A 249,816-nucleotide genomic window follows, 5' to 3' on the forward strand; every position below is an offset into this window, starting at 1 on the left:
CTACCCTCAATATATTGCAAAAAAATTTAGACTAGAACCTTCAGAATCACAGGTGCATATCCATGAAGAAAACATAATCACAAAAAACTAAATGGCTGCACACCGTTATATATACAAATAATAGAGCTAAGAAATGGGGGTCATTCTAGATAAGAGGTACAAAACTGACTATAAATGAATAATGGAAGCCTCAGACACATATGTGCGCTAAGAGCTTCCATTATTTATTTATAGTCGGTATTGTACCACTTTTATCTAGAATGACCCCCATTTCTTAGCTCTATTGTTTGTATATGTAACGGTGTGCAGCCATTTTGTTTTTTGTAATTATGTTTGCTTCATAGATATGCACCTGTGATTCTGAAGGTTCTAGTCTAATACTAATACTAGTAACCATTGCAATAGCAAAATTTTTATTCTATTGCTAATACTAGTAACCATTGCTATAACAAAAAAAATTCAGTATTTCTCTTTTTATTCACTTTTTATGAATTTTATTATTTAATTTTTTTTATTTTTTATTTATTTAATTTTTTTTTTATGAATTAACCCCTTTTTTCAACAGCCAGGGCAGGAAGGAATTAGTTCACTGTCTGTAGGCTCACAGTTAACTTTACAGCCAGCAGTGGGCACTCTCACATCAAGAAGAGCTTCTGCTGGTCTCAACACTTCTAATGGTCAAAACAATCTGCAGCACCAAGGGGCGCCGGCAGATTGCGATCTAACCCGACGCTTTTATACGTCGGTTACAGATAAGAGCCTACCGCCACGACGTATAAAGTAGTGCAGCAGTATGCAAGATGTTAATTTAAAAGGTATTTTTTCTTTTGTGTTTTTGACAGTAATGGTGTCTTCTGAGTATGCGTGTGTATCTGCTCCACAATAACATGGGACAGTACAGAAATATGAGAGACTATAGCATCTGCACAGCTGATTGTGTTGAATGTAATGAAGACTAAGGGCTCACGCACACGACCGTATGCCCTCTGAGACATACGGTCCGTGAGCGGGCCATATGTCCTGAAGCGGCATTGATCTTTAGCAGCGGAGCACGCAGCTTCATAGATTACAATGATGCTGTGCACGTCGTGCCGCCCTCGGGGCTATTGTTCCGCACTCATATGATCTTACACAGTCGTGTGTATGGGCCCTAACTGTAATAGGTTGGGGTCAGCAGGCCATGGATCTCACACCTGTTTATCCTACTTATTTGTTCATGAAATTTGAGAATTTCTTTATGACTATAGTAGCAGGATGACCCGGCTTCGCATAGGTATATTTTCACTGTGTATAATTTCAATGTTTATGTGTCAGGTTAAAAGATATTGACAGTATTTCCCATAACATGGACCCCGCCCCCACAGTGCCCCGCCCCCTTAAAATGTGACCTCTACCGAACCCCACCTGCCCCCTTAACAGTGACGCTCCACAGCGATCTACCCTTTAACATTGACCTCGACTGCGCTCCGTTCCCTTAAAATGTGACATCCACAACACCACACCGCCTTAACAGTGACCCCCATAGCGGACCGTCCTCTTAACAGTGTCATCCATAGCTCTCTGACCCTTTAAAGGTGACCTACAGCAGTGAATTAAAATTGCTGGGTTGTTATGGAAACCTGTTGTAAAACTCTGTCTATGTTGAAATTGAAGGACCTGTGAACTTCTATTCGCTATTAAGGGTCATGTGACCATGTGTATGGCAGTTGGGATATGAGTGAAAGACCTGGGCTTCTATTAGCTAATGCAAGTGATATGATGGTGCCATATTTGCATTTTTGGGGAATATCTCAGGAACGGTACGTGCTAGAGAGCTGAGACCCGTGCTAATCTAGTTGTTATGGAAAGACTGACTGAAGGATCTGCTATTTTCTATTGGTTGATAAAAGTCATGTGACTGTGTGAATGGCAGTTAGAATGTGAGTGAAGCTTTGAGCTCCTATTGGCTAATACATTTGTTTGGGAATATGTGGTAGGCAATTGAGAGTGCCGGATTTGTGTGAGGGGAGGCGGGGCGTTCACTATTTAAACCTGGCCCTCCTGCCCCCACTTGTCGGTTCGAACGCTTTCGAATCGGCTCGTGGGTTGGTGCCAGAGAAGGGCGTGCGTCACTGGAGGATCGGGGGATCGGCTGCGTCGGGCTCGTCGCTACGGTGATTAGGTAGGCACGGTGGCTGCACACCCGTCTCGCTATGTATAACATGTGGGGCTGCCGAGCGTGCCGCCGGTCCCCAGCCGCGCTGGAGACTGCCCGCACTCCCGATCGCTTCCGGCACCCTGCTCCAGGCACCCCTGATACAGGCACCCCGATGCAGGCACCCCGATCCGCTCCAGGCCCTGCGCCAAGCACCCCCGCTCCCACATGCAGCGTCCCCCAGGCACCCCTCACCTGTGGCTCAGCAGCGACGGGTCACACGTCCGCTCGCATACCCTGAGCATCGGTCACGCCGGCCGTCGGCTCCACAGCGCAGCTCACTGGCTTGCTGCGCTCCAGCAGGTCCTGACTTGATAGAGGGCGACACCTACAGGCCCATACTGGTACTGCAGTCCAGGTGCAGGGCTTCTCTGCTCAGGCACAGTGGCTAGGTACTAAGGCAGGAGATTAAAAAAAAAAAAAAAAAAAAAAATTATATATTTGGAATATGTTTTAAGGATCAAATATAAAGAGGGCTTCAAGGAGGGGGGCTGGCCACTTCACTTTGCGCACGCAGCCGGGCCGCCCGTAAGCCCATACGGTGAGTCAGGGGGTTGGTTCGGGAGCAGTCGCAATAAGCCGATGGTTAGCTAGGGAGCGGTGGCATGAGTGAAGGGTCACCCAGCCGGTGTGCGCTCACTCACATGTCTGTCCTTGTTTATTCAGGTCCACAGGTGGTTGGCTAACTTACGATACTGTGGGGTTTGTGGCTGTCATGGCCGCCAGGTGAGTCAGGGGTGGTGCATGCGTGGGCCAACCCCCTCTTTTTCTCCTGCATAGGCTTGGGGGACGGGGGATGGTGGACTATTATGTCCAGGCCTCTGGCGCATCTCTTACAGGGTGGCGCCTACAGTCGTGGCCTTTGGTGGGGGGGGAAAGAGGAAAAAAAAAAAAATATGGTATAGATAGGAATGTTGCTTTGCCAGGTCTGTCACGACTACAGACTCCTTATAAAGCCCTGCCACGACTGCAGGCATCAGTCTGTCACGACTACAGACCCGCTCTAAAGCCCTGCCACGACTGCAGGCAACAGTCTGTCACGACTACAGACCCGTTATAAAGCCCTGCCACGACTGCAGGCATCAGTCTGTCACGACTACAGACTCGTTATAAAGCCCTGCCACGACTGCAGGCATCAGTCTGTCACGACTACAGACTCGTTATAAAGTCCTGCCACGACTGCAGGCATCAGTCTGTCACGACTACAGACCCGCTCTAAAGCCCTGCCACGACTGCAGGCACAAATCCGTTACGACTACAGACTCATTATTAAGGCCGGCTACAATGGCAGGCAGTAGCCTCACGACGACAGACTCGTGAGCTAATACTACCACGGCTGCAGGAGGGGATCCGTTACCGCTACTCACGATGCAGGGTCCCCTCGGGACTACAGGGGCGAGGCGGTCACATCCACAGACTCGGTCGCACTCCCGTTGACTACAGGCACTGGGTGGGCATCTACGGGTAGTTGCATCATGTCTACGCACGCGGGTCAGCCACGGCCTGGGAGGTCAGCCTTCACGGTCACAGGTAGGTCCGGTCAGGCTTCAGTCTCCCAGGGGGGTTCCAGTCACAACAACCAGCCCCTAGGTGAGGGGGGGCACTCCCGCACTGACGCACAATGCCAGGGAGCTGTGCGGCTCCTCACGCGGCACACGATTCAAACCAGCGGGGGCCAGGGCCCACGGTAAAGGAAGGGCTCCCTCTGATCCGGTGCACATTGCCAGGGGGCGGCGCTGCTCCCCACGCGGTACGAGTGTCCAGCCGGCGGTGGGTCGGCCCTAGCTTGGGGGGGGGGGCTCCCCCGCACTGGTGCATTCTGCCAGGGAGCAGCGTGAGCTCCCCACGCGGCTGGGGGTAAAGGCTCCTCATCTTCAATAAAGTCTGGCACGGGCCGCCGTGCCGTTAGGTAGGCAGGGATCAGGGGAAGGAGTACTAGGCTCGGTCAGGGGGAGCAGATCATAGGCGGTGGCTGGCTTCCTGCTGCCGGCCGTACATAAGGTTCCAAGGGGGTTATTTAGGCACAGGATGTTAGTTAGTCCGTGCAGGCGATCTGCGTTATACCATGCTCTTCATGCTCGTACTCAGAGCTGGGCCCATACGGGAGCTGCTTAAGTGGTTTATAGTATTAAAAAATAAAAAAATTAAAATATTTGAGTCTCTCACGCATGGCTTTCCCGTTTCAGGTTACACATATGACTCTGCCATTAGAGTCTCTCACGCATGGCTTCTCCGTTTTAGGTTTACACATATGACTCCGCCATCTGAGTCTCTCACGCATGGCTTCTCCGTTTTAGGTTTACACATATGTCTCCGCCATTAGAGTCTCTCACGCATGGCTTCTCCGTGTTAGTTTTACACATACGACTCCGCCATTAGAGTCTCTCACGCATGGCTTCTCCGTTTTAGGTTACACATATGACTCCGCCATTAGAATCTCTCACGCACGGCTTCTCCGTTTTAGGTTACACATATGACTCCGCCATTAGAGTCTCTCACGCATGGCTTCTCCGTTTTAGGTTTACACATATGACTCCGCCATTAGAGTCTCTCACGCATGGCTTCTCCGTGTTAGTTTTTCACATACGACTCCGCCATTAGAGTCTCTCACGCATGGCTTCTCCGTTTTAGGTTACACATATGACTCCGCCATTAGAATCTCTCACGCATGGCTTCTCCGTTTTAGGTTACACATATGACTCCGCCATTAGAGTCTCTCACGCATGGCTTCTCCGTTTTAGGTTTACACATATGACTCCGCCATCTGAGTCTCTCACGCATGGCTTCTCCGTTTTAGGTTTACACATATGTCTCCGCCATTAGAGTCTCTCACGCATGGCTTCTCCGTGTTAGTTTTACACATACGACTCCGCCATTAGAGTCTCTCACGCATGGCTTCCCCGTTTCAGGTTACACATATGACGCCGCCATTAGAATCTCTCATGCATGGCTTCTCCGTTTTAGGTTACACATATGACTCCGCCATTAGAGTCTCTCACGCATGGCCTCTCCGTTTTAGGTTTACACATACGACTCCGCCATTAGAGTCTCTCACGCATGGCTTCTCCGCGTTAGTTTTACACATATGACTCCGCCATTAGAGTCTCTCACGCATGGCTTCTCCGTTTTAGGTTTACACATATGACTCCGCCATTAGAGTCTCTCACGCATGGCTTCTCCGTTTTAGGTTACACATATGACTCCGCCATTAGAGTCTCTCACGCATGGCTTCTCCGCGTTAGTTTTACACATATGACTCCGCCATTAGAGTCTCTCACGCATGGCTTCTCCATTTTAGGTTTACACATATGACTCTGCCATTAGAGTCTCTCACGCATGGCTTCTCCGTTTTAGGTTACACATATGACTCCGCCATTAGAGTCTCTCACGCATGGCTTCTCCGCGTTAGTTTTACACATATGACTCCGCCATTAGAGTCTCTCACGCATGGCTTCTCCATTTTAGGTTTACACATATGACTCCGCCATTAGAGTCTCTCACGCATGGCTTCTCCGTTTTAGGTTTACACATATGACTCCGCCATTAGAGTCTCTCACGCATGGCTTCTCCGTTTTAGGTTACACATATGACTCCGCCATTAGAGTCTCTCACGCATGGCTTCTCCGCGTTAGTTTTACACATATGACTCCGCCATTAGAGTCTCTCACGCATGGCTTCTCCATTTTAGGTTTACACATATGACTCCGCCATTAGAGTCTCTCACGCATGGCTTCTCCGCGTTAGTTTTACACATATGACTCCGCCATTAGTCTCTCACGCATGGCTCCGCCATTAGTCTCTCGCGCATGGCTTCTCCACTTTAGGTTTACACAGATGACTCCGCCATTAGAGTCTCTCACGCATGGAGGAAAAAAAAAAATAAATAAATAAATAAATTCCTCACCAGGCCCAGCTGCGCTGGGACTAGTCTCTCATCTCACCATAGCTAAGAGACTGATGGCCAATTCCTTGGCCAGTAATACTCTGAGGGCTTACAAGACAGCTTGGCGCCTGTTTCAGAGATATGAGAACACCTACCGGGGGCCTATCACTCACCTATTGGGCTTCGTCAGGGTTTTTGCCACTCTCAATTAAACCTGTCCTATAGCACTGTTAACTATACCTGGCAGGTATTCAGCACCATTGGTACATGCTACATCCGGACCTACCGTCACTCTTCTCCGCCCACCCGATCAAAGCGGCGTTGAAGGGTTTGCGCAAGGTGTCTGTTGCGAAACGACAGGTGCGTCAGCCCTTTACCGGCCGCTTGTTCGGGTTGGTGATAGGCAAACTACAGGGTGAACCATTCGGCCCACAGGTAAGCGCGCTGGTAGTAACAGCCTTGTATCTGGCCTTCTATGGGTTCCTCAGGCCAGGCGAGCTCATGGGCGCCAACACGCCGGCCAGGTGCTTGCAGAAGGGTCAGCTCGTCCGGCGCGAGTCCATCTATGTGCTCACCTTGGCCTCATCCAAGACGTCACAGCCGGGGGTATCGGTGGAGGTCAGATACTTCCCCACGACCAATAGATGGTGTCCGGTGCGAGCCTTTGATGCTTGGCTACGTAGCATTAAATCCGAGCCAACATCCTCTCCCCTACTCGCACTAGGCAATGCCCGGCTAACCACCGCTGTCTTTCTTAGGTACGTTCGGGTGCGGTTGGCAGGGTCAGGGGTCGATCCCCTCTCGATCACAGGACATTCCTTACGCATTGGCGCTGCAGCCGCGGCGTCCATGCATAAGGTGCCGGCACATATTATTAAACGGTTGGGTCGCTGGAGTTCTGCATGTTACATGCGTTATATCCCGGATCCGCAAAACGAAATGTCACTGGCTTTTCAAGTTTTGGTGTTGTAATTTCGGTTATTAAAAACTTTCAACACTCCTACACATGGTTCTTTTGGCCCCTTTAGGCTACCCTTCAATAAGCAGTTCCGGCATAACTCTGCTGCTTCTAGTAGGCGGGGGAGTATAGGCTTAGGTAGGGTATCCTCTCAGCATGAGCCGATCCGAGCACAAGTGGTAGGCAATTGAGAGTGCCGGATTTGTGTGAGGGGAGGCGGGGCGTTCACTATTTAAACCTGGCCCTCCTGCCCCCACTTGTCGGTTCGAACGCTTTCAACCCACCCAGGAGCCCTCCCTTCTTTCATGTCTCATCATTGGGGTAGCCCCCTTTAAGCTACCCTTCAATAAGCAGTTCCGGCATAACTCTGCTGCTTCTAGTAGGCGGGGGAGTATAGGCTTAGGTAGGGTATCCTCTCAGCATGAGCCGATCCAAGCACAACTCAGGAACAGAACATCCTCGAGAGTGCCGATACCCGGTCTAAAACCTTCTCAGACACCTGATGTAACTATGTGGCACATTTGGTGCAGATCGGTCCAGTCGTTTGGCCGCTCATAAATAACAGATTCATTTTAATATACAGTTGCAAGAAAAAGTATGTGATCCCTTTGGAATGATATGGATTTCTGCACAAATTTGTCATAAAATGTGATCTGATCTTCATCTAAGTCACAACAATAGACAATCACAGTCTGCTTAAACTAATAACACACAAAGAATTAAATGTTACCATGTTTTTATTGAACACACCATGTAAACATTCACAGTGCAGGTGGAAAAAGTATGTGAACCCTTGGATTTAATAACTGGTTGAACCTTCTTTGGCAGCAATAACTTTAACCAAATGTTTCCTGTAGTTGCAGATCAGACGTGCACAACGGTCAGGAGTAATTCTTGACCAGTCCTCTTTACAGAACTGTTTCAGTTCAGCAATATTCTTGGGATGTCTGGTGTGAATCGCTTTCTTGAGGTCATGCCACAGCATCTCAACCAATTTGTGCAGAAATCCATATCATTCCAAAGGGTTCATATACTTTTTCTTACAGCTGTATAGAGATAGCTAAAGTTGGAAAAAGTTTAATGGTGGAATTACGCGTGCCGTTGCTCAGGCAGATTATCGGGGATGAATGTTCCTGCGAACACTCATTCCCAACAATCTGCCAGTCTAAAGATGCAGCCGATCACACTTGTTTATTGGGTTAAACAGTCATTCGTGCAGGCAAGTAAATTATCGTTTCTGGGCAGCAGAGTGTGCTATCTAAGGGCTCTTTCACACCTGCGTTCTTTTCTTCCGGCATAGAGTTCCGTCGTCGGGGCTCTATCCGGAAGAATCCCGGCCAAAAATCCGGAAGACTTGCCGCAAGGCCGGATCCGGAATTAATGCCCATTGAAAGGCATTGATCTGGATCCGGCCTTAAGCTAAACGTCGTTTCAGCGCATTCGACGTTTAGCTTTTTCTGAATGGTTACCATGGCTGCCGGGACGCTAAAGTCCTGGCAGCCATGGTAAAGTGTAGCGGGGAGCGGGGGAGCAGTATACTTACCGTCCGTGCGGCTCCCCGGGCACTCCAGAGTGACGTCAGGGCGCCCCAAGAGCATGGATCACGTCATCCATGCGCATGGGGCGCTCTGACGTCATTCTGGAGCACCCCGGGAGCCGCGCGGACTGTAAGTATACCGCTCCCCGCTCCTACTATGGCAACCAGGACTTTAATAGCGTCCTGGGTGCCATAGTAACACTGAACGTATTTTGAAGACGGATCCGTCTTCAAATGCTTTCAGTACACTTGCGTTTTTCCGGATCCGGCGTGTAATTCCGGCAAGTGGAGTACACGCCGGATCCGGACAACGCAAGTGTGAAAGAGCCCTAACTGAAACTGCAGCTGTATAAGGCCTCATGCACACGACCGTTGTTGTGGTCTGCATCCCAGCCGCATTTTTTGCGGCTCGGGTGCGGACCCATTCACTTCAATGGGGCCGCAAAGGATGCGGACAGCACTCCGTGTGCTGTCCGCATCCATTGCTCCGTTCCGTGGCCAGCAAAAAAATATAGCATGTCCAATTCTTGTCCGTTTTTTGGACAAGAATAGGCATTTCTACAATGGGCCGCCCGTTCCGTTCCGCAAATTGCGGAAGGCACACGGACGGCTTCCATTTTTTGAGGACCGGAAAAAACGGAACAGTCTTGTGCATAAGACCTAAGGATGAGCGATCGCTATAGGGAGGTGATCCCTTGATGGTAAATGCACAGCTTCTCCCCCACTGAACAAGCAGCTTGTTTCTGGGAAGGAACGCCTCCTTCCTGATCGGCTACTTCTCTATACGTGTAAATCCACCATAACTCAGGTTGTATGTGTTGTATGTGTAGAAATGATAATGACAGAGCTTTATCAAATAGCCTTGATGAGCGCATTAGGAACACTGATAAGAGACAAATAGGGAAGGGACTACATAGATGAATGTGTGACTGTGCAGTAACACAGAGTGCCTTGGTTAAAACAAACCCATTCTTTGAGTGCATATGAAAATAATGGACACATCTCAATGGTAATAGGAAGAAACAATGATAATCCTTCAGTTAATAATACTGCACTGTTTTCGCTTATTGATTCAGGGAAAGTTGTAGAATTTCCCATTGTGTAAGAACAACCCCTACCACAATAATGGCCAACCAGAAACCCAAAGCCTTATTGACATGTCAGGGTTTTGGTCAGTGATTTCCATTAGTGATTGTGAGTCACAACTGTATTTGTGTTGTTTGAGGCTACGTCTACACAACGACATTTGTTGCGCGACATTTTGTTGCACTAATGTCGCGCGACAATTTTTATAATGGCAGTCTATGGTGTCGCACTGCAACATGCAACATGCTGCGATTGCAGATGGATTTTTCTGAGACTGTTGCGTCGCAGTTGCAGCATGTTGCATGTTGCATGTTCCAGCGCGACACCATAGACTGCCATTATAAAAATTGTTGCGCGACATTGGTGCAACAAAATGTTGCGCTACAAATGTTGCAGTGTAGTTGTGCCCTATCTGTCGCGCGACAAATGTCTTTGTGTAGACGTAGCCTAACACTGGACTAGGAAGCACCTCTAGTGGCCGTCTGATGAGTGGCCACTAGAGGTGTTCCTTGGCAGTAATGTAAATACTGCCTTTTTTTCTGAAAAGACAGTGTTTACATTAAAAAGCTTGCAGAGACATGCTATAGACACCAGAACTACTACGTTTAGCTGTTGTGGTTCTGGTGACTATAATGTCCTTTAATATAGAGGAAAAAAAGGAATCAGCACAAAAGTATCAAATAAAATTATAGCCATATGTAATGCTATACAGTATTCTGGGCACATGAGAGGCTTAGATACACCTCACAGAAGAAATTATTACACATGATAGACTTAGATACTCCACCAGATGACAGTATAACACATGATAAAATTAGATACACATCTTAGTAGACACATGAAAAACTTAGATACAGCAGCTGAGCAGAAAGTATAACACATGATAGGCTTAGATGCAGTGGCCGAGGAGACAATATGACATATGATAGACTCTTAGATGCACATTTGAAGCAGGGCCACCTGTGGAGCCTGATTTCCTCTGCCCACTCTTGGAGTAAATGGCATGAATTAAATCATAACTCCACATATTCCTTACAGCCCCGGTCATGAATCATCTTGCAAGGTCTTACATCTGTTTCTGGCTCTTATAGCTAAGAAAGGCCTAGTCCAAGGGAAGAGCCAGCAGGATACTGACAGCGTCTCCAAAAGCAGAGAGTTTGAGGCACTGGCAAGACAATAGGCTACTACTGAAATAAAATGTGTTTGGCACAGTTTTAGGATGGGAGACGGGTAAAATTTGCATGTAGCTGTACAGTTGGCCCCCAGAATGAGTTTCACTGTGAAGCCCTAGACACCCCAGTCTGACACTGACAGTGAACGTAAAATGTTGTCTGTCTTAGGGCTGTTTCACACGAGCGAGTCCATTGTGGGAATCGCGCTCCGTGTGTGAGTGTGATCCTCTGCTCTGGACTTGCAGGAGCGCACGGCATTATACTGATTTATAATGCTATGTGTCTCTGCTTGACCTTATTTCTACAGAATCATACTGAGAGCTTTATGTCACTATGATTCTGTGGAAAAAAGGCCATGCAGAGACACATAGCATTATAAATCATGATAATGCCGTGCGCTCCTGCAAGTCCAGAGCGGAGGATCACACTCCCACACGGTGCGCGATTCCCGCAATGGACTCGCTCGTGTGAAACAGCCCTTATGGATCATGTCCAAGAGTCACATATTCATTTCCATCTATTAGCCTATTATTCTATATGTATTGGACTTTCCAGAATGTTCAAACAAGTCTCCTCATTGATATTACTTTTCATCTAGCACTGATGCCCCTCCTACTATAAAACACACATAAGGAATATAGCAAACAGGTTGTCTATAAAAGGCTTGTACTATTAGTGGTGCTGACAGAAGGACTGGCTTTAATAGTCTAAACACTTGCCATTGACATCTCTAGCGACTTTTCCAAAAAGAAACATGAACTTTTACATCATCCTGATACTTTCTGTTGTTGCTGGTAAGTACGGAAAAAAAAAACATTAACATTTCTGTATTATGAATCTTGTATATTATATCTTTAGTAAATAGAAAAGTAGGGGCTTTATGATACCCTCACATGGGGCAAATTTGTTGAAGGGATTTTTCAAGCTAAAAATCTGTTCCACACGTATGAATGGGAATGTTTCTGCAGTATAAGTATGGCTTTCTGTAAACCTCATTCGGATATGTGGAACAGTCTGTAATAATAGTCTGCTGTGTGTAGTTACCCTTTAGGCCCCTTTCACGTGACGTGAACGCATAGCACCTGCACTGAATCCTGACCCATTCATTTCAATGGGTCTGTGTACATGAGCGTTTTTTTCCACCCATTAGTTCTGCATTGCGTGAAAAACGCAGCATGTTCTATAGTCAGCGTTTTTCACGCAGCCCTGGCCCCATAGAAGTGAATGGGGCTTCAGTGAAAAATGCATTGCATCTGGAAGCAAATGCGGATGCAATGCGTTTTTCTCTAATGTTTGCTAAGAGATGTTGTTTGTAAACCTTCAGTTTTTTTATCACGTGTGTGAAAAACGCATCAAAACACATTGCACCCGCGCAGAAAAAAACTGAACGCAATCGCAGACAAAACTGACTGAACTTGCTTATAAAATGGTGCGAGTTTCACTGAACGCATCTGGACCTAATCCGTCACGCTCGTGTGAAAGGGGCCTTAGGCCTCTTTCACACGGGCGTCATGTTTTTTTAAGATGCGGGTGTGTTGTGGGAGAATGCACGATTTTTCCGCGCGAGTGCAAAACATTGTAATGCGTTTTGCACGTGCGTGAGAAACATCTGCATGTTTGGTACCCAGACCCGAACCCGGACTTTTTCACAGAGTTCGGGTTTGGGATCGGTGTTGTGTAGATTTTATTATTTTCCCTTGTAACATGGTTAAAAGGGAAAATAATGGCATTCTTAACACAGAATGCATAGTACAATAGGGCTGGAGGGGTTAAAATAATTTTTTTTATTTTTTTTAAACTCACCACTCACCTTAATCCACTTGTTCGCGCAGCCCGACTTCTCTCCTGTCTTCATCTTTGCTGTGCAGTAGGAATAGGATCTTTGATGACGTCACTGCGCTCATCACATGGTCCTTCACATGATCCATCACCACAGTGACGTCACCACAGGTCCTTTTCCTGTGCACAGCAAAGATGAAGACAGAAGTGAAGACGGACTGCGCGAACAAGTGGATTAAGGTGAGTTAAATTATTTTTATTTATTTTTTAACCCCTCCAGCCCTATTGTACTATGCATTCTGTGATAAGAATGCTATTATTTTCCCTTATAACCATGTTATAAGGGAAAATAATAATGATCAGGTCCCCATCCCGATCGTCACCTAGCAACCGTGCGTGAAAATCGCACCGCATCCGCACTTGCTTGCGGATGCTCGCGATTTTCACGCAGCCTAATTCACTTCTATGGGGCCTGCGTTGCGTGAAAAACGCACAAAATAGAGCATGCTGCGATTTTCACGCAACGCACAAGTGATGCGTGACAATCACCGCTCATGTGCACAGCCCGATAGAAATTAATGGGTCCGGATTCAGTGCGGGTGCAATGCGTTCACCTCACGCATTGCACCCGCACAGAAAACTTGCCCGTGTTAAAGGGGCCTTACAGTTTAATGCACAGAGATCTTAATGATTTTAAAATGAAAAATTCTGCAGCTTTCTAACATACGTTACACCATCGTCAAGGTCTTGCTGTCAGTGAATAGAGGCTGCCTTGATTGTTTCCAGCTAACGCAGATACACTGCACATTGTAACAGAGCTCTTACTAGTTAAAAGCTACTCATGTCAGTCTGACTTGATCGCAATGTGAAAGAAATCAATTAATTCTACCATTCTAACTATGCTTAAAGGGGTTGTACCATGACTGATGTAAAAAATGAAAATCAGACATCATATAGCACATGCCAATCTCTTTCTAACAAAGCTAGAACCAGCCCTGTACTTCACATGGATCCAGAGATCTCCCCATAAATTGTCTTAGGCTACTTTCACACTAGCGTTCTGCTGTCCGCTCGTGAGCTCCGTTTGAAGGGGCTCACTAGCGGAGCAGAACGCTTCCGTCCAGCCCTGATGCAGTCTGAATGGATGCGGATCCGCTCAGACTGCATCAGTCTGGCGGCGTTCAGCCTCCGCTCCGCTCGCCTCCGCACGGCCAGGCGGACAGCTGAACGCTGCTTGCAGCGTTCGGGTGTCCGCCTGGCCGTGCGGAGGCGTGCGGATCCGTCCAGACTTACAATGTAAGTCAATGGGAACGGATCCGCTTGAAGATGACACAATATGGCTCAATCTTCAAGCGGATCCGTCCCCCATTGACTTTACATTGAAAGTCTGAACGGATCCGCTCAGGCTACTTTCGCACTTAGAAATTTTTCTCCGTCTGCATTAATATGATCGGATCCGTTCAGAACGGATCCGATCAAGCGCTAGTGTGAAAGTAGCCTTAGTTGCTCTGCTAGTTTTATTTCAAGCTGGCAGCTCAAGCGGCGTGTCCTTTCTCAGGGAGCTGGCAGCTCTTTCCCTGTAACTGCCACAACTTTTAACAGAAGATATGGCTTGCGAAAGTTGATGATTTAAACTGAGCATGTGCAACCACCTCACTGAGGTGGATAAGATACAAGGAAAATAACAGCAGGTGGCGCTATACAGATACATTTTATTTAAGAGCTCACTGGCTATACTACGTTTTTAATTACATGCAATTACAAAAGTATTCAAATCCAGGTGCTGGTTTGAAAAAATGTGAAGGGTTTTTCCAGGCTCCTTACATTGACGACCTATCTTTAGGATAAGACATCAATATCCAATAGGTGGGGATCTGACCAGCGTTGGACTGAAGTCCCTTGGGCCCACCAGAGGAAATGATTCTGAGGGCACACATTCTGTGAATGTAGGACATATGCATATATTCACATTTAATGAATGTATCATTGTACATTAAGGACTTAATATCAATATGGTTTAATAGGATATCTTGTGGTTATCGGTTACAAGGAAAGCTCTAAATTATCCCTTGCTTGACCTTAGGGGCCCTGTTTTATAAGGGTCTTATTTTTGTGTCAGAGTTTGGGCCCACTGGAAGATCTGGTGACCCTGCAGCTTCCGATGACAGAATTAGCACTTTGATCAGACCCAGACGCATAGCTCTGATGAAAGTGTAGTACAAGTTACTGCAGCTCACTTCCCACTGAACTGAATAGGAGCTGTGCTGCAGTAACTCAGCTTAAGCCAAGTTCACACTTCAGTTATTTGGTCAGTTATTTCCATCACCGCTAGTGAAGTCCACTCAGAGATAAGGTATAATGGAAAGATATTCATCTGTTCTGTGTTTTGTTTGGCTCACAATAACTGATGGGAATAACTGAAGTGTGGGGGTGCTGGGTGTTGGACCTCCACTGATCAGATATCGATGACATACCGTGAGGATAGGTCATCCATCTCAGGAGCCTGGAAAATCCCTTTAAACCCATTAAGACACATTAAAATATATTCTGCTCTGCTTAAGGAATAATTGTACTTGTGTTAACAAAAAGTGTTTCACAAATAAGAAGAAAGAGCCGCACCCAACCAGCTACCAACGCATGGACAGTCGAAGAAGGCAGAAGATAAGGAAGCCTATCTGATGTCCACAGGCCCTTCTCCAAACTGACTGCTTAGATTGTTCTACAGTATAATAACCCTCTGTTTGTATCTGATTGTGAGCACTCTCTTTTTACATCAGTACGTGCCACATGTCACTTTATTGTAATATTACCTAAATAATCTTTTAATTTGGAGAAGCTGTCTCACATTGTTTTTCTACAACAGGTTTGCAGCATGAAGGAAAATCATCTTGAAAATGATAAAGAAATAAAAAACACAAACTATTAGAAAATTGCATAATGCATGGATTGAGAGTCACTTACACAAAATCCCAATCTCTCAATGAAAACCACAGCAAGAAACAAGTTTGACATACAGTTTATGAAGTGTTTTAAAGGGGTTGTGTCAAGTTTCACGTTATCCCCTATCCACAGGAAAGGGGATCACAAACCGATTAGTAGTGGTCCGACCGTTGAGATCCTGAGAATAGAGGTCCCGTTCTCCTGTCCTGATGGAGAGGCAGCCAGCCATGCGTCCTACTGCTCCATTCATTCTTCATGGGACCACTGCAAATAGCCGGGGGCGCTGTACGCTATCTCTGGCAGCCCTGTAGAGAACAAATGAAGTGGCAGAAAGCATACTAGACTTGCTGCTCCAACAGGACGGAGAAGGGTACCCCATTTAGGGGATCTTTGGGAATCCCAGTAGTCCGACCCCTACCAATGAGTTTGTTATCCCCTATCCTGTAGATCGGAGATAACTTAAAAACTCAGCACAACCCCTTTAATGAAACAAAAAGGAAGCATTAACAGCATATTATGGCGAGGGAACTTTATGAGCTTGCATTTTAATTTATTGATTCACATTAGAAACAAGGACAATAGGTGGAGTAAAAGGTTGTACGTAATAGGCTGGAGGCAGGAACTGAAGTTTCACTTATCTCTTTAATTCTTAGACATTGTGGTTACATCTGGAATCTATGGTGACATTGGTAAAGTTCCTACATCAGGTGCAAGTCGTAGAACAGCTCAACAGGACAGATTAACCCTCACTGGTAAGTGCTTGATGAATACCTTCACCCTCGACCAAAATGGGTATTTTTTATAAATGCACTTTAATATGGTTCATGTATTATATCTCAAAGATGCATTCACAATTCTGAAGGTTATCATTGGAAATAAGTCAACAAGCTTCATCAGACGCCCCTATAGTTAGTTTTGTCCCTCACCGATGACTACACTTTGGTCTTTATGTAAAGATTACGTTTACCAGGCTTTAGATTAACTATGTGCAAACACTGCACCAGAAGATTGGATGTCTGCAGAATTGTGAATGCTGCTTTGTACAATACTACAAGCTGCAACTGTTCATCAGTATATAGAAGATAAGTAATCCATTGTTATCTGTGTTGGAGGCTCACTTGGGTTTGTTATCTGGTAAATATACATGTTGGAAAAATCCAACATGGGATGCCGTGGGATCTGCGTCAGAAATCCTAGGCTCACCCTCAGATTTTGACTTCAGTTTTGCAGTTTGCATGCCTCAGGTTTAGCTCCATTCAGTGAGACTGGGGGCTCATGCACACAAACGCATTTTTTTTTCCGTTTCCGTTCTGTCTTTTTACAGGCCTATTCACTTCAATGGCTCAAAAAAATAAAAAAATGACTCTGTGTGCATTTGGTTTCCGTATGTTCGCATGTCCATTTCCGTATGTCCGCAATACGGATGTCACGTGGATGTTGTGTTGTGAATTTTATCCTCTGCCTTGCAAAGGGTGAAATCCAGAATGGAAACCTGCAGCATCAATTGACATGCTTTGAGAATCTGCACCTCAAGTCAATTTCTACTGTGGATTATTTTTGCATCTCGAGGATGAGATTTTTTCGATAATCTACATTGCTGGTACAGTAAAATGCTGCAGACTACAATCCATATGAATGCAGGTTTTGTGAGATTACTATGGTATTTAACACACATGCTCATGTAGTTCCTTACCTCATGTGCATCTTCCTCATGTTTTTTTTTTTCAATTTTGACTCTACTGACCCCAGGGGTGTTGCTAGGATCTCAAAAGATCCAGGGCCCAAGCCCTAATAAATATGTCCCAAGTCTCTAACTCGACCCTCCTCTCACACACCGCATTTTACTGTACTTGCTATACAGTACCCCATTCCACTCACATCCAGTGCCTCACAGGTGACGTCTCCTCTGATGTAGATCGTCTCTGTCATCATCTTCTTCATTCGGCCAGGAAAACTTCTTTCAGCCATGCCTCGTCTCTACAGAGTGTGACACACAGACATCTTAGCTTCCTCACTTTTCTATCATTGTCCCCTAACCTGGAGTCCGAACAGTGTTATCCTGCTTCTTGCTGTGCTCCCCAATACCCCCAAATACTATCTGAAAAAAAATGAGTGCGCCCCATATAAATAGTGCTCCTCAAGGTCCCACCAATAGTAATTCCCTTCTAGAATGCCATCATTAGTGATACTGCCCCCCTACAGTGATAATGCTCCCCAAGAATGCCTCCATTAGTAATTGATCAGTGTTTAATACTGATGACCTATGCTCAGGATAGGTCATGGATATCAGATCATCAGGAGTCTGATGCCTCGTTAAACAGCTGACAGGAGTCAAACCCTCATCAATTCTTAGGATAGCCCATCAATATCAAAATCCCGGAACACCCCTTTAAATTTACGGTCAAACAGGTTTAACCGTAGCCAAGAAATCATTTGTGAATAATTTTAAACTACTATTTTAAACAAAAAAAAAGACCCAAAATCCTGTTCAAATTCTACAGCATCTCACGGTTTATAACTATTTGTTACATGTTTATCTCCATGTAGCAATTCATTTAAATTTTTATTCCTTGATGACAACTAAAATGAGAAAATTGGATGGTATGGGAAAAAAACTATAATAATTAAACTGAGATAAAAAGAGTGTGAAAGGTAAATAGGATCAATATGTAAAGCTGGGTTTACATTGCGTTGTTGCATTGGACTTCCTGTCAGGGGTTTACATCTAGATAACTAAAATCTGTATTCAAATATATACCGTAACAGGTACATTCACTTGAATTGGTCAAATGGAGTTCAAAGGATTCATCTTTGTTATCCATTTGACCTCCTATCGGTTTGTCTCTGGATTTTCCTCTGCGCTATTCTGTTCTGAGGGTATTCAAATGTATGCCTCCAATGTAGAACACTAGAACGCAATGTGAACCCAGCCAAACCTTGTCTCGTACCCTTATGTACATTTTTATGGATTCACCGTTTTTTTGCAGGTGTACAAGCTTCAAAAAAGTTGGCTGAAAATGACCTTGGCAAAATGAATCAGTATCACAAGTCTAAAATTCAATCGGTAGCTCAAAAAACAGGGATGGATGGAGCTGTCATTGCTGGAATAATATCCCGCGAATCACGTGCCGGGAGTGCTCTGAAAAATGGTTTGGGGGACCATAACAATGGTTTTGGTCTGATGCAGGTAAGATTCCTTTTTACATTTATTGAGGTGCAAGGTTAAATGGAAAACAGATCAGAATACTCTGTCACACCTTTAAAATAGTACTCAAAGTAGTCGCAACTATGAAGAAATGTCTGCAGCTGAAAAATCCACTGTGCACATGTGAATGGGCTTAAAAGGGTTATCCAGCATTTACAAGCTGATCAGAGGGAACTGACAGCATGCACCCCTGAGCCTTGTCATAAATTACACGATTCATACGGCGTAGTACCCACTGATTTTGATAAATCAGGTCCTTCGTTTTTAGAAACCAGGCAAGGGCAATGTAAAAATACCCACTGCAACTAAAGTAGTCGCAATGACATTCAAAAAGTTGCAAAATCCAGTTCTGCAACATTTTAACACCAGAAAACTGGCATGGGGGAATGGTAAATGCACCCATTAGTCTTTATTAAAAAATCTGTCTCCAAGGTTACAGTCTACATTGGTCTTCATTGGAGCTAACACAAAAACCTGGCGCCAAAATGTTATGTAGCTGTCCAGCTACCATTTGGGGTGCTTTGGCGAGCCATTGGGCAACAATCTCCCGGGAACCATCCCAGTTGAGTCTATGACCAAACTGCCCTTGGGAGCCATAGATACAAACAGTCCATACCCATGATGAACTTTATTCACAAGTAGCCAAAAATGGCAAAACCATTATAAGAGATGTGGAAAAGATAAACACAGCATAAAAGCAGACGACAACAATAGGCACATACTGTAAACCCTAATAACAAGCCACCTGGTGGAAATAGCTTCTCAGCAACCAACAGTTATCATTTTTTCAGCATATTGTTTCAGTAATAAAATGAATATTTTACCATGAGTTGCTCAGAAGATCTTTCAAAATTGACAACATGGCTGAGCTTCCTGTAGTTAATTGCAATAATTGTTCTTGGAACAAAACAGTCTGATCTACTAATTTCCTGATACACTGTTACAACCTTTATAAGAATAAAAGAGATTTAAAGGAAATGTGTCATCAGAAAGTGACCTATTTTTTATTACATTTTTATGTTTAACATATATATATATAAAAAAAATTAAAAAAAAGTTGATGTTATTTTTCATTTTCTATCTCAATTTCTATTTCCTAAACTAAAAACATAAAATCCAGCATTTTCTGCACTGGCCAATAAGCCTAATAATAGGCGCCACAATGTGCTTTGTACAGATCACTTTACTGTAGTTACCTGCTTATCTATACACAGAGGTGATATCATTATAGGCAGGATTAGAAGGACAGATAAGACAGGATCCACCATTCATAATAGGTGATTGTCAAAGCTTATCTATTTTTCCTTGTACAATGACCTCTGCACAGGTCACAGGCCACACCTAGAAAACTTTCCCATAGAAGTCAATGAGGTCCCCTCCTATCCATTATGTCTATGGACCATGTGGCTGCCATAAAGCAATTTTCTTAATTCTGTGTAAATGCTGTTAAGGACAGCTCAGGCAAGATGGCTGCCCCCATAATCATGTTCAGGAAATAGAATAAAAAAATCAGCAATCAGAAAGTAAAAAGAGATTAGAAGAAAAGGATGTATGCTTTGGTTATAACTGGCAGAAAAAAAATCTCGGTGGCACATTTTCTTTAATTAAAAATTCAGAGGGTCTTGTTTAACAGAGTTCTCCAGGAATTTGATACTGGATAGGTCATCAATATCAGATCGCCTGGGGGGCCAACTCCCAGCACCCCTGTGGATCAGCTGCTAGAAGAGGCCACTGTGCTGCAGCCTCCTAACAGTTACCAAGTATAGCGCCATCTGTTGTATAGCAGCTGTGCTTGGTATTGCAGCTGAGGCTTCACTTGAGTGGGTCTGAGCTGTTCCTAGGCCACGTGAGCTATGTATGGGAATGTTACTGGCCTAGGAAGAAGCCTACATGCCAAGAGCACCAAGGCCTCTTCTAACAGCTGACTGGTGGGGGTGCTGGGAGTTGGACGCCTACCAATCAGATATTGACAATCTTTTCTAAGGATAGGCCATCAATATAAAATTCCCAGACAACCCCTTTAATAAGATATTCACTTGTACAATCCTCTGCTCCCAAACCAGCAATGAGAATGCACCTAGATTACTATAATGCAAAAACATTCCTGTTTTGACAGGTTGACAAAAGGTACCACAAACCAGAGGGAACCTGGAACAGTGAAGCACACATGAACCAGGCAACAAAGATTCTTATTTCATCATATAATACAATGATGAAAAACTATCCTTCAGCTTCCAAAGAGACGTGGCTAAAAGGTGAGCAATGTACTCAACTTTCCTGCAGTGATTCTTCCAAACTGCTCAGCATGCAGAGGCATTAAAGCAGTTAAATAATGAAGAATCGGGTGAAATTTGTATTTCCATAACTGTGTAGACACTGGTAATTCCATGAGTTGTAACTATTTCTATACAGAACAATCAGTCATTTTCCATTTCATTTTTATATGACACATACACTAGGTTCCCACTGGCGTGAAGAAATCGGGCGGCCTGTTTCGGTAGGCTGTTCCAGCACAATTGATGGCTGTCGCCCAGACAAAAGCGCTGCATGCAGTGTTGTCTGTTCATCTGAAAGCTGGTCTTCCGGGAGAGAGCCAGCCGGATTACTGTCAGATCCCATAATAGTTAATGTGGATCCAGCAATGCCGGATACGGTGAACTACAGCAGGCCAAAATCAATTGTGCATATGTATGAGGGACTCTGTAGATGAATACTGTAGATGTCAGCCAAATGAGTAGCTGGCAGATATTGGAGATGTATGTGTAGTACCCCACACCTGGGGGTAACTGCAAATATTATGTTTTGCCATATGATATGTTGTGTACACCAGTAGAAGAAGGTATGGTTGGCAGGGACAATGTTAACCACTCCTTTACTCCCCTTTTGGTAGAAAGGGGCTGGTCCTGCTTTCTGCCAGGAGGGGGAGTTCTAGTCTAGACAGTGAAAAGCTGCTACTCCCAGGGTCTTTGAGACCAGCAAGAGAACCCATTCTTCTGTGAGACTACTGTGAAACTGTATTTTTTTTATATTAAAAACACTTTTTTTTAAACTTTTTTTTACTTTATTTCTGTCTCACTCTGGGACTTTTAGAGTGATGCCAGCCCGATCAGCATGACATAATAGAATGTCAAAACACTTTTCTAAACTTTTTTTTAAACGTTATTTCTGTCCCACTCTGGGGGTCCATTCCCCTGTATTATAATGCTTCGCCTGTTAGTGTATTACACTGTGTAATACACTAACAGTTGCCTAGGATACCCAGCCCGGAGCTGGATCTCCTAGGCTTCCGTAGAAAGCAGGTGCTGATGCCTCTGCAAGGCATCAGGCTGCCTTCTCACCCATCGGGTCCCCGTCACCACAGCGCAGGGACCCAATGGAGATCCTCACCCGCCGCAAACACTTTCTATGCTGTGGTCAGCGCTGGTTGCGGCATAGAAAGGGTTAATCTGCCAGTATCAGCTTTTACAGCGATGCTGGCGGATACAGCAGGGGCACGGCTATCAGTGACTGCCGGGCCCCCGCACTGATCAGGCAGGCACCGGAGCAGTGCCTGCCTGATCAACATGACATAATAATACGTCAAAATGGGGGAAGTCACCTCCCGCTATGATGTACTATTACGTCATATGTCGGGAAGGGGTTAAAGAATAAAGGCTATCACTTTTTTATGGGAAGCTGGACATGTCTCCTTGTTTTAAATTACTGCTGGATGCACTACAACTTATATTTTGCATTGAGTAAAAACAGACTTTTATACTTTTACTTCTGGTCTGACTCTTCAAATCATCTCTCCGCTGCACCGATCCCCAGGGAGCAACGGCCTGAGGGAAAAGACCATGACTAGGGACGAGTGAACTTGTGTTTCAAGTTCGGCGTACGAGGTTCGGCTTTGGGTTATCTAAGAATCTTAGATAACCCGAACCTTTTACGCCGAACTTGAAACACAAGTTCGCTCGTCCCTAACCGTGACACATCATCTCACCAGGGCCACCAGCACGCCCATCTTCTGCACTGGCTACTCAGGGGCTCGCTGCACATGGTCACCTCAAATTTGTGGAGCATCCTTCACTTGAACGGGGCACCGATACAATACGAGACACAACGCATGAAGCAGAGTGATGCTATGTCTGGAAAAATTCTAAGAGGTGTTGCTGTTCATTCACATAATCAGTGGGGTCATAAACAGATGCAAAATGATTGTGCTGGTATTTTGGAAGAAAGTGACCACATTACAGCAATGTAAAGCTATTGATATAGAAAAACTCTGATACCAAATGCACAAGCATGAAACGTTCTCCATATATTCTTCTTCTTTGTTACAGGGGCGATTGCTGCATATAACACTGGTACTGGAAGGGTTAAGAACTTAAACAGCGTTGACTTATACACAACTGGAAGAGACTATGCTAACGATGTTGCTGCCCGTGCACAGTTCTTCAGGGCCCATGGATATTAAATGACGCCTTTTTAGTTGCTGGCATCTTGTATTTGCTTTGATTTTACTATGTGAAATAATGATAAAAAAATAAATGATAAGGATTAAAAAAAAAATGGAATAATGACATAACACTACACTTAGAAGTTAAATGCAACATAAAAATTGCACAAATTAAATTGATCACTTTTACAAATACAAAATACTTTTGTTTTTTTGTGACAATGTGTAAAATCACCTCACTAGTTATCGAACAGTAAATATGTGACATTACCCTGAGACAGCTTTCACATGGTTGCAAAGTGGTCACATTTTAGCCCCCATATTACAAACACAGTGGCCCTGATTTACGAATGCGTCTGCAATCTATCTAAAAAGTGGCACAATGGAATTGGAGATATCTACTGCCTACATTGTCATTGCTGCTATGTTTAATTGATTTGTTTTTCTATATAATAAAAAGAGATTCAACACTAAAAAGTGGCACAATTTGGCGCAAGTGGGGTTTCTACACTTTTCTCCTGATTTGCCTGAAAAGTTTAGGCTCCACAGGAAGGGGCGGGCCTACAATATGCCGTTTAGACAACCTTTGTAAGCTTACGCCATCTATAAATTTAGTAAATCTGGGACAATATCTAGACTTCCTGGATAGAGTTGAGCGGACACCTGGATGTTTGGGTTCGACGGGTTCGGCCGAACTTCACAAAAAAGTTTGAGTTCGGGACCCGAACTTGACTCCGAACCCAAATCCCATTGAAGTCACTAAAATGGCTGTAAAAAAGTCATGGAAAGGGCTAGAGGGCTGCAAATGGTAGCAAAATGTGGTTAAGAGCATGGCAAGTGCTCTGCAAATGGATAGGGAAATTGTAACGGTCACGTCCACACACACACAGGGGGAAGGGTAGTGACCACTGCGCTCCACCCTCACCCCTGGCCCTGCCTACTTGCCTCACGAGTCCTGATGACAGGGGACAACTGGACGGCAATCCCTAACTTAGGATATGTGCAGGGAAGACAGACAAGACAAAATACGGAACATGAACGGACCGGGTCAGAACCAAGAGAGCTACGCAGTACAACGGATTAAGCAAAGAATGGTCAGGAGAAGCCGGGGTCAAATACCAGGAGAGTAGCGAAGTACAAGAGGAGTCCTAAGAGAGCAGTCAGGTGGGAGCCGAGGTCACAATACCAGGATGTATGCGCAGTACAGGAGGAGCAGGCAGAGGATCGTCAGGGAACAGGATCAGGTAAATATTCAGTAGTCCAACAAATAGCCAGGAACCTAGAAACCAACAGGCAACCTGTAGCCAGCAGGCTGCCTGCACTTACAGTGGGGAGTGAGGGTCATGTGACGTGGCCAGCATCACATGACCGACAGACCAACCAGTCGAGCACCGAGTGATCAGCTCGGCGCTCAAGGCAGACCAGGAGCAGGGAGCCACCCAGCCAGTAAAGCCGCCCTGGGAATGAGGTCAAACACAGAACCTCATTCCAAAAGCTAAGCAACAGTTCTGCGGGCAATGGGGGACCGAGTGCACCCTCGGAACCCCGTGACAGTACCCCCCCTTTTACGAGGGGCCACCGGACCCAAGACTTCAGGCGATGGCTTTTCAGGGTGTTCTAAATGAAATTTACGAACCAGTCTAGGAGCATGAACCTCCCTGGCAGGTACCCAAGATCTCTCTTCAGGTCCATACCCCTTCCAGTGAATAAGATACTGCAAGGAGTTACGCACCTTCATGACATCCACTATTTTAGACACGACATACTCGACAGCATCATTACCAAGAACCGGCGGAGGCGAGGCTTTCGATGGTACTACCGGTTCAAAAAAAAATTTAAGTAGAGATTTATGGAACACATTATGAATGTGGAATGACTCGGGCAGCTCCAACCTAAATGATACCGGGTTAATTACCTCCGTGATCTTATATGGACCAATAAAACGAGGAGCAAATTTTCTAGAAGCTACCTTGAGAGATAGATTCTTGGAGGACAACCATACTTTATCCCCAACCTGAAAGTTCACCCCCCTTGAACGTCTCCTATCGGCCTAGAGTTTTTGAGAACTTTGAGCCTTTTCTAGGTTCGATTGAACCCGGGCCCAAACTGTGCACAGTTCGGAGGAGAGTTTATCAGCTTCAGGGTTAGAGGAGGAGACGGACGACCCAGAATGAAAACGGGGATGAAAACCATGGTTACAAAAGAAAGGGGAGACCCCAGCAGAAGAATTGACACGGTTATTCAGAGCAAATTCAGCCAACGGAAGGAATTTGACCCATAATTGCTGGTCATCAGCAACATACAACCTCAGGAATTGTTCCACAGACTGATTAAGGCGTTCAGTCTGCCCATTACTCTCAGGATGGTAGGCGGAAGAAAAAGACAACGAAATTTTACATCTTTGACAGAAGGCCCTCCAGAATTTGGACACAAACTGCACACCCCTGTCCGAAACAATATTTTCCTGGGTTGCCATGTAAACGAACAACCTCTCTCACAAAAATAGATGCCAGGGTTTTAGCATTCGGAAGTTTAGACAGGGGAAGGAAATGAACCATCTTGCTAAACCTATCGACCACTACCCAAACCACAGTCTTACCCTCCGCCAGCGGTAGGTCAGTTATAAAGTCCATCGAGATATGGGACCAGGGTCTACTGGGAATGGGTAGGGGTCGTAGGTTACCAGCAGGGCGAGTCCTAGGTGTCTTAGACCTAGCACAAACCTCACAGGCTGACACGTAGGACTTGACCTCCCTGGTCAGAGTGGGCCACCAATAAGATCTAGAAACCAGATCCTTAGTGCCCTCAATACCCGGATGTCCACAAAAGGCAGAATCGTGACACTCACCCAACAGCTGGAGACGAAATTGTACGGGAACAAACAACTTATCTGTTGGGGTGGATGCCGGTGCCAGATGTTGTTCAGCCTTAATGCGAGCCGAGATATCCTGGGTTAGAGCCGCTAAGAAGATGTTTGCTGGTAGGATGGATTCAGGCGGCGTCTCAGTGGGTTGAAAAGCATGGAAGCTCCGAGATAATGCGTCTGCCTTCACATTTTTACTTCCCGGCCTGAACATAATGGAGAAATCAAAACGGGTAAAAAACAGAGCCCATCGGGCTTGTCGGGGATTCAACCTCTTAGCGGACTCGAGAAACATTAGGTTTTTATGGTCAGTGACAACAGTTACTCGATGCCTTGCCCCCTCCAAAAAATGTCTCCACTCCTCAAATGCCCATTTAATGGCCAACAGCTCCCTATTCCCTATGTCGTAGTTTCTCTCCGTGGGAGAGAATTTCCTAGAGAAGAAGGCACACGGTCTCAGGTTAGTGAGGCTAGCAGGACCTTGTGAAAGGACTGCTCCTGCGCCGTCCTCGGACGCATCCACCTCCACAATAAAGGGTCTCTCCTGATCAGGCTGGATCAGAATGGGAGCGCTACTAAATGCCTTTTTTAATGTTTCAAATAAAGAAATGGCCTTGGTAGACCAATTCTCCAAATCCGCCCCTTTCTTAGTAAGGTCGGTCAATGGCTTAGCAATTACAGAAAAATTCATGATAAATTTACGGTAGTAATTAGCGAAACCCAAAAAACGTTGTAAAGCCTTTAAGGATGAAGGCCTTACCCATTCCTTAATTGCTAAAACCTTACCAGGATCCATCTTAAAGGCGTGAGGAGTCAAAACATGCCCTAGAAACAGTACCTCCTGTAAACCAAAGACACATTTCTCTTGCTTAGCGGATAGCTGGTTCTGCCTCAACACCTCTAATACTTGTTTGACATGGGACACATGAGATTCGAAATCAGGAGAGGATATCAAAATGTCGTCAAGATAGACAATAATAAATTTACCTAAGAACTCCCTAAGAATATCGTTCATTAAGTTTTGGAACACAGCTGGGACATTGCTAAGTCCAAAAGGCATCACCTGATATTCAAAGTGTCCTATCGGAGTATTGAACGCTGTCTTCCATTCGTCTCCCTCCTTGATTCGGATTAGATTGTATGCCCCTTTCAGGTCAATCTTGGAAAACCAGGTTGCCCCCAAAACCTGGTTAAATAAATCCGGAATCAATGGGAGAGAGTATCTATTTTGGACAGTGATTTTATTTAATCTCCGGTAATCAATACAAGGCCTAAGACCACCATCCTTCTTTTTAACAAAGAAAAACCCTGCTCCCATAGGAGAGACTGAAGGTCTAATATGCCCTTTAGCAAGGCTCTCCTTAATATAATCCTCCATAGCCTTGCGTTCGGGCCCTGAAAGACTATAAATTTGACCTTTAGGAAATTCGGCACCCTCAATTAGCTCTATGGCGCAATCATAAGGTCTATGGGGGGGTAGAACCTCTGGAGTAAGGGACGAGAACACATCAGAATATTCCTTAATAACAGAGGGTAATGTATTAGACCTTACTGAAACCCCAGCCTGGACCACGGACAAGCATGAGTCACACTTAGGTCCCCATTTCACCAACTCTCCTTTGGACCAATCAATTGTGGGGTTATGTAAACGGAGCCAAGGCAACCCTAGTACCACCTCAACCGGTAGGTTCTCCAGGACTAGAAGAGAACATCTCTCAGAGTGGCACACACCCACGGACAGAGAAATTTCAGAGGTTCATGACCTCACCGTACCACCAATCAGGGGAGTAGCATCAATAGCCATGACATGGATAGGTGTAGGTAAAGCAAACATTGGAATACCCAATTTACAAGCAAACTCAAAGTCAATAAAGCTGGCCGCTGAACCGGAGTCAATAAAGGCCTTACCCGGCCACTTATTAACCCCCAGAGAAATTGTTATGGGTACCAAAAGCTTACCTTTAGAAAAATCAGGGTGTACCTGGTCTTTAGGTTGTCTTGCTTTAGAAGACTTGTCAGAGAGGTCCCTCTTAGGACACTTGTTGATCCAATGGCCAGGATCTCCACAGTGGAAGCACTCTCCGCGTCTGCGACGAAGATTACCCCGGGTCATGCCAACCTGCATGGGTTCCTCGGTGGAGACCTCAGTGTTGTCCCTGGAAAAGGCCTCTGGCTGGACCACCATCTGAGAACAGAACTGTCGTTCTTGTCGTCTCTCTCTAACTCGTCTGTCAAGTCGGACAACTAGGGTCATCATCTCCTCTAAGGTCTCAGGAATTTGGTAATTGACCAATAGATCTTTTAAATTATCAGATAAACCAGACCTAAACTGACTCTTCAGGGCTGGTTCATTCCATCCTGAGGGGACACACCACCGTCTGAATTGGGTGCAATACTCCTCCGCAGGGAGATGGCCCTGAACCAGTGCCCTAAGAGCTGTCTCGGCTACCAGGGCCCTGTCTGGTTCGTCATAGAGGGTACCCAGGGCCTGAAAAAACCCCTCCACAGAAGTTAGACAACTGGCCCCAGGAGGTAACGAAAATGCCCAGTCCTGGGGATCACCCTGTAGTAGAGAAATGATAATCCCCACGCGTTGGCTCTCGGGACCGGAGGACACGGGGCGCAAACGGAAGTAGAGTTTGCAATTCTCCTTAAAGGAGAGAAACCTCTTCCGGTCTCCAGAAAAGGGTTCTGGGAGCTTGATCTGGGGTTCAAAATATGGACTGGAGGACAGAGGAGTGGAAGAACCTTGCCCTAACTCACAAGAACGGAGTTTCTCTCCTAGCTCCTGCACCCTCTGTGTCAAGTTAGAGACATGGTCAGTCAGGGTAGTAAGAGGATTCATGATACAGTGGTTATTGGGCCTGTTAATCTGTAACGGTCACGTCCACACACACACAGGGGGAAGGGTAGTGACCACTGCGCTCCACCCTCACCCCTGGCCCTGCCTACTTGCCTCCCGAGTCCTGATGACAGGGGACAACTGGACGGCAATCCCTAACTTAGGATATGTGCAGGGAAGACAGACAAGACAAAATATGGAACATGAACGGACCGGGTCAGAACCAAGAGAGCTACGCAGTACAACGGATTAAGCAAAGAATGGTCAGGAGAAGCCGGGGTCAAATACCAGGAGAGTAGCGAAGTACAAGAGGAGTCCTAAGAGAGTAGTCAGGTGGGAGCCGAGGTCACAATACCAGGATGTATGCGCAGTACAGGAGGAGCAGGCAGAGGATCGTCAGGGAACAGGATCAGGTAAATATTCAGTAGTCCAACAAATAGCCAGGAACCTAGAAACCAACAGGCAACCTGTAGCCAGCAGGCTGCCTGCACTTACAGTGGGGAGTAAGGGTCATGTGACGTGGCCAGCATCACATGACCGACAGACCAACCAGTCGAGCACCGAGTGATCAGCTCGGCGCTCAAGGCAGACCAGGAGCAGGGAGCCACCCAGCCAGTAAAGCCGCCCTGGGAATGAGGTCAAACACAGAACCTCATTCCAAAAGCTAAGCAACAGTTCTGCGGGCAATGGGGGACCGAGTGCACCCTCGGAACCCCGTGACAGAAATTAATTCAAATAACATAAAATACGTAAAAATAAAAAATTATAATCTTGATCGTGGAGGACGAGGTCCATATGGAGTAGGAGGTTGAGGAGGTGCTGGATGTGGCGGTGTAGGTGGAAGCGGCGGTGCAGGATGAGGAGGTAGCCTACACTGCTTTTTGGTTTGATTTATTTTTATTTTTTTGTTTAAATTAGGGTACTACCCAAAACATTGGGAAATATAGCCTGTTATTACCCCCTCCATTCATGCTAAACAAACGTTCAGATAATACACTGGCTGCAGGACAGGCCAGCACCTTCAAGGCTTAAAGGGCAAGCTCAGGCCATATGCCCAATTTGGAGACCCAGAAGTTGAAGGGGGCAGACCCGTCATTCAGTACGTGTAGGCGTGTGCACACATACTGCTCCACCATGTCGCACGTCCCCGTGATGTCCACGATCCAATTGGATATCTGCTCTATCATCTTTCGATGTTCTTTTCTGAAAGGGAGACCACATCCAAGGGAGGTCAATGGCTGCAATGTGATCGAGCGGAAATGTGGGACAAGTTAAAGTAGTATTAAAGCAGAAGGATCGAATGAAAGGGCCAATTAAAGACGAATTTTAGAAATGTAAGTCCCTGTCACCTATGCAGAGCAGGGGTTTTTCATCGCCAGAAAAATTGGTGAATTTCACCCGAAAATTATAACAGACGAATTAGTGAATTTTTAATACCTGTCTACTAGGTATAGCAGTGATATATCACACCAAAAATTGCTGAATTTCACCCAAAAATGTAACAGACAAATTAGTGTTTTTTGTTTTACCTGTCTACTAGGTATAGCAGTGGTATATCACACCCAAAAATGTAACAAACAAATTAGTGATTTTTTTTTTCCTGTCTACTAGGTATAGCAGTGGTATATCACACCCAAAAATTGGTGAATTTCACCCGAAAATGTAACAGACAAATTAGTGATTTTTTTTTACCTGTCTACTAGGTATAGCAGTGGTATATCACACCCAAAAATGTAACAGACAAATTAGTGAATTTTTTTTACATGTCTACTAGGTATAGCAGTGGTATATCACACCCAAAAATTGGTGAATTTCACCCGAAAATGTAACAGACAAATTAGTGAAATACGTACAAATAAAATAAAAAAAACTTGATTTAGGAGGTGGAGGTCCATATAAAGTAGGAGTTTCAGAAGGCGGTGGACGTAGCGGTGTAGGTGGATGCAGCAGTGGAGGAGGACGAGGTAGCCAACACTGGTTTTATTTTTAATTTTTAATTAGGGTACACTCTAAAAGAGTGTGAAATATCCAAAATACAAGAATGAGCAATTGCGCTGTAGTATAACAATGGCTGGTTAAGGCCAGTATACATGTCTATTCTGCACAAGGTACGGACAAGTCCTGTGGGATCCATGCCTGGTTCATTTTAATGAACGTGAGCTTGTCCACATTGGCTGTGGACAGGCGGCTGCGGTTGTCTGTGATAACGCCCCCTGCCGTGCTAAACACACGTTCAGATAATACACTGGCTGCAGGGCAGGCCAGCACCTCCAAGGCTTAAAGGGCAAGCTCAGGCCATGTGCCCAATTTGGAGACCCAGAAGTTGAAGGGAGCAGACCCATCATTCAGTACGTGTAGGCGTGTGCACACATACTGCTCCACCATGTTGCTGAAATGCTGCCTCCTGCTAAGACGTTCCATATCAGCTGGTGGTGCTGGTTGTTGTGGCGTGCTGACAAAGCTTTTCCACATTTCAGCCATGCTAACCCTGCCTTCTGAGGTGCTGGCGGTGCCCCAGCTGCGTTGGCGACCTCTTCCTCCTCCTCTGCCTTCGCCTTGTGCTTCCACTGTGCCCCCGCTGTCAGGTGGGAATGCAACCAGCAGCGCGTCTACCAGCGTGCGCTTGTACTCGAGCATCTTACGATCATGCTCCAGTGAGAGAATTAAGGACGGTACGTTGTCCTTGTAAAGAGGATCCAGCTGCGTGGCCACTCAGTAATCAGCACAAGTTAGAATGTGGGCAACTCGGCGGTCGTTGCGGAGACACTGCAGCATGTAATCGCTCATGTGTGCCAGGCTGCCCAGAGGCAACGAAAAGCTGTCCTCTGTGGGAGGTGTATTGTCTGTGTCCTCTGTATCCCCCCAGCCATGCACCAGTGATGGCCATGAGCTGGTCTGGGTGCCACCCTGCTGTGAACATGGTACCTCCTCCTCCTCCTCCATCTCCTCCTCCTCATCCTCCACCTCGTCATCCTCCAGAACTGTGCCCTGGCTGGACAATTGTGTACCTGGCGTTTGTCGGTGCAGGAATATCATCGCTAGCAGCGTTTTTTCAAGGAGGCATAGAAGTGGGATAGTAACGCTGAGAACGGCGTTATCGGCACTGGCCATGTTGGTGGAGTACTCGAAACAGCGCAACAAGGAACACAGGTCTCGCATGGAGGCCCAGTCATTGGTGGTGAAGTGGTGCTGTTCCGCAGAGCGACTCACTCGTGCGTGCTGCAGCTGAAACTCCACTATCGCCTGCTGCTGCTCGCACAGTCTGGCCAGCATGTGCAAGGTGGAGTTCCACCTTGTGGGCACATCGCCTATGAGGCAGTGAGCGGGAAGGCCGAAGTTACGATGCAGTGCTGACAGGCGAACAGCAACAGGGTGAGAACGCCGAAAGCACGAACAGACGGCCCGCACTTCATGCAGCAGCTCTGACATATCGGGGTAATTTTTAAGGAATCTCTGCACCACCAAATTCAGCACATGTGCCAGGCAAGGGATGTGTGTCAAACTGGCTAGTCCCAGAGCTGCTATGAGATTTCGCCCATTATCGTACACCACCAGGCCGGGCTTAAGGCTCACTGGCACCAACCACTTATCGGTCTGTTGTTCAAGGCAAGTCCACAGCTCCTGCGCGGTGTGGGGTTTGTCCCCCAAACAGATAAGTTTAAAAACTGCCTGCTGTCGTTTACCCCTGGCTGTGCTGAAGTTGGTGGTGAAGGTATTACGCTGACCGGATGAGGAGCCGGTAGAGGATGAGGAAGCGGAGTAGGAGGAGGAAGCAACTGGAGGCAAACTGAAGCGCCCTGCAATCCTCAGTGGTGGAAGGACATGCGCCAAACTGCTATCCGCCTCAGGCCCAGCCGCCACTGCATTTACCCAGTGTGCTGTTACGGAGATATAACGTCCCTGACCGTGCTTACTGGTCCATGTATCCGTAGTGAGGTGCACCTTGCCACAGATGGTGTTGCGCGCAGTGCACACCTGATTTTGTCCCCCACTTGATGGTGCAGGGAAGGGATGGCACGCCTGGAAAAGTAGTGGCAGCTGAGCACGACGTACTGTGGGACAGCCACCGCCATAAGGCTTTTAAAACTCTCCGTTTCCACCAGACGGAATGACAGCATTTCAAAGGCCAGTAATTTTGAAATGCTGGCATTCAGGGCCAGGGATTGCGGGTGGGAAGGGGGGTACTTCCTCTTCCGCTCCAGTGTTTGGGAGATGGAGAGCTGAATGCTTTCGTGGGACATTGTGGAGAGGCTTGGTGACCCAGATGGTGGTGTTGCTGGCAGATCCTCTGTTTGCGGGGTGGCAGGTGGCACTGTCACTCCAGAGGTGGATGAAGAGGCCGAGACTGCAGCAGGAGGAGCCAGAGATCTTTCTTGGTTTTTGAGGTGTCTACTCCACTGCAGCTCGTGCTTTGCACTTAGATGCCTGGTCATGCAGGTGCTCAGGTTGAGAACGTTTATGCCTCGCTTCAGGCTCTGATTGCACAGCGTGCAAACCACTCATGTCTTGTCGTCAGCACTTGTCTGAAGAACTACCACGCCAGGGAACTCCTTGAAGCTGGCTTTGGTGTGCTCGGTCCCTTGCTGCGGTGGGTAGTAGCAGGCGTACTGTCTAGGGGACGGTCCCTCCGCTTTTGCACCCTGCTCCCACGTCTGCTGTGCTGGTGGCTCTGTGCGACCACCGCCTCTTCCTCCGAACTACACAGGTCACTCACATGACCTTGCTTTCATGTGGGGTCGAGGACCTCATTGTCCTACACATCATCTTCCACCCAGTCTTCACCCCTGCCCTCCTTGTCGGTCTGCACACTTTCGAAAGCCCCAGCAGATGGCACCTGTGTTTCGTCATCTTCCCAGACGTGCTGCGATTGTCCTCCCATGTACTCATCTTGAAACATAAGTGGTTGGGCATCGGTGCACTCAATCTCTTCCACTTCTGGGGCAGGGCTAGGTGGATGGCCCTGGGAAACCCTGCTAACAGTCATCAAAAAGCAGAAGAGACTGCTGCATGACTTGGGGCTCAGACTGTTTGGCTGATTTGCAAGGGGGTGAGGTGAAAGACTGATGGACATCGGCTGCAGGTACCAACTATGATCTTTCAGTAGGAGACTGGGTGGGAGACAATGTGAAGGAACTGGAGGCACTGTCAGCAACCTAATCTAATATCTCCTGTACTTGTTCTGGCCTCACCATTCGTAGAGCCACATTAGGCCCGACCAAATACCACTAAAGGTTCTGTCGCCTACTCGCACCTGAGGAAGGTGTTTCACTTGTGCGTGTAGCTGGCACAGATCGACCACGTCCTAAATAGGTGTTTTTTTAATAGCAGAATAGAACAACAGTATCTAAAGGGTGTATCTCACAATGACATATGCAGCAAAGGCTGCAAAATTAAGTATTTTGCCCAAAATGGGTGTTTTTTGAATAACAGAATATGACAGCAGTATATAACGCTTGAATTTCACACGTACAGATGCAGCAGGGGCTGTAAAATTTTGTATTTTGCCCAAAAAGGGTGTTTTTTAAAACCCAGAAAATTAAAGCTGTATTTCTAGCTTAAATTGCACACTATCTAATGCGGCAGAGGCCCCAGATGGAGATTATTGCAAAAAATTGGTGTTTTTTAAAACCCTGAAAATTATTGAAATATTTAAAGCTTGTTTTAACAATAACAGCAAAGGCTGCAATATTAAGTACTTTGCCCAAAATGGGTGTTTTTTTAAATAACAGAATATGACAGCAGTATATAACGCTTGAATTTCACACTGACAGATGCAGACAAAGCCGCAAATTAAGTATTTTGCCCAAAATGGGTGTTTTTTTACTAACAATATGACAGCAGTATATACTTGTCAATGGTTTTTATTATTATTTCTCAGGAAAAGGTATTACAGAAGCATATATTTCGCCATACATCTCTGTTTTACATCATAAATCAAATAATACATAAACAGGGGATTAAGGAGGGTGGGGAACAAATAGAGGGGGAAAAGGAAGAAAGGGATTAGGGTATCCGAGTAGGATAAGGATATTCGTAAGACACAACATAGCATAAAAGTATATTATCACATTACATTGCATCAGTCATTGTGATATAGCCTGAATAAGGGTGATTTGACCCGCATTAGAATGGTTTGACCCACGAGAGTGCCCCGAATAATGTGGACTAGATCCGGGATCAGGATGGAGTTCCAGAACGAGCCTGTATAATATCCCATTTTGCCCATTCTATCTCATACTTGTGAATCCTAGCGTCCTTATATGCCATAATTTTTTCGTATACCGAAGTAGTGGCCACTGATTCTATTATTTCAGAAAGGGACGGTATTCTCCTGCTTTTCCAGTAGGTCACTATGCGTAATTTTGTAGCTAGAAAAATGTGTAAGCTTATCACTCTTGCCTCTCTGGGGATCTCGTTTAACTTTAAAAATAACAGGGCTAGAGCAGGATCAGGCAAAATTGGGGCTTTAGTCAAAAAAGAAACTGTTTGGAAGATTTGGGACCATAATTCTTTAAGGTTGGGGCAATCCCAGAGGATATGAAACAAGGACCCCTTCCCGCCGCATCCTCTCCAGCAGGTGTGGGAAACCCCCGGGTAAATTTGCCTAAGTCTGAGAGGAGTATAGTACCATCTCAACACAGTTTTCATGTATGATTCAAAATGGGTAGCACAGTGCAGGTGGGATGAGGCGACTCCAATGGCAGTAGACCATTGGGCGAGAGTGTAGGATTGACCTAGTTCTTTCTCCCAGGCTATGAATGGGGCTGTTTTGATGAAGGAAAGTTTGTTTCCTAGAAGGGAATAGATAGCTTTGATTCCTGAAGAGGATGAGTTGGGAAGGTTCCAATGCTTCAACAATTGTAAGACCCCGTTTCCAATTGTCATAGGAGTATCATTTAGGATGTGTTTGATTCTCAGATACTTAAATATTTCTCCACTCGGAATGCCATAGGACTGTTGTAAGTCCGCGAAAGGTTTGGTCTGTGAGTTTATCAACAACTCACCCACAGAAAGTATTCCACTCTCTTTCCATGCTGCCAATTGCAGATCAGGAGTAAGCAGAGATAAATAATCTAATGGGGCTAGGTGTGAAAATGACACCTGATTATTTGCCACCCTGGCTGCATATGATTTCCACATGGCTAGTGATGATGAGACATAAAATGATTGAGTCTAGATAGGAGATTTCTTACTGATGTATGCTAATAGTAAGGCTTTAAGGTTGTGTGAGGGAGCTTCGGACTGTTCTATGTGGACCCAGTTTATAGACTCGTCACCCACCCACCACACCCTCAGTTGGTTGATTCTGGAGGCTATATAATAGTCAGAGATGTTCGGTAGACTAAGACCACCTTTCTTCTTGTGTCTATTCATTATGCCCCTAGCAATTCTTGGTGGTCCCTTATGCCATACAAAATTGTTAAGCATTTTATTGGAAAGCTTAAAGAAGGAGTTTGGGATAGGGATGGGGATAGTCCGAAACAGATATAACATAACATTTTTGGGAAGATGTGTTGTTGGAACGCAGCTATACGCCCGATCCACGATAGCTCTGTTTTCGCTATATTGTTAAGTTCAGATTGAAGTGTTGGTATTACCTGGGAGAAGTTAGCTTTATAAAGGTTGTGAGGGGTGGAGCAAAGACGGATTCCTAAATATAGGATGTCATCTGATCTCCAGTCTAGGAGAAACTTTTCCTGTAGGCGAATTAGCTCGTCTGTAGGTAATCCCAGTGGGAGGACTTGTGACTTAGTCTCATTAATCTTATAGTAGGACAGGGCACCAAACTCACGTATTATATTCATCGCCGACGATAATGACGTATCAGGATTAGTAAGTGTAAGTATAATGTCGTCCGCATACAATGAGATACGGTGTTGTCTATCCCCTATTTGAATGCCCATTATCTCTGGGGACCTCCGTATCGCCTGGGCTAAAGGTTATATGGATAAAATGAAAATAAGTGGGGAAAGAGGACATCCCTGTCTCGTGCCGTTAGACAGAGTGAAAGAGTCCGATAGGGTACCATTAGCCAAGACCCTTGCTGAAGGATCTTTGTATAGTGCCCTGATGGCTCTCATCATCTGGTGTGGGAAGCCCATTTTCTCGAGCACCGAGAAGACATACGACCAATTGACCCGGTCGAATGCCTTCTCGGCATCCAGGGTAATGAAGAGCGCTGGTTTAGCAGACCTGTTTGCGTAATCTATTAAATTTAGGACTCTCCTCGAGTTGTCTGTGATTTGCCTTTTTTGCACAAAGCCCACTTGGTCTGGGTTAATTAAGGTCGGAATAATAGGGGCTAGCCTATTCGCGATCAGTTTCGCGTATATTTTGAGATCCACATTTAAGAGTGATATTGGGCGAAAATTTTGTGGGGTATCCGGGTCTTTTCCCGGTTTCGGCAAAGTCACTATGATTGCTTCCAACATTTCTTTTGGCATCCTTCCATCTGACACAGCACGAGACAGGGAGGCCTGAAGGCGGGGAATTAACGTTGGGGCATACAATTTATAATACATGTTAGAAAGGCCGTCACGTCCTGGGCTATTATGGCTTGGGAGATGGCGGATTATACGAAGGATTTCTTCTGCTGTTATGGGAGAAGTGAGAGAGTTTATACTCTCCGTGGCGAGAGTGGGTAAGGACAGCGAATCCAGAAATTTATCCATGTCCGTGGGAGAAGGAGGGATGATAAGGGGGTCTTGATCCAGATTATAGAGATGGGAGTAAAATTCCCTAAATCGATTGGCAATATGTTTAGGGTCATATATTTTTGGGGATTTGGCGGAGTTCCATAAAAAGGCTATGCGGGATTTAGAGGCTCTTGCTTTTATACTGTTTGCGAGTAATCTTCCTGCCTTGTTAGCTTGGGAATAGTACCTGGCTTTAGTTTTCTTCAGGGCATATTCGTAGGAGTGTAGTAAGAGTTCCCTTAAATTCAGTCTGAGAGACCTCAAGGTATGTGATGTATTCACATTTGGAGCAGCTTTATTAGCTTTTTCTAACTGTTCTATTTGGGATAATAGATCCCTCTGGGTTTTTTCCCTCTGCTTTTTGTCAATGTGGCCTAGTTTTATCAAGACTCCTCTTATGTACGATTTGTGCGCGAGCCATACCATTGAGGGGTCAGAAACCGAGGCTGAATTAAAGAGGAAATACTCTTCTAGTTCTTTAGTGATCTCCTTTGTGTATTGGGAATGAGTTAGAATGAAATCATTCGCTCTCCAAAGCTGACTAGGGGGATATTGGAACTGTTCCTTAATTTCCACAGTAGTTGTTGCGTGGTCAGACCACGTAATTAACCCGATATCCGCTTTTTGTATCTGGCCGATGGATCTACCATCTACTAGGATCAGGTCTATGCGGGAGTAAGAACGGTGGGAGGGTGAGAAGTAGGTATAGTCCCTTTCTGAGGCATGTAGAATACGCCATATGTCATAAAGGGAGTTGTGTAGCAATAATTGGGCGAGGTTTGCAGAGACACTCCTGGTGGAGGTAGTGGTGTCAAGGGCAAGGTCAGGAACAGTGTTTAAATCCCCGCATATAATGACCCTACCTTTCTGTATGGAGTTTACTTTATTGAGTAGTTTTTGTAGGAATCTGTACTGTTTCTTGTTTGGGGCATATAAGCCCACCACTGTATATAGTACATTGTTTAGGTAGCAGATATGGATGATGTATCTACCTCTTTGATCTAAGATGGTGGAGACTTCTGTATGAGCTACCATGTTTTTGAAGGCTAGGAGGACCCCCCTCTTTTTTTTCGTATCATGTGCTTGTATGATCACTGGGAAGCTATTGTGCTTGAGCCTGTGGGCATCTTTCTCTAGTATGTGCGTCTCTTGCGCACAGAAAATGTCGCACTTAAGATCAACGGCTTCTTTCCATAACATGCGGCGCTTAAATGGTCTGTTTAGGCCTCTAACATTAAGGGAACCTAATTTAAGTACCATTGTAATGGAAATATTGCGTTATTAAGAGCCTATACGGATATTTCAGGAAAAAGGAACCTCCTCTCACAACCACATATGCAAAACATATATCACCATCTGGCATATCACTACTCAAGCATGGAAACCCTGGGGAAGTAAAAGAAAAAGAACAGGAAAACACTAAACATAAGAATAACAAGGCTATCCGAACCTGAGGCGCCCTTAAACTCGGGCGGTCGGGCTGATAGGTTAGAGACAGGTGTAATCGCCTCTCAAATATTTTGGGGGAAAACATAGTCAGCCAATATGGGGAAGTGAATACTCATCCACTCCTACAACTTCAGAAGCAGTATATCGGCAAGTCCTTCAGCGGTTTTTCTTCTTACGCCTGCCCTCCACCAACTGCCATTCCTCCTCTGTTGAAATCTTGTTTCGAGGTGGCAAATCATGAGAAGGATCCGTCTGGATGTTCCATGTAGATAGCAATTTCTTCCCTTCTTCCACGGATTTGACCACCATAACGGAGTCGTCCTTCCGGATTAGCAGCTTGACTGGAAATCCCCAGCGGTATGCTATAGAGTGAGCCCGCAAAGCGGACGTTATGGGGAAAAGCGTGCGACGGAGCTGCAAGGTGGCTGCTGATAAGTCTGCAAAGAGCTGAACAGATTGGTAAGGATCCGGCATGCAGTCTCTCTTCCTAGCATTCGCTAGTGCAATTTCTTTTATGTGATAAAAATGGATCCTAGCAAGGACATCTCTGGGGGTACCTTCTGGAAGATGTTTAGGCCTGGCAACCCTATGTGCTCTATCAATAATCAGGTCTCGGTCTGAGCAAGTGGGTATGAGCAATTTCAATAGGCACTTTATATAACCGGACAGATCCACTGGGGCAACGCTTTCTGGGATCCCCCGTAGTTTAAGGTTATTTCTGCGGGATCTGTCTTCAAGATCCGCAACTTTAGCCTTAAGGTATGATACTTCAGCAGCAAGTGCTTCATGCTCGTCAATCAGGTTGTTGTGTGAAGTGGCAAACTCCCCCATTTTCTCTTCCACATGCTGCGTTCTATTACCCAGATCTGTAACTATGGCCTGCAATGGCGATATTAGATTCAACATATGTGCGGTCATGGAGTTATTAAATGCTAACAACATTTGCTTCATTAAGCTGCTGGAAGCGGGTAAGTCATTTGTGGGGAGGGATTGCAAAGCCTCAATTGTGTAAGGAGAGTCTATCTCCTCCAGGGTGTCCGATGTATTGTGACTTGGATGACCGGACTCTTGGACCCGTGGCCTCCGCTTCTCTGGACTAGCCGACGGTGAGGCCTGAGTGGCGTTTACTGCAAGCGGGGATCCCGCGCCCGAACTAGGCCGACTGACCTGAGAGGTTGAACGGGGGAGGGAGAAGTCGATGCTATGGAGGCAGCAACTTTCTCTGAGCTCCGATGAATCTTATCCCTCTCCTCCGCTTGTCTTTGAGATGGTGTCTTGACACCTCCAATGCTGCTCGTGTCCGGGGCCATGGAGGAGGTCTCCCCGTCGGCGCCATCTTGGCTCCGGTCTTTGCTGAAGAAAAATTCCAGCTTTCCTTGCGCTTTAGACGCTCTTTTACCCCTCGTCATCATGGGGGTCTTTACCAGTGTCTGGCAGGCGTTCTGCTTTAGTGAAAAGAAGCACTTTGAAGGGCTTTTGCTGTGGTAGTCGCAGTGTAGGAGCGGGAGCTCTGGTTTATGCGTCCATCTCCCTCGGCAGCTTGGCCACGCCCCCTCAACAGCAGTATATAACGCTTGAATTTCACACGTACAGATGCAGCAAGGGCTGTAAAATTGATTATTTTGCCCAAAAAGGGTGTCTTTTAAACCCCAGAAAATTATAGCTGTATTTCTAGCTTAAATTGCACACTGACTAATGCTGCAAAGGCCCAAGATGGAGGGTATTGCCAAAAATGGGTGTGTTTTTTTAACACAGATTATTATTGCAGTATTTCAAGCTTGGATTTCAATGTCACAAAAGCACATATGCAGTGCTGGTGCACTGAGCTTGCATAAAATGGCCGCCGCCGCCCACCTAACTAACAGACGGATAAAAGTTATTTTTCTCTGTCACTGGGCTCAGGGCAGGGTAAAAAGATTGTGCACTGCACCCACACAACAAAATCTATGTAGATCGCTGAGTTCAATTGCAGTTCTGATTAAAGTTTCTTTCCTATTCTCTCCCTCACAGCAGCAGCATCCCATCCCTACACTATGCACAACAGAGTGACGTGCAGCGCTACGTGACTCCAGCATATATAGAGGCTGGGTCACATACTGCACTGGCCAATCACAGCAATGCCATTAGTAGGCATGGCTGTGATGGCTTCTAAAGGCACAGAGTTAAACGCTTGTTGATTGGCTGCTCTGCAGCCTTTCAAAAAGCGCCAATAAATCGCTGAACACCGAACCCGAACTTTTACTGAAATGTTCGGGTTCGGGTCCGTGGCCCAAAAATCCTAAAGTTCGGTACGAACCCGAACTTTACAGTTCGGGTTCGCTCAACCCTATTAGTGATGTATCTGTATTCTGTTTATGTTGCCTATATTTACTAATAAATACAAAAAAATATATAAAAATTATATTTTGTAAACATATTGGGATCTTACCTTTAGGGGTTTGATATACAAAATGAGCCATATTAATAATAATGAGCCATATTAATAATGGGCTATATTCATATTTTTGTTGTATATATGTTCCTCTTAATTATGTTCATTTTTCCATTTTCTTTGTAGATATGGGAGTATTAGTGTTATGTAATGATATTTGAGTTCAGAGTGAAGTGAAGTTAGTTACATATTGTAACTGATCTCCTGGCACCCCGACCGGGTACCTCCGTCGAATGATGCTCCTAGTGCTTCCCGAGGACTCCAAGCACTCCACTTGACACCGTAAGCACTGCAGACCCCACGAACCGCCGAAGCTTGGTTGAGGTCTCACCGTCTCCTACCCACCCTGGACCTACGACAAGGCTCCAGGCTCCAGTGGGTGAACCTCTCCTAAATCCAGAGAGCAGGAACAGCTCTTACAAGAGCTAGGAGTTATAGCCAGGGGAGTATACAGCGTATAGCAATCCCCATACACATGAGACGAGGCTCTATGTTGACTGTAAAACAGGAACTCTTTATTGAACACACAAGCATTGACTTATACACATTTTCCAACAAGGTTACCACCCCCGTGGACCTGGTTGGGAACTGAGGACATGACCTAGCAGCCAATCCATTACAGCTTTACAGTTTAAACACTCCCATACAAAATCCTCCCCTCTGCCTGTGATACAATTACCTTACACAATGGGTTGATGTAATTATCACAGGCAGGAGAATACAAAGTTTTAAACAATGTCTTCTGTCCTGCAGACAACCGAGGAGTAATTCAATTATCTCTCAGGACAAAGGGAAATCGCCAATAAACACGTGGGGACAATAGGACAGACATCACTATTCAAATATACAATGTCCCAACCATTACAGTAAATATAGACATTTAACATATCCCCAGATGGCTTGGATCTGACTGCTCAATATATCCGAACAGCGCTCAGATGCCACAAACACAGTCAAATCGCCATGGGGTTTAAGTTTAGCATGGGCTGATGAGAGGGCCTATAATCCTGGGGCAAGAGGCTGGCAACCAGGCTTCTCCAGCACCCAGTGGCTAGTTTGGTTTCGCCACACATATCCTAATCTAGTCTATTCTGGCGCACATACGTTAATAGTGCGTCTTTAGTGCGGTATTTCTACACTTTGGGTGTATTTTAAGGTGTCATCAAAAGGGGCTACGATGGTATTTATCTACACATTAGTGTATCTAATGTGGCACATTAGTATCTGTGAGGGAGGAAACTTTTCAAGATGGGTGGTGACCATGGCGGCCATTTTGAAGTTGGCCATTTTAAATCCAACTTTTGTTTTTTCAATAGGAAGAGGGTCATGTGACACATCAAACTTATTGGGAATTTCACACGAAAAACAATGGTGTGCTTGGTTTTAACGTAACTTTATTCTTTCATGAGTTATTTACAAGTTTCTCTTTGTTTACAGCCATTGACATGTCGCCGAGGTTAACACGTGAGGAGCGGATAGAAATTGTGTTGATGTCTGGTGAACGCAGTAACCGGGTCATTGCAGCAGATTTCAATGCAAGACACCCTACGAGACCACCCATCTCCCATGCTACAGTTAGAAACTGGAGAGTAATCCGTTCAGGATGCATCAGGATGTCTTCAGTTCAGTCTTTTTGACTGATCAGGCTTTTCAGAAAAACGTAGCATGCTGTATTTTTACCTCCGGCCAAAAATCCTGAACACTTTGACTGAACGCCGGATCCGGTCTTTTTCCCATTGACTTGCATTAACGCCGGCGCTGTGTGTTCAGTCAAACCGGATCCGGATTTTGCATGTTAAACCCGAAAAATTTGAAAAAAAAGTTAAAGTCCATAAATGGCGGATCCGTTTTTTCCAATGCATTTTTTCATTGTGATCAAAATCCTGATCAGGATTCAAATGTAATCCGTTTTCACACGTTTTTCCGGATCTGGCGGGCAGTTCCGGTGTCGGAATTGAACACCGGATTAAAACAACGCTAGTGTGAAAGTAGCCTTACTGTAGCTCTGTCCCTCATGGCTCTGACTCACTGTGTTTACAAAACAAACCTTGCACTGAATCTCTGGGGTTTCTAAAGCAAAGCAGCAGGGTCAAAGAGGCTAGATACACTACATCTCAGCGGTATTAGCAGTTCTCTACACCAGAATCGCCAGATGCAGCATACGCCGAACACCGCTGGCACCTGCCGGATCCTATTCACAATGATGGGGTCATTCGAGATCCCGCATGCAGCTGTGTTTTGCCCTTTGATTTGCCAGAATCTGCAATGCTGGTTTCTGGTGGAACCTGTGTTCCAGATGTGCACGTACCTAAAGGGGTGTTATGGGTCACTCACAAGAGGGCCCAATTCAGATTCTTGCCATGGGGCCCAGTGATTTCTATGAACTGTATGCCCCTGATCTTACACCAGTCTTTATATATTTTCCCTGTGCATGATCTAACATAAAAAAATAAAAAAAAAGTTACATTTACTTTCACTTTCCCATTTCTTGTAAACCACGTTATTTTTTTTTTTTTTTTTTTTTTTTTTTTTTTTTTTTCTACTGGGACAGACTCCTTTCAGTTTCATCTATCCTCCTATCTATAAAAGGGGATAGAAAATTCTAACTCTGCACACAGCATTGACAGGGACAACAGCAACTAGCCTTCTTTCAAAGGTATGTGAACCAAACAAGCAGATATCCAGATATGGATAGAAATAGATGATACTCGATAGAGATAACAGACATGAGGGCACATTGTTTTCTTACGGCATCTGGTAGATGCCCTGAATTACATTTCTAAGCGTTACTTAGATCCGGATCCGGAAATCCGTATGCAAACGGATATATATTTTTTCCGGATCTGGATCCGTTAGACTTATTCATTGAAGTACCGGATGCGTCTTTCCGCTATCATCTGGAATAACGGATCCGGTATTTAATTTTTTCAAAGCTAGAAAGAACTGCGCATGCGCAGACCGGAAAAACGGATCTGGCAATGCGGCAATTTCCGGAACACTTGGTACTGGATCTGGCATTAATACATTTCAATGGAAATTAATGCCGGATCCGGCAAGTGTGGTAGTGTTCCGGGATTTTGTCCAGAAAAAATACCGCAGCAAGCTGCGGTATTTTGTCCTGTCAAATACCGTACAAGGGACGGAACGGAAGACATCCTGATGCATACTGAACAGATTGCTTTCCATTCAGAATGCATTGGGACAAAACTGATGCGTTTTTTTCCGGTATTGAGACCCTAAAGAATAACGCTAGTGTGAAAGTACCCTTAGGAAGTTACATTATTTGTCGATAATATGTCAGGAAAATGTTGCAGCGTCAGTCACGAAGAAAATACGCAAGAAGTGCTATCCAGAAATCCTATAATCATAGCACAGTTCTATTTTTAAAGTCCTGCCCTAGATGTGGGGAGAGTCCTGCATCCCTGATACAAGTTCTGGGAGTGTACAGAGCTTAGGACTTTTTGGACAGGCGTGCTAACTTGTATTAAAGACACATATCAAATTGCGGTCCTGCCTGGTCCAAGGACGTGTGTGCTGGGAATATTGGACATTAAAAAACTAAATTCACACTTTGGAGTGCAGCATCTGCTCTTCCAGGCCAGGAAATGAATTGCTAAATATTGGCTTAGACCCCAGCCCCCATCTGGGGCTGAATTGTTGAACAGATCCTTCGCCTGGAACATCCTGCCCAAGTTTACCAAAATCTGGGACAAATGGGTAGCGTACAGGACCACGGCGATATAACTTGGCTTAAGGATCTTTTGGCTGGGTTGGGAGGAGTGGCCTCAGAGATTCGTGTGATTTTGGAACATGCATACACCAGACCGGAACTGGGATGGGGAACTATGGTGGGTTACCCGGTGCGGAGGAGCTTAACAAATAGTTTATCTTGGAAAGAATGGGTGTGGGACTTGCATGTAGAGTGTCGGTAATATCTTTCTTGGTGCTCTGACGCATTATACCTATATTAATGGATCTGGATGGGGGGTGGATGGGAGGGATAGGGGTGGTTTATGTAATATTAATATGTATTACAGTTGAAGGGGTATTTCTCTATATCATGTACTTTTAGTATTGAGCTATGAAAATGTCCTCATAATTGTTACATGTCCAGTGGGATTGTATGTACCCATTCCTTTAGCCTCTGATGGGTTGTTCTTTTTCTCTATGTACATTGAAAAAAATTGTTAAGAAGAATTATCTGATTTTAAAAAAAAATATATTTTTAAAAGGAACCTGTCACATTGAACATGGTGTCTGAGCTGCAGGCAGCATGTTACAGAGCAGGAGGAGCTGAGCAGATTGATATATAGATTTATAGGAAAAGATTCCGTAAAACTTGTATTTCATTCATTTATATCCATGCTCATTCTGGGTTTTGGGGACTCTGGCATATTAGGTGGCTTATAGTAAACTCCTATTAGTATTTTATTGATGTTTTTTCCTCCATGTATTTCTACCCACAGTGGCTCCACATGTTCATGTCCCTCACTTATATCTTCTCGGACTGTGGACTTTAGACAAGACTTTACATAAAGGCAGACCCCTCCCCCTCTCCGGTTTTGTAACCCTGTATATTAACCGCCCAGTCATAGCTATCATCCAGCCATGTCTCAGTTATTCCCACTATGTCATAGTCCTCCTCACACATCACTAATTCCAGTTCCCCAGTATTATTAGTCAGGCTTCTGGCATTAGTACACATACAATTAAGAGGTTTATGTATATTTTTTACCCTACACTTATTCTTCTGAGCTGTTCTAGTCCCTCCTTCCATTCCTGCCCCAGTCACATTACCTTTCCTCTATGACTGTGTATACACAGATAGCTGTCAATCACTGATAGCTCCGCCTCCTTGACTTCAAAACCTCTAAAGAGCAGGAGTTTAAATTAATGAAATACAAATTAGGACCCATTCACTTCAATGGGGCCTCAAAAGATGCGGACAGCACTCCGTGTGCTGTCCGCATCAGTTGGGGGCCCCGCAAAAATTATAGATCATGTCCTATTCTTGTCCATTTTGCGGACAAGCATAGGCATTTCTATAATGGCCCACAAATTGCAGAAGGCACACGGGCGGCATCCATGATTTCCCTAAGGCCTTATGCACACGGCCGTTGTTTTGGTCCGCATCAGAACCTGGCGGTTCGGATTGCGGACCCATTCACTTGAATGGGGCCACAAAAGATGCGAACAACACTCCGTATGCTGTCCGCATCCGTTGCTCCATTCCAGGGTCCGCCAAAAAATATAACATGTCCTATTCTTGTCCACGCTTTGAGGGCAAGAATAGGCAGTTATATTAAAGGCTGTCCGTGCCGTTCCGCAAATTGCGGAAGGCACACGGACGCCATCCGTGTTTTGCGGATCCGCGGTTTGCAAAACACACAACGGTCGTGTGCATGAGGCCTTATACTGAGTTTTTTGCAACAAAACTAAATATCAATCTGCTCAGCTCCTCCTGCTCTATTACATGCCGCCTGCAGATTACGTCACATTTTCTTGGTGACAGGTTCCCTTTAACAAATTATGGTCAAACACAACTTAAAAAAAAACTTTCGATATGTCATATAAATATATCAAAGGTTTTGATCAGTGGGAGTCAGAGTGCTGATGCCCCCCACTGATCACTAACACAAGGAGATAGAAGCACTCTTTCTACTCACTGCAGGAGATGAAATCGAGACGGGCTCATAGACATAAGAAAGTTTTTGAAAAGTTCAGTGATATGCTATGGTTATATTACATTTGTAGCCATTAGAGGCATGGTGCAAGTTTGACTACTTGCTGGTGGGAAGCAGCACTTCACAAAGCATATAGCAAGCATCCAGCAGTAGTACTGCCGAGTCACAGCCATGCAGACAGTGACTATTTGGTTTGGGCTGGCAAAAAAAAAAGACATTGCAGACTAAGACCATGTCAAAAATCTGAAGTAATATGGTCAGGAAGCAAGTGTGCACAGGAACTCTCAAGCAAAGCACAGGCATAGGTCTTGGTTAACTATAAAAGGTTTCTGCCTGCTATGGTCGGCTCCAGATACCAAGTAGTAGTACTGAAGCACTAACATACTCAAGACAACATTGGCAGGTAACAGCTGAATGATGGGTCACCATTTTACAAGTATTTCCTGACTCTTTTTGTAAAGAGGCATCCACCCAGGACAGTCCTATTCTAGATTAATGATAAAAATATGTGACAGTTCATATGAAAGTTGTGACAAAAGTAGATGTGGATGAGCTGTGCCACGGAACAGTTTTGACTTGGGGCTACAGCTAAAGATGTAACCTGCTGTATGTAGCCCCCTGATCTTCACTCTTCAATCCCTATACAGGGATCTGGACTCTGCTGCAGGCAGGCCACCAGGCCTCTACCTCTTGGAGTAGTCTTCAGTGGCTGCAGACCCATGGGAAATGAGAAGCACTGATATGTAGCACCAAAGGATCAAACAAAAGTACAGTCAGGTGATGAGCTGAGGTCAGGGTAGGCAGACTACATTCAATCTGGTAATCAGTCCAAAGTTCAGGGTGCGCAGCATGGGCTGAATATCAGAGTCAGGAAGAAATAGGGTCAGGTAGCAAAGGGTCAAATCCAGTAATAGGGCATAGGTCAGGCATGGGAGATCAGAAGGTAGGATTGTGCACCTTTGCAGGGAACTAGCAAGCTAGAAACACTATTGCTCAGGCACCCTCTCACAGGGGAAGGTGCCTTATAGGGGTTTTCTAGTAAAAATGATTTTTTTTCATCAATCCTGCAACATGAAAGAGAATTTGTCTTCAGTGACAAAATGGACCCATGGACATTGTCTGTGACTCCATGGTTGAGATTCATAGACGATGTCTTCATTCTATGGAATGGCACACGTGCGGCCTTCCATGAGTTTGTATCACAGTTAAACAACAATGATCTTGGTCTGCTTTTCACCAGTGACATTGATGACACCCATCTGACATTCCTGGATCTGTCAATCACTATTGACAAATCGAGAAAGATTGTTACCAACATGTACCGCAAACCTACGGCCACTAACAACCTACTCAGATGGGAAAGCGCTCATCCAAAAAGGCTCAAACGTGGCATATCTAAAGGCCAATATTTACGAGCTAGGCGTAATTGTTCTGAGTGGGTAGATTTTAAAACGGCTGCTAATGACTTGCAAAAAAGATTCTCCCAAAGAGGATACGCAAGGTCATGTCTCACTGAGGCGTATGCACACGCATCAGTGAGTAACAGAGATGACCTCTTGCTCCCTAAAAAACGTGATTCTAATGACGGTACAATCCGCATCATAGGGACCTACTAAATGAACATTGGGGACTATTGAAATCAGACCCAATAGTAGGTCACCTAGTGGGAGACCATCCCCTGGTAACATATAGAAGGGGAAGCAATCTGAGAGACAAGCTGGTACATAGCCTATACAATCCTCCTATTGACGCAACATGGTTGAGCAACAAACCCATAGGCACCTTTAAGTGCGGTAACTGTATAGCTTGTAAAGCGATCAAGAAAGGCAATGTGGTCAGATGTACCGTTACAGGACGCACATATAACATCAGATCCTTTATAAATTGTAGGACAGTTGGTGTCGTGTATGGTGCCACATGTATTTGCCACAAACAATATGTGGGCAAAACCAAGAGAGAGTTTCGGAGGCGTATAGGGGAACACCTTTCCAATATTAGCAAACAGGATGATACATCAATTGCGCAACATGTCATGGAATGTCATTCGGGAGTGAACAACTGCATCACATTTCAAGGCATCGAACATGTGAGGGGTTCCCCCAGAGAGGGTGATGTGGACAACCTACTGTTGCGCAAAGAAGTGCAGTGGACCTTCACATTACAGACGCTCAAACCAAGCGGCTTGAATGACTTTATTTCATATACTAGCTTCATCTAAGCCTAGATAGAAAATCTGCTGCTCTTGAAGCTCATCAAGAGAATGCCAAGAGTGTGCAAAGGAGTAATCAAAGCAAAAGGTGGCTACTTTGAAGAACCTAGAATATGACATATTTTCAGTTGTTTCACACTTGTTTGTTATGTATATAATTCCACATGTGTTAATTCATAGTTTTGAAGCCTTCAGTGTGAATCTACAATTTTCATAGTCACAAAAATAAAGAAAACTCTTTGAATGAGAAGGTGTGTCCAAACTTTTAGTCTGTACTGTAGGTTTTAACACCCTCAGCCTGATGTTATCAATAACACCTACCGGTATGTGCTGTATATATATATATATATATATATATATATATATATATATATATAAAAGAATAGAAGATCACATATAGTATTATTATTAATCGTTTCCCTGTCATACCTCTGTTTAGATCTCTTCCCTTACTGTAGCCCATAATCCATAGACAGGATCTATAGTTCTGTTTACTAAGCAGCTATTATAGCCAATCAACTATCACCCACGTCAGCGCTATGCATAATATGAAGGACGGCATGAGGGGAGGTTTTATTCTGCCTCGTCCAATCCCTGCCGCCTGTAGCTCCACCTAGTGGGAGTGGCCCCATCTATGTAAAGAGCGCTCTCGGCGGCCGCGATTACGGCCGTCATAGAACCGGAGGCTGTGCGATTACCTAGCTGCACGAGTGGCACCTCCAGCGTGCAGCACCATTCCCTGTTTCTCCCATATGCAGTCACGCTAAAATACATAGGCGAGACGCAATGGGAGTCAAGTCACTCTGCTCCTGATGATAGACTGCCCCTACTGGTCAGCATAGAAGCGCGTCGAGTGGATGGTGCATTAGGCAGGGACTATGCACAATAGAGCCTTTATACTAGGCCTCAGAGTGTGACAGCTGTTTGGGGCTTGATTGCTAGCTACAAACGCACATCGAAGCAATCACCCCCTCCCTTTGTGAGTGCTGTCATTAGCTCTGTCTGACCTACAAACCTATGATACACACAACAAACATAAAGTGTATCTATTCTGAGAGCAGTTATCCTGGTGGAGAATATATCCAGTACTGCACACAGAAGTATCATTGGTACTAGTGGAGTTAGTGGCTGAATATTATACCAACAGTCCACTACCCCACTGCACCTAGCCTAAATTGTATTGTTGGCGGGTAGCCACAACATTTTAACATTATCAGAATAAATTTATAATTTTAAGCGTTCTTATCAGGCAGTAAACAACATGGCCCCTGAAACAGAAGATACATAATTACCAGCTCCATGCCGCTCCGTTGGTCCTCGCTCTCTCCATCTTCCAGTCCCTGCGCTGTTTACCTCTGGCTGGCCATGGGCATGGTCATGTGTACCACTCCAGCCAATGACTAGATTCAGAGAGGACATGATGTTTGTGGCCACATCCCCACTGTGACCATGTCCTTAGCCATCCCGATGTAAACACTGCCGGGAACTAAAGATGATGAGAAATAAACATGGGCACATGAACAGGAACGCGCCTCTCACTGAAGACTATTTGAGGCCATTTCTGCTCTGCTGCCTGGTGGTTTTCAGCGAGGAATCTGCACTGAATTCCACTGTCAGAACACTCCGTCTATATAGCCCCTAAATAATCCAGTAAAAATCATCAGGATGTGTTTTATGGTTATTTAACCACTTGCCTAGCGCCGCACGACTTTTATACGTCGCAGCTGTAGGCTCTTATCTGTAATACGACATATAAAAGCATTGGGTTACATCGCGATCTGCCGGCAGCCTGGCTGCAGATCACTGCGACTGCACTGTCATCACTGTGACCTCGCTGTCATTAGACAGCTGCAGTCACAGGGAAATGTGCTGTGACCTGCAGGAGCGGTCAGGCAGTAACAGATGCTTGTAGCTCTCTGCTACAAGCGTTTATTACATTGTAAAATCTAAAAAAAAAGGCGTCACCTGCTGGCTATAAAATGAACTATGATGTACTGAATGTAATCTTCTCATCAGTGACTGTATTTGTGAGTTATAAGCTCCCTTCTAATTTCCAGCTGTGTCATGTGACCAACTCTCTGATCTCCAACTGACACAGGACAGGAAGTCAGTTACTTCTCTATTTATTCCTATGAGACTGACATTGAGGCTCCCATAGGAATACATAGAGAAACTGACTTCCTGTCCACACATAAGATGATGTGTCATTTGGAAAGTTTGATTGCTGGTCACGACACAGCCGAGAAACACAAGGGAGGGGATAACTCAGAAAAACAGCCATGTACCTTTCTAGCAGGTCAGAGAATAAAAATGTTTTGCAGGAGTTTTTCTTTAAAAAATAAATAAATAATAATAAAAAAGAGAATAATAAAAAGAGAAATACAGAAAATGAGAAAAAGGTATAGGTACTAGTATTAGCAATAGTATATCAGACTACGTACACACCCATACAAACATCCTTCCCCTGTCACGGCCACGGTTTTGGCCGTGACTCCTTGGGAGCCACATACAGTTGCCCGCGGTTTGGGTTGTTGTTTCAACCGCAGCTTGAGGCTTGATGTTGTTTGCCTCAAGTGTGGTTGCCGCGGACAACAGGTATGTGTGCGGTCCCTTTGAAGTTTGTGTGCGTGTATGTATGCACTGTCGTTTGTCTGTGTGCACTCTGTGTAGTGTGTGGTGTGCACGGACACCTTTCCAGCACTGTGGTTGCCCGTGGCAACGTTTGGTGATGTGTACATGCGGTGGCAGTGTCTCGGCCTTGGGGCTGACTCCCAGGACACGGTTGCCACCCATGTCGTTGCCTGTGGCAACAACCACAGTGTGTTTGTTGTATTGGACACTGTTCCTTTAAGTTGGTGTTTTCCCTTTCCTGTGGTACTGGAAGGGTTAACTCCCTTCCCAGTGTGTGTGATGTCACTGGGTGTGTCTGACTGTTGGGTGTGGCCTCTTAAGCCTCTCCTTTGATATGGCTCAGTAGGTTGCTTCAGTCATGCTTTGCTGTTGCAGCCGCCTGTGATCTCCATCTTCTTGTAAGGGCCACCCTTCCGGTCATAAGTTCTAATACCGTGATGTCTTGTTTCTTTGGTTTTTGTGCAGCTATGGATGTCCTGGTCCCTGTGTGTCTTCATGTGTGTGCTGTTTACCTTTGTCTGTGTGGACAACCTTTCCTTAGCACGGGTTCCAGTCAGCAAGGCTGAGACAGGTTTGTGTGGAACTGTTTGGTTCCCCGCCATCCCTTCACCATTGCCTCGTTTGGCGTCCCCCCTGATTTTATGGCACCGGTGTGTTTGTTTGGTGTGCGGGTGCACACCTTCGAAAGAGGGTGCAGCATGCAGTGCCATCCTCTTGTGGCCTGCATGCGCGTTCTCCGGAGGGAGAGCGTTCCGGGGGGATCACCGTTAACGACACGGTTGGTGGCTTATTCCCCGTCACCTTACCGTCCGTGTTGGTGATCCCTCGTCCCTCTCCATGTTCCCATCTCTGGTCGTTTGCTGGCAGCACTCCGTATGTGGTCCGGCTGCGTGCTGGTTAGGAGTGTCTGCTGGCAGCGACTGGAGTGGGGACGTGTGGAGAGTCCCCTCGTTCATCTCTCTGTGGTTCTCCCCCCTGTGTCGCTGGTGCGGGCTGCAGGCCTCGTCGGACTGGCTGAGTTGTGTGCTGGGAGAGGATGCAGCTGACAGCGACTTTTTGGGAACCATGTCTGAGAGTGGACGTCCCCTTCTCCCATCCCCTTGTGTGAGTCCCTCACGTGTTTTGTTTTTTTTTTGGTGGGGGGGGGGGCTTTGAGGGGTGGGAGTGTCACTCCTTGGGAGCCGCATACAGTTGCCCGCGGTTTGGGTTGTTGTTTCAACCGCAGCTTGAGGCTTGATGTTTGCCTCAAGTGCGGTTGCCGCGGACAACAGGTATGTGTGCGGTCCCTTTGGAGTTTGTGTGCGTGTATGTATGCACTGTCGTTTGTGTGCACTCTGTGTAGTGTGTGGTGTGCACGGACACCTTTCCAGCACTGTGGTTGCCCGTGGCAACGTTTGGTGATGTGTACATGCGGTGGCAGTGTCTCGGCCTTGGGGCTGACTCCCAGGACACGGTTGCCACCCATGTCGTTGCCTGCGGCAACAACCACAGTGTGTTTGTTGTGTTGGACACTGTTCCTTTAAGTTGGTGTTTTCCCTTTCCTGTGGTGCTGGAAGGGTTAACTCCCTTCCCAGTGTGTGTGATGTCTTAGGCCTATAAAGCCTCTCACTTTGGCATGGCTCAGTAGGTTGCTTCAGTCATGCTTTGCTGTTGCAGCCGCCTGTGATTTCCATCTTCTTGTAAGGGCCACCCTTCCGGTCATAAGTTCTAATACCGTGATGTGTTGATGTCTTGTTTCTTTGGTTTTTGTGCAGCTATGGATGTCCTGGTCCCTGTGTGTCTTCATGTGTGTGCTGTTTACCTTTGTCTGTGTGGACAGCCTTTCCTTAGCACGGGTTCCAGTCAGCAAGGCTGAGACAGGTTTGTGTGGAACTGTTTGGTTCACCTGTCTTATCCATAGTCCTGTTTATGTACCCCCTTCATGCTGCTTGGCCAGTGAGACTCCTGCTCCTCCGTGTCTAGGAGGAGTGGGTTGTCTTACCCTGCTCCTTAGCCCAGGGACCGGTCGGAGGGTAAGTCAGGGATCCGAGGTTCCTGCGCATGGGTCCTCCTACCATCAAGGTCGGCCCATGCAGGTGGGAGACAGGGTCAGCGTTAGGGACGCAACAGGAGGTGACCTGCTCCCTAATTCTGTGTTCCTGGCGAGTAGCGACTGGACATCTTCCATCATTGCACGGCTGAGGATTTCTTCCATCCTCAGCCGTGACATCCCCTTTTTCAGTCCTAAAAATTATATATATAATGTTTTAGCAATAAAAGTATAGTTGAATTTGTGTGTCTAAAATATACAGACATGCACACTTTTTTTATTTTAAAAATCTATGGTAGGTATTCGTTTTAGCTATACTTTGTTTAGCAGCGTTTTTTCCTATGTAAAATAAACAAAGGCACGCATATTTTTTTAATTTATAATATTTTTTTTTACATAGAATGTGTCGGCAGATAAGAACCATTTGGCCCATCTAGTCTGCCCAATATACTAAATACTATGAATAGCCCCTGGTCCTATCTTATATGAAGGATGGCCTTATGCCTATCCCATGCATGCTTAAACTCCTTCACTGTATTTGCAGCTACCACTTCTGCAGGAAGACTATTCCATGCATCACTACTCTCTCAGTAAAGTAATACTTCCTGATATTACTTTTAAACCTTTGCCCCTCTAATTTAAAACTATGTCCTCTTGTAGCAGTTTTTCTTCTTTTAAATATTCTTTCCTCTTTTACCTTGTTGATTCCCTTTATGTATTTAAAAGTTTCTATTATATCCCCTCTGTCTCGTCTTTCTTCCAAGCTATACTTGTTTTAAATCTTAAAATGCACAAATTTCCCCAAGATAAATACCTTAGGGGAGTAACATAAAAAAAGTCACTTTGAAGGGGGCTTGTAACGTTTTGGCGCTGTACAAGATATTTCTGGCAGTACGGTGCCGTAGAACCAGCAATAGAAAATTAGGCTGCCAAAATCCAAAATGCACTCCAGTCTTTTGAAATCTTGCGGCGGGCCCAGCCAGTAGATAAATTACATAAATAGCGTCTATTTTCAGGATACAAGTGTACGGGAATGGTTTTACAAATGTTTTGTCTTGAAAGCTTTTGTAATAGAAAAAATGAGAAAGGAAAAATATATATTTTTTTTCTTCACAATTTTAAGTTTTCCTTAAATATTTTAAAATTTTTTTAGATCCATTATATAATGGCACAAAAGAAAGGTCTAAGGTGACCTGTAAAAAATATCAAATACATGTAGGCTGGCTCAGAAAATAATCAGTTATTCGCAGTTAGATAGGCCCATTTCTACAACAAAAAAAATGGCCTGGTAAGGAAGGGGATAAACACTCCGGTAATGAAACTGTCAACACTAAAATGTTGTTTTTTTCTACCGTTAGGTGCAGAGTCAAAACTACAATGGCATGTAAGTATCTACAGGGAAAAAACGCCGTTTGTGATCTGACTCCTGATATACAGTAGAGTCTGGTAACTGTACCAGCTACAATTTTAGTTACACTGCTCTGATGTTACTGCTACTTACAGTGCCCCAACAGATCCTCCGGAGCAGTGCCTTTCCAGAGTGTCCTAGTGAGTGACAGTTGGGGTAGACCATATGTCGTCTGCCACCCTCATAATTGTCTGCTGGAGTATCACAGCACTGCATAATATTGTATTTAAAGGGGGTTTCCAAAACCTCAAAGTTTAGATCAAGGTGAGGAATTATGTAAATCCTCAAGTGTTCCAGCGCTGCTGCTACAGTGGTCCTGGCTGTGTGTATTTCTGGTGCCGCAGCAATGACATTACCAGATACTCCATGTTATCGTAGCAGCCTATCACTGACCTCAGCGTCCACCTGGGTACGGTCTCGCTACAGCGATGACATACCCTACTACCTCACGTGACTGCTGAGGCTCATGATTGGCTGCAGTGGAGACAAAGACTCCTGGGACCACTGAAGCAGCAGTGTTGGATGGCGGGAGATTAAGCAGGTGAGTAAGGGCATTAGCGATCACTCTTACCCATACAGCGGTCTCCTCCGCTGATGAGCAGGCTATTGTTGGGAAGGAACACTTCCCTCCCGACAATCGCCCACCAATCTGCAGGTCTAATACAGCTTTAAGTCTTATTTTTTATTTGATCATTTCCCACAAGAGTCCCATAAAACCCCATAACAGAATGATGTCGCTGTCATTTGGCAATCTACCAAATAAATGGAAGAATATTAATATTTATATCTATATTTTCTTCAAAGCGAGATACGGTAATCTTGACACAATTCAATGCAGCGGTGCCTCGGAAACAACTGGTAGACAGGATAGAGAGAATTATTCTGGTAAGTGATTCAGAGAGTACACAATCACTAAGGGTCCTTACACACATGAATTTTGCACTGATGTTTTTTTTTTACCACTAAAATAGGTGCATGCATTTGTTTAGGGCACCTCCATTTGTGGCGGTCATTTACTATGCACCTGTATGGGGTGAAAAAATGGCAAACAGCAGGTCTGCTACCTTTTTATTGCCAATGTGCCTAAATTTAGGGGCAAATGGCATTTCAATGCCACCCTCTCCAGTTTCTCTAAAGAGGGATATCAGGGGGTGTGGTGGCGATCTGTGCCGACACATTCACAACCATTTACGCCATTTTTTTTTTGGCATAAACTGTGATTGAGATCTTAGCTACCACCTGGAGTGGATTATAATCTAGACACGTGGACTACCAGAAGATGCGTTTAATCCATGATGAGGCATGTGCCTCTCATAAATTAAGCTCATCCTCCAGCAGCACAGGGGATGTCAGGCTCGCCATATGAGGACAGTCTTTGGCAAATGACCTCCAGCATGTCTTACCACTAGCATTTTCCTTCATGGCATTTTTCCTTTATAGAGAAGGTATAAAAATTCTTGTAAAAACACCAAGAGCTCCAGCATGCTGCAATTTTTAAAAAAAGCACACTTGTCATATGCTTTATATTTTCCATAGAACGTCAGCTAACATTTGGTGCTGTTGTTTTTGCAAAAAGAAAAATGCAGCACAAAATGCCTTCAGAAAGCCGGTGTAAAAACTTGTATGAAAGCACTCAGGCCCCGTTCACACAGTGAATTTTGCAAAGGCAAAATCTGATGCATATTCCACAGCAGAAGCCAGAGAGTATATCACTGAGGATAGTAATTGGTTGTGGTGGACTCTCGCCATATACCAGCATATCACTGCTGTTTTATGTATACCATCATTTTCTATTTTACAGCATTCAGGGAAATGTCTCAGATTTTTAATTATCTTGGACAATCCCATAAAAAAAATAATACTGAACCTATAATTCTACCATGCAATGTACATATTACACGCTTCATGGTTATGTGCTCTGCCTAACATGTATATGTTAGATGGAAGCCTCTGGAGGATGCCATACTTTAGGCTACTTGACGTGGCGGTTGGTGTGATTGGAGGAAGATTTTTTTTTTATCCAACGTAACTTTCTTCCAGTAGAAAATGGCAGGATGAGGAGGTCTTTAACTTTACATTACAGAGTAAGACAGTTTTCATAGGTATGGCTTTTGGCGAAGGAATCTACAGTAAATGGTTAGTGACTGGTTCCTCAGTTTTTAGGTTATGTTCACATAAAGCTATTTTAAAGCACCATTCATGCTTTTTGCATAAATTTCAGACAAAGCAAAGTGGAATTCCCGCTCACCTGGGATGAGGATGTGCACCGTGCCGGAAAGGTTCAGATCACAACAACTTTAAGTTTGTAGAAAATTCGGCACAGGTTGTTTAAAATCCATAGACACTTTATTTGAATATATTCAATACAAAAACTGTGGGTACAAAAAAAACCTCTGTTACTCCTGTTGACGCGTTTTGGATGTGTTCACATCCTTAGTCATAACTAGAGAATAGTGAGATGTGGAAGTTTTAAACTTAGTGCTGAATAAGGAGGCTTTTGGGATTTTTCGCCTTAACACTAGGTATCCTAATGGCTTAAATCTTCGGAAAGAGCTCATGTATCAATATTATTAATTATGCCAAATGCTAGGTATACTGTAGTTATAGTTGCCATTGTGACGTACATTGTAAATGGGCATTTAAGAATGTATTTCATTTGTTATTTGGCCTATCTACATAATGCACATTTGTTGATTATTGTTTTAAAATTATTTGTGCATGGTTTTAAATCGCTCAGTGCGGTGTGTACTCAAAGATCCAGGTGTAGCTGTTTTTTTGAAACAACCCTGGTTAATCACCTCCCCCTTGGAAGAAAGGTGTGGTATGTTAGTTTACTACATTTATATTGAGTCCACAGCTCACGATTCTCTAGTTATGACTAAGGATGTGAACACATCTGAAACGCGTCAACAGGAGTAACGGAGGTTTTTTTTGTATCCACACTTCTTGTATTGAATATTCAAATAAAGTTTCCATGGATTTTAAACAACCTGTGCTGGATTTTGTATAAAGTTCACAGATTTTGGTCTTGCTAAGGATTTTCAAATCCATATCATGCTCAATTCTACTGTGGAAAAGTGACAAATTTCATCATGGATTTAACCCTTGCCGTTACAAATGCTAACATCTGCATTTGAATCCACATCAACATCTGAATTAAAATGTGCAGAAGTATGGTGCAGATTTTCATCAGCGATTTGTTGCAGATCCACAATAAATCTGTTCTGTGTGGACAGAACCTTATAGTGTTGTAAATGACTCGCACTTTATATTAAAGGCTTACAGAACTAAACTTTTTCTTGTTAAATCCATAAATGCACAGGTGTCTTTGCTTCAGAGAGGCTGGCAAAAACGGATCTGGAAAGAATGAAGAGACACAAGCCGAAGATACAGTCGGCGTCCAGTAGAACTGGGATACCAGCACCTATCATCGCTGGAATCGTATCTCGTGAGTCACGTGCTGGCAACGCTCTAGATGGAAATGGATATGGTGACCATGGAAATGCATTTGGCCTCATGCAGGTAATTATTCAACTATCTAGAAAATAATTAGAGCAAAGGAAAGATGTACATGATAAGAACTCATACTCAAGTGGTTACCAAAATGCCATTCTGCTTTGACCTGGATATTTAGATACGGGGCTAGGGCTGCAAAGATAATCTTTACCCAGGTGAAGAATGGCCTAGCAAAGACTCAATGACGCTCTAGAATAAAATTTGTATCTAAATGGACATGCAGTATATCGTAATTAACTCACGGTTCATATCTTATGTCCTGCTGTTTTTTTTATTTTTTTATTAGTTGTCACTGACTGTACTTCTACCTAAGGGCTCTTTCACACCTGCGTTCTTTTCTTCCGGCATAGAGTTCCGTCGTCGGGGCTCTATGCCGGAAGAATCCTGATCAGGATTATCCCCATGCATTCTGAATGGAGTGAAATCCGTTCAGGATGCATCAGGATGTCTTCAGTTCCGGAACGGAACGTTTTTTGGCCGGAGAAAATACCGCAGCATGCTGCGCTTTTTGCTCCGGCCAAAAATCCGGAACACTTGCCGCAAGGCCGGATCCGGAATTAATGCCCATTGAAAGGCATTGATCCGGATGCGGCCTTAAGCTAAACGTCGTTTCATCGCATTGCCGGAGCCGACATTTAACTTTTTCTGAATGGTTACCATGGCTGCCGGGACGCTAAAGTCCTGGCAGCCATGGTAAAGTGTAGCGGGGAGCAGCATACTTACCGTCCGTGCGGCTCCCGGGGCGCTCCAGAGTGACGTCAGGGCGCCCCAAGTGCATGGATCACGTGATCGCATGGACACGTCATCCATGCGCATGGGGCGCTCTGACGTCATTCTGGAGCGCCCCGGGAGCCGCACGGACTGTAAGTATACCGCTCCCCCGCTCCTACTATGGCAACCAGGACTTTAATAGTGTCCTGGGTGCCATAGTAACACTGAAAGCATTTTGAAGACGGTTCCGTCTTCAAATGCTTTCAGTACACTTGCGTTTTTCCGGATCCGGAGTGTAATTCCGGCAAGTGGAGTACACGCCGGATCCGGACAACGCAAGTGTGAAAGAGGCCTAAGCCTATTTCTTTTTACAGATTGATAGAAGGTGGCATACACCTCGTGGAGCTTTTGATAGCGAAGAACACATTCTACAGGGTACAGAGATCCTATGTTCCATGTTTAATGTGATACAGCAGAAATTTCCACAGTGGACAGCAAACCAACACATGCAAGGTAACCACTGTTTTCTGATATTGATGACCTATCCTGAGGATAGTATTAAAATCAAAGTTGGCAATCTATAGAAAAAAACACTAGTTCAGAGCAGCACCAAAAGTACCATGTAGACTTCCACAGGAATGCATCAGCCCATCTGTGACCTCGGATCCACGGTGTTCATTAGATCAGTATTCAAATCAAAGTTGACGGCAGCATATCCATTAGAAGATCTTTATTCATAATGGGTCCATAGAAAAATGTACAAAAAAGCCAAAGGAAAGTGCAACGTTTCGACTACATAGTAGTCTTTCTCAAGCATGCTTGAGAAGGACTACTATGTAGTCGAAACGTTGCACTTTCTTTGGCTTCTTTGTAAATTTTTCTATGGACCCATTATGAATAAAGATCTTCTAATGGATATGCTACCGTCAACTTTGATTTGAATACTGATCTAATGAACACCGTGGATCCGAGGTCACAGATGGGCTGATGCATTCCTGTGGAAGTCTACATGGTACTTTGGTGCTGCTCTGAACTAGTGTTTTTTCTATCCTGAGGATAGGTCATCAGTATTAGCATCTCGGAAAACCCCTTTAAAATAAACTGTCATGCTGGAATTTCAATATTCTCATGTATTGTACACTGCATAATGTTACCTGTTTATCTCACTGGCCACCGATACATCTCACTGCTGTAGTACGCCTGCAGAATATACTGCTAAGGATGAAATTCTGGCAGATTTGCAAATGATCCCTAACAGTCCCCCATTCCCAGCATATTTACATTTGCAACGGTCGCAACTGTGACCACAGCACGCTTCTCTGCACGGTGCATGCCATCAAATGGCACTGAATGTAGAGTGCACACTAGCATGGAACCAGTCTAGAACTATGGACAGTGTGCAGAACCCAAGTTGACATATGCCGATTTAGCGCAATGGCCAAGAGGGGTTATCTGACAGACTGTAAAGTACCTACAATACAAAGGAGCCATGATACATCTTGGCCATGCTTGGCTTACTGTCCTACTAATGTGATGTATTATTTTGCAGGTGCTCTTGCAGCCTACAATATGGGACCTGATAGCGTAACCAGTTTTAATACTGTCGACAGCCGCACAACAGACGGGGACTACTCAAACGATGTCCTTGCTAGAGCAAAGTATTATAAGAGAAGCGGATTCTAAGAAATAATAGATGGAAAATCACTGGGGGATTTATCATAGACCAGTGATCTTTACTTTACTTTTTACTTTTCTCCTTTATTCATTATATTGTGAAACAGCTGGTAATAAGGGAATTATAGCAAATGGTAGATTACTGATGAAAATAAAGCTGAACAGCAATTATTGGGCACAACAATGGCGGTCTCATTTTCTTATCCTCTCTCATCTAATCATCACATCACGGACAAGTATAGGACATGTTCTATATGTCCATTCTGCAAAAAGAAAGACTATGTCTGAAAATTGCAGACCATGGGTCTGCAAATCAAATGTAGGCAGGACATAGACTGCATCTGTATTTTGCGGATCCACAATTTGCGGACTGCGAAACAGATACGGTCTTGTGCATGGGGCCTCACACAATGCCAGGTCTGCTAGTTAAGAAAAGGGCATATAGTTGAGGCCCATCAGGAGAAACAATCATTGTCGGTAGACTCCATGGTTTAACGTTGCCCAAAGAAAGTCTCTAAGTCTACATACTATCTACATGAGCCGTCCCCCGAGACCTTGCTACTGGTGCAGTTGAATTGCTAATTGCAGTTGAAGCTAATTGTACCAACCACGGTAACCAATCCGGATTTATTTTATTTAAAAAGGCAATGCAGACTAAATTGAAAGTTATGTGTACTTTTTTTTAATTAAAAGTGATAAATACATATAAAATACAGTATTAAAATACAATTCTCAATATGAGAACAGAATGAAAGGAGGCACATATAATAATCATTTTTGGAATAAGCTTTGCCATGCAAATATTGTAACTACAACTTCAAAGCTCGAATGAATGACTTCAATTATGGTTACCAAAGTACAATCGGACATTATAAACACATACACTCAGAGCTTGGTGTCCAGTAACAATATAATTACAGATACTGTATGGAAAAAGTATAACCACATAATTAAACAACAAAATGAGCAATCTGGAAAATAGCAATGACGACGAATATGGTGCACAACTGTAGAACCACTAGTACAAGCCAGAGCTCAATGTTACAGACCAAAGTTCATTACAATGCAAAACACGACTATGAAAAGCTCAGTCAGATTATTACGGCCTTAGATATTGCCCCTTTCTTCTTTATACCTAGAAAAGCAAATTGTCACCTTTACTTTCCAATATATCGAACATCACATGAAATAATAAAGCAGGAAAATCATGTTTGCATGCTTTAAAACCATGGCCAATCAACATCTGAAAATACAACTAAAAATGGATTAAACCCTGTAATAGTTTCTTTCCCCGACATCCAGAGTCCCAGCAGAAACTGTGCACAATCAGAATCTTAACGCTGCTGGGAGCTCTATGTACCTGCAAAATGGCAGAAACATATTTCAGCTCTGGAAAAGAAGACATTCCAGACCGTTTTTTTTTTTTTTTAAAACACCCTGACTTGCCTAAAATCCTTTCAGATCGCTCCATCGTACAGACTTTAGTCATGTTTTCCGAGTGTGGTTGTTATGGAAAATATCAACTGATGTCTCGTAGCAGGGCCGCAGATCATAGTCACAGTAGCCTATGGAAAACCGGCTCTAAAAAAAAAAACACAAAACGCAATAGCAATGAACTGCAAGAACACAAGTAAATTGCATGATAAAAGGGTTAAAGTATTATGCTGGCAAATTCACATCAACGTATTATGGTGCAGCAAACAACAGCCTGGTGAACATGACAGTTCTCTGCTTTACATGATGTGCACATTTCGCAAAACAGTGTCTTGGCATAGGTTTAAAGCGGTTGACTGGGTTCTAGAAATAAATGGGAGCCTAGTTGCAGTAACCCGGCATGACCACTACACGGTGGACGGAGCTGTGTCTCCTGCTTCATTCTTTCGGTTAGTCCTGGCGGCTGCTTGGTGGAGGTGCCTGGTGTTGGGACCACCACCAATCTGATATCGATGACCCCTTCCACAATGGCAGCCATGACAAAAACATGGAGGCTAGTTGCTTTATAAAAAAGATAAATCGTACTTGAGTCATTTTTAATGACAAATATACTATAAATGATTTTCAGAAAATGTGCCCGGCTGTGCATGTAACAACTCCTCTGCTGGTAATGGTATTATTGGACATATGAGTTTCTCTTATTCTGCCCTTTATTTTAATTTTTTGTCTATATTAAAGGAGTTCTCCACATTGCGCAATCTTACGTTTTAGAACTGTCCCTTGAGAAATCACAAAGTGCCTCCAGGATGAGACCTTCAGCTGTAATCTGTGGTGAGGCATGGCTGTTTGCTGTGAGTGTTCTATTTCCATGCAGCGCCACCACAGGGGGTATTAGGTATTACATGGCGCACAAGAAAATCAGTGGGCTGTCTATGTACTAAAGCAGTGCTCCTCAACTCCAGTCCCCAGGGCCCATCTGCTGGTCATGTTTTCAGGATTTCCTTATGCATCAGGACTTGCCACAGGTATTCATTCTATGGGATATTCTCAAAACATGACTGGCAGGTGGCCCCTGAGGACTAGAGTTGAGGAACACTGTGCTAAAGGACATGATAGGTCTTCTGGAGAGGTTTTTCTCATTGCTGTTCTCTCTGGCCAAGTAATTCTGAACAACCCACCCTCCCTTCCCGCTCTTAACCCAGAATGATATGATTTTTAGAACTGACCATCCAATTAAGAATTTCTATGGAGATATGCAATGAAATATAGCGAGCATCAGGCAGGTGTATGGCACTAAAATGTAGTAGAATTGCTACCTTCCTATAAGTATTTGGATCATATGGCCACAAAATTATAAGTGTTCCAATTCCAAAGAAAATATCTATTTAAGAACTAAGAAAAAGCTTCTGAATAACACAGGCTATTTATAAGTAGATTCACATCTGTGCATGTTCCCAAGCTATATACTAAAGCGAAGCTGCAGTAGCTTTTTGTTTCATCATGCACTAAAGTGTGATATATTTCATTCACTATGCAATGGCATTAAAGGGGAGTCTGTAGGATATGGCAGTAGCACACTCATACTACGGGCTCATTTAGATGACAGTATGTGTTTTGCGGTCCACAAAACATGGATACCAGCAGTGTGCGTTCCGCATATTGCGGAACGGAATGGCCAGCACTACGATACAAATGCCTATTCTTGTCCGCAGTTGTGGACAAAAATAGGACATGTTCTATCATTTTTGTGGGGCCGCGGAATGGAAGTGCTGTCCTTATCTTTTGCGGCCACGTTGAAGTGAATGGATCCGCAAAATTGTGGATCGAATACGGAAAGAAAAATACGGTTGTGTAAATGGGCCCTATAAATGTTAAAAGCTGTAAAGTGTTAAAGTAAAACTCCAGGATATGTAGCTATTGCCTAAGTTAGGGTTGATCCAACCCCTTAGCTGTTACTTACCTGGAGTCTCAAGATGATTTGTCTTAAAACCCAGGGCACTATTAGGAGTTGCCGAATCCCCCTGTATAATGTAATATTCTCTCTGATGGGTCATGTATTGCCAAGTAGAGGAAGACTTTATTGTTGCAGAATGGCCATGGCACTTCTTGAGGTTGCTACCGTATATATCTCTGCATTATGAGATCATAAATAGCGTATAGGAAATCAACTCCAACTGCAAAATATTGGCAAAAACTACACCAAGTATAAAACACCGCAAACTTAATAAGAACACCTAAGGTGGCCGTACACGTAACCGTAACAAATGTTAAGACCATATTCATTATCATTGTGTGTACGTTACTAAAACTACTGGTCTATAACACAAACAGGATAGTATAGCAACAGCAGTAGTGCTCAATTACATAGTTACATAGTTAATACGGTTGAAAAAAGACATACGTCAATCAAGTTCAACCAAGGGATAGATTTCTACACGTTTTCATAAGCATTAATGTTTTTTACTTTAAGAATTCGTCTAAACCCTTTTTGAAACTGTCCACTGTTCCTGCTGTGACCACTTCTTACAGTAAAGAAGCTTTGATGCTTCCGGAGACTGAACTTTTTTTTTATCTTTAATCTGAGGCAGTGCCCCCTTGTCTTTTGAGGGCATTTTACATAGAACAGTTTTTCACCGTATTTTTTGTATGGCCCATTTATATATTTGTATAGGTTAATCTTGTCCCCCCTTAGACGTCTCTTCTCAAGACTAAATAAATGTAATTCTTTTAATCTTTCTTCATAACTAAGACCCTCCATGCCCCTTATCAGTTTAGTCGCTCTCCTCTGTACTTTTTCCAGCTGCAGTGCGTCCTTTCTATGGACTGGTGCCCAGAACTGGACTGCGTATTCCAGATGAGGCTCCACCAGTGCTTTGTAAAGTGGTAATATTACATCCCTGCCCCGCGAGTCCATGCCTCGTTTTTTTTTAAATCAAATCGTTTTTATTAAATCAATAAATGCAGGATATTACAAAAACAATACATGGTCTTTTCTTACTTTATCCACCATGTGGAATCAGTGTACAGCAATATCCGTAGAAATATCAACATACAGTTATATCAAGTATCCAAACATAACAAGTACTATTCTAGAAACAAATATTGAGACAAGGAATTGCATAAGACCTAACAATCTCAGATCCCCTCCCCCCCCCACCCTTCCCTACCACCTCCCAACCCTGTAAACTAGTCTTGAACCAACCCGAGCCTATATAACCACATGAGTATGAGATAACCAATCACTCCACAATTTATCAAACTTCTGAGGACACCCTCTCTTCACATACACCCCTTTTTCCAATATCAGCATGTCATGTACCTTCCGTTCAAACTCACCCAGTGTAGGCGGACTTCCCTGGATCCACCTCATAGCCACCAGCTTCCTGGCCACATACAACAACCTCCCCACCGCTACCTTGACCGATTCAGTCCCTCCAATCTCAGACACATATCCCAATACACACACCTTGGGATCTTTTTGAATTTTCAACGTCATTTTACTATTAATCATATTCCTTACATCCTCCCAATAATTACCAATTACTGGACAAGACCACAGCATATGTAACAAATCCGCACCATCTTCCATACACTTTGGACACTTGTCATCAATTCTTACTCCAACCTTTTTTAGGAACACCGGTGTTTTGTACACTCTATGTATGATAAATAGTTGGGACAGTTTGCCCTGTTCACTCAAGGGTCAATGCCTCGTTTAATGCATGACAATATCCTGGTGGCCTTAGAAGCAGCCGATTGACATTGTATGCTGTTATTTAATCTACTATCCACAAGAACACCCAAATCCTTCTCTATAAGTGACTCTCCCAGTGTTACATCACCTAGGACATATGAAGCACAGAGATTATTACTACTAAGATGTATAACTTTACATATATCCAAGTTGAACCTCATTTGCCAAGTAGATGCCCAATCACTGAGTGTTCAAGTCAGCTTGTAGTTTATGGACATCTTCCATAGACTGTACAGTTCTACACAGCTTAGTGGCATCTGCAAAAATAGATATGGTGCTATTAATCCCGTCCTCGATATCATTAATAAATAAATTAAATAATAGAGGACCCAGCACTGAACCTTGGGGTACACCACTTATAACCCCAGACCATTCTGAATAGGAATCATTGACCACAACTCCCTGGACACGGTCCTTCAGCCAGTTTTCAATCCAATTACAAACTATACTTTCCAACCCTATATACCTTACTTTACCTATTAAGCGTCTATGAAAAACAGTATCAAAAGCCTTTGCAAAATCCAGAAACACTACATCCAGCAATTCTTATGTATGGTGATTCCAACAAAGTCTACAACTATCCCGCACATATCTTGCCATGTATGTCCCTTCAATGACGAGTGTCTATGTACAAAAAACATAGCAACACATAGTCAGACAAGGAACAAACTGACCTCTTTTATTGCCCTCTTAAGAGATTTTTCCATTTGGCAGTTTTGACAAAAGCTCTGGTAAACACAAGCAACAGCCTCTGTCATGCAGTGGTGTACATGGATATATGTACAAATAGTAGGGGGGCCTCAATGAAGGGATTCTGGAAAAACGAGATTTTTGTACTTACCGTAAAATCTGTTTCTCTTCCGTTCATTGGGGACACAGGCCTTGACCATGGGTATAGCTGTTGCCGCTAGGACGCGGACACTAAGCACACAAAGTGTAAGCTCCCTCTTCAGCTATATCCCTTACTGCAGGGACCAAGCTAATCAGTCTAGTGCAAAAGCAGTAGGAGAAGCCAGACATAAGAAAATCACATCATGTGCAAACCCAGAACCACATAGGCCCATAAACAAAAAACTGGGTGGGAGTTGTGTCCCCCAATGAACGAAAGAGAAACAGATTTTACAGTAAGTACAAAAATCTAGTTTTCTCATCCGTCTCATTGGGGGACACAGGCCTTGACCATGGGACGTTCCACAGCAGTCCCTGGGGGTAGGCTTAACTTCAACCCCCCAGGCCAATCAGAGAATCGCTGTTTGCAAAACTCTACGCCCCAAAGAAGCATCAGAAGATGCAAAGGTGTGCACTCTGTAAAACTTGGAAAAAGTATGCAAAGACGACAAGGTCGCCGCCTTGCACACCTGAAGGGCCGAAGCCTAGTGATGCATCGCCAAGAGGCTCCCACTGCCCGAGCCGAATGAGCATTTACCCAGAAGGGCGGGGACCCGGCCGGTAACGCGATACGCTTCCACAATAGCCAAACTAGTCCATCTGGAAATGGAAGTCTTTGACGCTGCCAGCCCTCTCTAAAAGATGCAGTCTGGGACAGATAGATACGCACTGCACGCACCAGATCCAGAGTATGGAGCGACTGTTCTCGAGGATGAGACGGGTCCAGACAAAATGAAGGAAGAATAATCTCCTCATTTAGATGGAATGTCGACACCACCTTCGGCAAGAAGAACTACCTTATCCTGATGGAGGATCAGGAAGGGCGACCGACATGAAAGAGCCGGATAGAAGTAATTGCAACCAAAAAAAGCCACCTAATAAGACAGGAAGCGCAGCGACACCTGCCGCAAAGTCTCAAACGGAGTAGATTGGAGAGCGTTGAGCACTAGATTAAGATCCCAAGGATTCGACGGAGGACGGAAAGGGGGCGCAGCATTCCCCACCCCCTGCGGAAAAGTCTGAACCGCTGAAAGTGAAGCTAAATTTCGCTGAAAAAGAATGGAGAGAGCCGACACTTGCCCTTTGAGCGAGCTGAGAGCCAGCCCCAAGTCCATGCCCAACTGCAGGAAAGCCAAAAGTAGCCGCAAAGAAAAACGAATGGGAGACAGCTGTCGCCACTCGCACCAACTAAAGTAGCACTTCCAGGTCCGGTGGTAGATTCTGGAAGACGCCAGCTGCCTGGCCCGAATCATGGTCTGGACCACCGCATCCGAAAACCCACAAGCTTCCAGTATGGCGGCTTCAACAGCCATGCTGTTAAATGTAGTGACCCTAAACTCGGGTGGAAGATCGGCCCCTGCGACAGCAGGTCCTCCCAGAGTGGAAGACGCCAAGGTTCATCGGCGAGAAGAGCACCTAGAATGACGGGCAGTCCCTCGGACCTGATCTTCTGGAGAAGACGCGGAATGAGAGGAAGAGGAGGGAACAAGTAAGGAAACGTGAACCGACTCCACGGCATCACCAGCGCGTCGCATGCCAGGGCCATGGGGTCCCTGGACCGCGCAACGAAGTCCACGACCTTGTTGTTGAAGCATGAGGCTATGAGATCCACATTCGGCTGACCCCACCTCTCGCAGATGTCCCGAAAGACCTGCGGGTGAAGAGCCCATTCGCCGGATCGAGACGCTCCCGACTGAGGAAGTCCGCAATCCAGTTGTCGACGCCGGGTATGTGAACTGACGACAGTACCGGAACAAGTTTCTTGTCCAGGACTGCCGGGCTCCGGGCGCCGTGGAGTTGTCGGACTGCACCCGCACCGGACAACCCCTGAGATGTTCGACTCAATGTCGCAGAGAGACCATCCACCATCTGAAGGCCCGGCGCACTGGTGCAAGGAGACACATTGGCCAATCCAAGGAGGCTGGGGAGCTATCGCAGCTGGACAGAATGGCTCGCTGAAGCGTTTTGGTATGGAATTGAGCATAGGAAGAATCTGCAGACGAAGGGCGAATAGTTTTTCTGGTGGCAAGAACACCTAGGCCTGACAAGTGTCCAGTACCATGCCCATATAAGTCAACCGCTGCAATGGATAAAGACAAGACTTCTGCCTGTTCAGGATCCATCCGAAGAGCTCCAGGGTATCTAGAACAATTTTCAAGCTGTCCGCCGTCCCCTGGAACGACGGACCCTTCACCAGGATATCGTCTAAGTACGGGATCGCCACGATCCCCCTGGCATGGAGCAGGGCCATTACTGCCGCCAGAACCTTCGTAAAGATCCTGGGAGCCGTGGCGTCCTTAAAGTCTATCGAGGAAAGGTACTCACCCGGTTCCATGGACGCAATGACCGACCTTACTGACTCCATCCAGAATCTGCGGACGCGAAGGTAATGGTTGCGCGCCTTGAGGTCCAGAACGGGATGGACCGTCCTCTCTTTTTTCGGAACCACAAAGAGATTGGAATAAAACCCATGAAAACGGTCTTGCGCAGAAAACGCAACAATCACACCTTGCTGCAGCAGCTTGTGAATTGCCATGAAAAAAAAAATCTTCGGCTGCGGGAGAGGCCAGAGGAGACGACAAAAAAACAAATAAAAAAAAAAACAGGATGGAGGGGAGAACTTAAAGTCCAGCTTGTAGCCCTCTGCAATGACCTCCCTCACCCACGCATCCGAGACGTGAGCCAGCCAAACATGCCAAAACACATGAAGCTGGACGCCCACCCGAACGGAGGGCACAGGGAGCCGCTCGTCATGCAGCGGAGCTCTTAGGGTTAAAGGACTTGGAGCCCTGTTGAGGGGTATGCCAGGAAGGCACGGCTTGAAGGAAGGCCTGCGCTTCTGGGCTGCGGCTGACTTATCGGACCCTCCCTTGGGGCCGGATTCTGCTTTTTTTACTTATTAGACCGCCCCCTGTTCTGTGGTAAATGGGTGCTCTTACCACTTGTAGCGTCCAAAATGATCTCATCCAGGCGCTTACCAAAAAGTCTGCAGCCGGTAAAGGGGAGGGCCGTCAGGGTCCGCTTTTAAAGAATTATCTGGCGCCCAGCATGAGAGCCATAGGGTACGGCGAATAGCCACCAATAGGGCTGACGAGCGAGCCATAAACCTGGCCGCGTCCAAAGATGCTTCACAAATATATGCACTGGCATGCGAGAGCAGCAGGGCCACATCTGCAAGTTCCCCTGAGGGGACTCCCGAGTCGAGACCCTGACGTAAATTACTTGCCCACTCTCCCATAGCCTTGCTCACCCATGTAGAGGCAAACACTAGCTGCAGCGCTGTGACCACTGCGTCAAAGGCAGATTTTGCAAACGTTTCTTATCTTTGATATCAGAAAAAGGAGCCCCATCCGCCATTGGCAAGGTAGTATGTTTAGCCAAGCGGGAAACTGGAGGGTCCACTATAGGTGGAGCCGACCATTTCTTAGTCCAATGCCCTGGAAAAGGATAAAAGGACGTTCAAGTGTTTTGGCAACATGAAATGTCTATCAGGGAAATTCCACTCCTTGGAGAGAGAGGAATCAAACTCCTGGTGGCACACTTGTGCGAATGACGGGACTTCCTAAAGGAAAAACCCGTGCTGGCAGATGACGGAGCTGGATCCTCAACCTGCAACGTCTCTAACTGCCGTAATTAAATTGTCCACCATGGAGGATAGTTTGGGCAACTAACCCTCCGGTGAGACAACATCCTCATCCTCGGAACATGCCTCTTCAACTGAGGACATGTGGGAGTGAGACTCTCTAGCAGGAGTAGGAGAGGCCGAGGACACGGGAGACACAGAACCCCTTTTGGGGAAGAAAGTTCTGGCCCAGTTTCTGGGGCGGCCTCGATGGGCACGAACCCCAGAGTCGGACCGGACAGAGGACTGCCTTGCCGACAAACGCCCCAATGTATCCACAATAACTTTGTTGGTATTGGAGACATCCTGTACCACCCTAGACAGGGAACGCGCTCATTCCGGTTCTTTCGTAGGTTGGGCAGCGGGAAGCAATGGGTCCGGAGCCAAACCACTTGATGGCAGCGCAGCACACGCAAAGCAGAGGGAGTCTGACTGAAGGAATGGAAATTTAGCGCACCAAAGGGACCGCCTGCTTCAGGACCTGGTTTCAGACATAATGACACCCGTCACCCCAATGAGGCAAATGCGAAGGTTAGGCCAAACAACACTTACCCAGCCTATGTCCCTCCAAACACCAGTCAGACCCTCATTTCCTGACAGGAGCTTTAAAAATCCTCTGACGTGGGGGCAGGGCGAACACAAGCCCCCCCCCCCCCCCCCCAAAATGCTGCCGGTTCCAGCGCCCGTCCATCCTCTCAGACTATGCCCCCTCAATGTCAGGCCACGCCCCCACGCTCGCCGGAACCAGGCCGGCATCCCCGGCCGTCTCAGATACTGGCCAGGGACAATAAGCCATGGGGGGGGGGGGCCCTGCATGAATAGGCCTCCATTAACAATGGCCCCAAGAACTGATGCGCCGACCTGGAAGCGGCGCTCAGGGGAGTAAACTTCGCCTCTTCCTCTCCCGATGCGCTTCAGAGGACGCCGTCAGCCCGTGAAGCCGCAGCAGACGTGCGGCATGTACAAAGAAGGCAGCCATCCCAGGTAAATTAACCCTTTAAAAGGAGATTGCTGCCCAGGTCCACACATGGGGAGGAGGGGATACTGGCCGGGGTCCCGGAGGGGGGCACTTGAGGTGGTACTGAAGGGGTTACTGGAGGGAGGGAGGGGAGCACTGTTTCTGTTCACCTGTCCGAAATCTTCTGCCCCGCTGGCTCCAGCCGGATCACCACCTTCGGTGTGCGGCCACTTGGTGAGGGACACTACACCGGAAAAAGGGGGGACTCTCGCTGGGGCGGCCGTGGTGATGCGATTGCTGGCAGGAGACAGAGGTTTTTACGGGAAACTCTGATCCTCCCCTGGTCTCCCGTCTCCTGGTTAGGAGTGCAGGCTGTTTAAAAGACTTCCCGCTAGAAGAAAAAAAATAAAAAGACAAAATTTGTAACTAGCAGACCTGCAACGCAGGAAGGTCTGCCTCCTACAGACACTAAGCTAAAACTGATTAGCTTGGTTCCTGCAGGAAGGGATATAGCTGAAGAGGGAGGAGCTTACACTTCGTGTGCTTATTGTCCACCTCCTAGCGGCAACAGCTATAACCATGGTCAATGCCTGTGTCCTCCAATGAGACGGATGAGAAAGAAAACAGTTCTACATTGTTTCCTGAAATCATTACATCATCTTATGTTTTCCTACAAACAGCACAACACATACCTGTTATGGAAGGGAAATATTTACCCACCTGAGGCTTCTTAAAGTAATCAAGACCTCGTCCAATCTTAATCATCCAGCCGTTGTTAAATCTGACAGCAACAGGAAACACAAACCATCAGGCATCAAAGTAAGGGTACAATCACTACATAGGGCTCTGTTCACACTGTTTTGGGACAGTTTTGGTTTTATATGTGGAGTACCTCAGGGGTCAGTATTGGGCCCTATTCTCTTCAATATATTTATTAATGATCTTGTAGAAGGCTTGCATAGTAAAATATCAATTTTCGCAGATGACACTAAACTGTGTAAAGTAATTAACACTGAAGAGGACAGTATACTACTACAGAGGGATCTGAATAGATTGGAGGCTTGGGCAGATAAGTGGCAGATGAAGTTTAACACTGAGAAATGTAAAGTTATGCACATGGGAAGGAATAATGCAAGTCACCCGTACATACTAAATGGTAAAACACTCGGTAACACTGACATGGAAAAGGATCTAGGAATTTTAATAAACAGCAAACTAAGCTGCAAAAAACAGTGTCAGGCAGCGGCTGCCAAGGCCAATAAGATAATGGGTTGCATCAAAAGGGGCATAGATTCCCGTGATGAGAACATATTCCTACTACTTTACAAATCACTGGTCAGACCACACATGGAATACTGTGTACAGTTCTGGGCTCCTGTAAACAAGGCAGACATAGCAGAGCTGGAGAGGGTCCAGAGGAGGGCAACTAAAGTAATAACTGGAATGGGGCAACTACAGTACCCTGAAAGATTATCAAAATTAGGGTTATTTACGTTAGAAAAAAGACGACTGAGGGGAGATCTAATTACTATGTATAAATATATCAGGGGGCAGTACAGAGATCTATCCCATCATCTATTTATCCCCAGGACTGTGACTGTGACGAGGGGACATCCTCTGCGTTTGGAGGAAAGAAGGTTTGTACACAAACATAGAAAAGGATTCTTTACGGTAAGAGCAGTGAGACTATGGAACTCTCTGCCTGAGGAGGTGGTGATGGTGAGTACAATAAAAGAGTTCAAGAGGGGCCTGGATGTATTTCTGGAGCGTAATAATATTACAGGCTATAGCTACTAGAGAGGGGTGGTTGATCCAGGGAGTTATTCTGATTGCCTGATTGGAGTCGGGAAGGAATTTTTTATTCCCCTAAAGTGAGGAAAATTGGCTTCTACCTCACAGGGTTTTTTTGCCTTCCTCTGGATCAACTTGTAGGATGACAGGCCGAACTGGATGGACAAATGTCTTTTTTCGGCCTTATGTACTATGTTACTATGTGCATGCCATCCCACTGAATAAATATACTTTGTGTATTTGAATATACTTTTCAATGCAGTTACTTCACACTAATAGCATTTGAAAATGGCCCAGCAGTCCTTGGGCCGCTGACATACATGTTGGGAGCCCTATCCAACATATACATCAAATGTAAAACCCAAGCACTTTTTTAATCAATTTGAGAATGTTTAAGTGATTGTCCCACAAAAGATATTCTAGTATTCAGATCCAGGTGCTGGATTGAAAACATCTGTAATGGCATGTAATTAAAAACTTTGTATAGCAACTGAGTTGTTCAATAAAATCTATCTGTACAGGAAAATCTGCTATGTGTTCTTTCCCCCCCGAGAAAGAACACACACCCTCTTCAGCTGAGCCTTTTAGCCTACATTCATGTGACATCTATAATGGGTTGTTGGCTTTATTTTGACATATGATTTCCTACCTGATTTCCCGGTCATGGATGGATGAGGAAAAAGTGACCTCCAGTGTTACACCAAATTCCTGCAATGAATTTGTGATCTCTTGCAAGCTGCTCATTTGTTGATCCTTGACATTCTCCTAGTCAAATTATTATAAAAAATTAAGCGGTAACCAATATTATCCAGTCTATATTGTTTATAAAGCATAGCAGCGAGGAAGTAGCAGAAAGTAAAAGAAATCGGCAAAATAACTCACTTCATCTCTCGAAGTCAACAAGTTGATCTTCTTGACTTTGGAAGGACCTTTTATCAACATTTCACAGAATCGTAAAAAGTTATACAACTGCAAAGTAAAAAACTATTAAAAAACACGCACATATGAGTAAAAGACATGAAAACAGTACAACTTCCATTCCACCACTCAACTGAGATGCAATATCAACCATAAATACGAATATAAGGTCGGAATAAGAACTATCATTTACCTATCACTTTCCATCACAGACTTGTCAGGTCTGCTCTATGTTAACTTACTTAGGCTGGGTTCACACGAGGCGGATGCCGTGCGTGACATCCGCTCCGTGAATGACAGCCAAGACCCGATGCAGACTGCAGAAGCACGGAGCATTAACATGACTGATAATGCTCCGTGCCTCTCTGTGACCTCTTTACTACGAAATCACAGTGACAACTATTTAGCACACTCTCTCTCCTCGCTGCATGAGACGGGAGTGAGACAGACCCATAGACTTTCTATTCAGTCAGCCTCGCTTCCTCTCCTGCTGTGAGAAGAGAGAGCGCACTAAGTGAGCGCTTTTCTTCCCTCATTTTAGACATAAGTGGGGGCCTCAGCGCTCAGACACCCACCGATCAAAACTTTTAATATGTCCCTATAACATATCAAAAGTTTACTGACAATATAGTGGCCCATTTAGGGCAGCATAGGATAGAGGGGGAGTTGTAAAAAGCCGGGGCCAAAATTTTCACAGCAGAATTTTTGCTGCATTTTACAGAAATGTCTGCATGTTACATAAAGATTTCTAGTGTTTTTTTGCTACGGATTTGTGCAGATTTCAATCTATGCAAAAGGAGAGTGCTACAGAATTAACCCCTTCCCGACATTCGCTGTACATGTAAGGCAGAATTCGGGACTTTAAAAATGGTTTTACACAGCAGACACCCAGGGCAGAGTCCGTGATTGGCGATAACGCCAATTACAAACCTTTAAGTCCTCAGATGCCATGGTCAATTGTGACCACAATATATGAGCAGTCAAATACAGGGATAGCTGCACTCCCGATGTCTGAATGGCTACCGGTTGCTATGAAAGCCTTGGGTCTTCTCAAGGTTGCAAGGCCTGTCATAGTGAAGTTCCTATCAAGCCCAGCCTGTGGCAGGGGTTCAAAGAAACAAAGTAAATCTCCCATAGACTGCTATGGTAAACCATTGCATTCAATGGGAGAAGCGATCAGATGATAGCATGTTAAAAATAGGTGTAAAAAAAAAAAAAAAAGTTTAAAAAAAAATAAAGGTATAAAAGTATATAAAAATTCAAATCACCCCCTTTCCTCATTTAAAATAATAAAGATATGTAAACAACAAAAAATAAAGATCATCATTATTGCCACATCCCCAAACGCTAAAACTATTAAAATATCAAAAAGTATTTACCCAGCATGGTGAACAGCGTAACTGATAAAAGTAAATCAAAATGGCCTATGATATCATTAAGAAATACAAATTGCCCTGCATAAAGGAGCCCTCACACAGCTCAGTAGACATAAATCTAATATGGCGATGCAAAGAATTTTTTTTTCTTCAAAGTTTACTTTTTTTTTATTTAAGTATAAAAACACAAGAAAAACTATAAAAAAATGTGGTGTTGCTGCCCAACAGAATCAAGATTACTTTTCATTTTTGTATAGAAAAGTTCGGCAGGGCGTGGCTAGCAAGGCATGTAAGCGGTCGCACGCTGAGTGAGCTCCCGCTTTGACCCGGTCATTTATCCTGAAAAACCCTCAAATTTGCAAAGAAATACGGCCTGAGCGATAAAGGATTGCTAGCTGGCACCAGCCTGAGTGTCTATCGAGCCGTTTATAGTGACCATGTCGAGAAAACGAGAAGGCAGAGGAATAGAAAAGGAACCCCAAGATGGCGCCGGAGCAGGCACTCCGAAGCGGCGGGAACGCGCTACTGAAATGCAGAAGGAAGCGGCAGCGAAATTATGCCAGTATGCTCGCTCCTCACAGGCTTCCAGCAACAAGCGGCGTCCGGAGACTCAAGACCTTGCGTCCCTAGACCAGGGAGACGATTCAGAGCCTGAAGGGACGGAGTCTTCCACAATTGTGAGTAAGAGCGCCAACAGATTTGCGGCCCTACAGTTGAATAGTGAGGAGCCAGACCATGAAGCCTGTGACTCAGACTCTGGGGAACCTAACCTCAAGGATGTAATGCATGCCATCTCCAAATGTGGCAAATCCCTCAATGCCCTGACGGTCCAGGTTGGCGCAATTAAGGAGGACATTTCTATCATAAGGCATGATTTTAAAAAATTTGCAGAACGAACAACTGCCCTAGAAGATAGAATGGGGGATGTTGAAGATGAGGTGCAGCCTCTAAAGGGAGAGTTAATAGAACATACCCGAATGTTGAGTGTGCTGTCTGCAAAGCAAGATGATATGGAGAATCGTTTGCGTCGGAACAACGTGCGCATAGTAGGAGTGCCGGAAAGGGTGGAAGGCAGAAATCCTACAGAATTTTTTGAAGCGTGGCTGAAAGAGCAGTTTGGACCCGAATCTCTGACTGTTGTTTGCCGTTGAGCGTGCCCATAGGGTGCCTACTAGGCCTCTGCCACCGAGAACAGCCGACAAAGTGGCTGGACAGAAATGAACTGCAGATCCGGTTGGAACAACAGCCTCCTGCTTGAGGGGCCTTATCCTCTTTTGTGCGGATGTCTGCTTAACTATAACTGTCTCTCCTATGCATATTTCTCTTTATTTTGGTATTTTATGCACTGTTTTCATGTTAAATGCAATATAGAGAGGAAAGGAAATGAGAGATAGGGTAAAGGTTCATCTGTCTACTGCTGAATAGGAATAGACATAATATGGGCTATAATAATTGTCAGGGAAGTGCTAGGTGGTTAACATCCTAGGGATAGCTCAGCTAATATGTCTCGTAAATATGAAGAGGGTGTTATATGTTCTATGTTATATGTTATATGTCGGAAAGACCAGTATTGAAGAGTTCTTTAGTTTTTGCCACCAACTGGCAAGGTTTATGATGGTAGGGGGGGGGGGATTGGGAAAGGTTATTAGGCAGAGCGATTTCAGGCATGTGTGGATTCAAGGCTGGATGTGGATGTGTATGAAGTGGAATGTGGCGTGCCATCCTCCAGAGCGAAGAGAAAAGAAGGGCAGGGAACTAGGGTGTACTCAAAAAATGTGCAGAAGATGTGTATCCAGTACTAATGGCTAATTGTGTTAAATTTCTTAGCTGGAATGTGCGTGGGATTAAAGACACGGCCAAAAGGAGAGCGATCCTGGAGAGCATTCGGCCGCTACATCCTCTCATATGCTGCCTTCAAGAGACTCACTTGTTGCCGGGGCAGGTACAATTGCTCAGGCCATCCTGGGCGGGGGTGGGATTTCACTCCACGTATTCTACATATGCTAGGGGGGTCAGTATTTTAATTCATAAGAACATCCAGTTTTGCTGCCTCTCCAGCAAGGTGGATGATGACGGATGTTATGTATGCCTATATGGTACTTTGTACAATCAGTTGTGTGTTGTATGTGGAGTGTACATCCCACCACCATACTCCCCAATTGTAGTTAGGAAGATTTTATCTTTCATAGCAGATTTCCCTGGGGTTCCAGTTCTCATAATGGGGGATTTCAATAATGTGATATGCCCTAGTATGGATAGAATGGGGATGGCGGTGAAAGCCTCATCAGGAGATTATACTCCGTTTGGTAGATTATTACAGGAGGTGTCCCTAATAGATATATGGAGAGAAAGAAACCCGCAGGTACAGCAATACTCATGCTGTTCTAGTTCATTTAGTTCATTGTCTAGAATAGACTTGGCACTGGTGAACAAGGAAATGGGGAGTTTAGTACAAGATATTACATACCTTGCCAGGCGGTTGACGGATCATTCTCCATTATTGGTGTCCGCTACCTTTATACCCCCTAGAATAGGGAATGGTAAGTCATGGACGTTTAACCCTTTCTGGTTACCTTTATTAGCAGACGTGGGTAGTATCAAGGAGCAACTGGAAGAGTTTTTTAGGACTAATTTGCCTACAACTTCACGACTGATAGTATGGGACACCATGAAAGCTTATATGAGAGGATTACTCATAGCACAGGTGAACAGGAAAAAAAGTGAAACTAGAGCTAAGGTACAGGCATTAACGCGAGCAATGGAAGCGGCTGAAGCTAAATATGTTGAACAGCCTATTGAAAGGCATAGGGTGTTATGGGAAGAGGCACAAAAGGAGCTTAATGATAGGCTATTGCTTAACGCTAGAAATAAACAGTTCTTCCAGAAACAAGTATATTATGAAGAGGGAGAGAAGACAGGGAGAATGTTGGCCATGGTGTCTAGAGCACAACGTTCTTCCGGTTATATAGCGGCTCTTAAGAATACATCTGGGGTTCAATGTAATGCTCCGGAACAGATCCTGGGGATTATGAAGGAGTTCTATTCGAACTTATATGCTTCCCGATTAACAGCTTCAGATGCAGAGATAGATTCATTTCTTATGGGTCTGCAATTGCCGGTACTCACAATTGAACAGCGTACTCCATTATACATCTCCTATAACAGTCACTGAGATGGAGACAGCGTTATCAAGTATGTCCAACAATAAGGCTCCAGGAAGTGATGGGCTGCCAGTGGAGATCTACAAGCGGTTTGCCCTCAGTGATGCTGGCTCAGTTATTAGAGGTTATTAAGGAGGCAAAGATACAGGAAAAACTGCCCCCCAGCATGACTGAGGCGACGATTGTGGTCCTACCGAAACCAGGTAAAGATATATTGGAGGCTGAGTCTTATAGGCCTATTTCATTACTCCAAGTGGATGTTAAGATTCTTGCTAAAGTACTGGCCAATCGGTTGAACACAATTATCTCTAAGCTTATTCACCCAGATCAGGCCGGCTTTATGCCAAATATGTCTACAGCGGTTAACATTAGACGCCTTTTCCTAAACATTCAAGGGCAGGTTGACACTCCGGATGCGGCGGTCGCATCTCTTGATGCGGCCAAAGCATTTGATAGTGTGGAATGGAGATATTTGTGGAAAGTACTGCAGAAAATGGGGTTTGGCGGTGCATTTATAGGATGGATACAACTCCTTTATAATGGCCCATCAGCTAAAATCAGAGTTAATGGTAATCTTTCTGATAGCTTTGTACTACACAGGGGGACGAGGCAAGGCTGCCCTCTGTCACCTTTGCTGTTCGCGATTGCAGCTGAACCACTAGCGGAGGCTATTCGAACTTCAGAGGGGATTAAAGGCTTCACGTATGGTACCCTGTCAGAGAAAGTAGCGTTATATGCAGATGACCTGTTATTATTTCTGGATAATTGGACAGTATCCCTTCCGGCAGCTATGGAGGTGATTGATAGATTTGGGAAAGTGTCAGGTCTATGCATCAACTGGTCGAAATCAGTGCTGATGCCTCTGAAGGGAGATAATGATCAGGTCAGCTCGTGCGTTGAAGGATTACGGGTTGTTCAGTCTTTTAAATACCTGGGCATCCAGATTTCAGGTGAATGCCTGGATAAAGCTACCATTATCCTTGATAGGTAGGACTAACCTAATCAAAATGATAATGATGCCTCAGCTCTTGTACCTGTTGCATAATTCTCCAGTGTGGCTTCCTTTGAGATTCTTTTATGTGGTCAATGCAATATTTAGAGACCTTATCTGGAAGAAGGGCACACCCCGCATTAAACTAGCGACTTTATGTAGACCCAAGACTAATGGAGGACTGGGAGTTCCGGATCCATGGATGTATTATCTGGCAGCACAATTGCAGCATATGAGGGGATGGGAGTCGACGGATGAATTGGGCACAGCCAGCAGAATTATTCAGGCTATGGTGAGAAGTGATAACTTGAGGGCATCTCTGGAGGATGGCACGTTTCACAAAATGGGTAGTACATATAGGATACTGCGCTCCATCCATAATACGTGGTGGAAAGCTAGGGAAGTTATGGGCATACAGGGATATTCTGATCTCACTCATATCTGGCCGAATTTCATGTATAAAGAAGTAAATAAAGTTAATAGAGTTCAGGTATGGGAAGAAAAAGGGCTTAAATATATGAGACAGCTGTTTGATAATAATATCCTTAAAGAATATACTCAGGAATTTGAGTTGCAGAAGTCACAATTTTATTTATTCTTGCAACTTAGACACGCACTGCGAGCCCAAGGACAGGTGGTTGTAGTGCGTCCTGCACAGAAAAACTCAGTAATAGAATTGGTAAAGTCTAGTGGAGGTACAGCAGAAGTCATCTCGTTGAACTATGCCTGTCTTATGGAAGCACAGTTTAAAAAGCAGGCGTTTACGCTATATGAGAAATGGAGGAAGGATGCTCCGGATTTAACGGAGGAGCAATGGGACACTGTTCTAGAAGAATTTACTCAGGTAGCGGTCAGTGAGGCTCATAGGGTGCTTCAACTCCTGTTGGTGCATCGCGTATATAAAACACCAGTCCTTTTGAAGAAAATAGGGTACAGAATAGATGATTGTTGTCCGAGATGTGATGTGGCGAATGCGGACCTCATTCACTTAATGTGGAACTGCCCCAGACTAAGGAGATACTGGAAGGGAGTGGAAGGAATAGTAAGGAATGTATTCGAAGTTAGAATTGACATGTCGATTGTGACCTGCATATTGGGATGCGTGGAATTGTCTGAAGTAGCGCCTGAGAAAAGACTGGCTATCCTTCGAGTGCTGTATCAGGCGAGAAAGGCGATAGCGTTTCATTGGTTGGATAGACAGCCGCCATCGGTGAGGGAACTGGAAAATAAAGTACATATGCTGATACGCCTTGAAAAATTTGAGAAAATCTGGTCATTATGGATTCAACATTATAATATCCAAGTGTAAGGGAATGGGAATGAGTGTGAATGGGGGTAAGAAAGAGATTACTGAAAGGGATAAAAGGAAGTACTCTAGGGATATCTGAGGTGATTTGATTGAAATAGTTGCTTCAAGGGGCTTTTGAAATGTATACACAATCTATCATGTTATTAGGTCTGTATGTACATGATTAATGTATATTATAGTTCAAAATATGGATCTATACTGCAATGTAATTCTGTATCGAGCTGTGTTATATTGCTTTGCTAACATGCCGGACCTTGTTATTATGGGACTTTGTTAGATATCTCTTGCCTTGAAAGGTTTTGTGGGAGGGGTGGGGGGGGGGGGGAGGATTTTTAAGATGTCATAACATCTCTTGTTTTGAAAATATTTAATAAAAATTATCTGATTTAAAAAAAGAAAAGTTCAGACGGCTCACTCCTTGTAATCAGGGTCAGGTGCTCTGGTCAGATTTGAATCACCCTATTCAAAAGCAGATATGTAATAAGAAAATACGACCGGCACTCTAACAATGGGAGTAATGTGGTACAACTAAAATAATGTATACACTATTTAATAACATTTATAACATACAATAATAAAATTGCAATACATAGATAAAAAGATGAATATAAAACAAATGTAGCAATAGGAATCTACTAGATGGGGTTAAAAGTCCAAGTATATACTATTGGCATCCTCCTGAGGTAGCTTTCAGTATAATGCGGCTTTTATTCAATCAAGGAGTGAATAAGAAATGTGCATAACTTATATCGCATAGGTGGTAGTAAAAAGCATGAGAATATGTTGCTGCATATATGATGGTATTACAGCATATAGATAGTCTCTCTGTAGTATTTCCGACAAATGATACAGTGTATTGGATATTTTACTCACTGTTTCAAGCTTGCTCTTGTTTCTGTGGCGTCCCACATGTAAGTGCTCTGTGCTCCAAATTGTTTGTCGGTTCCGATTTTTCGATAGTTTCGCAATGGAGTTAATCCGGGCGTCGTCTCAGCCCCAAGCTGTCGTCTCAGCCCCAAGCTTTGTGAGCGAATATCTCTCGACTTTACCAGACGCGTTTCGAAGTAATCACTACTTCTTCCTCAGTGATTACTTCGAAACGCGTCTGGGAAAGTCGAGAGATATTCGCTCACAAAGTCCTTGGAGCATGGCCATGCGATCCATGTGAAAATTTGAATAAGGACTGCTACATTTAATGTCCTCTGTGGAGACTATCTTTACGATATTTGGAGTATACAGCACAACAGCTGGGGACTGAGACAACGCCCGGATTAACTCCATTGCGAAACTATCAAAAAAAATAAAAAATCGAAAGTATACGAAAAAAACTTAGAAAAAAATTTGTAACCGACAAACGATTTGGAGCACAGAGCACTTACATGTGGGACGCCACAGAAACAAGAGCAAGCTTGAAACAGTGAGTAAAATATCCAATACACTGTATCATTTGTCGGAAATACTACAGAGAGACTATCTATATGCTGTAATACCATCATATATGCAGCAACATATTCTCATGCGTTTTACTACCACCTATGCGATATAAGTTATGCACATTTCTCATTCACTCCTTGATTGAATAAAAGCCGCATTATACTGAAAGCTACCTCAGGAGGACGCCGATAGTATATACTTGGACTTTTAACCCCATCTAGTAGATTCCTATTGCTACATTTGTTTTATATGCATCTTTTTATCTATGTATTGCAATTTTATTATTGTATGTTATAAATGTTATTAAATAGTGTATACCTTATTTTAGTTGTCCCACATTACTCCCATTGTTAGAGTGCCGGTCGTATTTTCTTATTACTTTTCATTTTTACTGCATAGAGAACACTCTAAAAAACAAAACCCATTAAACAATAATGGAATTGCATCTTTTCCAATTCCACTCCATTTAGATTTTTTTTCCAGCTTCCCACTGCATTGTAGACAATGGTGCCATTAGAAAGTACAACTTGTCCCACAAAAAACAAGGCCTTATAAGTCTAAGTGAATGAAAAATTAAAATAAAACAGTTTCGGCTCCGGAAGGCAGGGAGTAAAAATGAAAATGAAAAAATTGAAAATTACTGCATCAGGAAGGGCCTAAAATCTGCAACTCAGGTCAATTTACACAGTGTGGATGAGAATTCTTAGTCTCATCCACACAGCTGGTCTTGTAGAATGCTGTGGATGTGCCGCACTCAAATCCACAGCATGTGCTTCCAGTGTGGATGTACCCTGGCTGCAGCCAGTACTTATAAGAAAGCCTCTAGGTCCTGTTTCCCCCGCAGAGTGATTGATAGCTTCTTCTGTGAAAAAAAAATCTCATACAGAAAAGTTGTTAATCTGTGTGGGAGGAAAAAGCTGGATGAACAGGTTTTCTATATGAGTTATTTTACAGACAGCTATACATCCCACACTCTTCAGTCAGTCCTGCAGTGTCAGACTGGGTAGAAGCACATTACTGACAACGGGAAAGGTAAAGTCCAGTTGTCAATTTATTCATACACTTCCAGCAGTTGTGAGGAACAGCACAAGGCAGAGTTCTAGAAAATGCACCAGAATTGGTTCTTCATTGGGTATCCAAAAATATACTACAACAGATAGGTCAGGAGAGCACAATTATGTATTACTTGGTTGTGGATTGTGTGCTGTGTACTATAGTTTAAAGATCAACTGCTCATGACGGTAAGGTAAGTCAAAGAGGGGTTGTAACCACCCAAAAACGTGTGCACCTTTTTCCCCTTGGTTTCTTCTGTTACTGCAGCCCCTTTTCTTTTTTTTTCCAAGAGTTGCTCCTTTCTCCTGCTAGTTCTCCATTATTTTTGGTGCCCAATATGCAAATGAAGCCATTGGTAGGCTCATTTTGCCAGGTACTAGATGTCTACTGGGTGTGAACTTTCCCTGCTTTGGCAATGTCCATGAAAGAGGACAGTATCTGAGCAGCTTGAAAAGCAAGATCCCACGATCTCAAAGATCCAACATCTCCGCTGATGCGACCAGCAATGAAATGCTGGTTCTGCTGTGTGACCAGAGTAAAATCACATGTTATCTTAGAGGTATGGCGGGATTTTGCTATTTTAGTTGCTTTGACACTGTCCTCTCCCATTAGACAGTGAAGGAACAGGAAAAGTTCACACCCAGTGGGTAATGGGCAGCTAGGACCACCCAGATAACAAAATTAGCATACCTAGAACATAACTTGCTTATTTGGCACATAAAATAACGACGTGGATAGCGAGGAACTGACTCTTGGAGGGGACCAGAAAAACAAAGGTAATATGGTATTTCATGTTTTTTGGGTGGTGACAGCTACAGCTATATGCGGTTGTGTGTGCTATTTCTGAATCAGAGTCAATTGGAAAATTAAAAAACATAACCAAAAATTCAAAACATATGACTTACTTGATGCATGTGTCGGATGTAAGGGTCCTCCACCCAAACTTCTGTGAGCGTCTCATCCACATAGGGTTTGAAAAGATTTTCATAGCTATAGCCAGTTGCATTTTCTACTATCTTAATTTGCTTGTGATATTTTCCCTCTATAAAAATAGGTTTAAAATTACCACATAGTAATTCCAAATTTGAAACATTTTGTAGAATAGACAGCGGGAAGGCATTGGATTACTAATTAAGGCCTCATGCACACGTTCTTTGCTCGACCGCTCCATGCATTGGGGACCGCAATTTGCACGGGCACTATCCGTGTGGCTGCCGCAAAGGATCCAGACTCATTCAACTTGAATGGGTCCGTGATCCATCCGCACTGCAAAAAAATTTCTATTTTTTTGCGGTGCGGAGGCAAGGAGAGTAACCTAACGGAAACACTCCATAGTGCTTCCGTGGGGCTCGGTGCCTCCGTTCCGCACCGCACCTTCCAGATTGCGGACCCATTCAAGTGAATGAGTCTGCATCCGTGATGCGGTGAGCACACGGACAGTGCACGCATATTGTGGACCCACTGTATGCAGGCCGCAATACGGGCACAGCTGTGTGCATGAGGCCTAAAGGGGTTGTCTGGGCTAAAGATACTGATGATTTATACTCCGGATACGTCATCGAAATCCGATCTGTATGGGTCCAACTCCTGGCACCTCCGATAATCAGATGTTTGAAGAGCACTGCATGTGAGCACTGCATCTTCTTCTTCTCCTGAGGATAGGTAATCACTATCTGTAGCCTTTAATATAGAATAGGATTATGGTGAAAAGGGACCTGCAAATAACAGCCATCAAATACAGTACAGAAGTATTTTACATAGGGAAATAACCAGATATAATTTCTATATAACCATGAAATAGAAGGGTGTTCTACACTGGAACCACATAAGCTACACTGACAGACCCAAGGCAAAGACTGCTGCAATCCTGTTACTGCCGAGCAAAGTTTTACTAAAGATTGGGATATTAACTCTATAGGACTTGTAGAAACAAAGTGACCGGCACTCACATGGTAGGTGAAAGATCCTGAAGGTGAGGTGTATCAGCTCAATGCGAGCTCCTGCCATAGCCTTCCATTGAGCTGAAATGTGTCACAATTGTGATTTAGGCCTCAGCTAAAATAAATCACTGAAGAGCTTGCACCAACCATGTAAGTGCCGGTATCTTTGCTGCTACCGGTGAATGGGGCTGTAACCCTGGATCAAGCACCACTGACTAATGGAAACGGGACTAATGGGACTGACAGAGACAGAGCTGGTCACGTATGGTCACCATAGCCACATTCAGACTGAAATGAATGGGGTCACAACATGGCAGCAGGGTTGGTTTTCCTGCGATTCTGGGGTTGCAGTCAATGTGCGAGCCATGTTGCATCCCCATTGATTTCTATGGCTGCCCCGCTACACTGTGATACTTGGACGCAACACCTACACCAGGTTCACTGAGTAGTCAAACCCTTAGACCCCAGCAATCATACATTTATTATCCATCCGGTAGATACATGATAAATTATTTTCATAGGATAATCTGTTTAAGAGGCAAGGGGGCTCAGTTTTATCCAAATTAAGTGTAATGGCTGCATTAACAAAAAGCCCTTTCTAATATACTTTCTAAAATACTGCCTCACAATTTTTGAGATATTTGTTTGCTGGCAGTGAATGAAAACACTCCTGTTGCTGCTGACCCATACATAGTCCAGGTCTCAGGTGTGAAGTGGATATAATCGTTTCCAGTTTTGGAAGTGATAAGGGAGCAAATTGCAGTTGGCCCTCAAGTTGCAATGGCCTTGGGATACAATATTTCGATATTCAATTGTCTTTCTGGGGCCACACTATCTTGAAACAACATTTAACATACAGAGGGACATTTATCAAGACTGATCCCTGTGCACCAGAATTAGATGTGCCTATTTTATTATAAGGCAGAAGCCTTTAAATAAATTAGTCACATCTCTACACCTCCATACGCCAGAAACTGAAGTCTACACCACCTAGGGACTGGCGTAGACGTCAGCAATAACTTACACCAGTTTCTGGAGTAAATTATAGTCAATCCAGCGGGCCACTCTAGGCCCCACCCCCTTTTCTTCCAACTTTAGAAAAGCATCGAAAAGCTCAAAATGTCACAAATAATGGCACAAATATGGTGTAAACACTTTAGTAAATGCCCCCCCAGTCGCTGCCAATCTGCATCACATGTGACTGCCTGGAAGATCCAACCAATCAGCATGAGCATTTCACTGGTAAAACACCTGTATTAGGGCATGAACTGACTGGGTGTAGAGTAGCACCTCTCAACAGTGCAGTACTACATGTTGTGTACAATTCTTTACATGAGGAGCTCCTGTAGACCCCATGTGAGCACAGATCCATGTAATTTTTCTGCTACCGTGTGTGTGTCCTGTACAGGAACTTGAAGAAGCTCTTGTCCTCATCATGGAACGTGATTTACAGCATCCAGCAGCTCTCTCTTTATATGTAAGAACTTAATTTTTTGTCTTATTTATATACTTACTCATCTTTAATCTTTAGGAGTTTTCCATAGTTATGGGAAGAAAGGGATGCAAATGAGCTCTTAACCAGCTCTGCCTCTGATGCCACCAGATGTAAGGCAACTATCCTCTAAGTCACTGTCCAACCCTTTCAATAGGCCTTGAGACATGACTTGATATTAAATACACCAGCACCTCATCTACAGACAGCTGTTTTGGGGGACTGCCCCTCATCAGTGCAGAGCAGAGAGTACTGGCTTACCTGGATGAGAGGCCTGTGTCCGGGTCAGGGGGAACTAGAGGCAGAGCTTGTTAAGAGCACATTTGCATCCCTTCCCTCCCAGAATTCCAGAGAAGGATGTATGACTCATGCCGACTAAGGCGCTCTCTCCCCAAGGAGAGATACTGCCCCCCCCCCCAAATCCATAGTTGTGGTCTCACGTAACAATATTTTCAACTAGCAATGTTCATCCCAGGACCACTGAGGGACCTCAGTACATCAGTGGCAGAAGCACTCTCTGGTAGTCTGCATTACGTTATAAATTGTATCCTTACCTTCTTTTTCTTTAAGGACATGATGTTTGATTTGCTCAGCTCTGTCCATGTAACTTCTCAGCTTCAGCCGGTAATGGTTTTTCTTTGTTTCATCCTTTGTGCCTGTGAAAAGCCAAGATTATAAATCGGTTAAAGAGGTTGTCAGCTTTTGGAAGATGCTTCGTGTAAATGGTCTCTAACAAAAAAAAGTTACATTAATTAATTAATACACTAAACTACAGTGTATATTAGAGCACTGGAGAGAGATTTGTACATGCGGGCAGTCATATGGGTGTTCCTGGCTCAGCTAAGGGGTATTTTCCTTTCTGAGCTACTCCCAGGAGGCACAGAGTATCGGAATAAGGACATGTCTACACCACAAAAATGTCATTTTATATAAAAGAGAATTAAAAAAAAACTGGCCCTTATTGGGGAAGGATATAGGGCAGGGCAGTGAGGAGTCGGACTACAGGAGGTCACTAGTGTGTGAGCCCTACCCCTCTTCTCCCTGTTTGGCTCACACTGTTGTGCTCCATACATGGATTACAAATCAGCTTTCAATCCCCTATTATATAAAGTCATTTTAACTTGTGATGTAAACTGGTATCTATACCTATACAGTGAGATGGAAGCCACTGTCATGGCTGGCAGAATGACAGTGTTTCATCAGCTGATCATCGGAGGACCCATTCCCGACTCTCCGAGAAAACAGCTGATCTGGCTTGGGGAAACCACGTCTAGCCAGGTATTCTTGACAGCTCAGGTCCACCATATAGGGAACCTCTTGAACACAGCGGTTCTTTGATCTCTCTCATAGGAGGGGGGGTCCCTATAATAATCATAGACTGTATGGACAGGGGGTGTCTAAATCTGAAACGTATAAACAAATCATAGACCCCCTCCACTTTGAAACCTCTCACTTGATTTTCAGTTTTGGGTGGAAAAGCTGGCAACTGTATCACCCATTGATTTGAACGGGCACCATGTAATACAGAAGTCACTATGGGCGAGAATCCGAGCTCATGGACCCCGCCGTATCCCATCTCCTGACATGCCTCACTCTCTATCCACCATGATAGAAATGACAAAATCCAACTACACTATATGACGCTGGGTACAAGTGCAGATATAAAAGAGATGGCTGCAGTCACAGACTTTATTACATCTGATATGTATTAGTAGGTAGAATGTGATACATCTGAGTAGTGGGAGGATAAACCATAGCCAGCCCCCTGCACTGCCCTGTGGATCGTCATCAGTGACTCGGTCCCACCTACTGACCCTTGAGAACTTGCAAGAGCAGCTCTATGCCTTCCTGATAGCAGACCAGACTCTCCTGATAGCGCCCATTGCCATCCAGCTCCACCGCCCTCCTCAGCACGGCACCAGCCGAGTTCTCCACACCAGCCAGGGCTGACATGACAGGGACACCGTCTCTCGCCACAGTTCACTATCTATCGCACCCTGAGTTTCACTAACACTTCCGCGTTCCACCGGCCGGAAACACGCGCGTCAGACGTCCACTGTCAATAAGCTTTATTTAGCATACAACACATGACACTCACACTGGGCGCCTCATCCTGGGAACTTGGTATGGAGGAATCTCATGGGCCACGTGTGATGACGTCACAACTGTGCGCGAGCTTCTTTCACTAGCTCGTATTGCAAAGCTGTGTGGTGACCTTTCGTCCTGATGCATTGTGGGTGCCTCTCTGTTTAGTGGCCCCTGTCATCTACCGACCCTGCTGCAGGTGAACTGTGTGCGTGACATGGTGTGTAGTCCGTGATGCATAGATCGCTATGGTGCACATGTGGGAGTATGTGTGTATATAGATCAGGGCTGAGCAGATGTATCCCTTCTGATGACCTGCTCTATTTATTATATTAGAATAATATTAATAATTACTTTACAAATCGGATGTACAGATCTGACTAGGGATGAGCGAACTTGTGTTTTCAAAAAGAGCTAGAATGAGGTGGCTCCACCGTCTGCTCTTGCTGTGCTTCACCTATTGAAATAATAGTAGCAGGCACTCGCTAATACAGCTGGATACACGTATATTTTATTTGGTAATTGTAGATAAAAATATATCAATAAAAATTAATAAGATCAAATGGCTATGCGTCCTCAGCTATTGGCTGGATGTATTGTATGCGCTTTGATAAAGCGACTCAGTGAAAATAATTGTATAACAGTCACTATTTATTTGTGGATTTGTTATATTGTTGCGGTTTATAACAGATTCCGACGTAGCAAGTATTTGGACAAGACCGTTCTGGGTATGATATTCATAATTCCATCATTGCAAAAAGGTCCCCATGCTCAATCTACCAGATGTAATGGTCAAATTATTGGTTTTACACGCCGTAATGCAGACACTAGTTCCTGATTCAATCTTCATATACTGTAAACAAATAACTCCAGAACACTATTACACCTTTTTGTCTATTAGGGTAACTCCCGTTTTCTGGGGGTGATGTCGTCTCGAGGATGTGCCTGGACGCGGCGTCCCCGCGTGGTCTATGGCACTGCTCTTACCTCTGATTGTGACCTTCCCCTTTATGGAGTTCCCTGTATAGATACTTTCTTCCTTTGGTGATGTTTCGTTTCGTAGCAGGAGCTGGGTGCTGCGCTGTGTATAATTCCGTAGGTCAGCGTTCCTCGAGGTTCCCGGCGGCGTGTACTTCCGGGTATGGTGACGTACCTCTCCGCGTGACTTCAGGCTCCGGTCCCGAGAGCTTCGTGGACCAAATAATGGTTAAATGGTAACTGCTGTAGGTGTCCTTTCCTTCAGGTCTTGCGTGATCACTTTAGTGTAAGATGGACCCTTTCTTTCCCCAAACACTTTTCGGGACACAAAGTCCCTTTATCAGTGAGTAAGGGTCTTCCTCCGGATCCCTGCTTTTAATAGGGAATTGTGGGTGGATATCATTATGTTAACCCTAACTGCATGGATATTGTATATAAACAAACAATTGCAATCAGCTCTATATAGTTAAGCTAAACATAATTACAAATATTAAAAATGGTTTGGATCTACAATACAATGTACATTATTGTACAACAATAAGTATATAATAAATATTTATATCAATATGTTGATTCATTAAAATGTGTTTTCAAGTTCGTCGTACAAGGTTCTCGGGTTAAGTGTTGAGCGAACTTGTGTTTTGAGTTCGGCGTCTAAAGTTCGGGTTATCAAAGAATGGCGTTATGGATTCTAAATTCCGTTATGGTCCGTGGTAGCGGAATCCATAACGGGATACTTTGATAAGCCGAACTTCGCTCAACACTACTCAGGTTATCTAAGAATTCCATTGTGGATTCCGCTAACTTATGGTCTGTGGTAGCGGAATCCATAACGAAATTCTTAGATAACCCGAGAACCTTGCACGCCGAACTCAAACACAAGTTCGCTCATCCCTAGATCTGACATTACAGACGACACAGCGCCACCCCTAGAGATTGAGGTGTCAGAATTGTATTACTTTAGATCAGGGATCAGCAACCTTCAGCACGCCAGTTGCTGCAAAACTACAACTCCCAGCATTCACAATTACTAGACTGTTCTTTTAACTCCCATAGAAGTGAAAGGAGGATTCTGGTAGTTGTAGTTTTAGAACAGCTGGAGTGCCAGAGGTTGCTGACGCCTGCTTTTGATGAATATTTGCGTATTGATTATTACACCACAGTATATCAGTTGTCATACATGTACTCTTTTCAATGTTTTATATCTATCTGTGTAGGTCTGAAGATCGGCAAATAAAAATGGCTCTGGTGTGCCGCAATGTTTTGCAGAGGAGAACATTGGGATTAAAGGTAGTTATTCCTTTTTTAATCACCGTATAAAATGGTTCCTTTTATCATGTGTGGCGTACTGTCTGGGGCCTGCTTTGCTGTGCAGGGAAACACTGTATGAAAGGCTATTGTGCACTTTGTGGCAATTTGATATAATTTCATTCTCATTTGCGGCTAAAATGCGTGTTTTTTCAATTGGTCTTTATTAAAAAAAAATTCCTTTACAGTTTTCACTTTTACTACATCTGCAGACTATAGCTTGCTGCGTCACAGTGAATCCATTAGGGATCGGCTATTACAGCTGTATCTGTAGCCCTTACCTCTGAACTCCTGACAGTCATAAAACTAAGAATAAGGAGTTCTGATATTGATGGATTCTCAGGATAGGCCATCAATATCTGTTTGGAGGGGGTCCAACTCCCAGCACCCTAGCCGATCAGCTGTTTGAAGAGGCAGTGGCACTCCGGACTCCACAGAGACTTCTGAGATCAGCTGTTTGAAGAGGCAGTGGCACTCCAGACTTCTCTGAGACCTCCTCACAGCTTGCCACGCACAGCGCCATCCATTGGATAGTGGCTGTACTTGGTATTGCACCTTATGCCAATTCACTTGAATGGGACTGAGCTGCAGGCCGTGTGACCAATGAACATGGCCACACTGGCCTAGGAAGAGGACTACAGTGCTCACCGGAGCGCAGAAGCCTCGGAGGAGGTGCCTGGAGTCCAACCCTCTCTGATCAGATAGCGATGATTTATCCTAAGTATTTATTATACGCACTTATATAGCGCTGACATATTCCGCAACACATTACAGACATTAGCATCACGCTGTTCCCAATGGGGCTCACAATCAAAGTTCCCTATCAGTATGTCTTTGGAGTGTGGGAGGAAACCGGAGTACCCAGAGGAAACCCATGCAAACACAGGGGGAACATACGTGTAAACTCATGCAGATATTGTCCTTGGTTGGATTCGAACCTAGGACCCCAACCATCAGTATCAAAATCTTTAACAACCCCTTTAAATTTTTATTTTTAAGCTGTAAGGAGTTCAGAAGTAAGATTGAGCCGTTAAAGTAGCTCCCTGACGGATTCATTGTGAAGGAAAGAGCAGAGGAAAAACAGTTAAAAAATCCTTAAAAAGACCAATAGAAAAAATATTTTTTAAGCCAAAATAAGTAAAATGTACTGATAAATAAAATAGCTCCAAAGATATCCATTTCCTTTAAAGGGAATGTGTCATCAGAAAATGACCTATTGTTTAAATCATGTTTTTATGTTAAACATATTTATTTTCCATGTTGATGTCTATTAAAAAAATAAAATAAATCTAAAATCCTGCAGTTTTCGCAGTGGCCACTAAGCCTAAAGCCGAATGCACACGGCCGTGAGCGGTCCGTGGTATCCCGGCCTGGATTCATAGCAACCAATGACGCCGTGCGCTCCTGCTCTCAGCAGGAATCCAGGCTGGGATACCACGGACCGCCGTGTGCATTCGGCTTAATATTACATGGCACTTCTGGGTCTGTACTGCAGTTATCTGCTTATTATTACAGGCAGGATTAGAATGACAGATATCACCTATATAAGGTAGATAGCACAAGATCCACCATTCACAATAGGTCATTGTGACAGTTTATCTACTCCCTGACCCCTGCACAGGTTACAGAGCATGCCTAGAATGCTCTCCTATAGAAGTCAATGAGGTCTCCTCCTCTCAATGTATCTATGGCTGCCCCCATATTCATGTTCAAGAAACAATGTTCAAAGCTACAATTAGAAACAGATTAGAAAAAAAGTGTCACTGTCTGGTTTTAACTGGCAGAAAAATAATTAATTGACCCACCCTTTAAAGGGGTTTTCCAGGCTTTTAATATTGAACTATCCTCAGGATAAATCATCAATATCAGATCGACGGGGGTCTGACACCCAGCACCCCCAGCGATCAGCTGTATGAAGAGAAGGCCCGTGCCGTCTCCTGTCTATCTTCCTGCTCGCTGTCGATATAGCAGCGCTGAGCAGGAAGAGAGACAGGAGACGGCATGAGCGCACGATGCATGCCTACTTTTCATACAGCTGATCGGCGGGGGTGCTGGGTGTCGGACCCGCGCCGATCTGATATTGATGTCCTATCCTGAGGCTAGGTCATCAATCAATATTAAAAGCCTGGAAAACCCCTTTAAGGGTCAGAGGAGGGAGTAGCTGTCGCACCCCGTCATTCAGTAAGTGATGGCATATCCTAGCTATATATCCTAGCTATATATCATTACTGTAGTAAAATGCATTATTATATAGTTACTAACCCTCTAAATACTAACATTGTGATATTCAGCTTTTGACAGGACACCCTTCCATGTCACTGGTGTGGACTGACTGGATCCGCCAAAAGTTTACCAAGTCTCGCGTCCCTAAAGAAGTAAGGCTTTGCTGTGTTATCTTCTGGGTTGTCTATTATCATTTGTTCTTGCAGAGTATAAGATACATGTCCACCATTGAACACGATGTTACAGTTTTACATGTAAATATATCTGACACACAAAATGTATTACAACATTAGCTGAGCTTCTATAGTGCAGTGAGACACTAGGATGCACAACGCTGAGGCAAGTCCTGTCTACTCCTGTATCTATTAGAGAATGGAGAGGGATGTTAGCTCTGATGCCAGCAGAATTGTAAATGCAGATTTTGTCTCTTCAACTTTCTGGACATTTTCTACACACCTCACAGAGTGACCAGACCCACAATGGTAATCATACTAAGCAGATCCTGGATGCCGTCCTATTAGTACACACAAAACCTGTCCTAATCACACAGGAGGACAAGTTCATTCAGAACACTGAGCTAAAGAGCTGCTTCCTGTCCATCTTTCTCTGTACTTCAGCTGTATTCAGGATCATAATCCCCGACAAGCAGAGAGGAGAATGAGGCAGCTCTTTACCTCAGTGCTGTGAAGTAACTTGTCCTGCTGTGTGATAAGGACAGGTTTTGTATGCACTAATAGGGCAGCGGCCATTTTATTTCTCCTGATGATTGCTCCCCAGACAAAATTAGCCATTATAACTAATAAAAGGTATTTGGGAATATATTTATAATAAAGAAATATTTAAGTATTTTCAATATTCTTAATTCCCATCTTAAAGGGGTTATCCAATTGTATAAATTGTCCCCCCCCCCCATATGCGGGGCCCCCCACGCTGTACCTGGGTCCCTGCTCTCTGCACCGCTCCTGTTCCCCACACCGCCGCTGCTACTTCTTCCTATGCCTGGATGAAAACATTCGGTGGGGGGTGGGAGCGGAGCAGTTAATGGGGGACGGAGATGAGCCTCCCTAGCATCCCAGGTGATGCTAGGGAGGCTCGTCCCCGCCTGCCATTGGCTGCTCCGCTCCCCCCCCCCACCGAATGTTTTCATCCAGGCATGGGAAGAAGTAGCACCTCTACTACATCAAGTGTGACATTATTTAGGGAGTGGGGAGCTCATGTGAGAAACCTTAATAGGTTTACTTATCTATGTTAGTAACCTATTGGACATAGACTGTATTAGTAGCAGATTGATGATTAGTGCTGTACTTATAATTATTTTACATGCAGACATTTCAACCAAAGCCAGAAGATCATGAAAAATATGGAGGAGATCCACAACAACCTCATAAATTACACCTTGTCACTAGAGTAAGATCCTGGGTTGGAAGACCATACTGGGAAAAAGAAGTGATTGACAGACTGGGACTTCAAAAGGTATATAAATTCATGTGATGGGAGGTTAAAATACTAATTACTTACTGTTATGTACTGTGGTGCAGAAGAGTGCATAGATGTTACTTCTATGACCATTCAGGCCAGATCGCCAAGATGACCTCTGATTTGCCAAGCCCTATTTTTATTCATCTAGAATCTCCAACATAAAATAATTATTCTCTTTTCACCTGATTGACTATGATGTGCTAGTGGTACATTTCTATGTATCTTCTGTATGTGTATTAATGATATGAGATTTAAACATTGATAGTGTATCCCAATGGTTCTCAAGCTTTACACACCAGGTGCCCCCTAGTGACCAGAAGTTCAAACCGAGTACCCCCAATGAAATGAGCAGTTATAAATGTTAACAAAACAGGGCTATTCTCATGACGCTTTCCTAGGCTGTTTTCTAAGCCTCTGTCAACATTTCTTTCAGATTTGACAGCGAGAGACTAGCACAGCATGTAACACTAATCTTCCTGTCAAAATGACAGACTCCACATTAGGGCCTATGATGGTTGACTACTACTATTTAAATTACATTCCACGCTAGCAAACGTACCGGAGAACACAGCACTACATACCTCTTACATCCAGTGATCTCCATTCAGACCAGACCGCCATGATGACTTCCTTCAGCCATGTCTCATCTCTGCAGAGTTTGACACATAGACATCTTACTACTTTTCTATTATACTCCCCCTTCTGAACATTCCATCCTGCCACCTCCAGTACTGTGCGCACTGTGATCCCCAACACTATACTGCGGAAAGAGATTGTCCCCCTGAAAATACCAGTACCACACACCTAGTGCCTCATTCAATAATTATTGACACATATTGCACTTAGCAAATAGTGCATCTGATAGTAATGGTGTCCCCCAAAAATAATTATGCTAAGCTGATACTGTGCCAGGGATACCCCCAACAGTAGTAGTGCTCCCAAAAGTCTCACCAAGGTCTCCTATTGTGCCCCAGAAGTAATAATTCCCCATAGTGCCCATAGCAGTAATAATGTTTCTCATAGTCCCCCAGTTATAGTAAATCCCACCATAATTCCCCCAGTAGTAATAATTCCCCCTAAAGTGCCCATAGTAGTAGCAGAGCCCCCCATAATGCCCCTTCACTAACACCTGCCTATAGTGCACCCAGTAGTACTAATGCCCACTATAGTGCTCCAGAAGTAATAAAGCCTACCACAGTGTCCTTCATTAGTAATAAAGGCCACTATAATGCCCACAGTAGTATTAAAACCCCCACAGTGTGCCCCAGAAGTAAATGTGCCCCCAGTAGTACTGATGCTCCCTAGTAGTAATTATACCCACCATAGTGGTTGCTCACCCAGTAGTAATAAAGCTCCCATAGTATGCCCCAGAAGTAATGATGCCTGCCTATAGTGCCCCTAGTAGTAATAAAACCCCCATAATGAGTTCCAGTAGAAAAAAAGTGCCTCTTATAGCGGCCCCCAATAGCACTAATGGCCCATGTTTCGGTAGAAAAAAACCCTTATAGTCCCTCCTTATAATGTGTACCAGTAAAAAAAAAAAATCCCTCTTATAGTCCCACCAGTATTACCAGTGTCCCCATAGTGCTCCTACAGTTATAAAAAAAAAAATGCCCCCTCCCCTAAAGTGGTCCAACAGCATGCTGCCAAAGAAAAATAACAAATACTCTCCTCCATGTGGCTGTCTTGATGTGGGTCAGAACACAGGCCTCTGTTGTTGTGTTTTTTTTTTTCTTTGATAGTATGGTGAGGATTTTTGGACTTGTCCTTAGAGAAGGACTACTGGCTCCGCCAAAAATGACGTTTTCCAGTTCTTCCTGTTTTAATGTCATTTAGACACATTAGAACATGGTATTGGTCAGGTTCTGTGAACAAAGATCTATGGTGCCATAGAAATGACCACACCTCTTTTGGAACTCATCATATTTATGTAATTCATATATCAAGAAAGCCATATCATTGGAAAATCATGAATTATTTTAGTAGAATAAGAGATTTAGGGTTAGTCTCTCACTGCCCCTCACAGTGGTCTTCCGCTCCCACTCAGAGATGGTCGCACTCTGGATCTTTTCTTTACACGCCTCTGCTCCCTATTTAACCTTTCTAATTCGCCTCTCCCTCTATCCGATCACCACCTACTCACCTTCTCTTCACTCATCTCTCCAGCTGCTCCCCCGGTCCACACACTAGCACACCCCTGCAGGAACCTTAAACATTTCGACTTTCGCTTGCTTTCTGACTCTCTTCTGTCACTCTCTACCATTTGTTCCCTTCAAGACCCAGATACTGCCACCACCCTATATAACACCACAATAAGTCCACAGACAACCCTGGCACACCAACCTGACCAAAAAACAAGTCAAGCTTCCAGGCTGCTGAGCGGCGATGGAAGAAATTCCATTCTAAAGATCATTTCACTGCATACAAGCAATCCCTCCTCATATTCAAATCCTCACTCGCTGATGCAAAACAGGCCTACCTCTCATATTTTCCCTGTCCCACAGCCTTAAACAACTTTTTAACACTTTTAACTCCCTTTCTACATCCCCCAGCTCCCCCACCCTCTCATCTCAGCTGAGGACTTTGCCGCATACTTCAAACAAAAGATGGTCAACATCAGAGAGAGCTTCAGTACACAGTCCCCACAGACCCTCTACACAACTACTCATTCCTCTTCTCCCAAAACCAACTTCTCCACCATTACAGAAGAAAAACTCTCCACTCTACTCTCCAGATCACATCTCACCACCTGTGCACTTGACCCTATCCCAGCCCTAACGCATCTCTTCAACCTATCACTAACCTCTGGTGTCCTCCCCTCTGGTTTTAAACATGCTACCATTACATCCATCCTCAAAAAGCCTTTACTTGGCCCATCTTCTTTGTCCAGTTATTGCCCCATATCACTTCTTCCATATGGCTCAAAGCTACTTGAGCAACATGTCCATTCTGAACGGTCCTCTCATCTCTCCTCCTGCTCCCTCTTTAACCGGCTACAATCATCTGGCTTCCGACCCCACCACTCAACTGAGACTGCCCCCACCAAAGTCACCAATGAGCTACTAACAGCCAAAACCAAAAAACATTACTTGGTCCTCCTTCTCCTTTGACACTGTCGACCACTCCCTTCTGTTACAAACTCTCTCATCTCTTGGCATCAGTGACCAGGCCCTCTCTTGGATCACATCATACCTCACAGAGCAGACATTTAGCGTCTCCCACTCTCACACCACCTCCTAGTCTCATTCCCTCTCTGGTATCCCGCAAGGCTCTGTCCTAGGACCCCTGCTCTTCTCTATCTACACTTTCGGCCTGGGACAGCTCATAGAGTCCCATGGCTTTCAGTATCACTCCTACGCTGACGACACACAAATCTACCTCTCTGGTCCAGACATCACCACCGTACTATCCATAATCCCACTGCCTATTTTCCATATCATCCTTCTTCTCATCTCCGTTTCTAAAAATGAACATGGATAAAACATGAATTCATCCACTTTCCCCCATCTTGTTCAACCCCCCCCCCCCCCCCCCCCCAACAGACCTATCTATCACGATCAATGGCTGCACACTCTCCCCAGTCAACCAAGTTCACTGCCTTGGACTGACCTTGGATTCTTCCCTCTCCTTCCGACCGCACATCCAAGCCCTTTCCACCACCTGCTGCATCCGCGCTTTTCTGAACTTTGAATCTGCGAAAATGCTTGTAAACGCCCTCATTATCTCCTGCTTAGACTACTGCAACATCCTCCTCTGTGGCCTTCCATCTCGCACTCTCGCAATCCTCCAATCTATCCTCAACTCTGCTGCCCGACTAATCCACCTCTCACACTGTTACTCCTCTGCCTCTCCCCTCTGCCAATCCCTTCACTGGCTCCCCATTGCACAGCGAATTCAGTTCAAAATACTAACAAATACATACAAGGCCGTCCACAACCTGTCCCCTCCCTACATCTCTGAGCTACTTTCCCGATACATCCCCACACGCGCTCTCCGATCCTCACAAGACCTCCTTCTCTTCTCTCATCACCTCTTCCTACAATCGCCTCCAAGATTTCTCCCGTGCATCACCCATACTCTGGAACTCGCTACCCCAACATATCAGACTCTCACCTACAGTGGAATCCTTCAAAAGAAACCTAAAAACCCACCTCTTCAGACAAGCCTACAACCAGTGACCCTGCTGCCTCTATACCGCCATGACCAGCTTCACCCTCACCTACTGTGTCCTTCTCCCATACCATGTAGATTGTAAGCCCTCACAGGCAGGGCCCTCTCTCCTTCTGTACTAGTTTATAACTCCTCTTCTTCATGGTTAGTGCAATTGTCTGTATTATGTATGTATACCCCTTATCATATGTACAGCGCTATGGAATAAATGGCCCTTTAATAATAAATAATAATAATAAAAGTCTGACCATCTGTGGGTTGATCATTACTCATAGATGCTATCATAAGACATATTAAAGTGTAATTTCCAAAGCTTCAAAGTTATACTAATATAGTTATTTATTCTAAGGCAACATTATTTCCAGCGAGCTGTACATGTGAGATACAAAAGGGTCAAAACACATAATGTGAGACCATAAAAAGTACAATAAATGTGAACTAAATGAGTGGTACAGAAGGAGAGAAGACCCTGCCTGCAAGGGCTTACAATCTACAAGAGAAGAAGATAGTAGGTGAGGGTAGAAACTGCTTATATAGCTGTTTAGTGGTGGCTGGGTTATTGTAGGCTCTACACTTTCCTGAAGAGGTGGGTTTTCAGGTTGTTCAAGGTTATGATGGTAGGAGTGAGTCTGATGTGTTGGAGTTGAGAGTTCCAGAGGATACAGGATGCTCTGGAAAAGTCTTGGAGGCAATTATGGGAGATTAGGTCAGGCTACTTTCACATTAGCGGCAAGGAACGCCGGCAGGCTGTTCCGGCGGGTGAACAGCCTGTCTGATCCGTGCTGCCGCTAGTGCACTCGTGCCCCCGGACTACCGCTATGGCCCCTATGAATATAATAGGGGTGGGCCAGAGTTCCGGCGGCAGCACTGCGAACATGCCGAGAGGTCGGCCGGAATAAAACAACGACATGTCGTCGTTTTATTCCGGCCGCCTTTCGGCATGTTTGTCGTGCTGCCGCCGGAACTCCGGCCCGCCCATATTATAGTCAATGGGGCCATAGTGGTAGTCCGGGGGCACGAGTGCATTAGCGGCAGCACGGATCCGACAGGCTGTTCACCCACCAGACATGAGACTGGAGAACATGTGAATCTAATAATTGTGATTGATGATTTGGTGGCATGTGAGTGGGTGAGACTAAATGTCAGATTGGTATGAGGAGATCCACCAAAGGGCGAGATCTAGGATGCCAGGAGATGAGCGAATTTGTAATTTGAGGCAGGGGGGAAGTGGCAAAGGACAGGTCTAGAAGGAGGAGCACCAGGTATTGTCTTGAGGCTAGATCATTTGTCACTTTGCATAGACTACTGTCTTGTGTGTGTTTTTTCTAGTGTTATTTTTCTCTCTCTAAAATTTTGACTTTCAGGCTCACAGACCAGTTGTGCATAAGAACATCCCATCAGTCAACGATCAGCTTAAAGTCATCAAGCACTTAGTAAGGTTTGTACATAAGTAGTTTCTTTTTACTGGACCGGATAGTGGGTTTACTTTCAGATTTCATTATTTTCATCAGGTGCAGTTTCCATACAGCACTGCCTTCTAATGTTCATATATCCCCTAATATGGTCTGAACAGATGTTGGTACGATAGATAGATAGATAGATTAGATAGCAATTTTTGGCGTGCAATCGGTATTAGTTTCCTAATAAATTCCCCCTTTTTTTTTTTTTTTTTTTTGTAGCTCAGTTTAACGGGTTTCCCTGACTTTTTTAACAGATGACTTACCCTCTGGATAGGTTATCAGGATCTGATCGAGGGTCCAAACCCCGGAACCCCCGCTGATCAGCTGTTTGAGAAGGCTGAAGCACTCACGAGCCTACCGTAGGCCAAAGACGTCACTTTTATTGGTCACATGGCCTAGACACCTAGACTTAAATTAGTGGAAGAAATCACAGTTGCGTTGTACATAATATAGGGGACATTTACTAAGACTGGCGATTTAGACGCTGGTCTTAGTCCCTGTCCGCTGCAGCTTTATACGCCTAAGTTATGTAGAGGCGCCAGGCTCTATATAACTTAGGTACATGATCTGGCGGCCGTTCAACAAGATTACATCTATGCCAGCTCCCTTGCTGGCGTAGATTTAAGTAATTTTCTACGCCAAAACAGGCATAGAAAATGATAAATGAGAAGGGCCTGCCAGCCCGCTCCCTCTTCCCAGAACTCGAGAAAAGAGGCATAAGTAGCATACACACGTGAAAAACAACTTTGCGACAAAATCTGCACCTTAAATACTCCAAAAATTGGCGTATATTTTTTCAAAAATTATCCCCTATGTGTATTATATGAATTTATAATTTTTTAAAAAATTACGACATTGCATTAGCTTGTCTATCACCAAATGTGTTTCTAAGGCTAGATTCACATGACCATATGTATTTTGCGGTTCACGATCTGCAAAATATGTATACTGGCTGTGTGCATCCAGCACTTTCCTCACTCCCTATTTTCATCAAGATGGACAAGAATAGGATGATCTGTAAGTTGCAGAATGGCCGGGATGACATCCGTGTGCAATCCACAAAAAATGCAGATCGGACATGGACCCAAAACATGGTCCTGTGAATGTAGCCTAAGAAGGATATGCAAAACTAATTTAAACCGTACCGTTTTTGTCACCATCGGATATTGCTGTATACTGATTTCACATTGTGGAAAAGGAAAGAAAAAGACAATGTAATGTTTTGAAATATCTTGCATTTATTGGATCAATAAAAACAATTTGATTTAAACCGTTTTTGTCTTCAGAGTCAAGCCGTTGAAACTACCTTATGGACTTCCAACAGAGGAGGACATGTCGGACACTTACCTGAACAGCTTAGGCCAGCTGGTGATTTGTAAAAAGCTGGAGCCAATTGACATGAAATCAATTGAATCATAATGTGTGTCATTTCTGTTATTTGTAAAATAAAGCATTTTTGGATAGTGTTTTTTTGTGAGTATAATGGATCAGAAATCAATGGCACACCCCAACAGTCAGTAAAATGACATCTGCAGCCCGAAAAATAGGGAAAAGGCTGCACTTCCCAAATTTTGATAAAAACCTACTACCAGTTAAAATGTTGCACATGTCCTGGCGAAGGAATCCTTTGTCAAGAAACTATTTTATTTTAGTATTTTATTTATTTGCACCTGATAATTAAAGTTTTTGCTTAGTCCATTCCTTCACAGCAGATGTAATTCCCACACAGCGCCATAACTGTATAGCAGGGATGGCATTGTAACATACAACCGGCCTGTAAACTACAATGAAGATATAAATCACAAAAATGCATATATCAAGCGGATGTTATTGAGAGGGCCCTGCCTTTAGCTACTGGTCTGGACTAGGACTCCATGTTGTCTTTGAATTTTACTATCTTAATTTTATTTATGTAGTGTGTTATGAGTTATTAAATGATGTACTGACATACAAGTGGATGTGTATATCATTTATTGATTTATTAATAGAAGCTATCCATTGTTCATAACTACCATAGATTTAGTAATTGTTTTCATCTATAAACCATCTCTGAATATTCAACATATCTTCTATACAATCTTCATATATTTCGTGTACCTAAACCTTAGACAGCCAAGTACTAGATGTGTTGTGATTTATATTTTTTTTTTTTGTAGGGTTGAGGTATTGACTTTCTGGTGCTTTTGGTAGTTCTCATCTCTATTACGCCCCATTCACACGGCCGTGGGGCTGCTGTGCCTATGTTGCAAACCACAACCAGTAGGTCTGCAAAACACGGTCACTGGCCGCGTGCATGCCGCATCGAGCTGCAGACCCATTGGTCCACAATCCACAAGATACAATGAAAGATAGGACATGTATTTTTTGAGGCACAAACCTGTAAGAAACACACGGAATCCCTTCCATGGACTTAGGGGTCTGTGCCTCTACAAGCAAAAGATAGAACATGTCCTGACCGGTGCCCATGTTTTTTAGACTCCCATTCACGTAACATGGGCACGCCGGCCCCATGGTCTTGTGAATGGGATCTTAAAATAAGTGACTGGTGCCATTTGTGTATATACAGCTGACCTCCGTTGCAGGCACTGGGATCAGACTTGGATATTGTGGGCATCTGAGCCAGGTTGTATTACAGAGGAAGGGGCTGGTGGGGAGCACGTTTTTATTTTGTGACACTTAACGGAACTCTTGCAATAGCACCAACCCTGTGGATTTCAAGCAATGATCATCAGGGTCACATTGTACTTTTCAATGGTGATTTCAGTTGATGGCTGTGATAACAATTGATCACTGTCTAGTCCCTAGGGAAGAGGGAGCTGTATGCTACTAGTTGATTTCTGTTGGCAATAACTCCTTACAAGACCGCCTGTTGACTATATATATCCAGGTGGTCAGCACTTATCTCTGCACAGATGCTTAGAAGCATTCTTTCAGAGACCCGCAGCTGCACATGCAATTGTGAGAGCAAAGAGCCCGCGTTCAGTGTCCCAGCCTTCCCTATTGCTGCATAAACAGTGATCAATGAGCGCTGTGTATAGAGATCAGGACATGGCAATGACTCTTCCTGCTCTGGTCCCAGCGGTCATGTGATTGCTGGGGGGCTGTATGTCTGCGTGAGCTGCTGGCTTTTAGCAGATCAGCTCTGCAGTGAGGCTGTACAATCTCTCTGGGGGCTATAATCCGCCTGTAACCGGGGCGAATATATTAACCCCAGTTACAGGAGAAATCAACAATAAAAAAAAAATGTAATGTTAAATGTCTGCCTAAGGTCTTGCATGGCAAAATGTAAAATACATTTTAAAAAAATGTCACCACTAAAGGCCACACAGTAGCTTCTAGCTTCACCCCCGGCAACCATAACGCATTATGCACTCCGTATATCAAAATGGCTATTATGGAAAGAGGATATCATTTAAAGCGTACCTGAGTTTTCAACAAAAAAAAGTTTGCCCAATGGCTGTGCTTCTTCGTACAATCATAACTGTAAAGGATCAGGTCTTTTTTGGGCTTCCCTAAAGACTCCTTCAGCCATATTATTCCCTTTTTCATCTGTACAGCTGGATGCATTTCACTCACAAGTAGGGGGTGTCACCCTTCTGTGGATTCTTCCAGCACTGTACTGCTCTCACGTCCTTTCCCTTAGGCTAGGGCTATACAGTGACATGTGTCGCAGAAAAGTTGCAAGACGTTTTTGTAATGATACTCAATGGTGTCGCACTGCGACATGACAGTTGCAAAAAATCCATCCAAGTTTGATTTTTGGGCATGTTGCCGTGCAACACCATTAACTATCATTACAAAAAACACATGTGACTATTTTAGCAACACTCTTGGTTTTTAACATTGTTGTCAGTTTGAGAATTTTATCGAGCTTTCGTAGTAAAGGTTGTTTTTTAGGCCACCTTTTACACTTTTAAACTATTCAGCAGGCTGTTCTGGCAGATGAACAGCCTGCCAGAATTCATTGTATCTGGCATAGTCAGAAAAGGGCCAGAGAACTATGGAACATAAAACCTGCCAAAATCGAAATAAAATTGAACAACCTAAAATTATAATTAAAATAACGTTTTAACATTTTAATTTCATCTAGTGTCTGCAAAATGCATGCCAAAATTAAAAAGAAAATTCAATTTCTAATGTCATGTCGCATTAAAAAAATTCCTGAGGTCCCAAAAAATAAAAACCAACAAGTGACCCGATTTCGGAAAGGGAACCCCCGTACAAACATTTTAAGCGGTGGAAAGGGTACTTTTCAGCAAACAGGTGTCTCACAGAAGACAGAAATACTTGTGAAAGCATTTCAAACCACATATTTGTGAAAAAAATTATAATTACAAGCAGACCCCAATTTGAAAATGCACTCCAGGTTGTGTTCCTCATTTTGTCCCCATTCAGGAAACACCCCATATGTGCTTGTAGCCTGCTGTATGGGCGCACAGCAGGCAAACTGCAATATATGAATTTTGCTAACAGGACTGAAATGGCAGACATGGATTTTAGGTGCCAAGTCGCATTAAATTAATTCCTGAGGTCCCCAGAAATGAAAAACCCCAAGAAGTGACCCCATTTCGGAAAGAGCACCCCCGTACAAACATTTTAAGTGGTGGAAAGGGTACTTTTCAGCAAACAGGTGTCTCACAGAATGCAGAAATACTAGAGAAAGGATTTCAAAGCACACATTTGTAAAAATGAAAAATTACTAGCAGACCCCAATTTTTCTGAAGGAGGTGTAGCTGATGTATGCTGGAGAGATTGGTAGGTGGGAAACTTTCACCCTCTGAATCTCCTGTCCCATTATGATGCCCCAACACATCCCATTCTGCGCTTTTATTGCATTTGCCTACATCAGTAATGGTAGACCTGAACTCTGCTGAGGAGTCCCACAGAACATCTCTCTCTTGGAGCAGAGGGGTAAGAGGGTTCGTGAGTAGGCGGTCAGTCAGCCAGGTGTACCAAATCTTAATGGTATTATATGTTAAGGAATTAGTGACCGTCTTGAGCATGTCAAGCCTGTGGTTCCTGGCCAGAGCTAAAGCGCGCACGGGTTTCTTTGACATAGCTTGTTCCAGGGATACATCCAATCTACTTGGCACACTACGGAACCAGTCTAGAACTCTCATGCCTTGGATAGCTCTGAAATATAATTGAAAATCCGGCACCCCCAAGCCACCCATCCTAACCAGCATGATTACCTCAGAGTGTGAGAGCCGCGATCTAGAACTATTCCAAAGAAATCGGGCAATTATTAAAGAATACTCTAGGAAGAGGTATAGGCAGTACTTGTAGGTAATACAAAACTTTTGGAAGGACAATTGTTTTAATTAGCGCCCTACGTCTGAACCAGGAGGTACAGGAGACACCCCATGACTTAATGAGAGAATCAATAGTGGTAGGGAGACTTTTATAATTTTCTTTATATAGATCCCTAGGGTTAGGAGTGAGGTTTATTCCCAGAAAGGGATGCTACCCTTTACCCATTTAAAAGGTGTGCATCTCTCCAGCTCCAACTGTGTCGAAGGGTCCAAGGTAATGTTTAAGACCTGCGTCTTTGCAAGGTTCACTTTAAAGTTAGAGTAAATGCCATATTGATCTAGCAGGGCATGAATCACCGGGAAAGCTTCCATGGGATTGGAGACGACTAGCAATATGTCGTCTGCAAAAGCCGCTAGCGTATGTGTTTTGCCTTGTATCTTTACGCCCCGTATCTTAGCATCTAACCGGAATGCCTGAAGAAGTGGTTCCAAGGCAAGGACGAACAATAAAGGGGATAGTGACACCCTTGCCGCGTGCCGTTGCTAATTTTAAAAGGAGGTGCTAATGTGTTATTGACTAAGACCCGGGCACTAAGGTTGGTATACATCGCCATTACCGCTGCTATGAATGTTGCCGGTATTTGAAAGTTGAGCAAGGCTTTCTCCATAAATACCCAATCCACCCTGTCAAATGCCTTCTCGGCATCAGTGCCGAGAAGGACCATAGGTGTTGACGTGTTGTGGGTGTACTGAATTAGGTTTATAATATGACTAGTATTCATTCTGCCCTCACGGCCACTAATAAATCCCACTTGCTCCGCATGAATCAGCCCAGGGAGCAGAGGTTGAAGCCTCAAGGCCAAAATTTTCGCCAGCAGCTTCAGATCGTCGTTAAGCAGCGAGATTGGCCTGTAACTCGAGCAGGAAGTTGGATCTTTGCCCTCCTTTGGTATTATTGTAATTTGGGAAAGGTTGCTGTGTGGAGCAGGGACAGACTGTTAGGCCTCTTTCACACGGGCGAGATTTCCACACGGTTGCAATGCATGAGGTGAACGCATTGCACCCGCACTGAATCCGGACCCATTCATTTCTATGTGCACATGAGTGGTGATTTTCACGCATCACTTGAAGTGAATGGGGCTGCGTGAAAATAGCAAGCATCCGCAAGCAAGTGCGGATGCGGTGCGATTTTCACGCAATGTTGTTAGGAGATGATCGGGATGGGAACCCAATCATTATTTTCCCTTATAACATGGTTATAAGGGAAAATAATAGCATTCCTAATACAGTGTGCTAAGTAAAATAGGGCTGGAGGGGTTAAAAAATAAATACTTTTATAATATGCAAATTACCTGTCTACCAGCAAGTAGGGCGGCTACTTGCTGGTAGCAGCCGCAAAAAACCGCCTCCTCCTCCTGTTGATTGACAGGGCCAGCAGCGATCTCCTCCTCCGGCTGGCCCTGTCTGCATTTCAAAAATCGCGCGCCTGTCTTGATTCGGCGTAGGCGCTCTGAGAGAAGGAGGCTCGCCTCCTCAGCGCTCCCTCAGTGCGCCTGCGCCGATGACGTCTTCTCTTTCGGTGACGTCATCGGCGCAGGCGCACTAAGGGAGTGCTGAGGAGACGAGCCTCCTTCTCTCAGAGCGCCTGCGTCGAATCAAGACAGGCGCGCGATTTTTGAAATACAGACAAGGCCAGCCGGAGGAGGAGGTCGCTGCTGGCCCTGTCAATCAACAGGAGGAGGGGACGGTTTTTTGCGGCTGCTTTTTTACTTGCTGGTAGACAGGTAATTTGGATATTATAAAAGTAAGTTTTTTGCATTATCTACTGAACGAAAATGATTAATAACATAATGTATAGATATATCGCAGTATAGGGATTATAAGTAACCCCCCCCCCCCCAAAAAAAAAGAGTTTAGTGGGGTGACAGAAGCCCTTTAAGGTGCGTTAAAAAATATTTTTTAATTATTTTTTTTTTTAACCCCTCCAGCCCTATTTTACTAAGCATTCTGTATTCAGAATGCTATTATTTTCCCTTATAACCATGTTATAAGGGAAAATAATACAATCTACACAACACCTAACCCACACCCGAACTTCTGTGAAGAAGTTCGGGTTTGGGTACCAAACATGCCGATTTTTCTCACGCGCGTGCAAAACGCAATAAAATGTTTTGCACTAGCGCGGAAAAATCACGCATTTTCCCGCGACGCACCCGCATCTTATCCGGCCCAAATCCATGACGCCTGTGTGAAAGAGGCCTTAGGGACAAAAATGCTATCAAATAGGTCCATAAATGTCTGTTTAAAGACTGGGATAGGTGTGCAGTACAGAGGGGTGTAATATACTTATAATATACTTTCTAACATAGAAAGCATATTATAGTGGATTTGTATTGTGCAGCAGTGGTGAGCTGATTAAAGCGGGGTGTTATATACCAATAATATACTTTATATATAGTGTATTTGGGTACAGCAGCATTTGTTTGTGGTTTTGCTGTGTTCCCTCTGCTACACACAGTGACAAACGGTATTGGAAAAAATAATAACTGGTGTGATATACCAGTCGCCCCCCAAAAAAACTGCTAGAAGAGGGGTGTTATATACCAATAATATACTTTCTTTATAGTGCATTTGGGTACAGCAGCATTTGTTTGGGTTTTGCTGCGTTCCCTCTGCTACACACAGCGACAAACGGTATTGGAAAAAATAATTCTAACTGGTGTGCGCATGCGTGAAAATTATATTGCCGATATTTCGCATTTAAAAAAATTATGAATGGAGATCGCAAATTCGAATAATACATCTGGTATGTCACTGTCCATGTTGTGGGACTATTTGTGCACTTCTAGTAATTATTTCTGCTGCAGAAATCCGCCCCCTCGCCGTGTTGATTGACAGGGCCAGCCGTGATCTCCTCCTCCGGCCGGCCCTGTCAGTAATTCAAAAATCGCGCGCCTCGCGTCATTCGGCGCAGGCGCTCTGAGATGAGGAGGCTCGTATCCTCAGCACTCCCTCAGTGCGCCTGCGCCGATGACATCACCGAAAGAGAAGACGTCATCGGCGCAGGCGCACTGAGGGAGTGCTGAGGATACGAGCCTCCTCATCTCAGAGCGCCTGCGCCGAATGACGCGAGGCGCGCGATTTTTGAATTACTGACAGGGCCGGCCGGAGGAGGAGATCACGGCTGGCCCTGTCAATCAACACGGCGAGGGGGCGGATTTCTGCAGCAGCTACCAGCAAGTAGACGCCCTACTTGCTGGTAGAGCCCTCATTAACATATTATAAAAGTTCGTTTTATAAAGAATCGGCCGCATGAAAGTAAGTAAGAGCATTATATTCTGCTATATCGCACTATGAGCAATCTAACTAGCCCAAAAAAAAAAAAAAGAGTTTTGCAGGGTGACAGAAACCCTTTAAATGATCTTATACAGGAGTAAGAGGCAGCTATGACTACATATGATGGGTAATGAACACATCTTCACCGTTAGGGGCGTAGCTAAAGGCTCATGGGCCCTGGTGCAAAAGTTCAGCTTGGGCCCCCCTTCCCTCAGTGCTTTGTGGCCAGGGGACTGAGGCAAAAATTTAAATGCCACCCCCCCATGCCAAATTCTTGACCTAATCCTTTCCCTCCAGCCAGAGGTGTAACTTAACCAGCATGCACTTTCTATAATACTGGTGTCTTCTTATGTGGCACAAGTCTTTTTGGGCCCCCTCAGGCTACTAGGCCCGGTAGCGACTGTTACCTCTGCACCCCCTATAGCTACGCCCCTGTTCACCGTATTAAAGTACACCATGCCCTTCATTCTAGGACTGGTCCTGTCCTCAGCTATATCCTGCAGACAAAAAAAACTGAAAACTAGGAAACAGAGATGACAAGTATCCTCTCTAACGCATTTCAACTGAATAACATATACAGTACATATGATAAATACCTGCATATAATAAAGAGCAAATAAAGAACTAAACTGTAACTGTACCACAAGCATGTGGATTGTAATTGTGGGCGTAGACTGCCATCTAGAGGATCTCTAAGGAGCAACGGGCAGACACATTATATGGGCTATATCAAATACTTATGCAGAGAATATCTCCGCCAAGGGGAGAAAAGGGAGAGGAAGATTTAACGAGGCAGCACCCGAGATAGAGCAAAGAAGAAGACAGATAGTACAGACGATCAAGGGTTACAGCAACCTCTCACCACTCTCAGCAGTCTCTGAGGTAAGTATAGGTAAATGGTGCTCTGAAGATTTCACTTCTGATCGGAGTCGTCTCTACCCGGTGTAGCAGTGGCTCGGCTGGTTTTGGTGGGGGTCTTAGTGCCCTGTGCGCTCTGTCGAGTACAATCAGCTCAGTCGACTTCTCACCCAACAGATCCGTGAAGAAGTTGCGAATTACGGACATAATGGCGTCTGCCTGTATGTATTCAGGGAACCCTTTCAGCCGCAGGTTGTTCCTCTGTCCCCTATTGTCCTGATCCTCTAGTTGACTGTACAGAAAGTTGAGGTGAGCTGGTGTGTGGTCCATGTTATGCGAGACGGCTATCTCAAATTCCACCATGGCGGCCTGAGAAATCTCTATTAATTCTACACGCTCCCCTAGCTGCTTGAAATCTTGTTTAAAATCCCTGAGCTCATGTATCAGGGGGTCCAGCGCGTCAGCCAGCAACTGGCGCATAAAGTCTCTTGAGACCGGTTCGCGTTCTTGTAAGGCAGTCACTGCGGCCCCGCTACGGTCTTCCTCATCAGAGTCGGAGGTCTCGTGCGCAAGCAACAGCTCTGAGCGCAGCGCCATCTTGTCCTGATTTCTCAGGTGCGAGGTGTTTGCTTTCTTCACTAATCTATCCAGGTCTCCCTGGTTCAACGCCGACCTCGTCCCGCTGGCTGTGTCCCTGGGTCTCTCCTTAGTCATCTTGCCCATATTGGGGAGTTTAATTGCAGCTTATAGTGCCCTTTCTTCTCGATCCTCAGTGGAGCTCACACCACTCTGTGCATGCGGCTCAGCTGCTAGGCTCTGCCCCCAACAGACATGGATTTTAGCTGCCATGTCGCAATAAATAAATTTCCTGAGGTCCCCAGAAATAAATAAAAAAAACCAAGAAGGGACCCCATTTCGCAAAGAGCACCCCCGTACAAACATTTTAAGGGGTGGAAAGGGCACGGTTGTCTCACAGAAAAAAATAGGGTGTAGGGTGTTTCATTTTGTAATGGAAAAAAATAAAATGTAAAATTTTTGCAGATTGTAAAAGATATATACCGTAAGCCAAATATCAAGAAGATTGGATAATATTTAGAGGTTGCACACTTTTGTAAAAGTAGGCAAAAAATATGATTTTTCAATGTTAATTACTTTTATTAAGAAAACTAGAAATCACAAACTTAAAATAATATTAAAACTAGACACTAAGATTAATAGGTAGTATGATAGGCAAAACGTGTTATATTAATCAACTTTGAACGATGCAATCCCTTCTTTTGTTAGCTTGGTGATGACTTTTCTGTGATGCTCGACTACCCTCAACAAGAATTGTTTTTGTTGTTCGTCCCTGACCGATTTGTTAAACTTTTTTATCAGAGCAATTCCTCTTTCTGCAGTATCATTGACCACCTTAAGAGCGTTCACATGGCTTCTTAGACAATCACTGCAGTATTCCGTCACATTGTGGATCCCAAACAATTCAAATAACGTCTTTCTTTTATTAGTAACAAAATGGCTCAGGTCTTTTACTTCAAAAACTAGGTTTTTACCCTCTAATCGTTTAATTTCCTTTTTCTTTGCAGGTTTGGTTTCTAAATTTTTTGTCATATTTTCCTTAACAGCCTAAGTAATACGTTCGTCCAAAAAAGCCAATCCTACGTTTGTTTCTGACAGATACCAAAGGTGTCTCTTAGCAATTGTGAGAGCACTTTTTTGATGTCTATATCTGGGTAAGTGCTCAGAAGCTGTAGCATATCCAAATCATTCTTTGGAGCCCATCGACTTACAATTGCCTTGTGCAAAAAGCGAACATACAGTCCTGATCAAAAGTATAAGACCACTTGAAAAATGGCAAAAAATCCTATTTAGCATGGCTGGATCTTAACAAGGTTCCAAGTTGAGCTTCAGCATGCAACAAGAAGAAATGGGAGCAAGACCAAACATTTTTTGAGCATTCAATTTAATGAAAACAACGAATAAACTGAAACAGGCTGTTTTTCAGCTGATCAAAAGTTTAGGACCACACCTCTAAAAAAAAACTAAACCCCCCCAAAACAGAAATCCAACTTCCAAACATGAACTCAGTAGAGATTAGCTCAGCCATTATTTTTTAACACTTCAAAAATTTGTTTCGGCATGCTTGATGCAAGCGTTTCCATGAGGTGAGTGGGAACATTTCTCCAAGTGGTGAAGACGGCCGCACGAAGGCCATCTACTGTCTGGAACTGTTGTCCATTTTTGTAAACTTCCCTTGCCATCCATCCCCAAAGTGTCACGGCCAGGCCCATGACCGTGACTTCTTACCGCATGCAGTTGCCGGCGGTTTTGTATGGGTCTTCAACCACGGGTGAGGGCCGCTTGTCTGTAGCCTCACTTGTGGTTGCCGCGGGCAACCAGTGTTGTTTTTAGCAGCAGAGCAGCCTGAGCGTCGCTAGGCAGCTTGTTGCCCTGGCATGCGGTCACACCTAGCAACCTTTATGTTAGGTGTGTGTATGTTATGCACGTTGTATGTACTGTGTGCTATTCCCCTTTATGTGTCTTTCCCTTCTGTGGTACTGGAAGGGTTAACTTCCTTCCCAGTGTGTGTGTGATGTCACTGGGTGTGTCCAACCTTTGGGTGTGGCCACTTAGGCCTATATAGATCCTCTCTCTAGCAGGGCTCAGTAGGTTGCTTCAGTCTTGCTAGCTGAAGCAGCCTCCTGTGTTTTCCATCCGTCTGTGAGAGCCACCACTGTGGTCATAGGTTTATGTTTATGTTTTCCTGTACTATTTAGTGCTGCCATGTATCTGGGTTCCGGTGTGTGGATGAGTTTGTGCTGACGTCTGTCTGCTGTTTGTGGACTTCAGCTTTCCTGCACACGGATCCAGTCAGCAGGGCTGTGGCAGGTGGCTGGAACTAGTGCAGCACCTGCCATATACATAGGCTGTTTATGTTTCCCCTTTTCCAGCAGCTTGGCCGTTGAGACTCCTGCTCCTCCGTGCTTAGGAGGAGTGGGTTGTCTTACTCAGCTCCTAGCTTAGGGCCATCTTGAGGGCTAGCAGGGACTTCTAGGTTCCGGAGCATGAGCCCTCCTACCATCAAGGTTGGCTCATGTAGCTAGGAGTCAGGGTCAGGTTAGGGATGCCTTTAGGAGGTGACCTGCTCCCTAATCCTGTCTTCTTGGTCAAGCAGCCATAACATCACCTGGCTTCACACGGCTGTGGATTTCCCCCATCCTCAGCCGTGACACAAAGGTTCTCAATTGGATTTAGATCAGGGGAAAATGCAGGATGGGCCAAAAGAGTGATGTTATTCTCCTGGAAGAAGTCCCTTGTCCTGCGGGCATTGTGTACTGTAGCGTTGTCCTGTTGAAAATCCCAGTCGTTACCACACAGACGAGGGCCCTCAGTCATGAGGAATGCTCTCTGCAACATCTGGACATAGCCAGCAGCCGTTTGACGCCCCTGCACTTCCTGAAGCTCCATTGTTCCACTGAAGGAAAAAGCACCCCAGACCATTATGGCGCCCCCCTCCACTGTGGCACGTAGAAAACATCTCATGTGGGATCTGCTTGTCATGCCAGTAACGTTGGAAACCATCAGGACCATCAAGGTTACATTTTTTCTCATCAGAGAATAAGACTTTCTTCCACCTTTGAATGTCCCATGTTTGGTGCTCTCTTGCAAAGTCCAAACGAGCAGTTCTGTGGCGTTCAAGGAGATTAGGTCTTTGAAGACGTTTTTTGTTTTTGAAGCCCTTCAGTCTCAGATACCGTCTGATGGTTATGGGGCTGCAGTCAGCACCAGTAAGGGCCTTAATTTGGGTTGAGGATCGTTCAGTGTCTTGACAGACAGCCAATTGGATCCTCCGGCTCAGTGCTGATGACATTTTTTTGGGTCTTCCACTTGACTTTTTTGTTCCATAACCCTCAGGATCATTTAAGAAATTCCAAATGACTGTCTTACTGCATCCCACCTCAGCAGCGATGGTGCGCTATGAGAGACCGTGCTTCTGGCAGTTCAACAACCCTACCACGTTCAAAAAGGGAGAGTTTTTTTGCCTTTGCCATCACAACGTGTGACTACCTGACAGAAAATGACAATGAATCCACATCTTTGCACAGATTTGGCCTTTTAAAGGCATGTGGTCCTAAACTTTTGATCAGCTTAAAAACAGCCTGTTTCAGTTTATTTGTTGTTTTCATTAAATTGAATGCTCAAAAAATGTTTTGTCTCACTCTCATTTCTTCTTGTTGCATGTTGAAGCTCTACTTGGAACCTTGTTAAGATCCAGCCATGCTAAATATGATTTTTTGCCATTTTTCAAGTGGTCTTAAACTTTTGATCAGGACTGTATATGAGGCTGACAAAATGTGCAACCTGTTTCATTCCTTTCAATTCTCATTGAGGAATATTCAACTGTTTAGTGAAGAGGACAATTTTAAGTGCATATATTGCCTTTGCCATCCACCTTGCTTGATGCAGAGCGCCTGGGATCCTGAAACTGAAGTTGTTTTTAGACCAACCTCCTAGGTACAGGAGTGAGAGTAGTAATAAAAGTGATCAATGTGTGCAACCCCTAAGTATTATCCAATCTTCTTGAAATTTGGCATATATATCTTTTATATCACTGATACTCGGGGCATAAGCAAAGTCATATGAAACACCCTAATGTAGTGGTTGTTGGAAAGTGGATATGCAAGCGAGGTGGACTAAATCAGAGATATAAAGGGATCATAAAGGATGTGTGGTAGATTCTGAAACACTCCTGCATGCACAGGCCATGTTTTTCAGGGCAGGTTTTACAGTGGTGAATGGTGTCTTTCCTTATCCCCCTTTTGGAACACACCCTGCATCTTTTTTGGGTTCTTCCCTTCCTTGCTGTCTGGGGGTCTGGGAACCTGGAAAATGTTGCCCTGGTACAACACGGGCACCATAACTCCCTGGGTTTAGTACTGGGACCCTCCCCGGCCTGGGTTTGAAAAATTTGGGCCTTGATTACCACCTCTTGGAACTGAAGGAAAGTTCCTCTGTGGCCTGCAGAATGAAATAGCACATACGCATTGCACATTGCCATCTGTACAATGTGTACGGACAGATTTTTGTACCACACTTTTGTTTTTCGCGTGGCACTGTAGGGCAGGCATCCTCAAACTGCGGCCCTCCAGCTGTTGTAAAACTATAACTCGAACAATGCCCTGCTGTAGGCTGATACCTGTAGGCTGTTCGGGGATGCTGGGAGTTGTAGTTTTGCAACAGCTGGAGGACCGCAGTTTGAGGATGCCTGCTGTAGGGCTTCATAAGTTAATCTGAAAGATCCACCCCTCCCATGTGCCTGTTGTAGTCCAGGATGCAAACTGGTTTGGGGTTAGTGGTTGTGGTACCTCGTACAGGAGCAGGGGAGCTGGTGTTAGTGTGAATGGTGGTCAGTACAAGGGCGTCCCTCTTGTCCTTGTTCTTAACCACCAGCATGTTATCATGGAGGGGATCACTACTTTCACCCATTCTCAGTGGTTGTCCTACCAGGGATCGAGGAAGGCCTCTCAGATTTGTGCGCAGTGTGCAGCAAGCCACAGTACCTCTGGCAGTTAGGGACCTGAATAGGGGTATGCTAGTATGATAGTTATCCACATAGAGGTGGTAACCCTGTTTTAGAAATATTACTAGTAGAAATCTGCTCGCATCAGACTTTGTGTAAGGACAGGCAAATCTCTCAACCGCAGTCAGACAAAGGTGTTTTCATGTTCAGTTCGGCTGAGCAACTGCCCTGCTCCCGCCCAGTCTGTACACTTTTATTATTTACTCACAAAAGGTGTAACAATAGAAAAGGGACTGGCCCATCACCCGACCACTTACTTCATGTAACAAGGATGCAGGAAGTGATGACATAGGAAGACAAGACACCATCATTTAGAATAACATAGCCAGCTAACAAACACATGTATCCTATAACCACTAGAGTTAACTTTATCCAGCCTTGCTCAGTGATCAATGCCAGATAAAGTTACTATGATCCTCATGCATGTTTATTTACAGGACAGCATCATTATCTCCAGCGGCTGATCAGGCGCACTAGAGACAACAAACGCACGTTCCTTTCATATATTGTTCTCCTAACAAATGCATCCACGCCAAGCCAATAAATCCGCGTCTTGGGCGGGGGCCCTAGCCGGCGTCCATACATCAGCCAACAAAACACTGTTCTGCTGAAGACACCAGTCTCCCCCGGCCCACAGACCAGTGCTTAGCACATGGACCATTCGCCGACGGAGACCTCTGCGCCCAGCAGCTGTGACAGGACATACACAGGAAGATATCCACTCCAATGGTTTACCCTGACACTGAGAGACATGATGACAACACACATGGTGTCATATTCCACCACTAACCAAAATTGAAACACACAAAGAGACTTAGACATTGTCAAATTAAATAATAATATATTTTATTTTTTAACATTTTAAAATTGTTTTGGTATATAAAGGCCACTGTGTTTTTACGTTTCATATTCTTAGACAATCCAAATTATTTAAATCATAAGAACCAATTAAATCCAATACCTTGTCTAAGACCCAAACTAGTCCGCTCAAAGAGCGACTATTACCCCGTGTAAACACCGCGACGATAAAAGAAAAGGGAGGGTGGGATGGGGGATTCTTCGCTGTCAACTGCTGAATGCGCTGTAAGTAACTGAAATCTTATTTTCTTACAGGTGACTCGTGCTGACCGTTACCAGCAGACCAATCACAATCATCCAGTATCCACGAGGTCAAGTTCAGTCCAGCACTCATTACAGGTAAGTAATTAAACTTAACCCTTTCACTTCCACATACCTTTGCACATACCAAAAGGGGGTGGGTGTTCCCTGACACCATGTCCCCCCTTTTGTATTCGCAAAAGGTTATCTCAATATATTAGAAACACATCCTAATAAAATTTCCACAACAACCCTTATCCAGCAGTGGGTGCAGTAACTCCCACACAATCTTCCCACTAACTCCTAGGATGGGGGGGCATTCTGGGGGTTCTATCCGGGAATCTCTCTCTTCATAAACGCGGAATTTGTGGGTGTACCCGAAGCCACTCTCGCAAAGTTTGTATATTTTTAAGCCATACCTTATCCTTTTGCTAGGCAGGTACTGTTGGAATCTAATCCTTCCTTTGAACAGTAATAGGGACTCATCTACACATACATTTTTAGAACAGTAATAGGGACTCATTTCACATACATTAGTTGGTGCTGAAGTGATCAATGACACTTTGAACAGACGGTCAAATTTTAACAGACTGTCAAATGTTGGGTCATTTTGGGGTGGGCACTGTGCATTGTCATTGTAGTGTAGGAATTTCCGAATTGAATCAAATCGATTCCGGGTCATGGTCTGACTGTAAATTGGAGTCTGGTAGAAAATGTCTGAATTCCAATATTGCCTAATGGTTGTTTTTTTTACAACGCCCATATGCAGCATGAGTCCCCGAAATGTCATCACCTCTGCTGCACTTACTGGGGTCCAACCTAGGGGTCTATCATATGGCGAAGTAGGGTTCTGGGAAATAAATTGCTGGACATATAAATTTGTTTGGGTCACCATCAAATTTATAAAATCATATGTGAAGCCCGTGCAGTCAATTTGGATTCCAGAGTTTCCCACAAACTCTGGAATTTGGGTCTGATAATCATCAGGGGGTGGGGTCTATAAGGGTTCACTCTGAGGGGCTGCCTCCTCTGCTACCCTGGGGTGCCTTCTTGAGGGTCCTTCATCAGCTGATAATGATGAGGGGGGAGAGGAATAGAGGAAAGTGGCATCCTCTTCTCCCTCACTGGCAGACTCAGTATCGGAGGCAAGCATTGCGTATGCCTCTTCTGCGGAGTATACACGTTAGGATAGACAGGCCATTTTTATTTTATTGGGGTGTGATGTGTGAAACGTGTAAACCTTTATTTAGTGTGGGGTGTGTATGTAGTGTTTTCACACGTGAAGGGGCTTGTAATAAATTTGAAATTAAATTTTAAAAAAAAGTCTTTTCTGCACAAAAAAATGTCTTCTGCAAAAAAAAACATGCAGTGCAAACTGAGCAGACACAATCAGTAGTGGACACTACTGTTTGGTGCTCAGTGGTTGCAAAATGCACGTACGGGAAGGTAAGGGAGAGGCACAGGGCCGCAGGGTGGTTTAGGGATCTGCAACAGCTGCAAATAAAAAAAAAATCTGTGCAGCTATTCCAGATGTTCTTCTTCTTTCTAGCAGGAAAGGGGTTAAATTGCTGTGGTGTGCACCACAAGTCCCAGCAAGCCAACAAGCAGCACAGAGAAGCACAGAACCTCTCTGCATGCAGTCACCAGCTAGAATGGCTGCATGCAGGGAAGTTCTGCCTCTTCCTTTGCAGCTATAGCACTGCCATTGGCTGGAGCGTTGTTTTAGCCAATAGCAGCACTGCCAGGGTACCCAAAACACAGGTGTCCCCTGCCTCACCTCGGAGGTGACCGGTGCTGACTTGTTCAGCACCTGCCACCTCCCCCTGACCTCCTACCGACCCTCCCCGATGCCTCTGACAGCTTCCTGCGCTGTGATGTGCCGGTCTCATTGATTGGCCAATCGCAGTGCTTGGAGCTGCAGGGGGCGGTGCAGCACCATGCTGCCCTTACCCGGCATGGCTGCCTGCCGGTAAGAGCAGGCATGGTGCCGTGACTCCCCTCCCGATCGTTTCCCAGAGCCCCGCGGACCTTGCGTCGTACATGTACAGCGCTGGACATGTACGGTGCTGGGCGTTAAGGGGTTAAAATAAAATTTACTTGTTGGACACAAATGTCTTGTAATATTGGTCTCATCAATGTAGATACCATACAATTGAACAATGTTTATTTTCAGAAGTCAAGACAGGGCCATCATGGGAAAGCAGTAGACAAACATTTTTGAGTACATAATTACAGATTTTACAGTTTGAACCTGTACATTTTTTAACATAAACTACCGTATTTTTCGCCCCATAAGACGCACTTTCCCCTGCATCTTATGGGGCGAATGCTGACAGTTTAACATCGCTGGATGCGATGTACGAGCGAGTGGGGGCCGGAGGAGGAGCTGGGGGCCGGAATAGCGGCGGGGCGGTGCAGTCAGTGTACTATAGCCCCGCCCCGCCGGTATAGTAATATAAGATGTCTTATTCAATTAAAATTTATTACATATGCCCCCTCACTCCTAAATTCCTAATAGTACCTTACATCCTATTCCTAATAGGTTCTGTACAATGCCGGCAGCCATCAGGGCGGGCGGCAGCGTAACTCCCTGATGTCACGTGCCTGCTCCGCCTACTTTATGAATGAAGCAGGCGGCGCAGGCAAGTGACGTCAGTGAGTGACGCGCCGGCCGCCCGGCCTGCCTGCCGACATTGTACAGAACCTATTAGGAATAGGATGTAAGGTACTATTAGGAATTTAGGAGGGGGCATATGTAATAAATTTTAATTGAATAAGACATCTTATATTTGTATACTGGGGGGGGGGGGGGGGGGGGGGCGGGCGGACCCGTGGATGGCACTGTTATGGGCTGGGGGGTCTGTGGATGGCACTGTTATGGGGTGGGGGGGTCTGTGGATGGCCCATATATAACAGTGCCATCCACAGATCTCCCCTGTAACAGTGCCATCCACAGATCCCCCCTGTAACAGTGCCATCCACAGACCCCCCCTGTAACAGTGCCAGCCACAGATCCCCCCCTGTAACAGTGCCAGCCACAGATCCCCCCCTGTAACAGTGCCAGCCACAGATCCCCCCCATAACAGTGTCCGTCATCCACAGATCCCCCCATAACAGTGTCCGTCATCCACAGATCCCCCCATAACAGTGTCCGTCATCCACAGATCCCCCCATAACAGTGTCCGTCATCCACAGATCCCCCCATAACAGTGTCTATCATCCACAGATCCCCCCATAACAGTGTCCTTCACAGATCCCCAGTAATAGTGTCATCCACAGACCACCATTAGTTCCAAACCCACCAAAAGCACACCTTTTGGTTAAAAATATTTTTTTTCTTATTTTCCTCCCCAAAAACCTAGGTGCGTCTTATGGGCCGGTGCGTCTTATAGGGCGAAAAATACGGTAAGTTCATAATCTACCTTTAAATACACTGTAAGGCTACTTTTACACCTGCGTTAGGTGCAGATCCGTCTGGTATCTGCACAGATGGATCCGCACCTATAATGCAAACGCTTAGATCCGTTCAGAACGGATCCGTTTGCATTAGCATGAAAAAAAAAAAAAAAAAATTCTTTTCTTCATGATAATGCAAACGGATCCGTTTTGACTTTACATTGAAAGTCAATGGGGGACGGATCCGTTTGAAAATTGAGCCATATAGTGTCAACTTCAAACGGATCCGTCCCCATTGACTTACATTGTAAGTCTGGACGGATCCGTTTGCCTCCGCACGGCCGGGCGGACACCCGAACGCTGCAAGCTGCGTTCAGGTGTCTGCTTGCTGAGCGGAGCGGAGGACAAACGGAGCCAGACTGATGCATTCTGAGCGGATCCGCATCCACTCAGAATGCATTAGGACTGGACGGATCCGTTCGGGGCCGCTTGTGAGCCCCTTCAAACGGAACTCACAAGCGGAGCCCCGAACGGTAGTGTGAAAGTAGCCTAAGCAAGATTATTAATGACTTCGTAGGTCCAACATATCACACTTTGTTCAATAAATTAAATATAATAAATACTTTTTCATCTTGGGTTCCTTGTCTACAAGTAGTGTGCAGTACCTTTCCAGGAAGTTCCCAATCGTATCACCATGGCAGAACCCCCACTCCAATTTGTACACCAGAGAAACTGTGTCTAGGAACTGTTAAAGTATTCTATTTTCTGTCTGAGATTGAAGGCAGTAAATACAGGACAATTCTTGAGGAATAATTGTTTCAGTCTGTCAGAGATTTGAGACTGGGTGGAGGCTCACCTTTCAGCAGGACAATGATCCTAAACATACTGCTAAAGCTGCAATGGAGTGGTTTAACAGGGAAACACTTAAAGGGTTGTGCCACTAATATAAATGTATAACGCCCAAAAGATGCTGTTATATGACTTTCCCCAAATACCACCATTTATCAAAACTGCCTTATTCTTAAGTTATAACCCTACCACTGCAAGCTGAGGCAAACCTGTTTGGATATTCAGTTGCTGTAGGTTATGTCCTGCATTGTAGCCTTGTAGTGTAGGACGCACAAGTGTGATTGGTAAGAACAAGGGGCATGGTTAGTGTCACATGTCCTACTGATGCCAGGACACATATCACTGCCCTAAGGCATGATGGGACAGCAGCCACATGACAAACCAGGAAGTAGGATTCAAGCCTGGGGGATAAGAGAAAACTGCAAATGAGGTAAATTTGAAAAGCAAAACTATCCAGGAAGGAGTGGGAGAAGTAATAGAGTAAAAAGTACTTTATGGCACAAACTCTTTCAATGTCTTCAATGGAGAATGAAGGTGTGACTTGAAGATTGCTGTACATCACCACAACCCATCAAATTTGAAGGAGTTGAAGCAGTTTTGTCTAGATGTGTTAAGTTAATAGAGACATACCCCATGAGACTTGCATCTGTAATTGCAGCAGAAGGTGACCCAACAAAGTACTGACTTTGGGGTGGGGGGTTACTTATGCACATTATATGTCTATGTTTTGTGTTTAAATTATTGGATGTGTCACAGTAAAAAACAAACATCAAAAACAATATTTCTCACATTCAAAGTGATAGGCCAATAGGTCAACTGCATGGAAACTGATATTTGTAGGTCTAAGAGGGGCAGGTGGTTGACCACCGTAGTGCAGGGTTCAAATGAACCGGTAACCTGTTTTGGCTGACAGTAGCTGGTGGTTCTTACGGACAGAACATTACATAGTCATTTTATTAAAATTAGAAGTTTAAAATAAGCCATGTCTTGTGATTTATCATATGACTACAACTAATGGCTGTGAGCTCTAATAGGGCAGGAAAAGTCTCACTTCAACCATGTTCCAAATATATATATATATATATATATATATATACACACACACACACACACACACACACACATACATACATACACACAGTTGAAACCAGAAGTTTACATACACTATATAAAAAGACACATATGCACGTTTTTCTCAATATCTGACATGAAATCAGAATAAACCTTTCCTGTTGTTGGTCAATTAGGATTACCATAATTATTATTATTTGCCAAATGCCAGAATAATGAGATAGAGAGAATGTTTTAAGGCATTCCTCAGTTATCAATGAGCATGTGTGTAGTTCAATTTCAAAATTGCATGCTGCCTTTACCAAAACAGATTTAGATATACGTCACTATTAGATCAATAGGCTTTTCATCCTTATTCTGTTTTCTACAAGAACAATTATAATCAAGGACCATAAATTACAATCATTTAATAGATTAACAGCCTCTGCTGCTGGTCACAGGTCCTCTTTAAATGTTCCTTTTTTATGTAGACCTGATATTTCCTCTTTTGTTAGTTCAAGTAATTTTAGTAAAATTGATGTAAAAATAAATGTAAAAATTAAAAAATAAAAAATAAAAATGGAAATTGTTCTGATAGATTTTTTCTGCTGGCAGCTCAGTGAGTGTGTCCTTTCTGATGCAGGTGTCTTCCTGTAACTGTCATAGCTTCTAAAAGAATATAGGATTGGTGGCAGTTTAAGGATGGAAATGAGCATGTACGTACACTTCAGTGATGTGGACAGAGAATTAAAGAAAAGAGATACATATACAAAAGTCTTCAGTTCCAGGTGCTGGTTTTAAATATTTTTCATGGAACAAACTTTTAAAACATGTAAATTACTTGGCTGTGTAAATTATACCTACCAACATGTAAAAAGTAAAATTTTTGGAAATTTAAAGGGTTCCTGTCATCAAAAAATGGATATTAAGCTGGCTGACATTAGCCATGTGCTAATGTTAGCCAAACATAACTGTAATAGTGACATCTCATTGCGCGGCGTCGTTATTGATAAATAAGTACTTTTATCATATGCAAATGAGCCTCTAGGAGCGGGGGGGCGTTGCTCCTGCACCTAGAGGCTCTCACCTCTTGACACGCCCTCCTAAAGTTGATTGACAGGGCCAGGCATCGTTGGTCTCATCCAGCCCTGTAAACCCCACTCCTGCGCCATCCCGTTTAGTATTCGGTGCAGGCGCAGTGAGTGAAGAACGCTCACTGCGCCTGCGCCAAATACATCACAGTGCTCCCCGGAAGTGAAGACAGCCGACAGCAGGTGAGCGTCCTTCACTCACTGCGCCTGCGCCGAATACTGAACGGGACTGCGCGGGATTTACAGGGCTGGAAGAGACCAACGATGCCTGGCCCTGTCAATCAACTTTAGCAAGGCGTGTGAAGAGGTGAGAGAACGGAGCCTCTAGGTGCAGGAGCAATGCTCCCCCCTGCTCCTAGAGGTTCGTTTGCATATTATAAAAGTACTTATTTATTAATAACAGCGCCACGCAGGGAGATGTCACTAATAGTTATGTTCAGCTGACATTAGCACATCGCTAATATCAGCCAGCTTAATACCCATTTTTTGGAAGACAGAAACCCTCTAAGCCCCGCCAATCGGATCACCAGGAAACCCCAAAATGCTCTGTAAGGTTCACAAAAGACATTGAGAGCGGGGCTTGCAGTAGCCTTTCCTCTTTTGACGGCCAGTTTGCATATTATCCCAGTAAAATCAGGACAGTTGGAAAGTATGGTAAATGTCCGTGTACTGGGAGCCCAATTACTCATATCATATAAGACATATACATACAGGATCATTTCTTATTTGTCTATTGTTGGTTAAAAGATCTTCTTTCAGCTGCAACTGCCATGGCATGGAATGTAGAGCTTTCATTGGACAACAGGACTGATGGCTTGTCAAACTCGATGATCTTCAAAAGAGAATAAATGAATGAATAAATAAATAATAAGAAGAAGATGAGTTTTGCATATGAGCAGGGGCGGATTGGCCATAGACCTTACAGGGGAATTTCCCAGTGGGCCAATGCCCCAGGGGGCCACTGAAGCCCCCCTCTCTGCCGCTGACCAGGTACATAGCGAGCTCAGGTACTCATATACCCAGCCAGCGATTGCACATTTCCTCCTTAATTCAACTGCTAAGCCCCTTGCCCCATATCCTAATCAGAGACAAATGGAGGAGGAGGAGGAGGAGGACAGAAATGGCAGCTATTGTGCTGCACTGTGGTATATCAATCTGCTGGGGATGTATATTGCGCTATGATATTACTGACCCCACCTACTTCTGTTGCCCCACCTTCAGTCACTTTGGACCCCCCTAAAACATGGGGCCACTTTTAGTTATTTTTTTCCAAGGCCACTATAAGTTCCCAGTCTGCCCCTGCATATGAAATGTTTAGGAAATTATAATTATATTATGTATATTTATGTATGTTAAAGAGGCATTACAATGACAGTGACACTGACGTTTTGGCTTTCCGTTTGTGAGATCCGTTCAGGGCTCTCACAAGCGGTCCAAAACAGATCAGTTTTGCCCTAATGCATTCTGAATAGATAAGGATCCGCTCAGAACGCATCAGTTTGCCTCCGTTCCGTCTCCATTCCGCTCTGGAGGCGGACACCAAAAAGCTGTCTGCCGCGTTTTGGTGTCCGCCTGGCAAAGCAGAGCCAAACGGATCCGTTTTCTCTGACACAATCTGGCACAATAGAAAACGGATCCGTCCCCCATTGACTTCCAATGGTGTTGAAGACAGATCCATCATGGCTATAGAAGACATAATACAACCAGATCCGTTCATGACGGATGCCTGCAGTTGTATTATTGTAACGGAAGCGTTTTTGCAGATCCATGACGGATCCACAAGAAACACTAGTGTGAAAGTAGCATTAGTCAAGCATAGTACGTGGTTCTTTCCGACACTAACATAGACTTTGAATGTGTAGTATGCATTTTCGACCACTGATTCATTCATTCAAACTTCTTGCCAGATCCCCGCTTTAAAAAAAAAAAAATTACCACAAAGACTAAAATGAATCCATGTTCCAGTGGCGTAGCTAGAAATCACTGGGCCCTACAGCAAATTTTTTAATACCCCCCCCCCCCCCCAGAAGCAACTTCTTTGTTGCAACCCCCTCCTCCTTTACAACCCCCACTTCTGTGGCTAGTCAAAATCGCTCTCTTAGACCAGGCCGAGCAGCCGCTCTGTCCGTTTCCCTGTATATAATGTAATCTTATAATATTGTTGAGGGGGTCCTGACAATAAAATCTTTTAGACCTCATCCTGGATGGGCCCCTTCTGAGTTCGGGCCCCAAAGCAGCCGCTTCCCTTGCTTCCCCTATAGCTACACCACTGCCATGTTCATAATTTACATCTGATTCCTTGTGACTATTTTTTTTCTTGCCAGGTGATACATATTATATAGAAACCTCTATATTGATAAAAAGAGGTTTTATGTTTCTAGTAAAAACATATTTCACTATATAATAATCATTATATTGTGCGAATAAAGTACAAATTATACGGATCTACAATATACATGCAATGCAGTACCGTAGCTATGCTTTGGGCTCATACAGTAAGGTCAGTTTTCAATGGTTGTAAATGCTGCCGCTGCAATAACTGGCCCCATTTGGGACCGATTAAGGGGCCACACTACCATCCTCTGCACAATGGGTGGTCAGCAATGCTGCTAAGCAGGGAAGAACAGTAAGTCTACCAGCATATGGGTGCAGGTTGTTTAACAGAATTTCTTTGTAATTGTCCATATTGCCTCCTTTGCTGGCTCGGTTCATTTTTCCATTGCATGATACACTGCTCGTTTCCATGGTTATGACCGCACTGCAATCCCACAGCCGTGGCCGTACTTGCACACTATATGAAAAAGCTTTTTCCTATAGTGTGCAAGCACGGCCACCACTGCTGGATTGCAGGGTGGTCGTAACCATGGAAATAAGCAGTGTAAAATGTGATGGAAAAATGAATCCAGCCAGCAAAGGAGGCAATATGGATAATAACAATACATTAGTAAGTGCCTTGTATTAATTCAAGTATTGTTACTTACTTTGCCATGGTCCATCACCATTATTCTGTCACAATGGAACACAGTATTGAGGCGATGAGCTATGATGAGCACCGTGCATTCAATAAAGGCATCATTAATGGTGTCCTGGATCAGTGCATCAGTCTCATTGTCAATTGCTGCAGTCGCTTCATCTAGCAGTAATATCTAATTTAAAATAAAGTCTTAAAATATAGTCAAGCATGTAAAATGTAGAAACATAAAAGACAGTTGAACACGCCTGTCTTAGTAAACACCTGGCTGCCCCCTGCTGTCCATGCACCAGAACTGACTTCTACTCCTTCCAGGAGCTAAAGTAGATTTCTGGTGTAATGTGTTGTTATGATATCTGGCACTCATATTTTTAAAAGAGCAGGGAAGCAGAGGTCCCATTTGCAGCTCGCCTACTCCTGCTCAATTTTTGTAGTGGATTGAGCAAATCTAAAAATGTCCAAATTTTGTTGCAAACCGACACTTGTGACATAATTTGTGATTTTTCTATTTTAGTATCATACCACCGCACAACCTTTTAGAGCGTTACACAGTGTCCAAGTTAATGAACTCTAGGTGTAATGCTGGGCAGAACAGGTCCTCCAGAGTTAAAGATGTTGTGTGACTTCAGCAAACAGCATTTATTATGTAGAGAAAGTTAATACAAGGCTCTTACTAATGTATTGTGATTGTCCATATTGTCTCCTTTGCTGGCTGGATTTATTTTTCCATCACATTATACACTGCTTATTTCCATGGTTACGACCACCCTGCAATCCAGCAGCGGTGGCCGTGTTCGCACACTATAGAAAAAAGCACCAGCCTATGTGAGCCCCCACAGTCCCGGCCACGAGACAGGATGGTGCCTTTTCCTATAGTGTGCAAGCACGACCACCACTGATGGATTGCTGGGTGCTCATAACCATGGAAACGAGCAGTGTATAATGCGATGGAAAAATGAATCCAGCCAGCAAAGGAGGCAATATGGATAAAACCAATACATTAGTAAGTGCCTTGTATTAACTTTCTCTACATGATAAATGCCACTGAAGTGACACAACCCCTTTAAGCAGGCAATGAAAATTAGTTGAGCTGACCATGGAACATGTACCAGGACCTTCCGATAAGGATCAGTAAGTTGGATTTCATCTGTCTTTTGCTCTCAGGGAGATAAGCCTCTGCCAGAGGCTTGAACGGAACATCACTGCTGTGATTTAACGTTCAAGCCGTCGTGACCACTGAGGCCTGTGATTGGATTAAGCTGCTTCCTAGACCTGCGGAGACTGGAAGTGACCAGGAACAGAGCAGTGGGGCGACCGTGGACAGGTGAGTGGGGCATTTTTATGTTCAGCGGCACAGGTTAGGACCTCAGGGGTTGTCAGCTCCATGGCCAGACAACTGGTGTAAAGTAGAACTAGCTTAGTTGACCATAGCAACCAATCAGATTCTATCTTTCATTTTTTCAGAGCTCCTTTGGAAAATGAAAGGTAGAATCTGATTGGTTGCTAGGGGCAACTAAGCTAGTTTTTACCTCAGTTTGATAAATGTCCCCCATAATTCTTCTAATCAAGCAGGTCTTCAAACACTCCCTAAAAACATGATGTCACAATAGCACTTTTCTATCATGAATCAATTCAAATGTTTTCAGGTATGGCATTAATTGCATAAATGATAAACAGCATGCCCATTTTTCCCCCCCCCCCCCCCCCCCCCCCCCACACACACACACATACCTGACTTTTTCTCAGTAAAGCCCGTGCCATGCACAAGAGTTGACGTTCTCCAACTGAGAAATTGCCCCCATTCTCTGTGACGAGAGTATGCAGCTTTCCATGCAGATTTTGTACCTAAAATGTTTAAAAAAGAATATTTTTTGCTTGTCTTCTAAATATAATTGTTGTCGTTATCATTAGACATATACAGTGCATATTATACATACTGGGTCAAATGATATATACTGGTCCTGAAAGCATTAAACTCCACTTATGTTTATTGCTTGGGCTGTTTTTGATCATCCACCTGAATGATACGGTAAGTATAATGCATTCTATATATACTGTGTAAGGGGTCGCTCTCTCTCAGGGGGTCGCAATCACAGACTTCTTCGCAAACAACAGGATTCATAGTCCAAACTGGTGCTTTATTGTGGCACTTCAGCATCCGCACATAAGCATCAAAATAAACACCTGCCCATCTGGGCTCTAACTAACACAGAGTTTGTTTCCCTGACTCTCCTCTAAGCACAGCTTATACACAGGGTCTCAAGGTCCAGGCCTTAGCAGATCCGTTCATCAAAAACAAGTCCATAAGGGAAGAGATCTGGCTACACATAGCCTCGTGGCCCCTCAGCCCTCCTGGCTTAGACCACCCAGAGCCTCTGTAGACCTCTGTTTCCAAGTCCTCTCTTCACAGACTGACACACAGAGGGTTGGTTTTATCCCTCCTTGATTACAGCAGGCCTCACCTGCGATCACCTCCGGCACAAGACAACACCCGTACTGGAAGGGTGTGGACTGGCAGATCCCACTAAACCTATCCACTAGTCCCAGGGATGGAAAACTGCGGCTCTCCAGCTGTTGTAAAACTACAAATCCCATCATGCCCTGCTGCAGACTGATAGCTGTAGGCAGACTGGGCATACTGGGAGTTGTAGTTTTACAACAGCTGGAGAGCCGCAGTTTGCCCATCCCTGCACTAGTCCAAATTAAATCCAGCCCAGAACAAAACGTAGACAAAACTGTCTCAACAAACTAAGCTTTGCTGAAACCACGGCAGCTTTCTGAATTTTAATTATCTTACCCAGCTTAGGTACCTGGGTGGGACTTACACGCCTTCCAGCACATTTACTACAGTGGGCTCCCTCAGCTCTGTGCTACCAACATTAACAATCAGCATTTCAAAATCACCTTTACCAGCAGGGGGAGCTTCTTCCGTGACCACAACCTGCAAAGGAAAATACATCCTCCTGGCTGAGACCACCCAGAGCCTCTGTAGGCCTCTGTTTCCAAGTCCTCTCTTCACAGACTGACACACAGAGGGTTGGTTTTATCCCTTCTTGATTACAGCAGGCCTCACCCGCTATCACCTCCGGCACAAGACAACATCCGTATTTGAAGGGCGTGGACTGGCAGATCCCACTACCAAACCTATCCACCAGTCCAACAAAAATCCAGCCCAGAACAAAATGTAGACAAAACTGTCTCAGCAAACTAACCTTTGCTGAAAAACTGGCAGCTTTCTGGATTTTATTTATCTCACCCGGCTGAGGTACCTGGGTGGGACATACACGCCTTCCAGCACTGTACACATCACCACAACTGTTATATAATGATAGCACAATACATAAGCCATCTGGGCTTCAGAATTCTTTTATGTAGTTATATTAGCATATTATTGTGCCCATTGTTGACCATGTAGTACATTTTCACTAAATGACATTACATATTACATTTTCTGTAATTGTGATGGACATGGCTATAGCTCACGTAATTAGGAAGCATTTAATATACCGTAGAATATACCATAGACATGGCTGAGGAATTGTCATATGTGGTGTCAGTTGTAGGAACACACTTGTGCCAGTGAAACCGTCCTCATGGTGGCAGTTTGTGATTTATACGTACGTGTTGTTTCATGTAAGTCTTTTCTAATGCGTTCCACACCTCCTCATCTGTGTACTGATTCAATGGGTCCAAGTTCCACCTAAAATTTAGAATTGTATATTTTGGTATATGTTTCACACACTTTGTGGTGTTAGTAATAACTTAGATTCATGTAACCACTATCAGTTCGCTATGTTTTTTCTCATTTTTATATCCTCTCTGACCAGCTGTTAGCAACATCAACTCTCAGCAATGTGATCATTGAATGTATTTTAGGCGGTAAAGTAGAAAATAATTGCGGAGAACTAGGTAATGGAGGTATACGTCCCTAGACGTTGGTTACAAAAAGAGCAAATGGATGGAGGGACGTTAAAATAAGCAAAAAAGTAAAGTTTTATTCAATGCATAACGTAGAAAAACGTGTAGAGGTGAATAACCTACAAATAGTCGTGTTGGGCCAAAGACCGGTCCAGTAATACTCAAAAGGGTGCACAGAAATGTGGTCACAATGCCCACTCAGTGTGTAGTGTGGGGGAACACTGTGAACACCCTATACTTGATACGGACCCGGATAATAATGTATACAAATCCCACCGCTACTAGTGATTGGATGTAATCATCCAAGGAGCAGAGTAATGCCACTGCACTAGCTATGAGCTGGTGGGATAAGTACTAAATGGAATGGTATAACCACTGGGATTAACATTTGTACTCAGAGAGATGTAATGTCTTACAAAGAGGAGCCCAGTGGGATAACATTCGCAGCATTATCAAACTGTCCAGTACAAAGTCAGTCACTGGGCAGTTATGGTCAGCAAGAGGAATGGCTGTGCACTGTACCGTCCCTCAGACACTGACACTCGTGCGGTGCACAATATAACAGGTGATTGCTGGTCTGGCTCTTGTACCACCAGCAACCAGCAGTCCCTAGTAACACTTAGCTACGGCTCAACGTGTTTCTGTGCACATATCTCGTGCACTTCATCAGGAGGCAAAGTAGCAGTACACCTAAATCTGCCTAAGCCGAAACCCTAGTGTGGGAGACGGCGTGCTGCATCAACAAACATAGCCCCAGAACTGGGATGGCCGCGATGCGGCCATCAAAACGCTGTGAATTAAAGGGCAGACACCACACCCCCATGAGCACGCCTCCCATCACCAGCCAATCCGGCTCGAGAAACACTCATACTGAGACGGTCAACTGACGAATGGGAGGAACGGAGATGCGCTCTGGGGAAAGCGCACTAGTGCTACATAGTAACATCTTAAGAGGGAATAAATATGCAGCATCTAGAAGAAATCGGTAACTGTAACAAAAGAGCAACTAGGGCGCCCCCAGATTACAGGCTATAATAGGCTATATTACAGGAAAAGCATGCATAAATAAACAAATAGAAGTGACAGCTATAAGGTATATATATCGGGCATACCATGTGGGATAGTGCCAATTGACAAAGGCCAGAAATATTATGAACCCATAACTGATAAAGATTGACTAGCAAAACTGACAACTCCAAATTATACACTGCTCAAAAAAATAAAGGGAACACAAAAATAACACATCCTAGATCTGAATTAATTAAATATTCTTCTGAAATACTTTGTTCTTTACATAGTTGAATGTGCTGACAACAAAATCACACAAAAATAAAAAAAATGGAAATCAAATTTTTCAACCCATGGAGGTCTGGATTTGGAGTCACACTCAAAATTAAAGTGGAAAAACACACTACAGGCTGATCCAACTTTGATGTAATGTACTTAAAACAAGTCAAAATGAGGCTCAGTAGTGTGTGTGGCCTCCACGTGCCTGTATGACCTCCCTACAACGCCTGTGCATGCTCCTGATGAGGTGGCGGACGGTCTCCTGAGGGATCTCCTCCCAGACCTGGACTAAAGCATCTGCCAACTCCTGGACAGTCTATGGTGCAACGTGACGTTGGTGGATAGAGCGAGACATGATGTCCCAGATGTGCTCAATTGGATTCAGGTCTGGGGAACGGACGGGCCAGTCCATAGCATCAATACCTTCGTCTTGCAGGAACTGCTGACACACTCTAGCCACATGAGGTCTAGCATTGTCTTGCATTAGGAGGAACCCAGGGCCAACCGCACCAGCATATGGTCTCACAAGGGGTCTGAGGATCTCATCTCGGTACCTAATGGCAGTCAGGCTACCTCTGGCGAGCACATGGAGGGCTGTGCGGCCCTCCAAAGAAATACCACCCCACACCATTACTGACCCAATGCCAAACCGGTCATGCTGGAGCATGTTGCAGGCAGCAGAACGTTCTCCACGGCGTCTCCAGACTCTGTCACGTCTGTCACATGTGCTCAGTGTGAACCTGCTTTCATCTGTGAAGAGCACAGGGCGCCAGTGGCAAATTTGCCAATCTTGGTGTTCTCTGGCAAATGCCAAACGTCCTGCATGGTGTTGGGCTGTAAGCACAACCCCCACCTGTGGACGTCGGGCCCTCATATCACCCTCATGGAGTCTGTTTCTGACCGTTTGAGCAGACACATGCACATTTGTGGCCTGCTGGAGGTCATTTTGCAAGGCTCTGGCAGTGCTCCTCCTGTTCCTCCTTGGAGGTAGCGGTCCTGCTGCTGGGTTGTTGCCCTCCTACGGCCTCCTCCACGTCTCCTGATGTACTGGCCTGTCTCCTGGTAGCGCCTCCACGCTCTGGACACTACGCTGGCAGACACAGCAAACCTTCTTGCCACAGCTCGCATTGATGTGCCATCCTGGATAAGCTGCACTACCTGAGCCACTTGTGTGGGTTGAAGACTCCGTCTCATGCTACCACTAGAGTGAAAGCACCGCCAGCATTCAAAAGTGACCAAAACATCAACCAGGAAGTATAGGAACTGAGAAGTGGTCTGTGGTCACCACCTACAGAACCACTCCTTTATTGGGGGTGTCTTGCTAATTGCCTATAATTTCCACCTGTTGTCTTTCCCATTTGCACAACAGCATGTGAAATTGATTGTCATTTAGTGTTGCTTCCTAAGTGGACAGTTTGATTTCACAGAAGTGTGATTGACTTGGAGTTTACATTGTGTTGTTTAAGTGTTCCCTTTATTTTTTTGAGCAGTGTATAATGGCCCATAATTAAATAAGGACCATTGAAATATGCCAGCTCCCCAGATGGTAATAACCCCTTATCAAAAGTATAAAAATACAAGAAAAGGATGATACTAAGGGAAGCAGGGGAGCAACACAATAATGATCATGGTGCGAAGAACATCAAACCAGGCGAGGGGGCAAGGTCAAGCGGTGACCAAATTATAAGAATGGCACATAGGATATGGCATCATTAAGGCCATTAGGTTTAATGGTCCCTAGACCTCGCCCCCTCGCCTGGTTGGATGTTCTTCGCGCCATGATCATTATTGTGTTGCTCCCCTGCTTCCCTTAGTATCATCCTTTTCTTGTATTTTTATACTTTTGATAAGGGGTTATTACCATCTGGGGAGCTGGCATACAGGGAGTGCAGAATTATTAGGCAAGTTGTATTTTTGAGGATTAATTTTATTATTGAACAACAACCATGTTCTCAATGAACCCAAAAAACTCATTAATATCAAAGCTGAATATTTTTGGAAGTAGTTTTTAGTTTGTTTTTAGTTTTAGCTATTTTAGGGGGATATCTGTGTGTGCAGGTGACTATTACTGTGCATAATTATTAGGCAACTTAACAAAAAACAAATATATACCCATTTCAATTATTTATTTTTACCAGTGAAACCAATATAACATCTCAACATTCACAAATATACATTTCTGACATTCAAAAACAAAACAAAAACAAATCAGTGACCAATATAGCCACCTTTCTTTGCAAGGACACTCAAAAGCCTGCCATCTATGGATTCTGTCAGTGTTTTGATCTGTTCACCATCAACATTGCGTGCAGCAGCAACCACAGCCTCCCAGACACTGTTCAGAGAGGTGTACTGTTTTCTCTCCTTGTAAATCTCACATTTGATGATGGACCACAGGTTCTCAATGGGGTTCAGATCAGGTGAACAAGGAGGCCATGTCATTAGATTTTCTTCTTTTATACCCTTTCTTGCCAGCCACGCTGTGGAGTACTTGGACACGTGTGATGGAGCATTGTCCTGCATGAAAATCATGTTTTTCTTGAAGGATGCAGACTTCTTCCTGTACCACTGCTTGAAGAAGGTGTCTTCCAGAAACTGGCAGTAGGACTGGGAGTTGAGCTTGACTCCATCCTCAACCCGAAAAGGCCCCACAAGCTCATCTTTGATGATACCAGCCCAAACCAGTACTCCACCTCCACCTTGCTGGCGTCTGAGTCGGACTGGAGCTCTCTGCCCTTTACCAATCCAGCCACGGGCCCATCCATCTGGCCCATCAAGACTCACTCTCATTTCATCAGTCCATAAAACCTTCGAAAAATCAGTCTTGAGATATTTCTTGGCCCAGTCTTGACGTTTCAGCTTGTGTGTCTTGTTCAGTGGTGGTCGTCTTTCAGCCTTTCTTACCTTGGCCATGTCTCTGAGTATTGCACACCTTGTGCTTTTGGGCACTCCAGTGATGTTGCAGCTCTGAAATATGGCCAAACTGGTGGCAAGTGGCATCTTGGCAGCTGCACGCTTGACTTTTCTCAGTTCATGGGCAGTTATTTTGCGCCTTGGTTTTTCCACACGCTTCTTGCGACCCTGTTGACTATTTTGAATGAAACGCTTGATTGTTCGATGATCACGCTTCAGAAGCTTTGCAATTTTAAGAGTGCTGCATCCCTCTGCAAGATATCTCACTATTTTTGACTTTTCTGAGCCTGTCAAGTCCTTCTTTTGACCCATTTTGCCAAAGGAAAGGAAGTTGCCTAATAATTATGCACACCTAATATAGGGTGTTGATGTCATTAGACCACACCCCTTCTCATTACAGAGATGCACATCACCTAATATGCTTAATTGGTAGTAGGCTTTCGAGCCTATACAGCTTGGAGTAAGACAACATGCATAAAGAGGATGATGTGGTCAAAATACTCATTTGCCTAATAATTCTGCACGCAGTGTATTTCAATGGTCCTTATTTCATTATGGGCCATTATATAATTTGGAGTTGTCAGTTTTGCTAGTCAATCTTTCAGTTATGGGTTCATAATATTTCTGGCCTGTGTCAATTGGCACTATCCCACATGATATCCCACATGATATGCCCGATATATACCTTATAGCTGTCACTTCTATTTGTTTATTTATGCATGCTTTTCCTGTAATATAGCCTATTATAGCCTGTAATCTGGGGGCGCCCTAGTTGCTCTTTTGTTACAGTTACCGATTTCTTCTAGATGCTGCATATTTATTCCCTCTTAAGATGTTACTATGTAGCGCTAGTGCGCTTTCCCCAGAGCGCATCTCCGTCCCTCCCATTCGTCAGCTGACCGGATCAGTATGAGTGTTTCTCAAGCCGGATTGGCTGGTGATGGGAGGCGTGCTCATGGGGGTGTGGTGTCTGCCCTTTAATTCACAGCGTTTTGATGGCCGCATCGCGGCCATCCCAGTTCTGGGGCTATGTTTGTTGATGCAGCACGCCGTCTCCCACACTAGGGTTTCGGCTTAGGCAGATTTAGGTGTACTGCTACTTTGCCTCCTGATGAAGTGCACGAGATATGTGCACAGAAACACGTTGAGCCGTAGCTAAGTGTTACTAGGGACTGCTGGTTGCTGGTGGTACAAGAGCCAGACCAGCAATCACCTGTTATATTGTGCACCGCACGAGTGTCAGTGTCTGAGGGACGGTACAGTGCACAGCCATTCCTCTTGCTGACCATAACTGCCCAGTGACTGACTTTGTACTGGACAGTTTGATAATGCTGCGAATGTTATCCCACTGGGCTCCTCTTTGTAAGACATTACATCTCTCTGAGTACAAATGTTAATCCCAGTGGTTATACCATTCCATTTAGTACTTATCCCACCAGCTCATAGCTAGTGCAGTGGCATTACTCTGCTCCTTGGATGATTACATCCAATCACTAGTAGCGGTGGGATTTGTATATATTATTATCCGGGTCCGTATCAAGTATAGGGTGTTCACAGTGTTCCCCCACACTACACACTGAGTGGGCATTGTGACCACATTTCTGTGCACCCTTTTGAGTATTACTGGACCGGTCTTTGGCCCAACACGACTATTTGTAGGTTATTCACCTCTACACGTTTTTCTACGTTATGCATTGAATAAAACTTTACTTTTTTGCTTATTTTAACGTCCCTCCATCCATTTGCTCTTTTGGTAAAGTAGAAAATATAGAAAATATGATGGGAGGAGTATAACACTAGATCTTGGCTATACATATATATGTACCGTACACTTTAAAACATATATTGCTTATAGCTTACCTGACACTTCCAACAAAAAGAACTGGTTCTTGAGGAATGATGGAAAGTTTTTGTCTTAGATCCACCAGTCCAATGGCATCGATATGGACATTATCAATGCTGATCGTACCTCCAGATGGTTCAACCAGTCTAAAAAGGGTCATTGCCAAGGATGATTTGCCTGTCCAGTAAAGTAATGATGTAGCACTGGTAAATACATTGACATTTAGAACAAGATATGTTAAAGTACCCTTATGCTTCTATTGAGTGGTACAGTATATTGAATGTAACTAGATACATATAAGGGCTCATGCACATGAACGTATGTGCCCCGTGCTGCGGACCACTATTTGCACAGCTACAATGCACGGTCACCAGCTGTGTGCCCACTGTTTGCAGATGCGGACCCATTCATCTGAATGGGTCTGTGATCCGCAATATTCAGTCCGCACTGTGAAAAATAAAATATGTTCTATTTTTTGCGGTGCAGAGACACGGACCGAAATCCCACGGAAGTGCTCTCTAGTGCTTCTGTCAGCTTCTGCTCCGTGCCTCCACTGCGCACCGCCCTGTATCTTGCAGATTGTGGACCTATTCAAGTGAACGGGTTTGGGGGCCGCAATACAGACTCGGCCTGCACTCATCCGTGTACAGTCGTGGCCAAAAGTTTTGAGAATGACACAAATATTAGTTTTCACAAAGTTTGCTGCTAAACTGCTTTTAGATCTTTGTTTCAGTTGTTTCTGTGATGTAGTGAAATATAATTATACGCACTTCATAAATTCAAAGGCTTTTATCGACAATTACATGACATTTATGCAAAGAGTCAGTATTTGCATTGTTGGCCCTTCTTTTTCAGGACTTCTGCAATTCGACTGGGCTTGCTCTCAATCAACTTCTGGGCCAATTCCTGACTGATAGCAACCCATTCTTTCATAATCACTTCTTGGAGTTTGTCAGAATTAGTGGGTTTTTGTTTGTCCACCCGCCTCTTGAGGATTGACCACAAGTTCTCAATGAGATTAAGATCTGGGGAGTTTCCAGGCCATGGACCCAAAATGTCAACGTTTTGGTCCCCGAGCCACTTAGTTATCACTTTTGCCTTATGGCACGGTGCTCCATCGTGCTGGAAAATGCATTGTTCTTCACCAAACTGTTGTTGGATTGTTGGAAGAAGTTGCTGTTGGAGGGTGTTTTGGTACCATTCTTTATTCATGGCTGTGTTTTTGGGCAAAATTGTGAGTGAGCCCACTCACTTGGATGAGAAGCAACCCCACACATGAATGGTCTCAGGATGCTTTACTGTTGGCATGACACAGGACTGATGGTAGTGCTCACCTTTTCTTCTCCGGACAAGCCTTTTTCCTGATGCCCCAAACAATCGGAAAGAGGCTTTATCAGAGAATATGACTTTGCCCCAGTCCTCAGCAGTCCATTCACCATATTTTCTGCAGAAGATCAATCTGTCCCTGATGTTTTTTTTGGAGAGAAGTGGCTTCTTTGCTGCCCTTCTTGACACCAGGCCATCTTCCAAAAGTCTTCGCCTCACTGTTCGTGCAGATGCGCTCACACCTGCCTTCTGCCATTCCTGAGCAAGCTCTGCACTGGTGACACTCCGATCCCGCAGCTGAATCCTCTTTAGGAGACAATCCCGGCGCTTGCTGGACTTTCTTGGACGCCCTGAAGCCTTAACAAGAATTGAACCTCTTTCCTTGAAGTTCTTGATGATCCTATAAATTGTTGATTGAGGTGCAATCTTAGTAGCCACAATATCCTTGCCTGTGAAGCCATTTTTATGCAACGCAATGATGGCTGCACGCGTTTCTTTGCAGGTCACCATGGTTAACAATGGAAGAACAGTGATTCCAAGCATCACCCTCCTTTTAACAGGTCAAGTCTAACCCAATCAGCCTGACATAATGATCTCCAGCCTTGTGCTCGTCAACATTCTCACCTGAGTTAACAAGATGATTACTGAAATGATCTCAGCAGGTCCTTTAATGACAGCAATGAAATGCAGTGGAAAGGTTTTTTTGGGATTAAGTTAATTTTCATGGCAAAAAAGGACTATGCAATTTAACTGATCACTCTTCATAACATTCTGGAGTATATGCAAATTGCTATTAAAAAAACTTAAGCAGCAACTTTTCCAATTTCCAATATTTATGTAATTCTCAAAACTTTTGGCCACGACTGTACATAAAGCCTAAAGGCTTTATTCATATCTGCATGGGAGGCTCTGTTAGAGGCCTCCATTGCAGATTACATCAAAATTGCTAAAAAATATGGACACCCCTGCAGATCCTATTAAAGTTAAAGGGGTTATCCAAGATCTATAATGCCCCCCATATGCCCGGGCTCCTCACACAGATAGTACTTACCTCGCTCCTCGGCACCCGCGTTGCCACTGCATTCGGCTTCGGGGGGCAGCCAATAGCAGGTCGAGACACAGGTGACGCTAGGTACGCTCGTCCCTGTTGTGAGCTACTATTGGCTGCCCCACCGACGCCAGACGTTTTCTTCCGTGTGACAGGGAGATGCAGCAGCGGCCGAGCCAGTATGAGAAGTGATGCGGGTGCCGGGGAGCAAGGTAAGTACAACCTCTGTTAGGGGCCCGGGCATATGGGGGGCATTATAGATCTTGGATAACCCCTTTAATGGGGTCCATCAGGCATCATTGGTGTCCACCAGCTGCCATAATTTTCATTTGTCTGCTCCAATGATGGAACAGCAGAATGGAAATGCAAAAACAGATGTGAACCTAGCCAAATCCTGAGGAACAGACCAGTAACACTGAATATCTAGATATAGAATGTCCACTGAATAATAGATATGAAGCAATAATGACATCTCTGTATAAAGAATGCCAAAAAAATCATCCTATACATAAGATATGAGCACTCAGTAGGGATCACAGATATGTACGTAATAACGCAAACTACTCAGTTTTCTTCCATCTCTCTATTTGTCAGAGATCTGCTTTGTGATCATAGCTAATAGCAGAATGAACAGAAGTGTGCATGGTCACAGATATTTCTGAGGAAAATGTACACAAACCTGACCCAGTTCTTCCAACAATGCCAATCTTTTCTCGTGGCTCAATACTAAATGAAATGTTCTTCAGAACCAAAGGCAGGCTGTCACGGTAACGCATTTCAACATTTTCAAATGTAATCCCTCCATTTTGGGGCCATTCTTTTGGTGGAGACTTTTCTGGAATATGATGAGGCGCTTCCGATTCCACATTCTGTGGGAAAAGTTATAACAGTTAAATGGGTTATCCCATTATCATTGTAAAAAATGATAATCAGACACCATACAGTACATGACGATCTCTTTCTAACAAAGCTAGAACCAGTCCTGTTCCTCACATGGATCCAGAGATCTCCACATTCATTGCTCTGCTACATTTATAACAAGCTGGCAGCTCAAGGGGAGTGTCTTTTCTGCTGCAACTCAGGAGGTGTGTCTCAGCTCTCCCTATCACAGCTCAGGATGTGTGTCTCAGCTCTCCCTATCACAGCTCAGGAGGTGTGTCTCAGCTCTCCCTATCACAGCTCAGGAGGTGTGTCCATGCTCTCCCTATCACAGCTCAGGAGGTGTGTCCATGCTCTCCCTATCACAGCTCAGGAGGTGTGTCTATACTCTCCCTATCACAGCTCAGGAGGCAGTTGAAGGATGAAACTGAGCATGTGCAGCCATATCAGTGGGCAGAACAAAGAAGTAAGAAAAAAACAGGAGGTGGCGCCATACAGATACATTTTATTAAATATTTAATTACATTGAATTACAAAAGTATTCAGATCTAGGTACTGGTTTGAAAACTGTAAAATATTTTTCGTGGGACAACCCCTTTAAGAGATAGAGCTGATTCCACTAGATAACATAATAGTAGTATACACAAATAGAATACTCTGCAATTAGCCTGGTAAAATAATGATTAAACCATATAAAAAGCATGTTCATTCGCTTGCAGTGCTTATATTACAAATGAGTATAATCTGTAATCTGTATCTGTATGTAATATTAAGATAGTGTTGTTGTGCAAAGCCATTAAAGAGGTTTTCCAGTTTTATGTTACTTAAAGTAGAACTCCCACAAAAAATAAACTGTTAGAAAGATGCATGATGTAATCTGTAGTGAAGGAGATCTTCTCATCAGTGACTGTATTTGTGAGCTATCTCCTCCCTTCTGATCCTCAGCTTTGTCATGTGACCAACTCTCTGATCTCCAACTGACATAGGAAGTCAGTTACTTCTCTAGTCATTCCTATGAGACTGACATTGAGGCTTCCATCGGAATAAATAGAGAAACTAACTTCCTGTCCACTCATAAGATGCTGTGTTATTTGGAAAGTAAGAGTGTTGGTCACATGACACAACTGAGAAGCACAACTACAGACACTGGTAAGAAGATTACATTTGCAACAGTTTACATCATGTGCCTTTCTAACAGGTCAGAGAATACATTTTATTGTTCTTTAACCACCTCCGGACCGCCTAACGCAGATTCACGTTCCGGAGGTGGCAGCGCTGTGCAGAGTCACGCATATACGCGTCATCTCGCGAGACGCGAGATTTCGCTCAAAGCCGGCCCGCGCATGCACATGGCGGGCCGGCAAAAGTTAAAGGACAATTTCGTCACCAGCCTGCCAGCAACGATCATTGGCTGGCAGGCTGGCGATTTTCAAAAAAACGAATCACAAGCCATATAACAGATCATATTAGTAAATATGATCTGTTATATGGCTTGTCTGCTCCTCTGCTGGTCCTTTTCGTCGGTTGGATCCAGCAGAGGAGCAGGCTTCACAGTGAGTAGCACCAACACCACACTTTAGCCCCAGATCACCCCTGCACCCCAATTAACCCTTTGATCACCCCTTTGATCGCCCCTGTCAATCACTTAGTGAAAGACAAAAAGTGATCAGTGTAAACTGTCACTTTTTTTTTCCACTAGTATTGGCTGTTAGGTTTTAGGATAGTTTAGGCCCCTTGGTTAGGTAGTTAGCGATCGGTTAGCGCCCAGCCCACCGCACCGCAGTCACTGATTCGCTGATTAGCGTATCGCTAATCAGCATTTGTACTTTTATAGTATCTGTAAGTGATCAAAACTGATCACGGTCAGATCTATAATAGTATTAGTGTCACTTTAGTTCGCCCTCCACCCAAAACGCAGTGTTTGCCCGATCAGGCCTGATCGGTCGCCCAAACGTGCGTTCACCCACGCCCGCCCCACCGCAGTGACAAAAATTATTTTTTTTTTGATCACTGCACATTCACTTTACAAGCACTGCGGCGATAAAAAAAAATCTGTTTTGATATTTTTTATCAACCGCAGCGGCCTCCGGTACTTCGCTAGCCTCCCCTTTGTAAGACAGGCTTGCTTTTTTTCTTGGGTAGTCTCAGGGAATACCCCTAAATTTAGTAGTCCAAATGGCAAACAGGGGGTATTCTTCTGAAGAGGCCTACAGGATTCTGACCCAGTCGGATGAGGAATGGGAACCCTCATCTGACGAATCTAGCGGGTCAGAATATGAACCTGTAGAAAGCAGTGGCTCTCTGACCCAAAGTTCGGACGAGGAGGTGGAGGTCCCTGATAGAACCAGGCGTACCCGGCCTCGTGTCGCTAGACCACAGGTTGCGCAGGATCCGCTTCAAGAGCAGCAGAGTGGGGCTGGCGCTGTCGGATCACGTGGTGAGGCATACACCAGCAGCGCAGCCCTCCCTGGACCTAGTACCAGCACTGCCGTACAACATGGTGACGTGGCGACCACCAGAAGGGCAGTTGAAGCTGGTACGGTGGCACGTGCAGTAGTTACCCCGTCGCAGCCACTGCACAGACAGGCCCGTAGAGCCCCTAGAATCCCTGAGGTGCTGGCAAACCCTGATTGGCAGTCACCAACTTCAGCCGCACCATTAGTTCCCCCTTTCACCGCCCAGTCTGGAGTTCGGGTTGAGACGGCTCAGATCGGTTCGGCCCTGGGATTTTTTGAGCTGTTCTTGACAGCGGAGCTCTTGGACTTAGTCGTGGCAGAGACAAACCGGTATGCCACACAATTTATATCCGCCAACCCGGGAAGCTATTATGCCCAGCCTTTCCGGTGGAAACCAGTCCAAGTTTCCGAAATTAAAATTTTTCTGGGCCTTCTCCTCAACATGGGTCTAACTAAAGAGCATGAATTGCAGTCATATTGGTCAACGAACCCGATTCATCACATGCCCATGTTCTCTGCTGCTATGTCCAGGGAACGATTTGAGGCCATCCTCCGTTTCCTGCATTTTAGCGACAACACCACCTCCCGTCCCAGAGGCCACCCAGCTTTTGACCGGCTCCACAAAATTCGGCCCCTCATAGACCACTTCAACCAGAAATTTGCAGATTTGTATACCCCCGAGCAAAACATCTGCGTAGACGAGTCCCTAATACATTTTACAGGGCGCCTTGGCTTCAAACAATACATCCCAAGCAAGCGTGCCCGGTATGGGGTCAAATTGTATAAGCTCTGTGAAAGGGCCACAGGCTATACCCACAAATTTCGGATCTATGAGGGAAAAGATCAGACCATGGAGCCGGTCGGTTGCCGTGACTACCTGGGGAGCAGTGGGAAGACAGTCTGGGACTTGGTGTCACCCTTATTCGGCAAGGGGTACCATCTTTATGTGGACAATTTCTACACAAGTGTGGCCCTCTTTAGGCATTTGTTTCTAGAACAGATTTGCGCCTGTGGCACCGCGCGAACTAGTCGCGTGGGCTTCCCCCAACGGCTCGTTACCACCCGTCTTGCAAGGGGGGAGAGGGCTGCCTTGTGTAACGAAGAACTGCTCGCGGTGAAATGGAGAGACAAGCGGGACGTTTACATGCTCTCCTCCATTCACGCAGACACGACAATACAAATTGAGCGAGCAACCCGTGTCATTGAAAAGCCCCTCTCAGTCCACGACTATAATGCGCTCATGGGAGGGGTGGACTTCAATGACCAGATGTTGTCTCCGTATTTAGTTTCCCGACGCACCAGACGCTGGTATAAGAAGGTGTCTGTATATTTAATTCAATTGGCTCTGTACAATAGTTTTGTTCTCTACAGTAAGGCTGGGAGAACAGGATCCTTCCTCAAATTCCAGGAAGAGATCCTCGAGAACCTCCTGTATCCAGAAGGTTCCGTGGCCCCATCCACCAGTGTAGTTAGCCGTCTACACGAGCGACATTTCCCCAGTGTCGTTCCTGGTACCTCAACCCAATCGTCACCCCGAAAAAGATGTCGTGTCTGTAGCAGGAGTGGAATAAGGCGTGACACCCGCTATTTCTGTCCTGACTGTCCTGACCACCCTGCCCTATGCTTTGGAGAGTGTTTCCGGAAGTACCACACCCAGGTACACTTAGCATAGGGATTGCATCTCACAGGACAGGCACACAGGGCTATTAGGGCCCTTTTACTCACAGCTGCTGCAAACCTCTCCTTTCACCTGGGATAAAGTGCATAACGTACTTCGCCACATCTTTGGGCGATTTGCGCTTTGCACATTGTCCCATGGGGAAGGAGAGGTTTGTTCTATAAAGGTAAAAAAAACTAAACAAAAAAAAAATTACCGGTAAGTAAAAAAGTTAACGTTCAGTTAAAAAAGTTAAAAAAAGTTTATATGTTCTGTTCAAAAGTTAATAAATTTATTGCGTTGTGGCCTGGTTTTTTCTTTTTTGTTTTGTTTTTTTTACCTTCCAGGTGGACCAACCGATCTACTAGCTGCAGCACTGATGTGCATTCTGACAGAAGCATTGCGCTGCTGTCAGATTACACGCAAGTCGGTGTATGCGGCGCTGCAAGACGAGATTTCTCCTCTGCAGTAAAAGATACGTTTGCCGAGGCATATGAGCTGAGGAGGCGGCAGTGTTCATATACTTTGGCAAACACTTTGTATATAAAAAAAAATAAAAAATCCCGGCAATGATTTATTCATTCACATCGATTGATGTGAATGGAGAAATCTGGTTTGCCAGGGCATACGAGCTAAGTGGGTATGGATGTTGGGCGGAGCTCCTATGTCCTGGCAGACGCCTTTCCCCTCCATTATTTTTTTTTGGCAGAGATTTTTTCATCCACATTGATCGATGCGAATGAAGAAATCTGTGCCGTTCATTTTTTCTTTCAGCCCAGAGGCTGAACAGAAAAAAGAAATCTCATTACCCGTATGCTCAATATAAGGAGAATAGCAGAAACTCCTAATGCTGGGCATACATGTAATGATTGCGGAGACCCTCAAATGCCAGGGCAGTACAAACACCCCACAAATGACCCCATTTTGGAAAGAAGACTCCCCAAGGTATTCGCTGAGAGGCATATTGAGTCAATGGAAGATTGAAATTTTTGTCCCAAGTTAGCGGAAAGGGAGACTTTGTGCGAAAAAACAACAAAAAAATCAATTTCCGCTAACTTGTGCCAAAAAAAAAAAAAATTCTAGGAACTTGCCATGCCCCTCATTGAATACCTTGGGGTGTCTTCTTTCCAAAATGTGGTCACATGTGGGGTATTTATACTGCACTGGCATTTTAGGGGCCCCAAAGAGTGAGAAGAAGTCTGGTATCCAAATGTCTAAAAATGCCCTCCTAAAAGGAATGTGGGCCCCTTTGCGCATCTAGGCTGCAAAAAAGTGTCACACATGTGGTATCGCCGTAATCAGGAGAAGTTGCGGAATGTGTTTTGGGGTGTCATTTTACATATACCCATGCTGGGTGAGAGAAATATCTTGGTCAAATGCCAACTTTGTATAAAAAAATGGGAAAAGTTGTCTTTTGCCAAGATATTTCTCTCACCCAGCATGGGTATTTGTAAAATGACACCCCAAAACACATTCCCCAACTTCTCCTGATTACGGAGATACCACATGTGTGACACTTTTTTGCAGCCTAGGTGGGCAAAGGGGCCCACATTCCAAAGAGCACCTTTCGGATTTCACCGGACATTTTTTACAGAATTTGATTTCAAACTCCTTACCACACATTTGGGCCCCTAGAATGCCAGGGCAGTATAACTACCCCACAAGTGACCCAATTTTGGAAAGAAGACACCCCAAGGTATTCGCTGATGGGCATAGTGAGTTCATAGAACTTTTTAATTTTTGTCACAAGTTAGTGGAATATGAGACTTTGTAAGAAAAAAAATAAAAATAAAAAATCATCATTTTCCGCTAACTTGTGACAAAAAATAAAAAGTTCTATGCCCATCAGCGAATACCTTAGGGTGTCTACTTTCCAAAATGGGGTAATTTGTGGGGTGTTTGTACTGTCTGGGCATTGTAGAACCTCAGGAAACATGACAGGTGCTCAGAAAGTCAGAGCTGCTTCAAAAAGTGGAAATTCACATTTTTGTACCATAGTTTGTAAACGCTATAACTTTTACCCAAACCATTTTTTTTTACCCAAACATTTTTTTTTTATCAAAGACATGTAGAACAATAAATTTAGAGCAAAATTTATATATGGATGTCGTTTTTTTTGCAAAATTTTACCACTGAAAGTGAAAAATGTCATTTTTTTGCAAAAAAATCGTTAAATTTCGATTAATAACAAAAAAAGTAAAAATGTCAGCAGCAATGAAATACCACCAAATGAAAGCTCTATTAGTGAGAAGAAAAGGAGGTAAAATTCATTTGGGTGGTAAGTTGCATGACAAGAGCAATAAACGGTGAAAGTAGGGTAGGTCAGAAGTGTAAAAAGTGGCCTGGTCTTTAAGGGTGTTTAAGCTATAGGGGCTGAGGTGGTTAAAGGGCTTATCCTAGCCTGGGAATGACCCCCCATATGCCTGGGCCCCTTACACTGATTATACTTACCAGGCTCCCTTCTCCCCACGCCTCTCCTGGTCCCTGCACGGCTGCAGCTGCTTCTCACCGTGCGCGGATGAAAACGGGGGGGGGGGGGCAGCCAATGGCAGGCGGAGACGAGGACCAGCCTCCCTAGGCACCGCCTGCCATTGGCTGCGTTCCCCCCTGACATTGGATGTTTTTATCCACGCATGGGGAGAAAGAGCGGCACGGGGAGCAAGGTAAGTAGAATCAGTGTGAGGGGCCCGAGCATATGGAGGGCATTTCCAGGCTCAGATAACCCCTTTAAGTTTAATCACTGCACAAATGAAAAATTCTACACAATTCTAAAATTTCTAATATAGTTATGCTTCAATTCTTCTCCAACTTGGACTGCTTCTGAACTTCAGACTGATACTTTGACATTTGTACAGCCGATGATTTATTTAGCACAGTGGCCCTGATTTAAAAACACAAAATGTGACTTTTTTGGCCAAAAGTTTAGACAAAGTTGACGAGCAGCGTCAATAATGAATCTGGGCCGGTTTGTTACCTGTATTCACTACTCAACTGAGAGCAGGACTAACTATGTATTGGTTTACTGCCTCTGAATGTAAACAGGAGTGTACTCATTCACTCACAGCAAACAGTGAACTTGAAAATGATGGGGAACTAAAACAATGTGATTGGTTGCCTTTTAGGCAACTCTTCTGCTTTTCACTTGCATTAAGGCCCTTGTCCATGGGCAGATTATTGTGCTGATTAATGGGAGCAAATTTTTATACATACACCAATAATCGCTCCATATAAATGTTCCACCAATCACTTATTGAGCAAGCAAATGCTTGTTTATTGGGTGAAAGCAGTGTCGATGAAGCACATAACCTCTTCCTGATGCAACAATTTTCCATTTTTGTTTTTCATTCTCTGCCTTCCCAGAGTCATAACATTTTTATTATTCCATTCACATAGCCATATGAGGGCTTGTGGACAAGTTGCACTCTGTAATGCCATCATTAATATAGCATAAAATGTAGAGGGAAGCTGGAAAAAAATTCCAAATGGGGTGGAATTGGAAAGAAAAACACAATTCCACCACAGTTTTATGGGTTTTATTTTTACGGCATTCACTACGTGGTAAAACTGACTTTTGCTTTTCCTTCTCTGGGTTAGAGCGATTATGGTCTCCGGGTTACACTTGCATAGTTTTTCTTGTGTTTTAATACTGAAAAAAATAACTTTTGAAAAATTGTACTTTTTCTTGCCATCGCCGTATTCTGACCCCCATAACGTTTTTAGTTATGTCTACTGAGACTTGTGAGGACTCTTTTTGTGGGATGATCTGTAGTTTTAAATAATACCATTTTGGGATGTGCATGACTTTCTGATCACTTTTGATCACTTGAAGGGGTTGTCCGAGTTATTTTTTTGTTCTTTCTATGTTCCTAACTAAGCAAATGTAACAGCTTTCCAATTAACTCACTTTATCTGCAGTTCCTGGTTTCTCAGATTTGACTGAGGGTCACATGACCTGTGATGTCAGCTTCTCTCCCTGCTCTGATAAAGGTCGTTTACAAGCCTGTAAATGAGACGTCACTGTGCTGGCCACGCCCCCCTTCACTGCCGTCTACTCTCTGCTGGGATTCTTAACCCCTTCAGCTGCACAGCTCTGCAGGCAGTAAGGAGACAATGCTGGGCACTGGAGCTGACACACTAGAGAGAGCATTGCACAAGAAGGTAGGGGGAAGATCCTATGTGTATTAGCAGTGTCATTATACAGCTGGGACTTGTAGTTCTACACTTACAAGTTGCTGTTGATTCTCCCAGCACTCAGGGCAGCTCTTGTATCCACTCCCTTAGCAGTGTTATTATACAGCTGGGACTTGTAGTCCTACACATACAACATGCTGCAGAGTCTCCCAGCAGGCAGACATGTCACTCAGGGCAGCTCTTGTATTCACTCCCTTAGCAGTGTCATTATACAGCTGGGACTTGTAGTCCTATACATACAACATGCTGCTGATTCTCCCAGCAGGCAGACATGTCACTCAGGGCAGGATTTGTATTCACTCCCTTAGCAGAGCAGGGGGAGGGGCAGAGATTGTTTTTATTGCATGTAAACAAAGGGCCAGAAAAGAACCAGGGAAATGAGGAAATATATATATTTTTTTTTGCATAAAACTTGCTTAGCTCAGTTATATATCAGATTTTCAGTGCTACATAATTTTTTTTCATTGATGAAAAAAATCATGAATCGGCCATTTTTATGTATTTTTTTTTTCCCTGTATGGGATATTTTTTATATTTTAATAGTAGGGCGTTTTCGCATGTGGCGATGCCCATGATGTTATTTTTTTAAATTGTTTATTTATTTTGATTTTGGGAACCCCCCCCCCCCCCATTTTTATATTTATATTTTCAAAACTTTATTTTTACTTTTTTTTGTAACTTTTTTTAGGCCCCCAATTGGACCCCAACTTGCTTCATTATTCTATACAGAAATCACTATATTACAGTTCAGTGCTGCCACCTGCTGGCCTGCACTATTATACTGTATACAGGTTATTAGCTGGAAGTCTAATACAGGCTCAGGCTCTGTCACGGACATACCGAGACAAACAGACGTCCCGAGACAGTGAGTGGCAGGAGATATTTGAGACTGGCAAGACGTGGTTTGATTTGACATGTTTACCTTGTGGATCAATAGGCGTTTGTGTTGTTTCTGGTACTGGCCACACCCTTAACCTCCAGGTGTTGCTATTGTGGTCACTTAACTTTCCCTATTTATAGTTGTTTCTCCCACAATGCTGTGTGGTTTATAGCTTCAGTTAGACCTGTGGATAGCTGGTGTTTGGATCTCGGCTGAGTTCCTGGTGCTGCCATAGCTTCTTGAAAGTTAAAGGGGTTGTCTCACTTCAGTAAGTAGCATTTATCATGTAGAGAAAGTTATCACAAGCCACTTACTAATGTATTGTTATTATCCATATGGCTTCCTTTGCTGGCTGGATGAGGTGTCCATCTTCCTTCCCTAGTTTTCAGGCCTTATTTCCTTTCCCCTTTTCCTCCTACGTTCGGTGTGGGGTTTCTCTCCCACATTAGGGCGTGACAGCCTCATTACGAGTAGGGATGAGCGAATCGACTTCGGATGTTTCAAAAAACTTCCTTTGAATACTGTATGGAGCTGTCACAGACAGTTGAGAAGCGCTCACAGGAGCTTTTCAGATCCTCCTCCTTGAATTTCTTTGTTTTGGTTTACTTTCTCATCTCGTTAGTCTATCTCAGCTGTCATGCAGTCGGACTGATTGCTTCCCTTTAAATTCCTCCCCATAATGCAGTAGTGTGCGGCTGATACAACTTCCTGGAGTGTGTGTGCATGCAGTCCCCAGTCCCCAGTCCCCTGCAAGTTAAGTGCTGTTTATGTATTTATGATTTTCTCTTTTCTGGATCCAGGTGACCCTGACTCCCTCCGTGTCAGTGTAGGGAGCCGGTGGTCGTCTCCCCTCACTATTGTAGGGTCTTCAGGTAATAGATAGCCGAGGAACGTGGATATGCGCCCATCCACCTTTGGGGTGTTCGCATAGGCTGAGCAGTGAGGGAGAGCGGCAGGTCTATTGCAGGGGTCTCCCTTTGTTCCTTAGTTGTGGATCCAGAGAGACATTGTTATATGGTATTGTCTTGTTTCCTGTACACCATCCGTGACATTATCAGCCGCCAAAACCGTCTCAAGCATGGATCCGGTTTCACTTTTGGCTGAACGCTTTCAGGGTCTTGCTTTGGAGGTAGCTGATCTCCGTAAGACTTTTTCTCAGTTTCAAGTGACCGGTTCAGCTTGCGTTCATGGAGTTTGTGCTGAGCCTAAGATCTCGCTCCCGGATACGTTCTCCGGGGGTAGAGAGAAATTATGATGTGGGAGATAGGGAATTGTTGGCCATCAAGATGGCTTTTGAGGAATGGCGCCATTGGCTAGAGGGAGCCAGACACCCTATTACCGTGTTTACTGACCATAAAAATCTGGCCTACTTGGAGTCAGCCAAGTGTCTGAACCCGAGACAGGCCAGATGGTCTTTGTTCTTTTCAAGGTTTAATTTTGTTGTTACGTTCCGCCCTGGGGTTAAGAATGTGAAGGCAGATGCCCTGTCACGTTGTTTTCCGGGAGGTGGAAATTTTGAAGACCCGGGTCCCATTTTGGCTGAAGGTGTGGTGGTCTCTGCTCTTTTTCCTGAATTGGAGGCAGAGGTGCAGGCAGCCCAGTCAGAAGCTCCTGATCTTTGTCCTCCTGGGAGGTTCTTTGTGCCTCTCGCTTTGAGACAAGATTTTTAAAGAACACCACGATACGGTCCTTGCTGGGCACCCGGGGGCAAGAGCCACACTGGATCTCATTGCTCGGAGATTCTGGTGGCCTGCGCTTCGTAAGTCGGTTGAGGGTTTTGTGGCAGCTTGCGAGACTTGCGCTCGTGCCAAGGTCCCTCATTCACGGCCATCAGGTCCTCTCCTTCCTTTGCCCATTCCTTCCCGTCCTTGGACACATCTGTCCATGGACTTCATAACGGACTTGCCTCGTTCCTCGGGGAAGTCTGTGATTCTGGTGGTGGTGGACCGTTTTAGCAAAATGGTGCATTTTATCCCTTTTCCTGGTTTGCCCAATGCTAAGACGCTGGCGCAGGCATTTATTGACCACATTGTCAAATTGCATGGGATTCCTTCAGACATAGTCTCTGATAGGGGCACGCAGTTTGTTTCCAGATTCTGGAAGGCTTTCTGTTCTCGCTTGGGGGTTCGGTTGTCATTCTCTTCTGCTTTCCATCCGCAGTCGAATGGCCAGACAGAGCGCGTCAATCAGAATCTGGAGACATATCTGCGCTGTTTTGTGGCGGAGAATCAGGAGGATTGGTGTTCTTTTTTGTCCCTTGCTGAGTTTGCTTTAAATAACCGTCGTCAGGAGTCCTCTGATAAGTCACCATTTTTTGGTGCATATGGGTTTCATCCGCTGTTTGGGACTTTCTCGGGAGAGGGCTCTTCTGGTTTGCCTGATGAGGACAGATTCTCCTCGTCTTTGTCATCTATTTGGCAAAAGATTCAGGATAATCTAAAGAGCATGAGTGAGAGATATAAGCGTGTGGCGGATAAGAGACGTGTGCCTGGTCCGGACCTGAATGTTGGTGATCTGGTGTGGTTGTCTACCAAGAATATCAAATTGAAGGTTCCCTCCTGGAAGTTGGGTCCTAGGTTTATTGGGCCTTACAAGATCCTGTCTGTCATCAATCCTGTTGCCTACCGTCTTGATCTTCCTCAGACTTGGAAGATCCATAATGTTTTTCATAAGTCCTTATTGAAACCTTATGTTCAACCTATTGTACCCTCGCCTTTGCCTCCTCCTCCGATTATGGTTGATGGAAATCTTGAATTTCAGGTCTCTAGGATTGTGGATTCTCGTCTTGTCCGCGGTTCCCTCCAGTACCTCGTTCATTGGGAGGGTTATGGTCCTGAGGAGAGGATGTGGGTCCCAGTGACGGACATTAAGGCCTCTCGTCTCATCAGGGCTTTCCATAGGTCCCATCCTGAGAAGGTGGGCTCTGAGTGTCCGGAGTCCACTCCTAGAGGGAGGGGTACTGTCACAGCCAGACAGTTGAGAAGCGCTCACAGGAGCTTTTCAGATCCTCCTCCTTGAATTTCTTTGTTTTGGTTTACTTTCTCATCTCGTTAGTCTATCTCAGCTGTCATGCTGTTGGACTGATTGCTTCCCTTTAAATTCCTCCCCATAATGCAGTAGTGTGCGGCTGATACAACTTCCTGGAGTGTGTGTGCATGCAGTCCCCAGTCCCCAGTCCCCTGCAAGTTAAGTGCTGTTTATGTATTTATGATTTTCTCTTTTCTGGATCCAGGTGACCCTGACTCCCTCCGTGTCAGTGTAGGGAGCCGGTGGTCGTCTCCCCTCACTATTGTAGGGTCTTCAGGTAATAGATAGCCGAGGAACGTGGATATGCGCCCATCCACCTTTGGGGTGTTCGCATAGGCTGAGCAGTGAGGGAGAGCGGCAGGTCTATTGCAGGGGTCTCCCTTTGTTCCTTAGTTGTGGATCCAGAGAGACATTGTTATATGGTATTGTCTTGTTTCCTGTACACCATCCGTGACAGGAGCGCTCGCTCCATACAGTATTAGAATGTATTGGCTCGGATGAGACGAAGTTATTACTTCGCAAAGTCTAGCGAGACTTTGGGTAATAACTTCAAAAATTAATTTCTACTAAGGCACCACTTGGAACCGAACCAGTTTTTGGGGGTCATTTATTAAGACAGGCGTTTTAGACACCAGTCTTAATAACCCATGTATCTGGCTGTGAATCAACCGAAGTTATGAAGAGGCACAGGCGTCTACATAACTTCAGCGCATCCAGCACCGGTCTAAATGTAGGCCAGCTTCCTTGCTGGCTTACATTAAGACCATTTTCTACACTGGCTTACATTTAGACCATTTTCTACCATTTTCTACACGAGTAGAAAATGATGAATGAGACGGGCCTGCCAGCCCTTCCACACCCATGCAACACCCACTTTTTTTAAAATAAATAATGACCCCCTTTGTATCTTGGTAGCACATACAGTGGATATAAAAAGTCTACACACCCCTGTTAAAATGTCAGGTTTCTGTGATGTAAAAAAATGAGACAAAGATAAATCATTTCAGGACTTTTTCCACCTTTAATGTGACCTATAAACTGTACAACTCAATTGAAAAACAAACTGAAATCTTTTAGGAAGAGGGAAGAAAAAATATAAAAATAAAATAATATGGTTGCAAAAGTGTGCACACCCTTAAACACCCTTAAACTAATACTTTGTTGAATCACCTTTTGATTTTATTACAGATTACGAGGGCATCTCTTGTGCACAGCCCTCATCAGATCACCCCACAGATTTTCAATCGGATTCAGGTCTGGGCTCTGGCTGGGCCATTCCAAAACTTTAATCTTCTTCTGGTGAAGCCATTCCTTTGTTGATTTGGATGTATGCTTTGGGTCGTTGCCATGCTGAAAGATGAAGTTCCTCTTCATGTTCAGCTTTCTAGCAGAAGCCTGAAGGTTTTGTGCCAATATTGACTGGTATTTGGAACTGTTCATAATTTTCTCTAGTTTAACTAAGGCCCCAGTTTCAACTGAAGAAAAACAGCCCCAAAGCATGATGCTGCCACCATCATGCTTCACTGTGGGTATGGTGTTCTTTTGGTTATGTGCAGTGTTGTTTTTGCGCCAAACATATCTTTTGGAATTATGGCCAAAAAGTTCAACCTTGGTTTCATCAGACCATAACACCTTTTTCCCCATGCTTTTGGGAGATCTCAGATGTGTTTTTGCAAAATGTAGCCTGGCTTGGATGTGTTTCTTTGTCTTGCCTGGCTTTCATCTTGCCACTCTACCCCATAGCCCAGACATATGAAGAACACGGGAGATTGTTGTCACATGTACCACACAGCCAGTACTTGCCAGATATTCCTGCAGATCCTTTAATGTTGCTGTAGGTCTCTTGATAGCATACCAGACCAGTTTTTCTTCTTGTCTTTTCATCAATTTTGGAGGGACGTCCAGTTCTTGGTAATGTCACTGTTGTGCCATATTTTCTCCACTTGATGATGACTGTCTTCACTGTGTTCCATGGTATATCTAATGGCTTGGAAATTCTTTTGTACCCTTCTCCTGACTTATACCTTTTAACAAAGAGATCCCTCTGATGTTTTGGAAGCTCTCTGTGGACCATGGCTTTTGCTGTGGGATGCAACTAAGAAAATTTCAGGAAAGACCAACTAGAGCAGCTGAACTTTATTTGGGGTTAATCAGAGGCACTTTAAATTATGGCAGGTGTATGCTGACTCCTATTTAACAGGATTTTGAATGTGATTGCTTAATTCTGAACACAGCTACACCTCAAATTATAAGAGGGTGTGCACACTTATGCAACCACGTTATTTAAGGTTTTTTTACATAACAGAAAACTGACATTTTAACAGGGGTGTGTAGACTTTTTATATCCACTGTACATTTTGAATTACAGTACTTTTGAATGATTTTTCCTTTATGGAGCACTAGAATGACACTAAACCTAAATTAATTCAACTCTTAAAAATGTTCAATGTAAGGGCTCTTTCACATGAGCGGATCCCGTGCGTGGAATCCACTGCGTGAAAGAGAGCCAAGCCCCGCTCCGGACAGCAGAGACACGGAGCATTAACATGATTGATAATGCTCCGTGCCTCTCTGTGATCTTTTTACTACAAAATCACGGTGACAACTTTATCTCACTGTGATTTTGTAGTAAAAAGATCACAGAGAGGCACGGAGCATTATCAATGATGTTAATGCTCCGTGTCTCTGCTGTCCGGAACGGGGCTTGGCTCTCTTTCAAGCAGCAGATTACCCGCACGGCATCCGCTCGTGTCAACGGCCCTTAGTCTGGTCCTCTGCACCTGCAGGCACACCAGTGTGATTTCCATATGGCTCAGAAAGTCAGAAGGTTGTAGTTAAAATTATCAACTTGCTGAAGTCAAATCTATTTCTGTCAAAGTGGCATGTACTTCTGTCATTTCCCAATTTAAGCTTCTGAGAAACATCTACTAAAAAAAGCAATGACAATGCTCCATGCAAACTACTGTGGCTAATCATTGTGTGGAAGTGCACAGAAATGTACTAAAACCACCACAAAAAAAGTAGAAAAAAACAAAGGTAATAAACTGTACAGGGTGGGCCATTTATATGGATACACCTTAATAAAATGGGAATGGTTGGTGATATTAACTTCCTGTTTGTGGCATATTAGTATATGTGAGGGGGGAAACCTTTCAAGATGGGTGGTGACCATGGCGGCCATTTTGAAGTCGGCCATTTTGAATCCAACTTATGTTTTTTCAATAGGAAGAGGGTCATGTGACACATCAAACTTATTGGGAATTTCACAAGAAAAACAATGGTGTGCTTGGTTTCAACGTAACTTTATTCTTTCATGAGTTATTTACAAGTTTCTGACCACTTATAAAATGTGTTCAATGTGCTGCCCATTGTGTTGGATTGTCAATGCAACCCTTTTCTCCCACTCTTCACACACTGATAGCAACACCGCAGGAGAAATGCTAGTACAGGCTTCCAGTATCCCTAGTTTCAGGTGCTGCACATCTCGTATCATCTGAAGGCAATCGTCTATGCTGTGAAGATACGAGATGTGCAGCACCTGAAACGACGGATACTGGAAGCCTGTGCTAGCATTTCTCCTGCGGTGTTGCTATCAGTGTGTGAAGAGTGGGAGAAAAGGGTTGCATTGACAATCCAACACAATGGGCAGCACATTGAACACATTTTATAAGTGGTCAGAAACTTGTAAATAACTCATGAAAGAATAAAGTTACGTTAAAACCAAGCAAACCATTGTTTTTCTTGTGAAATTCCCAATAAGTTTGATGTGTCACATGACCCTCTTCCTATTGAAAAAACAAAAGTTGGATTCAAAATGGCCGACTTAAAAATGGCCGCCATGGTCACCACCCATCTTGAAAGGTTTCCCCCCTCACATATACTAATGTGCCACAAACAGGAAGTTAATATCACCAACCATTCCTATTTTATTAAGGTGTATCCATATAAATGGCCCACCCTGTACATTACTATATTATAGTAACTACTGTATGTTATTTAGGGGTCTGGTGCTTTTTCATGCCTGGATGAGACACAAAAACAGTTAAAGAGCATCTGTCACCACGATCATTCCTATTAAATCAGGCAAGCTAGGGTTGATCTTGGCATATTAAATGAGCCCTCTATTATTGCAGTGATTTTTTTTTCTTTTATTCTTATGTTAATAAAGTGCTTGCTAGCCCCTGGACTAGCCCCTCGGAGCACCGCTTCACCTCCTCCACTCCCACTCATGTCCAGATTGACAGGGCCAGGCAACCTCACTATTTGGATGCCTGTGCCCAAAATCTTGCACAAGGGCCCAGCGAGTTTTTATCAGCACATGCACAGTTGACTAGAGATTTGCACTGTGTAAGTGCAAATGAGGCAGCCTATTCTCCAGAGCAAGACTTCAGGGCGAATGACCCGAAAAGTGAGGATGACTGGCCCTCTCAATCAGGGCCGAAGGGGGAGACGGGACGGGGAAGAGGTTGAGGTCAGCCCCACAGTGCTCCAAGTACCTAATTTGCATAAGAATAAAAATAAGAATTTTGCTGCCCTGGTACACCCAGTAGTAGAAATAGAGGGTTCGTTTAATTTACCGTGATCAACCCCACCTGGCAGTATGCCTGGTTTAATAGGGTCGATCATGGTGACAGATGCTCTTTAACCCTTAGGATACCGGAGGTTTTTTTCATTTTTCTTCCCTATCTTCCCTGAGCCATAACTTTTTTATTTTTCCATTCACATAGCTGTATAAGGGCCAGTTTTTTGCAGGACAACTTTCTAATGCAATACCCTTGGCCTACTTCCGTTTCATTGATGGCATCCTAATAATCTGGACTCTGAACATGAACTGATAAAATTTCATGAACAATTCAACAAATTCCCTCCCGCCATAAACCTGACCCTCAACCATTGACACACAGAAGTCAGCTTTCTAGACACCACCATAAAACTTCAAGACGGCTCATTACAGACATCCCTGTATCGAAAACCTATTGATAGTCCTACATACCTCAAATGGGACAGCTTCCACCCCAAACATATTAAACTACATACATCAAATGGGACAGCTTCCATCCCAAACATATTAAAAAGTCCATCATCTATAGTCAAGTCATCAGATATAACCAAATCTGTTCCAGCCAATCAGACAGGGATGAGCATTTACAATATCTGAAAAGGACATTTTTACACTAGGGCTATCATCCTGCTTCAATTGAAGATCTGATCACAAGAGCCACCAAGATCCCCAGAAGTCAACTTCTCTAATACAACAGAACCAGCGCGTACCTCTGGTTGTGACCTACAACCCACAACTAGAGGTACTGAGAAAAAAATGCAAAAAAAAATTACATCATCCTATGTAAGGATGATCGACTAAAAACAATTTTCCCAGATCCCCCCTTACAAGCTTACCAACAACCTCCAAATCTAAGGAATATTCTGATCAGATTAAGTTCAAGGCCATGTACCACAGAAAAAGGAAGCAATCCCTATAATATAAGAAGATGCAAAACCTGTTTCCATATAATGACAACAGATAAGATCCGGATCCCCAACACACAGCAGGACTATAAGATCCCTGGGACATTCACATGTTCTACAGCTAATGTTGTTTATCTGATTCTCTGCACTAAATGTCCTGTTGGAGTCCTCTATATTGGAGAAACAGGACAGAAACTCAATCCAAGGATGAGGTCCCACCGCCACACAATTAAAGAGAAGAAGCTACACTTTCCTGTGGCTAAGCATTTCTGTAGCCCAGGACACAATGAAGAACACATGAAAGTTCTCATATTAAAAGGTAACTTCAAATCCCAAAGAGCTAGAAGAATTTAGGAATACAAATTTATAACACTGCTTGAATACTGGGCTGAATTTGTTCCCGGGATTTATGACACACTACAAGATCTAAAGAGTCTTCTATAGACATAGTCCTGGGCACCAGGTCTCTGAGAAAACATCAATTTAGAGATCATAAAACTTTCACACCCCTTATCTGTAAGATAATTAAGGACTCATTCTCAAGATCTTTGATATGTTGTTCTGTTATTTTTCAAATGTCCATTCATTCCCCCATGTCCGTGTTCTTATTGTATATATATTGCTGTTTCTTCATATATTCTTGTAGTACGCCTGATGAAGGGACTGGTGATGTCTCGAAAGCTCGCTATGTAACATCATTACTTCTATTTTTGTTAGCCATTAGAATGTATCAAACCTGCAATTCTCTTATTTTGTTTCTTTTAAAAATAACACTAAACCCTTTAATATGGCATGCAATGTAGTGGGAAGCCGGAAAAAAAATTCCAAATGGGGTGGAATTGGAAAAAAAACGCAATTCCTCCACCGTTTTACGAGTTTTGCTCCCATGGCGTTCCGTTTGTGGCAAAACTGACCCATACCCTTCATTCTCTGGGTCAGTACGACATACCACATGACAATGATACCACCTATGTATAGGTTTTTTTTATGTTTAAATAATGTAAAAATAAGTTTAAACCTTGAAAAAAAAAGATATTTTTTACATCACCATATTCTGACCCCCATAACTTTTTTATAGTTATAACTACTGAGCTGTGTAGGGGCTCATTTTTTGTGGGAAAATCTGTAGTTTTTATTGATACCATTTGGAGTGTGTGTGACTTTTTTTTATCACATTTTATTACTTTTCTTGGGTAAGAGAAGCAATGCAAAATGGCAAATTGGCCATTTTGACCCTTTTTTCTGTTACGCCATTCGCCACATTGGAAAAATATTTTCATATTTTAATAGTACAGATGTTTTCAGTCACGATGATACCCATGATGTTTATATTTTTTGTTATTTATGTATCTATTTTTTTATTATATGGAAGGGGGGGTGATTTAAACTTTTTTTTTTTATATATATATATTTTAATCAGTTTTTTTAACTTTTTTGTTATTATTTTAAAGCTTATATTTGAGCCTAATCCAATTTTTTGTTTTTCATTTTTGAACATTCGTGGATTTTTTACATCAATTTAAATGTAATTTCTTATGTTGCAGCTTAAATGCAGCTTAAATGCCCTAGGGCATTTAAATCAATTACCAGAATCCTCATTGGCCGCAGAGGATGCAGGTAAGAAGCCCTTAAGCGCAAGCTCACTTGATCGCAGCATCTAATGGCTTTAATTACCGCAATCGGCATTATTGCCGGTCCAGGTAATTAGCCGCGGGCGCCATGTTTTCCAATCGCTCCAGCGCTGTACATGTACGCTGTACTTGCCTCCATACACTATGATCAACCCCACCTGGCAGTATGCCTGGTTTAATAGGGTTGATCATGGTGACAGATGTTCTTTAATGACACCTAAGCCTCCATAAAATTATGTGTGGGATTAACAACACCATCACAAAATATCCGGTCATGGCAGGCATTTATTGGTGGTCGAAGGTTGACCGTGAACTTTTTGCCATAGTAGGAAAACAGTCACTCTCAGAATTTTACCATGCTTATGCATAACCAATTGTTGCTGTGGGGTGCTCAACAAGCAATTCTCCCATGATGGTGGGTCTCATCCACTAGACCTCTCACTACCCACACTTGTTGTATTGCCATGTGAATTGTTGGTTGAGCATTGTCTATCATTTACAAAAAAATAATTGCGCTTTACACTGTACAAGTCTATATCGGGGCATATAAATATCGAAAGAGAAAAAGAAATCTCCCTGAAAACACTTTGAACACTGTGACCTATTGCCACATTCTAGTGTTAACAGGGAGGTTACCAAAAGTTCATAAAGTCCCGTGACTTTGATTATGTCCTAGGAAACCAATAACATAACAACCATGCAATCTGTCCGGAGGTCAATATACGGTAACTTTAACTCCACATCACTCCATGCTGGAACTTTTATCTCTGAACTAGGCCAACTTAGCTTAAACATTTACAGCCAACACCCTTTGGGAAAACAGAAGTCCTTCCAAAGAAATGTTGGCATCTGAAGATATTGATGCTAAGGTTTAGTGGTTAATATTATATGTTGTCATGCAGAAAAGTGTGGGTATCATAAAAAAAACAACTCCAAAAACCAATAAATAAAAAGAACAGACTTACCTCAATATAGTAATTTATTCGTTCCACTGAGGTAAATCTGGCTTCTGTCTCTGTGGCCAAACGCACAGTGAACTGAAACAGTCCTGTGAGCTGCAATAATATAGTGTGTTTTTTCAATATTTCCATTCATTATTTTTTTTTTTATAAACATGATACCTTTACCTTAGGGCAGGGGTCTCAAACACGCGGCCTGAGGCCCCCGAGGCAACTATCTGTGGCCAGTGACCAGTGTTCCCTTTAAGTCTCACAGCTTGTACAGTCCCTCTGCTCAGAGCCACAGGCCCGGACTTCAGGTCACACTGTGAGCCACATGCAGTGGTGATATTTACCACCACTGAAACCACGCAATTGCGTGGGGGTCCCGCCAGGCCCCCTGACAGGTGGGTCAGACAGACTCACAACTTTCAACTGTGTCTGCATCCGGAGATACAGTTGTGGACAGACAGGGATCTGCCGTCGGGATAGCAATTACTGGCTGGGTGTCCTGGCCGGGGTCCCTTTAACCGTCAGTCTGGGCTGCTGCATCAGCATGGCACATGATGTGACAATATCACTGATGTTGTGTCATGTGTACAGCACAGCAGACATGTGCAGTCCACAGAGGCCTGGGAACAGCTGCTATATGGTGACTGGTATAAGTTACAAATCCTCTTGTATATAGTGATATGAACCATGCTTGTATAACCTGGATAACCGGTATGTACAGCTGGTATGTCAGACATCTTCTTGTAGTGATATGGAGCATGCTGGTAGAACCTGGGCATCTCCTGTATATAATTATATATGTACAGCTGGTATGTCATACAGCTTCTTGTAGTAATATAGACCATGCTGGTATAACCTAGGCATGTCATTTTTATAATTATATATGTACAGGTGGAATAAGTTACATATCTTCTAGTATATAGTGATATGAAGCATGATGGTATAACCTGGGCATCTCCTGTATATAATTATATATGTACAGCTGGTATAAGTTATACATCTTCTTGTATATAGTGATATAGAGCATGCTGGTATAACCTGGGCATCTCCTGTATATAATTATGTATGTACAGCTGGTATAAGTCATACATTTTCTTATATATAGTAACATGGAGCATGCTGGTATAACCTGGGCATCTCCTGTATATAATTATATATGTACAGCTGGTATAAGTCATACATTTTCTTATATATAGTAACATGGAGCATGCTGGTATAACCTGGTCATCTCCTGTATATATTTATATATGTACAGCTGGTATAAGTCATACATTTTCTTGTATATAGTAACATGGAGCATGCTGGTATAACCTGGGTGTCTCCTGTATATAATTATATATGTACAGCTGGTATAAGTTATACATCTTCTTGTATATAGTGATATAGAGCATGATGGTATAACCTGGTCATCTCCTGAATATAATTATATATGTACAGCTGGTATAAGTCATACATTTTCTTGTATATAGTGATATGGAGCATGCTGGAATAACCTGGGCATCTCCTGTATATAATTATATATGTACAGCTGGTATAAGTTATATATCTTCTTGTATATAGTGATATGGAGCATGCTGGTATAACCTGGGCATCTCCTGTATATAATTATATATGTACAGCTGGTATAAGTTATACATCTTCTTGTATATAGTGATATAGAGCATCCTGGTATAACCTAGGAATGTCCTTTTTATAATTATATATGTACAGGTGGAATAGGTTACATATCTTCTAGTATATAGTGATCTGAAGCATGATGGTATAACCTGGGAATCTCCTGTATAAGCATCTGTATAAGACTTCATGCGCATGTCTGAAAACAACAGATCCTTTAAATATGGATACTTTTTATGTGCATTACACATTTTTCTCATTCCCATCAATAGAAATTACCATTCTTATCCACAATAAGGACCAGAATAGGACATGTTTCATAATTTGAAAAATATGGTTATGTGCATGAGTGACAGGTCAATTTGTTAGGCGGGTTCCATGTGGAAGAGTCAGTGTATTAACACTGATTCTTAGCTCCACTGAATTAGGCTAATCCACATGCGGATTCACAACATATGAAACTGCACATCTGCTGCAGAAATCCAAGAGTCCGACTCTCTTGCAAAATGGCATCAGATTTTTCCATCTCAAAAAGTTGTGTGAATATAGCCTTAAACAGAAATAAAACATTAAGCATGTGTTGTACCTGGACTGCATAAGACATGGCAAGGCCTGCGTAGGCCGGGTTTATGTGTCCATGCATGAACACCACACACACAGCAGTCAGTGTCATGACAGCAAGGCTAATCAGATCCAGACGTACTGCCAACCAACGTGTTGCACAGCTGAAGAGGTAACATGGCACTTGGTTGACATCCAGAAGTTTCTGATATCTTGAAAAATACAAAGCCATATATATGTGGATTGAATAAAATAGGAATGGTATTTACTATCAATAGATCAAAATGAGATACAATCCATGAAGCTCCTCAAGACAAGATAAGTAGTATGCCCCTTGCTCTTTCAACCCCAGCAGTGTTATTTAATGCAAGGAACCGGATTGTGTGGCCTACTGCCATAAATTGATGGGGAAGTCAGCAAGGAGACACACTAGAACGAGAACTCACCAAGCTTTTATTGCACCATGTTAAAGAGACTGTCCCATGATGTTTGGGCCCCTACTAATCCTCCATTCAACTCTATGGCGCTGCCAGATATAAGTTCTCCACAATCTCTGGCAGTCCCACAGTTGAATGGCGTTGAAAGGAGCATGCGTGTCTGCTGCTCTATTCAAATGGGGGAACCCAGTTCCACATTCTAGTGATTGGCTGGGTCCCAGCAGTCAGACCCATGCCAGTAAGACACTTATCTCCGGTTATAAGTATTGTAATGGGTCAATCCAATACCTTAAGGACCGCCACCGTACATGTATGGCAGAAGTCTGTTCTTTAAAGGGGTTGTCCGGGTTCAGAGTTGAACCCTGACATATGCCCATCTTCACCCCTCCAGCCCCTCTGACATGAGCATCAGAGCGTTTCATGCTTGGATGCTCTCCCGCACGCTGTACTGTATCGCGCAGGGCAAGGGCTTGTTTGTTTATATTCTCACACTGCTAGGCGCAGGCTTCCGACTAGCAGTGTTTCCGGTGATGTCACCGGCACTGATGGGCAACCTTTAGCACTGCCCTAGCTGTTTTACAGGCTAGGGCAGTGCTAATGCCCACCCATCAGTTCCGGTAACGTCACCGGGCTCACTGCTAGGCGGAAGCCTCCACTTACCCTATGGAGGACCCGGTACGTCACCGGATCTCCATAAAAAGCCTTTGCCCTGCACGATTCAGCCCAGGGCAAAGGAGAGCATTCGAACATGAAATGCTCCTATGCTCATATCAGGGGGGTTGCCTTGATGAAAATGGGGATATGTCCGGGTTTAGCTCTGAACCCGGACAGCCCCTTTAATAATGGTACCCATTAGCAAACAAAGCAGGTGCCATAGCCTCTGGGTTACTGCTTTTTCAAACAGCAGACACCTGGGGCTAATGTCTGCGATCGGCGATAATTCTGTGCTCCTGGGGATGAAATGCCTTCCGCTTGCTGAGATCAGAAAAGGCATTCCTTAGTAGTGATAGGCCTGAGCCTGTACAAGGCTAGCAGGCTTATCATGGATATATTACAATCTAGGGTTGCAGGTGGCAGCACTGCATTGGAATACACTAAATTTCACATACACGAATGTATAAAATCACATTCGTGTCTGAGAAAGGCAATCTGAAGATTACATATTCAAGCCCTCTGGGAGGCTTAAAAAAAAATATATATATATATATATATATAAAAATATTAAAAAAAATAAAAAATTCAAACCACGCTCTTTCACCATAATAAAAAATAAATAAACAATACAAAATAAAGATCATATGCATTGCCGCATCAAACAGTCATACACACTCCAAAATGGTATTATTCTAAAGTACAGTAACACAAAATGAGCTCTTACACAGCTCCGTAGACATAAATATAAAAAATGTATAGGGGTCAGAATATGGCGATGAAAAGAAAAAAATATATTTTAAGTACAAATGTAGCATTGTTGTAATCATACTGACCCAGAGAATGAAGGCCAAGTTTTACCACAAAGGGAACTCATAAAAAGAAAACTCATAAAACTGCGGTGGAGTTTTTCCAGATGCCTAAAACATTGTATGCAATATTAAATGTTGCCATTTGAAAGTACAACTTATCCCGCAAAAAACAAACCCACATATGGCTATGTGAACAGAAAATTAAAAAAGTTATGGCTTCAGGAAGGCAGCGACTAAAAAAAACGGAAATGCAAAAACAGAAAACGATTTAGTCCTGAAAGGGAATCTGCCACGAGTTTTATGCTGCCCTAACTGCCAAGTCCTAACAGCTCCAGTGCATGCCAATGTGTCCTCAGATTCATGAGCCCCAGGCTCTCCCCCCACCTCCATCTCTGACAGTTTTTTCCTACTGCAATCAGCACCAGGAGGGCGGAGAGAGTCAGAAGCTCATGAATATGAGGATGCATTGGTTTGTGCTGATGCTGTTCAATACAAGATGTTGGAAAAATGGCTGGGGCAATTAAAGAAAGTGACCCAGCATTTTGCTAAGGGGGATCTGTCACTAGTTTATGCTGCCCTTAGTTAGGACACCATAAAACCGGTGGCAGATTCCCTTTAAAGGGGTTATCCCATGAAAAACATTTATCCACCGGATAGGCAATACATTTTGGATCGCTGGTGGTCTGATCACTGGGACCCCAGCAATTCTGAGAACAGGGGGCTACAGCAGCTACACCTATAAGAGAAGACTGAAGTGTTAGGGTATAATCACACAACACAGCTTTGTTGCAAAAATTTCTGTGATTGAAAAGCAGTTTGATACATCTGAATAGGGTTATTTTGGTAGCAAGAACATGAATTTAGGGGCCGTAAGCCACACACACACATATGTGCACACGGCTGTCATTTTTGCTGTAAAAGGTTAATTACTGAGTCCCACCACAGACAAGGCACAGTAAGTGGAGTAGAACATTGATAAATGTGGTCCTGTGTATGTAGAGTTTACAGTATTTTGCTGCAGACTTTAAAGTAACATCTGTGAATTAAAATACTCTGTATATCCACACAGCCTTGTCCATTTCGCAGACTGAAAACCGCGGATCCGCAAAACATGGACACCGGGTGTGTGCACCCCGTATCGCGGAGCGGACCCATTTACTTAAATCGGTCTGTGATCCGCATGTTTCCACACCTCAATGCGGGGTGTACACAGCCGGTGTCCACGTTTTGCAGTTCCGCAAAAACAGACACAACCATCTGAATGCACCCTTACTATGATGTTTGTCACCGCCAACAGAGCTGATTGGTATCTTGTAATACCCAGCTGCTCTCACTATAGAATCCCAGTGATCATGTCTTACTAGACACTTAAAGGGGCTGTCCAACCGTGAAAAATTACTACCTATCCAACCGCTGGAACCCCTGTTTAATGTAACCGTGGTTGAATATGCACACCACTGCTTCATTCTAAGTATAAGGGACTGCCGGAGGTTGCCGAGCTTGGTATCATAGTCTTTGAACAGAGTGGCACATGCTTGTTGATACGTTTTCATACTGGGACAACATCTTGCTTATAGGGTAAAAAATTAGGAGCCTTTACTATATGCATGATATAAATATGATTTTGTAGAGGAGGTTGCTATATTTTGAGGAAATCTGTTCTGTAATTTAGAAACATAAAGAAAGAACTTACTCATTAAGACAATCTTTAGTCTTATCATAGGCTTGTATGGTTGTTAATCCTTGTAAAGTCGATGTGATATGAGATATGAATGGAGATTGACTAATATTATCCAAGCGTTTTAGCTCACGAACTAGTACTCTGTAAACGAAAAAAAAGCACATGATTGACATGCAAGAATAAGATGGGAGTGAACTAAGAGGGTATTTATTAACTGATAATGATCACAAACCAATGATGGGCAATATTACCAGAAAAACAAAAAAAGTCTAGAGAACAGGCTCTAATGCGAAGTGATTTCAGGGGAAACTAGCGGCAAGAATACCAACAATGGGCAGTCTTAAAGTTTAATATAACAAGGTTCTATAACGTATCATTTAATATTACTGTATTATTATTTTTTTACATTTTTTATTTTCATTAAAGCAATTACATGTATACACATATTGGTACTTGAAACATCTGCAAACAGAAATATATAGCCTGTGTTTACAATATAGAATATGCTTTATTTACTATTAAACAATTTTTTTCTTTTCCCCAATTTCCCTCCCTCCCTTTTCCCAGCTTCCCTCCCTCCCTTTTCCCAGCTTCCCTCCCTCCCTTTTCCAAACTTCCCTCCCTTCCACCCCTTCTCTCAGCACAATGATCTGTTTTTCTAATGATGTCTTATTGTTGCATTGTGGTTCGGTCTCCATTGGTCCTGTTATTTATTTGAGCTAACATATGATTTTCTTTGAGTGATATAACAAGTTATGTCTGGAGTACTTTATGTTTCATCTGTCTCTACTCTCCCTTCTGCCCGTGGAATTTTGGAGATCTATCCGTCTATCTGGAGTCTGCCTAATCTGGAGACACCATGTTGTTAATTGGAAAGCTGTCACTATCATTTGTATTTCTTCGTCTGTTGAGAAACTCTCAATAAAAGCTTGCCATTTAAAAAAAAAAAGGTGTTTGTCATCTTAGTTTTTTTATTTTCCACCTCTACTATCTCCAGTATTAAACATTATTTTAACTGGGAAATAACTTCAGAGGGTTGTGGGCATTCTGGCTTCAGCCAATGCAATAATAGGCATCTCTTCGCTGCTAATAGAAAGAGATGCGCTATTATTGGGATATGAGGGTGGGATGTGTTATGTTGGAATATATATTGCGTTGGTGAATCTGGTAGTTGTATGCTCATTTTGTCCAGTAGTAATCTGTGCACCTTTCCCCAGAAGTCCTTTACCTTAGGACATTGCCAAAGGCCATAAAAGAGGTTGGTATTTTCCAAGTGGCACTTGGGACACGCGGTCATTTTGTCCGTTTTGTTTTTCCGAGTATAAAAGCCATAAATAGCTTTGTGAATTATGCGGAATTGAGTTTCCCTCCATGTTTCATTTACTGTTGCAGAACATACCTTCTTCCATCCCTCCAATACCTCTAATGGTGTGTTTAATTCCGGTATCTCTTTTTTCCAGTTGTGGAAGGCTATTGTGTATTGTTCTATTGATGTCTTACGTCTAATGTCTTTATATAAAGATGCAAGAGTGACGTTCAAATCTTTCTGTCCGATCATTAGATCAAAGTCATTTTGGGAGATTTTGTTAGCGCAATCTCTCAGTTTGTTTTTTAATGGGCTGACAATGCTATAATAGGACAGAAAGGAGGATTCTTTTACTCCTGTTTTTGATCTGAAATGCTGAAAGGTATGATATCTTCCCTGTTCCGAATTCCAGAAGTCAGGCAGGGTTTGAGTACCTTGCCAGTTTAGTGTTCTCCCTGTTGTTGGCGCGCTTAGCTGTTTTATATCTAGATATTTGGAACTTTGGAAAGACAGCCCAAAAAGCTTTCTGACTGTTTTCCACGTAGCCCACGTGTCTTTGAATATCAAACTGCATTTTATATTAGGGGGAATATCTATGAGTGTGGTGTGTAGTAGAGTGTTCAAGTTCTACGGCCCAAGTAGATCTGATTCTAGTGAAACCAGTCCTTAACCAGTCTATGCAATGTCTCATTAAACTTGCCAGATTATATGCACAGACGTCAGTAAAGTTGATGCCTCCATGTATTTTTGTGAGTTGTACGTTTTTTAGGGATATTCTGGGTCTGGGTCTTTTTTTTGCCCAAATGAAAGATCTAAATGACTAGTGGCAGAACATCCTTATGTTTAATAAGTAGCGGGATCGTCTGCATAAGGTATAATAGTTTGGATGTGCTCATCATTTTTATAAGGTGGCATCTTCTCAGTATAAAAATTGGGAGATGCATCCATCTGTCTAGGATGTCTCCATCTGTCTATTAGTCAGAGGAGGATAATTTAGTGTGTATATTGAATGCAGTGTTTTACCTATTAATATCCCTAGGTATTTTATTGATGTGCGTGCTATTGCTATTGAGTTTATTATCTTCCGATACCTGGGGGAGTTTGTCGGGGTCAAGTCTAATGCATTTATGCTGATTGATCTTAAATCCTGACATATTGACAAAATGATCTAGTAGGTCCATTATTCTCGTTATATCTTTACTTGAGTCCTTCAAGAAGAACAAGATATCATCGGCGAATAAGGCGTGTCTTATTTCTGTTTTCCCTATCTGAATACCTTTGATATTAGTTGCTAGTTGTATCACTTTAGAAAGAGTTGTACACATATGTGTCAGAATGGATTGGTCTATCTATTTATTTATTTATTTAATTACTAACCAGTGATATTTTATATTGTGCCCATTGCATCACATGCCCATTATACATTTTATTTTCCCACTATGCACATACAATCGCATCCACCATCATGTCTGCCCTGGTGCCCATGCGTTCCACGTGTTAGATGTTATGCGTGTTAGATGTTGTGAGAATCTTCTTCCCTGATATATATCCATTGTATAAGTTCGTTAGTAGAGGGGTCAAATCAGTGTTTAATATTTAGTAAAACTCCCTTGTGTACCCATCAGGCCCTGGAGCCTTTCCCATGTGCAGCATCTTAATGCCATCAGTCACTTCTTGTGTTGTGATGGGTGCACTGAGTGAGCTAAGTTCTTCTTCTGTCAGGTTAGGCATAGGAGTCCAGTCATTGTTTGGCTTTAGGGTGTGATTGGGTAATGTCAGAGTATAGGTTTTTATAGAATCCCATCAGAATGTTATTTATGTTTTTTGGGTCGTGTGATAGTGCACCTGAATTATCTTTTAGTGCCATAATGGGAGATGACAATAGTTTGCCTTTGGTTAGACGAGCTAGTAACTTCCCTTTCTTGTTCCCATGTCGCTATAGCTTAGCTTCTTGTTGTGTTCGGTACAGAACACAATATTACTGTATTTTTTATACAGTTTCTGAAGAACTTGATTAATTCATGACTCATCAATGTCCAAGTGACATGATAAAAAGGGGTTCTCCAGGATTTACATTTTGGATAAGTCATCAATATAAGATTGGCAGGGGTCCCAAGAGTCGGCTGTATGAAGAGGTAGGCTTCTTCCTAGGCCATGTGACATCAAGTTCATTAGTCACATGGCCAAGTTGTAGCTCAGCCCCTTCAAGTGAATGAGGCTGGGCTGCAGTACTAAGCACAGTGCTGTACAATGTACAGCGCTGTGCTTCATAACCTGTGAGAAGGCCACAGCACTCACAGGAGCACTGCGGCCTCCTCAAACAGCTGATCGGCGGGGATGTTGGGAGTCAGACCCCCACCAATCTGATACTGATGACCTATCCTGAGGATGTAAATCCCGGAGAACCCCTTTAACCATGTTCACCTGCTGGAACACAACACAAATCTGTTACCTACACCATTCCTTACCTGGAAGCTTTGTTGATTATGTAGAAAACCACACTTAGAGGTACCACAGATATAAGAAACCAAGGAAATACTGTGCTAATTATGACTATGCAGAAGAGGACGAGGATCACATTCTGCATGAGTTGTTCAATTTGGTAAGGAAGGCGTATATCAACTGAAATACATAATAATATTAGTTTTAAAAAGCAAAATAGATGTAATTAAAAAAGGAACATTTAGGGCATGTTGATTTCTGTGATAAAATGCTAAGCTTCTATGTCAGAAAGCAAAATAAGGAGTTCAGGGTTCTGAACACTGTATGATACTGATTAGGGTTTCCAATCTTATTTTAATCATATGAAAATGGTACCATGTATGGCCAACCTAAAGGATACTACATAGACACATATTTCATAAATACTGAGCAGTGTATGGGGCTAGTTCTGGGGATGTGCAGCTCACTAACCAACTACTGAATAGGTCAGATTGGATATACCATGTTGGACAATTTTAGTAGCACTCCCATACACACATCAGTTGTGAGTTGAGAACTGGCCTTTGTAAGGCTACCTTAACAGAAATGTCTCTTCTATTTTATTCACTTGTCCAATTCTCGATAATGTTAATGCAGCTTTTGGGGTCCTGGGTTCAACTCTGGGAAGTTTCAAGATCCGCAAATGCGCTTGCATGTTCTCCAGTTGTCTGTGAGTAGTGATTAACTTCCTATGAAACTGGCCCTAATGAATGTACATACCATAGACAGTGAAAAAGCTCCTCTAGAGACAGGAACTGTGAACTTTTACAATTTGTGGACAGCACTGTGGAATATGGCAGTGCTATATAAGCATTAGGAAATAAATACTGAAATTAAGTATACCCCTGCCATTTTTATTCTTTAAAGGGGTTGTCCTTGCTTCAGATACTGATGGCCTCACCTCAGAAGAGGCCATCGATATCAGATTGGTGGAGGTCCAACACTTGGCATCTCCACAGATCTGCTGTTTTGGACAAGCATGGCGCAGCAAACTAAACATTGTGATGAGCGGAAGCAGAAGCCTCTGTACACGGTGTCGTTTCGGGTGACACTTGAATGCTGCAGTTCCTAGTACGGCCATTACACAGTGTCTGGAGATGTCTTCTTCCAGCTCCATACATTTAATAGCTGATCATTGGTGATGTCAGGAGTTGGACTCCTACCGATCTGATATTGATAACCTATCTTGAGGATAACTTAACAACATTTGTTGCCCAGATGACCAATTAATTAATCAAGCGAGCCTATTAACTCTACATAATCTAGAATTTCTAATAATATAAGATTATTTTGCAGATCTCAATCTGAAAGTGAAACAGATGCTCGTTTAATAATTGAACAATGATCTGTGTAAAGACAAGTATGAAATCTAAATGTTCATCAAAGGATGTCCCACATACCTTCATCCACATCCTTGGTAAATCTGTTTAGGATACGGCCAAGAGGAGTTGTGTCAAAAAAATGTATAGGACTGCGAAGGACTTTTTGGAACAGAAGGTCATGTAGTTTTGTTGAGGCTCTCAGTGTACTCTATATTTCAGAATAAACAAATGTAATAATATACTTATATAATAATATAAATCTGTACATTTATTATTGTAAAATCAGCCTATTTTCATCTTGTATCAATATTTGAAGATGGACAAGTTGCATTATTTTATAAAGCCAGGAAAAGACAGAACTGGTAGGAGCTGAACAGGTATTTTTTGCGTCTTTTTCTAGTGTAGACATCTAACAGTAGACGTCTTGGAGAATAGACACTTGCCAATGAAAATACTTTATATTTAATTTAATTTAATTGTGTGGTGGCAGGTAACCCAAATGTCCTACTTCTCCAAATTGATTCGGGTCTTACAGTGGAGAGATGTTGCCACCATAGTCTACCTTGACTAACTTGACTCATTATTTCAATTTTGTAGGCATACAAAAATAATGTTAGTGGTCATTAAAGATTATTGGTCCACCCCTATTAATATGAAAGGTGATGCATACCAAACTGTTCATGCCAGAAGCCACTTTCAATGTCAAGCTTACCAAAGCCATAATAATCTTCTAAACCAGAGAACACTGATATTTTAGTGAAAACATGTTTACCTTAACAAAGACATAGCCTCGTACAAATCTCAGCAAAAGAACAACCACCATAGACATGGCATAAATAGAAATATAAAAGTGTAGGTCAGGGTTATCCTTCATACTTCCATTTGATTGAGTCCAGTTAGCTGTTACAATAGACATGTTCTAAATAAAATTAAAAAAAAACAGCATAAACCCAAATCATTCAACATAAAGAAGAACGGCTCCTCTGCACAAATAACAAGGTACTTTCATATGTTATAAGATGGAAATATAGCACCATACAATAGTCCTGCAGTATTTGTCATCATTACTGATATTAGGAAGATGAAGCAACCCCTTAGGCTTGGCTCACACTGCGTTTACCCCTCTGCTGGACTTTCTGTTGGAGATATATGATTAAATACATAAAAATGGTATATTAATATAAACCAAAACAGATAAATTCAGTTCAATGAGGCAAACTGAGACAAATCCATTTGACTTGTTTGCCTTTTGTTTCAATTTTTTTAGGGAAAAATAGCATGATAGTTTACACTATTCTGTCTGGGGAAAAAGACAGAAACAATCAGACATTGGGTCAAATAGAATCCAAAGATCAATCCTTTGGACTCAATGAAGTGAATGTACCTGTCACTGTATACATTGAATAGCGTTTCTGGGTATTTTAATGTACTGTCAACAGAGTGTGAACCCAGCCTTAGCTCTTTGCTAGTGCTAATACAGAAATCTTTAGCTGTATTGCAAACATGTCATGACATAAAATAGACTAGATGGTTAGTAATTATGCTCGGAAAAAGACTAGCACCAAAACAAAATGATCACTCAGTTAGTGTAAGGAAGTACTATGGTCACCCTCTGGAACCCTCTAGTGTTGAGCGAATCACAGTTAACGAAGTGAAATTCAATCCAAATTTCATTAAATATTCGATTCACCATGAATCCGAATTTTTTGGCGCTTCATGGGAACTAATTCATTTTTTGTGAAATGGCAGTAAAAAAAAAACATACTCCCCTAATCCTGTTAATTGGGTAGAGGCCATCATAGCTATCTTGATTGAAGAAAACGTGCGCTGTCATATGATGTCACAGTATCATCACACTGGGCGGGCGCAGTAACGCCATCAGTAACGTCTCCACAATCAAATGGAGGAGAGTATATATTTTTTTGTTTTAATCCCTGATTAACCCCCTGATAGGCTGAATGTGACTCTAGGATGCCACAATCAGTGTTAAAAGCAGCATTTGAGGGTTTATATGACTGGAGGGGGGCGGCGTGATCGCCGTTCCCCGTCATTGCACCCGCTCCATACAATGGAATTCTATTCATTACAATGTAATTTGTAACAAATCAAATTTCTTGTCGAAGTTTGTCGATGCAGCCAAATCGAATTTTTGAAAACTTCGCACATCACTAATTGGGACGAACGATTGTCTGTCCCTATACAATGCAACGATTGCAGCATATAAATGCAGGTAATAACGCACTGTTGGCTGATGCTCGTTGCAAGGCATGTAAGAGGTCACTATATACATAAATGACACCAGTATTTTTCTTACCCCACTGCCTTGTTTAATCCAGTAACTCAGCCACCAGTTACTGAAGGCTGCGCTTCCTGATGTTAGCACAAACAGAAAAACATTTATGGTGATTATCAGCACACCTCCCGCCGCTTTAATATATGTTCCATATATCTTCCATGCCACAGTATCATCACTCTTCTCTTCTGCTTGCATTAGGCCTGTTAGAAATGGTAATAAAAGTAGGTGACCTATAGATAAGTACAATAACTATTTAGAATATGATATACATATTGCTGAAAATATCTATGTAAAAATAAGCACAGAACACTGGACAGCATGGGATAAAACGAGATCAATAGTGTTACTCCATTAAAGATTCCCATTTTACTGATTATTTCTTGTTTTTTAAAATATAAATTTAAATAAAAATGGAAGCGAAGATATACTTTATACACAAAACACTAAAGAGGTAATGTAGTCATACATGCTTAGGTTGCAGTTTATTAGGGTTGTGATGAGGCCCTTCTTATGTCGCCTCCAACTGTTCTTTTGATCCCCCCTCAGAACATCCACCTAGGGCTGATGAGAAGAAGCTGCTTCTAGGGCTCTGATTCCTACTGGCATCTTGCACAATAGCAGGAATCACTCTGATGTCTGTATAGAAGAGAATCCGTGGGATGGGGCTGAGCTACTGAGCATGTGTGATCATCAGCACTGGACAATTAGGTAGAAGGTGGGAGAGGGAATCAAAAAGAACAATTGGAGGCGCTAATACAAGTAGCAGAGGAAGCAATTTCATGCCCTCTTGTGGCAAGGCCCAGTGTCTAATCAGACCATACCTGTAATCATGTACGTATCTGCCTGAGACATGACCACATGATGAGTTTTGCGGCAATCCGACTTTTCTATCTGGGTGTGTTACTCATTTTTGTCAATGAGTGTCAATTAGGTGTATCTCTGGCTTTCCATGAAACTCAAGTCTATAAGCTGGCGTAGATTTGTGCTAGAATTTATACCAGTTTCATTTGTAAATTATAGTAAATTGTAGGCTGTGTGATAATTCTGGATCATGCACGAAATATACATACCCTTGACCTCTTCACCACAATCTTGTGCTACCATGTCTGTTTCTGATTCTTTCACATGTCCATTTAGATTACTATCACCACCTGTTTGATTGGCCTGAATAAAAGATGAAGATTTGTCTTTGAAAATTATGAATCGATATTATCAGAATCTATCAACAAAAGACATTTTCGTAATTTTCATCTAAGCCATAATTTTTCTCACTTTTACTTCAGGTGTCTCACTGGAGAGCTCCATGCTCATTGCATTGACTTGATTCACTTCTTCAGGATTCATGGCTTTTACTTTCACATCTGAAACATTAAATGGAATAAAAATAAGGACAATATACATACAGTGTTAAGAATGAACCTACGGCACTTAAAGGGGTTATATAATTTGGATATTTATGTCATATTTATAGGGTATGCCATAAATGTCCAAAAGGTGTGGGTTCCACTTCTGAGACCCGCTCCTCTCTCAACAATGGGGCCCTGCCATGAATGGAAAGCACGCCATGCATGTGTCTTATCCTCTTCATTCACTGCTATGGGACATTTGGCTATTTTTGATCATACTGGAAAATCAAGCTGTAGCAAATAACTTTTCTGGGGGAAAAAATTTAATACTTTGTAGTTGTTATGTTTGCAACTCTCCTTAACCATTTTCAGACTGGGCCATTTACCCCCTTCCTGACCAAGCCTAATATTGCTAATCTGACCTGTGTAACTGTATGTGGTATTAACTAGAGATTTTTCAAAAATTCGATTCGCCGGTTCGCTGAATTTATCGGCAAAAATTTGGTTCGATCCGAATATTTGCGGCAAATTACGTTAAAACCGGCTATTTCCTGAATGCTGAGAGCCTTTATAGAGGTGTAGAACACTGAGCCTTGTAGTAACACGCATACGGAGTCTGCTTTGGTAGTGAAATAATACTGTGAGTCCGTATAATATGCAGATGACAGGCGTCGCTCTTAGAATCACTGCACACTTCACTTATTAAGGCAGTCACGGGGCCAAAACTGACCAAATAACTCAAGTATAAACTCAGCCTTACAGGTCGATGTTAGCGCCAAGAAGAAGCGCACTCCTTTTACACCGTCGCCAGCTGATTCCACGTAGATGTCTACAGAACCTGTTCTATTAAACGCTTATACAAGTAGAGACCCCCGACAGAGTGGAGAGGGTGTCAGCAGTAAGTTTGTGTTGATGTCACTGATTAATTTGCCCTTCCTCTGATCCGTCAGAACAATAACTCCCAAAAAACGGATCCTGTCTATAGAGCATACGCTTTCACTCAGTCAGGATTTGCTCAATAATCCATCAGTATTGCTAATGCCAAAAAAAAAAACAGGAGTGGATATAAAACAGAGATGACACGTGAAAGGAATATTTGCATGTCTTCTGTGTTTTGTACCCACTCCTGCTTTTGGCTACCAAATCATAAGCCAATGATGGCACCATACAGGCCTTACAGCTGCTACACAGACAGGATCCGTTGTGCATCTCATTTTTCCTTCCTTCTGACAGATAAGAAGAAAGGTCAAATAAATCATAATGACAGCCAGGCCGAAAGGCAAAATAGTGGCCCAGTCATGAAGTGGGGAGGGTGGGAACAGCATGAGAAGTCCACAGAATCGACCTATGACATAGTGGTGAGGTGGAAGCAGCATGAGGAGACCATAGAGTGGCCTAATGACAAAATCTGGAGATGGCGGCATCAGGAGGCCACAGAGTGGCAAGATGACGAAAGATTCTGGAGGTGGCAGCAGCATGAGGAGGCCACAGAGTGGCACAATGACAGAGTCTGAAGGTGGCGGCAGCATCAGGAGGCCACAGAGTGGGACACTTGTAGTGTCCCACTAGGTAGGGGTGGGCACTACACAAGGGTCAATTGGGTCACGTGTTACTCCTACTCCTAAGGGACAGTGGCATTATGTTTATCCATGCATTTTAATGTATTTTCTATGTGTTTTCACATGTGTTGCTTCCCCTGTTACATGCATAGCAGGCCTATTGGGGTGTAGTTAGGCATCCTAGACACTAGAGGGAGATAGAGAGCCCCTAGTATAAATGTCCAGGCCCAGACAGGGAGGGGTTAGGTCATAGTCAGGAGTCTGTGGAGACAGAAGTGAGAAGGCACCAGCCAGAGATATGCTGAGGGCCTCCTCCTGACATGCAGCTAGACAGTCCTGGTTTCTAGTTGCCACCAGGAGGTTAGTGGAGAAATACAGCCTGCCTGGAAAACCCAAATCCAGCTAGCACAGATGAAGTAACCCCAGTAGTAGGAATGTGCCTCCTGGGAGAAACCTGCAGCCACCTTCAAACCCAGCAGTGCCAGTACAACCAGCTCAGATAAGTAAGCTGATGGGCAGAGGTACTACAAAATAAGAGCAAGGGTCAATACGGGTGGAAGATTAAGTACCAAGGATTAAAGCCAGCATTTAGGCATCCGGGCTTTCGGATACAGCCAGCCAGAATAGCTGTGGAGATAGTGCAGCCTGGTCTGTGAAGCATTAACTGTTTACCCTCCAAGTATCTTGCAAGATTATTACCTGCCAGTATTGAGATAAGCCTGCTTGTGGAGCATTGTTATAAAGGGACTGCATCATTATCAACTGTATGTACAAAGTTTGGACTGTTTCCAAGTAAAGCAACGTTTGGTTCACCACACCATCTGTGTACCTCAATTACTACTGCTATAAATCGGTGTGCCACCGTTACAGGCACTGGTGTCACGATCCTTAAAGGTACCTTGCCCCAGGCACTCAAAATACCTGCAACATCCAGGGCACCTCATACACCATCAGGCCTGGTCCCTACATACACAGTGTGCCCCAGAGGAACTTTGTGCCAGCCTCTCCTTCACTGCCGCATGCCTGCCAAGGGTTCTCCTACAAACAGTGAGTAACCCTCGATTGCCCATAACCGTGACCTCACTTCGCAATACCATGCAGGTCTGGCGTGCTGCACACTGACAGAGTCTGGAGTTGGCAGCAGTATGAGGAGGCCACTGAGTGGCCCAATGACAGAGTCTGGAAGTGGCAGCAGCAGTATGAGGAGGCCACAGAGTGGCACAATGACCCAGTCTGGAGTTGGCGACAGCATGAGGAGGCCACAGAGTGGCACAATGACAGAGTGTGGAGGTGGCGGCGGCAGCAGCATCAGGAGGAGACCACCGAGTGGCACAATGACACAGTCTGGTGTTAGCGGCAGCATGAGGAGGCCACAGAGTGGCAAAATGACAGAGGCTGGAGGTGGCGACAGCAGCATCAGGAGGATACCACAGAGTGGCAAGGTGACATAGTATGGAGATGGCAGTAGCAGCAGCAGCAGCAGATTACCACAGAGTAGCAAGGTGAGATAGTGTGGAGATGGCAGCAGCAGCATCAGGATACCACACAGTGGCAAGGTGACATAGTGTGGAGATGGCAGTAGCATCAGCAGCAGCATCAGGATACCACAAAGTGGCAACGTGACAGTGTGGAGATGGCAGCATCAGGAGGATACCACAGAGTGGCAAGGTGACCAAGTGTGGAGATGGCAGTAGCAGCAGCAGCATCAGGATACCACAGAGTGGCAAGGTGACATAGTGTAGAGATGGCAGCAGCATCAGGAGGATACCACAGAGTGGCAAGGTGACCAAGTGTGGAGATGGCAGTAGCAGCAGCAGCATCAGGATGATACCACAGAGTGGCAAGGTGACATAGGGTAGAGATGGCAGTAGCAGCAGCAGCATCAGGATACCACAGAGTGGCAAGGTGACATAGTGTGGAGATGGCAGTAGCAGCAGCAGCATCAGGATACCACATATGGTGACGCTGCATATGTTGACACAGGGCTGTGGTGCCAACATTGACACCCTGGCCACACTTTACCTTCTGCCCACATATTCTACATATGGCCATGTTAACCTCCTCCGGCGGCTTAACAAAAAACTGCCACACCACAGAGTAGGTGATTTCCCCCCCAACAGTTTGCACTGACTGACTTCTACTGCTACTGCTTCCGTGAACTTCCCAGGCATGTAGGCTGCTGCGAAGCAGGTGGTCTACCCCGGGCACGTTTGGCTCGGGACCTCCCACTGCTGCCACCCTTCTGACTCCCAGCCATGTTTTCAACACAAATAACCGCCGACGTGAACTGAGAATATATTTTTCTTTTTGTACTGAAATAGGCCACTAAATGCTTTCAACATATATAACCGCCGATGTGAACTGAGAATATATTTTTCTTTTTGTACTGAAATACAAAATAACACATATAACCGCCGCACTGACTGACTGCTACCGCCGTTGCTTCCGTGAACCCCTGCACCACTACTTCCCAGGCAGGTAGGCTGCTGTGAAGCAGGTGGTCTACCCCTGGCACGTTTGGCTCCCGACCTCCCACTGCTGCCACCCTGCTGACTCCCAGCCATGCTTTCAACACATATAACCGCCAACGTGAACTGAGAATATATTTTTCTTTTTGTACTGAAATAGGCCACTAAACGCTTTCAATACATATAACCGCCAAAGTGTAATTAAAATATTTTTTCTTTCTGTAATGAAATAGGATTCTGAACACTTTCACCACATATAACTGCAGAAGTGAAATGCGTATATATTTTTCTTTTTCCACATATATAAGCCACTAAAGGCTTTTCAATATAGCACTTGCACCCCTAGAACAAGAACAAATTGCTGGAATGCCAGAGCTGTATAATTGTTATTTGGATCCACAAATAATGTTTCCCTGCACTTGTAAATCACATTTTTTTTTTCACAATGAGGTTTTTCTAGCACTGTCTCTAGCGACTTCAGACGTCTCTCGCTGCACTAAGATGCTGTGAAATGATTCCTCCCTATCCTTTCCATGCACTTGTAAATCGCTTTTCTGGCACTGTCCCTAGCGCCTTCTGACATCTCTCCCTGCACTAAGATGCTGTGAAATGATTTCTCCCTATCCTTTCCCTGCACTTGTAAATCGCTTTTCTGGCACTGTCCCTAGCGCCTTCTGACATCTCTCCCTGCACTAAGATGCTGTGAAATGATTTCTCCCTATCCTTTCCCTGCACTTATAAATTGTTTTTTCAGTTTTTTTTTTCTCACAATGAGGTTTTTCCTATTGCTGTCCCTAGCGCCTTCTCACGTCTGTCCGTGCAGTCAGAACACTGGAAAATGTCTGATTTTAAGATGGCCACCGTATTTATAGGGCTGTGACATCACAGGGCTGGCTGGCTGCTGATTGGCTGCATGCATGGCATTATAGGTCAGCCCACCTTCCCAGAGTTCCTTGCCCCATGTCCTCACACGTGTAGCCGCCATCATTGTAGCTGCCATTTTAGGAAAAATTGTGATTCTTTACCACGAAGAGCGTGGAAATTCGCATTAGTTGCAAATCGAATTTTTTCCTGAAATTCGGATCAAATTGCACTTCTTCAGAGTCGATTCGCTCATCTCTAGTAATAACTTTGAAATTCTTTTATTTATTTATTTAAGCCATTCTGAGATAGTTTTTTCTTGACACATTGTACTTCATGTTAATGGTAAATTGAGTCAATCTGTTTTACCCTTATTTATAAAAAAAAATCCAAAATTTACCCAAAATTTTGAAAAATTCACTATTTTCTCGCTTTTAAAACAGATAGTGATACCTCATAAAATAGTTATTAACATCCACCATATGTCCACTTTATGTTGGCATCATTTTGGTAATGTTATTTAATTTTTTTTAATATTTTTAAGACCTTAGAAGGTTTAGAATTTTAGAAGCACTGTTCGACATTTTCAAGAAAATTTCCCAAGTATCTTTTTTATGGAGCAATTCAGTTCTGAAGTCACTTTGAGGAACTGACATAATAGAAACGACCCATAAATTATCCCATTTTAGAAACTACACCCCTCAAACTATTCAAAACTGATTTTAGAAATGTGCTTTATTCCCCAGGAATTAAAGCAAAATGGAGGTGAAATTTCAAAATTTCACTTTTCTATTTTAATCTATTTTATTCCTGTAACAAATCATGGGTTAACAAAACAAACCTCAATATTTATTACCCTGATTCTGCAGTTTACACAAACACCCCACATATAATCGCTATATTGTTTTGTTTTTATAAGTGCCAATATAGTGAGCACTTTGACCCACCAAGCATTTCATAGAATTTATAACACTTGGCTGTGAAAATCAAAAATTACATTTTTGACTAGGCTAAGAGAAAGTGTAAGTGCCCATGCCTGTACACAATTTTCCATTCCCATTCCCATATTGCCAGTTTTGATCCTTGTTCCTTTCATCGCAAGTGCTATTGTGTTCCGTTGGATACATCAGACCCATTGTTGTGTTTTCTGTCAAATAAATATCGAATAGTAGTAGGTACATTTTACCACTGTATACAGTGAATTACCATTACTAGTTTTCATTTTACCTTGATTTTTGTTCCATTGAGTGTCAGTCTGTTTTGTAGAACATTGAGTAGTTCCTTTAATTACATTCTGTAATGAAAGACAATTGTTAAAAATATATATATATTTCTGCTTATGTAGAAGAGAAAGTATGATATAGCCTAATAGAATGTTACAGGGGTTATCCTGGAAAAGATATTGAGGACTTATCCTCAAGATAGGTCATTATCACATTGGCAGGGGTCCAAGTCCAGGCACCCTTGCCAATCAGCTGTTTCAGGAAGCTGCAGCATTCACCAGAGCTCCAGTGAGCATTGTGACCTCCTGGCAGCTTACCAAACACATCGCCGTACATTGTGCAGCTGTGCTTGGTATTACAGCTCAATCCCATTGATTTGAATGGGTCTGAGCAGCAACTAGACCACATAACTGATATACAATGACGTCACTGGCGCTCATGGAGCCCCCAGCAGCTGACCCCCCACAGATCTGATATTGATGACCTATCCTGAGGATAAGTTATCAGTATCTTTTCCCAGATAACCTCTTTAATTATCGTGCATTGTATTGGATGTATGCTAGAAATTTCACAATGATATATGACACTTAAGGTGCCCATAGACCTTCAAGAGCTGTTAACCAAACCCTCTCCCAACTCCCCCATACACATACATCCTCATTTTGACCGAGTGTATATGCGTTGTAAGGAGGGCTTTTTTTCTGGTGGAACGCACCGGAATGGCGTTCCGCCACCTTTTGACATCGCAGCCTGCCATACTCCAGCATCGCAGGCTGCGATGTATCAGTGGGGAGGGACTGGGAGGAGGAGCTGGGGGCCGGTGCGTTCACTGTGCTCTGGCCCCGCCGCTCCAGTACAGTTATAAAATGTGTAATTAAATAAATAATGATTCATGCTGCCCCCTCTGTAGTATAACATTCAATATATTGTACTCACAGGGCTACTGTTATCGTAATGCAGGCCGGCCGGGCAGACGAGCGGCAGCGTCACTGACTGACGTCACGTGCCTGCACCGCCTGCTTCATTCATAAAGTAGGCGGCGCAGGCACGTGACGTCAGTCAGTGACGCTGTCGCTCGTCTGCCCGGCCGGCCTGCATTACGATAACAGTAGCCCTGTGAGTACAATATATTGAATGTTATACTACAGAGGGGGCAGCATGAATCATTATTAATTTAATTACACATTTTATAACTGTACTGGAGCAGCAATGGGGGGTCTGTGGATGACACTGTTAAGGGGTGGGGAAGGGGGTCTGTGGATGACACTGTTATGGGGTGGGGGGTCTGTGGATGGCACTGTTATGGGGTGGGGGGGTCTGTGGATGGCACTGTTAAGGGGTGGGGGGGTCTGTGGATGGCACTGTTATGGGGTGGGTGGGTCTGTGGATGGCACTGTTATGGGGTGGGGGGGGTCTGTGGATGGCACTGTTATGGGGTGGGGGGTCTGTGGATGGCACTGTTATGGGGTGGGGGGGTCTGTGGATGGCACTGTTATGGGGTGGGGGGGTCTGTGGATGGCACTGTTATAGGATGGGGAGGGGTCTGTGGATGGCACTGTTATAGGGTAGGGGGGTCTGTGGATGGCACTGTTATAGGATGGGGGGGTCTGTGGATGGCACTGTTATAGGATGGGGGATCTGTGGATGCCATCCACAGATCCCCCATAACAGTGCCATCCACAGATCCTCCACCCCATAACAGTGCCATCCACAGATCCTCCACCCCATAACAGTGCCATCCGCAGATCCCCCATTAACAGTGCCTCCCCATCTGGGGGGTTTCTTTGCTGGGCTGGACTTTAAAAGCCCCCCCAAATTTTACTTGCATCACTGTTCTCTAAAGGGGCGGTTTTAGGGGGCGGTCCTAGGGGTGGGTAGGGGCATGGCCAGGGTAGGGGGGGTGAGTTCCACCACCTTTTCTCTGAGAAAAAAAGCCCTGGTTGTAAGTTGGGAGAATCAGTTGACCTGATCCTTTTCTCCCCCGACATCATCTGTCAATGGAGAGTTGGGAGTTTTCCATACACATTTTCATTGTCGGCTGAACCTGCCATTCCGAATGGGTTCAGCCGACAATACATTAATGTGTATGGGAGCATTTATAGAGGTTGTCTACTTTTGATAAGCCTTGAGGGGTCCCAAAAAAATAAGCACTGCATTTGCAGTATCTGCTGGGATAGCTTTTAGGCTGGGTTCACCGCCGGATGTATGCTGACTTTCGGCCAGACAAAAAATTTTTGCGTGTAGTACTTTTTGTCTGGCTGAAAGCCCTTATGTACACCTATTACAGTGGCCTCATTACAGTGCCGGAGTTCACATGCAGGTGTGAACCCGGCCTTAGTGTATATGTCAATTGTATCTATAGGCTCCCACTTACCTGACAGAGGCTAAATTAATGTCCTTTTAGGTATTCATCATGGTAGTATAGTTTAAAAATAAACATTATTTTTTTTTCTGTATGAAATAATCCAGCAGACTTCGTTATTCCATCCAGAATCATCCAGAAATAAACATGCACTGTGCATTATACTTTTTTTTTTTATGTGCAGCGGATGTCATTGTATGCGTATGGAGGGTAGCTGCACTTGCACAGTGCACGCTTGTACACTTTGGAGACCCATTCTAGAGATAAAAATAGAGATAGGTCCCACCTCTGGGACCTGCACCAATCTGAAGTTGGTGGCATATTCTAGCAATATATACCAGCAATGTGTGAGATGGGAAAACCCCTTTAAGGCCTCACTGCACGTGGCAATAACAATTTTTTCGACTGATCATAATAATTATTGCCCAGTCTAAAAGCATGAAAGGTCAACAATAAAGAGTAAAGAAAAAACTACCATTGACTAAAAGAGGTTGCGTCCACATAAAATCATCACCGTCATTAGCAGTATCAGTAAAATAAATGTTGGTCTTATAACATTTACATATGCAGCTCTACACTACAGTGATATTATATCATGCAAGTAGGGCATTTAAGTGCAAGCATGCAACTGTGATTTCCTCATCTCAAACAATTTATTGAAACAAAAATCAACAACGGTGGTGGGTATACCCCCACAAAAAATTTCAATGTCTCATTAACTTGTCATGTGGCCTTGAGCATCCATCACAGCTTGACAACGATGTCCCATACTGTTCACATGTCGACTTATTGTCTGCTGAGGCATGGCATCCCACTCTTCTTCAAGGGGGGCCCTCAGGTCATTGAGGTTCTGAGGTATAGAGTTATGAGCCTCCACATGGCGACTCAGCTGATCTCATAGGTTTTCAATGGGATTCAGGTCTGGAGAAAGTGCAGGCCACTCCATTTGAGGTACCCTAGTCTCCTGCAGCCGTTCCCTAATGATGCGACCTCGATGAGCTGGCGCATTGTCGTCCATGAAGATGAAATTAAGTCTGTGTTGTTGCACAATGACTGGATTAATGATTTTATTCAAGTACTATGGGCTTGTCACTGTACCAGTCACAAAGTGTAGGGCAGTTCTGTATTAACTAGACACACTAGCCCACACTGTAACCCCACTACTACCACCAGCATAGGCTCGTCTGGTGACAACAGTGGCTGATGCATAGCACTCTCCTATATCGTTGGTGGCCATTATTTCTGCCTAGCATGAATCGAGTTTCCTCAGTGAACAGCACTGAGGGCCACTGCAAGACGATGACACGTGTACCTGGTGGTGTGGTCAGGTACCTGTGCATGTCATCTAGCACGCAGACCACACTGATGTAAATGGATTTGAATGGTTTGACATGACACTTGGGTGGTTCTCACTTCCCTTAAATGTGCCTGGAGTTGTTTGGCATTCATCATCCAGTTCCGCGGGGAATTTTTCACAATGAAGTGGTCATCGGTGTGGGATGTGGCCAAACGACGTCCACTTCTATTCCAGTATAGAAGGTATCTTTTCCAGTCTCTCTGTATCTCTGTTGCAACCTGCTGATGACACTCTGTGACACTCTAAGCTCAGTGGGCACTTCCGTCTGAGGACATCCTGCTTGAAGCCTCACAATGGCGAGGTACTGTTGATCAATTGTTAGGTGTCGTCTTGGTCTCATGATGTCAAAATGTGAACAGCATGATGAGGAGGACTGTTTAAATACTAATTCTAATTGAACCAGGAGTGACTTAAATATAGCATCACACATTACACTGATAAGTGCAATTCTCTTGTGTGGGTATCTTTTATTTAGGTCTATCAAGAGAACAAAAGAGCTGTCATATCATCACCTTAATTCTATGAATCTCCAATTATACTAACAGATGACATCTTTCCCTCACAGCAGAAGTAAATTGACAATGGCTTCCTTATCTATATGGGACTGCTATAGAATGACAATATTTTGTGTTTAATTTTCAATTGCAAAGCATTTCGGAAATGAAAAAGAAAACATTTTTTGGAAAAATAGTAGTTTTTTTTAATGAATATTAAGTACATATAAAACACCCTGTCGCTTTATGACAGCATGCATGCAAGCTACTGAGTAAACTTTGTCACAGAAACAGAGTCATTTAGGTGAAGTATACTTACTGTTTCCTGCATACTCTCAAATAAAAGAGCATAATCACCCTTTAAATTTATTAGGTCCTCATGTGTTCCTTGTTCAGAAATGTACCCATCTTTCATATATAAAATTTCATCACACTCCTCAAGGTACTAGAAAAAAAAATTATGTCAGTTACATGAAAATTCTTAATAGTTTTAAAAAAAAGTATTTCCAGTTTAGTTTAAGTACAGTTGTGATAGCGCACTTCATTGTAATTGTAGTACTAGCCAACCTACAGTATATATGACACAAAAATACTCACTCCCCAAAAGTAACAGTCACTAGAGGAACATGTACAGTGGCATATAAAAGTTTGGACGCCCCAGGTCAAAAAATGACTGTTACTGTGAACAGTTAAGCAAGTTGAAGGTGAAATGATCTCCAAAAGGCATAAAGTTAAAAATACACTTTTCAACATTTTAAGTAGGGATGAGCGAATCGACCTTGGATGCTTCATCCGAAGTCGATTCACATAAAACTTCATTGTAATACTCCCGCACCATACAGTATTAGAATCTATTGGCTCCGATGAGCTGAAGTTATTACTTTGCGAACTCTTGCAAGACTTTGTGTAATAACTTTGTGAATTAATTATTACTGTAAAAAACCTTGATACCGAACTCGGGTTCGATTCCATCTCAAAATCTACAACAGATTACCTCAAAAGGTGCAAGCTGAAGGCTTTACAATGGCTCTCACAGTCTACTTAACTGGGCATAATTCAAAATCTGTGGACAGACTTCAAAAAGAAGAATGGATGAAAGTCCCTCAAACAAGAATTGAAAGACTCTTGGCTGGCTACAAAAAGTGACAAGCTGAGATACTTGCCAAGGGGGTGCTACTAGGTACTAACCTTGCAGGGTGCCCAAAGTCTTGCTTCTGTACCTTTTCCTTTTTTGTTATTTTGAAAATGTAAAAGATGAAAATAAAAATATATTTTTTTTTCTTAAAATATAATTTGTCATTTTTAACTTTATGCCATTTGGAGATCATTTCATCTTTAACTTGTTTAACTGTTCACACAGTAACAGTCACTTCTAAACTGGTCATAACTTGTGGATGTTTGTACCTATTCTGATGTCAATATTTTATAGGGTACATATTTTAGGAAATATACTGTTTAAGGCCTTGTGCAAAGGGCATTTCAATTTGTTTATTATAACAAATCATGTAATTGTTTGCATTTTCTTGATGATAGCCGTAATCGGATTGGTTACTAGGGACAACGATACTGGTTTTGGCCACTCTACTTTTCCTGGAATGGGTTTCCCATCAGAAACATATCTGACACATCAATTAGTCTAAATTTACAATATGTATAAAGGGCATCTGTCAGTAAATTTGTACCTATGAAAGTGGCTGACCTGATCTCCATAATGCACGAATGGACGCGCGCCTGCTTTTGTACTCTTCCTATAAACGGATAGTTCAAACATGTCGCAGCAAGTTCTACGAATACAGCAATAAGTGTGGCCGCTTGTTGGCTAGGGCACTCAGGGGTCATATTGCTGCTTCTCATATCCCAGCGGTCAAAAACTCCCGGGGTCAATTGTTGCACACGACGGAGGACATCACCTCGTCCTTTCAGTCCTTTTACGCTGATTTGTACAATCTTCCCGACCTCTCTGGCAGGGAAACCGTTGAGTCTCCCTACCCGCTGAGCGACTGCCCTACGTTGTCTGCCGAACAAGCTGCCAGCTTGGAGTCGCCTTTTTCGGAGGGGGAGCTGAAGGAAGTGATCAAATCCCTCCCGGGTGGTAAGAGCCCGGGCCCTGATGGGTTCACCGCTGGCTTCTTTAAATCTTTTTCCACCATCCTTGCTCCCTTTCTGGTGAGGGTCTTCAATGCGGTATCTCCTCAATGTCCCTTCCCCTCCCAATCCACTATGGCCCACATCGCGGTTATTCCTAAGCCCGACAAGGATCCCCATTTGTGTGCCAGCTATCATCCTATTTCCTTGTTAAACGTAGATTTAAAAATATACGCCAAAATATTAGCCAATAGACTGAACGCTTTCCTGCCTTCTCTAATACACCACGACCAGGTGGGTTTTGTCCCGAGGAGGGAGGCTCGTGATAATACCCTCCGGACCTTGGATATTATTCACCACGCAAAAGTCTCCAATACCCCTCTTATGATTTTGTCCCTAGACGCGGAGAAGGCCTTCGATCGTATATCTTGGCACTCTCTCCGCTCTGTCTTTTCTAAATTGGGCCTGGGCCAAACCTTTCTTGGGAAAATACTTAGTCTTTACCACTAGCCTTCGGCTAGAGTAAAGCTAACAGTACCCTTTCCCCTCCCTTTTTCATCTGCAATGGCACGCGCCAGGGATGTCCCTTATCTCCTCTTTTGTATGTTTTGGTGATGGAACATCTCCTCTCCGCGATCCGTGCCAACCCGGACATATCTGGGGTCACGATTGGCTCTGTGGAACATAAATGCGCGGCCTTTGCGGATGACCTCTTGCTGTATATCACTAACCCTCACGTCGCCCTCCCGTCCCTATTACGCGAGATTGCACTCTTCGGTAAATGGACGAACTTTAAAATCAACATGACCAAATCTGAGGCACTGAATGTATCCCTACCTCAAACATTAGTCTCGTCGCTTAAATCTACGCTCCCATTCAAGTGGCCATCGGCGGGGATTAAATACCTGGGTGTTAAACTCTTGGCGGAATTATCCGCCCTTTTTAAGTTAAACTTTGCCCCACTTTTGCGAAGTTTCCAGAAAGACTTGGACTCTTGGCACCGTCGAGACTTTTCTTGGTTCGGCAGAGTCAGTATTTTTAAAATGAATCTACTACCTAAACTGCTCTACCTCCTGCAAACCATACCCATTCGACTACCGCTCACTTTTTGGCCGCAGATTAGACGCTGTTTCACGCGCTTTGTATGGGCCCCGGGCAGGCCGCGGATAAAATGGGAGGTTCTGACTAGGTCTAAAGATCTTAGGGGGGTTGGTTTGCCGGATTGTAAGTTATATTATTATTCTGCGGTATACGCCAGGCTTCTGGATATGTTGCGCGCAGCTCCTCCTCACACGCGCTCGCGGTCCTTCCTTGGCTATCCGGCAAGCCAGGCTTTAAAGTCCCCCCACTGTCTTTCACGGCTAATCACACGCTCACGACGATTGCGTCCATTAATCGCCGTACACTCCTCATTGACACTACTGGCCCTCTAACGCCGATCACCGATAACCCGGCTTTCCGCCCAGGACACTCCTCGAAGCCCTTCCTTACTGGAACCAAACTGCGCCCCCTTCGGTTCTGTGATGTCCTCACAACCTCAGGACTGAAGCACTTAAGCCAATTGATGGAGCCTTCTCATATACACCCCAGGCATAACTTTGAATATCTACAACTCCAACATTTTTACTCCTCTATACGTTCCACCCACACCTTGAGCAGGAGCCTTACAGTGTTTGACCAGATGTGCCTAGCCCCCTCTGCAGTCCTCCGGGACATCTCTACCATTTATAACTTGCTTACTCTCCAGACTTCTGACCAACTCCCCTCCTTCTGCCACGCCTGGAACCGTGATCTAGGGAATGGCCTCACTTCTTCTCAATGGAAGCGGGCTTTCCTTCTCTCTCATAAAGCTGTAATTTCCACTAAGGCGCAGGAAACGAATTATAAAGTTCTCTCCAGGTGGTACAGAGTGCCGTCTTTGCTCCACAAGTGGTTTCCATCTGTTTCAGATCGCTGCTGGAGGTGTCATACCGATGAAGGCACCTTGTTACACATTTGGTGGCACTGTACTGTCCTGCGACCTTATTGGAACTTTGTACACCGTATTGTACGAGAAGTGATGGGAATTCCCATCCCCAACACTCCTGAAGCACTTCTGTTGTTTATCTTTGATTTGACTATCCCTGCTTTTAAGGTCTCGCTCCTTAAGTATATGTTACAGGCTGCAAAAACGGTCATCCTTCGCCACTGGAAATCACCTACACCTCCCTCCCCGGAGGAATGGTTTAAAGAAGTTGCTCTACATCAGCGGATGGAGGATCTCATCTGCGTCTCCCCCCAGGACGCCTCTCGATTCGTTTACACCTGGGGCCCTTGGGAAACTTTCCGGGGGTCAGATGAGTTTCGTAATGCCCGTCTTTAGTCCCGCCCTTCCCCACTTTCCGCTTCCCCTGTTTCTTCCTTTCTTGTGCTTGGTCTATCGTTAAGTGTTCCCCTTTTCTGTTGTGTGTTTGTCTTACTAGGGTTAGACCCCTATAGCCTTCTCTGTCCCACATGATCAATTTACTTATTTTACTCATGTATTGGCACATGTTTTTGGTGCCCTTCCGTATGGGAAGTTACACCTTATTGCCTTCTATTTCTGGAGGCTGCTCTATGCTGTTCATGGCATTGTAAGACATTGTATTATGCTGCCCTTTGTGTACCACATCTACTTATTTGAAAATCCCAATAAAAACCTTGAATGAGAAAGTGGCTGACCTGTTGCATGTGCACTTGGCAGCTGAAGGCATCTGTGTTGGTCGCATGTTCATATGTGCCCGCATTGCTGAGAATGATATATGCAAATTAGCCTCTAGCAGCAATGGGGGCGTTGCCATTACTCCTAGAGGCTCAGCTCTCTCTGCAACTTCCGCTCCCTCTGCATCAATGTGTGTATTTCCACATAGGACATGGACCTGGTGATTACTGGAGACAATTGTCTCCAATAGTCTCCATGGTCTGTTATCTGTAGATATGGACCAAAGTAATGTATTCCCTGAGTTTCTCAGCATGGACCTTTGATGTTTCTGTCCTGACATTGTTAAAGGAAACTTTTCATGTTAAAAAAAAATGTCACGTTGAAAATATACTCCGCTCATCAGGCAACACATACCTCAGGATAAGCTGTGTAGACATATAGTTTTGTATGAAAAGATTCTGTATAATTTGTTGTTTCTTGATCTAAAACTTTGCAGTTTTAGGCTTAGGAGTCCAATGGGTCATTGACAACCTTCCCTATATCAGTATGCATACAGAAATAACTGTCAATGACTGATTAGGACCGCCCAGTAGACTCCAAGGCTGAAAACTGAAGTTTTATAAGGTTATACAAAAATCTTTCACACTAAACTATAAATCAATTTACGCAGCTCCTCCTGTTCTATAACATGCTGTCTGCTGATCAGATACCATGTTCAATGTGACAGGGTCTTACCTAAACTGATACACTGTAACAAACTTCAGCTGCATGAACTTAAGTCTGACAATAAAAATTTTCAGTCTTCCTCCTGGGTGGGCCTCTTCTGAGTTCAGGCCCCATAGCAGCTGCTTCCCCTGCTTCCACTATAGCTATGCCCCTAGTTAGGATCTCTGATCATAAACAAAAATATTAACAATTTACTAACAGAGATTTTGAAGTGTCGGATATATTAGAGTAATTTAAAAGCATAATATAATATAAACTAGCAAAAGGAAGGAAAAATTTAAAAAATCAGCCACAAAGAAGGCGCCCAACCACTGTATGTCACTGAGAGCAATCCTCAAAGTGGAACTTAAAAATAGAAATAGAAACTTGCGTGTGGTTATAATTAGAAAGTAAAAAGATGTGTCATCTAGAGTAGAGAGAGATGATCCACTGCAATAAAATGATCAAATGCAATAAAATAAAATAAATAAATATATTACTTTTATAAAACACAATTGTGAACAGATAACTCACTTCACCAGGGAGGTGGTTTGTGGAATAAGCTCAAGACACCCACAAACTTGACCTCCCTCGCCTGGATCGCTTGTAGTGTCTTAGGAAAAATGGCAGTCCTGTAGACGGTACTTCTGGTAATTTCCTTTATTAGTATCACAGGTGGGCTTAATGCATTTTGGGGGTGTTACCTCATTCCCCCTTCTTCAGGAGCAATCACAATTTGTATTAAAAAATTATAAAGTTATTTGCATACACATTATGGTTTGTCTTTATATAGAATCAGAGCATGTATTCCCGCCTAAATGATCCCTGAAGCAGCCAGACACGTCACTTTCAGTTGTGGACTTTGCGATGGAACACGTGGAATTATACTATATTATACTACAGGGTGGGACATTTATATGGATACACCTTAATAAAATGGGAATGGTTGGTGATATTAACTTCCTGTTTGTGGCACATTAGTATATGTGAGGGGGGAAACTTTTCAAGATGGGTGGTGACCATGGTGGCCATTTTGAAGTCGGCCATTTTGAATCCAACTTTTGTTTTTCAATAGGAAGAGGGTCATGTGACACATCAAACTTATTGGGAATTTCACAAGAAAAACAATGGTGGTTTTAACGTAACTTTATTCTTTCATGAGTTATTTACAAGTTTCTGACCACTTATAAAATGTGTTCAATGTGCTGCCCATTGTGTTGGATTGTCAATGCAACCCTCTTCTCCCACTCTTCACACACTGATAGCAACACCGCAGGAGAAATGCTAGCACAGGCTTCCAGTATCCGTAGTTTCAGGTGCTGCACATCTCATATCTTCACAGCATAGGCAATTGCCTTCAGATGACCCCAAAGATAAAAGTCTAAGGGGGTCAGATCGGGAGACCTTGGGGGCCATTCAACTGGCCCACGACGACCAATCCACTTTCCAGGAAACTGTTCATCTAGCTGGCACGTTCCCTGAGTTTTTCCAGCAAGATGGTGCACCACCACATTATGGGTGTCAGGTCCGAGCATTCCTAGATGAATAGTTTCCTGGAAAGTGGATACTCCATCCATCTATATCTCGATTTTATTTCCTGCCAAAGATTCACAAATCCATTGAAAACCCCCCAGGGAGACCTATAATATCTGGTATTGACTCCCTCACATCCAACCTTTCAGCTTATGTAGATAATTTTCTTCAAAAATACGTTGTACAACTCCCCTCATATTTGAGAGATACTACCCATATCATCAACATATTAGATTCTTTCTAATGGAGGAAAGGCTTCATCTGGGTCACCTTAGATGTTTCCTCCCTCTATAGTAACATCAAACATGATTTAGGACTTCTAGCAGTTAAAAGATTTCTCAGAGAATAAAAAAAAAAAAAAATCCCCTCTCCATTTCCTCCTGGGTTGGTGGGAGGACAAGGTGGTCTTTCCCGATATGCAAGCATGGTGGAGTGACAAGATTGTCTTTTGGACACGCTATATAGATGAAGTCTTCGTGATATGGAACGGTGACCCTGACGAGTTTGAATTATTTGTCAGAGAGCTTAATACGAATGAGTTAGGTTTATCATTCACCTTTGAGTTCCATCCAGATACTCTGACATTCTTGGATGTCAGAGTCACCAAAGAGGGAGACAGACTGGTCACAACAACCTTTAGAAAGGCCACCGCGACTAACAACCTTCTTCATTGGGACAGTCATCACCCAATGAATTTGAAAAGAGGGATATCCGGGGCCAATATTTAAGGATGAGGAGAAACTGTTCAGATGCATAAGGTTTTTACCATGAGTTTAGGAAACTTCAGAACTGGTTTAGGATGAGAGGTTATCCTCAACAAGTCCTAAGAAAGCCCTTTCAACATGCAGAAACACGGGAACGTAAAACCCTTCTAGTCCCCAAGGGGTCTGATGCTAAAGGGGGTGACATTATCAGGATTATTTCTACCTATGATGTTGAGAATCAGAAGTTAAGAGCAATTATCGACAAATATTGGCCAATCCTTCTAATGGATCCGGACGTGGCTGATGTGCTCCTACCTCACCCGAGTATCACCTTTAGATGGGGTAGATCTCTATGGGACCAGCTGGCCCATAGTCACTTTTCACGCCCGGTTCCTGCAGGGACATGGCTAGATAGAAAACCACTCGGTACCTTTCGTTGTGGTACATGCTCTGCCTGCCGCTTTGTGAATAATACAAAAAACAACACTTGCTCAGTTACAAATAAAAGGTATGATGTAAGGGACTTTATGAACTGCGGGAGCAAGGGGGTTGTGTACCTCTGTCAGTGCACTTGCCCCCCTGGACTATGTGGGGAAGACATTCAGGGTATTCCGCCGACGTGTTCTAGAACATATAAATGACATCAAGAAAAAGAAAAACACCCGGTAGCTAACCATATCTGGGAGTGTCATGGTGGGGATTTGAAATCACTGACATTCTCAGGACTGGAATTGGTGAGACCTTCTCCCAGAAAGGGTGACTGGGATCGTAGAATCCTCCAAAAAGAAACAGAATGGATATATAGATTCCAATCCCAGTCACCCAGGGGACTTAATGAGAGACTTACATTCTCTTGTTTTATCTGAGTCCCCCGGTGTATCTCATATCCATGGCCAGTCTTCTTTCTGAGCGTATAGTGCTTCACCTCCCAATGGAGATGGAAATATTTATCGACATAGGAAGTATCATGTGATTATCTGATAAAACTCCATGCATCTGAGTGTGTTTTTAAATATTTGGCAATATCTTTTATAGTAGTAATGGCTGTGTGTCACTGGAGTACTCACTATATGTTCACTACATTGGAAGTTGACGATTTTCCCTCTTTGGCTGTATGTCATCAATATAGTGTGAATACACAGCAAAATCTGTGATATCTTACCACGTCTAGTATGCTGTAATATCACACATGTGTACTAGTTTTATGCCATGTGATCTGATGCCGTGTTTATAGTCATTTCTATCTGCCACATTGTCCCCTGTGGATATGTCTTGGGTGCTGACATTATTCTTTTTTATGCTGCCCCTGTTTATGTAATCTTGGGATATATATGGGTTTATTCTATCTTTTCCACCATTCACAGCATTCCCTGTTCTCAATAACCTTGTGTTCCACACCTGATATTGGTGAAACGCACCGCCATCTTTGATGTGAATACATGAATACATCATGTGATCGCAATACGTCCGCTCTTCCTGTATGCCTATGCAGCGAGATATCGCGGGATCTCACCATGTATTATGTGATCCCGCGCTTCGCTCATGTAATAGGCCACTCAGTTTACCACATATCTTTTGGCGCTCCACAGGTATATGACGTGGAGCACATCTGTATATCACTCTACCTTCCCATTAATTAAATAGGAGTCCTAGGGGCAAGAACGTAGGGAGGAGCCTGAGGGATAACTTACCCAATAGCTATACGTACCCAGGTCATCTGACCGGGATGAGCAGTCTGGAAGCCTGGATCCACCTATGGGGCTTTAACCCACCCAAGGTCTTACATTTAAAAGTGAGTACTTCCTTAGATCTAATGGAGCTGCATCTTTTGCCCCCTGGAGCCCTCCAACTGTGCACCCTGGTATGTGTGAGGATGACATTTACTTTCATCTTTGTCATATAAGTTAATCGCTCTGAATTAGTGGCCTTTATCTTTCAGGCATTTTTGAATCTGTGGAATATTATACTGTGTATCTGTCTTAGGGACCTCTCATCTCAGACCACTGCATACTTGGGGTGCTTAGTTTTTTGCTGCTTATATTACAGTACAGACCAAAAGTTTGGACACACCTTCTCATTCAAAGAGTTTTCTTTATTTTCATGACTATGAAAATTGTAGATTCATACTAAAGGCATCAAAACTATGAATTAACACATGTGGAATTATATACATAACAAAAAAGTGTGAAGCAACTGAAAATATGTCATATTCTTCAAAGTAGCCAAGAGTGTGCAAAGCAGTAATCAAAGCAAAAGGTGGCTACTTTGAAGAACCTAGAATATGACATATTTTCAGTTGTTTCACACTTTTTTGTTATGTATATAATTCCACATGTGTTAATTCATAGTTTTGACGCCTTCAGTGTGAATCTACAATTTTCATAGTCATGAAAATAAAGAAAACTCTTTGAATGAGAAGGTGTGTCCAAACTTTTGGTCTGTACTGTATGTATTTTCATCTATTCTTGTCGGTTACTTAGTTATTCCAGTATTAGACTGACACCATCTGTCCCCAGATAAACCTTGTTTATTACATGGGGAAACACGTGGGAACTTGGGACTTTGTATATTGTATCAGATAACGGATTGTGTATTGTGTATTTTGTATCAGATAAGTGATAGGGCTGCATAAGGACAGGCTAGCCTAGGCACGTGGACAGAGTACTCCTATCATCAAGGTGTATCTCTGGGATGAGCAGATCTTTTTTAGGGTAAGCATAGGGACAGACATTGGTGTTTTTTACGTGTTGTCCCATCTGCGCTAACTGTCTTCTCTAGTTGCTAACCTTCCTTATGTGATAGCTTTCTGATTCACTTGCTGTACTACGGATTTATTGGTCCTGGCGGGACCTGTCTTATTGGATGTATTTTATGGTATATATATTAAAAGTTACGTTTTAGGAAGTTGCCTTCAGTAATATTTCTATTGTTACAGCAACTGTCTGTGAGAGATTATTTTCTGTGATCTTGTTGATTTTCTCAGAGCAGACCCCGTCATACCCGAGCTCCAAAAATAATTCATCTTGAGAGCTATTGAGTTTATATTACACCATAACTATTTCAAAAAAGTTTTCTACATTCAAGAGAAGGGAAGCGCAATGGGAACTAAGTTCGCCCCCTCATATGTGAACCTCTTGGTGCTTTTTGAGGACAAATTTGGTCTACTCTCCCACCCACATATTAGGTTCTTTCATCGGTATAACAATGATATTATCTTTATTTGGGAAGGAAGTATAGAGAAACTTCTATTGTTTAATGAAAGACTGAACACCAATGATTGGGGACTATCATTTAGCCTCGAATACAGTTACATGGAAGCTATCTTCCTAGATATCCATCTTATCTCAACATCTGATAAAATCACTACCAAAACTCATTTTTTTAAAAAATAGATGCCAATAGTTATTTGGACTATACTAGTTGTCGCCATCTGAAGTGGAAAAAGAACATTCCCTTCAGTCAAATGAAAAAAATCAGAAGGAATTGCTTGGACGATCGCATTATGAAACAACAACTTCAGACTCTCCATTATCGTTTAAAAGAGAAAGGCTATCCTAAAAAACGTATAAAAGAGTCCACTAAGCGAATTCTAAAATAATATCAAAAAGAAGCCTTTAAACCCAAACATACAGGGGAAAAAAACCACAACATGAAACCCTCAAAAACTCCAAATTGAATTTTTTAACCAGGTACAACTCAAGACATATGGCTATTAGACAAATATTCATCAAACACTGAGGGGTGCTCAAAAAATATCCCATCTTAAAAAACTAATTACCTCGCCTCCCAGTTATTACCTATCAAAGAGCAAAAACTCTGAAAAATATCATTGCACCATCTTGCCCCAATATACAGAAAGACAACAAATTTCCACACACCTCTTTAACAACAGGTAACCCCACTAAAAAGGAGCATTCAGATGCAATATCAGGAGATGCAAATGCTGTAATATCATTACTCATAATAAAAAAAGAAATCAATATTTCTCTTTCCAATGAAACATTTATTCTAAAACACGACATGAACTGTGGGACAAACAATGTGATTTACCTTTTACAATGTCCATGTAACTTACAATATATAGTTAGGAGCACCCAGACCTTCCGAGAGAGAATGAACGAACACCGTTCAAATGTCAATTGAAAAGTATTAACACATAGCGTTTCCAGACACTTTTCCGTCTACCACGAGAGTGAGCCCTCCGTCCTTAGAGTTACCCCTTTGGAGTGGATCCCCCAATCTTAACAATTACTGTGTAGAACGGAGATGGATATACCGTCTCAATACTTTATCTCCCTTCGGACTTAATGAATCTCTAGAATATGTGAATTATTAGCCCCAAAAGACATTTAGCTAGAATATGTAAATTACCAGTTCTAAAAGACATTTCTCTAAGAATCTCGGGTGCCAAAATAGGATATTTTTACCCAAACACCATTCAATATGGGACCCTCTGCTACAATCCAATGTGTATTTTTACCTTTATTTATATATCTTTATTTATTTATCTACTGATGTATCTTAGTTGATTGTAGAAATTCATAATATGACTAAATGTAATGTCAAATACCGACCTTGATCCTCTTTTATAAAACTTATGATAGAGACCATAATATGCTTATCTTTGGTCCCTTTACTATCCTATTATAATACATCTTTTATTTAGGTATCTATTCTCCCATTGGATCAATTTTACCTATCTATCCATCATTTTATTGTATTATTTTATTGTATTGTCTTGATTGTCTTTTACTTCCCAATTGTCCTATTTCCCCATGTTCTTTTATAATAGGCCAATATTGTATTATACAGTATATAGGTCACACATATACATCGTATTTATTTATGATTGTCTTTTAATACCCAATTGTCCTATATTCTTTTATAATAGGCCAATATTTTACTATATATAGGTCACACATTTACATTAACTGAGTATCAACACCTCTATCCTCGCAATATACTCCAAAAAGATACATCCCTCTTCCTGATGGGTATTTTGCGCTCCCGTGCACTCTAGTCCTGCGCTCCACCGAGAACCGGAAGCGGAAGCGCACGGATGCGTTCCACAGAGGCGGGACCGGAAGTACCGTCTCTTCCGGTCTCGCCCGCTTCTGTGGAAAAACATTTAACCTCTTCTCCATAATTTGTATCCATCTCCCAGGCCCAAATATACATTTATATATATTATTCCACGAAGACATTGCTGCTATATGTTAGATATAGTATAATCTTTATGTTTTAAACTTAGAATAGAATATTCCACATGCGTTCCACCGTGGAACGCAAAGTCCGGAACCGGAAGTGACGTGTCTGGCTGCTTCAAGGATCATTTTGGCGGGAATACATGGTCGGATTATATATAAAGACGACCCATAAATGTGTATGCAAAAGACTTTATTATTTTTTATACAAATTTGTGATTGCTCCTGAGGAAGGGGGAATGAGGTAACACCCCCAAAATGCGTTGAGCCCACCTGTGATACTAATAAAGGGAATTACCAGAAGTACCATCTACAGGACTGCCGTTCCTCCTGACACTACAAACGATCCAGGTGAGGGAGGTCGAGATTGTAAGTGTCTTGAGCTTATCCCACAAACCACCTCCCTGGTGAAGTGAGTTATCTGTTCACAATTTTGTTTTATAAAAGTAATATATTTATTTTATTTATTGCATTTGATCATTTTATTGCAGTGGATCATCTCTCTCTACTCTAGATGATACATCTTTTTAATTTCCACTTTGAGGATTGCTCTCAGTGACAGTGGTTTGGTACCTTCTTTGTGGCAGATTTTTAAAATTTTTCCTTCCTTTTGCTGTATTCTCCTATGTAGCAGTCTACTCTACATTTACAGTCACTACTGGCAGCCTCCCACCCTTCATACCTTGGTGATTGCCTCTCCTCCCTTTGGCGCCCTGCGGTTATTCTAAGATCTTTTGGACTTCCATTCGAATAGCTCTTTGACTAACACTCTTTTTTTCTTGGAATTGTTTTCCTCTTTCCCCTGACGTAATGTAAACTAAACACCCGTACAATACCTGTGATTGATGTGTGACAAATATGACACTCCTGTCCTGCATTCCAGTTTTAATTGCCTTGCTGAATAACTCTGCTGCCACGTAAACATCTACAGCACTGAGCGGATCATCCAAAAGAACCAAGTTACTTGAACTGTAGAGGGCACGAGCCAAGCTGACTCGCTGTCTCTGGCCTCCACTTAGATTGACACCACGTTCCCCTATCTACAAAATAAAACAGAAATATGATCATGTCTTAAAGGGTTTGTCAACACAAATTGATTCCTAGAAATTTTACCAGTAGTTAACTTAACATTGATCAACTAGCATTTACAGCTCTGAGCCTAGTCACTGAATGGGGAAGCTGCATGTGTCTCTCTCAGAGCAGGAAATCCCAGCATTGGAAGCAATCAATCAGCAGATGTTACACTGTAAACACAGCATGATTTCTCTATGTACAGTATATGTAACTGTGGATCTCCCTCAACATCACAGTATCACCACACACACTAAAAGAAACCATCAAGCTTAGAGAAGGAAGACAAACTTTGTTTGACAAGTGCACATTTCCACTTCTTAAATTATTATTCTATTTTCTAATATTATTGGGAATTCATCAAGTCCTGCACTCCAGAATACTGACTTCAAAAAGTCACAAAATGGGGCTTTTGCAACTTTTGGGCTTAATTGATCAAACGTCTTGCAAATTTTTAGATTTTTACACCACTCACCACCACAGTTTTGAAAAGTGGGTGGAAAATTGGCACTCCGCAAAATATGAATGGCCGACCCCTAATAGAACTGCCCTATCCTTGTCCGTAATGTGGACAAAAAAAGAACATGTTCTATAATTTTGCGGACAGCACAGAATGGACGTGTGGAGTCCTGTCCGCATCTTTTGCGGCCCCATTGAAGTGAATGGGTCCGCATCCAATCCGCGAAAAATGCAAAACTCAGACTCAAGCACAACTAACGTCAAATATTACCCTCATGATAAATCTCCCCTCATGTTTTAATCTTGCTGCGTTTCAAAAAACCGGCTCCGTGCCACCATAGCCTGACACCTATTACTTTTGTGTATATAACCCCATTAAAAGAAGCTTCCACCGTTATGATAGTACTGAATACTGTGGATACTATAAAATGATGATACCTCTCATGTTGTGTTTATCAGAATGACCTAGCGGAGGAAATAAAAAATACATTTTCAGGCTAGAAATTCATAAAGGTGTTTTCCAACCTAAAAAATAAAAATAAAATAGATCGAAAGCATGGAAAGAGTGTACAAATAATAAAAAAAAACTACACTTTTTTTTAAAAAGTCCTGCTGTTCCACAGCTATGGCTCTGGTCCTTGCTGGACTGGTACTACGAACGTCCTGTCTGAGGTCAAGTGACAGCTGCAGCCAATCACTGACCTCAGGGATAACATGTGCATGAATGGTACATGACTGCTGAGCCTCCGCAGTTACATCACTTTCATGTACACGTCACCCCTGATGTGGGGCCAGACAACCCCTTAAAGAAATATTCCATTTAATGAAAATTAGTGTTAAGCCCAGAAAATTGTATCTCTTACAAACAATATGCCAGTTAATTTTTTTATTTTTTGGGTTAAAAAGAGGTTTTATATATGCATTGGTCATTTATTAGGTAAACCTACCTAGTAGTTGGTTGAATACATTTTTTTTTCCAGAATTGTACTTATCTTGACTAGTACGTGAGTAGTACTGCACATAAAGAATGCAGATCTCCATTTTTTACTTTCCTAAAGCCCCCTGCTTCCCAGCTGTCGGCACTCAAATGTACCCTGAAATACACAGTCTGGACTGCTGTGCCATGATAATATAAAGGAGAGGACCTGTGTGCGCATGCGCAGCAGTCCTGACAATGTATTTTAGTGCAGCTTTAAACGCTGACGGGGGAAAACGAGGGGCAGTAGGAAAATAAAACAGTACTACTGTATTACTGCAGATAATAGTCTAAGACTGTGGTGACAGATTCCCTTTCACTGTGCATAAACCACCAAAACCAAGGTCCATCACACCATGTGAGTTGGTTATGCATTTTTTGGTACATTATGAATTATGGCTCTATTTGTATATCAATATTCTACAGCCTCTTAAGTCAGTTTACCTCAGTTAATTCTCCTTCAGGCAGAGACTGAATATCAGGATATAAGCAGCATGCTTCCAATGTGCTCTTGTACCTGAGGGAGAAGGATGATGAACTCGGTTCAAGACTCCACAATCGTAGAGGATGACATGGACTACACACAGATTTTCACAGTGATCTATTAGTGCTATGCAGAGTTTTAAAGGTATGAGCTCACTTGCCATTTCATGGAGACCTCTTTTAAGTGGATCCCTCTAAAACACTACAGCTACAGTGAATCATGAAGTCTACTGAATGCATCCAAGTAAAGTATTAGCATTGTTGGAATTTGGCTCAAATCATACCTCTGCACTATACTTGTATTAAAGGGGTTCTCCTTGCATTTAGTCTAATTATTGCATGGTACCAACCTGTGGAGGGAAGATATTTTACATAGTACTTTCCCTTCCTCGCTCCCCGAGGCCATTGTCTCCGCTGCACTCTGCATACTCTTCCGCCTGGGACCCAACTGGGTGTCGCCTCTTCTTTTCCTGTTCAGCTACATTATAGTCAATGCAGCTGAAGAGAAAAAGAAGCAGCCACATCCGGTATGACCCGGGCAGAAGAGCATGCAGCGCAAGAGTGCAGCGGAATTGGGGGAGCAAGAGTAAGTACCATGTCAAACATCTTCCCTCCACAGGTTAGTACCATGCGATAATTAGACAAAATGCCCTGGGAACCCCTTTAAGAAGAATTTCCTTGCTGGTCTAAATATCATCCTTTAGCCCAATAATGTGTCACTTCGACTCATACGATGAAGACAAATGGCAGCATCTTATCAGAATCTTCCTGTAGGGAATCTCTTTCTTGACTTGGAAATCCATTGCTTGGTCACACTAGTTTTTACCATCACTTAGTGATTGACAAGGGTTTGACTAAAGATCTTCGCCCACTTCACTAATTTTCCCTACACAGTGACAATCTTGGAAACCCATTGTGTTTGGGGTTGTGGGGGGTCACATAATATTACGGCATATCCTAGTGATATGACCGCCTACTGAGAGGGTGCACATGCCAAGTTGCATCCTACAACTGCCACCAGCCATATTTACTCTTAGAACTGTGACAATCACAGAAAGTGAGCTGCACCACAAAGGGCACACCCCTTGAGCTGTGATAGGGTGAAAGCTGCAGCAGAAAGGACACGCCCCTGAGCTGCCAGCCTGAAGAGAATCTAGCAGAGCAACCGCAGCAACGAATGGGGAGATCTGTGGATCTGTGTGAGATACAGGGCTGGTTCTAGTTCTGTTAGAAAGAGATTGTCATGTGCTATATGATGTCTGATTTTCATTTTTTACATCAGTCATGGAACAACGCCTTTAAATAGCCTGGCCTAAGTAGAGTGGCTTGTTGGCACCCACTGACATGTAGCACTTGCACCATCTTTCTACCCTATATACTGTATGCTTTTTAAGTTCACCACTTACCTTAAACCTTGCATAAGTATGCACTGTTTGCTAGATGGAAATAGGTCTCTAATTTTCATATGTATTATTTCACACGTCCGTATGTGTTTTTTGCGCAAAACACGGCACATCGCGGCACTCTCATAGAAAAGGCCTTGCAGACAAGAATAGGACATGTTCTATTTTTTTGCGGAACAGAAGTGCGTATCCGCAAATGCGGATGCAAATAGCACATTCCGGCTCCATTGAAAATGAATGGGTCCGCACCTGTTCTGAAAAATTGCGGATGGGATGCGGACCCATTTTGCGGACGTGTGAATGGACCCTAAGCCTTACGTTCTTAACGGAATGGGAAGAATATTGACTACTGTGCACACTTACAATCCTTGTAGATGTGCTGTATGCTGTGTGCCAAGGTGCCACTGATCCATGTACTAAGATCCTTCATTGAGTTTGTGTAATTACTGTCAATGTTCACTTTGCCAATAAACATCAAATAAATTTAAACTTAAACAAACAAGAACATAAGTATAACTTACTTTTCTTCATCATATTCTTCCCCAAACAAGATGTTTTCTCTCAGGGATGCATTGAAAATCCAGGCCTGCTGGGCTGCATAGGCAATACTGCCACTTACTGATATTGTGCCTTCCAGTACAGTCACCTACAGGATATATAATAAAAGTGTTTTATATAGGTCTGTCGTGCAACCATTCATTCTACATCATGCCACTGTTGGTTCAGTCCTCTGCCCTTGGTAAGTGCCTGTATTAGTAATGAAAAAAGAATTCTAGGGCACCTTTTGTTAGAACACTGTATTAGGTGATTTCCTATTCCTGCTATACCGTAAGAATATGTATGAATACACTGACAACTGGATGTTACCCGTTGTTAATAGACGTGTCTATACAGAATCTGTCAATCAGTGCTATTTGAGACTGTGTAGAGACATTTCCAGGAGGAACAAGAGAGGAACAGCACAATCTGAGTTGTAATAAAAGATGCTCCAGAATTATATTTGAAATACAAGTATTTACTATAACAGACAGATCAAGAGAGATGACACATGCCCTGTCTCTTTAGCTAAAAAGTAATAAAAATGGGAGTAAAGAGTTAATAAACAAGGAAAAACATATTGGGGTAACTTATGAAATACCAGAGTTTAATTTATGACGAGGTGCATGATTCATTTAAAGGGGTTATCCCATGACTAAAGTAAAAAATGCTAGAACCAGCCCTGTACCTCTCATGGATACAGAGATCTCTCCATTCATTGCTCTGCTAGATTTATATCAAGCTGACAGCTCAAGGGGAGTGTCTGTTCTTCTGCAGGTAAGGGGGCGTGTCTCAGCTCTACCTATCACAGCTCAGGAGGCAGATGAAGGATGATACTGAGCATGTGCGGCCATCTCAGTGACCAGGTCAGAGAAATAAGACAAAAAAAAACAGTAGGTGGCGCTATACACATATATTTTATTGAATAACTCAATGGCTATGCTACATTTTTAATTACATGCAGTTACAAAAGTATTAAGATCCAGATGCTGGTTTGAAAACTGTATAATATTTTCATGTGACAACCCCTTTAATTTATGAAAAGACTCTTATGGCAGCGCTCTGTGTCTGCCGCTGTCCTACTTGTTGGAAATAATTGGTGGCTGTCCTTTGATGGCATTGGTAACATCACTCTGGGTATTACATATATGCATCCATACCTCATTGAGATAAGAACTACAGTATAATACTTTATATCTCTGGATCTCATAATCTAAATAAAGCTTGATCTCTTAAAAAAACAAGGGTTGCCTGTCCTGGTAAAAAGTGAACTTCTCGTTCTGTGAGAAACTTTATTATATATTTTTTTAACACCACTATCCAGGGCAGGCAGGGGACCACATCACTCACCAAGTCCCTGCCCAATAGCTGGGCCCCGCTGACCCTCCTCTGCCCTCCAGCCCTGTCCCCTTGACCAGGCTGCAAGGTATCTTCCTGTCTCCTATAGGACTTGCACTTCCTGGCTCTACTGAAGGTGTGCTTTTCTGATTGTCTTACCATGTACCAAACTTTGCCTGTTTACCGACTCCGACCATCCGATGCCTACCATAACCTTGAACTTATTTTATGAATACACATGAACTCTGCCTGCCCTGACCTCAGCCTGTTTCCTGACTACAAGTATTGCCTGTTCGTTCAGTGCTTTGCACTAGTGTCTCTGACCCTCATGAGTCAACTGCCAACTACAGCGGGACTATTCTAAGAGGTAGCAGCCTGGTGGGTGCCTTGAGCTTATCCCAGCTTATTGTTATTACCCATATCGTGCCTCCCAAGAGTCCCTCTTTCTGACCCAAGTCCCTCTGTCCCTGTTTGATCCTTAAATGTCCCTCTTTTTGACCTGGGGAATTAATGTACAAATGTGTATTAATAAATTTACTAAATTGCTCCTTTCTAAACTATCTGTATGGTTTCTACTTGTATATTAAACCAGAACTTCATTATTTGGTGCAATTTGGATCTTAAAATATCTCTGACTTCTGTGCTAATATTTAAATGGATGTTGAAGCGCAAAAAAAAAAAAATTGTCCCATTGGCTCCACATGCTGTAAAAAAATCAGGACTTATACTCACCTAACCGATCCCCGGCTGCTGCAGTTGTGACGGTGTCAGTAAATATGCTTCTGGCAGAGTTGCCTAATATGAAAAAAATTGCCGCGATGCATGCCGGCATATATTGTCCCTCTTTACGATTTTCAAAAGTTGGAAGGTATGCCCATATTGCCTCCTTTGCTGGCTGGATTCATTTTTCCATCACATTATACACTGCTCGTTTCCATGGTTACAACCACCCTGCAATCCATCAACAGTAGTGGCCGTGCCTGCACACTATAGGAAAAAGTGCTAGCCTCTGTGGTGACTGGGACCGTGAGAGCTCACATACTGTAGGCTGGCGATTTCCCCCAGACGAAGGTTCACCGAAACGCGCGTCGGGGCTGGCACCATCCTGGAGGGAGCACAGCATGGGTAAGGCTACTTTCACACTTGCGGCAGAGTGCGGATCACAGCAGGCAGTTCATCCTCCAGATGATGTCGCTTTTTCCCTGCACCTATGTTCTTTTAATCATGTTTGTGAGATAGCTTTTTGCAATTATGTAATAAAATGATATTCATGTATAAGCGGTCTGGTAGTTATTTGTAGGTTTTATGTTATGGTGTATACCACAGGCTTATGTGTGTAATTCTATTCATGTGTTTGAATAGTAAGGAATCCCTGGTTGGGGCATATATTGGTTATTATAGGAAAAAGTGCTAGCTTCTGTGGTGACTGGGACCGTGAGAGCTCACATACTGTAGGCTGGTGATTTTTCCTATAGTGTGCAAGCACGGCCATCACTGCTGGATTACAGGGTGGTCGTAACCATGGAAACGAGCAGTGTATAATGTGATGGAAAAATGAATCCAGCCAGCATAGGAAGCAATATGGATAATAACAATACATTAGTAAGTGCCTTGTATTAACTTTCTCTACATGATAAATGCCATTTGCTGAAGTGAGACAACCCCTTTAATCTTCACCCATAAAGCTATATATCAATCTGCTCAGCTCCTCCTGCTCTGTAACATGCTGCCTGCAGATTACACCACATTTTCATGGAGGCAGGTTCCCTTTATTTAAATACAAAGTAAACCCTTATATTTCAATCGAGAAAATATTGAATGGAGACAATATATTTTTATTGCTAATATTATAGTACTATAGTACACTAACTGCATTTTATCAATGTTTTCCACTGCATTATGAGTTTTCAGCTATACAACTGATTTGATCTTAAAAAGGGCATCTGTCAGCAGATTTGTACCTATGACACTGGCTGACCTGTTGTATGTGCGCTTGGCAGCTGAAGGCATCTGTGTTGGTCCCATGTTCAGATGTACACGCATTGCTAAGAAAAATGATGATTTAATATATGCAAAGGAGCCTCTAGGAACAACGGGGGTGTTGTCGTTACACCTAGAGGCTCAGCTCTCTCTGCAACTGCTGCACCTTCTCCACTTTGATTGACAGGGCAAGGTATGATGACGTTTCATTGCCTGAACCTGTCTTTCAAAGTTGAGAAGGTGCAGCAGTTACAGAGAGAACAGAGCCTCTAGGTGTAATGGTAACGCCCCCGTTGCTCATAGAGGTTAATTTGCATATATTTTATATTCATTTTTCTCAGCAATGTGGGCACACATGAAATGGGACTAAAACTTGATATTTATGCCAGAAACCACTGGATCCCATTATTCTGCAGGATGTCCTGGCACATTGCGCTGCTGGTCTGTGTCACAGTAACCTGCTGCTGCTGCTGGGGAGCGCAGATCATGGCAGGAACCAAGTGAGTATTTACGGTTAGTTTTTTTCACTCCCTGTGAAAGGGGCACATATCTGGGCATATCTACTGTGAGGGGTCACATATCTGGACATAGCTACTGTGAAGGGGGCACATATATTGACATATCTACTGTGAGGGGGCACATATCTTGGCATAACTATTATGAGAGGGGGCACATATCTGAGCCTAACTACTGTGAGTGGGCACATCTGGGCATAACTACCTTGAGGGGGAATATCTGGGCATAACTACCGTGAGGGGGAATATCTGCGCATAGCTACTGTGAGGGGGCACATATCTGGGTATAAATATTGAGAGAGGGCACATACCTAGGCATAATTACTGTGAGGGGGCACACACTTGGGCATAACTGCTGTGAGGGTACATATCTGGGAGTAGCAACTGTGAAGGGGGCACATATCTGACCATAGGGTTTGTGAAAGGGGCACATGTGGGCATTACTACTGTGAAGAAGACACAATGTGGGCATAACTACTGTGAAGGGTCACACCTAGGCATTACTACCGTGTGCTGAATAATTACACCTCAGCTCTCAGCCAATAGTAGATGGTGGCCCTCTGATCTGTAATGAAGCCACATGAGAGCCCAACAGGCTAGGTGCCAGCATGGAGTGGGCGCAGACAGTCAGAGGAGGCTGGCTGCACATCAGCATCATAAATATGTCAGAGGCATCTGTGGTGAAATCTTCCCGGCCTATACCTGATGTTCGCTGCATATGCAATGTGAATTCACCCTTACTTGTTAGGTTAAAGTGAGCTGCCCATTTTCTTTTATCTGGGCCATGTTGAGCAGATTATGGCTCATGGACAGAATGACTTTGCACTAATCTGTTTGCCTGTGCTAGTGCGTTCCACATCGTTACGCCTTTTTCCTGACAGATAAGAAAACTAAAGGTCACAATAAAGGTTTGCCTGTTATTTAATGTTAGTTTCTCACTTTCACATTACATACATGTATTGCATCTAAGAATTTTTTTTTTTTTAAATTACTGTAGTGTAATAACGCTGCTGATATAATTGAAGGTGACAGCTGCACCCAGCCAAATCTAATTATCGCCAATGATACGTGTCTACAATGTGGAATACCTGTTGTAATTCAGCACTGCATGAGTGGATATCTCTGCTAACTAAAAGGCGTTGGCCCATCGCAGACGTTGATGGCATATTGCAAGGATATGCCATCAATGTCAGATAGGTGTGGGTCCCACCTCTGGGGCCTGCTCCTATCCCCAGAACAAGGCCCCCAAAGTGATGGAGAGCACTTTGCGCATGCTATGGGAGTTCTGAAAATTGCTGTGCAAGCGCGGACACCGTTCCACTCCCTGCTATGGGACTGCTGTGAATGGAGGTTGGCATGTTAGGCTGCTCTATGTTCACTGGGGGGGCCTGTTCTGTAGAGAGAGCACTTTGCACATGCTATGGGAGTTCTGAAAATTGCTGTGCAAGCGCGGACACCGTTGCATTAAACTGCTATGGGACTGCTGGAAATAACTGAGCCGACGCTCGACTCAGTTACTCCCACTCCTCAGAACTCCCATAGCAGTGAATGGGGGTTGGCTGTGCATGCAAGGCTGCTCTATGTTCACTGGGGGGCCTGTTCTGTAGATGGGTGTGTGTCCCACCTCTGGGACCTGCTCCTATCTGACAATGAGGGCATATCCTAGTGATATGCCATCAGTGTCTGATATAACACAACCCCTTTAAAGAGAACCTTTATGCCTAAGGGGTTGTCTCAAGAAGACAAATCTTCTTTACCTAGAAGCTGGTTACTAAAAGCCCTGGCAGTCGCATATGGTCAGAGATTTCCCCTGAAGCACACAGGTAGCATTGCATGGCAGCCAATTACATGAATAGCTGTCCATGTAATGCATGGATGATCCAGCTCAGTGCAGGAGACACTCTTACAAAGTGGGTTTCCATGCAGGGTCATAAAATAGGGTCCCATCCCAAGCATGGAACTTCACCCTGTGACATCCATACGCTGTAAAAAGGGCATATGAATAGGAACAGTCGTCTTGAGGCAACACCTTTAAGCTCGAGTTGCTGAGCTGATTAACAGTAAAGTATAACTTTTATGCATTAAATGATTGACAGCCATCCAGTGGTGTATCTTTCATGGAAGCAAACCATGCGACTTCTGTGGGGCCCTGGAGGGTAACCCAGCTCTAAACTCCTTCTATTCCCGGCCTGTAAAGCACTGCCTTTTTATGCAGCTGCCACTAGGGAAAGCTCACTGTAAAGAGATGTTTACAGCTTCTACTGGAGTCAATAGTAACTGTATAAATCTATTTATTGAGCTCCCCCTAGTGGTGGCTGCAGGCAGACAGTTTTATAATGTACCATGTGAGGAGAAGCAGGAGATTTATTAAGGTATTTATGCCATTTATCTGGTGTAAATACATTGAGAAATAAGATGTTCTAAGCACAGAGCCATGCATTGGTTAGCGGCTGTGTTTGGTATCACAGCTAAACCCCATTGACATGAATGGGACTGAGCTGTGCCTAGGCCATGTGACTGATGAGCGTGACGTCACTGGCAATGATGGCTAACCTCCGACACTCCAGCTGTGGTGAAACTACAACTCCCAACATGCTCCATTCATTTCTATAGAGTTCTGAGAACAGCCAAGCAAGTGTGCATCTTGGGAGTTGTAGTTTTACCACAGCTGGAGTGCCGGAGGTTAGCTATCACAGGCCTAGGGTAAGCTGCAAGAAGGCTGCGGAAGGCATGGCCCAGGTGGCCATGGAATTCTTTCCGGGCTCATCACTTCATAACTGCGGACACTTGGTCGCTTCCTGATTCTACTCCTATCGACGGTAATCCTCCAACCTTGTCACAATGGCAATCCCAACAATTACATCACTTTTTAGCTACATTGCCCCCAGCGACCACATACAGCAGGGACAGAACTGAATTTGAAAAACTCTGCGACCGTGGGGATGTACTTTGACATACTTTATCCCAGACATATGGCCTACTGAACTCGCCCTCGGAGCTTCCACCTCCGAACTACATAATACAGTGGGAACATGACCTGGGAGTGACTTTTACAACGGAACAGAAGGACATACTCTACTTGTGTGCACACAAGACGTCAATAGCTAGCAGCGTACAGGAAGCAGGGTTCAAGTTACTCTCTAGGTGGTACAGGGTACCCTCCAAACTACACGCAATGTTTCCCACAGTCTCCCCCCTCTGTTGGCGCTGTGGCGAGACTAGAGGGACGATACTGAATATCTTCTGGGAATGTCAAGCTTTGACTAGGTTCTGGGAGGGAGTCTTGCGGGTCACATCTAAATTTACCACGGTTGACCTCCCGAAGGCCCCCGCCTTCTTTCTGCTCCATCAGTGCGACCTCTCTATACACTGCGTGCAGAATTATTAGGCAAATGAGTATTTTGACCACATCATCCTCTTTATGCATGTTGTATATACTATATATACTATACTAAGCTGTATAGGCTCGAAAGCCTACTACCAATTAAGCATATTAGGTGATGTGCATCTCTGTAATGAGAAGGGGTGTGGTCTAATGACATCAACACCCTATATTAGGTGTGCATAATTATTAGGCAACTTCCTTTCCTTTGGCAAAATGGGTCAAAAGAAGGACTTGACAGGCTCAGAAAAGTCAAAAATAGTGAGATATCTTGCAGAGGGATGCAGCACTCTTAAAATTGCAAAGCTTCTGAAGCGTGATCATCGAACAATCAAGCGTTTCATTCAAAATAGTCAACAGGGTCGCAAGAAGCGTGTGGAAAAACCACGGCGCAAAATAACTGCCCATGAACTGAGAAAGGTCAAGCGTGCAGCTGCCAAGATGCCACTTGCCACCAGTTTGGCCATATTTCAGAGCTGTAACATCACTGGAGTGCCCAAAAGCACAAGGTGTGCAATACTCAGAGACATGGCCAAGGTAAGAAAGGCTGAAAGACGACCACCACTGAACAAGACACACAAGCTGAAACGTCAAGACTGGGCCAAGAAATATCTCAAGACTGATTTTTCTAAGGTTTTATGGACTGATGAAATGAGAGTGAGTCTTGATGGGCCAGATGGATGGGCCCGTGGCTGGATTGGTAAAGGGCAGAGAGCTCCAGTCCAACTCAGACGCCAGCAAGGTGGAGGTGGAGTACTGGTTTGGGCTGGTATCATCAAAGATGAGCTTGTGGGGCCTTTTCGGGTTGAGGATGGAGTCAAGCTCAACTCCCAGTCCTACTGCAAGTTTCTGGAAGACACCTTCTTCAAGCAGTGGTACAGGAAGAAGTCTGCATCCTTCAAGAAAAACATGATTTTCATGCAGGACAATGCTCCATCACACGCGTCCAAGTACTCCACAGCGTGGCTGGCAAGAAAGGGTATAAAAGAAGAAAATCTAATGACATGGCCTCCTTGTTCACCTGATCTGAACCCCATTGAGAACCTGTGGTCCATCATCAAATGTGAGATTTACAAGGAGGGAAAACAGTACACCTCTCTGAACAGTGTCTGGGAGGCTGTGGTTGCTGCTGCACGCAATGTTGATGGTGAACAGATCAAAACACTGACATAATCCATGGATGGCAAGGCTTTTGAGTGTCCTTGCAAAGAAAGGTGGCTATATTGGTCACTGATTTGTTTTTGTTTTGTTTTTGAATGTCAGAAATGTATATTTGTGAATGTTGAGATGTTATATTGGTTTCACTGGTAAAAATAAATTATTGAAATGGGTATATATTTGTTTTTTGTTAAGTTGCCTAATAATTATGCACAGTAATAGTCACCTGCACACACAGATATCCCCCTAAAATAGCTAAAACTAAAAACAAACTAAAAACTACTTCCAAAAATATTCAGCTTTGATATTAATGAGTTTTTTGGGTTTATTGAGAACATGGTTGTTGTTCAATAATAAAATTAATCCTCAAAAATACAACTTGCCTAATAATTCTGCACTCCCTGTAGCGACTTACAAGAAATCTGTGGTGCGTAATTTGGTCAACGCGGCAAGGGCATGTATCCCTATACTGTGGAGACAAACCTCTACACCCACAATGACAATGTTGATAGACAAAATTCAGGAAATAATGAGGATGGAGGATCTTACCGCTACGCTGAAGAATACTGAGAAAACTTTCCACAAAACCTGGAGGAGTTGGATGGCGTTTCAAGAGACCCAGAAGTTCAGGCTCTTGTTGACTTTGTGAGGCGGTTGTACCGCCATTTCTGACTGTGACAGCAACGCTTTTCTTTTTTCACTCTACTCTCTTCTTTTCTTCCTCTATACGTCTTTCTTCCTCTCCCCCCCCCCCCCCCCCATCTGTCCTAAGACTACCCGGTATTACACCCTCCCTATATGGTACCCCCAGGGTCCTAAGGGGGCTTGTTACATTTCACAATTCTCAGAAACATGTCTTTATCTAGACTTCACTGTACCAGGTGAAGACCTGATCACACAGGACTGAGTTCAGCTGGTCGTTAATTTTATGGTTCTCCAGTTTAGCAAGCCTGCTCTGTTACTCTGTCTTTCTGCTACATGCCCAAATATATGGGACGGTGACTCGATATTCTGGGCTGCGTCCCAGTACACTGTCCCCTTTGTACTGTTGTTAAAATTGATTTAAAATACATAAATAAAGAATTTTTTTAAAAAAGCTACGGACCTTACTGGAGTATTCTTTTATAAAAAATTTCGGCAGCATAATAAAATTAATTATAAAACTAGTCAGAAATCTGGGGCATGATGTTTTTTATTCTGCATTGGGAATGTTCGATGCACGTGTAGTGGGACACTGGGTGGGGCAGGGGGGGCCAATACAAAGTTTACTTATGGGGCATTATGAGATCTGTGTACTCCCCTGGAGCTGTCCCTTTACATATGTAATCATTCAGCAGGACTGGACTAAAGATCCCATTACACTGTTCAATTGAGCAGATCATTGTCAGGAAGGAAGTGTTCCTTCCCAGCAAGCGCCTGGTCATCAGTGAAGGAGACTGCTGTCTTTACATGCAGAGATCTCCTCCACAGTATGCTCAGGAGATATCACTAATGCCATCACTCGTCTCCATACAGTATTATTGTTTGCCAGCAGCAGAGGATGTTTAGACGACATGATCTGCTGTCGGCAAACTATTATTTAGGTGTCCGCACCAACGACCCTATTACCAGATGAACAAGTATTTTGCTTGTTCATCAGGTAATCGGCGGCACCTTACACAGGCAGATCATCACTAACGAGCGTTCCTATAGTCTGCCAGAGTGTTCAATTAATAAAATACAAATTATACTGAATGTTTTTCCACAAACCAGACATCAATCTCCTGCTCTATAACAGATAGGACGATATATTCAACAACAAAATAAATAAGTAATAGATCACTCATCGAACAGCTGGCTATTCCAATAGCAGAAGCAGATAAGTAAATCAAACATACCTGACCTAGAATAGATAATATTAGAGAACTTTTACCGCACCCAACGCTTCCACAGATTCCTACAAGTCTGCCCTGCGGAAATACAACAATAATAAAATTATGTTTTCTATTAGATATGCAGAGATGAATAAGTCTGTGAAATGATTACTCTGAAAATAATAATAGTTTGGTTAAAGTATATACATATATACAGTACAGACCAAAAGTTTGGACACACCTTCTCATTCAAAGAGTTTTCTTTATTTTCATGACTATGAAAATTGTAGATTCACACTGAAGGCATCAAAACTATGAATTAACACACGTGGAATTATATACATAACAAACAAGTGTGAAACAACTGAAAATATGTCATATTCTAGGTTCTTCAAAGTAGCCACCTTTTGCTTTGATTACTGCTTTGCACACTCTTGGCATTCTCTTGATGAGCTTCAAGAGGTAGTCCCCTGAAATGGTTTTCACTTCACAGGTGTGCCCTGTCAGGTTTAATAAGTGGGATTTCTTGCCTTATAAATGGGGTTGGGACCATCAGTTGTGTTGAGGAGAAGTCAGGTGGATACACAGCTGATAGTCCTACTGAATAGACTGTTAGAATTTGTATTTTGGCAAGAAAAAAGCAGCTAAGTAAAGAAAAACGAGTGGCCATCATTACTTTAAGAAATGAAGGTCAGTCAGTCAGCCGAAAAATTGGGAAAACGTTGAAAGTAAGGGCTATTTGACCATGAAGGAGAGTGATGGGGTGCTGTACCAGATGACCTGGCCTCCACAGTCACCGGACCTGAACTCAATCGAGATGGTTTGGGGTGAGCTGGACCGCAGAGTGAAGGCAAAAGGGCCAACAAGTGCTAAGCATCTCTGGGAACTCCTTCAAGACTGTTGGAAGACCATTTCAGGTGACTACCTCTTGAAGCTCATCAAGAGAATGCTAAGAGTGTGCAAAGCAGTAATCAAAGCAAAAGGTGGCTACTTTGAAGAACCTAGAATATGACATATTTTCAGTTGTTTCACACTTGTTTGCTATGTATATAATTCCACATGTGTTAATTCATAGTTTTGATGCCTTCATAGTCATGAAAATAAAGAAAACTCTTTGAATGAGAAGGTGTGTCCAAACTTTTGGTCTGTACTGTATATATATATTTTTCCAATGATCTGGGGAGCCAATTAAAAGGGTTTTCCAACCCCTATAATGACCCCCCCAATGCCGAGCACCTCATATAGATTATACTTACCCTGCTCCCCAGCACCAACATCGCCGCTGCATCTCCCCGTTGCACAGATCAAAACATCCGGTGACGGTGTGGGGAGCAGCCAATAGCAGGCCGGGACAATGACCATCCTTCCTAGAATCGCGGGTGACGCTAGGGAGGCTCGTTCCAATCGCAGCCTGCTATTGGCTACCCCCCTCCCGTATGTTTTGATCCGCGCGACGAGGAGATGCAGTGGTGGCCGTGCAGGAATTGGGAGTGGCGCGGTTGCTGGGGAGCGCGTTAATTATAACATGAAGTGCCCAGCCATTAGGGGTGTCATTATAGGGGTTGGATACCCCCTTTAAGGCCCTTTCATTATATATGGGGACGGATAGAAATGACTGAAAATAAAAGCACTTACAGAACAACAGATACAAAAATGATATATACATTAAGGCCTCATTCTGATGTGATAAAATCTGAGATTCTTAGCTTACATAATGGAAACCACCCATAAATTTTAGAAACTACACCCCTCAAATTATTCAAAATTGATGTTACAAACATTGTTAACCCTTTAGGTGTGCCACAAGAATTAAAGGAAAATGGAGGTGAAATTTCAAAATGTAATTTATTTATTTTTTGCAGATTTTTCATGTTTAGCAATTTTTTCTTGCAACACAGCAAGGGTTATCAGCAAAATAAACCTCAATATACATTACTCTGATTCTGCAGTTTACAGAAACACCCCATATGTGGTAGTAAACTGCTGTAGGGGCACATGGCAGTGGTCAGAAGGAAAGGAGTGCCATATGGTTTTTGGAGGCAGATTTTGCTAGAATGGTTTTCGGGCACCATTTTGCATTTGAAGAGACACTGACATACCCCTACAGTGGAAACCCTCAAAAAGTGACCCTATTTTGGAAACTACACCCCTCAAAGAATTTATAAAGGGGTGTACTGACCCCATAAGAGTTTTACGGAATTTAGAAACACTTGGCTGTGAAAATGAAATGTTTTATTTCTTCCAATAAAATGTTGCTTTAGCCCCAAATTTTTCCTTTTTTAACAAGGGGTAACAGGAGAAAAAGCACCCCATTTGTTACCCATTTTCTCCTGAATACGGCAACATGGCAGGACTCAGAAGGGAAGGAGCGCTATATGGCTTTTGCAGCGCAGGTTTTGATAGATTGGTTTATGGGCGACATTGGTTAATTTTTTGCGGGATGACATTTTCATTGGTACCATTTTGGGGTACATATGATTTTTTGATCACTCGATATTACGCATTTTGAAAGGCGAGGTGACAAAAAATGACTGTTCTGAGACAGTTTTTATTTATTTATTTTTACAACGTTCACCTAACAGGGTATATCATGTGATATTTTTATAGAGAAGGTTGTTATGAATGCAGCGATACCTAATATGTCTATTATTTTTGTTACGTTTTTCAAAAAGCATTTTTGAAAAGAATAAAATCTTGTTTTTGTGTTGCAATTTTTTTTAGAGCAATATTTTTTACATTTTTGAGCAATTGTCTTAGGTAGGGTCTCATTTTCTGCGGGATGGGATGATGGTTTGATTGGTACCATTTTGGGAGACATGTAACTTTTTGATTACTTGGTATTATACTTTTTGTGAGGCAAGGCACAGTTTTTATTTTTATTCATTTACAGCATTCACCTGAGGGGGCATATCATGTGATATTTTTATATAGCAGATTGTTACAGATGTGGCGATGTCTAATGTGTCTATTTTTTATTTTTGTTAAGTTTTACACAGTAAAAGCATTTTTGAAAATAAAAATATCTTGTTTTTGTGTTGCCATTTTCTGAGAGCCAGATTTTTATTTTATTTTTTTGTGATTGTCTTATGTAGGGTCTCATTTTTTGTGGGATGAGATCATGGTTTGATTGATACCATTTTGGGGTACATATGACTTTTTGATCGCTTGGTATTACACTTTTTATGAGGCAAGGTGACCAAAAAGTGGCTGTTTTGGCACAAATTGGTCGATACGGACTTGGCGATACCTAATATGTCTACTTTTCTACAAATTTTTACAATTTTATATAACTTAATTATGAGAAAAGGGTGCTTTTTTGACTTGTAACTTTTATTTTTTTATTATGTAAAATACTTATTTTTGTCCCACTGTGGGACTTGAACTTTTATACACTTACAGCCTGCTTGTCTGTGAGACCCAGGGGACTGAGTCTCACATGCTTCCATGGAAGGCAGCCACAATGCCTATTGAAGGCATCGGGCTGCCTTCCCAACCATCGGGTTCCTGTCACTGTATTACCCAAGGAAGAAGGAGGGTTGGGCTTGCTAAATGCTTTGATTTACTATTTAGCAGCCCAATTCCAACATTTCATGGAATGGGAAATGGATAGTAGCTTGGATTCTTGTGCTAAACCGATCTTTTAGACCATGCTCATATGTCAGTGAATCAGAGATGTGTGCTGACCATGCTCTCCAAGGACAGCACACCTATGCATTGATTTTAGTGTGTTTATTCACATATCCTCACGGACAGTCAGTGGAAAAACAAAGGAGATGTGCACTACTTTGATCCATTTTGCAAACCAAACACACCCATAGAAGTCTATGGCTCCATGAATACAGTTGTCCTCAGTGTTCTAGAAGATGCTTGGGAAATCCCTTTTTTCAGCCTACTAGCCCAGCGCACGGAAAAAATGGATGACAAATGGGGCCAAAAAACAAACAAACAGACACTGTGACCAAAGACAACCCTGACCAAACAACTGACCTTTTTTTTTCCCACAGATCTCGAACAGACACGGACATGTGAATAAGGCCTTAGGATGGAGGTGACAGAAAGACCAACCCTTTGGTTCCTACACAAAGTAGGGTGGTCTGGTAAAAAGCTACTGTATTTGGTATAGGGGACTGCTCAAAGTATATGCCAATTTGGAATAATCAGAGCGCTCTCTCCTCACTGCAGGAGATGGAATCAAAATGTACTCACAGATTTTCTATTGAAAAATTCTCCTGCAGTGAGGAGAGAGAGCATGCTATGTGAATGCTTCTCTCTCCTCGATCTAGCGATTAAAGGTGGTCTCAGCACTCAGATGGTGATCCTCACCCATCAAAACTTTTGATATGCTGCAATGACATGTCAAAGTTTAATGATTCTTTAAAGGGGTTGCTCCACGAAAAATATTCTACAGTTTTCAAGCCAGCGTCTGGATCTGAATACATTTGTAATTGTATGCAATTAAACATTTAGCATATCAATTGAGATATTCAATAATACTGTATGTATCTGTATAGCGCTACCTGCTGTTTGTTTTTTCTTATTTCTTTGTCCTGCTCACTGAGAAGGCCGCACATGCTCGTTCATCATTCAACTGCATCCTGAGCTGTGATAGGGAGAGCATAGACACACCTCCTGAGCTGTGATAGGGAGAGCATTGACACACCTCCTGAGCTGTGATAGGGAGGGCATGGACACACCTCCTGAGCTGTGATAGGGAGAGCATGGACACACCTCCTGAGCTGTGATAGGGAGAGCATGGACACACCTCCTGAGCTGTGATAGGGAGAGCATGGACACACCTCCTGAGCTGTGATAGGGAGAGCATGGACACACCTCCTGAGCTGTGATAGGGAGGGAATGGACACACCTCCTGAGCTGTGATAGGGAGAGCATGGACACACCTCCTGAGCTGTGATAGGGAGAGCATGGACACACCTCCTGAGCTGTAATAGGGAGGGCATGGACACACCTCCTGAGCTGTGATAGGGAGAGCATGGACACACCTCCTGAGCTGTGATAGAGAGAGCATGGACACACCTCCTGAGCTGTGATAGGGAGAGCATGGACACACCTCCTGAGCTGTGATAGGGAGAGCATGGACATGCCTCCTGAGCTGTGATAGGGAGAGCATGGACACAACCCCTTAGCTAAAGCAGAACAGACAATAAATGTGGAGATCTCTGGATCCATGTGAGGTACAGAGATGGTTCTAGCTCTGTTAGAAAGAGATTGGCATGTTCTATATGATGTCTGATTTTCATTTTTTACATTAGTCGTGGATTAACTCCTTTAAGTATAGGTGCCTCAGGGATACTTGAACATGTACTGAAATCTTCCATGCAAAGTCTCATCTCCACAATGTATAAAAAAAAACCTCAAACTGTTGGTTTACTTTTCTTGTTATTTTTATGCTTTGTATACTGCATTATACTTGTGCTACTGGATGTCATGTGGCTGCCTGATAAGTAAAATGAAGAGTATACAAGCCCCTAGCAGACTCAGGTAGCTGAAAGAATGGCACAACCACACAAAATGCAAGTGCTGTAAAACCCTGAAGCACACAAACAGAACTGGCTTGTATTAAGTGATAACTCGATTGCAGGTGCAACCTTTGAGTTATCTCATTGAATGTGACTGTGGGTTACAATATGTCCATCAGGCTATGCATACACTAGGCATCAATAGCAAAACCTCACCATCCCTGATAGATCTGAAAGTCTCAAGAAAAGGGGGATGTATTGCATTTTCCTAAGCAATTTTGTACTCCCAAAAAACCTATTTAACACGTGAGTATATCAAGTTCTGCAAAACCAATAGGGGACATAAAATATGGCAGTATACTAGATTATATGAATTACCTTTTGCAGAGAAAAATTTATGTTAAGAAGTACAGGTGAACCAAGTGATAAAGGAACACCGGAGTCACTAGTAGAAAGGAATGTTTGTTTCGCTTCAGAAGTATGGAAAACTGGATTGCCATTAGTTAAACGTTGCTCCTCTCCCGGGTGTGATGGAGTAGCCTGGATAAGTTGTTTTTTAGCTGATTGATCTTCCGTTGCATGTTTTCTCTCATCTGTACATCTGACCAGTGCTCCTGACTTCCATGTCAAATATGCGCCTCGAAATTCAACACAGAAATCTGGATTTGTTTCCTCCTTATTCTTAGTATCAATTTCTTCCATCAAGAACAATCTCTGTCAAATATATTAAAGTGTTTAAAATAATGTAAAATGGAGCATAGAAGCAGGAGCATGAAGCAGAGCATCTATTGTCTGTTGATTTGAGATGTATATACAGTCTGACAATAGTATAACACAATGTGTACAATATGTCACGAAACACCTGATGTAAGATTTGTCTATAGCAACAGGTTCTATTTGTACAGAGCATTTATAGAGGATATTAGTAGAAAAGGTGATATCTCTCGTCATTGTAACCCCTAACCCTAGAGCATGAATGAACAATTCATTACATTTCTAAAGTCTAATGTTTCTGCAAGCATAAAAAGTATTTTCACTAGGAAAAAATATAAAATTGTAATATATATAGTAATATATTATCTAGTTCTTTGTCAAAAACATTCATCAATGAAATACTAAATCGGGTACAATTTACATTTCTTCTTTACTATTTACTTATTTAGAAAAATCCAAAATTGGGGTCATCATGAGCAGTGCCGCATCTGCCATGAGGCAAGGTGAGTATCTCACCTCAGGAGGAAGCATGAGGGAGCAAGGGGGCCTATGGATGCCATCCCTGTTGTTCAGCCTCATAGGTTCAATCCTAGGCCTGAAGCTTGTAAGGCAGTAGGACAGCAAAAGAGGTTGCGTTAACATCATCATGACCTCCTGCTCCAGGTCTCAGGCAGGGTGATCACATGGCCACAAACACCTGCATGACCGCCTGTGCCGGGATGTGGCAACTGAGGCCACACATGAGAAGAGGCCAGTGGCCTGCATTGCGGATGGCGGTGGAGAACGGAAATCAGGTGAGTACTTAGATTTTTTTTTTCCTTTTAATATACAGTATGGGGGCATTACAGGCTGGAGCACTACATGGGAGCATTAACGGCTGGAGAACTACCAGAGGCTTTACAGGCTTGAGCATTACAGGGAGGGCATTACAGGCTGGAGCACCAAATTTGATTAAATTTGGAATTTGAGAGTCATATATAGGACTTTGTAGAACAGAATATAATTGTGTCTGCTGATTAAGAGTGGGTGAACTGGTGAACTTCCAGGCCATTATTCATGTTGAGGTTTTTTGATGCAGTTTTTGAAGCCAAAGCCAGGAGTAGAATTAAATTGAGAAGATTCAGTCTTTAATTCTCTATTTATTATCAGTTCACAACTAAGGCTTTGAAAACTGCATAAAAACCTGAACATAGACACTCAACCCTATACATATGAGCTTGAGGTTACAAGGGATGTTGAGGCAGGGTTATAGTATCCAATTATGTTACCATAATATTACATTTCACCGTTTTTTTCGGGCCTTCCTACTTTCAATTACATCTTGGCATGTTTTTAGAACAGGGGTGGGGAACAATTTCATGTGGCCCCCGGCCCCTTGCCAGAAAATGCCAATGACCGCTTCCATTATGGAAGCTGCACTGGCTGTACTCACCTTCCCTGGTCTTCTTCCGGCCCCATGCTGTGTCCTGACACATACAATGTCAGGACGTAGTGCACGTAGACGCGCACTATGACCTGACGCTGTGCTCTGTCAGGTCACAGTACAGCGGGGCAAGGTAAGTGAAGGAGGGTAAGTGAATCTGCCAAGTGGCAGTGCCGTCAAGAGCCAGAGAGATACGTTTATTTTTTATTTATGTTAAATGTGTGATCTGAGGTCTGATTGGGGCTGATCTGAGGGTGGGCAGGGGATGATCTGAGGCTGGGGGTCTGATGGGGACTGCTCTGATGCTGGGGAGGCTGATCTGAGGCTGAGGGGGTCTTATCTGAGGCTGGGGGTCTGATGGGGCTGATCTGAGGCTGGGGGGTTCTAATCTGAGTCTGGGGGTCTGATAGGGGTCTGATCTGAGGCTGGGGGCCTCATCTGAGGATGGGGGTATGATCTGAGGATGGGGGTCTGATGAGGGTCTGATCTGAGGCTGGGGGTCTGATGGGGGCTGATCTGAGGTTAGGAGGTCTGATGGGAGGTGATCTAAGGCTGGGGGGTTTGATGGAGGTGCGATCTGAGGCTGGGGGGGTCTGATGGGGGCTGATCTGAGGCTAGGGAAGGTCTGATGGTGGTCTGATCTGAAGTTGGGAGGTCTGATGGGGGTGTGATCGGAGGCTGGGGAGGTCTGATGGGGGCTGATCTGAGGCTAGGGAGGATGGGGGTCTTATGTGAGGTTGGGAGGTCGGATGGGGGTATGATCTGAGGCTGGGGGTCTGTTCTAAGGCTGATGAGTGCCTGATATGAGGCTGATGTAGGCTGGGAGGTCTGATAGGAGGCTGATAGAGGTGGGGGCAGATCTGAGGCTGAGAAAGGGACAAAGGTAGGGACAGTTATGAAGAAAGAGGCAGGGACAGTGGAAGGGAGAGTGAAAGCTGTGTGAACCCCTCTCTTGACCGCTCTGGGATGAGCTTGGCTGCCATTAATGCCAAATAAAAAACTAAATACATAACATTCTCAACTTAAAAATTACACTGCTATTTGTGGTCAAAATGGCGCCTGTACTATTTGTAATATATATGTAATATATATAGTGCAGGCGCCATTTTGTGCTGCAAAAATACAGCGCTCTAGATTTTTTTAATTGAAGCCCAATTTCTGTAACTTACCCCTAAGGCCGAGTTCACACGAACGTGTGTGACCCGAGCCCGTGCTGCGGTCCGCAAATTACGGGCCGCAATGCACGATCGCCGGCCGTAGGTCAGCCGCATCGGATCGCGGACCCATTCACTCTAATGGGTCCGCGATCCGCCCGTTCCGCAAAAAGATAGGACATGTTCTATCTTTTTGCGGAACGGAAGTATGGGACGCAACCCCATGGAAGCACTCCGTAGTGCTTCCGAAGGGTCCCGTTCCGTGTGGCAGTTCCGCTATTCCGGATTTGCGGACTCATTGAAGTGAATGGGTCCGCATCCGTGATGCGGAATGCACACGGAACTGTGGCCGTGTATTGCGGCCCGCAACTACCAGGAACTGTAACAATGTAGCACCAACAGAGTGAAACACACTTTCCCACCTGAAATCTAGAGATGGACACAGAAGCTTCTGAGGTAGCTCTTACAGCAAACGGTATTACTTTGAGAGCCGCAGTCATTGAATTGAACACAGTAACAACTGTGAATGCCTGCAATAATTACACAAGTAAGGAAGAGGCATTACATTATTTGTCACAGAGCTTTATGCGTTTACCTAGTGGTAGAAATCAATGGTCACCAATCCAATGTCATTCAAATGTCAGAATATAGTCCATATAACAAGATCACAGACATATGAGATCCTCATTAGGTCCATAAAATAATAGCTTTACAACTCATTACATTATAGGTTGAGTCAACCATATGGATATCATTTCAATTATTTTGAGATAAAACATTATATATTATATTCTGACCCTGTGCTTAGTAAATTCCTGTGCTGAAAACTCCTACTAACCTAGTCCTGCTCCCAGATGAATATTTCTTATAGTGGATTAGTGTGGGTATCCATCTTTAAACGGAACCTGACATCTCCATAATGCCCCCCCTCCAGTACCATAAGGCTACTTTCACACTCGTGTTTGGTGCGGATCCGTCATGGATCTGCACAAACGCATCCGTTCAGATAATACAACCGCATGCATCCGTTCAGAACGGATCCGTTTGGATTATCTGTAACATAGCCAAAATGGATCCGTCTTGAACATCATTGAAAGTCAATGGGGGACGGATCAGTTTTCTATTGTGCCATATTGTGTAAGTGAAAACTGCTTGGCTCAGTTTGGTCAGACGGACACCAAAACGCTGCAAGTGGAATGGAGGCGGAACGGAGCCAAACTGATGCATTCTGAGCGGATCCTTTTCCATTCAGAATGCATTAAGGGCAAAACTGATCAGTTTTGGACCGCTTCTGAGAGCCCTGAACGGATCTCACAAACGGAAACTAAAACGCCAGTGTGAAAGGAGCCTATAGCTCAAGTTATCATGTGTCCAATACTGTCTTTTGTTGTGGGATCTGATGGCCAAATTCCCTCTGTTCCCTATATGTAAATTAGCAGCTTGAAGTCCAGGAGGTGGCGTCCTTCACACTTCAGGTCAAGCCTCTGAAGCCCAGCACACTATAGCTGGGTGCACTGTGCAGGTGCTGAGATCTAAAGAGGATGGCACAAGCACCGAATATCTGGGGCATCAGTATTGAAGAAAGAAAAAAAACACCTGTCCACCAAGAGTGAAGGAGGCAGGAAGGGTGCACGGCAAACTTGACCTGGACCATGAAGGTGGCCGCCCCTTGACTTCAAGTTGCTCATATATATACCCGGAGCAGGGGGAATAAAGTTATTTTGCTGCAAATTTGCTCATCAGATCCCACAACAAAAGACAGTATTGGACACAAGATAACTTGAACTTTAAGGTACTGCTGGCAGTTGGGTGGGGGGATTATGGAGATGTCAGGTTCCCTTTAAACAGAAGCAGCACAATTGTTTCCTACTCTGGAAGTGTGCTACACCTATCGTATAAGGACTGATGCACACAAACGTATTTTTCTTCCGTTTCCGTTACTTTTTTTACAGATCCATATGTGGGACCATTCATTTCAATGGGGCTTAAAAAAAATACGGAAATGACGTGTGCATTCCATGTCCGTATGTCCGTTCTGCAAAAAAAAAAAAAAAACACGTTCTATTCTTGTCTGTTTTGCAGACAAGAACAGGCATTGCTACAATGGATTTGCAAAAAAAACGGATACAACGCAGATGTCACACTGAAGTCATCCATTTTTTTGCGGATCCGTGTTTTGCCGACTGCAAAATGCATACGGTCGTGTATATGAGCCCTTAATAACAGCTATGGGCTCATAATCAAGGCAGTTTAGCAATGGGACTTAGCATAAGCTTAGCACAGGAATTGGACCCTTTGAGTTTTAGTTTAGGGATCTCATGGTCTACTGCCTATTCCACTAGACATCACTGGGACAGGAAGGTACATATAATGCATAAGCAATGAAAACTTCTAAAATTTCATAACTTTTGTTAGACACAAGCCTTGAAGAAGACTTTACCTATTGCACAGATGTAATATTAATGTCATACCTACCTGTGGAGCTGTCAGATCATATCCAAGAGCCATATGCAATGTAAAAGTGCATACACTAGCAACCACAACCACCACAGGGGCTATCCCTGTTGTAACACTCTGCACGTATCCAGCTTTTTCCAACAAAACCCTCTCGGCCCTTCTGATAGCTACAAAAGAATTATATTATCAGTTATTATCCTTTAATAAACAATCTAATATTAATAATAATGACCATAATTATTAGCCTATATTAAAGAATATTATATTATTAATAATTATTACCCTATAATAGACAATATTCTATAAAGTCCAAGAGAATTACATTTCACTATTCCAATTGTTTGGTAAATACCTTGCGTACCATTTGAATAATTATACACAAATTATATGATAGATATTTTAAAGGTGTTTTCTCGAATTTTACTACTGATGATTTATCCTCATGATAGATCATCAGTATCTGATCGGTGGGGGTCAGACACGCAGGACCCCCTCCGATCAACTGTTAGAGAAGGCACCGGAACTCCTGTGAACGCCACGCCTTCTCACAGCTTACCAAGCACAGCGTCGTACATTATATAGGGGCTGTGCTTTGTATCGTGCTCCACCCCATTCACTTCAATGGAGCTGAGCGCAATACCAAGCACAGCAGCGATACAATGTAGGGTGCTATGCTTGGTAGGCGCGGAGAAGGCCACAGCGCTCATGGAGCGCCGGTGCCTTCTCAATCAGTTGATTGGTTGGGGTCCCACGTGACGGACCCCCACCGATCAGATAAACAGAAAACCGATCAGTAGCAGAAAAACAGAAAACCCTTTCAAGTTGAGACAAGCAATATATACTGTATATTAGGACAGTTTTTAATTTACAATATTTTTTTTTTTTAATTATGACTTTCTCCAAAAAATCCTTAATAACTCATCGTTAGTGCTGGCATTCTTTAATCTGTCCATACACAGTCAGGTATTAAAATTAAAATTGCAAGAAGTGGTTCAGGTATCCAAATCCTTAAAAGGATTGTAGTGAAATACATCAATCTGGTGATGAATTTTATTGTTGCAAAGAAATGGAAAACTATAGCCATCTCCTCATCCTCAAAGCGAAAATGGATACGCTGTTAGAACACATAATGTTCAGCATATTAAAAATCCTAGTTCCCATGGAAATAATACAGTGATTATTGGTCTCCCACCAACAACACTTCAGTATAATTCTGATTAATGCAGTCTACTATTATTTTGTATTGTGGGATTTTCCTGCATTGCATATGGCAGTATTGATGGCACCATAAGCTTAGTTTTCTGCCAGAGCAATTGTAGCAATAAATGGGTACAGGGCTGGTTCTAGCTTTGTTAGAAAGAGATTGTCATGTACTATATGATGTCTGATTTTAATTTTTTATATTAATTATGGGATAACACCTTTAGGCCTCTTTCACACGAGCATGTCCGGATAAGGTCTGGATGCGTTGCGGCAAACCCGCGCGAGTAGGTAATCAATTGCCGTCAGTTTTGACTGCGATTGCGTTCCGTTGCACGCGCGTGAAAAAAAAATGAATGTGGTACCCAGACCCGAACTTCTTCACAGAAGTTCAGGTTTGGGTTCAAGGTTGTGTAGATTGTATTATTTTCCCTTATAACATGGTTATAAGGGAAAATAATAGCATTCTGAATACAGAATGCATAGTATAATAGGGCTGGAGGGGTTAAAAATTTTTTTTAACTCACCTTAATCCACTTGTTCGCGCAGCCGGCATCTCTTCTGTCTTGTTCTGTGAGGAATAGGACCTTTGATGACATCACTACGCTCATAACATGGTCCATCACATGATATTTTACCATGGTGATGGATCATGTGACGGACCATGTGATGAACGTAGTGACATCATCAAAGGTCCTATTCCTCACAGAGCAAGACAGAAGAGATGCCGGCTGCGCTAACAAGTGGATTAAGGTGAGTTAAATTATTGTTTCTTTTTTTTAACCCCTCCAGCCCTATTGTACTATGCATTCTGTATTCAGAATGCTATTATTTTCCCTTATAACCATGTTATAAGGGAAAATAATAAAGATTGGGTCCTCATCCCGATCGTCTCCTAGCAACCGTGCGTGAAAATCGCACGGCATCCGCACATGCTTGCGGATGCTTGCGATTTTCATGCAGCCCCATTCACTTCTATGGGGCCTGCGTTGCGTGAATAACGCACAAAATAGAGCATGCTGCGATTTTCACGCAACGCACAAGTCATGCGTGAAAATCACCGCTCATGTGAACAGCCCCATGGAAATGAATGGGTCCGGATTCAGTGCAGGTGCAATGCGTTCAACTCACGCATTGCACCCGCGCGGAAAACTCGCCCGTGTGAAAGGGGCCTTAAGGTGGCTCATCAATTTGGTTTTCATTTGTACATTTGAAATTGTTGTCTGAGTTTACTGTATTTGTGCACTTGCAATTTAAAGGGTTTCTGTCACCTGAAAAATGGGTATGAAGCTGGCAGAGATTAGCGATGTGCTGATGTCAGCTGAACATAACTATATTAGTGCCATCTCACTATGTGCCGCTGTTATTGAGAAAAACTAACTTTTATAATATGCAAATTAGCCTCTAGGAGCAGGGGGGGGGGGCGTTGCACCTGCTACTAGAGGCCCTGTTTGCCCACCTCTTTTCACGCCCTTCTTCTCTTGATTGACAGGGCCAGGCAGCGCTGCTCTCCTCCCGCCGGCCGTGTCTGCAGTGTAAATCTTGCGCCGTTCAGTATTCAGCGCAGGCGCAGTGAGAGATGGACCCTCGGCGGCTGCTGACTTCCTCACTGCGCCTGCGCTGAATACTGAATGGGGCGAGATTTACAATCCAGACACGGCTGGCGGGCGGAGAGCAGAGCTGCCTGGCCCTGTCAATCAAGAGAAGAAGGGCGTGAAAAGAGGTGGGCAAACGGGGTCTCTAGTAGCAGGTGCAACGGTCCCCCCTCCCTGCTCCTAGAGGCTAATTAGCATATTATAAACGTTTATTTTTCTCAATAACGGCGACACATAGTGAGATGGCACAAATATAGGTATGTCCAGCTGACATCAGCACATCGCTAATCTCTGCCAGCTTCATACCCATTTTTCAGGTGACAGAAACCCTTTAAACACATAGGGGTAGAATTATCAAACTGGTGTAAAGTAGAACTGGCTTAGTTGCCCATAGCAACCAATCAGATTTCACCTTTCATTTTAAAAAGGATTTGTGAAAAATGAAAGGTGGAATCTGATTGGTTGCTATGGGCAACTAAGCCAGTTCTACTTTACACCATTTTGATAAATCTCCCCCATATTCCGTACAGAACAATGCAGATATACTATATATGCCTACATCCTAAGTCTCTATTGGATCCTATAAATGGCAAACTATAGAAATTAGGCCTCATGCACATGACCGTATTTTTAGTCTGCATTCTTTGCGGTTTGGACACTGACCCATTCATTTTTATGGGACCATGAAAAATGCATAGAGCACAGGGATGGAATCTGTGTGCTGTCTGCATCTGTGCAGCCATTCCGCTGTGTCCTGATGTCCTATTCTTGTCCATCTTGCAGACAAGAATAGGCATTTCTATAATAGGGACCGAGAAACGTGCGGGATGGACACGGATGGTATCTGTATTTTGCAGATCTGCAGTTTGCAGAATGCAAAATACATACAGTCGTGTGCATGAGGCCTATCCTGAACTCCCAGTTTAGCCAAGACAGAGCAAAAAAATATAAAATAAAATGTAGTGTGATCAAGAATGAGAATGTATAAAATATTTCCAACAATAACATAATACCGCCTGCACAGTTCTACACTGCATACCAAATAGAGCCTACCTTGAATACTGCACATGAATGTTTTCTCCCAAGCATACATCTTAATAAATCTGATGCTGGTCAAGATTTCATTCATAACTCGAATTCTTTGATCTGTGATCCCGATGCATTTTTTCCTAAAATATGCAGTTAGTTTTGATGCAACCATCTAAAGGCAAATAAAAGAGAATGTAGTGTACATGTAGATAGATAGATAGATAGATAGATAGATAGATAGATAGATAGATAGATATAGATAAAAAGATAGATAGATATGAGATAGATAGATAGATAGATAGATAGATAGATAGATAGATAGATAATAGATAAAAGATAATAGATATAGACAGATAGATAGATAGATATGAGATAGATAGATATTAGATAGATAGATAGATAGATAGATAATATATACTAGATAAATAGATAGATAATATATACTAGATAGATAGATAATATATACTAGATAGATAGATAATATATACTAGATAGATAGATAGATAGATAGATAGATAGATAGATAATATATACTAGATAGATAGATAGATAGATAGATAGATAGATAGATAGATAGATAGGTAGGTAGGTAGATAGATAAAAATGATGAAGAAAGGGCAGCACTCCGGTCTTGTAGTGAAAAATCAGGTGATGTTTATTGCACCCAAAAGCAATGCAGCATTTCAGCTCTCTCAATGGAGCCTTTGTCAAGCTTGACAAAGGCTCCATTGAGAGAGCTGAAATGCTGCATTGCTTTTGGGTGCAATAAACATCACCTGATTCTTCACTACAAGACCGGAGTGCTGCCCTTTCTTCATCATTTTTACTTTACTGTTCCTGGTCCGGAAACTATTGTGGAATTTGCACCTGGCATACCTATAGAGTGCTGCTTTTTTTTTTTTAGATAGATAGATAGATAATATATACTAGATAGATAGATAATATATACTAGATAGATAGATATAGACAGATAGATAGACATACATGAGATATATAGATAGATAGATAGATAGATAGATAGATAGATAGATATGAGATAGATAGATAGATAGATAGATAGATAAATACACTGACCAAAAATATAAACTCAACACTTTTGGTTTTGCTCCCATTTTGCATGAGCTGAACTCAAAGATCTGAAACATTTTCTACATACACAAAAGACCCATTACTCTCAAATATTATTCACAAATCTGTCTAAATCTGTGTTAGTGAGCACTTCTCCTTTGTCGAGATAATCCATCCCACCTCACAGGTGTGCTGTAAAAGGGCTGTGTACTAGCTTGTACACACTGTGATACCTTTTGGCGCAAAACCACAATAGCGAAAGTCGTCTTTTTAGAAATATTTATTTGTTCAGGTGACAACGCGTTTCGGAGAAAAAATACTCCTTTGTCAAGTCTAAAAGAAACAGTAGTATGTGAAGCGATGGTATCAGAAAATAATACATAAGGATAAAACATAACGAAAAACAATATATATATATATATATAGTTATATACACACATATATATATATAGGTATGTAATTGACAATAATAGCAGATCATAATAATAATAGATCAGATAGATGTGGGATTAAAATATACGGTAAAAATTTATAAAAATGCAAGAGGAAGCCGTAGTTGACGTCGTGGCCTAGGTACAGAGAGAACGGATGGACTTATCCTTTATTTTTAGTTTTTAATTATAATATTATAATATTATATTAGTCCATCCGTTCTCTCTGTACCTAGGCCACAACGTCAACCACGGTTCCTCTTGCATTTTTATAATTTTTTACCGTATATTTTAATCCCACATCTATCTGATCTATTATTATTATGATCTGCTATTATTGTCAATTACATACCTATATATATATATATGTGTGTATATAACTATATATATATATATATATATATATATATATATATATATATATTGTTTTTCGTTATGTTTTATCCTTATGTATTATTTTCTGTTACCATCGCTTCACATACTACTGTTTCTTTTAGACTTGACAAAGGAGTATTTTTACTCCGAAACGCGTTGTCATCTGAACAAATAAATATTTCTAAAAAGACGACTTTCGCTATTGTGGTTTTGCGCCAAAAGGTATCACAGTGTGTACAAGCTAGTACACAGCCCTTTTACAGCATTCTATATCACTCCTCTGGAGTACTGGCGACTCCAAGGATTGAGAAAGATACCGGCAGCATACCTCATCTGGATCGAATTTTTACTCCCCCCCCCCCCGCCGCCTTTGCAAGTGTTTTGCTGACACAAGCACAAACACCAGAAGGTGAGTGTAATTACTGATACAGTACTCTATCTAACACTATCTACCAGAAACTACTACCCTATGAGCGCCTTGTTTCCCGTTTATCTCGCCAAATTAGCTACCTCACAGGTGTGGCATATCAAGGTGCTGATTAGACAGCATGAATATTGCACAGGTGTGCCTTAGACTGTCCACAATAAAATGCCACTCTGAAATGTGCAGTTTGATCACACAGCACAATGCCATAAATGTTGCAACGTTTGAGGAAGCGTGCAATTGGCATGCTGACTGCAGGAATGTCTACCAGAGCTGTTGCCCATGCAATGAATGTTCATTTCTCTATCATAATTTGGCAGTACATCCAACCGGCCTCACAACCGCAGACCACGCCACACCAGAACAGGACCTCCACAACCACCATGTTCACCTCCATGGTCGTCTGAGACCAGCCACCCGGACAGCTGCAGCAACAATCGGTTTGCATAACCAAAGAATTTCTGCACAAACAGTCAGAAACCATCTCAGGGAAGTTCATCTGCATGCTCGTCGCCCTCATCGGGGTCTGGACCTGACTGCAGTTAATCGTCATAACCAACTTGAGTGGGCAAATGCTCACATTCGATGGCATCTGGCATGTTGGAGAGGCGTTCTGTTCACAGATGAGTCCCGGTTTTCACTGGTCAGGGCAAATGGCAGACAGCGTGTGTGGCATCGTGTGGGTGATGTCACGGTGGGGAGTGAGGGAAAACTCCCCACCGTATAACGTAGGAAAACTGGGAAGCAGCTAGGCCTGGACACCAAGAAAAGGGAGCAGGTCACCTCCTAAAGCCACCCTAATCCTGGCCCTGACTCCTAACCATATGAGCAGACCCAGATGGTAGGTGGGTTCATACACAGGAACCTTGGACCCTGAGTCACCCTTAAGATCTCTGAATAAAGGTAAGGAGCAGGAGATGACCTGTTCATCCCAGATGTGGATGAACAGGAGTCTCCACCGGCCTAGCTGCAAAGAAAGGGACAGCCAGTGAACAGCCACTGGATCGGCAGGTAAGAGCCGCTCACCGACTTGTGATTGCCCCTTCGGGGAACCCTGACATCCCCTTCCAGAGGGTATGCGACTCACTAGTGAACATGCTGGAAGACAGACACCCACAAGCCAGACATGTAACGACAACTAGACATACAACAGACCCCACAGATAACCCACACCAAACATAGATACAAGGGAAGGTAAAGACATAGGGAACACAGGGGAGACATCAAGGTGACATTGATGTCTAGCTAAGAGGCCCTCCCACTGGACAGATGGTATATCCAGGATAAGACTGCACTCCAGCTCACACAAAGGCTGAAGGCAACTGACCTCATGCTCACAATACAACATATAAAGAGCCAAGAGGCCACACCCAAGACACACCTAAATCCACACCAGCCAGATAATTAACCCCTCTGGCACCAGACAGGGAAGGACCCAGGGGAAAGGAGGAGCCACCTACATGCTGCAACAACAGCATGCACGGAAACCGTGTCACAGGGCACACAACAGAGACCGTGACAGGTGAGAGGTTTGCTGACGTCAACAATGTGGATCGAGTGGCCCATGGTGGCGGTGGGGTTATGGTATGGGCAGGCGTATGTTATGCACAATGAACACAGGTGCATTTTATTGATGGCATTTTGAATGCACAAAGATACCGTGACGAGATCCTCATTGTTGTGCCATTCATTCACGACCATCACCTCATGTTGCAGCATGATAATGCACGGCCCCATATTGCAAGGATCTGTACACAATTCCTGGAAGCTGAAAACATCCCAGTTCTTGCATGGCCAGCATACTTACCGGACATGTCCCCCATTGAGCATGTTTGGGATGCTCTGGATCGGCGTATAAGACAGCGTGTTCCAGCTCCTGCCAATTTTCTGCAACTTTGCACAGCTATTGAAGAGGAGTGGACCAACATACCACAGGCCACAATCAACAACCTGATCAACTCTATGCGATGGAGATGTGTTACACTGCGTGAGTCAAATGGTGGCCACACGAGATACTGACTGGTTTTCTGACCCCCCCCAGTAAGGCAAAACTGTGCACATTTCAGAGTGGTCTTTTATTGTGGACAGTCTAAAGCACACCTGTGCAATATTCATGCTGTCTAATCAGCACCTTGAGTAAAATAATAGTATTGGAAATGAATGTATAGACATATAATAGGTTAGAAAGATGAATAATCTTACCATTAATGGATAAAAAAATATAAATGCAGCAGAACCTATTAGTGCTGTAGGTCCCAGAAAGAACACAGTGTACAGCAGTCCCAAGAGGGCAATTAAAGGACCAGCAGCGAGCATACAGCCAATTGTAGTAGCTTCATATAATCGATAGCCATCGCTGCTACACATGTTAACTAGCTGGAAGAAAACACACCATGATATAGTCATATTCACCATCATATAGTCATACACTATAGCGATTATCACATGGCTACTCATCAGTTTAGATAAATAAGGTATATTAAAGAATAAGACACACTATGACCTACACTAATCTATATGTATATAAAGCTGATGAGAATGGAAATGGAATGTTATCTAAGTTTCACATGACCTGAAAGCTGGAAGAAGTTGGAATGGCCACACCAGCATTACATTAAGTACTATTCATCTGGCCATTGCACAATCATGTGTATCATGAAATCACTGCCTTTTTGTTAGAAGTGTCCCCGATTAGCTGGTTACAGGGTTTCTTGCTGCTGGACGCTCCAGAGATCAGCTGTGGGGAGGACAGTAGCAAGTGTTCAATTTCCCTGTAGTACCACCTCATGGGAAATGAAGCATTGTACAATGTCCATTGATATTAATGGGCTGTCCATGTAATCCACAGACAGGCCATGTCCTTCTAGGGAGAGGTAGCAAGTCTTCACTATGACAAGGGGTGCAGAGGTTCAAGTCAATTCTGGGCCCAGGATCCTGAGATGACCCAAAGATCCCTCTGCCACATAAGAATATGTCAGTATCATAGAAAGCAGATGATAGATGGGGCACCTTGAGACAGATTTTGCATGGGGGCTCGGGATCTTGAAGATACACCTCTGCTAACTATTGGGGGTCTCAGATGGGGAACTGCATAGGAATTTACTCAGAATGCTCTAATAAGGCCCTTGAAAAGTTTTTCTAAACCAGGTGATAGGCCAGTTCTGGTGCATCCATTTTGTTTCTCTTCATTTTTCTGTATCTACACTTGAAAATATAAATGAGCCATAAAGACTTGATCAACAACTGGACGCTGAATTTCCTCTATTCAGGAGCTAACTTACCTCCCCCGTTGTAATATCCTTAGATACTTTAAGTTTCAGGATCTTTCTGAAAGCCAGAGCTAAAACGGCTCCTTTTAGTCGAATTCCTGTTCTGTAGTTCATTGCCCAGTAAAGTGCAAAAGACCAAGATCTTACAAGCTCTGCTGTAAAAATACCAAATACTACAAATAGCCCATGAAGGAGATTAGATTCTGTTGATTCTGCGTACTCAAGTAGTGCACGGATGAAGATGGCCTGTAGAGAGAGAGGCAACAATTATGAGCATAAAGGGGGATTTATCAAAACTTGTACAACTAACTTAGTTGCTCATAGCAATCAATCAGAATAATCCTTTCATTTTCCAAAGATGCTCTGAAAAATTAAAGGTCAAATCTGATTGGTTGCTATAAGAAACTAAGCCAATTTGCACCAGTTTTGATAAATCTCCCCACCAAATATCCCAAAATTGTACAAGATACTATATGCCCCTCCAATGTCAATTCTGGTGAAGAATATCCTAGAGCAGTGGTGGCAAACCTATGGCACGGGTACCAGAGGCGGCACTCAGAGCCCTCTCTGTGGGCACTCACGCCCTGGAAAAACTCTATGGTGTACCAATATGGCTTAGACTTTTCCTGCCATTCATCAGCACAGGGCGCACTATGAACATCACAGGCAGCGCACTGAATGTAGGCAGGCTATTATAGCTAAATGATAAAGTACATGGAAGATATAATACATTGGACTGTAGTGTTCAGGGTAAATTACCGTGTTGGCACTTTGCCATAATTATGTGGGTTCTGGGTTACAGTTTGGGCACTCGGTCTGTAAAAGGTCCGCCATCACTGTCCTAGAGGTATCCCTTGTCAGTTACACATGATTTCTTTTTTTTTTTAGTTTGAGCACTTAATTTTTTTAAACAAGGTTCCTGTTCTTTACTTATTTAGGGTATAAGGTATATTTTTTAGATGCTTGACTAGTCGTTTCTATATTATGCTAGTGGTGGCATAGTCACCCATCTATCTATTATTATCTTACTTAGCCATTCAGCAAGACTCGAGGAAGAAAAGCGACTACCTTTACAGCGCACTCATTTTTAGACAAACAGAATAGGAACTCACAGGGCCAATAAAGGTAGCTACCATGGTGATAATCAGAGACAATAAAGCCAACAAGGATCTGGTTTGGCAGAAGCGCCATAGCACCAGCGTGAGAGATGCCTTCTTCTTCCCACACTTCTGGAGCTCTTCTTCCCAAAGCCTCTGGAGCCTGTAGGAAGAATAAACATAGTAGTCACCATACAAATATATTGCACTTAATGTGTACTGCAGCAAGTTTACTTATTTATTCTTTTATAGCATTTCTGAAATGTCCAGGTATATAGCAAAAAAACTGTAATAACAGTTACATTTTTGTAAAGTGGAGTATGTTAAAGGATATATCAGGGAATTTCCTAAAGAGTGATCGTTCCTATAATAGCATGCAGTGTGGGGGAGTGGGGTTAAAAACTGTCTATAAACCCATCAGCATATTGCACTTCATGGCTTCCCTTACGCACAAATTTGCTCTGGTGTTTTTCTAGAGCCACTGCAAAAATGAAATAAAAATTGCTTACGATTTTGCCACACCGCATTCGTTTTTATGGACTTTTTTTTAGTGATATTTTAGTGTTTGAATGACATTTTATTTTCAACCTTTTTTCTCTATAGCTATTGCTTCAATATGCTGCATTTAGAATATGAGGACTCCCTAGCACACGCTCTGCATTGAGCAGACTCCTCTGCTAGGTTTGCACTGGAGCTGCTCACTATAAATTTAAGCAAAATGACTAGGTTCATTCCAGTAAGTGACCTAGCGGTATCCTTCCCAAATTTATGCTGCCCCTACACTGGCCACCCCCAGGATCTGCTGTTTTTGCCAGCTTTTTGAGAGCTGACATGCAGTAACCGGACACAGCTAGTTCACAATGGATGAAGTCTTCTGCTTACGGCTCTGTCCACTGTTTTGTGGCCAGTGCTGGCGGGTGCTGAAAACAGCTGATTGGCGGGGATGCCAGGTTCGGATCTCCACTAATCTGATATTGATAGCCTGGGATTGTCCATTAATATCGAGAGACAGGAAAAACCCTATTAAAGGTATAAGTTATCAATATCTGATGGTTGGGGGTCTGACTCCCGGCACCCTTGCCAATCAACTGTTTGAAGAGGATGCAGCACTCCAGTGATGTCACATTCATCAGTCACAATGCCTAGGCACAGATCGGTCCCACTGAAGTGAATAGGTCTGAGCTGCAATACCAAGCACAGACGCTATTCAATGGGCAGCACTGTGCTTGGTAAGCTGCGAGGAGACCGTGGCATCTACAAACCACTGAACAGAAGAGTTCTGGTGCCAGACTCCTTCTCTGATATCGATGACCTATCCTATTAAACACCCGAAATAAATCTTTAAAGCAGTTCCCTAATATATATGTAAATTCAGGGTTTGTAGGTTCTTACAACTTGAACCCAATGACCTAATATTTTTGGAAGGTTACATTAATTTATTATTTACATTTTACTTTCTATGAGTTACACGACTATAGTTCCTCAGTGAATATGGTGCATTTTATTCTTACAGAATAACTTCCTCCATTGTTTGCTCTATTTAACGTAGGTGTCGGCTCAGTTCAAGGTTATGTTTTCTGCAGATTCATTTGGACTGTTCAGGTGCCAAGATGTGAAAGAACCATGTGATTATTACCAAAGTACCTTTAGATTATCAGAAACTATTTATGTTTTCACGGAAACAAGCCCACTCTTCTAATGGAACCGTTAAGCTCTATTGATAATACTTTTCAGAACATCAGAAAAACCTTCTTCATGCTGTGTTGTGAAGCATCAACTTTAGCCAAGGTAGACCTAAAAGCTGATATAGGTGTGGATGAAGCACTGTGCCACAACACTGGAAGGAGGGGACAGAGGGGAATCTGTATAGGGATAGTGTTCAGTGGTACATAGAGGGGGAGATTTATCAAACTAGTGTAAAGTAGAACTGGCTTACTTGCCCATAGCAACCAATCAGATTCCACCTTTCATTTTGCAATGGAGCTGTGAAAAATGAAAGGTGGAATCTGATTGGTTGCTATAGGTAACTAAACCAGTTCTACTTTACACCAGTTTGATAAATCTCCTCTAGAGTGGGTGGTGAGACCGCATGTGGTTCCCGAGACAACAGTAGGCATAAGCTTGTCCACCAAGAAGCGTGTTGGTGGGCTGGAAGCTGGAGCAAGTGATTGAGTTTCTGAGTGGAAGCTACATGGAGGGTCTTCTGAAGCTGAGACCCAGAGGTCCAGGAGTTCTTGAGTAGTACAGCTTAGCAAGGCCAGAGTGTTGTCAATAGATAGTTAATGACTGTGGCCTGTAAAATGCCCCGTAGGTTCCAGTCCTGAGCAAGCAGTGGACTGGTGAGGCTGGGGTTGAGTAATGGGCCAAAGTGTTGCTGGAAGATACTGTAAGCTAAGTGGTTAGAGAGTATTCCTCCTCCTGTATAAAGTGAAGTTCAAATGTTTCATGATACCTTGCAAGTTACAGTTATCCTAAAGGGGTTTTCTGGGCTACTGGTATTATGATATATCCAATTGGTGGGGGTCCGACACCCCACACCCTGACTGATTGGCTCTTTCCTGAAGCCTCTGGCAACTGCTTGGGGAGGTGAATTTTCAGGAGACTAGAAAACCCCTTTAAAGTAGTGTGGAGATCCACTCCATGCAGGTTGCGGGATTCTCCTTCCTGCCGGTTCTGCATCTCTTTGACCATAGGGATTGCAATCTCTCCAGTTCTTAAAGGACCACTGCGTGCACCTTAGTTCCCCCAAGCCAATGGTTGGCCGTCTTAGGGTAAACCACCTTCTCCTGTGGAAAGGTGCCAGAGCAATAGGTTTAAGTTCTCTAGTTGTCTGCAAAGGTGCACTGCTTGTTTTGTTCTCTCTTCCATGAATCGACTTCTGCATGTGTCCGGTTTGACCCTTCTCTGCCTGATTTCCATGCTTAACCTGACCCGCCTGCCTTGATTGTTGGACTGACTTTGGATAGCACAAACTCTGCCTACCCTGACCTTGGCTTGTCCCTGACTATGGTTTTGCCTGACCTCTCAGCAGCGTTGGACCAAAATCCCTTGAACCCACCAGATTAAATTATTCTGGTGCTCACCCTCTGTGTATACACGGGTCCATTATTATCAGAGATTGGGCTTACCAGACGATCCTCTGGTACTCTGGTGAGCCAGTCTGACCCTGCCCCTCTGCTTTTCGCTCTACTGAGTAGAGACTATTCCAAGAGGTAGCAGCCTGGTGGTTCTCCTGCAGTGGAGTTCAGAACCCTGTATAGAGGTTAAAGGGTGAAGACCAGAGGGTCACCTTACATAACTTCCTTAGGAGTAGCCCAAGTTAAATCTGTTCATCTGCATTTCTTAGTGATCTATGAGTTGTTTAGGAATGAAAAATGTAACTCACAAGAACCTGTACAGATATGTCACGGATCGGTAACATATGAAATTGGTAAGGTTCTGTAATATGGTGCTTTGAAATCTAAGTCAGATATCAGTCTGAGGACAGATGAGTGCAACACTACTTTGTCAACTGCAGATCATATGACCAAACTGACAATTTAAAATGCCTCCCTTGCATAACAGAGCTTCTAATAGGAATTTCACTCTGCTATTTCAACTTATAACTAATGAGTGACTTTTGCAGTGACATGTCCACAAGAGACACGTCACCACTGAAACCAGTGGATGGCTGCAGTGGAGCAGGTGACCATGCCCTTGCTGGAGAGGAAACAAACCATGGACCACTAGATGGACACATAGGAGCCAGTGCACACTACCAGAGCAGCGGGGAGCAGGCAACTATAAATCGTTCAATATTGGAGGCAGGCTGGGGGCATCAGTAAAAACTTAGGTATTCCCAGAGAATCCCTTTTATAGGACGTATTCCAGGATTTTTACACTGATGGCCTAGCCTCAGAATAAGCTTAGTTTTTAGTTTATTATTTGCTTACATAGCGCCAACATATTCCACAGCACTTTATAGACATTGCCATTGCTCACTGTCACCATTAGGGATCACAATCTAAATTTCCTATCAGTATGTCTTTGGAGTATGGGAGGAAACCCATGTAAATACAGGGAGAACATACAAACTCCATGCAGATGTTGTCCTTGGTTGGATTAGACCCCAGGGCCAGGGGTGTAACTACCACAGCAGCAGACCAGGCGGCTGCTATGGGGCCCAGGGCAAGAGGGGTTTTCTGGGTGGGGGCCACATTGTCAGACTGAACCAATGTCAAGTGCCAAAAATAAAATTTAAAGAGGTATTAACAACTGAAATCCTGTATTTATGGCATATTGAACATACAGTATATACCATTAATATCTAGTTACAGTTCCAGGACTCCCATCTAATGGAAGAATTCATGAAAAATACATTTGAGCAGCCACAAAACATAGACATACATTTATGGTTGGGGGCCACACAGAATGGTATCAAAGGCCGCATGTGACCCCCGGGCCGCAGGTTGTGCACCCCTGCTCTAAAGAAACAACTTTTAGCAAATGAAGCAGTGGAAAAACGGCCCAAGGGTCACTGAAAACGCTTTAGGCAGAAACCCTTCTGTTCTGTGTGTGGGGCCTGGTTTGATGCTCGCTATGGGGACCTTACTTCTCTATGTACGCCACTGCCCAGGACCTCAGCATTGGTGAGGTCCCAGCTCTAACCTCTGAGCCACTGTGCTTCCCCATCAATATCTGATCGATAGGGATCAGACACCCCCCATTGATCAGTTGATGTAAAGTACCTCTGGCACTGGAACTACACAGCTCCATCCCCTCCTGTCCCCAGTGAAGTGAATAAGCAGCACTGCAGTAACCCCTGAACCCCCGCCATGCATATAGTATATTGATGACCTATCCTAATATCTAATAATTGATGGCCAGAAAGATACATTAATAAACACTGGCACATCGGACAAACAGAATGGAACAACCCGCAATCCTATAGATAGGACTTACCTCCAGCTGTTTATTTCTGACGCCTCTTGTGATGGCAGACCCCAAAGATCATTTATATGAAGTTTAGAGAGCCTGGTGACTTTTCTTGCAAGTGGAGTAATCCAATTTAAAGTCATGAAGGAAAATAAGCCGGCATTATCAACCGGATGTCGGTGTCTGAAACATATTTTCAGGGTTATTACATAGATGACAGTAAAGGCAATATCTACAGTATACATTATGGTATGATATGATAAGTTTATCATGTATACCATAAATCCAGTTAATAAGTGCTGGCACGCAATGGCATTGTTTAGCAGTATGCACCATGTTTCCCATCTGGCACTATAGACAGGGCTCTGTCTTCTACCGTATTAATAAAGTCCCTCGGCCTTTTTCCTGTTCCCACTGAACTTATAGTATTCATTTTACACAACTACAAAAGAACATATGCACAGGCAACTTTCGCTTAAATTTAAGCATTTCAGCCCAACCCATGCAAATAAAATAATGCCATTTATTCTGAAGAGATTTAATTCCCCATAAACAATTATGTTAACTGTCACCCAGCTTTCCCAGAAACTGCTGTAACTTGCTACCAATGACCTTTTCGTTCTGTGTAGAAACTCAGTTTATTGGGTTTTTACATTGAGCAGTTTCACTGATATAGTTTTTTGCATGCTTTATATTTAAAGTATGTCATATAGCGGTTTTATGCATTGTACTACACATTTTATGTATTGTGTTACATACAGCTGATGCTACCAGCCATAAACCAGTGAAACAACATGTACCCCACATCCTTCAGACTGACCCATACAAAGCAGGCTTACCTGTGTGTGGTGCGGAACGGCTTGAGTACTGGCAGGCTTTGCTGGTACCTGATGGTAAATTTTTCCTTTGCTGGTCTGTCCATGTTATTTGTAGAATAGTATAATCATGACGCCCGTTTCTGAACCTGTGGGTGAGAAGCAATGACACCGGCTCTTATAACCTCCTAACCTCCTATAACCTCCGTCTATTAAGCTGCTCTATCAAGTCATGACTCTGCAAAAAAAAAAAAAAAGTTTCTAGTAAAGCAGCCTGGAGGGACATTGAACTCTATGCTAACATTACTACGATTGCTACTGTACATTAACCACTCATATAACACAAAAAGACTAAATGACTACACAAAAACTGCTAATCTGTAATGTGCTCATGAAGGTGGAGGCTATGTCTGCCAACGTCCCAAAAAGTTTACCCTCCTTATTGTCATCAGATATGATCCACCAAAGAGTCTGAGAATAGAGAAAACCGACACACAAGCTAAAAGTACAAAAACTGACACTAACACTAGGACCTGTTTACTGCAGCTGCCTCTACCGGGGAGCACCAGACAAGGACACTGACGTGAAGGCTGCCACTCGAGAACTAACAAGAACTAATAGAGGTCCCATCTCCCACTGCGTCCAGCTCAGAACCAGCCGCAGTATGTGCCAGTCTATATATAATACTACTGTACAAACAGCACAGCTGACAGGTGCTACTCTGAACTTTCATACACTACACCAAGGAGTAATTCAAGTCAGCCTACACTGAACAAAATGGTCAACTCTACACTAACATCCTTCATTTAGAGGCTATATTCACATCTGTACTAGTTTTTCCCATGTTTCTGTTCCATGAAAAAATGGCAGCACAGAATCCATCATATGACTGAAATAAATGTCACACGACTCGCAGGTATAAATATAGCCTAAGGGACATAAAGGGGCATCTCTATCAAACCAGGGACAATGCCTTGTAGGTGAGCCCCAGCTGATTAAAAATCTACCCCCTCCACCATCTGTTGTGGTGACATTCTTTTATGTATTTATTGGGATTATCATAATTTTCTTTTTAAAACAATCAGTAAAGCAGAACATATAATGATCAGTTATAAAAGTCGCACGTCCCCTCCACTCTGCCTTAAAACATACTGCCCTGTTCACTTGGTTGACAGGGCCAGGCATACAAATCGTCAGCCAGCCTGGAGTTCATTCTCAGCATATCAGTAGTACATCTTTTTGTCTTGGCCCCATCCCAAAGTAGACTACTGCATATGTGCCAAGGATGAACTGAATGGCACAGGATTACAGGGCCTGGTGAGATGATGAATTGGACGTCTAGTCCTGTCAATCAAGTAGAAGGGGAGTGGTTTGTAAAGCAGAGCCAAGGAGGTAAGGTGCACATAGTGGCTAGTGGTGGTGCACTTAAGGACTAATTTGCATATTGTTAAAGAAGAATATTTCTCCTGAATGCTGCTTTGGATTGGGAGGAGAAAGGTAGGCGTTAAATAAGATCGGGCATTGTGCCTAGTTAGATACTGATGAGCCTGATGACAGATGCCCTTTAAAGGGAACCTGTCATCAACTTTATGCTAACCTCACTGAGGGCAACATAAAATAGTGACAGAAATGCTGATCTCAGCGGTGTGTCACTCATGAGCTAAAAGTAAGTGGTTGCCCAGAATCGGCATCATAATCATTGCAGCCCAGGCCTTGGAAAGAGTCACATCTACCTGAGAAGAGTCCTGGTTATTTCTAATCTCCTGCTCTCTCACCCATCTGCTGATGGTTGGCAGTTCTCTCCTAGACAGAAAGGGAGAAAACTAGGTAGAAGACTGTCAGTCATCAGCAGGAGAGCAGGACTTCATGAATATCCATGACTCTTCTCAGGTGGCCGGGACTCTTTTCCAGGCCCAGTCTCCAATGATTGTGATGTTGGTTCTCGGCAACCACTTACTTTTAACTTATAAATGACAGACCCCTGAAATCAACTCACCTGTCTATGCTGCCGTTAGTATGGACAGCATAAAGTTGTTGACAGGTTCCCTTTAAATATTTAATCTAGGGAATAGTAAGCAAAAAAAACAAAAAACTATGACAATGGTGCCACCTCCTGGCTGTACCTGTGGGTATAAGAAGTATTACATATCTCCACCAGTTTATTGAAAGAGAATGGTATTGTTTGAGTTTACACTTTGTAAGATATTACCTGTAGTCATTCAGTCCCTAAGAACAGAATATGTGAATACTGTATATTCCTACTCCCTGGTCATGCCGCAACTAAGAAGATACAATCACAGCACTAGATGCTGTTTCTACAATTTTCATTGATAGTTGCTGTCAAAATAATCTTGTCATTCTGGAGCATTTAAAAACTCCAAGTCTAAATGCTCACCCAGATTAAGGCCTCATGCACTACGAACGTGCGCCGGCTGGGCCTGTGCTGCGGACCGCAAATTTCTGTTCAATGCACGGGCACTGACCGTAGGGCTGCCGTATTCGGACTGGGACCATTTACTTGAATGGGGTCCGTGATCCACATCTGACGGTCAGCACCGAAAAAAGTAGTGCTTGCAATACTTTTTTGCGGTGCGGAGGCATGGACAGAAACCCTGCGGAAGCACTCCGTGGGGTTTGGTGCCTCCATTCCGCACTGCACCTTCTGGATTGCGGACCCATTCAAGTGAATGGGTCCACATCCATGATGCACACGGCCGGCACACAACCTAAAAGTACAAAAACTGACACTAACACTAGGACCAGTGTACTGCAGCTGCCTCTACCGGGGAGCACCAGACAAGGACACTGACGTGAAGGCTGCCACACAAGAACTAACAGGGGGCCGCAATACGGCCACGGCCAGGCAACGGCCGTGTGCATGAGGCCTTACTCATAGTAAATCTGGGCCATTCTTTTTCCTTTTCTTCATCTGGCCCAAACCGCCATGATGACTTCAGTTGACAGAGTTTTCTACCAAGACATCTTTGGCCCTTTTCTACTGCATCTATCCCTAGACTCTATAGCTGAGATTAGCAACCTTCGCCACGCCAGCTGCTGTGAAACTACAACTCCCAGCAAGCACACTTGCTTGGCTGTTCTTGTAACTCCCACAGAAATGAAATGGGAGTTGTAGTTTCAGAACAGCTGGAGTGCTGGTGGTTGCTGATCCCTGCACTTATAGCCATGTAAAAATAAAAAAAATTCAGACCCCAGACCAGACCTAAATAAATACACACCTTAGCCCATTTTGGTAATGTATAGCTTTCTGGCAGCTGCTTGGCCAGTCTCTGTGAGAAGGAGAAGGGGCTGGACCTGGTATGGCATATTTCTAAACAACAGGACTACATAATGATTATATGTATTTGCAGAGACCGTGAAGCAAAAAAAATACCAAACCTGGTGAGGGGAGCAAGTTCTTCGGCAGTGTCGTCTGTGTGCTTCTCTCTTTGGTAGGAGAAGCTGTATTACCATCTCCAGAGTTTTTTCCTTTGCCAGTAACCGAGTAGTCCCTCTCCAGAAGTCAACAATTCCATCTTCTAATTTCACAACGGACTTGATTAATCTTGCATGATACAGGCATTCTGAAGGTCTCAAGTGTGGTTTGTAACGCTTACCTAACCAGCTACTACTTCCACGGGTAAATGTAGCAGGTATGAATTTTATGCATTCTTTTCTCTTCTTGTCCATTATTTAGTTCATTGATTTTTAAGGTGTAGTCTTTGGGAGGAAATGGTATTAGCTATGCACATTGTGTAATGGTGTGATTGCAGTGAAGAGGTCAAACCAATAATATTTCCTTGCCGTTTTTATATATATATTTATTGCATTACTACTGTCCTTTGTTACAAAATGTAATGGAAACCTTAAAGGGAACCTGTCACCTGGATTTTGTGTATAGAGCTGAGGACATGGGTTGCTAGATCGCCGCTAGCACATCCGCAATACCCAGTCCCCATAGCTCTGTGTGCTTTTATTGTGTAAAAAAAACGATTTGATACATATGCAAATGAACCTGAGATGAATCCTGTCCCTGACTCCTCTCACGTATAGGACTCATCTCAGGTTAATTTGCATATGTATCAAATCGTTTTTTTACACAATAAAAGCACACAGAGCTATGGGGACTGGGTATTGCGGATGTGCTAGCGGCCATCTAGCAACCCATGTCCTCAGCTCTATACACAAAATCCCGGTGACAGGTTCCCTTTATAATATGTATAGATGCATATAGTTTACATTGTTTTAAAAGGAAAGCCAGATGTTGCCCAAGAGCTCTTGATTTTTGATCAACAGGTAGTGCTACTAACTTTCATTAAGTAGACTCAAAAAAGGAGTGAATTCCTTTGTGGGACTGCTACTGTATATTGCAATTATAATTGTCTATGAATGGACTTTTTGAGTGCTAATTATTAGTGATAAGCGGCAGGGGCAATATTTGAATTCGTGATATTTCACAAATATTTGGGCGAATATTCGCCATATATTCGCAAATTCGATATCTCCAGTCATTATTTTCTTGATTGCGGAAATTGGCAATTGAAAAATCCACGATAAAAATTTGCATTACGAAAATTCGCAATCAACACTACTCCTAAAGTCAAAGATATTGGAGCCTTCTCATTGGCCCACAAGCTAGAAGCAGGGAGGGATCATGTGTACTGGTTGAATATTCAAAATTACGAATATATATCACTATATTCTAAATATTTGTGAATTCTCGAAGTGCCGATATTCGCACTAAAAATTCGCAATTCGAATATTCGTGATCAACACTACTAATTATCACCCAATATTGAATAGTCTACTTCCTATGGACCCTAGAACGTAAAAGACTAGCGCAAGTTCATATAAGAAGCTGTAAACAATCAAGCCTTAAAGGTTTATGGTGGTCTTCCATCAGTTTCATAAATGATGACTCTTTGATTTAAGTAGCTCTGTAGATTTTAGGAGTCTTGAGACTCTTCACTGGAAACAAACTCTTAAGGGTAAGCACCATCTGGTTTACTTATATACTGAACAGTGTGTGCTGGACCCTGTCACATAACAGCTGAAGCTTCATTCAGGATCCTTGATGAAGTCAAAAATAGTCTGACCCAAGCTCTATTTCTACAAATTCCTTACAAACACCAATAGGACATTGCTTGAATGAGATCCTTTCTCTCAAGCTGCAACAGTTGTAACAGCCTTCACAGCAGCCCTCGTCTGCATGATCCACTTACTCAGGCTTCGTTAAGCTCTCCGTTCGGAGATCCAGCGGCTGTTCTGACACAGACATAAATGCCAGATTCCGGACGGAAAAACAACTTGCATGCAGCGGTTTTTGTCCGACTGAAACCCGGCATATATGGCATACGGCATATAAATCAGCCTGATCACTGCCGGACCTCATTGGAGTCAATAGTGGTGAAGTAGATGTTGGATCCTGTGTGATCCGGCAGGCTGCTCTGTGCCGGAATAGCCTGCCGGATCTCCAGACAGGGATGTGAACGAGGCCTAAGAAAAGGTATCCAGATGTAAACCTAAATACCAATAGGACACATATTTGACCTACATCTGCACAATAGACGTCTATAGGGACATTTCACTATGTATCTGTTATATGGGGCGATGGTAGCCTCACATCATTATATAAGGTTATATTTTAATGCTGTTGATAGTGTGAGATCCAGTTCTTTTTCTATTGGGTTTGATATATACCAGTGATGGTGAACCTCTTAGAGACAGAGTGCCCAAACTGCAACCCAAAACCCACTTATTTATCGCATAGTGCCAACACAGCAATTTATCCTGAATATTACCATGCAATATAGTATAACTTCCATGTACTTTAACATTTAGCTATAATAGCGCTGCCTTTGCCGTTCATTGCGTGCCCTGTGCTAATGAATGGCAGGAAAAGTCTAAGGCATATTGGTACACCATAGACTTTTTTCAGCTTGCTGGTGCCCACAGAGAGGGCTCTGAGTGCCGCCTCTGGCACCCGTGCCATAGGTTCGCCACCACTGATATATACAGTATACACAAACAAGTGACTGCAAAAATAATAGCGGCAGAAGTATTTTATATCCAAAAAAGGTTCAGCGGTAAGGTACCCGCAAAAAACAACTACTACACAATTTTTTCTTTTTTAAATCAAGGAAATAGTAGTAATTGTAAACTCACAGTGGGAATTGCTTTTTAAAAATCCTCCATGCGGGTAATTTGAGCATCAAGTAAACACATAAGCAGAAAGTTCTTCACATAGGCAGCAGAGCTGAACTAATACTTCTTGTATCATCTGTCATACCCATACTTTTGTTGTCCTGCCAGTTCTGCTAAACCATGCAGCCTGTGTTGGACCCTCTTGATCTGATCGTACAACCTACCCTCTGGGGCTCAGTAGGATCCATTCAACTAAGCAGTGCTGTTCGTTCTGGATAATTGCCTGCTAGATCAGGTCACCTTTTGGGTCCTTTTACACAGGCATGTCAATCATGCTCATTAACTGCCATTGACATTAAGCAATCGTAGGAAGAACGATCGGTAATATCATTGGTTGGCAGCATGTACCCGGTCTACACACATTAAAGGGAACCTGTCCCCGGGATTTTGTGTATAGAGCTGAGGAAATGGGTTGCTAGATGGCCACTAGCACATCCACAAAACCCAGTCCCCATAGCTCTGTGTGCTTTTATTGTGTAAAAAAATCGATTTGATACATATGCAAATTAACCTGAAATGAGTCCTGTCCCTGACTCCTCTCGCATACAGGACTCATCTCAGGTTAATTTGCATATGTATCAAATCGTTTTTTTGACACAATAAAAGCACACAGAGCTATGGGGACTTGCGGATGTGCTAGTAGCCATCTAGCAACCCATGTCCTCAGCTCTATACGGAAAATCCCGGTGACAGGTTCCCTTTAACAACATTCATGATACATGTGTCTGCGTTTGTCTATAAGGAGCTCTGCGCAGAGTCTGGGGAATATCATCAGGAATACATTTATTCAAAGATCCGCATTTCCCCCATGTTACCTTCACTCTGGCTTTTATCTTGGAAACACATCTAAAATGACAGCATTTCATTTTCAGTGATAATAGTTTTCTTGTAAAGTGTGCCCATGGCTCTGCGGTACCGGTTTAGTTTCCCTTGTAGGTTCTGATATTTAGTTTAGAATATTGGTATGGTCCAATAATGATCAGTGGTCCACATGGATCCATGAGTTTATACCAGTTTTTTCCTAAAATGTGACTTATACAAACACATTAGAAAGTGCCCCAGATTTGTAACTTTTCTCTTCAGTTGTCAAATTCCAAACCACTGAGAAGAAAAGCAAGCACCAAGGAGACATATGTTACACCACATTTATTATGGTTCAATCATCTTTTATTGATAAAATGCAATTAATGACAAGCATGTCAATTGCAGATAAGATAAAACAAGCAAAATGCTGAGTACATTAGGGTATATCATAGCCTTATGTGAATAGGAATCTGGAACGACAGACACACAAAGACTAGGGACAGGAGGGGTGGGGGTGAGAGGGAAGGGAGTAGGTTAGGGGTCAAGGGTAAGGGACAAGTGGAAATCCTTTATTTCTCAGCTACCAAAAAATTATAGTTCAGGAGCTAGGAGCCAGAGGGGCTAGGGGCCTCAATCCTGCTGGGGTCCAGCCAGCTAGCAAAACGGGCCGAGTTTCTAAATTGGAACCAAGGTTCCCAAGAGCGTAAGAAAACCTGGACCCGATTATAGGATTCTGATCCGAGTTCCTCCATACGGATTAGGGTGTCCATGGCTGATATCCAGTGTATCCTCTGCAAGCTGTCTGTGGACCTCCATCTTAGTGGAATAATTAGTCGCATGGCTTGTACGAAAATTCTAAGGGCACCCCTCTTTACCATCCGGGGGCGTCCTGGATAGACAGATAGCAGGGCAATCAATGGCGAGGGCGACACATTAGAGTAGTATAGAGCACTGTGTAGGGCGAAGACATCTGCCCACAAAGAAGACACTCCTGGGCACTCCTACCATATGTGGAGCATAGTGTCCACTGCTGAGTTACACCGTACACCACATTTATTAAAGGGGTTTTCCAGGACTTAATTAATAATGACCTAGGATAAGTAATCATTCCCCGACTGGCGGAGTTACACTGCTCCGTTCACTGTGCAGTGGCCATGCCACATTACTGCAGTACTTAAAGGGGTTCTGCAGTTTTTTTTAAACTGATGATCTATCCTCTGAATAGATCATCAGAATCTGACCGGCGGGGGTCCCGGCTAAGCTCTGTTTACTTGAACGGCTTAGCCCCGCCCCAGGCCAGTTGATACTAGTCGTGACGTCACTGGGCCAGCGGTAAACAGTGAGAAGGCCACAGAGCTGCTGGAGCACCGCTGCCTTATCAAACAGCTGATCGGCAGGGGTCCCGGGTGTCGGACCCCCGCCGGTCAGATGCTGATGATCTATCCAGAGGATAGATCATCAGTTTAAGTATATTGATGACCTATCATAAGGACAGATCAGCAATACTGTCACCAGTTTTATGGTGTCCTAACTAAGGGCAACATAAAGTAGTGACAGGTCTCCTTAGCAAAATCCTTCGTCACTTTCTTTAATTGACTCCATTTTGCTAAAATATTGTTCTAAACAGCTCCAGCGTATGCCAAAGGAGTCCCCATGAGCTCCAGGATCTCCCCACCCACCTGCCGCTGATTCAGCTGGAAAAAAACGGTCAGTCAGAGGTAGGTGGGTGGGGAGAGCCATGAGCTCATGAATATCAGGACTCCTTGGCGTGTGCTGGAGCTGTTAGCATATAAAAGTGATAGCAGTAGAAAACTGATGATAGATTGCCTTTAAAGGGTTTCTGTCACCACACTTTTCACTAATAAACAGGCTGACATTATACATGTGCAAATGTCACCTGAATTTAACTCTGCTATTCTTTTTTTTCAGTGTGCCCCTGTTTTTGTGCAATTATAACTTTTATTATATGCCAATTAGCCTCCAGGAGCAGGGGGGGGGTGTTGCACCTGCTCCTATAGGCTCCGTTCGCCTACCTCTTTCCACTCCCTTCTACTCTTGATTGACAGGTCCAGCCAGCGTTGGTCTCCTCCTGTCGGCCTTGTCTGCCGGGGAAATCTTGCGCCTGCGCCATCCAGTTCAGTATTCGGCGCAGGCGCAGTGAGGGAAGGACGCTCGACGGCTGCCGACTTCCGTATTCTGCGCAGTGAGGAAGCCGGCGAGCGCCCTTCCCTCACTGCGCCTAATACTGAACAAGATGGCGCAGACGCGAGATTTCCTGGGCAGACAGGGCCGGCAGGAGGAGACCAATGCTGCCTGGCCCTGTCAATCAAGAGTAGAAGGAAGTGAAAAGAGGTGGGCGAAC

At 43.6% G+C, this 249,816-nt stretch overlaps 5 protein-coding genes across 7 annotated transcripts; 3 read left to right on the top strand and 2 right to left on the bottom strand.

Annotated features, from left to right (window-relative positions):
* Window positions 1–721: 721 nt before the first annotated feature.
* Window positions 722–23,299, top strand: LOC120993472 (lysozyme g-like). Of its 2 annotated transcripts, none has more exons than XM_040421973.1 (5): window positions 722–815; window positions 16,203–16,301; window positions 18,537–18,736; window positions 20,871–21,009; window positions 23,077–23,299. In XM_040421973.1, the coding sequence occupies exons 1-5, from the start codon at window positions 794–796 to the stop codon at window positions 23,208–23,210; spliced, it is 594 nt and encodes a 197-aa protein (XP_040277907.1). In that variant the 5' UTR covers window positions 722–793; the 3' UTR covers window positions 23,211–23,299. The 2 variants fall into 2 exon arrangements, with proteins under 2 accessions (XP_040277907.1, XP_040277906.1); XM_040421972.1 differs by lacking the exon at window positions 722–815 and adding an exon at window positions 11,492–11,624 and having other exon boundaries at window positions 23,077–23,298.
* A 20,711-nt stretch (window positions 23,300–44,010) lies between these two features.
* Window positions 44,011–61,519, top strand: LOC120995721 (lysozyme g-like). The gene is made up of 6 exons (XM_040425100.1): window positions 44,011–44,129; window positions 55,385–55,410; window positions 56,239–56,319; window positions 58,757–58,956; window positions 60,036–60,174; window positions 61,211–61,519. The coding sequence occupies exons 2-6, from the start codon at window positions 55,404–55,406 to the stop codon at window positions 61,342–61,344; spliced, it is 561 nt and encodes a 186-aa protein (XP_040281034.1). The 5' UTR covers window positions 44,011–44,129; window positions 55,385–55,403; the 3' UTR covers window positions 61,345–61,519.
* Window positions 61,520–62,013: 494 nt separating this feature from the next.
* MITD1 (microtubule interacting and trafficking domain containing 1) lies at window positions 62,014–89,540 on the bottom strand. Its single transcript, XM_040425099.1, has 7 exons — window positions 89,271–89,540; window positions 88,011–88,112; window positions 84,930–85,066; window positions 74,665–74,751; window positions 74,432–74,547; window positions 72,712–72,772; window positions 62,014–62,916 (listed from the first exon to the last, which is right to left on the bottom strand). The coding sequence occupies exons 1-7, from the start codon at window positions 89,407–89,409 to the stop codon at window positions 62,821–62,823; spliced, it is 738 nt and encodes a 245-aa protein (XP_040281033.1). The 5' UTR covers window positions 89,410–89,540; the 3' UTR covers window positions 62,014–62,820.
* Window positions 89,541–89,609: 69 nt separating this feature from the next.
* MRPL30 (mitochondrial ribosomal protein L30) lies at window positions 89,610–102,625 on the top strand. 2 transcript variants are annotated; one of them, XM_040425101.1, is made up of 6 exons: window positions 89,610–89,740; window positions 91,737–91,809; window positions 94,119–94,202; window positions 95,377–95,523; window positions 101,064–101,137; window positions 102,446–102,625. In XM_040425101.1, the coding sequence occupies exons 2-6, from the start codon at window positions 91,759–91,761 to the stop codon at window positions 102,576–102,578; spliced, it is 489 nt and encodes a 162-aa protein (XP_040281035.1). In that variant the 5' UTR covers window positions 89,610–89,740; window positions 91,737–91,758; the 3' UTR covers window positions 102,579–102,625. The 2 variants fall into 2 exon arrangements, with proteins under 2 accessions (XP_040281035.1, XP_040281036.1); XM_040425102.1 differs by having other exon boundaries at window positions 89,632–89,761.
* Window positions 102,626–124,122: 21,497 nt separating this feature from the next.
* LOC120995724 (multidrug resistance-associated protein 5-like) lies at window positions 124,123–241,100 on the bottom strand. Its single transcript, XM_040425103.1, has 31 exons — window positions 240,975–241,100; window positions 240,474–240,598; window positions 239,662–239,817; window positions 234,736–234,883; window positions 233,636–233,869; window positions 232,557–232,730; window positions 228,081–228,228; window positions 224,251–224,399; window positions 222,198–222,305; window positions 218,863–219,198; window positions 213,032–213,103; window positions 202,766–202,890; window positions 200,803–200,875; window positions 198,689–198,892; window positions 185,261–185,386; window positions 180,733–180,799; window positions 174,544–174,632; window positions 174,342–174,435; window positions 173,290–173,471; window positions 171,748–171,894; window positions 171,054–171,183; window positions 169,641–169,794; window positions 165,879–166,007; window positions 162,311–162,497; window positions 160,126–160,215; window positions 139,653–139,842; window positions 136,617–136,776; window positions 130,260–130,338; window positions 128,370–128,483; window positions 126,649–126,813; window positions 124,123–124,499 (listed from the first exon to the last, which is right to left on the bottom strand). Exons 2-31 carry the CDS (start codon window positions 240,554–240,556, stop codon window positions 124,398–124,400), a joined length of 4,215 nt encoding a protein of 1,404 aa, XP_040281037.1. The 5' UTR covers window positions 240,557–240,598; window positions 240,975–241,100; the 3' UTR covers window positions 124,123–124,397.
* Between the last annotated feature and the right edge of the window lie 8,716 nt (window positions 241,101–249,816).

The sequence above is a fragment of the Bufo bufo genome, chromosome 3 (genome assembly GCF_905171765.1).
Source record: "Bufo bufo chromosome 3, aBufBuf1.1, whole genome shotgun sequence".
In the NCBI taxonomy this organism is placed as follows: domain Eukaryota; kingdom Metazoa; phylum Chordata; class Amphibia; order Anura; family Bufonidae; genus Bufo; species Bufo bufo.

What these genes read in the sequence shown, in the direction of transcription:
- LOC120993472 (XM_040421972.1), top strand. Translation starts at nt 11,585, where the DNA reads ATGAACTTTTACATCATCCTGATACTTTCTGTTGTTGCTG. An exon ending in GGACAGATTAACCCTCACTG is followed by an intron (nt 16,302 to 18,536) that starts GTAAGTGCTTGA and finishes GTTTTTTTGCAG; the next exon opens with GTGTACAAGCTTCAAAAAAG. An exon ending in ATGGTTTTGGTCTGATGCAG is followed by an intron (nt 18,737 to 20,870) that starts GTAAGATTCCTT and finishes CTGTTTTGACAG; the next exon opens with GTTGACAAAAGGTACCACAA.
- LOC120995721 (XM_040425100.1), top strand. An exon ending in ATGCATTTGGCCTCATGCAG is followed by an intron (nt 58,957 to 60,035) that starts GTAATTATTCAA and finishes TTCTTTTTACAG; the next exon opens with ATTGATAGAAGGTGGCATAC. An exon ending in AGCAAACCAACACATGCAAG is followed by an intron (nt 60,175 to 61,210) that starts GTAACCACTGTT and finishes ATTATTTTGCAG; the next exon opens with GTGCTCTTGCAGCCTACAAT.
- MITD1 (XM_040425099.1), bottom strand. Translation starts at nt 89,409, where the DNA reads ATGTCAGCCCTGGCTGGTGTGGAGAACTCGGCTGGTGCCGTGCTGAGG. An exon ending in GCTCTTGCAAGTTCTCAAGG is followed by an intron (nt 88,113 to 89,270) that starts GTCAGTAGGTGG and finishes GGCTTTTCACAG; the next exon opens with GCACAAAGGATGAAACAAAG. An exon ending in TGTTGACTTCGAGAGATGAA is followed by an intron (nt 74,548 to 74,664) that starts GTGAGTTATTTT and finishes TAATTTGACTAG; the next exon opens with GAGAATGTCAAGGATCAACA.
- MRPL30 (XM_040425101.1), top strand. Translation starts at nt 91,759, where the DNA reads ATGGCTCTGGTGTGCCGCAATGTTTTGCAGAGGAGAACATTGGGATTA. An exon ending in GGAGAACATTGGGATTAAAG is followed by an intron (nt 91,810 to 94,118) that starts GTAGTTATTCCT and finishes TGTGATATTCAG; the next exon opens with CTTTTGACAGGACACCCTTC. An exon ending in GTCATCAAGCACTTAGTAAG is followed by an intron (nt 101,138 to 102,445) that starts GTTTGTACATAA and finishes TTTTGTCTTCAG; the next exon opens with AGTCAAGCCGTTGAAACTAC.
- LOC120995724 (XM_040425103.1), bottom strand. Translation starts at nt 240,556, where the DNA reads ATGGACAGACCAGCAAAGGAAAAATTTACCATCAGGTACCAGCAAAGC. An exon ending in TCAATGGAACAAAAATCAAG is followed by an intron (nt 174,633 to 180,732) that starts GTAAAATGAAAA and finishes TTAATGTTTCAG; the next exon opens with ATGTGAAAGTAAAAGCCATG. An exon ending in TGTTGGAAGAACTGGGTCAG is followed by an intron (nt 136,777 to 139,652) that starts GTTTGTGTACAT and finishes TTTACTGGACAG; the next exon opens with GCAAATCATCCTTGGCAATG.